The sequence below is a fragment of the Lycorma delicatula genome, chromosome 1, assembly GCF_047948215.1.
Source record: "Lycorma delicatula isolate Av1 chromosome 1, ASM4794821v1, whole genome shotgun sequence".
NCBI lineage: Eukaryota > Metazoa > Arthropoda > Insecta > Hemiptera > Fulgoridae > Lycorma > Lycorma delicatula.
Genome location: NC_134455.1, coordinates 356,062,783 through 356,351,140, shown reverse-complemented (window position 1 = coordinate 356,351,140; position 288,358 = coordinate 356,062,783). Strand labels below are relative to the sequence as shown.

At 31.9% G+C, this 288,358-nt stretch overlaps 3 protein-coding genes across 4 annotated transcripts; 1 reads left to right on the top strand and 2 right to left on the bottom strand.

Moving 5' to 3' along the window:
- Window positions 1–65,092: 65,092 nt before the first annotated feature.
- On the bottom strand, window positions 65,093–99,641 carry LOC142334476 (cytochrome b-c1 complex subunit 7-like). Its single transcript, XM_075382538.1, has 4 exons — window positions 99,483–99,641; window positions 80,419–80,466; window positions 70,530–70,696; window positions 65,093–65,263 (listed from the first exon to the last, which is right to left on the bottom strand). The coding sequence occupies exons 1-4, from the start codon at window positions 99,508–99,510 to the stop codon at window positions 65,183–65,185; spliced, it is 324 nt and encodes a 107-aa protein (XP_075238653.1). The 5' UTR covers window positions 99,511–99,641; the 3' UTR covers window positions 65,093–65,182.
- A 5,930-nt stretch (window positions 99,642–105,571) lies between these two features.
- On the top strand, window positions 105,572–194,357 carry anchor (integral membrane protein GPR155 homolog anchor). Of its 2 annotated transcripts, XM_075382537.1 has the most exons (15): window positions 105,572–105,690; window positions 111,331–111,451; window positions 119,373–119,473; window positions 137,782–138,071; window positions 140,124–140,416; window positions 146,633–146,754; window positions 156,081–156,252; window positions 163,069–163,224; window positions 166,438–166,521; window positions 169,893–170,092; window positions 176,842–176,978; window positions 184,652–184,769; window positions 185,329–185,667; window positions 187,696–187,839; window positions 193,451–194,357. In XM_075382537.1, exons 3-15 carry the CDS (start codon window positions 119,373–119,375, stop codon window positions 193,671–193,673), a joined length of 2,379 nt encoding a protein of 792 aa, XP_075238652.1. In that variant the 5' UTR covers window positions 105,572–105,690; window positions 111,331–111,451; the 3' UTR covers window positions 193,674–194,357. The 2 variants fall into 2 exon arrangements, with proteins under 2 accessions (XP_075238652.1, XP_075238651.1); XM_075382536.1 differs by lacking the exon at window positions 111,331–111,451 and having other exon boundaries at window positions 193,451–194,355.
- Window positions 194,358–246,581: 52,224 nt separating this feature from the next.
- LOC142317919 (uncharacterized) lies at window positions 246,582–269,475 on the bottom strand. Its single transcript, XM_075354458.1, has 2 exons — window positions 268,563–269,475; window positions 246,582–246,778 (listed from the first exon to the last, which is right to left on the bottom strand). Exons 1-2 carry the CDS (start codon window positions 269,473–269,475, stop codon window positions 246,582–246,584), a joined length of 1,110 nt encoding a protein of 369 aa, XP_075210573.1.
- Between the last annotated feature and the right edge of the window lie 18,883 nt (window positions 269,476–288,358).

Genomic DNA, 288,358 nt, shown 5'->3' with positions numbered 1-288,358 from the left:
AAGATAGGATGGTTATAAAGAGGTGTACTGATAGTTAAAAAAGCTGATAAAGACTATCAAAAATGAGATATTCAAACACTACATGGAAAGTCTTTCCCCTTCGAGTAGAGATGGCTATTTGTTGTGGAAGATCATGAGGAGAATTTGTCAGCCTCTGCTCTCATTTCCACCTATAAGGACACCGACTGGATAGGCTCTTTGTGACGGTCAGAAGGCAGAACTGTTTGCTGAACACCTCCGCAAGATTTTTCGGCCGAATGAGATGGAGGAGCTGATGAAGAAAAAATTTATGAGTTTTTGGATAGTCCGATTTCTCTATATCTACCTATACGTCGTTTTACTTGTGCAAAAGTGTCTCAAGCAATCGGAAAAGTAGGAGGCTTAATCACGACTCCTTGGTTTGACTTAATAACTCATAAGATGGTGTTTATGTTGTCATTTAGGATCATGAAATACCTAACACACCGCTTCAATGCCATTCTTCGGGAAGACGCATTTCCCATCGGAATGGAAGGTATCACAAATAACGATGGGCCCAAAATCGGGAAAACCTGTAGATGTATATTTTTATAGACCTATTAGCCTTTTGCTAAATCTCTCTAAGATCTTTGAAAGGCTCTTCCTCAGACGAATTAAGGCTATTTTAGTAGAAGGATCATTATTCCTGACCAGCAATTTGGTTTCCGGAGTGGGCACTCTAACATTGAACAAACTCATAGAATTTTTTATGTCAGCAGCAGTTGTTTCGAAAGGAAAGAAATATTATTCGAGTTTTTTTTTATTCAACAAGATTTCGATAAGGTATGGTTTGCTTTGTTTGCTGTACAGATTTAAGATGAGCCTACGTCATTCATATTATTTTATATTACCAAACAACCTTGATGAACGGTTCTCACAGGTTAAATATGGCCAAGAGTTATCAGGCTTTTTGATACCAAATCGAGGGTTCCGCAAGGTTCAGTCTTGGGTCTCGTTGTTTTGTATTCAATCTACACTGCTGATCTTTCTAGCGTGAACTATATCACGCTTGCGTTCTTTGCTGATGGCGGTGGAAGTTAACGCAACAGTAGTGTCGGAGAAACTGCAATCAGAGTTAGATCTTCTGTGAATGGCTATCTAAATGGAAGGTACATATTAATAATACAAAATCGAATCATGTGTCGTTTGCAATGAGGAGGGGAGTCTGCCCTTGAGTCAACCTAGGAGGAGTACACATCCCTCATTCGGACAAAGTACGACACTCAGGACTTGCCTAACTTTTGGACCGCCGCCTAACTTGGAAAAATCACGTGAGAGAGAAGAGAAACCAATTAAACTTAGGCGGTTGAACTGGTTAATAGGAAGGAGGTGCGTGTTGTCGTTAAGTTACAAACTGTTGTTGTATAAAACGTCTTTAAACACAATATGGACCTACGCGATACAATTTGGGATACGACAAGCAACAGCAATATCTACATCATCTAAAGGTTCCAGAACAAAGCGCTGAGGAACATATCTGAGGGGCAATGATCTGCGAAGAACAAGGAGATCCGCGATCTCTAGGGAGGGTGCCGTTTATTTGTGAAAATAATCCACCGATTAAGCTCAAAGTATTTACTTAAGTTTAACTCACATGAAAACCATCTGGCTGATAACGTGTTGGATAATAATAAGAATGTGAGACAACTGAAAGGTTGCATGTATTGGATCTTGAGACTGTTATGCGGTAAATATTGTTCTTTTCTTTGTTTAACTGATAATTTAACTACTACGTTAATTTTTTTTTTTTTTTTGACTGTTTTATTACTTGTTGATTTATGAGTACTTTATAATCGATTTCTATGTTGAGTACTATTTACCTTTCTTAGCTTCATCCTTTTATTATATGTTGACGCGTTCCGGAACCACTCCATTGTCATAACTTATTGTACTCTATAATAAAAGAATGAAGCTAAAAAAGGTAAACAGTACTCAACATAGAAATCACAGTGTTCTTAGCAAAAAATATAATAATAATTATTATCCTATTATAGTTATTAATTATCGATAATTATTATCGATTATTATCTCGTAACAACTTTGTAAGGACTTTGTGTGCATTGTTAGTTATGTTTTATTCGTTGTTCTTTTAATTATATTATGCTTTATTCAGACTTTTATTTTTTATCTTGGGGAGCTACCACTGGTTATCTCTCTTTCACGTCATTATTGCTTTATACGATTTAGCTATAGTTTTGTTATTTGGAAAACTGATTCTAAATAAAAAGGCCTAACAAAAGAAAATTTAGTTAACAAAATCTCTTCATTTTCAAAATAATATTAATATTTTGACTATTTAATTGTACTTAACAAGGAAAAGAAAATCAATACAGAAATAATTAAAATAGATTTTATGTGATTCCACATTAATTTTATACACCTGATAAAATTTACAAAAAATTAATTAATTTCTTATAGATATATTCTTTTTGCGATAAATTAAATTTTTCTAATTAGGGTTATGTTACGCCATCATTTTTTTGATTCCATTTTAAGTCAGATTCAATGGTGTAAAATTAATTTATTTTTTATAATAGACAAAGACGTATTACAAAATAAAATAAATTTATATATATAAATATATTAAATCAAGACACGTGGAAATGCTGCAGAGTAGTACTGATGATGCTACTGATTGCTATTTATTCTGCGTACAATTTTTTCAGAGAGTGGCTTTACGACTAGCACCAATTACAGGACAGCGACTCCTGGCGTCGTGTCTGTTAATGACTGACGGGTGCATTCACCTTTGAAGAACCTTTACTCACTGCAGACCAACTGGATAAACTGCAATACCATTTGAGGGTAGTCGGAAATTCTGAGCTGAATAAAGTCAATGTAAAAATATTAATTAAAATTTTTGTTTCAGTATTAACGTGTAAAGCATTAATATTTAAGTTGTTTATAAAACCGAATAACACGCTTTAATTATTTAAAAATTAAACTTATTTAGTTATTATAAGTGAAGAAAAATTTTAAAAGATTTTTTAAGTTTAAAAATATTTTTTAAGTAAAAACAGACCATTGAAAAGGAAATCTAGTAGAGGGAAATCGTTAGGAAATAAAAAAATTGGAAGGTTTTAAACGCTAAATCAAAACCATGAACTAAAATTTAGTTGTTGGAAGAAAGAAAAAAATAGTACGGTTACATGGAGAAGGACTATTGGATAAAGATAAAACAGAATATGGCAAACTAAAATCTGTAAAATGGTCCATAGTCACCAAATCGAACAAATTAATAAAAAACTTTAAAAAAATTTAGAAACATTAAAAAGTTTTTGAGATCAAATCGGATTCTAATAAGAATTACAAAAAAAGTTATTGCTAAAATGTATAACAATTTTGCACTTGAAAATTAACTCAATTTTTAAAAATCTCGTGTGAACACCACATGACTTTATTGTATCCCTATTAAATTGTATGTACACATTTAAAAAAAATAAAAGTACATATAATTTTATTTCATTAAATCTGATGTGCACTACATGACTTCCTTGTACGTCTATTAAATTACATTACCACATTTTTAAAAGTACATAAAATTTTATTTCACTATTAACTTCTGATTTTTTTCATAATTTATTTTCTATTATTATTATTGAATTATAATTAATTGTAAAAAAAATTACAATCGGAGGTTAATAATTTTTAATAAATCAATATATTTAAATTTAAAAAAAAGTTAAAAAAAAACGAAATGAAGTGTGATTCGAACCGACGTGCCTTCCCCTTGTAAGATCCAAATATTTCATTAATTAAAATTTCATTTGGATACAACTCTGGAACCAATGAAAATAAGTACCAATGATATATCGTTGAAAAGTTCTCAATGAGGGCTCATTAAAAAATCAAAATTATTTTGGATTTTGAGCTTTTATGGACACTTTTGGTTCAGTCGATTGCAATTAAAAGGGAAGGTGCACAATTATATGTTACAACAGTCCTAAATCCAAAATCTCAACATCCTACGGCTAATCGTTTTTGAGTTATGCGAGATACATACGTACGTACAGACGTCATGCCGAAATTAGTCAAAATGGATTCAGGGATGGTCAAAATGGATATTTCCGTTGAAACCTGAAAACCGAAATTTTTCGCGATTACAATACCTCTTTTATTTCATACAAGATTGTAAAAATATCTTCTTTTTTTTTTTTTTTAACCTGACTTCGTCCAGTAGGAGTGGTGACAAGTTTAACTGTTATATACGAGTGTGTTTGTCCCTTCTGCGGCTTCACTGATCCAACCAACTTTTGAGTTGTAACAAGAGAAGTAACTAGGTTTTTTCTTTTCTTTTAAGAGGTGGAGGAATTACAGGCTCCTGGGAAGTGTCGGGCTCACTAAAATGTTCCGCAAGATGTTATTAAATGTGTATGTGTTTTTGTACACTACTGACGAACCCTCCACCCCTGGCTACCCACCCTTGCTGGCACAGCTGTTGCCACAGGAATGGTGGAAGGAAAGGGGGAATACGCCCTCACACACATTCAGACACAACAGTCAACAGACGCGAACCACACATCCACAAGATAACAAACATCAGACTAAAATCTCACCATACACTCCAAGATATCCAATCATCACTCAGAAAACATACCTCACGCCGCACACTCCACACATCACATCAAAGTCAGTCACACGCTATTACATAAACGAATACCTCATAGGCAATCGAACACTCGGGTCACCACCGGACACGGAAGCGGAGTGCCCACGACCTCATCGCACCCAGGCGACCCCCACATATACGGGGAACCCCCTAGGCTCTCAGCCGCGTGCCTGTTCGCTCCCGCACCCTCCAACGACCCCTTTTTCTACCCCTGCAAGACTCCTTCCAGACGTACAGCTCCTCCATGATCTTCCTAGCAAACCTTGCTACAGCCGTCCAGTTTTCCACGCTTTCCAACATGATCTGCTGCAGTTTCTCTGGGAGGAAAATTTCCCTTCTGTCTATGGTGTCCAATATTTCTCTCCTCGCATCCTCAAATTGGGGGCAGCGAAAGAAGACGTGATATATTGTGTCTTCCTTGCCTACACACACTGGACAACTAGCGGATCTAGCTTAAACCTATAAAGGTATTCTCTGAACCCTCTATGACCCGCAAGAAACTGTGTGAGACAGTAATCCAGCGAGCCTTGGGTACTCTCGCACCAACTTCTCAGGTCCCCAATTATGCGATGTGTCCATCGGCCTCTATCACTAAGTGTCCCACCGCATCTGCCATTCTCTCCTCATTTCTTCCATAATGGTGTTAGCCACTCTCCTTTTTTTCGCAGGTGTTGACGCCCGTTGTTCTTTAATCTTCTTCCTGCGGGTTACCGACAGGTAATATTCCCGTCATCACTTCGACTGTCTCTTGAGAAACCGTGCGATATGCAGCTGTAATACGGAGGCAGCTTCTTCTGTGTATTGATTCGACAGAACCCCTGTATACGCCGTATCTAGTGACCCTTCCCCATATCTCGGCACCGTAAAGTAATGTGGAGTCTATCACTCTAGATATCAGCCTCCTCCTCTGCTGCCTCGGTCCTCCACAGTTCGGCAGTAATCTGGCAACCAGACGCATGAAATTTTCAGCCTTCAAGCAGGCCTCCAAGACCCGTAGCACAGGTTATCTTAAATAGGAAGTAACGTAGGCTATCTTAAATTGTCTTATCTAAAAGGGAAACGATACACGAAACATAAAATTTAAAAATTACTCTATTTTCAGATTTTAGAGATGGTAATTTATACAACATTAAACAAATAATACTTTTTTCCTGTTGTGATTTTTTGAAAATTAATCATTCTCAAGATATAAGTGAAAAATATGCTAAGCAAAAGGAAGCAGGAATGCATCGCGGCTAGTACGTATAAGTGCTACAAACATTTATAATATCATTCATTAAAATTAAAATTCCTATTTAAAGAAAAAAAACTTACAGTTGTATCGTATCTAGATGACTAATATATTGAATGATAAAGTTATGGAAATAATAAAACAGAGCTAAATAAAATAATTATTAAAATTTGATGTGGACACAACATAATTTCCTTTATACCAATTAAAATAAATTAACACATTTTTAAAAGTACATAAAATTTTATTTCATTAATAACATCTGATATTTTTTTAAAATTTTATTGTTATTATTGAATTATTATTTATCGTAAATTTATTTTTACAATCGGAGATTAATAAAAGTTAAACAAAAGGAGATGAAGTCTGATTCGAACCGATGTGCCACCTCTAGACTGAAATATTTCATTAATTAAACTTTTATTTGATTATAACTTTGGAACCAATGCAAATAAGTACCACTTATGATATATTGTTGAAAAACTCTCATTGAGAACTTATTAATGCGGTTAAGAAAAAGTCCAAAGTCAAATTTTGTTTGGATTTTGGGCTTTTTTGGACACTTTTGGGGTTAGTCGATTGCAGTCAAAAGGGGAGGTGCACAACTAGATGTTACAACAGTCCTAAATCGAAAATTTCAACATCCTACAGCTAATCGTTTTTGAGTTATGCGAAATAGATATACAGACGTCACGCTGAAACTAGTCAAAATGAATTCAGGAGTTGTGCGATGTTTTAATACGTATCCAGCTCCGGGAAGCAGGGGATGATAAAAAAAATGGATTCAGGGATGGTCAAAATGGATATTTCCGTTGAATCTGAAAACCGACATTTTTCGCGATCGCAATACTTCCTTTACTTCGAACAAGGAAGTAAATAACAAAAAATTCGACTACTAATTGTACACATCTACCTGGAATAATTACGAATAGTTACGAATAATTACGAAAAAATAGTTATACAATTTTTCTTTCTTTTCTTATAGGCGTTTTTTCAGGATACAGTAAGTTAGTCAGCTATGTGAAATCTAATTACTTCTACAATTTAAGTTGTATTTAGACTGTAGTTACAATCATGATAAAACAAAATTTTTCTATAACATATAATTCATCTTTAGAATTTTAGATTTACTTTTTAAAATTTCAAATATTTTTAATATTTTCAATATTTCAAATATTTATATATATATTTTTTTTCCATTTTTTTTTTTTATGCGAATTGGCCAACTTAGGACCATGCTAATAACGCTTCTTTATAGCCTCTTTTTTTTTTCCATGCGTTTCTCATTTTTTCGGCATGGCTTCGCTTTCTCTCATTTTCCCACTTTCTTCCTGTTTCCTTTTTCCTGCCACAAGAACCTTTGCATCGTAAGTTATTCTTTGAAAGTTATTTCTATCGTAAGGTCCTCTTCTTTCAAACCATTCCTTACTTTTCATGTTCCACAGATTGTCAAAGATTATCTTATTTAGCTTCTCTGAATTCATCCTGATCATATGTTCGAAAAATAAAACCTTCTCCTCCTTACCGCTATAACTAGGTCTCCTTGATTTTGGTGGATCTCCCTGTTAGATTTCAGTCTATTCCCTTCCTCTGTTACTCTTTGTCCATGGATGCGCCTTAATATGTTTCTTTCGATCCTGAGCAATTTTTCGAGATGGGTTAGGTGTAATGTTTCAGTCCTATACCAAGATTACTGGTCTTAGTACAGTTGTATAATGTCAGTTTTGCGGCCGTGGAGAGATTCTTCTTATTGTAGATATCTTTGGTAATAAATTTAAGCTTTTCCACTTTTGATGTTCTATCTTCTATTGATCTTTTATCTATTCCTGTTCTGCTTATAATCTTTCCTAAGCATTTAAAGTGGTTGGTAACTTTTATATTTCTGTACTTAGTTTCTATTGTTTTTGTGTCAGTGATTTTATGAATTCCATTTTCCATAAATGATTCCCGTTTTGATGAAGGATACCTGTAGGCTTCTTTTCTGGGCTATTTCTGTTAACTGTTCTCTTTGTGTTAATCTGTCTTCTTTTAATTCAGTCAAAGAGCCACGTTATCGGCGTAAGCTAGGTATCTTATTTTGACGTTTCCATCATTAGATCCAGTCTTCGCACCTTATTAATCATCTGCCAAAAGGTTTTCATTATTATATTTTCATTTATTATATCGATATGATTTTTTTTTAACAACGGTAAAGAATTTCATTACAGAATGGATATGTCTGCCGAATTAAAATTACATTTATCATAATAATTTAAAATCTAATAACAATTTTATATAATATGTATTACATTTTTACACATTTCGATGTACAAAGGTATTATACATCTTGCATAAAAAAAAAACAAAGTTTTTACCCCAGTTTATTGGTTTTCACCCAGATTTCTCAAAACCTACTACAGATTCGGTTCTGGATCTGTTTTATTCGATATTTCAGCTCAAAAACCATAAGAAATCACTAATTCTGCTCCTTAATTAACGTTCTAAAAATTTCATTACGCTCTCACTTCACCGGGGTAGCTGAAATACGAGCAAAGTATTTCACTAGCCATAACTCGCAAATAAAGCATTTTAGGACATGTTTATATGAACTTTTTCCATTATTTTCACGAGTAGATTAAGTCCCGGAAGAACTTCGTGATACACTCTGTATAATAAAATATAAGAAAATAAAAATTATTTTTAAATAAATAATTTATTTAGTAAACTGTTAAATAAAAATACTCCACAAAGTTCATCAAAGTTAGTTCTGGCATTGCAAGATTGCGCATTCTCAATTGAGAACGCGGAAGCTTGTGTTAAAACAGGTTTTGAATTTTTAACCTATAAAATACGTAATATCTTACTTAATATTTCATTACATAGCCTATTAAAGTATCTAAATGCGTAAAGTCATTAAACAAGTAAATTGTAATACCGAAAACTGAAACAGATGTTTAAAATAAATAAATTTTGAGTACGAGTGTTAGCAGAAGTTATTTTCCCTATAGAAACTACAATACTTTTACTCTAAGGATTTTTACTATTCAAAAAAATAAATCCTAGTATAACAAATATGGAACTACTGAATTATTGAATGGATGTATAAGAAAGTGTTTAATGGAAGGGGATGACTTACCAAAAGAATGTAATATTTGTTATGTTAGTTCAGTATACAAGAAAGGGAACAAGTATATCTGTAGTAATTATAGAGACATTAGTTTCACTAATTCTTTGGTAAGGTTGTATAGCCGAACGTTAAAAGATAGAATTGAAAGCGATATTGTTAATCTAGATTAGCAAAATGGTTTTAGGGCAGGGCGTTCATGTTTGGACTTTGAGACATAATATATTTACTTTGAGACAGACGACTGAGAAAATAAGAGAGAAGAACTTGGCGATGTCCATGCTTTTTTATTGATTTAGAGAAGGCCTATGACAATATCCCGCTGTATAAATTATTTGAAGTTCTTAGAAATGTAAGCTTAAATGAGGTATATTCAGAGAAATGTATAATTTGTATAAACGTATAATGTTCAGTGAAAATGAAAACGGGGAATGATATTTCAAGAAATTTTAAGGTGACGAAGGGCTTAAAGCAAGGTTGTTTTTGTCACCCGCTCTGTATAAAATACATGTAGAAGAAGCGTTAAAGACATGGAGAAGAAAGTGCAGAGGAATGGGTAGAAAACGGGATCGATTAACTGTATATACTGTTCTTTGCGGACGATCAGGTGGTGTTGGCTAATGGTGCTGAGGGTATCTCGTGTATGCTAAGGAAATTACAACAGGGATACCTTAAATGGAGCATGAAAATTAATTTAAGGAAAACTGGATACGCTGTAGTGGAAGCGAGAGGAGAGAATTTAGTTGTGGAAGCAGAGAAAAATCGTGGAAGCATCCTTAAGGATAAGGATGCAAAATTATGACAAGATCAAGTGCACCTGGGAACACTTATTTCTGAGGATGGAGGGCGTGAGGTTGATATCAAAGCTAGGATTGGTCAGGGAAGAGTGGGGATTTGGAAATTTAATAGCTTACTCTGGTCATCAAAGTTTTTAATTACAAACAGATATTGTAATTAAACAGATTTTGTATAATGTGGTAGTTGGACCTATTGTGACTTATGGCTCAGAGTGCTGGCAGATGAGTAAAAGGAATAGGGAATGTTTGGAGGCTTTGAAAATGGATTTTTTAGTAGAGCGTGACGACTTTCAAAACTGGACAGACTAAAGAATGAGGTAATTAAAGACAGGACAACCTCCATAATTTAAAAAAATTGAAGAAAAACATTTAGTTTGGTACGGACATGTTCAACGGATGAGTGAGGAGAGTAGGTCAAAAAAAGGGTGCTAGATTATTGAAGATCAGTAAAGATCAGTAGATCAGTAAAGAACAGTTTATTTGTAAGGAAGTACAAATAAAAAGTAATAAATTCTACATTCAAATAAGAAATCATTGATAGGAGGAAGATAAAGGGCTATTATTATAATCCTACTTAAATAACCTTTGAATTTAATTGCTATTCAGTATTATTATCAGTTAAAATATTTTGCACTGGTAAGATAAATTAGTATATTTTACGCAATAAAAAATGTATTATTACACTACTAATACTTTATTGCTTTTTTTGTACTTTATTGGTTCCTTTGCTTTCCTTTAATTTTTATTTATAATACTCTTAGCACTTCCTTCTGTTCATTGAACTATAGGGATGTAATATCTGAAGGCGGGTCCGTAGCATGCTATGGCATCCCCTTCACTGCTCTTAACATCATTCAACGACTTCTCCTCACACCAGCAGCTAAAGTACTGTATTCCAAAAGTCACATGAATTAATTTGCAGTGACTTGCACCGTATCTAATTATGACAATACTATTACAATAATGAAATATGTTCTGGTTAATTTGTTACTACAAATAATTATTTATGCTTAATATTTTGTTCAAAATGTATATAAAGTAATTTATTTATTTCTTGAAAGTATATGTTTTTTTTTCAAATATGTTAAAGTAAGGTTTTGCTATAAATAAGCAGTAAAAATGACAAATACAAAAGTACATGAAATGAGGTGTTAATTAATTATTTCGTTATTATGTTATGATTTTCTTTGACGTGGCGTAGTTATTCATGAAATTTATTTCTAAATAGCACATACGCAACAATAATTAATATTCTTTTGAGCTTTGTATGCCTATTAAACAGATTTTGTATAATATGGTAGTTGGACCTATTGTGACTTATGGCTCAGAGTGCTGGCAGATGAGTAAAAGGAATAGGAAATGTTTGGAGGCTTTAAAAATGGATTTTTTAGTAGAGTGTGACGACTTTCAAAACTGGACAGACTAAAGAATGAGGTAATTAAAGACAGGACATAAAGGACAACTTCCATAATTTAAAAAAATTGAAGAAAAACATTTAGTTTGGTACGGACATGTTCAACGGATGAGTGAGGAGAGGTGGTCAAAAAAAGAGTGCTAGATTATTGTCCTGTCGCAAGAAAGATCCAGAAAAACGTGGAGAGAAGGCGTGCAGAGAACGGTGCAAGAGAGGAGAGATGATGGAGGATGACTGGATGGACAGGAAAATATGGAAATCGAGATTCGGGTTGCGGAGCAACCTCTAGGAACCTCGCTGAAAGTAAAGTAAATGTATCATCTCTTCTATCCACCCTTACGAATCCCATGCCAGGCTTACAAGAGAGAATGTATAGTAAAGTGATTTCCCGTATCCTTTTCCACTCAGCCTAATATGCAATTTTATATCAGCATGCCAAATCCATTGAAATACAAGTAACATAAAAGACTTTGTACTAAAAAACACCACTCTTAGAGAAAGAAACTCTAGCTATAGCTTCTTGTATCTCTATTTCAAGTGCTTTGTGAACATTAAAGGCACAATAAAGACTGAAACAGATAATGCAAAGTTTGTAACAAGTTAACACACTTCTTCCTTTGAGAAATAATACCGCGTTGCCTTTACTCAGCGTAGTACAGTCAATTTGTATTTTTATTTGAAAATCCTTACCTACCGATTGATGTTTTTTCCATATGTTAGGGGTGATGACGGTTGTTTAACTCCAGATTTTTAACATCCCCTCCCACAGATTTTTGAAAAACTCAAAAAGTTTTTGAAATGCGTTTTTCTCTGAATATATGCATTTTAGAGAAAAGTTTTTCAAACAAAAAATGTAGAGGACATTCTCCTCTATAATTAATGTCGTTGTAGTTATGCCGTATAATTTGAAATTGAAATACTAGGTGGCGCTGAAGCTGTAAAAACGTGTTTTTCGGTTTTTTCACCGGAAAAAAATTGTTTTTCGTCTGTATTGCATTTAGAAAAGTTGTTAATCTCAAAAAAACAGACAACTTTTATTTATACAATTTTCTTGTACGACTTACCGTTTTGGAGCTGTAGCTTGTGAAAGTGTGAAAATGTGAATTGGGCACGTATTCGAAACCGGTCTAGTCGCTGAACAATGCCGATCTCCCCGGCTACAGTAACAATAGGACCGCTGCGTCGCCATTGTACCGCTATAACTCTGGAATACTAAGTCGTACAAGAAAACTGTTTCAATAAAAGTTGTCTGTTTTTTTTTAAGTTAACAACTTTTCCAAATACAATACACGAAAAACAATTTTTTCTGGTGAAAACCCCGAAAAACACGTTTTTTACAACTTCAGCGCCACCTAGTATTTCATTTTCAAATTATACGGCATAACTAAAAAAACATTAATTGTAGAGGAGAATGTCCTCTACATTTTTTGTTTGAAAAACTTTTCTCTAAAATGCATAGATTCAGAGAAAAACGCATTTCAAAAACTTTTTGAGTTTCTCAAAAATCTGTGTGACGGGGGATGTTAAAAATCCCTCATCACCTCTAAAGCATGGACAAAAGATCAATCGGTAGGTAAGGATTTTTAAATACAGCCTATTTTGATGACAAATTGCCTGTACTAGCAGGATAGATGAGATTTCCTGTTTTTCATTTATACTTTGAAAATAAATGACTGGCTATTTAAATGAAATAATACTGTAATAATTCATATAAAAATGCTTACTTGCTACAAAGAAAATACAGTATTATATCATTATTAAAATAACGTCAGCACAGTTTTAATAAACATATTTTGTTACTTATCCGATGACTCATATAATTCTGAGGTCAAAACAGAATAAGTTTAATTTTAAACATCACTCTTTATTTTTTTTAAAAAGTAAGTTTTATAATAAAAATAATTATCTATGAAATTATTAAGTAAATATCAGTTTTAATTTCTAATTAAATTTACTATTTCATCAGATCAGTTGAAGCAGAATACATATACATTATTTCACTACAGAAATAGGTACATTAATATGTACACTAAGACAGCTATAAAAAAATGACCGATTTAGGTAACACATATTTTCGTGAAACAAAGAGAGCATACATTACGTTCAAATGTTATCTTATATAAACCTGAAGGTCACGAAGAAGAGGTTAGGAAAATCTTTAGCAGTATCCATTTTGGCGAACTAATTCATAAATTTTGAAAATAAAATATAAAATAAACAAAGAGAAAATGAAATTAACGGAATTTCTGTTTAATTTATGTTTGAGTTTCTCAGTCTGTTATTAAAACGAGTAACATGTAATTAATTTAAACCTTTTAATTAATGAGATTATCAAATTAAATAATAATTCATACTCTGAACTAATATTCCGCAAGTTTTTTTTTGTGAGTTAACAATCTTACTAAGAGTAGTTTATTTGTAAGGAAGTACAAATAAAAAGTAATAAATTCTATATTCAAATAAGAAATCATTGATAGGAGGAAGATAAAGGGCTATTATTATAATCCTACTTAAATAACCTTTGAATTTAATTGCTATTCAGTATTATTATCAGTTAAAATATTTTGCACTGGTAAGATAAATTAGTATATTTTACGCAATAAAAAATGTATTATTACACTACTAATACTTTATTGCTTTCCTTTGTACTTTATTGGTTCCTTTGCTTTCCTTTAATTTTTATTTATAATACTCTTAGCACTTCCTTCTGTTCATTGAAGGATATTACATCCACTAGTGGATGTAATATCTGAAGGCGGGTCCGTAGCATGCTATGGCATCCCCTTCACTGCTCTTAACATCATTCAACGACTTCTCCTCACACCAGCAGCTAAAGTACTGTATTCCAAAAGTCACATGAATTAATTTGCAGTGACTTGCACCGTATCTAATTATGACAACACTATTACAATAATGAAATATGTTCTGGTTAATTTGTTACTACAAATAATTATTTATGCTTAATATTTTGTTCAAAATGTATATAAAGTAATTTATTTATTTCTTGAAAGTATATGTTTTTTTTTTCAAGTATGTTAAAGTAAGGTTTTTCTATAAATAAGCAGTAAAAATGACGTAATACAAAAGTACATGAAATGAGGTGTTAGTTTATTATTTCGTTATTATGTTATGATTTTCTTTGACGTGGGGTAGTTATTCATGAAATTTATTTCTGAATAGCACATACGCAACAATAATTAATATTCTTTTGAGCTTTGTAGGCCTATTAAATTATAAAATAAAATTATTAAATTGTACAAAAAAAAAGTCTTAAAGAAATGTGAGTAAAAGTAATATAATTATTTAATCATTATTAAATTTATTGTAAAATAAAAATGAAGACTATAGTGATATTAAGTTCCTAATATAATTTTTTTTTTGTCTTCAGTCATTTAACTGGTTTGATGCAGCACTCCAAGATTTCCTTTCTAGTGCTAGTCGTTTCATTTCGGTATACCCCCTACATCCTACATCACTAACATTGTTCTACATATTCCAAACGTTGCCTGCCTGCGCAATTTTTTCCTTCTACCTTACCGTCTAATATTAAAGCGACTATTCCAGGATGCCTTAATATATGGACTATAAGTCTGTCTCTTCTTTTAACTATATTTTTCCAAATGCTTCTTTCTTCATCGATTTGCTGCAACACCTCTTCATTTGTCACTTTATCCACCCATCTGATTTTTAACATTCTCCTGTACCACCACATTTCAAAAGCTTCTAATCTTTTCTTCTCAGGTACTCCGATCGTCCAAGTTTCACTTCCATATAAAGCTTCGCTCTAAACATATTCTTTCAAAAGTCTTTTCCTGACGTTTAAATTAATTTTTGATGTAAACAAATTATATTTCTGACTGAAGGCTAGTTTCGCCTGTGCTATTCGGCATTTTATGTCGCTCCTACTTCGTCCATCTTTAGTAATTCTAATTCCCAAATAACAAAATGCTTCTACCTTCATAATCTTTTCTCTTTCTATTTTCGCATTCAGTAGTCCATCTTCATTATGTCTACTACATTTCATTACTTTCGTTTTGTTCTTGTTTATTTGCATGCGGTAGTTCTTGCATAGGACTTCATCTATGCCGTTCATTATTTCGTCTAAATCCTTTTTACTCTCAGCTAGAATTACTATATCATCAGAAAATCGTAGCATCTTTATCGTTTCACCTTGTACTGTTACTCCGGATCTAAATTGTTCTTTAACATCTTTAACTCTATGTAAAGAATCATTAGTTCTATGTAAAGATTGAAAAGTAACGAGAATAGGGAACATTCTTGTCGGACTCCCTTTCTTATTATGGCTTCTTTCTTATGTTCTTTAATTATTACCGTTGTTGTTTGGTTCCTGTAAATATTGACAATCGTTCTCCTATCTCTGTATTTGAATCCTAATTTTTTTTTTAAATGCTGAACATTTTATTCCAGTCTACGTTATCGAATGTCTTTTCTAGGTATATAAATGCCTTGAATACTAGATCGTGGATACCGGTGTTCTTTGGTGGTTGGGTTTCAATTAACCACACATCTCAGGAATGGTCGAACTGAGAATGTACAAGACTACACTTCATTTACACTCATACATATCATCCTCATTCATCCTCTGAAGAATTATCTAAATGGTAGTTACCAGAGGCTAAACAGGAAAAAGAAAGAAAGGTATATAAATGCCAAGTATGTTGGTTTCTTTTACTTTAATCTTCCTTCTACTATTAATCTGAGGCTTAAAATTGCTTCCCTTGTCCCTATACGTTTTTAAAACCAAATTGGTCTTCTCCTAACACTTCTTCCACTCTCCTCTCAATTCTTTTGTACAGAATTCTAGTTAAGATTTTTGATGCATGGTTAGTTATGCTAATTGTTTTGTATTCTTCGCATTTATCTGCAGCTGCTCGTAATATAACAAGATTAAAATTAATTTATTAAAACGTTAATTCGCACTATATCTTTTTAAACGTAAAACATAAAATGATTTCATTCAAAATAATTTATATAGTATCTCAAATAAATACAGTAGAATAAATACGAGTAAATAACAGATGAAATAAATAATTAATAATAATTATACAACAAATTTAAATAAATAAATAATAGAAAAAAATGAATATGATAGAATAAACAATAATAAAAATGAAAATAATAATAATAATGAGTTACTTATGAGCCAACCAGTAGCACGTGTTAACCCACCGGGTTGGTCTAGTGGTGAACGCGTCTTCCCAAATCAGCTGATTTGGAAGTCGAGAGTTCCAGCGTTCAAGTCCTAGTAAAGTCAGTTAATTTTACACGGATTTGAATTCTAAATCGTGGATACCGGTATTCTTTCTTTGGTGGCTGGGTTTCAATAAACCACACATCTCAGGAATGGTCGAACTGACACTGTACAAGACTTCACTTCATTTACACTCATACATATCATCCTTTGAAGTATTATCTGAACGTTAATTACCGGAGGCTAAACAGAAGAAGAAAAGTAGCACGTGTTCCACATGCCGGATTATAGTAGTGATGTAGAGGAGTCAAGTACAGGCTGCTTGTAGGGAGGACCCGCCTTTAGATTTTCACATAGTATAATAGCACACTGTAAACTAATAATAATGTCGAAAATATAATAAGTTTGGTTAACAACAACCAAATATACTTACTTACTTACTCTCTATACTTACTTTTATTATTAACTTACATAATCCTTACTTAATATTATAAATGTGAATGTGAGTTTGTTACGCTTTCACGCAGAAACTACTCAACCGATCATCATGAAACTTCGTACACATATTCTCAAAGGTATTGCGAAGGACATAAGACACTTTTTAGTAAAAAAAAAAAACAATATTTTTTCGGGAGAGTAAAAAAATTTATATTGGTAGGTATGATAGTCCGACAAAAAATTTGACCAAATTCAACGCCCTCTGGCGTTCCAGTAAGTAAATGAAATAAAGTGCCAATCCAACACTGTAATACCGACGGTATTACAGTAAAAAAAATATTATTCCAAATGACATTCTTTGGAGTAGATAAAGTGATGAGAATGCCCGGATTTTCACCAAATTTTGCTGTACAAGGACAGATATATCATCAAATTGGATCACTTTTTCCACGAGATAATGAATAGCATAAATTTTTGCAGGTGTATTGATTGTATGGGTGATGAAGAAAATGAACTAAACCGTCGTTGTCAATATATTGAAGGAGTCGAAAGAAATACAGTATTGAAAATTCAACGAATGTTACACAGCCACAATTTGTTGGTAAATACCTTTAAAAGTGCAATAGAAAACTGGCCTCCAGATAATTACATAGTGGTCATTCATGCTGATCGGACTCCACGTGGCGAAAATGAGAGGCATTATAATGCGCCGATGATCAATGAAGTTGCTGTTTTGGTTACTGGTGACCCATGCTCTCCACGAGGCATAGTGTTACGGGCACCTGATAATACGCTGAAACGCGTAGGCGATACTCATAAATTTTATGATGCTTTGCAGTACCCGTTAATTTTCAGTAAATATGAGCCAGGATATCATTTCAATATTCCAGTCATTAGACCAACAACAAGACAGCCAGTTCCCAATAAAAAAGTTTCCTGCATGGATTTTTATGCGTATCACATGATTTTTCGAGAGCACGACTTCAATCTCCTTTCGCGGTCAAGGCAACTCTTTCATCAATTCTTGGTAGAAATGTATATTAAAGCAGAGAGCGAACGCCTTCGTTACATTTCTATAAATCAGACGAAATTACGAAACCCACCGGGTTGGTCTAATGGTGAACGCGTCTTCCCAAATCAGCTGATTTGGAAGCCGAGAGTTCCAGCGTTCAAGTCCTAGTAAAGCCAGTTATTTTTACACGGATTTGAATACTAGATCGTGGATACCGGTGTTCTTTGCTGGTTGGGTTTCAATTAACCACACATCTCAGGAATGATCGAACTGAGAATGTACAAGACTACACTTCATTTACACTCATACATATCATCCTCATTCATCCTCTGAAGAATTATCTAAACGGTAATTACCGGAGGCTAAACAGGAAAAAGAAAGAAAAGACGAAATTACGAGCTGAAAATTACATTCATATACAAGATGCGATTAGCGCAGATAGTAATATTAGACCTAACGACATAGGTAAGATGGTTATTCTGCCTTCTACTTTTGTGAACAGTCCCCGTTATCCCGTTATCTGTATGAATACACTCAAGACGCTTTCGCTTATGTACGAACTTACGGCAGGCCTGACCTCTTTGTAACTTTTACCTGTAATCCTTCGTGGCAGGATGTAACTAAAGAGCTAATGCCCGGGCAAAAAGCCACTGATCGACATGACATAGTTGCTCGTGTATTTCGTTTAAAGGTTCACCGCGAGCGAAGCCGCGGGTAAAAGCCAGTATATGATATAATATCACTTCTTAAGAAATATTTTCATGTTATTATTTTATAATTGATAGAATAGAATAGAATAGAATTAAAAGATTATGTATAGTATTTAATTAAATTATTCTTTTGTTACAAATTATAAAACAAGAATACGGTCAAAAACAATTTTACAAAAATCTTAATAAACGTAAAAAATCCTCACACCATTCCCGCATTGCAGAGAGATGTGCCGCTGCAATTCCTTAAAAAACGTTACAACATGTTTTAAAGAGCATGCAAGTCGTATTCAGTTGTGTGAATCGCATAATGGAGACCACTTTGAACTATTGTAACTTACTCATTTTCCCATAATGTTGCGTCATTTTTTGAACAATCTGTACTATACTTCTACTTTTCCAAATAATCTTCTTCAACTTTTGGGTGAAAATACTTTAATATCAAAATAAATTTATTAATTTATAACAATAGGATGAAAAATAATTGTATATATTTTAAAATCATCTGTGTGACTTTTTTCCTTTTTGTTTGAAAGGTTTTCAACTGATGGTATCCGAAAGTAACTTACTACGTGACCATAAAAGTAAGTTTCCCTATAAAATAATACCCCCACCAAAATCGGTGTATTTAGCCGTGAGTAAGAATAGAATACATTTAAAAAATATATATACAGTGTTGAGAACTTATTAATTTTTAAGTTGATTAAAAAAAAATGTACCAGTCAAATTGACATATCCTTTTTATCGGTTAAAAACAAACCTACAATTCTAACAAAGTAATTCCTTTAATCTATTCTATTTTTCTTCAAGGTATATAAGTTTATTTTCATTTTATGCGGGCACGGTTGTAACAAAGAATTCAGTTTTACGTAGCTGTTATTACCAACGCAATTAATCATGATATTAAAATAATATAATAATCTTCGTGTAACTGTACATCTTGAAATGTACAGTTATTTATTACTTTTTTCTCAACCAAACTTATTAAAATCGTAAAAAAAAACATTTCAACTTAAGTGCTATTAAATTTTTTATTTTAATTTTTATATCAGTATAACTTCAAATAGCCTGGCTTAGCTATATAATTTTTTAATACCATAGCTAATATCGCATATGGAAAACTAAAATAATTTTAAACTGTTACAAAGAAGCTTGTTAAAAACCTGAAAAACCGCAAAAAACTATTCTCTTGGGAAATATAAAGATAAACAGACATTTATTTCTGTTAATAAGAATCCTTTAAAGATATTTTTTATAAAATAGGCTAATTTAATATTAAAGTAAAAACGATAGGGATGTTTTTAATATAAATTATTTTATCATATGCTTAACCTCGTATTTTTTTGACCGAGTAAATAATTCATTTCAGAAGCTTACAAAGAAGCTTGTGCATGGGAAATTAAAAATGGACATTTGCGTATAAAAAATAACATGCCTGACTGGGATTCACATCCAAGTCCTCGCGAATGAAAGGCCGAGACGATGCCACTCCACCACGGATATCGGCGAAGCTAAACGAATAGCTGAAAGCAAATTATATTATATACTATATCAATTAAATTATATCTATGTAGAAATTGAATAATTAACAAAATATGATTTTTTTTTTACTTGATTTACAAGAGCAAAACAAGTTCCGCAGCAAAACATGTTACCCGTCCCATAAAACGTTTTGGAAGTATATGAAATTATTATAGAAATCTCTTCCGTATAACATTTAATTTTACATTGATAAACGGATTTATTTTGAATTTTCCAATATAGTTTTTATGATGTTATTAATCCAAGATGATTTCCTTAAAGGGAAAATGTACAGAAAATTTATTGTATTATTGCTATTTAAATAGTCAGTATGATTTTTCCGTTACAAATTTATGGTATAATTTTTTCTTTTCCGACATTAGCCTCGATCTTTGTAGAAGGTACATAGTTATAAGAGAAAGTACAGTGAGTGATCAAAATTTTGGATGTAGAAGTTTGTGCAAATCTCAATATTTCGTGACCCTCTAACCAAAAACATTAAAAAAAGTAACGGAAAGATGTATGTGTAAATGTACGTATGTATGTTGGCCAATCTATGTATGTTTTGATAAATATCTATGGACTGTTTGAATATTAAAACTTGAAATTCTGTTCAAATATTTATATATTTGGAGCACTGATATTAAAATTTGAACTGAATCATATAAGAAAGGGGTATAACCTCCCATTTAAGGTTGTCATCTAGTTTTAACCTGGCTGAGGACTATTGAGGTCGCCCTTCTTGACCCTGAGAATGCCCCGCAGGGCCACACTCTCGCAGCTGCCCAGATCCCGGAGCATCATCACAACCACATTTTGGGGGGCTCAGTGCTCCGAGTTCCGTCTCCAATGTCTCTCAATCTACTGTCGACTGAGTACACTCGAAAAAGGTGACCTCGGCGTCGTCCCATACACCAGGGCAATAGAGCCGATCGGAGGACGGCGCTTTCCCCATGGCATGGAAATAAGCGCGGAAGTACCCGTGACCCGTTAAAAACTGGGTCATGTAGTACTCCACCTCTCGTGCCACCGCTTTGTACACGGTCTGACTACAGGGGTAAGTTTTACGGTCCATCACCCTCTGGTCTCACGGTTCCAGGTCTCTTGTCAGGCGATAATCGTGCGAGTCCATTCCTCCCCGGTATTAATTTCCGGGTCTTCTCCTGCCCGCCGTCTTCTGTAGGCCGTCTGGCGCTCTCTGGTCAAAAGAACAATAAGTACAACGCCGGCGACAACCAGAATGGCAAGCTCGGGGACCGTTCGATACGCGGAAACGATTCACAAGGCAGCGATGCACTGCACCTGCGCGAGCCGCTTCCAGTTTCTTTCAAATTTTATTTTTTTCTGTAATTTTTTGGTAATACTAACTCTGTATGGGTTTCTAATTTTAAAGTTTATTTTAATTTTCTTTTCCTCCGTCCCGTACAACTGGACGGAATGGACTGTGGACACCAGCCGTCGCCGTCTGCTGGCCTTCGGTCCGCCGACATTCACCATGAGCCGGCTGAGAACGGTTTTGGCCCTCACGGCCTTCTCAGCGACTCTCCGTAGCTGCTCAGCAAAGTTAAATTTCCGATCAATCATCATACCGATGTACTTCGCGGCCGGCTTGATCTCGACAACCTCACCCCCGACTCGCAATTGGAGGAGAGTGACAATTTAAGGAGGGTGTAACTTATTTAAGGGGCGATAAAGAAATATTAGTTGTGATCAACTTGGCGTTAAATGCATGCGATCCTCAAAGTTGGAGCTGAAGTGGAAGACTAGAGGTTATACTCAGCTCCCGAACGGACCAGACCTGAGGTCCTCTGGGACATTTTCACGTACATCGGTTAGCACTCCAATCAATAAATTTATTAACATATACAGTCGTGGCATGAAATTACCGAAACAATCGTATTGTAAAGTGTACATACGGTTTAGGTGGTGGTCGAATGGTAATATTCGCGGTCTGCAACAACTAGCGCAAAGTAGTCAGCGTACCCAATTAAGGCGACACTTCCGGAATATTCAGGGTCAGCAAGCCATTGTAGACGGCGTTTCAAAGTCGGGGACGAGGATTAACCACTTCGTCGCCCCCGACTTGATCGCAGTCCTACGCCAGCCTGCTGCGATCTCGTAGATACAACCGCGGTTCCTTAGGTATGCGTCCACCATTCTAAGGAGATATCGAGGGTCGTAGAACGAATTCTCCAGGGCCCGAAGCATATTGCTCCACCCTGCACAGTTGAACGCGTTTTTCATGTCCAATTTAACGAGAAGAACCACACGACGCGAATTATGATCCTTTGCTGGCCACACTGCCTCAGTAACCTCTTGGACTGCATTTTGGGTGGACCGATCCTGCCGAAAACCGCACTGGTTGGATGACAAGCCATCAGCCTGATTCATCGCTGCCACCAATTTCTCCAATACCTTATCTCCTTAAGAGCTTCTCCATTACCTTCCCAGCTGTGTCAAGCATACAATGGGTGATAGAAGAACAACGACTCCGGGTCTCATTTGCTCTTGGGATCAACGCAAGACGTTCAGACGTTCAAGGCTTTCAGCACCAGATGGAAGACACAAGTCTTCCATCTGGTCCTGAAAGCCCCATTTCCAGACTTGCATTGTCTAGAAGCAGACAGGGTCTGCAGTGCTCCACCAGCTTGAGGAGCTGCTCGGTATACCGTCGGCACCAGGGGGCTTTTCTGATCTTCAGCAACTGTAGAACTCCCTCCAGCTTCTCCTTCGAGAAGAGCGGGAAGTCGCAACCTCGCAATTTCCTATGTCCACCAGTACACTGGTCGCTACCAGTGCCTCTGCCTCCCGTGGAGCATGGAGATGTTGCATGTAGAAGCAATCAGCCTCGAAGCAACCACGGCTTCAACACCAATGGCCTCTGTGTGGTGATGATTCCAAGGGCTATAGCCCCTGAGGAGATTTTTTCTGAGAATCTTTTTTCGTCGATTTTACTGACATTGTGTTTTTTCACCGACCAGGTGAAAAAACACACTTTTTTTGGGGGACCAGGGCGGTCTCGTACACCGTCTAGGACTCAAAACCCTACATATATTTTCGTAATCCTCATACCTCAAAATGTAAAGAAGATTAATTTTCATCACCCTTCCCAATTCCACCATGCGACCGGGAAAAATACCTCAAATTGAGGTTATGTTGTCAGTTGTCGACCTTAAATTGAACGTAATTCAGGAACGATTCTACCAATCTTCATTAAATTTTCACATGCACAACTTCAGATAAACTACTACAGCTTATCTAAATTTCAACGAAATTGATGTAGTAGCTCTGGAGATTTTCGAGCCAAAAGGTTTATACATAGGCATATGCATGTGTATATATATATATATATATATATATACGAGAAGTGATAAAAAAATACGGTGAATGAATTTTTATAGCGGCAACTGCCGACGCTACATCCATATGCTGTAATTTGTCCAATAACGTGATCAACTGAGACAGGCAGGGACAAGTTGTAACACGTTCGAGCTTGCCAGTCAGCTGCCAGAGCCGCTAGAGTGAGGTTGTGTTTATCGTGTCTGTCACGCAACATGATGGATTTTGAACATCGCATTAACATTAAGTTTTGTTTTTAGTTGCAAAAGAGTGCTCACGAAATGTTAGAATCGGTGTACGGCGAAAATGTGGTAACTTTGAAGACTGTGTACAAGTGGTATGACCGATTTAAAAACGGAAATGAGTCTGTTGAAGACGAGTAGCGTGCGGGACGTCCAGTAACCTCTAAAACAGTTGAATACGTGCAAAAAGTGGAAACAATGGTTCGATCAAACAGGCGAATGACTATTCGATAGCTATCGGAAGATCTTAACATCTCGTACGGATCCGTTCAAAGCATTTTAACTAATGAATTGCAAATGAGACGAGTGAGTGCAAAATTTGTTCCCAGACTTTTGAGTGATGAACAGAAGGAAAATCGTGTGTCACTTTGCAAGGAGTTAAAGGGTCGTCTTCATGCAGATCCGGACTTCATGGCCAAAATTGTAACTGGAGATGAAAGTTGGGACTATGGCTATGACCCTGAGACCAAAATGCAGAGTTCCCAATGGAAAACCAGTTCATCTCCTCGCCCTAAAAAGGCACGTCAGTCAAAATCCAACATCAAGGTCATGCTCGTTTTTTTCGATAGTAAGGGCATAGTGCGATCAGAGTTCGTTCCAAGGGGAACAACCGTAAACTCTGAATTTTATAAGGGTGTACTGCAACGTTTTCGAAACGATTTACGAAGAAAGCGACCAGAAAAATGGACCGATGGCTTCCTTCTTCACCACGACAACGCGCCGTGTCACACCTCATTAGCGAGTTTTTGGCCGAAAAAAGTGTTCCTGTCTGTCCACATCCGCCATACTCACCGGATTTAGCACCATGCGATTTTTGGCTCTTCCCAAAAATTAAAACTGTGCTTAAAGGAAAACGTTTTGACACCATTGTTGACATTGAGAGGGCCACGACCGAGCAGCAGAAAGCCCTTCCGAAAGACGCCTTCCAGAAATGCCTCCAGTCATGGAGTCAACGTTGGGATAAGTGCATTGCTAGCCAAGGACAGTACTTTGAAGGAGATTAAATCGAATTCTATGTAACCTTATTACCTTTTTTAATAAAAAATTATTCACCGTATTTTTTGATCACACCTCGTATATATATATGTATTAGAGGTTGTTTGTAGACTTTGCTTTTGTTCGTTTCTATCCTTCTATCCTGCACGATAAGAAAGGTTCGCATAATTCCGTTGGACATTTAAGTCACTATTGTTTCTTCGCAGACTACGGTTCTTAAGAATGAAAACCGTCTTTTAGAACTAACACTCCGAAATAGGGCATAGCTGATTTGACTAAAATACAGAGTGTCCCATTTAAAACGCAACCCATCAATCACTCATCCATGAAATTTCAAAAGTCAAGCTTACTCTCTTACTCGTTACTGAAATGGACTCGTCCAACATCTGAACATCGCGGCGACGCAGTAGAACACTACCGATAGTAACAACAATGCAATCATAACGTTCAGTGTATTGCTAGAGACAAGATGGTGTTTTCGCTAGAATGTGTTTTCATTGTTGAGTCGTACTTCAGTACAAAATCAGTGGTTACAGTGCAAGATTTGTTTCGCCATAAGTACCCAGATAAACCAGCTTCTAACAAAACATCAGTATTAAGGTTAGTTGCAAAATTTAGAGAGACTGGTTCTGTTAATAACAAGGAACACAAAAGATCTGCGTTATGGATTCGTTATTTTTTACAGATGAAGCACGGTTTAATTTGGATGGCTACGTAAACAGCCAAAACAGTAGAATTTGGAGTGCTGAAAATCCCCACGTTTATCACGAAAAACAATTACACCCGCAGAAGTTGGGCGTGTGGTTCGCGATATCGCGGAAGAAAATAATCGATCCTATTTTTTTCGAGTACACCATTAATGCAGAACGATATCAGGATATTTTATTTCAGTTCATTGCACTCTTGGAAGAGGATGACAGACATTGCCGGCTACAACATGACGGTGCGACATCGCACTACGCAGGTTCAACTTCTGATTTCGTTGAGGAATTCTTTGGTAATCGTATAATCGGTCGAGGCTTGTGGCCACCAAGATCTCCAGATTTGACTGCGGCGGATTTTTTTCTATGGGGTTACCTCAAAGAAAGAGCCTACAGCAACAAACCAGGAACACTTGAACAATTGAAAGTCAATATTGAACAAGCTGTATTAAATATCCAGCCACAAACTTTGAAAAAAGTTGCAAGAAACGCTGTAAAAAGAATTGAAGCTTGTATTCAAGAAGATGGCAGCCACTTCCAACATTTACTCTAAATTTAAGGTAATGGATGCTAATAATAAAAATTACATTTACATTTACAGATGCCTTTTTATTATTTCAATACCTACCAATATAAGGTTGGGTTGCGTTTTATATGGGACACCCTGTACTTCAAGGTATGACCTACAGAAGATATTTCTATGAGGCATCATTTTAAAAAAAAATCGAATAGACCTACTACATTTACATACACAAAAAGCAGCTGTTTCTGGGTCCCTGGAAAGGTATCTCGACTTTTAAATTTTCATATTTGTTTTGGATGAGGAGATAAAATTACTGATCTCTATTTGCTATTAGTCCTAAAATAAATATAATATGTATCCTATTGACATAAAAGATTATGCCAAGGGATCTATCCCAAATTGGGAAATTGTTTTGCCATTATTCATGTAGAAACAATAAAAAAATGATGAGCTCTAATGTTTTCGCTCGTTTGCATAAGCAGTGAAAAACGTTTTGGTGACTAGGAATACTACGGGCGCAACCCGATTTAATGAAAGATGCTGCAAATTCCAACACACGTTTAACTATAAAATCTTCTACAACACTTGTTCCAAGATGAGCAAAAAATGTCAGGCGACTTTGGAGAGGTTGGATATTTTGAAAATTTTCTCATCAATTTCTGCAAAACAGAAAATAAATTTAATTTACTTTACGAATTGGAACGAAAGGCTAATTCAAGGTGTAAAGGCCTTCAGGCCTTTTAAGTTCTTAAAAGCCTCTTTCTTTTCGCTGAGCTCTAAAAAATATTCAATTGCTATAATTGCGGTCCAAGGTCTCTACTTGAATAAATATTTTTGGTATCGATTTTAATGTTTATAACCTAAACTGTTAGATTAGTTTTTGAAATGAGCCTCACGAGAGAGTAGCCTAGCCAAGAGAGAGGTTAGCCAAAGGTTCTGAGAGTTGTAAGATATGTCCGATAGAAAAAGTTTTTGTAGATTTTTCGCTGTGAGGTCTCTAGTATATAAAAATGTCTAACTTTTTGTGCCTTTTGGGATGTTGTGGCTCAAATTAAAAAAAAAGTAAAGGTTCCGGTAGAATGCAAAACCGATCCATATTGGTTTTCATATCCGAGGTTTTCTTTTGGATTAGACAACCGTTAGCATTTCCGAAATTTTCTTCGAAAAAAAAAAAAAAAAAAAAAATTTTGTTTATTTCTTGTAAGCCGAAAAATTATTTTTTCACTATATGTTTTATTTGTTTAATGTTTACAAATGAGAGCTGGGTTCCTGTGGCCACGATCTGAATTAATTAAATTCTTCTCTACGATACGGCGGTGGACGCATAGTACACTATCATTTCTCCGCAGGTACGCCCGTTAAAAGCAGACGGTATTGCGAAACTGAGGGTTCGCAGATAATTAGAAAGAGCCTCCTCCATATAATTAAAAAATATATACTGCGGTAAGATCATACACTAAACATAATTTTATCATTTTTTATGGGTGGTGGAAACAATACTGTTCTTATGCGATAGACATTGTATATACTGTATACACTTGCATTTTCAACATATTTTGGGTCTGTAAAGACGTAGGTGTTATTTGATTTCAACTCAGAAATCTTTTTTGTTTTTTGTCATGCCCTAAAAAACGTTTTCATTTCACTCAGTCCATGGTTATAAAGATTGTTTGGGAATTTTGGTTTCAAGATTTATTACTTAAGTACAGATTCATCTTTGGATTTCACTTTGAGGTGGTTATGGTCACAATTTGCATAACATTCCAGAAGTGCCCAAGTATGTTCCTTGTTTGTGTACATAATCTACTTATTAATCTGGATAACCAGGCCAGAATGTCTTGTTAATTAGAACCTAACTGAAGATCTGTAGAAAGAATCAAGCAGCTAATTACAATAAAATATAACTAGTATGCCCAGCTCTCAAACTTGCAACCTCTGCATAAGCAAGTACTAGTCCTGCAACATTTCAACTGATAATCATTTTTTCTCTCATCTATCATTCGTTGAGCATAAAACAAGTCTTTTCTTAACCTGGAAAATCAGGTATTTTAGCTTGATTTGGCAAACTACTGTGCACTGCAAGATGTTTAACAGAAAAAATACATTTTTTTTTTTCATTTTTCCTGACTGATACATGCTCATATGGCATAACTGACTCTGGAATCAAAATTATTCAGTGAGCTGTATTATCTGTTATCATTAAGGGACTGCATTAGCTCCCCTTAATAATAACGAAATAACTGAAAGATTAATAACAAATCAAACATCGAAAATTTTAAATAATTCAAAGAATGACTTCAGTTGAATGTTTATTAAAATTACACACACACACACATATATATAACCTCGTGTTTAGTTACTAGAAGACAGGTTTCTTTTATGAAAAATTAATTTCAGTAAAATTATAATTTCATAGAATAAAATCAAAAAAATGTACAATAATAAAAGTGTTATATTTTGAACTTCATCAGCTAAAATGAAAGTGCATGTGAAGTGTTCACAATTAATCCAGGCTTTGTTTTTCTTAATTTTTAAGAAAAAGAATTTGAAAGTCTGTAAATTTGACCTGATCTATCTTATTTTAACCTAATTGCACATTGAACAACTTTAAATTTTATTTCTCAATAACATTGTGATACCAATGATGTGTATTTCGTTTTAATTTTAACTACTCTAGCAGTGTTGCTGCTTAACTAGTATTACATTATGTTACCAAAAATAATGAATTATTAAAAGTACATACAATGAGAGCAACTTTCTTGGAGAAGAAATCTGCTGATATGAATTATATTTTAACATTACAAAAAAATTCTTTCACATATTGAATATTGAATAAAGCTTTATGCTAATGAAACATAGAGAAAAGAAAAGAATGGAGGACTTTGAAATGTAGTGTTGAAGGAGGGTGTCAAAAATGAGGTAAGTTGATGAGATTTGAAATAAAGTGGAACTGAGAAAAATAGTAGGAGGGAGAATTTTGTATCAAAATCTTGGAAAGAAAGACAATCTTGGTTCATGAGCTATGTTTTAAGTAAGATATAACCAATGATTTCAGTCTAATTTACTTAATTTGGTACTAGAGGAATCTGTAAAAGTTAAAAAATATAGAGGTTAAATATTTAATTTACTGCATATATACGGAATATATTAAATAGACAATAATAATGTAGTATTTTGTAAACAGATTGAAATTAAAAGATTAGTAAGGAATGAAGAAAGCATCAAACCAGTCTACTGACCAATAGCTAAAAAAAAAATTAACTTTAAAATGACTGCCATGGTGAGCATCTGGAATATTTTGGGTTTGAATTCTAATCAAACTTTCATTTTTTAGACACAAAAAAAAATTCATTTCTAGTATAATATACATACAAGGGATGGCTAAAATGTAATGCACACTGGAATGTAACAAGAGAACACCTGTCGGTTCTCCCATCTTGTAGTTTCATTCCCTTACTACTAACATCCCAAAACTCGTTGACCAATACAGTCTCATTTTCTTTCAATCATCATTATTATGGAGTCAAGTACACCTGCTATGTCACCATGCAGAAAAACTGAATTTTGACGTTCATCATTGTCTAAGGAGATGAAAATGTTGATTGAACTACTGTCACTAGGTGAAAAGTAAATTCTTTTCATTAGAATTTGGTAAAGTGAATATTGAGGATCAATCTTGCAGTGGTTAGCAGTTTATGTGACTGATGAAAAGCAACAAAAGGAGGAATTTCCACCTCCTATTGAAGTCTATATACACAAATATATTGCTGCCACCTTAATGGTTTTCCATTGGCAATTCTCATATTAATACATTTTGGTTATATAAATAAAACTTCCAGTTATTACAGCTTATTTTTCTGTATGCTGCATCTACTTTCCAAGTAATCATAGTTTTCTCTACTTTGTAAATTTGTATTAACTGATTTTCTTTTTCTTAGTTGCTCTTCCATCAGTTCAATCATGCTAACTTCATTTATACTAATGAAAAGAACATGTGAAACTACTTTCTTTACAGAAGCATCTAGGTTCATGGAAACACTGGGTTGGTCTCAGTCGACCCAGTAGACCAATCCAGTGGTCGACCCACTCTGGGTTGGTCTAGTGGTAAACTCGTCATCGCAAATCAGCTGATTTTGAAGTCGAGAGTCCTAATGTTCAAATCCAAGTAAAGACAGTTACTTTTTATGGATTTGAATACTAGTTCATGGATACCAGTGTTTTTTGGTGGTTGGGTTTCAATTAAACACACAATTCAGTAAAGGTTAACGTGAGAGTGTACAAGACTACCCCTCACTTACATTCATACATATCATACTCTGAAGTAATACCTTAAGCTAAACAAAAAAAAAAGAAAGGTTCATGGAAACAAGGGATTAAATAATTTCCTTTTCTATATGTATCTTAATATTTCTGTAAGTTTGTATTATGTTAAAAGAAAGGTTTTGAATAATTTTCTTTTCAACATTCATTTACAATTTCATTTCACAAATAATAAAGCATGGGACACTCCTAACGATAACAGATAAATAATTATTAATTACATTTATATGTAACTATTTTTTATACATTTATATAACAGTACATCTGAACAGTGTTTTCAAAATCTTATTGCACAGCAGTCGGCTGTTCCAATAAATTAAATTGTCTGATTTAAAGATGTTCCAACACAATTAAATTTTTGTGAGTATACTCTTTATTACAGCAATTAAAGAAACATTATAATGAAAGTCAAGAAGGGTTAAGTTTCATTGATTCTATCATGATGAATGACTAGATCTATGTTACTTAATATCATTTCACAATACACAATCCATATTCCAAATACTGGAAATTGATTAAATTTAATCAAATAGTAATTTCATGTACTCACGCACTTTTACTTGTGTGAAATGACAAATGATGTTTTAGTTTTATGGGCTAGTGTATGTATATAAAAATAATCTATTAACAAATTAGTTTTCCCTTAAACAGGTATCTGTTTTCTGTAAAATTTTACACAGTTTTAAAGATTAAAAAATACAGTGTCATCATAAAATAATGGTGGGACTTCAGTATTGTAGATTAACACATTAAGGGCATTTTAGAAATTATGTTGGTAGCACTGAAAGCCCTCCCCCACTTGAAAAGTTTGGGTAACAGCCATCTCAATTCAATCACTCTATCAGTTTCTGTTCTGCTGAGCTGCCTTTGTTTGTTAATTTTTTTTCTGTTCAGGAAAAAATCACAATGTGTTTTGCTATTGAAGTCAATAATTTAAATACAACGTGCATTTATTAATACACATTAAAGGAGTATCACATGAAACTAATGTACAATGATGGTTCAATCAATTCAACAAAATAAAGTCTGTTCTCAGACATAAATTTCCTGGTAGGCTAACAGTATCCCATACAGTGGCTTAAAGAATTTTTTCGGTGACATTAAATATAATCATTTTCATGTTTGGCAAAAATATAAGAGTTCATCTAAACAATTTCCTTGAAATATGCAGTTACTGGTATCATTGGTGATGATAATTTTTAAAACTTGGGACTTAAAAAAATGAAAATCTTTGTTTCCGATCAATCATAACTGAAAAAATCTCATTTATGACCACTACATTCAGAATAAGTTATTGTTGGTATGTTAGAAGGCTGGCAACATTACTGATTTATATTTTTTTTTAAATGCAGTGTGACTCTTTATCACTGTTTCAGAAGAGTGATACAAATTATAAAAAAAATATTTAAACCTGAACATTAACTAATTCACCAAAGCAGTATGTGATTTCAACAAGATAATGTTATTTGACAGCTTAGGAGTTTTGTGTGAAGTATTTGAGGTGGTTTGATCTTTAGTTGCATTTAGTTACATTCACTGCCTATGCAATTCCCTGACGTACTTGCTGATTTATTTTTATGGATATATCTTAAAGAAAGTGTTTTCAGTTTTAACAATTTAATAGTTGAAAATCAAAATTTTGGAAGGAATTTGAAACTAGCACTCTAGAAATGGTTCAAAATTTAAAGAATTTTATTATTCATAAGGTACAGAACAGAAAAAACTAGTTGACATTTTGAAGCTTCTCACAAACCAGTGAAAAATATTCACATGAATAACCTGCGAGTTTATAATGCCAAAACATCAGTTCTGTCATATTTGTGAAAAATGTACTCGTCATCAGATGAAGAAGAGACATTACTTTCCTTGGAAGAAATAGAAAATAAAGAAAAGTGAAAATAATGAAAGGTGGTTAGTACTGTACACTAAAATAATGTTGCATTGCAAATACCGCTATTTTAAATGCTTACTACAAAATTGTTTTATTTAGGTAATCTGCTATTTATGTACTTCCTACATACAATTTTTATATTACTTACTTCTCATTATCTATGTAGACATAATTTGTTCATTAAAGTTAAGATGAAAATGTTTTGAGTTAGATGATGAGAATGTTTCACTCAAAATCCCCAATTATTTTCTTCATTTTTTTTAAGGAATAAACAAAAGTTAGTATATAATATTAACCTAGAGAGAAACGAAGATGGGGATTGATCATATAAAATTGGAAATTTACATATAATTTCTATCAACTTTTCTACAAGAAGACAGTTTTATTTTTAAAACCAAGGTTTCTTGAGTGAAAGAAATATTTTAGTGATAAAAATATTTAACAGTAAAATAAACCCTCAGCAATCTTTAATCATTATAAGTTTACACTCTCACCACCATCCTAGGATCCAATTTTTTGTAAAGCCAAAAAATTTGAATTAATAAAACACACTTTTTAGGTCTGATGTAATTTTTTTTTTAACTTGCCACTTAACAAATAAAAACTTGTAATAAAATTTGTTAAAAATTTATGTAAGTAAAGTAAACAGAAAAAAGTAAGTTTAAGCTCTGTATTCATTTTTATTCAACATTTAATTTATAACTACTTTTACTTTTTGGTAGAAAAACGTTATAATTTTTAACCATATTGTAAAACAATTTTTTTTTTTTTTTAATTAATTCATATAAAATGGAAATTTTTGTAGTGTATGAAAATGCCATACCAATTATAAAAAAATCGTGATGTGGACACCGCATGACTTTCTTGTATGCCTATTAAATTACATATACACATTTTCTGCGGCATTTCATTTAAACTTATTTCATTTGAAAATGAGGTATGATCCTCCAGTTCTTTAACACTTTAAGTGCCACGTGAGTCCAACGTGGATTCACAGAGTTACAGATCTAATGGCTGCGGAGTCGAATGTGTCACCACATGTTAGGTTTAGTTATATGGCCGTGTAACTTCGCTCTGGATTCACAGTTCCTATTAAAACACATGGCAAGTGAAAGAGCATGGCCAGTATGTCATGAAACTGTTATTGGCCTGTTGATAGGAAGTCCGCACTGGTGTCACATGGCTATTACTTTATGATAAATGTAATGAAATAATGCAAATTATCAGTATTACAATATGATGTTATTTTTATTGACAAAAACTATACAAAAGCAATTGCAAAAAATCTGCTAGAAAATGGGCTTGAAAATATAACATAGATAATAAAATTTCAACTTGAAAATAAAAAAAAAAATAACTTTTCAGACAAAATATTTATGTACACCAAAAAAACAGTCCAAGCAAAAGTGTTTTTCACACACCACACACTTATATTTGGTTTGAGTAGTTTTTCGCATGGCAATCTTCCTGCCTTTGGCCTTTGACTTTTCTTCGTAACATTTATGACATCGCCTTCTTCCTTGTCTGCCAACATCGACAAGGTGGTGAGGTTGGTCTACTGGTGTCGGAGGAGGAGCAACGGCACTAATGTTGATTCCTGTCAATTCTTTGAATGCGATGATTTGCATGTTTCCATTTGTAAGCTGATTGCATAAGTATAGTGCATTTACTACATTGGTTCCAAGAACCAATTCCACAGCAAGTTTTCTGTACCACTTCTCTCCACGTCTCAGAGACGAGCAATAACTGTTGATTTGGTCCGAAGTATCGATGAATGCCTTTCCTTTGTTGTATTCTATGACACACTTCGGTTTCTGAACAGGATTGTTTCGTCTCTGAACTTCTATCATATCATCAGTGTATTTGGTTGTCAACATTAGGACATCTTTTCTGTCATGCCATTTTAACACAACTACACCTGTAATGCTTTCAACAGCAAAATTTTCCCCTTTTTGAAGTTTTTTTTTAATTACACTTGGGGATTATTCTTTCTGTTTCGTTTCAAAGTACCAACCAGGTGAGTGTTTCGTTTTAGTAGCTCATGGGCTAGTGCTACTGAGGTGTACCAGTTATCAGTGCAGAGTGTACGCCCCTTATCCAGTAGATCGATCATGAGGGCCATAGTTACTTTAGTAGCAACAGAGCTTTGACCTTTATCATCTCTGCAAATGATGTACTTGGAATCGGCAAAAGAGGATGATTATTATTATCAATTTTGTCAGTAGTAATACTAGGACTAGGCCTACCTGTTTTTTGAATGAACATTCTCTTTTTAGAAGGTGGTTCATCTTCCTCTTCTTCACACTCAGAAGTTGAAGGCTGATATTCGTCCGATAGGTAAATGTTGCTGAAAACTTCATCAGACAACAAACCCTGCCACAGTTTTTGTAATTCTTTTTATATTGATTCATAACTTCTGTTCATTTTTCAATAAATAAAACACATAAACCGAAATACAGAATAATAAAGATTGAATACAGAACCGATATGTAATACAAAAATTGTAAATGCAGAATAACACAGACTTGAACACAGAACTACTTGTAACTCAAAAACTACTAACTCAATTGGTGAACATAAACTAAACCAGCAAATATATTCGACAACGTACTGTGATGACACATTGGTATCACGTGGCCAATCATAATAATGATTGGTTAACAGTTAATGTTTTAACTGTTACTGGCTGCGTGAAGCCAATGCGCCACCACAAAAAAACAATCATTAAAAACGTATTTTTTACTCAATTGAATGATAGTAATAACCAATTCATTTTTTTTGTGATACTGAATGAAATTATATGAGAAAAAAACATTGGCCATTAAAATCGTTTTACTTCCTGTATAGGCAGCACTCAAAGTGTTTTTGACATGTCACCAGTTGGTTGTCTTATTAGATCTGATATGTCTTAATTTTTGCCCAAGCTGACTCCATAAGCTTTTTAATTTGCACATGTAAGGGGAATTCGAATTACAGAATGACTATGTGGGGCCAGTAGTTCATCAACCTTGTATTTTTTCTCTTTTGGTGGCAATTATTGTACCAACTGAAATAGGTCAACTTACCTCAGTTCCTCATCACAACAAACCCCAGTTTGCCTGAAGTAGTTAGTTGATCATGTCTTCTTTTAAAGATGACTTAACCAGCACTTTATTTACTTGCTTTACATGGTACGGCATGTTGTCCATAATGATAACACTTCCTTGTTCTAAATTTGGGATTACTTTTATCCACGTCTCAAAATTTGTGGCCTTGATAATCACTAGATGCATAACTGGCTTGAAATATTAATTCTGCACCTTTAACAAACCCCTCAGAAGAACCGATGTGTGAACGATGACAATTCTGTTGGATGAACTGGTAGTTTTACGTTTTGTCTAAAAAATATACTTTGCTTTGTTCTAAATTCTCCAATTTCTGAAAATAAGTACATCTTGAATTAATTATGTCTTGTCTTTCCACTAACATCTTACGTTTCGAAGCACAAGTCTTCCATTTAAAACACATTTCGGTTAAAATTTTCAGGAGAAAAATTAAAAAAAAATGGAAAATTAGAATTTTCCCTTTAGATCCGATTCGCTCTTTTCAGACAGAAAAAAGTTTTGAAATTGTTGGAACAACTTTTTGTCTTACATAATCTTCAATTATATTTCTAATAACGTCTGATCAAAACGATCGATTTCTGCGTTACGGTAATGAGGCCGCTTACTTTTTTTCCCCGGGGTTGTGTTAGTGATTGATCTTTACTAGCACGAACTTCTTTTTTAACAGCAGTCACAGTTTTTTCTGACACGTTACAATATTTTGCTGCTTGATCAGTCGCTTTAGTGGAATCGTCAGCCTGATTAGTTTTTTCTCTTTCTTGCAACAAGACGTGAGCAATTAAAGACGTGATTAATTAAATCTCGTTCAGAGCTAAGAATTGTTATATCTTGTTTTCGAGCATTCGAATCTTTTTCCATCATAATTATTAAAACTAACTTAAACAGCTGCATAATTACAAAAAAATATATATATATATATAAAAAACATTACCGATACTAATTTCTAAAATTAACCATAAATACAGAGGTGACGGTCAAAACACAACACTAGTAATGGAAACACGATAACTACACGACATCCGAATTTGATTTTATAATGACTGACAGTCTTATAAGCGGTTAGCACTGCGTTTAATTGATTAGTAATTTTAAAACGATTAGTAGTTTCTCATGCGAATGCTCACTAAGGCCTTCTTCCTGTACCTAGCCTACAAAAATCTATGCCACTTCTTGTTGCGGCTTATTATAACATTTTGCGGAACCAAAATGTTTAGAGGGCCAGAGACCGGAACAGTCTGGAACTTAGAGGTCAAGGGAAAAATTGGCTACTCGCAAGCGGTGAGTCAATGTTAACCAATGTTGAGTTAACCTTCCTGATTATTTCGAAGAACTACAAATGTCACCATTTATATTAAAACTTTGTTCAAGACTGTTATTCTTGTCAGACAACGCCAAGCGAGGCTTTTTCACTAGACTGTTTTTGGGGTTATTTTCAGATGGACCATCAACCATCACATAATTTATTTGAGCACTTGAAATTTTGGTCCCACCAATGTAGGGAATATAACGGACCACTACAGCAGAGCGCAGGCGTACTGGAGTTAAGAGCTAAATACAATTGGGTTCGCCCAGGTGAAATCGTTCGAGACTCTCAACGTAGTCGTTCACCCTCCGGCACGATAGTTTCTACCTTGTGTTACGGTTGCGTTTCGTAAGATGTCGCAACAGTATCGAGTGTAAATGTACGAATTTATGTATATGTTGTAATTGGTGTAGTGTATGTATATATTGTAAAATATAATACATTCTGCAACTCTGTACATAGTGGGAATAAATGCTGCAGAGGCTAGGGCCATGGGGTCCCAAAGTTTTAAAGAGTAAAACTTCCCATTGGGGGTCTTCTTTTGAAAATTTTTTTTTATATCTTAATGACTTATTAGATGTTTGTAATACTTTTTTTTCAAATGGGTCTAGTTTTAAATTCTTATTTATACTTATAACAGCATAAAAAATTGTTGAAAAACAAAGATTTTGGCTTATATCCATGCTTTATAATTAAAATACATTTTTATCACAGCACACTACTGGCTGCTAAGCTTAATAAACTACTGCTCAGTATAAAATTAACCAGTATAATTTTCCTAATTTTTGCAGATGTTTAGATCAAGAAAATATGCAGAAGAAGAGCTTAAGAGAGCCTTAAGTGCAGTAAAAGATCTTTCTGTCAGAGAGGCAAACAAAACTTACGGAGTTCCTTTTAATACATTTCAATGACCAGTTAATGGAGAAGGAGAAACAGATTGTAAGAAACCTGACCCAAAACCATTTCTTGGGGCAGAATGTGAAAAAGAAGGAACTGCAAAACATCAGACATGGCTTAAAGTCGAAAAGAAACTTTACAGTTTGCTGGGAATATAGTGATTCCTAAAAAAGAAAACTTTAAAAATCCATTGCCATTTAAATGATGGTATAAAAGTTGATGCACAAATTAACTCTCTGCCAGCCAGAGAAATAAAAGGAAATATCTTAATAGATATGACTTTGGTAAAGCTCTAAGACCAGCTTGGGTAAAGCCGGCTACACCAGCAAATATTTTAAGTGGATTTAGATATTTTATGTGGTAATGATGTTTGGCCAATCAATCCTGAAGCAATTAAGCCTCATCACTTGATTAATTATAGTAATATAACTAATTTTGCTTCTACTTCCGAAATCACTACATGTAAAGTGATGTTTCAACTGAAGAGGCAAAGCAGGTCCACCATATTCCGATGAAACTGAAAGATCATCAGTAGTGGGTTGGTTGTAAAAGAGATGTTCAAACCTGATTTACAACTCACAAAGTTGTAAATCACAACTCTTAGATGCATTAAAACAAGATGATATGTTATTTCTGATGAGTTTCTAAACAGATGGAAGAAAGAGAAAAAGATAAAATAAATATGATAGATATGTATGAGTGTAAATGAATTGTAGTCTTGTACAGTCTCAGTTCGACCACTCCTGAGTTGTGTAGTTAATTGAAACCCAACCACCAAAGAACACCTGTATCCACGATCTAGTATTCAAATCCGTGTAAAAATAACTGGCTTTACTAGGACTTCAACGCTGTAACTCTCGACTTTCCAAATCAGCTGATTTGGAAAGACGCGTTAACCACTAGACCAACCCGATGGGTAGTACTCAAAACTAGAAAATGCTAGCTTTACATTGTGTTATTCAATATGAATCAAATTGTTAATAGACTTAGCTGTTACTTGTAGAGTAAAATTTCTTACACAAGAAAGTAACTAGAAACTAACTGATTGATAATTTTTTTAACTGAAAACAGGATCAAAAGAGATTAAGGATTTATAAATCACTACATGTTATGTCTATCCCCTTCACAACTACTGGAAAATATATTCTTTTAAAATTGATTGATATTCCATAATCTAAATAATATAAACTAAAATCTATCCATTATTAAAACAATTATATATAAATCAATCATATATACTTGTACATTTAAAAAAAAAAAAAAAATTGTTACTGAGCATAATAGTAGTTGGCTAATTGCCAATTGTAACCAATCGTTAAAATATAACAATAGTTAAAGACATTTGAAGGTCTTTAAAATATTCATGGTGATTTTAAATAAGCCATTAAAACCAGTCTATTGCTAATAATCTTTCCCTTTGTTTCTTCAAGATGACTAGTTTTTAATAATTGTGATAGAAATGGTCGTCTTTCATGAACGTTTCATTTAGTACTTAAAAAAAACTGACTTTCTCTTTGCTGGAATCAGAAAAGTAACCTCTTTGGCTATTGTAAGTAATGGTGATACTATTTAAATAATCCTGATACTACAAAAACAGATTCAATGATTATTATCTTCTAGATAAGATGCTTATAATGTGAAATGACCCTGTCGAACTAATGAAGATTTTTAATAGCATTAGTTTATTTTAACATTTCGTGTTAAATAAATAATTACATGCGCTGATCACATAAAGTAATAATACAGAAGACCAAAAAATTATTTCTTTTTGTTTTATATTGGTCATAATTTTTTTTTCTACATAATCCTTTACTCATAATGTCACAAATGAAAAAAAAATTGTGGACTCTCTCAATATGAGAGGAAAAACTTTAAAGTATTTTTATCATGAAGACCTTTTTGTTCTGAATATTTTTCAAGAGTAAAGAGTTAGTTTCATTTTGTAAGAATGTAGGTGCAGCAGTAAACTCATTGAGAGGAGTGAAATTTTTTCTGTTGCCTTCTTTACTGATCCAATGTATTTTGATGCATGTAAGCAGTCTTGCTGGAAGAAGTATAGGTGCTATTCATCAAAGTTGTTATTTATTAATCTTCATTTTTCAGTATATTACATTACATTTCAGTACATCTTCATATCAAAGAAAATATTCTAAATATACTGGTCAATAATGATTTTGTTACATAGTCAATATTTGCTGAATCTTATGTGTTTTTGGATGCCAAATATGAAGTCACAATTTCCCAATTGGCCTCAGATTTTTTTTGTAATTCCCATTCTAGCTGTCCAGCAACCACATGTGATGAACAGTTCAAGTACAGTATATTATTTATTTATTTATTTTATATAACTTTTTTATTTTATGTATTTTACTGCAATAAAGTTGTAGCTGTAAAATAAACTATAATTTATTTATTTGAGTTGATAAATAACCTTGAAAAAATAACTATTATTATTTATACACTAATTAAAACAATTAGAAATGATACACATATGATTTATGTCATATTTTCTATCTAAATGTAATTATGTCACCCTTACTCATATATACTGTTTAGCATATACAAATTTTGTTTTGGTGACTCAATACTGGATGTAATACTTATAAAACATGCACCTTGCTGGTATGAAAAATACTACATTAATATGTATATAAAATGTTTAGAGATTTCAATACATTTTTGTAAGTGTATTGCAGGAAACGTTTTAATAATAATACCACACAGTGTGTTAACCATCCAGACAGTTGCTGTTACATTTGTGGCGAAGTAACATAAAAGATTCAGAGAAGAGATATAACCTCACTGATAAAAATTATATTATCTATAATGATGATTAAAATCATAATGATATAAATCTATAATGATGAGAAAACATTTGGATAAGTGTTGGCACATCCTTACCTCTATAGGGAAAGATACCTCTGCACTCCCTCCGTTTTGAGCCCTTACAGGCTTTACCGGAGGTCATCTTCAAAACCTTGGCTTTTGACATATTCCAGTCCGCCTCGGCCAGGATGCCATAAGTGACATTCCAATCGGTGTACTACTAATTAATGAACTCAAAACAAAACACATCTTACAGAGTCTTAAGTAAGACTGAAAGGACCTAACTAAACAAAGGAATTGAGCTACCTACCAGGTAGAAAGTTAAAGTAAGTTCAATAAGTTCAACACACAACATGAAACATAATAATATTACACAGAACAATAACAACACACTAATATTGAAACAAAACAAAGGACAAAAACATAATTTATAAAACAAAAAAAATCAACAAAAACAGAATACAAGAGAAATCCAAGCAGAGCTCTAGATCCCCTCAGTAATCCTTTCTTTTGCTAAGTAGCTCAGCCATGACTGAGAACAAAGTCAAGCCCATGTTGAAGAGGAAATGTCCGGGATAGCAGAGAAAAGACGTGCTTCTTCTTCAAGACAACACTTGACATCATACGGCACAACTGATGCTGAAAACTATTGGCAAAACAGGTTAGGAGCTCCTCCTCATTATTCCTTACAGCCCTGACCTTTGGATTTTTATCGGTTTGGTTTGATGAAATAAGCTTTGCATGGCACAAAGTTCAAAAGAGGTAAAAAAAAAGTACAAAATTGGCTTCGAGATCAAGGTAAAGAATTTTTCACTGAGGGGATAAGAAGACTTGTAAAAAGATTCGACAAGTGCATAGAAGTTGGTGGGGATTATGTGGAAACGTAGACAGAAAAAATTGTATTTATTTAATAAACCAGTTTTGCTGTACAGTTATTTGTTTGTTTAATTATTGAATGACCTTTGTATTTGAAGATAGTTTGAATGATTATGAGGTTGCTGCATGGAAAACATTTAAAAAGGCTGTAAAAGAACATGTAACTGAGCTTCTTTAATATAAAGCATTTGGGTGTAGTATGTCACTAAAGATCCAGTTCTTAGATTCTCATCTGGATTTTTCCCTACTAATTGTGGAACTGTTAGTGATGATTATAAAGAATGTTGGATACACCTACAGCAAACTATACCAGAAAATTCAAAAGAAGAATATTTTAGGCATGTAGAAATTGCAAGTATAATATTGTTGTACTATCATCACAATGATTCTTTCTTACAAAAAACATCACAATAAAATTATGCCTGAGAAAGAAACCAGTTATTTATTTAAAATCAGCGTCAAAAATACTATAAGATTCAGCTATTAACATTCTTGTAACGATCAAAAAAACAAAATTTTATTGTCCAGTGTTATAGAAGATTTGTAATAATTAAAAAATGATTTTAACTTTGGCTCTTCTTAATGCTATGAGAATTTTAGTTTATTATTATTTTAGTTTAAAATCCCTTTATTGGAATGAAAATAGTACAAACAGAGCTTTTAGTCATGCACATTTTCATCATGTGGAATTGTCATCAAATGTAAACATCCCACTTCTTAAAGAAATTTACCCTTATATTTATAAATTTTCACTGTTATATTTATTTAAATATTTTTTAATAATGTATGCTATTAAAACTGATAATAAAGCTAACTTTACTTTCTTCACTTTTATAACATTTAAATACCTCTCATACCTTTAATATATTTTCATACATTTACCTTAAATACATTTATTTAAATAACTTCTCTGGAGAATAATTGTAAAATAAATCAACCAAATATTTTAAATGAACAAATTGTAATCCATGTTATGCATTTAAACACAAAAATGATGATTATTAATAACATGTAGTGTGACAAATATAACCTAAAAAAAAATGTATATATATATATATAGTCAAAAAATTATTAAAAAAATAATAATAAACAATAAAAAAATACTTATTAAATAATTTTTAATTATAATGATGTTATTAATTAATGCCTTCTTCAACTACTGAATATATTCTTTTAAATAAACATTCTTACTGTAATGCAATTAATCCATCAGTGCGGGTTTTTACTATATATCATAAAAATGAAAGATGTTTAACAAATATCATTTACAGAAAACATAACAATCATCTACAAGAACCACTAAAAATGGCTTAAGAATGAGAATAAATGACACACACACACACACACACACACATATATATATATATATATGAGAATTCATATTAATTATTGTGCTATACATGAAAAAGTATGGAAAAGTATTGCCTAGGAGGCCATGTTCTGTTATAATAGCATCTTGGTCCCTTGATTGTTTCAATTAAAAAAAAAAAAAAAATGTTGAAAAATATAATTAATAAAAATACACTCAATGTATTTTGCTTTTGCATATTAAAATTAAAATTGTTTCATAGAGTTTCACTGTAGTGATGTTGGCCTCTATTAATTGGTAATGACTGTAATAGTCAATGCTACATAAAATTTATTTCTTTAAAAAAACACTCCATATAATTTTATACATTAGTTAACAAGGGTTTTTTAATATTTGTTAAAATCTGGAGCTCAGATTCTGGTTTCATGATGTACTGTACTTATATTCATTCATTAAATTTAATAACTTGCCTTTGATTAAGAAAATTTCATTGAAAAGTATGTTTCTTTTTAATGATTTCTAAGCTTTATTTTCTGTTTCAATTTAAAATAAATAAATATTACTACTTATACAAGTTAGATAATAGTATTTGGCATATATAAACATTATTACTGGTATGTATATCTCGAACAGCAATTATTCTAAAAAAAATGTTATGTTGAAGTCTTTGTTCTTTATGTAATTTTTATTCAGTCTTGCATTCATTACTTTAGTAAAGTTTTAAACTCACTCTGTTGGGATGCACATCTGCCATTTTCTTTGGAAGGTATATTCAGTGCATTGATATAGAAAGAATATCTATATAAAAATTAACTTTTAATATTTATATGTAAAATGAAAGTTGTAAACTCACCTAAATAATTACAATAATATGAAATACTATTGACCATCATCTTCGTTCTATTTAACTCTGTGCATAATTATTTTTAATTTGCTTTTGTAAGTTAAAATTAAAATTGTTTCATGGAGTTTCAGTGTAATGATGTTGGCCTCTACTAATTTATTATAAGTGGTAATGACCGTAAAAGTCAATGCTACATAAAATTTATTTTTTTAAAAACATCCCATATAATTTTATACAGAATTCCTAAAAAAAATTGCTTACAGAATATTAAATGAAGAGCAAGCAATATAAGAAATCTTGGTGCACTGTTCATTCTTGAGGATATTTTAATTGTCTAACACACCAATATGCCTTTCTTCTAATTTATAATTATTTATTTTTAGTTGATTTTATTAATTTACTTATTATAATAATAATCAGTTTATGGTATGAATGATTACACCAAATAAAATAAAATGCATGGGTAGGTTCTGCAACACAGAGAAAATAATAATAATTTACTGAATATTTATAATGAAGTTATTACAAGAAACTCTGGAAATGAGTATTAAATAAGTAAACAGACGGATAATTTGAAAGTGTAATATAGTTTTTCAACAGTATTATTATATAATGAAGAATGTAAATATTTTGAGATTATAGGATTAGCACAGAATAATATAGAATAAAATCTAATGTAATGTCTAATAAAAAAAAAAATTAATTTAGCAGAACTAACAATTTAGACCTTTTCTTTGCAGCTAGAATAGTTGACAAATCATCTTTTAACATATATTGTCTTATTCCTCTCATATAGTCATATAAATATTCTTCCCAATTAATATCTTCAATATTAAATGGAAATATTTCTTTATCTTTTTGATCTAATGATTTCCACAGATCTTGAGTATTCTTGTTAGATAAATCCCATTGTCTTATACAGAAAAATGATATTGACTGTAAAAGTTTTGTCAACTTTTTCTGATACTTTTAGCATCCTGTAAGCATATCAATAAAAATAAAATGAGCTGAAGATTCATATTTTTAACATATTTTTTGTAATGAAAAATTCACCAAAACTACTGTAAATATATATAGTTGTTTTCTAAAACTTTTATTAATAGAGAGTAATTTATTTGAAATATAAACAAAGTGTAAAGTGAAAGAACATTTGTAAGGGTTTACAGTGAAGTGATGTAATTATTGAAGGTCATGTATTCAGAAAAGAATAATCTTTAAAATATTACAGAAATTATTCATGAAAAGTAACATTTCTTAAATTTTCCTGGGGAAATTATCATACTTATATGCAAATAGTTGGTGTCTTTTTTTTTAATAGTATAGGTAATAATAATTAAACTTTCAAATTATAATTTTAACTCCACCATTTTGTCAATTTCTATGACAAAATGGTAACATCTTGTGTGTTACCTTTTCTTAAGTGGATAATAGTAATATTAAAAAAGTTAATCAAGCAATAAACCCTGGCCAGTCTTAGCTTAAGTTTCCTGTGGTAAATTATCATTAAAAATAAAATCTTACCTTTTTTCTTTAACAAAAATTGGTGCAATGGTATCTATGAGTAATGCCGGTAGATAATGTAGAAAGAACTTAAAAATACTCAATTTTATTTTGTCATTTTCTACAATGATACTGGAATTGGTGTATGCAGATATATTAAACCATGTGATTGGATTTTGTGCACTTGAAACAATATTGTATATTAGTGGATGTTCAATACTGTCCTTCTTTCTTCTGTAACATTTTTTTTTTTTAATTCTACAACAATACAGAAAATTAGTATAAGATTAGCTTATTTGAGATAAAAGAAAGACCTCATTAGTATTACAATAATTATTGCTCCTAAGGGTTCTTAACTTTTGCAATTGTAAGAATCAATGAATCTGCAAAACATAATTTTTGTCAAGGAACCACAGCATCCAGGGAGTTCACAAACTGCTGTTCATAATTACATCTACAACACTACACATGAACAACTTGTGAAAGTCTTTGAGAACAAGAAGAAAGGTATGCAAATTTACCTGGATATTCATGGAAATCATTTTCAACAATTACGGTGTATTTGATAACAAAAAACAAATTCACTGCATATAAATTCTTATGTACTTTACAACATAAGCATACTGTGATGAACAAAACAGTTTTTTCCTCAGTAAGCTAAACTTTAATGTCATCTAAAAGAAGATCCTAATTAAGTTGTTGAATTTTTTAAATTTATGCAGGCAGAATAAGTTGGGTGATAGTATTTTAAAATAATTAAATGATAAATAATATTAATACAAATTTTTTTAAAAGTACATTTCTTTTTAAATTCTCATTTAATTTTCTGATCAGTCTTTGTTGTCTCCGGTTACTCAGATTTCCAAAATTCAGAATTTTATACTGTCATTTACAGTAAAGTTAGGGTTTAAAAAATAACTTTATTGTAGCAAATTGGCAAATATAATATTTGCTACCTTGAGGAAAAAATTATAAAAATAGACCACAATTCACAAGCAACTTGATAATTTGTCTCTGAACAAGAATGTTGAGGCACCTCTCATTTAAATTTGGAAGAAACTGAACTGTTTTAAAAGCATTACAGCCGTTTTTGATTTAGATATTACCTTTATACTACGCTTTATTCTCTGAAAATTGTCCAATTCTTTAATATAAGGAAATGCCAGGAAATCCTACTGGGATTCCTATACTAGGAAATGTTAATACTGTGCACAGCACTGTCAAATTTTAACAAATGTTAAAATGTGAATGGAAATAGAACAACAGTCATAGAGCAAGATTAGTAGTGAATAGTAAAATGAATTTTTTTAGGAAATTGCATTCAAAAAGTAACAATACACCAATCACACACTAGAATAACAATATGTAACATAAACTAACAGTAGTTGTTGAAAATGATTTTCATGAATATCCAGGAAAGTTTGCACACCTTTCTTCTTGTTCTCAAAGACTTCCACAAGTTGTTCATGTGTAGTGTTGTAGATGTAATTACGAACAGCAATTTGAAGTCCCTGGATGTGGTTCCTTGACAAACATTATGTTTTGCTTAACGAAATATGTAAAGATCTGGTGGATGTAAGTCCAAAGAATGAGGTCTTAGAGAAGCCCTCAGAAATGATTTGATCTCTGAAAACTCTTTTAACAGTAACTTCATGGACTGCCTGGCATGGACTTCAACAAGTGCCATCTTGTTGAATCCAAGCATTATTAATTTTGTCCTTGGTTAGCATTCCTATCAACTGGTAAATGATTTCGCACTGACAAGCTGAATTTATTGTTTCTCTGAAGAATATTGGGCTAACTATTTTCTCCTGGATACTACAATCCGCACCCCAATCTTCTGGACAGGTTGTGAAAATTCATGTGTGGCATGTGGGTTTTTAGTAGACCATAAACATGAATTCTGTGCATGCACATACTCTGATAAATAGAAGCATGTCTCATCAGTATAGAAAAAAAAGTTCAAAATATGCATATCATTCACTAGAAATTATTAAAACCATTCACAGTGTTGAAGTAGTTTTCCACAGTCTGTAATCAGTAACTTTTGAAGTGCTTTCATTTTATACAGAATAAGACTGAGCTTCTTATGAACTGTCTTGTCTGTAGTTGCTACATTCTTTTTCTGTTGTACCCATGGACTTGGTAGCATAGCAGCCAATATGTTTGAAATTTTTCATTGAGTACTGAAGGTTTATCACTTCTCTCATAGTTCTTTACCTATCATATCCCCTACATCCACGATTAGAGCTCTTACACAACATGATCTGCTGTACTAATGGAAGACTGGTCTTTCACTGTTATTGTAAATTAATTATGCTCTTAGAAGTGGAATTCAATAAGAAATATTTGTTACTCTAATGTTAACTCCATCCCAAGAGTGCACATAGAAAAGCACAGTCTCAATTGATCAACAAAAAGCACCAATGAAAAACAAAGAACTAAACTGCACACATGCAGAATTACCAACCTTTGGAGAAAATATATCTTGCAGCACACAGAATACAATCCCTCAACATATAATTGTTTTTATGTAGGTATATAGTTATTTTTCAAATACAATGATTTTTTAAATTGTTAGGACATGCATACATATAATTTTCATTGTTAAGCATTCCTAACCTAAAAAAAATGTTTAATAGTTATTCACTAACAAAATATAGATTACGAAATCTTATTTAGATTATATGAGATCTAAGAGTATAATTTTATGCAGGCTCAACAATCAATTGTGATTGGTAGGAACTAACATCTAAAATATGAGCCACTACATAACTGAAAAAATAGAAATACTGCTAAAATTGATAACATTTTGTAGCAAATCTTCTGTATAGTAATTATTCTGATTGGTAGGCCAAATTATGTGTTTTGCTAACAGTACTTAAAGATTCAGAAAAATAGGAGTATACAGAAAAACCTTTAAGCTGGGATCTGCTTCTTCTTAAATTTAAATGTAAAATAAAATCTATATTAAGACTATTTTTAGGTATTGTAACCTTTTGCAGAAAGGTAGTTAAATTTAAGGTACATTTAACTTTATTTAAACAAAAATTCCTTCATTACACATGGATTTTCATCATCCATGAACACTTGATTTTAATTAACACAATGGCAAAAATTTCTAGGAAATTAAAATTGAAAAAAATATGTAGTACTAGTTGATTAGCAGTGTGATAAGTAAAGGTGAAATTAGATCCAAAACGTATATAAATATAAAAAATTTTCCATTGTATGTAATTAGCACCAACAATGCTGGATAAAGCATAAAGATTAACTTTTTTAGTTGAACCCAAGAAGAGACTAACAGCAATTAAAACAAGGTGTATGAAGAGAATGGCACAGCAAATTAATAAAACTAATAATACAATTTAATAATTTTTATTAAAATTTTAAACTCTTCTGCAATCTAAATTCCATGCTGAAGCAATTATTATGTTAGCTACCATATCAACTGGTATTACATCTGCTATAGCATGAGGATTACATTCCATGACCCTTAAAACTCCAGTTTTATTTCCAACTAAAACTCCAGTAAGGCCATATAAATTGTCAATCCAACCTGGGACAGGCTCTTTATTTGAAGCTGTGACTGAAAAATATAAAACAAAATTGGTTACTGTATTAACTTTTTCATAAACATATTTTATTTTCGTCTTTATTCATTTGTTTTTTAAGAGTTCTTCACAGACTAATTTAAATTAAGCCCACTTCTAATGATAACATTTAAGATATATATTGGTGGTGCAACCAGTCTTGATGCTTGGTGCTATGGCAGTGAAAGCCGCAATTCAAATCATTCTACTATCCTTTTAGCATAACACCTAACAACGAATGGGCCTTCGTAAGATGTATTATGGTGTTAGTATCGGATTGCAGCACACAATTTTTTGAAATTTTAATCACCTTAAATGTGCAGCTAATATTTTGAAGATTATAATGTTTTTAAATTTAATTATGTCAAATTTAATTGAATCACTGAAAAACTTTTGATTAATATCCGACCATTTTCTGCAAAAAAAATGTTACTATGTATTTTACAAAACGGTAACATGACAAGAATTACAGAAGCACTTACATGAGGCTGAGAATTGCAGTTTTTTATTTGCTAAAATAAAAAAAATAAAAAAAACATAAAATAATAAAACATGCAAATCAAAATATATTACCTTCATTGAGTGCTGGTGTTACATTTCAATAATATAACAGATATTAAAAAATTAATGTAATACGATTAAATACACTAAATAATAGGATCGCAAATTCCAGTAGAAACTAATTATTTTAAATATAAAAACAAAACAAAAACTATTTTAATTAAAGAGGGAGAAGTTCATTCAGTTTGAAAGAAATATTAGAATTTCTGAGATTACTGTCATCAGAATCATTATTGTAATCATCATTGTCACTTTTACTATCTTCTTTTAAAGAAAAAATAAATGATTCCATATTATTATCAATGTTGTGTTCTTGTTGCATATATTCAGCTTCTGTTTCGGTAACCTTATTACTTTACACCTTCCAACTTTTTCCATTCATGTCAGCCACTTTATTTCCACATAGCCTTTGAACATCTTTGATATCAAAAATTTCAATATGATTTGCTACGTACTTTAACTTCTGACTAAACCATCTTGATAAGATTTAATTCTGGGTGGTATGCAGGTAGTTGCAGAACGTCTTGCCCCTTTTTTTTTTTGTAAAAGTTCATCAAACACAAAGACAGTAAACTTTTCCCTAATTGCTTTTATCAATTCATATAACTGTGATTTCAGCATCAAAGAAGAATGAGGAACAGAATGCTTCTGTAACCACTTTATCATATATTCTTTTCTTGAAGTGGAGATTGGTGGTTTTTCTAACATGACATTGTAATAGGATGCGTTGTCAGAAATTATCACAGAAATTTGGGGAAATTTGGAATTAATATCTCTTCTGTCCATTTAAAGTAATTTTCTGCTTTCATCTGACCTCTGTAATTGCCACTTTTTAATCTTGCTTGTGAAGTTAGTAAAGCGTTTGGTATAAAACTCATTTCTTCTTCAACCTGTACTTTGAAATAGGCTGCCTTTTGAAAAAGGAACTTTCAGCCCATCACCTAAATCACTACACCACGACCTATTTTTAGTGTGAGAAGATAATATATATGACTCGTCAAGGTACACCATCAGCCTATTTTCAGTTCTACAGTTTTTTTATGGCAGTGAGATATTGACTACTTAAACCTTATGTTGCTCTGTAAGAATCTTTCTGTTATTTTCTCCATGTAAAGCCCAATTCAATACTTTCTTCAAACTTGTCTTTTTTCTTGAATAACCAATGTCATCTTGAGGCGCTAACATTATTTTTTTCATGGTTTACAAATTTTGCGAAATTCATGTATAATCCATATCAACACACACTTGTCGGTCATCTAGTCCCACTGCAGGAATTTCATGGGGTTTGTAGTTTTTTGGAGTAGAGAAAGAAGTCTCTGCCGGATTTTTGGCTAATTTTTTAACAACTACTTTTTCTTGCTATTTGGACTTTTTTTTCCTGTTTTAGCCTCTGGTAATTACAGTTCAGGTATTACTTAAGAGAACGATATGTATGAGTGTAAATGAAATAATGCAGATCCTAAAAATCAAGAAAATGTTTATTATAATTATTCACTATCATTACCATATTTTCTAACACGTAATAATAATTTTTGTATGATTATTATTAGATAATATAACTATTGTTTCATTAATATCATCAAGATAAATTATCTGACGAATAATTTTTTTTTGTTTTCAGGTACATGTGTAACAAATAAAAATGTACTTATTTTAAAATTATGCCACTTTCAAGACTTTCGAGCTGATTAATATATCATGTTCAGTATAATTTAAATAGCGGTAATGTACAGTTTTGTTAGCATCGTCATATTAACTAACAGTTTTTACTTATTATTTGATTTTATTGGATAATACACACATAGATAATTAATAAAATCATAAATTTTTGTTTAAGACTATTTTTTTTTTGTTTCAGATGTAATTGTTATCATTTAACACCCAACTCATTTTAAAAATGGATGCTTTCAATACTGCTTGGCAGTGAGTAAAATACGAGGGATGTAGAGTGAGCAAATGAGGGATCCAGACGGATAAGCTCCTTAGATAGGAGCAAGAAAGGGTGGGCAAAGACTTTATTCATAGCACTTCAAGGTGATAGTGTTATCCTAAAACACGAAGAACACTCTCCTTGTGGATGCTAAAATATTCATGGAGGTTGGGAATGGCTATGACGAGTGAGAGGAGGCCATCATTAAAAAAAAAAAAATTATGTACGCCTATCAACCAGCTCGTCACTCACATTTGTTCTCCCATTTCCGAACATTTTGCAGGTTTTTATGATCGTGGTGTATGATATTTATTCTCATCGTATATCTCAACAATTTGCAGAGGAATTTCACAACAAGTGTAATTATTTGCTTACAAAAATCGGACTACCGAACGCAGTTCTGTAATCAACGGAACCTCTAGAGGAAACGGCGTGTTGAACACGATAATGCATATATACTGAATGATGTACAGAACTGCTGCTGGGGGATGGTGAAAACAACAACAAAGTCAGTGCTGCATCAGAACACATTAATGTATTCCTTTCAGTTTAAAAGACGGCAAAGGTGTAACTCATTTTTTTATGCACTTGTTGAATCATGTATAGTAGTAATTACAATGTGGTAACGTACATTTTTTTCAGCAACATCATATATTCTAACACAAAATACTTATTATATGATTATTAGATTTTATTGGATGTGCAAAATTTTAGACAAATCTGTCCGGTTGATCTTGAGTTAAGTTGGAACAGACAGACAAACAAACATTGATTTTTATATATATAGAAGAATAAACTGGTCATTTTTTTTTCTACATAAAAATTAAATTTTTTCATCAACAATAAAATATTATTTTTTAAATATTTTTAGTTATTTACAAAATTTCAAAAACGTTTACTATTTTCGATAAGTTGAAAATTTTAAATACTTTTAATTATTTATAAAACTGCAAAAATGTTTAATATTTTCTATAAACTGGAAAGTTTAAATCATTCATCTTCAAACCAGAAATTACTAAATCTAATTAATTTTGCTCCCTTTGAATCGACTTTATATGAATTATTTTGCTGGTGAAGATCTTCACCACCAAATCATTCTATTAATTCTAAAATATAATTTGTAAAAATGTCTAATATTTTCGTTAAATTTTAAAATGTTGTAATTATTTATAAAATTACAAAAATTATTAAATTGAAAATTTTAAATTATTAATTTCATAGAGTTTGAAAATAAATCAGAAAACCCACTATTATCATTAGTCTATTTGAATTAAAAAAAGTTAATTTTTATATAGATACCAAAATGAAACTTCGTAATAACAAAATCGTTTCACCAAATTCATCATCTACATTTAAATATAATATAATTATAAATTGTTTTAATGATGATGAATATAATTTAACAATGTTAATTGATTCAATCTATTCTTTTATTGAAAATAATAATAATTTTTAAATAACACATTTGAAAATAGATTGTCGTCAAATGGTTTGTATAAGTGACACTATTTTGGATATTATTATATTGATGATGTAGTCATTTAGAAAAAAACTTGAAAATGATTTACTTAAAGTTTTAAAAAAGACCGCTATTTTCAATATATATATATAACTTTATTAAATGAATAATTTATGTCAATGTAATTTGTACATTTAATTGTTTAATTAATACATGTTTAACTTCTCAATAATTTATTAATTTTTATTTTTTTTATAATTAGTGAGATATGCGACAAGTACTACAAAAAACAAATCCCCCATTGTAAATGCAATGAGGGGATATACATTTAAAAAACACAGTAAACATGGTTCTCTCTTGCCAAACACTATTAGATGTATCGTATGCGGCCCATCGAATTGTGGTAAAACAAATGTACTTTTAATCTTTTAGTTCAAGAAAACGGAGTACGTTTTCAAAACATGTACATTTTCTCAAAATCACTTCATCAACCTCTCTATAGAATGTTATCAAATTTGATGATGATGAATCCTAAAATGGGTAATTATGAATATACTGAAAACGATCAAGTCTCTCAACCAGAGGCGATTGAACCCCATTCAATAATGATTTTTGATGATGTAATAAAAGAGAAATAAAATAATATCGGTTCTTATTTTGTACAGGATCGTCATAATAAAATTGATTGTTTTTATCTAGCACAAACATATACTAAAATACAAAAACAAATCATACATGACAATTGCAATTTTTTTATTTTATTCACCTCCTCTATGAATCATGAGACCTTGCCGTTGCTGAGGGGGCTTGAGTGCTCAGAGATACAGAGTAGCTGGACCGAAGGTGCAACCATATCGGAGAGGTATCTGTTGAGAGCCAGACTAAGGAATGATTCCTGAAAGAGGGCAGCAGCTCTTTCAGTAGTTGTTAGGGGCGTGAGTCAGAATTACTTAAACGGCCATATCAACATCACTCAGTCCTCTGAGTACTGCGCAGCTGAAAGCAATGGAAAACTACAGCTGCTTTTTTTCCAAGAAAATGTGGCTCTCTGCAATTTCATATAGCAATGATAGAGGCGCCTTCCTTGGTAAAATATTCCGGAGGTAAACTAATCCCCCGTTCGGATCTCCGGGTGGGGACTACTAAGGAAGGGGCCACCAGAAAATTAAAAAATAACATTCTACAAGTCGGAGCGTGGAATGTTAGAAGTTTAAAAAAGGTTGGTAGGCTAGAAAATTTAAAAAGGGAAATGGATAGGATAAATGTGGATGTAGTAGGAATTAGTGAGGTTCGGTGGGAAGAGGAAGGCGACTTTTGGTCAGGTGATTTTAGAATAATTAACTCAGCTTCAAATAATGGGCAGGCAGGAGTAGGTTTCATAATGAACAAGAAGATAGGGAAGAGAGTAGAGTATTTCAAAACGCATAGCGATAGAATCATTGTAATAAGGATAAAATCAAAACCTAAACCGACAACGATTGTTAACGTCTATATGCCTACAAACGCCCATGATGATGATGATGAGGTAGAGTGTGTATACGAAGAGATTGCTGAAGCAATTAAACAAGTAAAAGGAGATGAAAATTTAATAATAGTTGGAGATTGGAATGCAAGCATTGGAAAAGGCAAGGAAGGAAATATAGTGGGTGAATACGGGCTGGACAAAAGGAATGAAAGAGGGGACCGACTTACAGAGTTTTGCACGAAGTATAATTTAGTAATTGCCAACACCCAATTAAAAAATCATAATAGAAGAATATACACTTGGAAAAAGCCAGGCGATACTGCAAGGTATCAGGTAGATTATATCATGTTTAAGCAAAGATTTAGAAATCAACTCGTTGACTGCAAAACTTACCCTGGAGCAGACATTGATAGCGACCATAATTTGGTGATAATGAAATGTAGATTGAGGTTTAAAAACCTGAAGAAAAGGTGTCAGATGAATCGGTGGAATTTAGAGAAGCTTGAGGAAGAGGAGGTAAAGAAGATTTTTGAGGAGGACATCGCAAGAGGTCTGAGTAAAAAAGATAAGGTAGAAAATGTAGAAGAAGAATGGGAGAATGTTAAAAAGGAAATTCTTAAATCAGCAGAAGCAAACTTAGGCGGAATAAAGAGAACTGGTAGAAAACCTTGGGTTTCAGACGATATATTGCAACTGATGGATGAACGTAGAAAATATAAGAATGCTAGTGATGAAGAAAGTAAAAGGAACTATCGGCAATTAAGAAATGCTATAAACAGGAAGTGCAAACAAAGAGTGGATTAAAGAAAAGTGTTCAGAAGTGGAAAGAGAAATGAACATTGGTAAAATAGACGGAGCATACAGGAAAGTTAAGGAAAATTTTTGGGTACATAAATTAAAATCTAATAATGTGTTAAACAAAGATACACCAATAAATGTGTTAAAATGTGTTAAACAAAGGTACACCAATATATAATATGAAAGGTAAAGTCGATGATGGGTGGAATATATTGAAGAGTTATACGGAGGAAATGAATTAGAAAATAGTGTTATAGAGGAAGAAGAGGAAGTTGAGGAGTATGAAATGGGAGAAACAATACTTATTTATAAATTTAAGAGAGCATTAAAAGATTTAAATGGCAAAAAGGCTCCTGGAATAGACGGAATACCTGTAGAATTACTGCGCAGTGCAGGTGAGAAAGCGATTGATAGATTATACAAACTGGTGTGTAATATTTATGAAAAAGGGGAATTTCCGTCAGACTTCAAAAAAAGTGTTATAGTAATGATACCAAAGAAAGGAGGGGCAGATAAATGTGAAGAATACAGAACAATTAGTTTAACTAGTCATGCATCAAAAATCTTAACTAGAATTCTATACAGAAGAATTGAGAGGAGAGTGGAAGAAGTGTTAGGAGAAGACAAATCTGGTTCAGGAAAAGTATAGGGACAAGGAAAGCAATTTTAGGCCTCAGATTAATAGTAGAAGGAAGATTAAAGAAAAACAAACCAACATACTTGGCGTTTATAGACCTAGAAAAGGCATTCGATAACGTAGACTGGAATAAAATGTTCAGCATTTTAAAAAAACTAGGGTTCAAATACAGAGATAGAAGAACAATTGCTAACATGTACAGGAACCAAACAGCAACAGTAATAATTGAAGAACATAAGAAAGAAGCCGTAATAAGAAAGGGAGTCCGACAAGGATGTTCCCTATCTCCGTTACTTTTTAATCTTTATATGGAACTAGCAGTTGATGATGTTAAAGAACAATTTAGATTCGGAGTAAAAGTACAAGGTGAAAAGATAAAGATGCTATGATTTGCTGATGATATAGTTATTCTAGCCGAGAGTAAAAAGGATTTAGAAGAAACAATGAACGGCATAGATGAAGTCCTACGCAAGAACTATCGCATAAAAATAAACAAGAACAAAACAAAAGTAATGAAATGTAGTAGAAATAACAAAGATGGACCACTGAATGTGAGAACAGGAGGAGAAAAGATTATGGAGGTAGAAGAATTTTGTTATTTGGGAAGTAAAAATACTAAAGATGGACGAAGCAGGAGCGATATAAAATGCCGAATAGCACAAGCGAAACGAGCCTTCAGTAAGAAATATAATTTTTTTACATCAAAAATTAATTTAAATATCAGGAAAAGATTTTTGAAAGTATATGTTTGGAGTGTCGCTTTATATGGAAGTGAAACTTGGACGATCGGAGTATCTGAGAAGAAAAGATTAGAAGCTTTTGAAATGTGGTGCTATAGGAGAATGTTAAAAATCAGATGGGTGGATAAAGTGACAAATGAATAGGTATTGCGTCAAATAGATGAAGAAAGAAGCATTTGGAAAAATATAGTTAAAAGAAGAGACAGACTTATAGGCCACATACTAAGGCATCCTGGAATAGTCGCTTTAATATTGGAAGGACAGGTAGAAGGAAAAAATTGTGTAGGCAGGCCACGTTTGGAATATGTAAAACAAATTGTTAGGGATGTAGAATGTAGAAGGTATACTGAAATGAAACGACTAGGGCTTGATCGGGAATCTTGGAGAGCTGCATCAAACCAGTCAAATGACTGAAGACAAAAAAAAAAAAAAATGTTATTCAAACAAGACAATTTAAATTTAAAACACATTTAAGATGATCATGTAAACGTCGACATGTCTTTTGATGATTTTAAATCAATGTGTGATCATGTTTGGAATACAAACCAATATAGTTTCTAGTTATCGATAAAGAGAAAGATAAAAATAAAGGTCGATATAGAAACAATATAGATAAATTCATCATTATTGTACGTAATGTTTAAAATTGTAACATAACGTTTAACGTTAGTTTTTAATTATATTACGTTAATAAAATAATCGTTTTTAATTATATTTTTTTCTTTATAGAACATTGAAATAGGAGAAACAAATGATTGAAATTGATAAGCTTAATAAAGATTTTAAACGTAAACATGCAGCCTTTACGATGGGTTTGGTTGAAGAAGAAGCTTTATTTGCTAAACGTTTCAAACCGATAATAGATCCTATAAATGAAATTAAAGAAAAAGTAGATAGACCAAGACCTCCTTCACCTGAAACCGATAGAGAAATTGATGTAGATAGAGTAGGGCGTGAATTGGGTGATAGATTATCGGCTCATTTAGAAAGACACTAAGATAGATGTGAACAGAGTTTATTGGAACAAGATTTAGAAATTTCAGATGATGTAGCATCTTATATATTTTATTATCTGAACAAACAACATTACCACTATACTCTGAACAATCTCAAGAAGAACAACCTAGAATATATACAAAATATACGCCTATATTAGAAGACAGTCAGTCTTCCGACATAACTGCAACTGAAATAATTAAACCGTGCTTGGAAATGTTAAAAACTGGTCCAAAAGTATCTCTAGATCATGTATATGGTATAAAGTATGATAATACAGATACTTGTACTTTGGGTGACATTAAAATTGAACTTAAAAACGATAAAATTCATTTGGGACGTGTAATCTATTCGGCTATACCAGGGCTTTTACAGACTTGAAAAATGTTCACACTGCAGATATGATGGCTTATAAAGAAATTTTTAAATATACTGGTGCTCATTTGATGGAGCGACACGATACAGATGTAGTGAAATCGAATAAATATTTTAAATATAATGAAGTAATTAGAAAATTGTTCCCTTCAAAAAAACTCGTTTACCCAATCTCCCCATATAAAACACCATCCACGTCTTTTCGTGGTTCCGGGTTGTTACATGCACAATTCAATTATAATCAGGGATATTTATATTGGGACGATTCAAACTAATTGATTGATAGATTGTATACACTTGTGGGTGAATATGATGCTGGAAACAAGACCGTTTCAAATGAAATCATATCCATAATTAAAGAATTGAAAGATGTTGAATTTGTATAGGTTTTTAAGTACTAATTTTTTATTTTTTTATATATAGAAATGTCAGGAATAAAATTAGGTAAAGGCCGACGACGAGGAGAACGAGGTTTTCACTCACACCAGATGGAAATTTTTATATAAAACATCATAGATTGTGTAATATAACTGATCCTATTGATGATAAGGATGCGTTGAATTTTTGCAAAAAAATTCAATTTTTATTTTTATTTTTGAGTTATTCAACGATGTAAACTTATGTTTGATGAATACACAAACAGTCTGTGATAAGTTTGTGGGTTTAGAACGATTAAATCAGGAGATGATAAATCTTAATGAAAACATAAAAAAATATATAGAGGATGAAAAAGTGAAACTTGAAGATGCAACTGTTAAATTTATGAAAGATTCCCTCGAACCTCTTAAAGAAAAAATTGCAAAGTATATAAACGATGAATTAAACGGTCGCATTACAGAAGATCTCATCGGGAACCAGATTAAATCCATTGTCGGGGCAATGATTCGAGAAAATGAAATGACTAAATTAAAATACTTGATAAACCATAGAAATGTTATTATCAACAATTTATTTAATTTGAAATTAACTTTTTTTATATAAAGATATGAACAAAAAGATAACGAAGACGAAGAAAAAAGGACGTGGTATTATTGGTTCTGTGGTGAATAAAGCTGTAGATTTATTATCAGTAAAAGGACACTTACTAGGTTTTATAATTATTATGGAAAAATAATTATATATGAAAAAAGTTACATAAAATTATTTTTTGAGCCGGGGGTAATTTATGATGAAGTTTTATTGTAAAATTATATCCAGTTTTATTGGTTTGTGTTTAATTAAACCAAAATAAATTTTAAAACTCATAAAATCGGTATTTCTTTTATTTTTGTGCTCCCCTTCAAAATAACCTTCCAAGACTTTTTTTATTTTTCTACGTTTACTATGTTAAATGAAAGAAACTAAAAAAAGTCTATTAAAAACTGCACAACCAAAATAATGTTACCTAACATCTTTTTTTATGATGGAGGGACAGCTTGGTTTGCTTGGCATTACTCCCGCCACCGCCCCATTCGGTCGCCATAAAGCATAAGACCGAATGTCTGTACCACAAAGGGCTACTGAGGCTCGAATCAGTTTAGCGACCGGTGTCCTAACTAGCTCTTAGAGCTAACCTAATTGCGTAAGCGACCTAAGCGTGGTGTCACACACCACCGGCTTACGTGTCCCAACAGCTTATCATATATTTACTAAAATGGGTAGGCGCACCACGTCAACTACTAAAAATATATACGACATCCGTAAATTAAAATTTACTTTGTCAAGACAGCAATTCACTTCCACGCCTTGGTCGCTGAATGCCAGCAAGTACCTGTCCACCATATTAAAGCGTTTGGAGCACTAATTGGCTGGTGGTCAGCCATATACATCTCTAGGTTAGTTTCCCACAGCAGTGCGGTAGGAGTCTTTTCCCCCTTAGGTAAACTACTGATGAGGTTGAACTTTGCAACCGCATCAAGAAACTCCCAACAAGGTCACAAGCTCTCGCCACATTGACTCGCCGCTTGTGAGCGGCCAATTTTCCCCTTGACCTCTAAGTTCCAGGGTGGCCCGGTCTCTGGCTCCCCCAAGCGCAGGGCAGTCAAACATCGGGTGTTCATTTGACTGGACCTCCCCGCAGACGCACAACTCTTCAGCTGGCAGGCGCAACCAAAAAAAATATTGGTTCAAATTAACATGGTTGGTGAGCACCTAAGCACCCGTTGTTCTTAAAAACGAACTCGAGGCATACCATCCCCCTAGATTCCGTATAAACTAGTACAGGGATCTTCCCTTAGTGGTGGTGTCCCATTCCAGCTGTCATGCTTCCATCGCGGGCTCTACCACAGCCTCTACCACAGGCGGGAGATGGGTAACTGAACGAAATTTAGATCCGGTGCATTGCGATCATCGTTCTGTTCCTGTACTGGCCCGGCCCGAAACCGCATACCAAATAATTCGGCCTCCCGGCCTCTTCGCAATGACCAAACTGTCTGCCCGAACTTTTACCACTAAATCGATTGGGAGAGTCTTTCCCAATACGGTGGTAGCCTCGTAGGAGGTTGTTTTAAAAACACCAATGCATACAATTAAGGCTCTGTAAGAAACATCACAGTGGTTTTCTTCGCACTGAAAACCATCTTATACTGAAGACTTCATCACCTTAGTAACTTACATGCGTGAGTTCTCTCTCAGCACGCGAGTTTCCCACGACCAGCAGCAACCCATGACGTCATAAGCCACGATGCGGCAGCCACAGGGCATCCGTAACCGCTCATCATAGAACACCGGTATCCACGATCACCGGTATTCAAATCCGTATAAACGTAATTGCCTTTACTAGAATTTGAACTCTCGACTTCGAAAACCATCTTATATCCTACCCTAACTTAACCTAGCCCTCCGCCATATTGGAATTTTCCTTTAATAAATATTATGAACTCGTACAAGAAACTGTTATTATTATTTTTAGTTATTAAACAACCCTATCTTTTGAGTAAGATAGGGGTCAAATTAGACATTAGTCGATCAAACGTTTTATGAACGTTTAAGTCACCAAAGGAACAAGCGAATAGGTACCGCATACGTGTAATTCGACGCCTTGCAATTTTTTATTTTCTTTCCTTTAAATACATATGATCTGAACCATCTCAAGCGTTTAAATATTTGACCTGATTTTATAAATCAGAATGAAAGTTTATTATAATAAAGTGGGTAGTTACACAATTGCATTGTGGTGGACACCTCATTGCATCACATTTTTTTGTGGTGTCCGTATCAGCATTTTATATTAGTTCATATATTAATTTTGTTTGATGTAGTGTAAGTAAGAATGTGTCAGATCCGTAACCATGCACACATCGGTTCGAATCCGACTTCATGTACATATATTTCTTTTTAGTTTAAATATACTGATAAATATAAAGTACATAAAATTTTATTTCAGAAATAAGTTCTGATTTTATTTTTATATTTCTTTTTATTATTATTGGATTATAATTTATTGTAAAACTTTTTTTACAATCAGAGGTTAACAATAATTATTAATAAATCAATATATTTAAATTAAAAAAAAAAGTTAAGAAAATATATGTATATGAAGTCGCATTCCAACTGATGTGCCTTCCTCTTGTGTTATCTAAATATTTCATTAATTATAATTCTATTTGACTATAAATAGAAAAATACGATAAATCTTTGAAAAGCTCTCATTACTGCAGTTAAGAAAAAGTTCAAAATCAAATTTTTTTGATTTTGGGCTTTTTGTCCAGTTGACTGCAATCAAAAGGGAAGGTGCACAGCTAGATTTTTTTTCTCTGTTTAGCCTCCAGGAATCACAGTCAGGTATTACTTCAGAGGAGGATTTGTATGAGTGTAGTCTTACACACTCTCAGGTTGATAATTTCTGAGATGTGTGGTTAATTGAAAACCCAACCACCAAAACACTGGTGTCCCCAATATAGTATTCAAATCCGTGCAAAAGTAACTGCCTTTACTAGGATTTGAACATTGGAACTCTTGACTTTGAAATCAGCTGATTTGCAAAGACGCATTCACCATTAGATCAACCCAGTGGATCACAACTAGATGTTACAACAGCCCTAAATCCAAAAAACATATGACTAATTGTTTTTGAGTTATGCGACATGATTCAACAAGTGTACTACACATTTTTTTTTAATTTCTTCATCATGAAACCATACTGATATTATTGCTTTAATGAGGTCTATTTTTATGGTATTCATTTTTGAGTCATTTTTTTACAATTGCTCAAAGATTTTCAATTGGGTTTAAGACTGGGCAGTCGTCTGGCCACAAAGCACTTTAATGTTTCATTCTTCAAAAAATTTTTCTACTTTTTTGGCAATTTGGCATGGTACCAAATCTTGTTGGAATACACCATTGCCTTATGGTGAATTACAACTAAATAAAAATAAAAGTAAAATGTACACCTTTTTTTTTTTTTATGTATAATTAAAAAAAGCAGCATCATTGCCTCTGAAAAATATATAGGCTCAATTTACTTACCTACCTTCAATCCATAACTACAAAACTGTTTTTAATAAAACAATTTGTTTAGATACTTCATGTTATCAATCACATAAAAAATATTACTTCAATAAATATTCACAGGTGGAGAAGCTTCCAGAAAGAAGAAATAAAGAGAAAATGAGGAAAGAAGAATCTATAACTGGGGATCAGCAGAAGATAGTTTTTGAGTTTGTGTAGTATGCGATAGTTTGTGTAGTAAGCAATCACACTAATTACTACACAAACTAACAAGTGAAGAGTGCATCATGAGCATTTGATTTTAGACACTGGCTGAAAACAAGAAGCTGTTCAGCAAGTTATTCAGTGAAAATGACAGTATTCTATTCATTCATAAAGTGAATTGTAGACTTGTACATTATAAATTAAGTCCTACCAACTGGACAGCATTTGTGAAGGCCACGTTCCTGACCATCTACAGCCAGCTATGATGATGTCATCACTATGGACAGCACAACCTGATGGCTATCTACAGGGACAATTTGACCCTGTAGATAGATGACCAACGAGACACTGTAGAAGTTAATGAGCAGCTAGCACAACAGCTTTAGTGGGACCCATCAGGGCTAGGATAGGAGGGGGGGATGACTGAAAGTGTCACAAGGCAGGTGTCTTCCTCTGTGGGGTTGGGATGGGCTGCCACTGGCATAAATCTAAGAGGCAGCATACTTGTTCATCAATGAACTATTGGAAGATCAAGAGGCACCTTCTTCTCAGTTCAGTGAAGTTAGTCAATCAGTCAATGATGCTCTTACTCAGGCTCTGTGACTGAAGGCAGTCAGCACACTGTCTCTTCTTCAAAGAATCAGTCAGGTGTGACAAGGAGGCAACAAACAATGCCAAAACATCTATGAAGATAATATTTACGAAAACAATTGCAATAGGAGAATGAAAAATGCCTGCAACACAATTGAAGAATAAGGGCTGACTAATCTGCTGGAACTGCAGGGCAACTAAAGAAGTGTTGATCAGTAGAAGAGAGTACCAGCACAATCATCAATCTTGCCGTGCTAAGTATTGTTGAACATTTCAATAAGAAGAGGAACAGGCAGCCTAATTGTTGACTGTTTAGTAGTACGAATGTCTATGGATGTGAAGAGAAGAAACTAGACCAGCCATATGTCATCAGTACTGCATCTAGAGATACTCTACTTGTTATAGGTGAAGATCATGTATGACAGCTTGGTCGCTGCCTCTTCGTGAATGAATATTCGTTGCCAAGATTTAAGACAACTTCATCCTTGGTATGGACGTCCTGCAAGCTTACGACATATAGATAATTGGAAAATGGAAGAGTATAGACATTAGATAACATCTACTATGAATGGATAATGAAGTAACAATGTGGAGTTAAGGGAAGCAAACCATGTTTAGCAAGAATGATACCATTGAAAGATAAGCTGAATTGTCAAATCGTCTCAGGGCAGTGGCAGGAGTTATAGAACCTGACAATACATGCCCAACAACAAAGTTTGAACTGGCTTTTCACAGTTACAAAGGTTTCCATCTGGATGGTAAACCTCGGAACTACTTAACAGTGTCAAGAGGAACTGATCTGGTAAAATGTAAATCTGCAGTCTGAGCACTCCTAAAAATTTAGAAGAGAAAGTGCTGAAGAAGGGACAAACAGCACATGCATAGAACGGTCAAGAGTACAACTTCAAGGCAGAGCAGTAAATAGTAAGTTCTGGAAGAAATTAACGGTGGAACTTAAGGGTCACTTAGGCATCAATAAATTGTTGGCCAAGGTGCAACACTCTACTTTTGACTCCATTTACGAGATGATGTTGAGAATTGGTGCAAGCTGCACGACATGTGTGGCTAGTTGAAGACCCAGATTGTGGAACCAAAGCCACATGCAACAGTACAATGTAGGAGCACCATTCAAGCGCTTTGACTCAATATTGCTGGACTCTTCCCAGTTGCCCATCAATAGAGGAACAGTATCTTCTAGTAACCACAGAATGGAATGGCTGGAAGTTTACGCTTTACCAAACCAAGAATCAACACTGCTAGCAGACACTCTGGTGAATGAATTCTTCTATGTTTTGGGGTACCAAAATACACATTGACCAAAGGCAGAAGTTGGAATCTCATCTTTTGCAAAATGTCAAGCATATTGGTGTACAAAAGAGAAATTACATAGTTTAATCCAATTTGAAGATGCCCTGTAACCATATCAAAGCAAGATATGACTTACAGGCAAATTCGTCTGGATTTCAAGGAGATTCCAAGGAAGGCAACAGGAAGATGTCTAAAACTTCAGGCTAATTGGTTAGGAAACTACACTGTACTGAACAGAACCAACAACACAGTCTACAAAATTCAGTGCAATCAAATAACGAAGAAGATCATAGTTCTTCAGGACTACCTGGTGCCTTATCAGGGGGCTGTTCGAAACAACAGCTTTAAGGAGAAGAGTGTAATGGATAGAGAAGCTTACAGGGAGAAAAAAGAATCTACCAGGAATGACAAAGGGATTCTTTCTAGAAAAGGACAGACAATGAGAATTAGGATTAGAATTAGACAATGAGAATTATTATGTTTAACAATCAAAAGGCCAGGGCAGGTACTAGTACTACAGGTAAATTGATATAAATACTGCCTAGAACCAGCAAAGGACAGGTTTTTCAAGTTTGAGTTCTGTGTAGTATGCAATAAAAGCAATCATAGTAAGTGGTAAAAACAAGTTTAGAGGATAGTTATAGTATTCTTTTCAATAATGATGTGTTGGGTAGTTATAAATATGAGTTGGGTGTTATCTTATTGTTATAAATTTTTTGGTAAATCAGAATTATAATTGGTATTTATAATTTAGTTAAACTAACCTTGTATTTAATTTTAATCACCATTTTCTACATAATAAATCATTTAAGAACTTTATTATTTACATAACTTTCTTTTTTATACTGGAATATATTATCGTGGCCTTTTTTCTATAACAAACTAGAAATGCAAGTTTTAATTATTTAATGATAAGTATGAAGATGTACATAAAAAGGTACATAAAACTATTGTAAAAAAAGTGATTTAAGTTATTTTGTTTTCAGGCTTTGTTAAATTGCAGATTTTAATATTATTAGCTTATATGCAGTTTTTTTGTGTGATAAATTAAAGTCCAATACTTTGGCAAACGAGCTATGTTTAATTTTTTGTAATTTACCCAACAACCCTTGTTAACTGTGAGCGTGCAAAACATGTTCAAGGAGCGGAGAAGTAAATTTGTTTTTAAAAAAGTTTAATTTGTATTAAAAAAAAAAGTGTATTACTTTAATCAAAATAAAATATAGGTTTGGATGATTACAAATTTATAATAATGATAAATACATCAGACATACCACAGTGAACAATTTTATTGTAATTTATATATTACATTATCATATATTCTACAAAATTCAAACAATACAACTAAATTTATCAATTACTCAATGGTTCCTTTCCCATTCTTCACGTTCTAGCCTTTCTCTAACAACTTCTTCTATGTATGGTTGAAGGTATCGCTTGTCCTAAAAAATAAAAATAAAACAAAGCAGATAAATAAAATAACACACTAATTGATGCACGATTCTAATAAAATATTTTCTACTTTATTTGAAGTTTAAAATAATAGTTCTTATAAGAAAGAAGAGTTGTTCTTCAGAATTTTCTACAAAGGTTGAGTAAAACCTAATTTAAAAAGAGCCTTCCAAAACTGGATAGCCGTAGTAAATTTATTTTTGAAGTTTTAAAACAATTTGACTTAATATGACTGATAGAAGTTACATCACAGCATATTCTACTGAAGAAGTTTTTGATGTTAAAAATACATGAGTACTTAAAAAAAAAAAATACTTTGTAAACTTTACTACGCTGATCTTACTTTTCATGCTTTAACAGCTGATTTACATTCATGCTTTAACAGCCGCACAGATGGCCATGATACAATAACATCAGATTTTTAATTTCCATAACCATGGAAGTATTCTTGATGGCTTCATGGATGAAAGACTACCAATTTAATATCTTTTTTTACATTTAATCTTAAAAGTTCTTTTTTAATTTTTATAAAACTTGAGAATTTCAAATATACAAGGGCTGATTTTTTCAAACTTCGATCTTGCATCTAAGTAAACAAGAGATAGATGGGACCAGGTCTGTGCGTCATGTGATTGTGCCGCTCCCCTCCCACACCAACCTCTGCCATTGCTGGCACCATTGCATCACTCTGAGCTGAGCTACAGGCAATTGAATATGGCCACTATGATCAATGCTCCCACAAAGTGTGAGTTGCAAAGTGAAATACATTTTCTGCAAGCAGAAGGAAGTAGCATTGCTGAAATCCATCACAGAAAGAGCCTAATATATGGTGAAAACTTTGAGTGATGGTAGTGTATGTGAATGGTGAAGGAAATTTAAAGAAAGACGAACAGACATTGAAGGTGGGCAAGGACACAAGTCTGTCATTTTGTCGTCAAGGTTTACGTTAAGTGAACTTCTGCAGAAATACTAGAAATTTCATTGTCTTCTCTGTACACAATTGTGAGAGCTAGAACACTGAAAACTGTGTGCACTTTGGGTCCCAAGAATTTTGAGTGACATTACAAACCTCAGTGAATGGTGTCAGCCTAAGTGTTTCTCACACGTTATTATAATGAGGGAGACGTTTTCAGTTTATCGTTAATGGTGATGAGATATGGATCCCGAAACCAAAGAACAGTCTAAGCAGTGGATACACACTTCTCCAAACAAGCTGAAAAAGTTCAAACAGACACTGAGCAACAGGAAAACAATTACTAACATTTTTTGGGACCATAAAGGTGTCGTCTTGGTGGACTAATTGATTGTCATCACAGGACAACAATAACGAATCTTTATGTTGCCTCTGCAGAGCAATCCAGAACAAATGAAGAGGCATGCTCTTGTCTGGCACGGTTTTAATGCACGACAATGACAATGTGATACAAAACCTTCTCAAACAATTCAAGTGGGATGTTTTCAACCATCCATTGTATACTTCAGACACAGCACCTACCGATTTTCACCTCCAAAATTGAAAATTGAGAATTGAAGGCGTGGTTGGGCGGAAAACACTTGGTCACCAATGAAGAACTTCAGAAGCCTGTTAAGATGTAGTTACCTCAATGACAGCAAACTTCTTTGAAGAGGGCATCAGAAAGTTGATATCATGACACGACAAATGCACCAATCATTTTGGCAATTATGTAGAAAAATAAGCTAGATACTACTCAACTTTTATTCTAATTTTAATTAAATTACATTTCTGCATGTAATTCTAAGTAAATTGCATAAGTAAATTACATGCAGAAATAAAACCATGCATAAACTCAAAAAAATTTATACAATTTATTTTGTTTGGTAGATGATATAAACGAATAGATCAAAAACATGTTAATAAAATATTTATGTAATGTAATGAAAAAATAAAATTTAATAACTTGCTTGAGATGAAGTACATATTTAATATAAAGTTTGTTATTTTATTTGATGCAACACATTCCTTATCTAATGCAAGTTGTATCATTTTAGTACACTCCCTACGTCCCTGTTTTACATATTCCAAATGCTGCCTGCCTGCACAAATTTTCCCATCTACCACCTGTCCCTCCAATCTCAAAGCAACTATTCCGGGATGCCTTTATATGTGGTCTATAAGTCTGTCTCTTCTTTTAAAAATGTTTTCCTGATGTTTAAATTAAATTTTGATGCAAGCAAAATATATTTCTGACTGAAAGCTTGTTTCGCCTGTGCTATTCGGCATTTTATATCGCTCCTGCTTCATCCATCTTTAGGAATACTGTTTCCCAAATAACAAAATTCTTCTATCTCCACAATCTTTTCTCTTCCTATTTTTATATTCAGTGGTCCATCTACATTATTTCTACTACAATTCATTACTTTTGTTTTGTTTTTGTTTATTTTCATGCGGTCGTTCTTGTGTAGGACTTCATCTATACCATTCATTACTTCTAATTCTTTTTTACTCTCAACTAGAATTACTATATCATCAGAAAATTGTAGCATCTTTATCTTTTCACCTTGCACTGTTACTCCGGATATAAATTGTTCTTTAACATCACTAACTGCTACTTCTATGTAAAAGTAACATGGACAGGGAACTTCCTTGTCTGACCTCACTTTTTTATTATGGTTTTCAATTATTACTGTTGCAGTTTGGTTCCTGTTCGTGTTAACTGTTCTATCTCTACACTTGAATAAAGTTTTAAAATTCTGAATATTTTATTCCAGTCTACATTATCAAAATGCCTTTTCTAAATCTATAAATGCCATGTATATTGGTTTTTTCTTTCATTTTCCTTCTATTACTAATCTGAGTGCTAAAATTGCTTCCCTTGTCCCTACACTTTTCCTGAAACCAAATTGATCTTCTAACATTTCTCCCACTCTCCTCTCAATTCTTCTGTACAGAAGAGATCTAGTTAAAATTTTTTATGCATGTTAAGCTAATTGTTCTGTATTCTTCACATTTATCTGCTCCTGCCTTCTTTACTATCATAATAAAAACAATCTTTTTGAAGTCTAACAGAACTTTCCCTTTTTTGTAAATATTGCACACCAGTTTGTATAATCTACTTATTGCTTCCTCACCAGCACTGTGCAGCAATTCTGCAGGTATATCGTATATCCCAGAAGCCTTTCTGCCATTCAAATCTTTTAATGCTGTATTAAATTCAGATCTCTTTGATTTCATTTTCTACCTCTAAAACACCAGTTTCTAATTCATTTCCTCCATATAATTCTTCAATATATTCCACCCACCTATTGATCTTTTCTTTCATATTATAAATCCTTCCTGATTATAGTATTTCATAATTGTCAATAGGTCCTTTTACCTTCTTCATCGCCAGCTTCTTATACTTTCTATGTTCATCCATCATCTGTAATATATCGTCTGATATCCAAGGTTTTCTACCAATTCTCTTTGTCCTGCCTGTCTGCTTCTGATGATTTAAGAATTTCCTTTTTAACATTTTCTACCTTATTGTTTTTATTCAGACCTCTTGCGATGATCTCAAAATCTTCTTTACCTCCTCTTCCTCAAGCTTATCTAAATTCCACAGATTCATCTGACACCTTTTCTTCAGGTTTTTAAACCGCAATCAACATGTCATCTATCACTAAATTATAGTTGCTATCAATGTCTGCTCCAGGATATGCTTTGCAGCCGTCAAGTTTATTTTTAAATCTTCATTTAACCACAATATAATCTATCTGATACCCTACAATATCACCAGGCTTTTTCCATGTGCATATTCTACTATTGTAATTTTTAAACTGGATGTTTGCAATTACTAAATTATACTTCGTGCAGAACTCAATAAGTCTGTCTCTTTTTTCATTCCTTTTGCTCAACCCATATTCACCCACAATATTTCCTTCCTTGCCTTTTCTGATGCTTGCAATCCAATCTCCAATTATTATTAAATTTTCATCCCCTTTTATATGTTTTAATTCTTTGACAATTTCTTTGTATACATACTATACCTCATTATCATCATGGGCACTTCTAGGCATATAGACGTAAACAATTGTTGTCTACTTAGGTTTTGATTTTATCCTGATTACAATGATTTTATCGCTAAGCTTTTTGAAATACTCTACTCTTTTCATTATCTACTTGTTCATTATGAAACCTACTCCTGCCTGTCCTTTATTTGACACTTAGTTAATTATTCTAAAATCACCTGACCAAAAGTTGTTTGCCTCTTCCCATGAAAACTCGCTAATTCCTACCACATCTACATTTAACCTATCACTCTCCATCTTTAAATTTTCTAACCTACCAATCTTTTTTAGACTTCTACATTACATGTTCTAACTCTTAGAATGTTATTTTTTTCTGGTGACCCTTTCCTTCTTTAGTAGTCCCCCACCTGGAGATCTGAATGGAGGAGTAGTTTACCTCTGCAATATTTTACAAAGGTGCCTCCATGAAAATGTAGCTACAATGTTACATGAAAATGCAGAGAGCTACATTTTCTTGGAAAAATAAACAGCCGTAGTTTTCCATTGCTTTCAGCTGAACTCTTTCAAGAATCATTCCTTAGTCTGGTTCTCAACAGATACCAGGTATCTGTTGCAAACCATATGGTTGCAAACCTTCAGTCCAGCTACTCTGTATCATTGAGCAATCAAACCCCTCTCCATTGGCAAGGTCTCATGATTCATAGAGGGAGATTTGTGTTATAAATTTGGACTTTAACTAACCCTTTTTACATATACTTTATAAATGATTTTTTCTGGAATGCAAGATGCATTTTTGAATGTCAAGAGTAACATCAGGTTGCATATATCATTACCCCGTAACAATCCAATATTACTAAGGAATAACAAAAACTGACAAAAAATTTATAGAAGTCATTTATGGTGATGATTTAATTTTTTAAGAAATAATTCACTTAAGTTTTCTAGAAGAGTTACAACCCAGACTGTTAACACTTAACATTAAAATCAGTTAATTGGGAAAACACTCAGGCCTTCCTTTCTGAGCAAAAACACCTTCCTTTCTTTCATTCATCAGTTTAAAAAAATGCTTGTATTATTGATGTTTAAAACTAATCTGCACACAGCAAAAGTGATTCTATATAAAGAAGTTTTATCTACTTCTTAACTAATTAAAACCAGCTTACAAAGTTAATTGTTCTACTTATTTATGAACTTCCACTACTACAAAGCATCTTACTAAAGTATTTATCAATTGCTAATTTTATTTAAATGTAAACTAGATGTGTAAAAAAATATTAGATCACTGACATTTTCAATTTTCGTCCATTCTTCTTTTGGTAATGTTTTATGGGTTAGGGAAAGCTGAAAAGCCCTTAGTAATCTAAAGTTTCTTCTATCTCGGTCTTCTTGGGGGATTCTTTTAAGTGCAGTTAACACATCCTGATCGCCGTGCAGACAATCATCATGAAAAAGTCCTAAAAAAAATTAAAACATACACTAACAATACGAAAGGACAAGATTCTTGGCAATACTTACCAGATACTAAAGTTTCTGTTTTAAGAATAATTTGTTTTAAATTATTCATGTATTATATCATACAAAATATATTCATATGATGAAATAAATAATATATATACAATTAATCAGATCAACTAAACGTGTTTAAAGTCTAAAACTCTTTAGTATCTGGCGAGTAACATAATGTCAACCAACAAGGAATTCAAGTCCAATGGATGGGACTGTCTAAAGTAAATTTTTAATCAGTATAAAATACCTTTTACTTGAAAATTCAGCATCAAAATATGATAATTGAAGTTTCTCACTGTTTTTAAGCTGTAATAACACCAGATACATTTTTCCTAGTCTCTAATTCAGTACAAAGAGAATATACTTGCAGCTGTTCATCTAAAGATAAACAACACAGATAAGTCAATTACTCATATAAAAGACTAAGAACAGCTAAACAGAAGAATGAAGTCACCTAAATCAATATACCATATTTATTTAAGTACCCCCGCACTTTTTTCTTGGAATTGAAAAGAGAAAAAATAAGGGTGTGGGGCTTACTTGAATCATAGCCTTTAGCCAGGATACTTTATGTAAAGTAAAATCTTTTCTAAGAAGTACCTAAATTCAATCACATTACATTAGGCTTTCGTTTATCAATACTGGATGCCACTTATACAGAATACATCCTTAATTAATAACATCCTGTTCATATTATCGATAGGAATGAAGTTACAGTATTTTTATAAAACTGATTCATTCTGTATAGGCTGCATTCAGTTCTAATGACACTACAGTTACAGTATCAGTTACCCATCGTCGTCTTGTCAATTCGCTATAGTAATTGTACTGTTTGTATATGTGGACGGTTATGTGCATTTTATCTGTTTTATTTTAATTACTAAAATGAGTACAAAAGGTCAGCGTCTACGATCTTTTTACAGTAAATGAAAAACTGTGCGTTATAGAAGAGGTTGAAAAAATCGGAAATCGGGCGGCAGGAAGAAAATTTGACGTAGATGAAAGCTGCATTCGAGAATGGCATATAAGAAGAAACAACTTCTGGTCAAAGGCACTGGTAATAAAAGGGCTTTTTGTGGCTTAAAACCAAAATACACAGACATACAAGTTGATTTTAAAGAAGCCATGGATGGATTAACAATTTTTTGCACGAAATGATTTGTCAATAAGACGAAAGACTACTATTTTTCAACGACTTCTAGATGCTTATGAACAAAAAATATTACATTTTCACAAATACATAATAAATTTTAGAAAAGATAAAGGCTATTTTGCCTTCCCAAACAGAAAACACTGATCAAACCCCTGCATATTTTGAAATGCCATTTGACAAAGCCGTAAACAAAAAAGGTGAAAAAAGTATTACGATTCGCACTGGTGGTAATGAAATCAAAGATGTAGTGTTATGCTTTGCATTACTTCTGATGGATCAAAATTACATCCGTACCATTCAAATCTGCATTAAAACAACTGTACAGTAAATGGTTAGCTGATGTAAATTTCTTTCTGACGCCTACAAGAAGAATCAAATGCCCAGATTTTAACCAGATTTGTGTTTGGATAAAAGATGCTTGGGAAGGTATTTCCACGGAATTAGTAACAAAAAGTTTAAAAACATGTGGAATATCTAATGAACTTTAAGGTAGTGAAGACGATCGATCACCTTTGGCAGAGCGATGTGGTGACTACTGGTAACTCTTCTACAGACATTGACAGTGGCAGTGATTAATTAAAAATAAAATCCCATATTAAAAAATGTATTGAAATGATCCTTTTCAACATGATACTTTCTTTTCGTTTTACTGGTCTACTGATTCTGAACAAAAACTAGTACTTATGGTAATTAATTATTAATGTAATATTAATATTGCAATTTAAATGAACGAATTAAATGCTTTACTTTCTGAATATTTTCGTATTTACGTATTTTTTTATCATATCTGTTGCACTTTAAAGAACCAGTAATTTTTTTTCTAGATTTTCGGTCTGGAAAATCGAGGTGCAGGGCTTATTCATGGGCGGGGGGTACTATAATAAATACGGTATTTATGTAAATGGGATAACCCTCACTTAATCACTTATTACTAATTCTCCAGTTTCCCAAATGGCTAGTTAACTGAAATTTTACTTTTATTTATGAAGGAGTTTTTAGGAAAAGTAAAGAAAAAAATTATTTTGATTAAAGAATAAAAGAGGTTGCTAAGATTGTGGACCTGCAGATTGTGAAACTAGCAGGGTTGCCAGTAAGCTCTAATAAAATGGGAACTTTCCTCACTTGACCACAATGAAATAAAAAGAATGCAATTGTTTTTTTCAAAGCTAGTAGGACAGATCTTGCACTAACTGAAATAAAACACAGGAATTTTCCCGGAACACTTGCTTAAGGGTCGATCCATTTGAAGTGACCCAAGGATGGTTTTGCTTGACTACTCCAAAAAAAATTGAAACTTACCCGCTTGTTTCCTACATGTTTCAGGACCATAAAACTACTTTTTTAAATCTTTTATTTAAGGAGTTAACCTGTGGCGGCCATTGGATCTCCAACCCTAAACGTTATGAATTTTTGAAAAGTAATTTTTTTTTTAAAATTCAAATTTTGGCTTCAAATAACTCTTACGGGACCAGTGATAAAAATCTCAAATTTGCATAACTTGCAGTGTTTTTGTAGATGTTTATGGCTTAATAAAAAAGTTATAACCTCTCAAGAATCATGAAAACCTGTTAAAACGATACCATTTTGACTCAAGTGCTCCAAGAGGGTTACTTGTCTTCTTAGTACTTTAATATTTTTATACTTATTACAATAGTTGAAATAGATTTGTTTGAGCCATTCGACTGCAGTGTTCATGTTATAACAAGGGCTTGAAGTCATTCCAGTCATCATGAAAATTCATGTTGCAACATGCTCATTTATGCTTGTTACATCATAACTTTGCAGTTACAGGCTGGTCAATCTGACATTAGTTGTGACTTATTCACATTTTTACAGTGCGTCTGAAATTTCATCCTGTGTTTGCAAGTGTTAATTAAATAAGTTTTACTTAATAATATTACATTTGCAAATTTTAAAATCAGTTAAATTTTTACATTATTTTCAAGTAATTTCACATAAAACAATGGAGGAACAATGTTCCATAGGAATTTATGTGACTTAAGAATGTCATAAAACAATGTATGGTACAGTGCCAAAAGAACTAATTAAAAATTTATGAATTTAATGATGAAAACCAACAACTTATTTCTTTATGTGTTAATTTAGGTGTCTCTAGTGTTTGTAAATATCATGAAAAAAATGTTTTTGTCAAAATTCAGTCACCTGTATGGACAGTCCTGTTGTGACCCTTTGAGAACTCATAAAAAAACAGTTAGGAAAAACTTAAGACAAATAACATTCGAGCAAGCTCTTAAAGAACACATTTTTCCAAATTTAAATTTAGTCCCTGGAAAGTCTCTGTGTTAACTTCTTCAAAAGTATTTTTTCTCAACGGAACAAAGAATTATATGCATGTAAAGACCAAGAGTGTAATACATTGCCCCACATCACAACATTCAACAATTGGTTGCTGCTTGTAGCATTTTGGGTGTATCGCCTCCATCAAAATTGAAAAAATTAAAGGCTATCATTTTATGTTCTATTTCAAGGAAAATGATGTATTTCAAGGAAAATGATGTATTACAATGCAAAAGTATCTGTACTCTAAGGGATCACTTAGAGCATGATACAGCAACATTTTATTGCTTTCAAAAACTTTTAATAGACCATACCAAGGAAGTACATCATAACATTAAAAAACTCATCTATATCACAGATTGTGCTTTACAATTCAGTAAAAAAATAAAAAGAATTTTGCTAATTTGTGCAGTCACAAAAAACACTTCAACCTTGAAACTGAATGGCACTTCTTTGGATCATACCAAAGGAAAAAACCTGTCATGCTGCGGGAGGAACAACAAAACAAGAGGTGGCAAAGGCAATCCTGCAAGGGCCATTAAACGGTCACATACTAAAAATCGCTGAAATGTATTCATTTTGTAATCACAAGCTGAAAAACAGTATTTTTTGTTTAAATCAGATGAGTTAGCTAAGAGTTCAGAAACTCTAAAAAACCATTTTGACTGCTGTGAAAGAGTTATTGGTACTAGAAGCTACCACAAGTATGTTCCTGTGTCAGAAAGCATTGTAAGATGTTACGTTACTTCAGACTCCAAGGACTACGAAGACCATCCTATATCAAGTATTGTACCACTTTCACTTAAGGAAGAAAGACTATTGTGTATGACGATCAGTGGTGTTTAGGAGAAGTGATAGATATTAGGCTCAAAAATGACGATGTGCAGGGTTCATTTTTTCCATCCAGCTGGATCATGTTCAAGTCTCAACAAGAGAGTGTGGGTACTGGATCTGTAAGTCCTCAGAAAGTTGACATCACTGAACTAACTACAGTGATGTGTCATCTCACACAATTTTAAGAGAATTATCAGAAAAGACATCATAGCTGTTGGTTAACCACATTGAAAAATAAACTTTCATTACTACAAAAACTGGCTACTTCTTCGAATTAAAATTTTGCTACAATTTATTTTTTCTTTGGTAGTGTTTACAAAAATAACCAATATAAAAAGAAAAATGAATTCTTGAAAAAAGATGTAGGCTACTCATTTAAATCTCAGTTTGGGTTAAATTTTACAAGCACTTTTGAATCAAAATTGTATTAGGTAATTGGTATTGGTTAAATTATTATTAAATTATGACCTATCATTAATAATTAAAAAAAAAATATTTTCAACATTTTGAAAATGTCAACTTCAAAATAGGGGCTAAATACCAAAAAATAAATAAAAAGTGTAAAGTGCAAAAAAGACAAGTGCTCTTGGAGCACTTATTTAAGTGAGTCAAAATGGTATAGAGCTTTAACAGGTTTCTCATGATTCTTGAGAGGTTATAACTTTGTTATTAGTACAATACACAAGAAACTTTTTTATTTGCCATAAACATCTACAAAAACACTGCAAGTTGTGCAAATTTGAGATTTGCACAACTTGCCAACTTACCAACAGAGTTATTTGAGGCCAAAAATTGAATTTTTAAAAAAAAATTAGTTTTCCCAAAATTCATAACCTATATCACCATTAATATTATTTGTGGTAAAACTACTAACATATACCTACATAAATTCAATTGTGTATGCTGTCCCTGCCTCTCGAAAAAAATTACCAGAAGTGAAATTTCCAAGTTTTTCATGTTCAACTTTATTGGTAATTTTCTCATAGAAAGAAGAGAGCTACGTAAATAAAGCACTGGACCAATCTTTTGCCTTGAAAAAGTATGATTAAATTGCTTTTTGTTTCGTTCTTCCAGGACCATTAATTGTTTAGTTATGATTTTTTCTGTAAATCCTTACAATCACAAAAGTGGTGTGTGCACTGTAACAAAAATGGCCACCACAGGTTAACTGCTTAAAAAAAATAGTTTTAAGGTCCTGAAACATGTAGGAAACAAGTGGATAAGTTTCAATTTTTTTTGAATTGGTTAAGTCAATTTGATTGACTGCACTACTGTACAGTCAATTATAGTATGCTAAAGTTTGAACCTCAATATGGATAAAACTCTTGAGATCATTGAATGTTAATGTTATCTGATTACAGTGTGTAAAAAATAAACACAGATGTTAACTCTAAAAAAGATCTTGGGTTGTGCCTTTAACCTGCTCAAAGAGGAAAGCCGAGTTGAAGTGGTGTATGAAAAAGTAAATAATTCAATAAAATATGCCAAAGAAAATTATAAACTGAAAATAAAAGGTGTCTGCAAAGTCAAAGTAATACAAAGATGACAAGGAAAAATAAGTAGGGGAGTATAAGGTGAAAGAAAGTATAAGGGTGAAAGAACTAAACTTGTAGAATTTAATGTAAGTATTAAGTAATACTTCCAATTACAATTTTTTTTAAATACACATGGGTGAGGAGGAGATTATCAGATAATGTATATGACGACGGACGAGTATAACCAGACAGCAAAGGCGACGACAGAGATGAAATTTAAACTAAAGAAATTTTGAGAACAAAGATATGGGATATACACTAACTAAATGAGAATGTGGAGTAAAACTTCAAACAAAACAAATTCACACACATAAGTTCCACAAAAGCAGATTCAATTAAGAGTAGTTAGCAGAATTTGAAAAGATTGATCAAAGAAGGTGTAACAATTGATAAATATATCAGAACCAAAGGATAAATGCAAGAAGTATTACACGAAGACTACATGGGCACAAATTACATCAACACTAGGGAAGCTCCTGGCTTTTTATAGTTTTCAAAACCCCAAATTTTTTACTAATTTTTATGTTAAAATAAATTTAATTTTGACTAAAATACAACAAAAGAATTTGAACATAATTCATACCAAATCAACTGACTAATCAGGAAATATAAAGACTAACCCATATCAATTTAAATATGGATTTATAAAAAACACACAGCTGTAAATTGTACAAGACAATAACACAATTACATTAGTTTTTAATATACTTTGAATACTATTCATACATATGTTTAACTGACTATTTATTAAACATTTTTCTTGTGTACTTCTTATATACTAATCAATCATGGCTCTTTTTTTAACACTATTTGCTAGCAGTTGACTGATCCTTAATGGGGCAAAATTTGGTACAATTAATTTCAACAATGTTTGTAGATCTTCACTGATTTTCATTTTCGTAGTACAATACAAAAACAATCTTTCACAAATATTAGGCAAAATTTTTAGTACATGATTTGTTTTTATTAATTGGAAAGTACATTAGATCAACAAAAAGATAATAATTTGGAGATTATATACAAAGCATGTTTTTAAAGTAAGGTCCATTTACCACCAATATACATGAATTTAACAGACACAGCTTGCATAGCTCAGTTATTTCAATCAATCATCTGTTAGCAAGAACAGTTTAATAATTTTGTTATTGGGGTTTATATTCATCCATTTATAATGAATGAGTGCTACAATTCATGATCTTGCCAAGTGTGGAATACAAGGAATAATTGATTTTTTTATGGCAAAAAATGTGAAAAAATGGCACTTCACTGGGCCACAATTGTCTTGTAACATTTCCTGATGTTTTACGTTCTTTGATTGACTGAAAAATTTAGTTATAAATATTGTATGCAAGATTAACAGAGAAACAGAGGAAAACATTTTTCTGAAGAACATGAATCTTTGCAGCACTACAAAAATGAAGGTAATGAACTGTTGGGTAATGATTTCCTATTTAACATACAAAGCAGCAGTCAATGCAATGGCAGCCATTCATCAGCTCCTACACCAAAGAAATTCAAACAAGAATATTCATTTGGTATATAATGATGTCTTACTTATCACAAATGCCACACATAACAAATCAGGCAGTGAGGTTACTTAAAACATTTTGTTGGAAAATCTTCAATCATCCACCCTGTAGCTGTGACTTAGCTCCAATGACTATCCTCTTTTTCTTCACATTAAACAGTGTCTTGTAATTACAAAGGTTTGACAATGACAAAAAACTGAAAAAATGGTACTGACAGAAAAATTTCTTTAGAGAATGCAGAAACTAGTGCAAATGCTATGAAAAGTAGTAAATAAATGTATTTTTTGTCTTTGTATTAAATTTTGTTCCAGTAGTAATTTTCAGTTTTATTTTTATTTCAAAACAGATCTTTAGTTTAAAACCATGCCTTGTATTACAACAAGACATTAACCCTATATATATATAAAGTACATAAGTATATACATATTTGGGGTAAAGGTATCAAATTCTCATATTAACACAATAAACAATCTCTTTAAAGTATCACATCAATAAATAATTTTTAAAATTGCAATTGAATGCTTCTCAAAAACAGCCACAATGTAACTAAGCAATAAAATTGCTATTTAAAGGTATGTACGCTATCATATATGTAACACTTAAGAAATAGCAACAAAAGTACTCTCAGCTTTAAATAACAAAGGCATTACAATACAATGAACAAAAGAAAACAAAATCATATTAATGCGAGAAAAATCATACCATAAAAAGAACATTTCATGCTAACAAATTATAAAGTAGAATAATTTATGGGATATTAGAAGAGGGGGCCTGATGAGAACAAATTCATCTTCAGAAAAATCATGGGAACAAAAGAAGCAATTTTTGCCCTTAGTTGAAGAAAAACATTTGAAATCTACAGTGGATTACTTATGATTTTGAGAAAAACAGAATTGAGATATAAAAAAAATCTATAATGTAAAAAAAAACTCAGATAACTGCAATAAGAATATAAAATGAGAAAGCAAGAAGCAATTCAGAAGCTTGATACAATGATGTAGCCTGCTTTCTTTAGCTTTTAATTTCTGAGCAGAAGAAAAAGAAGAATTCAAGGAAAAATGTGAGAACAAAGTAACAATAGAAGTTCAAAAATAAACTGATATTATTCTTTTTGTTGAAATTTTAGCCAAAACTAGGAATGCTGAAAACATAATGAATGGATTTATTGCTGGGAAGTTGAGTTTGAAAGTAATACAAAGGTAATACAATATCACTAAGTACGATTTAATTAAGAGTTAAATTTTAAAGTAGAATACAACAACACCAGATATTAGATATTTGTGTAGGTAATAAAATTGAAGAAAATAAAAAATAAAGAAGATATACAATGTAAACTGATACATACCATAAGAACTTTTATGCAAAAATGATATTATGTTTTAACATTGACTTTGGAATTAGAAAGAAATTCAAAAACCTTTATTCACAGTGAAACATGGAAAATAGGATTACTCAAAAAATAGGCATCTAGTCAATGAGCAACTAAATTAGGGGTATGTTAAAATAGAAATATACAAATTGAAAACAAATTTGAAAAATCTTGAAAATAGGACAAGGTCATAATATTAAGGCTCAGGTTGGCATGGTTTTAGCAAAGTCTAAAACATTAACTCTAAAGAAAACTAAACATAGAAATGGACATATAATTTAGGATACAAAATTCAAATGCATATCAACATTAAAAAATGAAACACAGCCGAGAAGTTCACTTAACTGAACTGATATATGAACTTCACGAATGCTTTTTTTTCAATGCTTTCTAATGTAGTAGCTGAGATAATGATTTTAATGCAACTTTTACCATGTATATTTGATTTATCAAAACTTGGAAATAATATGGTGAAGGTTATAAACAAAATGTTATAGCGTATGAGGACATACACCTTTTGAAAAACCGCACCCTCTTAAATTTCTATCAGTGGGAAAAAAATTTTAAATGTGGGTTTGGTAATAACCAAACCCACATTTAAAATAAAATAAAGTAAGGTTTGGCTTATTAGCCAAACCTTACTTTATATCTTTAACTTCATGTACTACTTGCTCTAATGTAACATTCCAGATATTGCATTACCAATCTCACATAGAATTAATAATTTAATTGATATATTTAACAATAAATTAACTTAAATTTTTAAACAACATGGCAGTTGCAAAAATTAAAAACAGTTTTGAAATGTTACATACACTTTTCAAAAGTATTCATACATACCTTTTTGTAAATTTTGAATTATATAATGGAAGAAAATTATTTTTCCTAATGAAAAATTTATATATACATGTACAAATACAAATTTTCTAATTCATATAAATAATTAACTTACCATATCTGTTGTAGCCTGACATTTCATAAGCCCATCTTTGTAAAGCAGCTGAAAAATAAATGTTTTATATTATTTTAACATTTTTTTTTTACATAAAATACGCAATCTTATAAAATTAATTTAAAACTAAATTATCTTTTTACAAACAAATTTAAATTACTTTTTAACAAAATAATTTTTTTTCTACTTGAAAGTATTACAATAATTTTTGTTATTATACCTTTTCATACAAAATTAACTGAAATTTATTAATAATAAAATTCATTATTTTTATTATTTCTTTCAGTAGTTGCTCAAAAATTATATAAATTATCTAAAACAATCGATTTATTAACTGAACCCCAAAAAGATAATCAAAATTTTTAGTTATTTAAAATAACAATTTTGTATGCAAAACTAGTCTCATAAATAAATTAAGTACTTCTTAACACAGAAAAGGATTAAAATGAAGAAATAATTACCGTAATTCCTAGAGCATAAACTATTTTAAAAATACATAAACAATGCTTTAGAATAAAAATAATAATTTGTATAATACAAATTGTCCAAAAAGGAACTCCACAGTTTTAAATTAATCTATTTATTACATTTAGAAATACAAATGTACATATTTGCATTAAAGTACAAAGTTGAGTTTTTTACCTCTTAATGTGGCTCAATATGAATAATGTTTACAACCCTACAGATATCAAAACTGATAATTCACTACATTCCACCCTCTGGTGAGCATATCTACAGAAGTAACCATTTCCTCTGTTGCTGTTATTCTTTGGTGCAAGAGGTCAACTGACTAGAATTTTTCTTGGTATATGAAATCTTATCTAATCCTAAAAGAAGAAATCTGTTGGTATCAAATCTGGACTTCACAGTGACCCAAGCAATGAAAGCTTCTCTCCCTATCAAGCCTTCTGAACAGTCTACACAACTTCTAAACAATGTGGAGGGGGCTCCATACTTTTAGAAAATTAGGCCTTCCACAATTTCAATCTGTGGAAGTACAAAGTTCTCTAACATAAACAAGTGAACTATGCCCAAAATCGTATTTATGATATGGAATACAAAATATGAAAAAATAAGCAAAAAATTCCAATCGCTTGCGACATCATGAACAATGCACTTAGGAATATTTAGTTGGTGACTAAGTTGCTCATAAAAAAATAAGGCCCAAAAATTTGGTTATGCATGATACCGGACCAGACATTCACTTTCAGACAACTGTGGATGAATTCCAACAATTTGTGTGGATTTTGTGAGACCCATACTTGACAAATATGGTGATCCACAACTCCATGAACATAAAATATTGCTTCATCAGAAAATAAAATGTCCTGCACGTAGTTTTCATCAACAAAAATGAAGCCTTACACGGTTTGTTATAAACTAAACTCTTTATCACTTATCATTAGGTAATTTAACGGAATAGGTGCAGTTTATAGGCAAAAAATTCCAATCACTTGCAATATCATGGACAGTGCATTTAGGAATGTTTAGTTGGTGACTAACACTACGGACTGAACATTTTAGACTTCATCAGAATGTCAATAAACTCTTTTCTGTATTTTTGACAATTGTTTTAGACCTACCCCTGGTGAATGTCCTTTCAAAACATTCCAGTTTCCAAAAACTGCTCACATCACTTACATATGCTTTTGTCACTTAATTCTTTGTACAATAGTCACAGATTTTTTTTTCTGCAAACCAGTGGTACTATTATATGCTTTCACTTGTGGTGATGCCAGGTTACTGAAGCCTAGGCTCATAACAGCTTGGCCTGTGCGCAGTATAAAGCCCATGTAAATAGTGCTGCAAAATAAAATCTAATTCCTCCTTGAAACCCTGGAGTTCTTTTTCAGACACCCGTATACAGATGTGTATGTGTAAACTTCATTTCCTGTTAGCAGAGGAAATTAAAAATCTGTTAAAATGGCACTCTACCAAATATTTCAGTACTTCTGGTTTGATTTAACTTATTACAGCAAATTTTACTCAGAATGGGAAACATTATTATTCTGGAATAGCTTAATAGACAATTTAATGAAAAATAGAACTTTTCAACTATTAGCTACAGAGAGTTAACTTAAAGGAGGTCTCATCACTCAGTAGTTTATACTAACATGCATATTTTTGTTAAAATGTATATGTTTGTGTGAGATGGGTAAAATGGGAGATTCCATCCTTGGCTCTTGTAGTGAAAGGTTGTGTTCTATTGTGCTCTTGTTAAGTGAGTTGTGTGCAGTCCAGACCAGTCTTCAACAGTGCTTCTACCTGCATCGCCAGACAATTTAAGGAGGTACCGTTAGGACACCCGCCAGGCGGCCAGCTACCTGGATTCCAGGCCATTCAGTTAAGATTAGGATAATGCTTTCTTTATTCTTTTGTTATAATATGTAAAGTGAACTTTTACTAGTCATTTGTATTACATAGTTTAATAGTCTATTATTATAGGACTATTGTTATAACATTCAAAATAATTTTATTTTAAATTGTTCGACAGGAAACATTAACTTTTAATATAATCTGTTCCTATTTAGGTTTCCAGTTTATATCTTTGTTTGATTTTTCTTTTGTTAGTGTTTTTATTTTACAGGAAGTGTAGATCTAATCAGTGCTAATTTAAGTTTTAATTTTAATTTCTGTGTTATTTTTCTTCTGAAATGAAAGGAAAAATAAGACCGCCTCCACCCCATTCTCCCTCCCCAGATTTGTCCGATGGAGGAGAGGAATGCGGGGCTGGCGCTAGGAATCGCCAGAAATGACGGGACTCCATGCCTCCTATGGAGACGGAGTCCATAGCAGGCTGCAGCCGCCACCCCACAGGCTGATGATGGTGGCCCATCACAGCCTGCTACCGTCAGACAGGAGAAAATCCCGCCGATAATGTTGGACTGTCCAAAGGACTGGCCAGCACTATCGCGTGACAAAGCAAGGATTGGGGGGGCGCCTGGTTGCCAAAAGCACGGGCTGTCCATAAGGCTGCAGCTAGGTAGCGAGTGCCGAGTTTCCTGCACTCAAAGGGAGTTGCCTTCCACTCCTTTCAGCTCCCGAAGGACAGGAAAGTAGTCATACGGGGAATCCCTTAGGAAGTAAGGGAGGAACTGACCTCCCTTGGATTTGAGGTGACTTCTATGAAGAAACTTCTCACCAGGGACGGCCGGGAAACCCCGACCTGCTTAGTGGCCCTTAAAAGGACCCCCAACTCCAGGCAAATCTATGACCTTAGCAGTATTTTTTACTGCAAGGTCGCAGTGACAGCTTTTGTGTCATGAGTGGGGCCGCCCCAGTGCCACAGATGCCAAAAATTTGGGCACTCATCGAATTATTGCTGGAGAGCCCAGCAATGTGTTAAGTGTGGTGGGGACCACGACACTGCCACTTGTATTAAGCCGCGTGAGGAACCAGCATCATGCGTGAATTGTAAGGGGCCGCATCCGGCAAATTACAGGGGCTGCCCCTATTACAAGGAGCAAGTCAAAAGGGTCAAGGGTATAAAAAAGCCCGCGACTGTTGACGGCCGCAGTTGGGCCCGCGCTGCCGGTGGGGGAAAAGCAACCCCCAAACCGGTGGTGCCGGCACCTATGGCAGCGGTAGTGGAAAACGGGGAGGAACCCTCCCCAACACCCGCCAAGCCAAAACCGGCGGCAACCACCAAAAAAGGTGGTAAAACCAAAGCCTGCTAAGAAGGCTGCGGCCAAGCCTGCTCCGGCTAGGAAGGCCAAGCAGGCAGTTAAGAAAACCGCGGCCACTGAGGTCCCGCGCTCCACCAAAAGGGCGGCCGCAACCAATGGCGCCTCCAGCGGCAAAGCGAAACCGGCTACCCCGAAGGAGGGCCCTGGCATGGATTTCCTTTCACAAATGACAGTGAGGGATGTCCTGCCGGATATCATGATGGTCTTGCCAAGCCTGCTCCAGGCAAAATCTCTCAAGGACTGTATCCAGTCCTTAATAAGAGTGCCTCATGGCTGTGCTGTCTCGGTATGGTTAGGCCCAAACTCAGACTCTTGCAGTGGAACGCCAAACTCAGTAGTAGGCCGGACGGAGGAACTATGCCGTCTGGCCGAGGATCTACTGGTAGACGTGATACTGTTGTCTGAGACGCGCTTGAACCCAAACAAGCAACTGACCCTTCGGGAACTATTTCACATATAGGACGGATAGGCGAGTACGACCCGGATACCCCACCGCCGGTGGAACCACGGTTTTTAGTCCATAGACGCCACATGCATACGCGCGTTGTTCTTCATACAAACGTGATGGAACAAAGGTGTGTGCATGTGGATCGGCACACACCTTTGTTCCATCACGTTTGTATGAACAAACGTGTATCGGCACGGTGTATCGGCTGGTTTCGGCTTATAGCAAGGCGAACGATGCGGTAACCGGCGCAGATCTGGATGCCGTGCTGGAAAATTGGTATGGGCCCATGATACTCATGGGTGACCTCAATGCCAAACACGCGAAATGGAACAGCAATCTGACAAACGCGAATGGCAGATTGCTGTACGAAAGGGCGCGAGCCCGCCGTTTGGTTGTCGTAGGCCCTGAGGTGCCCATATTCGTTCACAGCACATTCGCCTGATGTGTTGGATATCGCAATCATGAATGGGGTAACCCTCCCGTTCATGATTGAAATGATAGAAGACCTCAGCTCGGACCACTCCCCTGTCCTGTTGGAACTAGGACAGGCAGGGGGCGGCCGAGATCCCCCACCTATACCCCGAAGGTCAGTTAACTTTGAAAAGATTCGAGATCCTCCAACGGGAGTACAGGCCGGTGACTCCTAAACACCCCGTTGGAAATCGACGACACTGTCGAGCGCGTCAGGTCGTCAATGACCGAGGCCCTGTCAGGCAGTTCATCGGCCAAAGCTCGCACAGTTGTTCGAAACGACCTCCCTCCTCATATCTCCGACGCCATAGCGGAGAAACGACGACTGAGGAGGAGATATCGAATCACCCTGTCCCCCGTTGACAAACGGGCCTTTTATAATCAAACGGACAGGGTGAAACAACTGCTGACAAGACATTGAGAGGATTCGTGGAACGAATACCTCGCCTCGATCTCTGACGACATCTCCTCGGTGTTCAGGTTTAACAGGAGACTACGAGAAGGGAAGAAGCCTCGCCATCCGGTTGTGGGGCAGCGAGGTTTTCTTCGGAGGCGGAGAGGGCCGAGGTTTTCGCCGGCACCTTGGAGGAGCAATTTACTCCAAACCCCCCCCCCCCCCCCGCCAAATAACGACGAGCACACAACCTAGGTCCTTTCTTGTAGATTATTTCTCACAGGTGGAGGACGCCCCTCTAGAGATTGACCAAGTCACTGAAGCGGAAGTTTCCGCAGCCATCAAGGCCACAAGCCCCGACAAGGCCCCGGGTGTCGACGGGATCAGCGCCCGTGCATTCCGGAACATACCGGCCTGTGATATTCACGTCCATTTTGTACGTTGGATATTTCCCGAATTGTTGGAAAACGGCCAAAGTCGTATGTCTACCAAAACCGGGGAAAAGTTTACTTTTCCCATGGAATTATAGGCCAATCTCCCTTACCGTTATTGTCTAAGTTGTTCGAAAGAATTTTCATGGAAAAACTGAGGCGATACATGGAGGGAGAAGTGCGGCCGGAGCAATTTGGGTTCAGGGAGGGTCACTCAACGACCTTCCAACTGGTAAAAATAATAGATGACCTTGTCGGAGGCCTGAACAGGAAAGCGGTGGACTGCAGCTGTTTTTCTGGATGTGGCCAAGGCCTTTGACAAAGTTTGGCAAAGCGGGCTGCTTTATAAACTAGCACAATCGGCGATTCCATACCACTATGTCAGACTGATGCGGTCATATTTGCTACACCGACGTTTTGTCGTGCGCGTAGGGGAAACAATTTCCTCCACCAGAGAAATAGCCGCTGGGGTTCCCCAAGGAGCAGTGCTTTCTCCTTTCCTGTACACTTTGTACATAAACGATATGCCGCTGTCGGAAGGGGTTAAAACGGCCCTTTATGCAGACGATACGGCATATTTCTACGAATCCGCAAATGTGGATTACGCGGTCCGGAGGCTCCAAAGGCAACTGGACTTAGTGGAACCGAGGCTCGATATGTGGAGAATCAGGGTCAACGGTAAAAAATCGGTGGCCGTGATGTTCACATACAAGACACGCAAACCGGCCAGGCAGCTGGAAATCTCAGGGGAGAAAATCCCTTTTGGAAAACGGTTAAGTACCTGGGGGTGGTACAGGCGGCTTACCTTCGGCGAACGTGTTAATTATGTGACCCGGAGGGCTAAGGCCGCCAGAGCCTCACTATACCCAGTGCTGAACAGTGCCAGCCCGTACCCTCTGGCAACTAAGTTACTTATTTTTCGGCTGTACGTACTGCTGATTGTGACATATGCTTACCCGGCATGGGGGGCAGTGTTGAGCTCCTCGCTTCAAAAGAAGATTGAGGCCGTCCAAAACATTGCGTTGCGGACGATATTTGGAGCTCCGTGTTTCGTCAGGAACGCCACTCTCCGATCCGATATTGCAATCAGTGTCCGAGGTGGGAGTGGCGCAGGCGCGCAGACTGTTCGGGAGAGCGGCTGTGTCCGAACACAGTCATCTTCGGGACATCTGCCGAGAGGACCCAACCCCGACAGTTGTAAGGAAGCGGCCTCACGCCGTACTGGACGAACCACCGTGATGGTGCGGTGCGGGAGCCGATAATCGACAAATCAGGCTTAGGAGCCTCCATATCGCATGAGCCATAAACGGTAAAACGCGTTAGAAACGTTTCCGGGGTCGCGAGTGAATAAGTTTTAATATTAATTGTAAAACAAGGCAACAAGTTATACTGTCTCGCCAAAAACAACAGAATGCGGTAACTTTTTTTTTCAGATTACTTCGGCTCTGCAATCGTGGTACTCTGCCACAACAATATTGAGGGTAAGAGAAAACGCTGCTTTTTCGTGTGTGTGTTCTGTTTCTTCTGTTGCAGGTACTCAACAGCCACCACAACAAATATGGAAGACTTTTCTTCACTGCGGCCACACGGTCCCCCCCAAACCCTTCCATGACGCACGTGTGTCTGGAGATTAATATTATTATGTGTAGTGATGAACCTGCTTCTTGCTTCTTCTACAAAGGCGATCGCCGCTCCATAACCGCGACCGCGAGTAGGTATCATCAAAAATTGTTAAGTTCCCTATTCACTTTCCTTTCGGGGGGGAAGGGGAGGAGCGAGTCCAGCAGCCACTGACTGAACAGAAGAACGAAGAGGAGGGAGGCCTGCACTTTTCCCCGTTCAGCCCTTTGGGGCCGCGGGGATTTTCAGGGTTGATGGCGTGTGACTTCGGTTGCTGCCGATTCTCGGAGGTTGCAGGCCGGGGAGGAACGAAGAGGTCATCGGAAGGAGAGAAGAAGAAGATAGAAGACCGTCTAAGCGACCCGACGTCCCGGACGGGAGTCCGGGAATGAGCCCGGCAGAGATGCGTCCTGAAGGGTAGCCGACGAAGAGGTGGATGGGGAGCTTCTACTTAACCTTTCCCTACACAACTTACAATTCAGTCTAATTAGATCAGCAATTGCGACTTCCTCCGGAGAGGGGGGCGCATTGCTCCCTCCAATTAACCAATGCCCCCTTGTGGCGTGTTCCTGCTGGCCAGTGAAGCGTTGGCACCGAAGGGACTTCAGTGGACGGACTGAAGGGGAATCACGTCGGGAGCACGGGTTTTTAAAAGGCCTGGCCTCCTGCGGACTGACCCAGAATTGGGTGTGATGACGCTGGACATGAACGGACACGGAACGCTATACGAAATCCGTCCATAAAATTAAAAGAAACCATTAAAATCATACCCGACATTAAAATAAACCCATAAACACGTCCGAATAATAGATACAGCAGCAAGGGACATCGTCCAGGCTCTGCGTTTTCGAAGGGAGAAATGAAACTCCCACCATCTTTGCGTTCCGGGTAAAATGATGTGGAAAATGTTATATGACTGGAGCTGGAGTGGGGAGGGCTGTTTACTGCCCGTACATTTCAGTATTGGCAGTTTGTCTCGACCATTGGCTTTTGAACAAGTTAGCATAATTCATGTGTTGTTTGTTAAAATGCGGTTAACAGTTGAACATGTATTCGCGACAGAAACTTATTTATAGAAAATCTCATGTATCTGTGAAAGTTCACACATAAATTTGAAAAGGAAGCACTAGTTGAAGAGTGCTATTCAGAAGTTAGTTAAAACATTTTGTGAAACAAATTCAGCGTTAGACCAGAAACATACCAGACATAGGACAGTTAGTTAACAATGCAGGTCATACAAGACATAGTGGCAGTTACAAAACTTCATAAATCTTTGGAGAGGCTAAACTACAGTAAAAACATTTCACTAGGTTCAGCACATTCTGCTGTGAGAATGCTGAAATGTTATTGATGTAAAATGCAGGTTTTCTATGGGCTAACTAATGCTGATTATAATGAAAGGGTTCATTATTGTTAATGGTTCATGAACTTCATTAGAGGCAACAATGGCATTTTAGATCATTGTTTTTCACAGAGAAGCATGGTTTCACCTTGGTGAGTATGTTAATATAGTCAGAACTACTGGACCTACAGTATTGAAAACCCATGCATTTTCTTTGACCTCCCCTACACTCACAAAAAATAGACTGTGAATGCTGCCTCTACCAAGAAATTATCTAACAGTTCATAGCCTTATTGCAAGAGGATTAGCACGCTGGTTGCAACAGGTCAGTGTCACTTTTTTTTCAGATTTTTTCAGTAGAACATAACCAAACTTCTTTCACAACACTTTTAACTAACTTCTGAATAGCACTTTTCATCACTATTGCTTCCTTTTCAAATTTATCTCCACAAACTTTGACAGATACATGATATTCTGCGTAAGTAATTTTAATCACAAATACACAGTCAACAGTTTAACCATACTTAAACAATATGCTATCTTGTTCAAAAGCCAATGCTTGACACACTGGCATTTAATTCTAAAGGATTGCGGCAACTAAGATCTCCATATGTGACTAATCCAAACTTCTTTCTGCGAGTTATTTAAAAGAAGTTGTTTGTAGGAGCAACCCACACACCCTCAGGAACTGAAGACAACATTACCAATGCCATCTAGGAAATAGAGAGGATACAATTAACAAGAGTAGACAGGAGTATGGTCGAATGTGTTTAAGTGTTTGCCAATAAACTATTATTTATAAACCAAACTAAGTGATGGGGCTCTTTTAAGTTGAATGTGGTGTATTTTAACTACAAACTTAACCAAAATCTATAATTTAAACTTATTTTTATTCTTTACATCAATAAAAAATTTTAAATTGCTTTGCAATCTTCTTAGTTCCTTCCTTGTAATAACCCACCTTATAAAGTAACAGCTAGCAGTTCTTTATTATTCTTAATGTAAAACAAAATTAAAAACACTTTAAATTTTAATTTGGTTCAGTTAGCCACTAAAATTTAATAATTCTGAACTAATGACATGAACTACAAAATGATAATGAAAATTTCCAATTGAGAATGAATAATCTCAAATGTAAATACAAAGACAAGCTTTAAACTTATTTTTGCAGATTTTAATCGGCTCTTTTATTTGTCATTTTACATTCAAAATACCACCAATAAGAATCGAATAAATGTCCCAAAATGTTCTATAAATAAGAATAATATGTTCTACAAGATAATTTAAGTAAAAATATATTTATCACTTAAGTATATTTTGTCATGAAGATTACTACTTTTAAAATTTACCTTATCCCTAAATATTTCATTTGTTAGCTATAAAAATACTGTAATCCTATTTTAAGTCAATAATAAAGAATATAGCTGGTACATGCATAACAAAATGGTATGAGAAATATATAAACATATACTACTTTTTTTTAACTTGAAATGTTAAGGTTGCAACCACTGACGACAGTTGCTGTCAAGTCATCCATTATTTAAACCACTCTAATGTGTAAATAAAAATCTGCGATTTACGTTTGAAAAGTATACTGTGAAACAGGGTTATGGCAACCTGTTCAGTTCAGATGCTAATCTGTTTTGAGGAGAGAGGATAAGTTCTGTAGAGGGAGATTAGGGTTATGGTTGTTAGAATTAAGGTTACAATTATAGTTGTAATTTTGTGGAGAGAGGAATAAACCATAAACTAACCTAATTCCTTACCAGTCTCTTTTTCATTTTTTTTTATGGATGAAACAACACCTTGGGCGTTATCATCGCCCAGAATAAAATTTTACTTAAGAAAAAATAAATAAATAACTAAAACCATAAAACTAAAAAAATTAAACAAACTTACAACTAATATCACAAATAAAATTTATTTTTTAAAAAAGACTTAATTAGTATCACAGCCATAAAACTAAGATTAGAAATAAGAATAAAACTAAAAATGTAAAATCTAACTAAAACTAAAAAGAATTTAATAAAGTCCAACAGAGGTGTAAATGGCCCTAACTCGGATAGTGGGAAAACTAAAAAATAAAAATAAAAAACTATGTTAAAAATTAAAATATTAAAAAGCTAAAACTTAACAACACCCGGTCCAATACTTCTTTATCATTGCCCAGGATTTGACGAATGTTCCTGGGCAATTTAAATTTACTACACAAAGTCTCATAACAAACGCAATCCACAAGAAAGAGGCACACAGTCAAACGGCAGTTGCATCATTCACATGTTGGCGCATTTACTTTTGACATTACATATCTATGTGTGACTGGTATGACCCAACTGCAATCGACAAAGGACTACTTCCTCTCAACGGACTTTTCTGAAAGATAAGTCCCACAGCAACACAGTGTTTTTAACTTATTGGAGTTCATTATCCACTGTGGCAGTCCAGTCACATTGCCACTTTGTTTCAAGAGTGTGTTTTACACAACTGCTAAAATCACATGTAGTAACAAGACTGATGAAAGAAGATAGACTACATGCATCTTTAGCAGCAGAATCTGTGCGTTCATTGCCCACAATTACTACATGGCTAGGGATCCAGCAGAAACTCACTTCTGTGTTACGACGGTTCAACCCAGCAACTGCATTGTAAATTTCAGTGATAAACGGATGTTTAGAGAAAAATCTTCCAAAGCTTGGAGTGCACTAAACGAGTCGCTACAAATAAGGTTATGACTGTATTTAGGGTTAACGATAATCAAAGCCTTATTGATGGCATACAGTTCTGCAGTAAATATACTTGTAATATTAGGTAGACCAAACATATAGATTCTGCTACTAAGAATAAATGCACATCCCAACAGGATTACTCTGTTTCGATCCATCTGTGTATACTATTACATCTGGGCTTATTTTGGAGAGAATATGGAGAAAATTTTACTGAAAGACAATATGTGGTGTTAACCGTTTCTTGTATATGGTAAGATCAAAAGTAAATTTATAAGGTTGATTCTCCAAAGAAGATATGAACAGGGATACATTGCAAAATAGGAGGTATGTCTATGTTTAAAAGCTGTAGTAACTGCCGGATATGTACATCCACAGGTACAGTGAAACATGGATAGTCTTCATATCTTTGTAAATTAGGATTCGCAAGAACTGTAGTAAAAGCCAGGTGATTCAATTGCCCTTTGATGGACAAACTACATTTGAAAGTTTGTCACGCCTATCCCAAAGAAATGGTTCACTGCACTCAACAAGTATGCTAGTGACACGGCTTCATCTAAAGCCTCTTCAGCAAGATGGAGAGAAGTGTGATGTACAGCATCTAACATCTTCAGTTAGATATTACGCGCTGAAGAGTAGGTGACACAACCGTAATCCAAACTGGAACGAACTAAGGAATAATAAAATCACAACATACATGACCTATCGGCTCCCCAATTGGTGTTGCTGAGAACTCGTAGCATATCTAGCAGTTTGGAACATTTTGTTTTTCATTCTTTCATGTGTTTGACCCAACTAAGGCAGCTATCAAAAAATAAACCTAAAAATCTGATGTTGGGAGATAGTAATTAGCTCACCATTAGGAAAAATTTGCAGAATGGAAGGGTCCTGCAACTGAGAAAAGACTACACATTTTGTTTTCTCAGGTGAAAAGGTGAAACAGGTAACCTTGGACCAAGCTTCAAGGCGAGTAATTGTGTTCTGCAGTAGTCTTTATGCTGCGGCTGTTGAACAGGATGTAATAATATATAAGACAAAATCATCAACCAATAATAAACATGAAACAGATGGTTGCACACACTCAGTAATACTGTTGATTGCTACAGCAAACAAGGTGGCACTTCATACATACTTCCTTGAGGTACTCAATTCTCCAAGGTGATGCTACCCAATAAGGAATTATCAACACGGAGAGTTCAGTCATTTAAGAAACTCCTGATAAAATGCAAACATACAGCCCTTGACTCCCCATTCTTTAAGGGTGTTAAGAATACCACATTGCCAGGCCATGTCATAAGCCTTCTTGATATCAAAGAAGATAGCGACGAGACACTGGTAGAATAGGAAAGTGTTTTGAATAGCTGCTTCCAGTGACACTAAGTGGTCAGTGAAAGAACATCCTTGGCGGAAACCGCATTGTTCTAAACATACATGACCATGTCTCTCTAAGTACCATGTGAGTCTGCGGTTCACTGTTCTTTCAATAACTATATAAAACGCTTGTCAAAGAGATAGGGTGGCAGATAGAGGGATTTGCCAGGGGGTCTTTACCAGGTTTAAGTACTGGTACGACAATGGTTTCTGACCAGACCGAAGGAAAAACTTGAGACTATTATGAATACACAATAGGTGTAGCACCGAATTAGAAAGGTATGAGAGTATACTTGCCACTGTAGAAGGTACTGTAAGTTTTCCTTCATGAATGAGTCTGAGAATGGATTGCTTTGGTGATCTGCAGATTGCACAGATCTTTTTCCGCACAGTAGATGTGGAAGCAGTGCATGAGATGGTATTGACGTAATTTCTCCACGACTTCCTCTTAGCGTCTAAGAATAAATGACATACCACTCCAGCCTTACAAAATAAATCTAGGTGTTCATTTGTAGGCCTGCAGTTAAATTTTTGTAGTGCTTGTCATCAATTATTAATAGCATTTTGGCAGTCAGCATTCCACCAAGGAACATAAAGACGTCTTGGGTTTCCCAATGTTTGTGGAATACATTTATTAGCAATGTCAAGTATAAGAGACATAAGGGAAGTAAGTTTGTCAAGGGCATCTTCACCATCAACATACTATGATGGGAAGGCTTTATGGTAACTGTTTTAATCTGCCTTTTCAATAATCCATCTATGTCGTCATTTGTTCACCTTGTCATTGACACCAAAAGCTATAGTAATTGGTCTGTGGTCACTGCCGTGAAGGTTGTCACAAGCAGACCAATTAAAACAAGGGAGTAAAAGGGGAAGAGCCCCAGGAAATATGATGGGCATTGAAGTCTCCCTATTAACGATGGTGATGCAATTTGCATGAGATTTGATATTTCTAGAGCACTGAAATCAGAGTTCAGTGAGATACAAATTGCAGATATGCAATTTAAAGGGATTGAGATTTTTACAGCAACAGCAGAACGAAGGTAGCTGCTAGTGGTATCCTTGTAGCAGACACCTCAATCTGCATGAAAATAGCTACAACACCACTCTCTCTACTGTCTACAAGACAACTGTATCTCTCACAGACATACCCTCTGAGTGTTACTGCATAGTGTACTGCATTTAGTTTTGTAATAGATGCATTTCTTGGAAGCACATTATTAACAGCTCATGTGCACAAAACACTCTTAACATCTTCAATGCAGGACCACAGACCTCTAACATTCCACTGAATAATACTAATGAAAGAAGTTAGTTGGATACAGAATTACAGATAAATATATAACAAAATTAGTTATAGGTGATCTGGTTTTTCTTTCTCAAATTTTCTATTTTAAGAAAATCCAATACCCTGGAATCAGGTGGTTCCTCTAACATATCCTCCAGTAAATGTGGTGTTGGAGGGGGAGATTTTGAAAAATGGGAAGTTGCAGACAACATTCCAAAGGAAGCAGTTGTCTGGGCTCCTTTAATAGGGAGCTTATTTCATGGCTGTATTTACCCCTATCTGCAAAGGTAAAACTTTATGGACAGGAACCTTTAGGGGAATCCCTGAAGGTTAGGCTAGTTTCACTAGCTGTAACTACAGACTTCTTATTTGTTTTTGTTAACTCAAAAATAATTGCAGTAAGTGAAGCAACCTTATCAGATAGAACTGAACAAACTTTTTCAGCTCACTGCAGGATCCGCAGTGTTGGTTGCCTCCATTTATAAGAGGAGCTTTACTTATGTCACAGCAGCGAAAAAGACATCTGGTTTAATGAGGTTTTACATCTTAGATATAACACTTTATATCTTAGATATAAAAGGATATGGTGGTTTTTTCAAATGGACCACCAACCATCATGAAGTTCACTTGAGGACTTGAAATTTTGGTCCCACAAGTACCAGCGATATAACATACCACTCCAGCAGAGTGCACGCATACAGCTAGAGCTTTCTTTCTTTTTCCTGTTTAGCCTCCGGTAACTACCGTTTAGATAATACTTCAGAGGATGAATGAGGATGATATGTATGAGTGTGAATGAAGTGTAGTCTTGTACATTCTCAGTTCGACCATACCTGAGATGTGTGGTTAATTGAAAGCCAACCACCAAAGAACACCGGTATCCACGATCTAGTATTCAGGTCCGTGTAAAAATATAACGCTGGAACTCTCGACTTCCAAATCAGCTGATTTGGGAAGACATGTTCACCACTAGACCAAACAGTGGGTCATACAGCTAGAGCTAAATACAACTGGGTTCACCCTGGTGCCCAGAGGACATCAAGACTCACTACGTACTGCCATTCACCCATCGGCATGATAGTTTCCACCTTGGGTTACAGTTGTGTTTTGTAAGATGTTGCAACACCACAGGGTCTAAATGTAAGAAGAAACTGTGTAGGATATTGTTGTGTAATTGTGTAAGGGTATATATTGTAATTTGTGTAGTGTATGTGTATAATGTAAAGTGTTCTGCAGCTCTGGGTGTAGTGGGAAAAACAATGCAGAGGCTAGGATCGTAGGGATGCCAATCCCCAAAGTCTTTCAGAATAAGACTCCCCGTTGAAGTTTTTTTTCATTTAACGCTAAACTATTACGCATATTTAATTTTGGTCAATACATTGTTATTTTGCTAATTATTTTACTTTCATGATTCAGTACCTACAACTATTTTAAAATATGACCTTATATTTGCATCTTACCCATTTTTATAGTCATAAAATAAGAATTATGAGGTTTTTACTTAGAGAGCCTGATTGTAATCTTGATTTGGTTCTTATTATGTCTAATAATAATAACTCTGTATTATAACTTTTCTATGGCTATTAACTCTTTAAACTCTTAAACATTATTAACAGAATTTAAACAGATCTCTAAATATTGTGAATAATTATGTAAACTTTTTACTGATAATCTTTGGTTTGGATATTTATAATATATAACAGTACTTATTGAAAATAAATTGTTACGCTAAGGACTACTTAAAATACAACTAAAGAAAAGCAAATAAAAGATAAAAATTAACTGAATAGTTTTTTCTTCAATAAAAGTTCTTTTTAATATGAAAATCTTTAAAGCAAGGTGCCGCACACAGTCCTACATCACATTTAGCACACTAGTACTGAGGCTCTTCCTTAAATCTTATATGCTGAACAAGCTGCACACCTTCAAGTCAGAGCAATTTTATTTCTGTTCTAGGGATGTATTCTGGGGAAATGCCTTTCTTGAAGCCTGAGGAGACCACTTTCTAAGGAAGTCGTGCCTTTTTTTAACTCTGTTCATGATGCCTTTCAACTGTACTTTAAATCATAGCCTCTCTAAACTAAAATGAAAATAATTTACTTCCACTTTTCTCATGAATAACATGAACATTAAAAATGACTGTTTAAAAGATGTCTAAATTGTTTCTTATATCAAACTTTTTGCCTTTTGCGTCCAAGAGGATAAGCTACAAACATTTGATCCACCCAACTGACCCCTCCCATATAAATGTTACAGTCATTGATTAAGTTGAAACTAATGCATTTTTTCCTTTATGCAGTTCTTCAATGTTATTTAATTCATGTACCGTTGATAAACTTAGCACCTCCTGTTTGTCTTACAATTTTAAAACCATCATTTTATCATCCTTTTTGCATAATGTGATCATTTCACCTTTATATAGTTTTTGATTAGCCAAACCAGGGGGAAGACCAAGACAAATAGTAGTTGGAACAACTACAACTAAATCTGTATTACGCTGATGAACAGCAAGGACAAGTTCTGGACTACAGTAAAAGTTGTCTGTGTAGATATAATAACCCTTGTTGAATAGGTTACAATTCTCCAAAAGAGTTATGACTACATTAGCGCTATGACCAAGATTGGGGTTTTTCAATATACCTATTTAGCACCTACATACATAATTATTTTATAAATTTAACCAGACTTTGTTTTGGAGAAGATTATAATTTTATACCAAATTGTGCTCGTTTAATCCAAATAAATTTAATAAAACTAAGTCACTCTTTCCACAGAAGTAGGCTCCATCCATATTTCTTTTTCTGAAATATAAACTAAACTAAATCTTTCAACTAGATAATCAAAAACAGGTTCGATTTTTTAGTTTTTTACAAGATGACAGAGGTGGGTTATTATTGTCAGTAAAATTCAAGAAACTAGAGAGAACAAAATTTTTGTTACAAGACAAAATTATTTTTTTTATGACAAAATTGTAGAAAAAATTGTTTTGTTTGTGCCTTCCAAATTACACCAGTCATCATATCACAGCTAAGAATAATAATAATCTCATTAATATTAGTTTCCAGTGGTGAAACTGAACATTTGTTTAGCCTTTATTTTGGAAAACGTTTTCAGCACAGAGGTTAGTTGGTTAAAAAATTTAATTTTATGAGTTCATCAGTGAAATATAACTTAATGAATAAACATCATTAGGATAATCAATTGTCACTTTTATACCTGGAGATTGTTTTAAATGACAAAATTTTTCAGCACAATCATAAATGACTTTATGACTTTATAATGACCTTATGTTTTGTCTATGGGTTTTTTGATTGCTTTTTTATTCCTATCTTTTTTAGGCCTATTGCATGTCTATATTAGGGGGACTTCTGAAATATCATCAAAATATCCAAACTTCATCCAAAATATCATTATTCAAAACACTAATCACTATCATGTAACAAAAAATAACTTTTTTGTCATGCAAGTTATTCCAGATGTACTAGCCGTTCTAACAAAATCATAAAACACAACACTAACTAAACTATCTATAAACTAAGCAATCAAAAGCAATAAATTTGTAAAAACAACAAAATAACATATGGTTTGAATCGAACATCAATATTTTCTAAGATACTGCAATCTGCGCTTCTGTATGAAGCTGTGGCTATGAAAAGAATGAAACTATGAAACTAAAAAAACTGAAACATTGCTACACAGCAATGAAATATTTCATCAGTTAACAAAATAACATATATTAAAATGTGTGGATGAAATATTACATCAGGGGCATATTGGGCGATGAGATATTTCATCAGGGACAATTTTTATTGGAACAGCATGTAACAAGATATTCTGTCAAAGACCAGTAAGGAGTTCACAGTCATTAGAGTCAGCCATTTAATACAACCAATGGTCCTATTTGTAAGGTGATGATTATTCGCTGTACAAATGACTACTAGCACAGAACACATGATAGTCTTTCTCTCTTTCTGTAGTGATTTCTGTTTAAACATAAATTTAGCCAAGCACTCTACAAAGTGATATTAAGTATTGCTGTACCTTGGTAATTTATCCCTAACCTCTGCACAACACTAACCTTAAGTCTAACCTCTCTCACAGAACAGATTTCCATCTAAATAGATCACCATAATTCACAAAACTGACTGCTAATTACTATAAACATGGCATGGATTTTCATCTTGCATTGCTCAAATCTGCTTTCTGACATTTAGAACTTCTGTTTTCCTGATTCCTAAGCGTACCTGCTACAGTATAGAAAATATGAACAAAACTGAAATTGATGAAGTAATGGTTCAAAATAACCTAGTATCTCTTTAAAGTAGAAATTTTATTTTTTTAATATCTCAGCAATTTTTGCTAAAACAAATTGTTGTTGCATCACACACATGAACGGATAACTAAAATCATACGGCCTATTACCTCATGAATTTTTGTTAGTTCCACCCTTAATAATAAATATGCAACTTCTTTATTATCTTCCAATAACAGAAATTGCATTTTCAGACTGTCAAGAGAACCATGGATGGTTAGGCCCTTTCCTTCCTTTTGGCAGTTTTGATCATTTAAAGCACGACCAAATCAGTAATTTAAATGCTAATTAGTTCCTCGATACTGCACCAGCTAGCTGGTGCAGTATTCTGTTAGCCTATTAGCAGTACATCCTGGCCTGACTGACAGACAAACTAAGTTTTTGCTAAATATTTGACTACCTGAATTTTGCACTAATCAATTAAAAAATTAATATGCCCTTAGCAAAGAATGTGAAAATGTTCTAATATTCGGTTTTATATAAATATATATGCTACTAGATTTCTTAGGGCACAGTATTGTACAATTATTCAATAAGCTTGAATGGCCACTTCACAAACCAGCATCATTCTTTTATATTTCATTTTGTAGCTATATGCTTTGAATAAACGTAGTTTCAAAAAAATTACACTTTTGATTTCAAATTAATGAAAAAAGGGTATACATCCGGGCACAACCAAAGGGTATCCGGGCAACAAATCCAAAATCTGACCATTAGCAAAGACCACATACCGTAAGAAAATAAATCATAAGGAAATTATAGCACAAGCACAAAAATAACTACCGCTTTTCATCAAAAACCAATTTCCTGGTAAAGGAAAGGGAAATATTTATTGTGAATTCAAATTCAACACAAATATTTTGAACTTCACACAAACGAATGTTCGCGAAAATGTCAATGTCGAGTTCTAGTTATACCAATTTGGTTATGTTACTTTACATATTATGAAAAATATAAAATAGTAATCTAATGACTTACTGAAAGTGCGCGGTGCTCTAGCAGCCATATTTGAATAATAATTGAATCAGAAATATAATTTATACCAGTTCAGACGAACTCAGATATCAACCCCAAAACACATTAGAGGTCACAATGCCACAACAATTACATAATGACGATAGTGAAGGAAAAGATTTCTTTCTGAGTAAAATTACAGTAATGCAATAGTGATTACATTTATAAATATTTACTTACGTAAAATTTATCATGCTAAAAATTCTTTATAAATTAGAATAATGTATTATAATTTTCGTAGTCATTAAAAAAACAAATGACAGACTTTCATTTAGAATGTTAACAAAGAAACTATTTTAAAGAAGCTAATTAAATTTTAATTTTTTTAATTACTACTTACAGATTGGGATGTTTGTTATCAAAATTGTTTAATACCATCTTCATCTGAAGAATGTCTTATACAGGTAGCACTGATATGTGGCACAAGTTTGAAGTACTAGTCAAAGCAAATATTTAAATCACAGATCTATATAATCTATATATCTATAAATCTATATAACTGGACAGGTGACCTTTGCCGCAAAATACAAATTACCTGTTCAATTATGAAGCATACTTCGGCGTAACAAAATGAGCGGCTGGGAACTAAATAAAACCACTGTACGCTTGCGCTACTATAATAGTGATGATGGGATGTTTATTTTTCTTAAGTCGGATAAGCAGCAGAACGGCCATTTTCGCAACACAAGCAGAAATTTACGTACAGTTGTTGAAAATTTATATAGAGATCAGATATATAGTTATTTAGAGATTAGTGTTCAAAATACAAAATCAGAACACTTCTACAGCATCGGTTTAAAACATGCTTTTATCCCTCTTCTTAACTTACCTCTAGCGTGCCATTTAATTTTATTTAGTTCTATTACTCATTTAGTGACGCTAGTTTATGCATCAAATTTTATCAATTCCAATATATGGATCCCTATCCAGTTATATAGAAATAAGTAATTTAAATTAACTATAATAAGTTTAAGCTCCAGGCCTACATGGTGCGAATGGTAGCATCTCGCCATTTCATCCAAAGGGAGGTCCCGGGTTCAAATCCCCCAGTCAGGCATCAGGCATAGCATTTTCACACACGTTACAAATCATTCATCTCATCCTCTGATGCAATACCTAAAGGTGATCCCTGAGCTTAAAAAAACCTATACCTAAATATTTGTACAGTTTTAGAATAGTCAGTTGCTCATGATACGACCATTCAGCTAATATTTGTAAGGCAAAATTCAATGCTGATATTTTCTAACATCGCCCTTATCCAAAATTTATTACACATACAAATGTTAGACTATGAATGACCTACAATTAAGAATTATTTGCAGAACCTAATAGATCCCTGCAGGATTAGTAATTATGCAATGATCTGCCCAAGCTCAGATTTAATATAGATAGAATTTTTCATCATTTTTATAATAACAGTATTTATATTGATTTATTACAGTATATTATAATTACTGATTTGCAAACGCTTTATTAGATTCATTGATCAAAATAATGAAATATGAAATTTAATATGGTTATAAATGAAATTCTTTTTTTATGTATCTGGTTATCTGATAAATTGATTAAATCAAGAATTTCTTTTTATTTTGAAATACTAAATTAAGTTGATAAGCTCTTTTTTTACATAATTTGTTTTAAGTTTTTATTTTGTTGGATTAATATCATTTTATCATTTGAAGTTTGTTGTAGACTAAAACCTATTTATTAAAGTATTTTTATCAGATTTTAGTTCAATTATTTTATTTTAATGATTGAATAAGTAGATTTTAAAATTTGTATTATGAATTAGGCAAAAAACATTTCCACCTGTTTATCAAAAACATGTCCTTTTTGTATTAAAGGTTTGATCTGCTCAAGGTTTATACTTTAAAGTAGTTAAAAATTTTAATGAAATCTCATCTAGACTGTTGGTCTTCCCTCAATAAAATGTATTCAGAAAGGAACCTTGTAAACTGTCATAGCTGATATGATTCAAATCATTTGTTCTTTTAAGTAATTGTTAATTTACCACTGGTTGCTGATTCTATTATTTTGTGAAATATATTTTCAGGAAAAAAGTAGAACAAAGGTTCGCCATAAGTTTGTAGTGAACAATAATTTTAAATACGCTTTTTCTAAATACAAGCTTAAGATATGTTGTTGCTCCATGTACAAGAACTTATCTATTACCTAGAAGGAAATCCCAAGTCAAAATTCTAAAAATTATTTTTAATGAAATAATTTTAAATTATATTTGCATTTAATTCTCATCCTCTGAAATTGTTAATTAAAATTCATCCACAAATCTATATCACAAATTAAACAAGTTTTTTATTCTGATCAGTATATGGTAGTACATTATTTGGATCATGTTAATAATGAGAAGGTATGATACTATAGAGATAGAAACAAAGTAACTGACCTAACATTTACACTAGGATAGAGTAAGGGAAACAATTGTAAAACCTTAATCAAAGCATCATAAGATACACTTGTAACTAATTTGGATGTCAGTAAAAGATGAATATCCACTCCTGTGGTAAAGACTTTTAGTTAAATTTGTGACTTTTTTACTGTAGCGTGCAAATTAATTCTATCACAGGGAATGTTTTGTTTATTTCTATGTTATGGCTATATTGCTTGACCATGTAATGTGAGGTTATTATTTTTTTTTATTATTATTTAGCAATTTTTATGTTCTAAATAGTGTTTTCTGAAAGTTTATTTAATTTTTCACTGCAAAATCTTATTTTATTATTTTTTGTTCTGTCTGTCTTAAATATACTAGGGTTATTTTTTTCAAGGTTCGATCGGTTGCGAAATAAAAACCCGCGCAAAAATCAGATGAACCTTTGTGCATGTGTTGCGCAGCGTAGTATGGCCTTCAATCACGCCGCATCACTTCGTTTATTTCTGAACACACGTAGTAGTGTTTACGTAGCATGTAAACATGTCTACAACAATAGCATCTCCCACCAAGTGTGAAGTGCGTGCGGTAATTTGATTTCTTCAGGCTGAGGGTTGTAATGCAGCGAAATTCATAGACGAATAAGTAATGTGTATGGTGAAACTTCAGTGAGTGACAGCAAAGTGCGACAATGGTGCAGGAACTTTAAAGTAGGACGTGCAGATGTTCATGATGCAGGCGGTCAGGGAAGGAAGCGACTGTCAACCGATGATCTCGTTGAGCTAGTGGATGAGGCAATTCGAGAAAATCGCCGGTTCACAATTTCTGTATTGAGTGATTCGTTTCCTGAAATTTCAAGGTCAGCTCTCTACACCATTGTGAGTGAGAGACTTCAGTACTGCAAACTGCATGCGAGATGGGCTCCTAAGATGCTGTCCTACCATCACAAAACAATGAGAATAGACGCCTCCTAAACGTTTCTCCAGCGCTACCACAATGAAGAATATCTTTTGAACAAAATTGTCACAGGGGACGAGACATGGGTCCATTTCGAAACTGAAGAAACAAAAAGACAATCCTAACAGTGGATGCATTCTCATTCTCCCAGTAAACCAAAGAAGTTCAAGAGAACCTTCTCCAACAGAAAGTGTATGGCTACTGTGTTCTGGAACCGAAATGGAGTTCTCTTGTTGGAATTTATGAAGCGTGGCACAACCATCACTGCAGCCTCATACTGCGTGACTCTTCAACGTATATGAAGGGCAATTCAGAATAAGCGGAGAGGAATGTTGTCATCAGGCATTGTCTTTCTCCACGACAATGCTCGGCCACACATTGCAGCTGTAACAAAGAAGCTCCTGCAGCATTTTCGTTGAGAAGTGTTTGATCACCCACCATAGAGCCCGGACTTGGCTCCATCCGATTTTCACCTCTTTGCTCACATGAAACGCTGGCTAGGAGGACAACATTTTGGCACATAAATCGAGCTGCAGACCAACGTAGAAACATGGCTGAAAACACAGGCAGCTCTGTTCTATGATGAGGGTATTGGAAAGTTGGTACCACGCTACGACAAATGTCTAAATCGGAGTGGCAACTATGTAGAGAAATAGCGTAACTATGTAAGTACTTGTTACAAATAAAAAATTTTTTATTATCTGTGGTTTTAATTTTGTAACTGATTGGACCTTGAAAAAAAAAATAACCTTCGTATAATAATGGACGTAACTTCACGAAAGTATTCAAAAATTGTTTCTCTTCTGAGCATACCAGTATGACACAATGACAAATAGCTTCTGAGTGTAGTGTTGACAGTGAATGCTATTTTAAAACAATTTAAAGAAACTGGTTCCTTTTCACTTCATAGAAAGGCAAATGTGGCTGTAAAAAAAAACTATACCAACACAGGATCAGTTTTTAGTAAAAAAATGTAAACTTGATCCAAAATTATCTACTACAGACTTAAATCGTGAGTTAGCAGCCAAGAGAACAAAGCACCTTTTACCTTTTACACCAGCATTTTGCAAAAAAGGTTCTTGTGGGCCAAAGCCCATCCTAACTAGACCAAAGAAGACTGCAAAAAAGGTTACATTTTCAACAGTCAGATTTTTACGTTCAGGGTCAAAGGGTTCCATACGTTAGTAAAGCGTCAGATGAAAATACATCACTGACTATTATCCAACAATCAGTTAAACATTCCCAGACAAAAAAAAATTTGGGGTTGTTTCATATTTGAAGGCTCTTGTTCATTACTTCCAATAGATGGTATGTTGAAAAATGATGATGTATCAAGGTTTTGAAGGCAAGGGTTGTCACAACCTCAAAACAAATTCCCACAAAGCAACAATGTGATCCAACAAGATTTGGTGCCATGCCATACTCCCAAAAAAGTGAAAAAATGTTTTCAAAGAATGAATACTAAGTGCTTCTATGGCCAGACAACTCCCCAGACTTAAACCCAATTGAAAATCTTTGAGCAATAGTCAAAAAACAACTCTTAAGAATGAATTGTATCACAAAAATTGGCCTAATTAAAGCAATAATATCAGTATGTTTTCATGATGAAAAAAAAAAGTATAGTACACTTGTTGAATCCATGTCAAATCATGTTTGTGAAATGATTAAGAATAAAGGAGGACATATTAATTGTTAGATATTCACAAATTGACATGTATGATTTTTTGTAGATTTTATAACTGTGAATTTTTTAAATTATTGGTCTTCAAAGAAAAGAATAGAGGCCTTTGAAATGTACTGTTACTGGAAAATCATGCAGGTTAATAAAATTTGAAATGAAGAGGTCTTAAGAAGATTAAAAGAGAAGAGAAATTTGAATACATGAATACTGATACCAAGTTGGCAAGCTAGATTTGTAGACATCCAGGTTTAGTTAATTTGTTGTAGGTGTATTTGTAGATTGTAAAAACTGTAGAGGAAGACAAAAATAGGATACATAAAACAGATAATTTTGGATGTAGTAAATAATCATTAAAAATTACCAGAGTAAAATGTAATGGAAAGTAGAACCAAACAAGTCATCTGTCTAATCACACAAAAAAAGAGTACTTCTGTACAGCTATAAATGTAGTTGCAAGGGAAACTCTCGCTTATTCGCTTTGAAAAATGACGTCAATCGCTTACCTGCGAAAATCGTAATACCAAAACTTTCGCCACTAGGTATAATACATTTTTTCTAAAAAGCAACTGATCCAGTGGTCAGTTTATACGATTTTTTCTAAATTTCATCGTAGGGAACATTAAAATATCTCCTCAGAACATGTTTTAATTAGCGATTCAAAATATTACCTTCTAATAACGCTGTAAAATATTACATGTCTTGTTTAAGCGTAATTGGTCTTATACATTTAAATTGTTACATACATAAATTTATATCTAATATCATACTAAAACGCAATGAAAACATTTGTAATATAATAATTTACGTTTTTATAATATTTATTGGGGGTTAACAAACGTATATACGAACGGACAATGAATATTTCTAATAAAAAAACAGAATTAAAGGTGTAGAATTAAAAATGTCAGATTTTTGACAAAGGACTTACGAAGTTAATCGAAAATGAATTTAAATCGATTGTACTGATATGTGAATATCGATAGAAATTAGATTTATCGATACTTTCTCAGGTCGTTTACCAGTCGCTAAAGGAAATGTTCTTGAGATATGTGTTTCGGCAGAGCCGTTGTGATATCTGTTCTTAATATGAGATTACTTTCATTTTAACTATTAACTACTAACTGTTGTTCCAGGGATTGTCAAAGGTATTCTTTTACTGAATTATGACAGTGGATATTTTTAAAACTATTTACATTGATTTTCATATTGATTTTGTAATAAGAAAAATCTAATTTTCCAGATGGAAACTTGTTCAATTGCTAACATTGTTTAAAAGTTAGGTAGAGTTACTGACTACTGTTTTATAAATATTTTACTGTTCTTATTTTTTTATTGAATTGAGCCTAATACATTAAGTTGCTGTAATTAGTAGTAGTAGCAGCAGCCAGTTACTGTTTTCCTCAGGTATGTGTCTTGTAACGGTATATTTTGAGGCTAATTTGAGTAATTAATATTTTTGTAATTTGGAAACCCGTGAATTATTTAATGTTTTGTTTTATTTTTGATTAGAAATTATTTAACTGGAATTAGGAGATTCAGTAGTATGACCATAGTATTTATGACAAGAAATCTTTACAGTGAAACATTTTTCATAGCTTAAGTAAGATAATAATATGAAGTAGAACAAATAATTCTATTTGCTGTACATGTGAATATCTATTATTGTTAGTGAGGGTTAAATTGTACAATCTACATATAATTTTGTATTTGAAATCTTTTTATTTCTAATTTTAACTGTCTTTATTATTTTGCCCTGTAAAATTTAGTCTTGTAAGTATCATTAAACAGTATGAGTTTCTGCTTCTGTATTTTTTATGTGTAAATCCTTTATATTTTAGATGTGTCACAGATATTGTAGTGTGGATGAAATTAAAAAAAAAATTCTAGTTGTTTACTGCAAATCAATTCCTAGACAAATTGTAAATCAGGTAGTTCTCTTTATTGATATTTACTTTTGTCATTGTCATAAAACTCCACCTAATTACCTTGACCTGCATTGATAAAAGTGACATTGAGAGAGGTTGCTTAACTAAGATTCTAACCTTGATATATTGCTGAATAAAAAAAAAACTTCTATCTAACCTTGTAGAATGAAGTAAAAATTTGTTAAAGCTGAAATTTTTAAAGATAAATGTATCACTAATAATTACTTTTTTTTTACCCATCTTGATGGCATAAATAGTTTGATAATATGAATAATAAAATTAATATAATACATGTTGGATAGTGTTATTAACCAAAAAGTATCCCTCAGAAAAAAATCATGTTTGTGCAGTTAACTGCCAATTGCTAGTAAGTTAAACTGTGTTTGGAGTTTTATCATTTTTGTTATGGCAAATGCATTCTGAACAAAATTAAATGATATTTGTAGATACTTAGATCTATATAACACATAATGCAGATCTGTAATTTACTTTTCCTTTTTTTTTTTAATGCACTGTTACTCACCATGTTGCTTATCATAATTTTATCTTGGAATATTCTACTACATAACTAAAAACATGTTTTGAACTAAAGAGGTTATTTGTAAATAGAAACATTGCTACATTTCATGGATGCAGTACATTAATTTGTTTTCATTCAATATTATGTACTTACGTAAAACAGGTCGTAAGTCCAGTTTTGATTTATAATTAATCCTGACCTAGTTTGATTTTTAACATAACTCGAACAGCCATTGTCTGACTAACATGATTATTAGAAATCCAGTTATACCTTTAACTGGGTTTGAACTTTGGTTCAACAGCATTACAAACAGATGATTAAGAATCAGTTTCGCTACCATGCCACTATTATTTGAGCTACTATTCTGAGCAATAATTTTGCTATTAGTATGTTATATCAAATTTATAAAAATAAAATAATATATGTATATATAAATAAGTAATATATAAAAATCACTTTATTCATAATGTATAATTACACATATAGATCACATCAGGATTGGCAGCTTTGCTATTTCATAGGTAACAAAATGAAACAGTTCCTGCATTTTTCTGGAAGGATCAGGAAAACTGTGAAGTAATGTTATCAGAGCTGTACCAAGAAATAGTAAATAAAAAAAGGGCAATAATCTGTATTATTGCATAAAAATAATCATTTTACAAAATGGTGCAATTATGAAAAAGGTGATTAATAAGTAAAATTTCTAGGCAGTAAAATAAAATTTTTAAAGTCTTCAAATGCTACTTATTTGAATACTACAGAGTAAATGTTAACTGAATATGCAACACGTTTAAATTTTCTTATTATATTATTTAAAAACTTGTAAAGAGAGTAGTAATATTGTACTTGTGATTAATTTTTATTTTAAATAAATTAATTGTAAAATCTTTTAGATTAGGTATTTTTTTTAAAGTCAAAATTTAGGTATAATAAGTACTTTCGTATAAGCCAAAGTAATTTACTGTAATGCTAGCATTTTTGGTAATTGTTATTTTCTTATTAAATATCGATCATTGTTATTAAAAAATAAAATAAATAAATTACTAATTTTTTAGTCCTGATTTTTGGATATTGATTCATGGAAGTGTCAGCATTTTTAATAATCATTCAAATCCGGTTATAGTCAAGCATATCTTTAAGTCAGTTTGAGCCTGGATCTAGCAACAGCAAAGTCATTTGGCTGATTAGGGATAATTTTTACTACCACTATTAATTTACAAAAGATTGAATTACTTGAATCACGCTTACCGGAGGCATCAAACAAAATTTGAAGCCTAATTTTTATGTCCTGAAAAATCTTTTCAATATATTTCTGATTTTTCTTTTATATTTTAAGAGTGGAATATACATAGACATAACAAATATTTAATGATGCCAAGTTAATGGATTGATTAAGATGATTCAAAATGAAACAGTGTGGTTTGAGATTTATTTAAAAAAATTTATAAGTATAAGATTGTTGTAAAAATTTTACACTATGGGAAAGGAAACTATTACTGTTAAATAATGGGATAAGCATAAAATTGTGGATTAAAGTTTAAATCCAAGTGATAAGCAATAATAAGTTTCAATGATATATTTAAAAATGGGGTTTTTTACCATAAAGTTATTGTTAAAAATGTTAGAGACAGTTGGTAGATGTATTATAAATTCAAGAAGTTGCATGTTATTAGCCATTATCATGGAAACTATTATGTTTGCAATTGTTACCTTCCAAACTTTGTGTGGTTTCACTCAACTCAAGTGATGCCTAGCCGTGGAATTTTTTATTTAATCATTTTTATGATCTTCACTGTCTTCTGTAATAAAAATGTTGGTACTTACGTATTAACGCCACCGCAGCTACAGCTTTATTTAAAAACAAAGTAGTCAATCGGATTTCGGTGGATTAACATTAATTGGATTTCGGTGCTATAACATTAAGGTTATATTATTAATAAGTTCTATATATTATGCATATTTAATGTTAATTATAAGAGGTTAGCGAGCAAAGTGAGCGTAGGTTATTTTGATATACGTACGATTTGTCAGTACACGAAGTCAACATAACCTAAACAGCAGCTGTAGCTGCGGTGGCGTTAATACGTAAGTACCAAAATGTTAATCTAAGTAAAAATTGCCAGTAATTTCTTTATTTTGTTTTGCTGAAGACCTTTGCTATATAAAATATATTTTTTATTTTGAGTATATTGTGTTAGTATGTTTCTAGTCATATGTTACATGATCTGTGTACAGTTCACATTATACTGACATGAAGAAACAAATAGATAGTTTTGTACTTCTTGGTAATCATTATTTATATCAGTTGTAAGCATCCAGTACACAATTCAAAATCAGTTTAACGTAGTACAATCACTAGATAAACTGATAAGATGAAGAATTCTATTACATTAGTTCTTAGTGGACACAGAATTTAATGTGAAAGGTTTCATTGATGAATGGGCAAATTAATTTTTTTGTCAAGTAAAATGAAATTTGTTGATTTTGAAATGTTTATGATAAATGATGATTAGTATGCCAAAAAATTAGTTAGAAATTGAGGTTTTTGATTTGAGTATTATTTTTCATTCCGTTGAATAAAAAACTGTAACAATTAAGATATTAAAGACATTATTGTAGAAATAGAAAAATGAAGAAGAAGAAGAGGAGTACATTGGCAATTGCGGGAAATCTTCAAAAGTAATAACATTGATAGGACACCATTTTAAGAATTCGGTAGGTGGACCAGATTAACAGCGATTTTGAAGCTTTCTGTTTATACTGCAACCTTGATAGTTTGCCTGATGAAAACCAGTGTGTAAGACAAAGTACTGCTATTTTACTAATTTTGATCCATGTTACTGATTTATGTTGCTCTGCACAATGGGAGAAGATTACAGCATGCTTCTGAATGGCCAAACTTTTGGCATCGGCTGTATTAGAACCTTACTATTTTGTTAAGGCTCATCTTGATTTTAAATGCAGTAGAACTTAAGTTTGTAAATTGATGCCTAACAGTCATTAGAATCTGGTTGGAGATTAAACTAAAAAAAAGAAGTAAAAAAAAGTGGTAATTTAATTTTATCTCTTGACAGGAAGTTGGTAACATTTCTATATTAAAGCCTTTAATTTTAGATTTAATAACCTCTTTTGGACTGGCTGATGGTCATGAAAACCTTTTGAATGCCTGATAAATATGAAATCCAGCTTTATTTATACTTAGAATACATAAGTATAGAATGATAAGTTTCAGGAGAAGCTGAATATATTGTTATGTTATTTGTAGTGTAAATACAAGAAGAAGCGTCTGGTCCAGTTAGATTTTCAAGAAAAAATCTTAAACATTAATATTCTGTTTTACTTAAGCGTTTGTTGTATTGGATGTGGACAGTGATTTTTTATTGGTTGCATAAAAATTGCATTAAATATTTCAGTTATATTAAAAATAAAGGGTTATTTTTGGTGTCTCTTAGGGACCATTTACTCATAGAAATGTTTGAATTTAATTTATTCACATTTTTCTTTTCTTGAAAATATATTTTTTCATGTGTTGATGTTTGAGAATCTTCAGAGTTGCTTTTCATGTTTAATTATCTGCATAATTGGAATCATGTAATTTAACAATGCTGTCACTTTCACTAATCACTTGAACATTTGTGATAATGAAAAAATTAATACAAAATAAGGGCTCAGAGGTAACCTCCAAATCAGTTTTTTTTTTTCATTGTAAGTTACAAAAGAGACAGTAATGTTTAATGAACTTAACTGAAAACCACTGATTATACAAAATTATATTAATTTTTCACACATCGTATGACATAATTTAACAAAGTTGCAAAACATGTATAAATGAAACAGAGATTTGCTATATCATGCAATTAGATGGAAAAAAATTAACAAAAATAATTAAATTAATGTACAGATAATTTAATATATCAATAAATATGATGAGGTAATTTGGAATTGAACAGGAATTTTGTAAAGAGAAGAATAATCCAAAATTTGTATAAAAAATAATGTTTTAAATTAAATGAGTTGATTTATTTTGATTATTGATTTTATGATATTATAAATTGAAGAATTTTCATGAATAAGTTATAAAACTGCTTGTCTGTATAATTTGAGAAACAGTATGTAATTGTACAACCCTTTCTGGTGTAGAAAATTTCAGCTTTAGAAATGTTATAATTTCGTTTTTATTATAATAAAATATTTTTATTTTTTAATAGGTGTGTTAGTATAATGTTTTGAAGATCAATTGCAGTGTGAGATTTTTTTTATGTTTGTAATGTTATTTGTTACACAATAGTATGCAATAAAATTTAATGGTTATTACTATCTGTATTGATATTGTGTTCTAGTTACGTTGTATTATTGTAGAAAACAAAAGTTGATATGATGTAGATTACTGGTGTTGAAAGAAACAATGTTTACTCTTTTACTTTGAATATTTAAAATATTGCCTGGCTAATTGATGTAGTGGTAAGTGTTCTGCTTTCTAGACTATTTAGTCTTAAGTTCAATAACTGGCAAGGCTTTGGCATTTTTTCACTTTTCGATTCATTAATCACTTTGTCTTTGTTACAGTACATGCAAAAGCATGATTATCCTAATTTTATGATTATTTAATCATAAAATGACTATGATTAAATATAATCATTATATGATTGTGTTTATCTTCATCTTGTTTATTTTTTCGTATTTTGAATTTTACCAGAATATTGATGGAACAAATTTTGAAACATCTGTCTAATTTTCAACAATTTTTGTTAAGACCTATTGAAATTTCAGGCTAGAGCTTTCACTCTCTCATATTGAAAAATTACTTTCTCAAACATGTGCATTCTATCAAAAACCTTACCAAATAAAAAAAAATTGCCCATGTATTAAAAATATTTTTTTTTGAAATTTTAGCTGGAGCTCAGCTTCTTTTCTAATAGAAAATGATTTTTTATATTTTCTTAATTATATATATTATAATCTATATTATATATATATATATATATATATATATATAAAAATTATAAATTATAAACCAAATTGATCCAGCTAAGTACAGAAATATACATTAAATAAGATGACACTTACCTTATTTCATATTTTTACAAAAAGGTTTTTTTGGAAACCCACATTTCAGTTGTGATTATTTTTTTTAAACTGTTCGTATCAACCTACATTCCACACTTAAATACATTCAAATTTATCAAAAATATAAATATCTTTTATTTTAAAAAATTACAAATTTTTTCTCTTAAATATAAAATAGAAGTTTAGAAATTAAATATTAAAAGTTAAAAATAAAAAACTACATATATAAAATATGACCTCAAATTTATTAAAAATTAAATAAATGAATAACTAGGATTAAAAGCAATATGTGTCTTGGCCAGCCAATGTTACAGTCCAACTTACATGTTGCTTTTAATCCTTCTGATTTATTTAATTTTTACTACATTTTAATTTCATATTTTATATATGTAGTTTTTAACTTTTAATATTTAATTTTTAAACTTCTATTTTATATTTAATAAAAAAAAAGTTGTATTCTTTTAAAATGAAAGATTTTATGTTTTTGATAAATTTGAATGTATTTAAGTGTGAAATGTAGTTATATATATATATATATATCCAAAAAAATTACAATGAAGTTGTAAACTGTACGGTAAAAGTTTTGCAGATATCTTTTCTTGTGCTCAAAAAACAAACATTTTTGTAATATAGATAAAACTGTTTTTAACAAAACTATACTGATATCAAATGGTAAGACAATACTATATTTGTATTATCAAAATCCTTTATTAATTTAGAATTTTGTTTAAAAAATAAATATATGTAATAGACAATAGATATACAATAATAGGTAATAAACAATGTTTAAACCTTTAGAAATCAGGCTCTTACCAGCCTGATTTCATTTATTAAACAACAAATAATCATAAGAATCGTATTATTTCTGTAAATGTGATATATATATATTACATGTAAACTTTGTAACTAATGAAACTATGGAAAATCCTTATCAAAAATGTTATAAAAATTTTACAAAAAATGTAAAACTGAACAAACAGCAATAAAAAAGCCTGCAAAATTTTCATTTGAATTTACTCACTAATATTAAACTCATAGATTACTTTTAAGTAACAGAACTGTAATTCAACTGATACTTAATTTGTAATAAATGGTAATAAATTAATTTGTTTATTTATGAGTGATTCATGTTCATATAGCTCAGCTCTTCTCTGCTTTGGGATGTAGATAAGAATTTGCTGTGTGGCACAATATGAATTTCTTAAACAAAAATAATTTTAAATGACTTGATTAATAAATATGCCAATGATATTGTTGTAATAATTAGTTAATATATGTATGTAAAATAATGTTTTTTTAAAATTGCATATAATAGCTCAGACGTGTAAGTGGCATTCTACTATGGTGCACGTAATTGAATTATTAAAGATAGGGTCTTTTACTATGAATTCTGTTGAGAATTTCATTATCAAGTGGGGTGGCAGTAAGGAATTTAATAAAATGCCCAGGAATGGAATTTTCAATTATTGATGTTCTGATCTCTTTCTAATCTCTCTCTACTAAGATTCTTCAAATGCTCATTTTAGATGAATTTTTTTGTTTTTTAAAATTCCATCTTAAAATGAAGTATATTCATACTTCAGGTGATTTTTATTTACTGTTGCAAGTTATAATTTTATCAAACAGTCTGTTGAGTTTCTGTTTTATTTAACTGTTTATTGTGTACACCTTTTAATGTTTGTATTTCTCTGTGTTTTCATCCTCCTATTCTTCTCACAACTGTTGTACATTAAACATTTTATTATAAACTCATTTTGCTATTTATTTTTGTTAATTGCCTTATATTTAACTATTACTTTTGATTTTGTGGATTACATTCAACAACTTTTGTTTTGATAATGAGAGAATATTTATATTGATTATTTTATTTTTTAATGACTAATTTATTTTAGCAAAATAATTAATTCATTAAAATCATTTCTATTATTTAACATTGTGTTAGCTAATAATTATGTCTAATTTTTATTTTTCTAATGCTGTACTCATCTTGATTGAGTTTTATGAGCTTTAAAGAAAGTCTGATAAGTTTTAAAAAATTAATATTTTTTAAGGTATTTGCCAAAAACCTATTTTACTTCCTTTACTCACCATCCCCAACTACTATTTAATCCACTGTGTTCACTAGGATTCTCCATAATCTAATAAGGGAATAAAAACTCAGTAATTTAAAAGAGGTTAGGAATAGAAGTCACCTTATGTTTGTACTTTTGTATACTTGTGATCAAACAAAAATGTCAGCTTTTTTAGTTTATCTTATTTAATGCCTGTTTTTACTGTTATTGTCTCTAAAATGTGTATAGATGCAGCAGCTGGTTCATGTTTCAACTCCAAATTTTGGCTGTTTCATTAATTCTCTCTTTTTCTGTTCTAAAAATATTTAAAAGTATAAAAGTAAAATAACATTTATTACTTCACAATTTTACCATTTACACATCTATATTCTATTACCTTTTAGTAGCTGAACGTCTTACACAATAGTTAACAAAAATTATTTCTGACTGTTTATCAGAAATATGTCATTAGCTTATTTTGAAGTTTCACTTGCTCAATTATTTTTTAAATTGCTACGGAAATTTGACTATCATTTAGGGTTATAATTATCCCTTTTATTGAAGTTTTGAATGAATGCTTTTATGAGAAAAATACTTAAATTGTAATATTCTATTTCAATTTTATCTTAAGACCAAATATTTTATTTACTTATTACTTCTGTTTATAGTTTACTTCCTCCCTACTTTCTAGTTTATCCTCATTATTGTGTTAAGATAACAACCAAGTAATTTATAGTCAAACCCAATTCCCATGACTATTTTACCAACCTTCCTCTAACTGAATACATTTTATTGCTTGTTAAAACTTGCAAGTTTATAATTCTGTTTTCATATGTCAGGTAGTAGTATCTTGAGCTAAATATTTTTTTAGCTGGGCTATTTATAAACACTTGTCTCATTATTACCTCTAATGTAGCTGGAAGAGGTCTATCTTAAATTCATTGCATTTCTTTAGAATGCCTTCACTTCTGTGTTTTTTCCCTTCCTCTCCATTTCTTTCAAATGTAATTTTTGGTGTACCTCCTCTTTCTGAATAACTTGTCTGCCATTCTTCTTATATTTTTACGCCATCATTCTTGTTTCCCTTACAAGCATTATTTTCCTAGCTTCGTTTCTGTGCTTAGTTAAAATCCAATGTCCCTCATCGGACTAGTTCCTTCTCTCTCTATCTCTTCTTACAATAACCATCCTTTCAGTGGTATTTTCCTCTAGCAGTTTATCTAGTTTCTCCATGCTTCTACAGATTTTCTCCTTTGTTCAATCATTGGCATAATTTTTCCCAAGTGAAATTTCCAGTTCTTTCATTTTTAAATTTTTACATCAAAGTTTTCTATTTACCTTTTATGTTTTGTGTGTATTTGAGTCTGTAAATTCTGTATCTGAATTTACATATAATATCTCTTCACTGCTTTCTACTTGAGGTTGTCTGTTGCACGTCTTATCTAAATAATTGTAGGAACATTTCTTTTTTTTTTTAACTTTGGTCCTAGTTTAAAATATATATTCTGTTATCCACAGGTCTCATTTTTCTTAGATTGCAAAATTAATTAGGTTGCATAAAGTATAGGTTTGTTTAACATACTTGATTATTGTAATAAAGATTACAGATTTTATACAATAAAGGAAGAAAAAAATTATGTTAATTTATAGGAAAGATATTTGAAAAAAAATGTTTTTTCTTGATAATGAATTTGACAAATTTAAATTTAAGAAATTCTTAGTATTAGTATTTATTCATTGATTTCCCAATTATTGCTACTACTAATGTAGTCTATTAACTGAAAGATTACTGTTGTCATAAACAGTTATAATTATTATATAGGAAGAACAGATTTTTGAATTTATCATTCACTTATCACTAAACTGTTAATATTACATTACAATTACAAAATATTTGTGAGCGCAAAAATGTTCTGCAAGTGTGACACACAGACACACATGCATGTGCGCATGTGTTTAGGCATAATCAGTATTATATAATAAAATTAAGATGTTTCTAAGCAAAATATTGTGGTTTGATATTCCAAACTCACATGGATTGATGTCATTCCACAAGAATTTTCATGTAACAAATAATATCCCAGAAATTCTGTAGTATGGGCAATAGAAATACTATTGGTATAGTTTATTGGAGTTCCATAGGTATAATTTGTATTATTATAGCGATCTGAGAAGCACAATGGAACAGTTTTATTCATATTTAAAATTAGGTTGTTACATTCCATTCGTTGAATAAATTTTTTCCAATACTTTTGAATTATTGTTTTTAAATATAAATTTAATTGTGACTACAAATAGAGTATCAATAAATGGCTGAAGATTTGAGGTATATCATTAACAATTAGTAAGAAGAGTAAGGGACTGAGAACACTTCCCTGGCACTCCTTGTTCTACAGCTTCATGTGAGGATCTTCATTTTATATTATTTTCCATCAAAGATAAAATTTTAACTGCTTTTTTATGTTTGGTGTGACTAACCAGTTGTAAGCAGCTCCTCTGTTATTTTAATAATTAATTTTTCATTATGAAAAAATCAAGTTCTTTGAGATTGCAAAATATAAAAAAAAGTAATCTTTGTTATATTTGCTATTATACTTTTAACATGTTGGCTGCTCTACCAGTTATGCATGTCCTGTATGGGCATTTACAGAGAGTGCCCCTTTCTCCCCTCGATTTCTTTTCTGTGCAGCAGGTGCATTTTTTGTCTGTTGTAATTATACGATCATATACCTATTATTATTATTTAAAAAACAAAAAAAAACAAATATTTTATAATGTAAAAATTTGCAGTAATTAGTAATTATGAATAATAGTGTATTACCAATCAGTTTTGATGTAAGTACATACTTTATTTTGAGTTTAGAAATTTCAGTTATTATTTTTCTGTGGAACAGTATACTTATTATTATTATTTTTGAGTTACTTTTGTCTGAAAACTGATTAAGTTAGTATTCAGTTCTTATCTCTCTTGAAAAGGTAATTGATTATTTGTTAACTTATTATTCCATAAATTATAAACAATGGACTAATTACCAGCTGCTTAAGATAAATAGTTCACTTAAGCTTTATTAAAATTTTTTATTGTTTTATTGCTTTAAATAAATAATTTTTCAGCTAAACTCAAGCAAACAGTACTTTTTTCAGTTCTTTTATCTTTTATACAATAACATTTACTTTTATTTACCATATTAAATTACTGCAATTGTAATTTCATTTATGTTATATGAAAACTAATTGATGGTTTATAATTTGTCAGTCAGCTAATTAGTAGTTAATATTCAAATTGTTAGAATTTTAACTAATTACTAGAGATAATTAATCAAAAGTATTGGATACCATATTGTATATAATTACAAATTTTCCTTTAAAACTACTGCTAATGTTTGCAGTCTGTTAGATAAAGAGTATCGTTTTTTTTTTTACCTGACTACATCCATATAAGAAGTGATATTGTATTTATCTGTAATGTATGTATGTTTGTTCTTTTCTGTGAGCTTCACAGATCCATTCAATTACAACCAACTTTTGGGTAGTAACAGGTCTTCGGTCTGGAAGTAACATATGCTATCTTAAATTGTCTTATCTATATTGGGAGGGGGTAAAATTTACACTGCGGGACAAAATTAAAAAATTATGCTATTTTCAAATTTATGGTATTCCATAAAATGATAAAAAAAACACATTTTGCCCCTTGTGATTTTTTTCAAAAACTTCATTATTGTCAGTGTAAGTGAAAAATGTGCTCAACAAAAGGAAGCAGAAATGCATCACGGCTAGCACATACATTCATTACATGCATGTACATTATCATTTGGTAACATTAAAATTTCTATTTAAATAGCACATTTCTAAGAAAAAAAAACTTATTCTGGTATTATATCTACTTGACTACTATATTGAGTGGTAAAGTTATGGAAACTGGAAACAACAAAATACACCAAATAATTAAAAAACAAAAAACTGAACTGCTAATTGTACACATACATCATCTACCTAGAATAATTTTGAAAAACAAACAAGTAATAGTTAAACAAATTTTTCTGTCTTTTCATACTGGCATTTTTTCAGAATACAGTAAGTTAGTTTGCAATGTGAAATTTAATATTCTACATTTTGTGTTGTAGTCAGGTGCCTTTGTAGGCTTTATGAAATGGTTACTTTAATGGCCTCCATTTTGTTTAAGACTAACAGGCACATGAATACAATATAAAATGCAACAGTAATAGTAAATTTACATCACTAACTTACTGCATTCTGAAAAATGCCTTTAGAAGAAAGAAAAGATTGTTTAACTATTGTTAATTATTTTTGGTAGATATGTACAATTAATAGTCAGGTTTTTTGTTTTTAATAATTATTTTATATCATAACCATAGAACATAGTACAAGCCTTGTACTATATATGAAGTGCTATAAAATGATTAATTTTATAATAAGGGAGAGATTACCAGTGTTTTTAATAGACGGTTTTTTTCTTTACTGCTCTTATGTATGGAGAAATTTCATTCCTAATGGAGTTAATTTTTATATGGGGAATTTAAAAAATAGTCATCTGTTCTAATAAAAATAGCTGTTCTATTTTGAATTTTGAGATTTCAGTAGTAATTGGGATTCAGTTATTCATTTGTAAATTTAAGGGATTTTATTTACTTGATTCTATGAACATAATTTTCTTGTCTGAATAAAGTTGTAAAGAATTCTTGATGTTAAATTGTTAGATGTGAGATCTACTGTAAATACAATATGAAAGTATGAGGAAAATCCAGTAATTCAGTTTCGCTGATATTTTTTCTCAAAAAAAGGAAAAAAATTGAGAAAGCTTGATGTTCAGTGTTTTTTCAAAATTTTTTGGCAACTAAGATTTGTTTTGTGTAGTGTTATCCTCTTTATCCTCTACCAAAGTGTTGAATAACTACTTGGACCGTGTCCTTAATATATATTCTATCATATTATATTCCTATCAATGTATAATATATGTTCTGTTATTATATATATTTTTACAGCAAAATGTAAAGTTGTTGTGAATATTTGTCAGAATTTAATATTTATTTATGAGGAAGGTTACATGAATCATTTGATGTTGGTGTGCATAATTCTTTCAAGGCCTTGCAAACATTCATTATGACTAGCATAGCATTACTTTGTTTATTTTTTTCTTTTTATTTCTTTTCTTATTGTTTATGGTTGGTATTTGTTAAATGTAATTAAATATTATGTTTATTATATGAAGTATGTATTTTTAATAATTTTGGTTATTATTTCAGATGAATTTGGAAGAAAGTACAGATGGACTGGGAGATTCCTCAGTCACCCTGGACAATCTTTATCCTGCTCTTGTTGAATGCTTTGTTATAATCATTTGTGGGTAAGTTGTATTCATATTGTTTATTAATGAAATTGTTATTTTTTAAAACTTAGTATACAAATTTTTTAAGTCAATTTATTTTTAAGTCAGTGTGTTGCTTGATTAAAGTAAGACATCTGATTTTATACAAACTCCGATTACATTTCTGAACTTTGCTCTTAATTGAATTCTGTTTACTGAAATACATCATTGTTCAAAGTAAGTGTTGAAAGATTCAAAATAACATTTTCTTGGGTTAATTTAGATTTTACAACATTAAGAACCAGTTGTAGTGAAACGGTTCACCAGCAGTTTTGTTAACTGTTAACGTGGTTTTATATACATATATAAAATAATGTGGTCTATGTTGTATATTTAAGAAAAAAATAATAATTTAAACTGTATGTTTGTATATTACAGCATTGCTGCTGTGAATTTCATTTATAATAATGGACATATATGAAAAATTAGATCACTTTGATTGCTGTCATTTTTCATTTTATTTTTAGTGAGTTCTAGGCTTAACCTAGTATAATTCTTAACTACTGTTTAGGCTTTTAATCTAATGGTGGAACTAGTAAAATTCTAAAGGCAACTACACTCATATTATGTTAGCTCAGCATCTTTACAATTGCATAGTTCAAGTGTTCAAGGAATGTTAGTGAAGGACTTGCAATTCCATCCATACAAGTTGCAGATCGTCCAGGAACTGAAACCCAACGATGCAGTTGTGCGAGCACAATTCTGTAATGTAATGCTTCAGAAGATAAATGATAATGAAGAGTTTGTTCACAAACTGTGGATGTCAGACGAAGCGCATTTCCACCTCAGTGGATTTGTTAACAAGCAAAATTTCAGATACTGGGCACAAGAAAATCCTATGCAGCTACACCAGCGTCCGTTGCACAGCCAGAAAGTGACCGTGTGGTGTGCTATGTCATCTTACGGTGTTATGGCCCTTATTTTTTTGAGGATGACAACGGTCTTGTGATTACAGTGACGTCGGCTCGTTACGTAGCCATGCTTGAAACCTTTGTTGTGGAACAACAAAGGTAGCCATGCTTGAAACCTTTGTTGTGGAACAACAAAGGTAGCCATGCTTGAAACCTTTGTTGTGGAACAACAAAAGAGATTTCCACTAATTCTTAACACAGTCTGGTTTCAACAAGACTGAGCAACGCCACATACTGCACGAATATCGATGGCAGCTGTACGCAGATTGTTTGGACAATGTGTCATTTCACAAAATGGTGACATTAGATGGCTTTCCAGATCGCCTGATCTCTCAGCTTGCGATTACTTTTTGTGGGGTTACCTTAAAAGCAAAGTGTTCCACAGTAGACCTGCTACAACGGAAGAACTGAAAGCAAAGATCCGAGGAGTAATTGTGGAAATTCCAGCTGAGATGTTACGTCAAACCATGAACAATTTAACGAAGAGACTTCGTGAGTGTTTACGTAGAAGAGGAGATCACCTGTCATCTTTAAAAAATAAACTAAAATGTATGTATCCTAAAATGGTAACATTTGTACAATTACATGAAATAAAATTCATTTTCTAAAAAAAATTTTTCATTAATGTAATTTAATTTTTTAAATTTCCCGTTTCTTTGTATCACTCTGTACATCTTCTTTCAGTTTTGAGGTTGATAAGACTGGAAATATGTCACAGATGTATGTAAAGATTACCTTCTTTTTGGTAAGGCTTTGACATATTGCTTCATCAAGTCTAACGTGATATCCAGAGGTGGAAGGAGAACTTTATTTTGATCAATTAGAGAGTTCAGAGCACATTTTTGGTTCCAGATTCTAATGAAGCTCTCTTTGGCCAGTCTTTCCTTATCTAATGATTTTCTTTGTCTCTGCTTCCATTCACACAAAAAACAAGGAAAATTTGTGTATCTTCCTTGTTGTCCTAGGAGCATTGATATTATTTTGTGATCACCACTTATGATTGTCATATTTAATTTTATTGAGAAAGAATTCCTGATTATTGCAACCCTCTTTTAAATGGACAGAATATTCAATAGGTATTTATGGATTTGTATTTCCATTGTGAAGAACAACTTTGAGGCGTTTTTTAGATGAATTTATGAACAGTCTCCAATTGTTACTTTCATACAGAATATTAAATCGAGTCGAAAGTTCACTTACATCAGTGCAGAAGACTTAATTCTCCTTCTTCCAAAAAATGTGGAAGAAAATCCTTCCTGTGTACCACTCCTTTCCTGTATACCTGAACCAGGAAAATGAGGTGCTTGCTGCTAGCATGTTCCTCTCTTTAAGCCTTGAACCAAGTGATTCTGAATTTTCTTTGGTCAGATGTAAGTCTCGAACCAAATCGTTTAGTTAAGACTGAATAAAACTCTGGTGCACAGCTATCTCTGGGTTCTTACAACTCAATGTTATCTTCATTTAAATCACTTGTGGAACTGTCTCATTTAGGTAAATTTTATGGTGGAATTGGCATTAGTATGTTTGGACCATGAGGATCCGGGCATAAAGCTGATGGCATATTTGGATAGACGATTCTGTTTTTATTCTTCAAATTGAGATCGTGAACACAAGTAGAACAAAAGTAACAATGATTGGTGTGATTTCATGGCTTCCTGCTACACCATTGGAACTCCAAATCTGATGCTTCTTGTTCTACCTTTAACCACTGTCTTAAGTCCTTCAACACATGTGTAGAAAACGTAGTGGAGGTACCCAAGTTTTGTCTTGATCACTCTGAAATACATGAGGTATGCTTGTCGAATGAAACATGTTATATTTCATTTTTGTTACAAATGTAACAAAAAGAATCTGCAGAATTTTTGCAGCCTCTTGAAGCCATTTTGAAAACGGAAAGTTTGCTTTATGGCCTGAAAATATATTTTCTACTGAAAAAAACACTTTTGATCACAGAGGATGGAAGAAGGTCGAATTATGCATGCTGATGGTTGAAACAGCACTGATAGTAATTGCACAGTGTATGAGTGATGTAGTCCTTCTCACCCCCTCCCACCATGCTCCTATTCAGACCACTCAGCTGTTTAGCTGTAAGAATGCATAGTATAAGCCAAAAAGTGAATATATTATATTAATTTATTATAAAAAAAAAAAACAGTTTATGTTTATTTTATAGTATCAAATTTTCACAATTCTTCAACTTTTTACAAATTTTGAAATTTGTGATCTGCGAAAAATTCTGACATGATGAAAAAAGTGAAGGTTATTTTCAAATTCAACACTAAAAAATACATAGGAATCAATTATCTTAAGTTAAAAAACATTCCACAACCCAAATTTTGCAGTCTTGTGATATTATACATTTGGACATTTGTCATTATATGTTGACGAACAAAGATAAGCTCAGATGGTTGTCAAAACGATAACTAGAAAATAAAAAAAAATAATCACCCAATAACAATCTCTACGGTAAGTAAATAAGAAGAAACCCTCATAAAAAAAGGAAGTTTAAATTAAGTTTAAAGCCAGACATAATTTTCACTCACTTTGCTCCCTAACCTCGTCTGATTAACGTTATATAAATTACAAGGGGGTGCTGAAAAGTTCCTGACTTTGATGCCTTGTTTTGAAATAAAAAACAACTTTGGGCTCATTTGAAAGTTTGAAATCTTAGTATGTAACTGTGCAAATATCAGTTGTCCAGGATTTATACAATTTTTTCTGTTGTTGGTGATAGTCGAGATGGCAGAGTCTCAAGCAAGTTTCTTGTCAGTGGAGTTACGGGTCATCATGAAGTTTTTGTTTCTCTAGGGAAAGTCAGCAAAGGACATTCACACTGAGATGTCACAAACACTGGGAGAGAAATGTACTTCCTGTGGCACTATGAAAACTTGGATATTTCATTTCAAGACTGGCTGTTTCATGTTGAAGTTGAGCCCTGCAGTGGTCATCTTCAAATCACAACTGTCACTGCAACATGCAATGTTGTCCATGAGCTCATTCTTGAGGACCAGCGAATATCCGCCAAAAAGATAGCCCAGATACTGGACATCTCCAGGGAGCATATTGTTTTCATTATTACCACAATCCTAGTTATGCACAAGCTTTCAGCAAAGTGGTGTCCAAATGTTTGAACTGTCATCAGCAGAAGGAACGAGTTGGGACATCCAAAGCTATTTTGTGCCACTTTGAATCTCCAGAAGCCTTTTTGGCTAGGTTAGTGACTGAGGATGAAACTTGGCTTCACATTTATGATCCTGAAACTAAGAAACAGTAAAAAAATGGCATCACAGCGGTTCCTGGCAGCCAAAGAAGTTCCGTACCCAGAAATTGGTCAAAAAAGTGATGGCGTCCATTTTCTGGGACAAAGACTGCATTCTGTTGGTGGACTATTTACTTCAGGGATCTACTATAACTGGACAATATTATGCTAACCTGCTGGACCAGTTGAAGGAGGCAATTAAGAGGAAATGTCAAGGGAAGTTGGCCAAAAGGGATCCTTCTGTTGCATGACAATGCACCTGCGCCCACGTCCAATGTTGTGGCTGCCAAATTGACGACCCTGGGCTTCCAACTGGTCAACCATCCTTCCTACTCACCAGACCTAGTCCCTTCAAACTATTATTTTTTCTGAACTTGAAACACCTGAAGGGTATTCATTTTGAGGACATTGATGATGTCAAAGAGGCTGCTGAGAGCTGGTTTCATACCCAATCATAGGACTTTTATTTGTATGGACTAGAAAAGCTTCAACAATGATGTACCCCAAGTGTACTAGTCTCAGGGAAGAATATATTGAATAAATGGATAATTTCAAAACTCTGGTTCCATTCTTTCTAATTCTTTCTAAAAAAGGAACTTCAGCTCCCCCTCATATATACATTATTCTCCAACGTTGGTGGCATTTAATCAAATTCACAGCATTTATAAAAAAATTTTAATCAAATTTTCAGCATTTTATTATAAACTGAAAGTTAGGATATTCAGACTATTTGCCTTTTGTTGAATTTATTTTATAAAAAAAATTCTTTTCAACTTTTACCATCAGTGCCAGCTGAATGTCAACATATACCAGTGAAGGTCTGAATAAGCAAACATTTTGGTCTTAAACAGACATATTTGGTATATGTCAACATTCACAGAAGAATGTTGACATTTGCCAAATATCATCTTTCATGGTGACACATGTACAACTATCATAGGAAAACTTACTAACCAATCTTCCACAAGTGTCTGTTTATTTAAACAAGGAAGAAAAAAGTATATATTGATTTTTTTTCTGGTTTTTGGTAACATTAAATATCTGTTTTAGTCTGTAAACTTCAATGTTTGGTGATAATAAAAATTCTAGTTGATTGCCCTTTAAAATAAAAAAAAGTTGTTTTGGCAATCAGTGATACTAAAATGTATTTAGTGAATTCCAAATTAAACTTCTAAAGCAATTGAAAAAAAAAAAAATTAATAATCCAAAAATAGAAATATAATAAATGTATGAATTGTCTTACTTCAGGTTTAAAATTGAATTCTTTTAGCTTAAAAGATATATTACAAATGTAGGTTTTAGAAAATAAAACTTTTGTATAATCTACTTTTATTTTAATTTGTGGTAAAAATAAATTAGGAGATAAGGTGGCATGAAAAAAATTATTTTAAAGAAAGTCAGAATTATTGGTTTAGGCCAGTAATATAGATTTTTAATTCATTTTTAATACTCACTCAAAAATAATTTAATGCAGCATACCTTCTATTTAAGAAAGATATTTATTTTTAGTAAAATTATAGTAAACAAAATATGATTTTGTTATTCCATACATCCAGTAATAAAATCATGGTTGTCTTGTTTTCATTATAATACTAGGTTTCTCATTCAATTTTACTACTAATAAATAAATTTTTTAAACTGAAAAGTATGATTTTTTTAAATATATGAGTATTTGTAGTTGGATGTAAAAAATTCTTTAACAATTTATATTACTATATTTATATGAACAAATGTATATATAAAAGGTATTTTTTTAAAAATATAATTTTCACTATTATTTTCTCCTAAAATATTTAATTAGTGTTTTTTTCTTTTGGCCATATTTCATTACTTCATTAAGACCACTGTTTGTCTTCTTACTCACTTTTCATTATTAGAAGATTTATAATGTGAAATTTTTACATTTATTTTCTCTTTTTGGATAGTTATCATAACCACCAAAAAACAAATTCATTAGAAAAGTGTTAGTGAATCTCATCACAAAAATGTAATTATATTAAACAATAGTGAATAATACAAACTCCAAAAAACACTTACAATGTGAATGTATCCCTCAAAAAACAATTGTTGCCCCAATTCCAAAAAAAAAAAATGATATACGAGGATCGTTCAATAAGTCCTAAGAAAATCCAAGAGATGGCGCTCGTAGTATCAAAAATGGTTTGCTTTTAGTATGTGTCATTAGTCACTAGAGTGCAGTTAAAGTTTCAGCTGTTTCCATCATGTGGTTTCATTGTCGTAGTCGATTGAAGGAACAAGCTATTGTTTATTTAGAAAAATGGAAAAAGTGAGTTTTGAGTGGTGATTCAGCACTTATATTTGAAAGGTTTAACACTGAAAGAGATTGAAGCTGAGTTGGATGAAGTTCATGGCACATCTGCTCCTGTATGTGCAACTGTTTACAATTGGGTAAATGAGTTTAAACGTGGCCGTACATCCACAAAAGATGAACATCGTTCAGGATGTCCAGTAGAAGTGACTACCCCTGAAATGATTGACAAAATTCATGATGTAGTTTTGAGTGATTGACGAATCAAAGTGCGTGAAATAGTTGAGGCCACAGTGTTTTCAATTTTGCAAAAAAATTGGCCGTGAAAAAAATTTTTGCAAAATGGGTGCTGTGTTAGCTCTTAGTGGAGAATAAATGCAATTGTGTGGTCGACTGAGGCTGTTTTGGCGCTTTTCCGTCGCAATCTTGATGAGTTTCTGTGTCTGTACATAACTGTGGCCGAAAGACGAAATGTGGATACACTACTACACTCCAGAGACAAAGGAACAGTCGAAACAGTGGGTTTTTGAATGTGAATGGGCTCTGAAGAAGGTGAAGACTGTGAAATCGGCTACACTGATTACTTGGAAAAAGTAGAAACAATAACTCCAGAGTATTATGCGTTGTTATTGCACGGTTGAGTGAATAAATCAAGAAAAAACATCCTCATTTGAAAAAGAAAAAGATTCTCTTCCATCAAGACAATGCACGGGTGCACTCCTGCGCAATTTCGATGGCCAAAATTATTGAATTAAAGTTTGAATTATTTCAACATCCACTGTATTCATTGGATTTGGCCTGAGTGAATTTTTTTTTATTTCCATTTTTGAAAAAATGGCTCGGCTGGCAACGGTTCACGTCAAAGAAGGAGGTCACTACCCAAACAGATGCTTGTTTTGAGGATCTTCTGAAATCCTACTTTTTGGACGGCTTAAAAAAGTTGGACAAACACTTGGAAAAGTGTATAGAGTTAAAAGGAGATTATGTTAAAAAATAAAAAAATTTATACAAAATAATTTGTTTTTCTATCTTTTTCTAAGGACTTATTGAACAATCCTCGTATAAAGAAACTGGATACTATTTGCTATCTTTAAACTTCTCTAAAATACAATTCTTTGAAAAAAAATATTTAATAAATAAGTCATCTAAAAAATAAAAAATGACAGTTTCATATTCTTGGTGAGAAAATAGTAAAATATGTGATTGGAGCCTGCACCATCTGACAAACTATAGACAAATGTACTTTTGCTTACTGTTGGAGAAGAACGAAAATGGCGGTTTCATTTTGCATGATGAGAAAAGAGAAACATGTAAACATGTCAGTTAATGAATATTAAATGGTGAAAATCTGTATAAAGAAAAATGCATAACCAAGTTGTATTACTGGTTATCATGTTGGTGTATGTTTTTTTAGTAAACGGAAAGTGGTGATCTTTCATAAGAAGCTTAACCATTACTGTAAATAACTGTCATTTGTCGTTTTCTTCATTTCTTGAGTTTTTGGCAAAGATTCACTCGACTTCCAAATGGAGAGAATTAATTCCTCTTTCAGTTGTTTTACTGCTTCTTGATATGGATGTTAAGAAGCAATAGATCTTACTATAAAATGAATATGCAAAAATAAGTAAAAAGTAAAGTAAATAAGTAAAATAATTATGCAAAAATACATTCATCTCTCACATCTGTCAGAAAATTTTCTTTCCTAATTTTCTAATGTTAAATTTCTACCGTATTCATTTAACAGTTGTAATTATTTTTTCTGTACGCTCCTGCAAAGATTAAAAAGTTGTTCTGTTGAATAAAAAATTTCTTTTCAAAATCTACAAATACTTTTCAAACCTGCTATTTTAAGATTATTATTTGCTCAATCATTGCTTAAAGCGATGTGTTGGTATTAAAGTTAAAAACTTAGTGATGGTTGAATTAAGTTAGAAAAAAAAATTAATATTACCTTTAAGTGCTTTTTAAAATCTCTTTGCAAGGATTATTTAGATTAATTGTTAGCATGGAGTGTTATACATACGCATTAAGTGGAGTTACTTCTACTTTGTAGTTCTAAGTTATTAATAAGATGTAATCAAGTAAACTAAACAAATAAGTTAAAGCAGGGATCAGAACAAACACAAAAAAAATTAAATAAAAATAATTGTAAAAATATTTTTATTTGATTGAATAGAATAAAAAAATTTCTTGACTTTAAAAGGTCTGTTGGGTGAAAATTTACATTCAAGTCAGTGTTATGTGTAAAATAAAATAAAGAAAATGTTTGTACAGTTGGTTTCTTCGTAGTAAATTTATAATGACATAAAAAGAAAGAAAAAATCTGTACATAAAAGTCTCATATATCATTTTTTTTTTTTTGTGTAAATTACAGTCAAAAGCTCTGTGACTTAATAGTATTGTACCATGTATGAAAGTCATCTATGTCAAGGGCCAATTAATTTAATGAAAATAGATGTAAACAAAGGAGTTTTGCTGTCATCAGCTAACTCATACATTTAAATGGCCTGTTCATAGAATGTAGCTTAGCTAAACAAAGTAAGCTACAAGTTACAGCTGTTGTAATTCAACATTACATTATTAATTATTATTTATGTAGTATATTTTTTAAAATAAATTGTCTAGTTACCTAATTAGTGAGTGATATTTATATTTTTTAATTATCCATCGATAAAATATGATTACAAGACCTTATTATCCATCTAAGGTATAGTCCAATACTGCTACTCCTTTTCTCAACAAAATGGTACATTAATCTATTGCTTTACAATATATCTGTCTCTGTTTTTTATGGTGATGATTCATATATTTAAAATATTTGTTGTACTACAGGATCAGTCAGGGTTGCTTTCTCTTACAGTAATAATGATGGTCATGATACAGTCAGTTCCTGCAGTGAACAAAGACATGGTATTGCTTACAGGACTGAATATCATCTATTTTTTAGGCTTAAAATGCTGATAAGTACCTTTATATTTGGCCCAGTGAAGAAGATATCGTGATACTATTTGACACTTAGTTTTCTCCCTCTTAAGCATTGCATGTACGGGGTTATTCATAACACTAGTGAACATGATTTTTGTCTCACAAGTACCAGTAGATGTACTTAATGCAGTTTTTTAACATGTTTTGAAATATGTATTCAGAATTTCTCCATCACCCACACTTTTTTTGTTGTTTTAATTTTTTTTAATATTTTAAAACATTTTTCATGCATTTGTCCATTGTCAAGTAAAAGCTCCTACAGCATTGTAAATATGATGGAACCACATGAGCTAACTCAGAGTATCGTCGCTACTGTTGTGCTGGTTCAGACATGTATAGACATGTACAAACATGATCTAGTGTAGCACATATTCATCAGAATGATGCCAATTGTGAGATAGTAGTGAACCAGTAAACATGTCATTGTGAGAGCTTTGTCTGTCTGAATTATTGTGTATTACATATTTACAACATTATTTCTTTTAATTACTCGTTAGTTATAAAATGCCTAGAGTTTGTTTAAATCATCCTAACAATTTTTGTTATGTATGTGGTGAAGTGATGCTCAAGTCCCAAAGGCGAAACCTTTTTTTTTTATGTCATGGGAACACCATTTACAGGCGTTGAATCAGTGTCAGACTTGCTAACAGGTTTTGCAAGATGTTATTAGGTGCGTATGTGTTCCTGTGCACTACCGATTAAACTTCCACTCCTGGGTTTCCGCCCCTCCTGGAAACCGCTTTGCAGCATTACTTCAGGAAGGGGGGAAACATGTGCACTGCACACACAATCGGTTACTACAATCACAACTGAAACATCCAAACACACACCCACACAACACAACTCATGCAACACTTGCTGTTGTATGAGTTGTTGGATAAGACCAACACAAGGAGTAACAAATCACTCGCACATCACAACAATAAAAAAACACAAATGAAATACAGGGAATTTTTTTTTCCCATACTGTGAATACTCATGGTAACACACACTCACGCAATATAACTCACACAACCACTATAACTAACACCAAGAGTAAAAAATCACTCGCAACACAGAACTTACCAGCCCAGTATTTACCAAGTGGCAACTGTCTTGCATAGTAATGAAAACGCCTTCGAGCACCAGGAACAGAGAGCCCATGGATTCACTGCACCAAGATGACCTCCAGATGCTCAGGAGGTCCCTGAGGTGCTTGGTTGCAGGCCTGCCCACTCCAGCACCCTCTGACATCTTCAGCTTTCTTCTGCAGCTCTTAGCTCTTCCATTGTGAACTTATTGAAACTTGCAATTGCTGTCCACTGCTATTCTACCATTAGGATGATGCACTGGAGTTCCTATTTTTTTTTTTTTTTTGTCTCAACTCCCCCGGGCCGGTCCGACTTGGTGGTATTGCGCCACCCAGGGGAGTATCTTTTGACTCTAATAGGCCTCCCCGCCTACCGGCATGGCAGGTTGGTCTACCAGTAGCTCTTTTGAGAGTTTTACTATTAATTTTGTTATTGCCCAATTTAGACCCCACGCCATACCTGGTGTGTCGTGGCGTGATGCCAGGTCTTTTCATTGTACCATTTATTGTTCCCTGGTTGTCACCGATGGAGTCCTCAGAGGCTCATCGGAACCAACACACCTCGGCATGCTGGCCCTCACCGCTGAGGCTGTCCACCTTACCCTATCCTAGTTAAAAACCCAATCTTCTTTCATCAATATTCTTCTGCAAGATAATTTGCCTGATGTAACGTGCTATCTTTTTCCAGTTGGATTCTCCACTAATCATAAATCTTACTATTGTTACTGGAGTCATCTCAGCAATTTCCATGTTATGTCTAAGGACGGGCCATCTATCACATGCGAAAAATGTATGTTCCGCGTCATCTATCTCATCGCAATACATGCAAACGGGCTCTACCCTCCTTCCCACCTTATTAAGATAGTTATTATATTATATATAGTTATTACATATCCTCATGGTCCAGTACATCTAACATATGCTGTTGAGCAGTGTCAAATTGCACACAAGAAAAAAAAAATGGTGCGCCGTTTCCTCCTCATCATCACAGACTGAACAACGGTTCGAGTGATCTAGGGCAAATCTATAAAGGTACACCCTGTAACCCCCGTGTCCTGCAAAAAACTATGTAAGGAAGGAATCAATTTGGCCATGTTTCCTCTCATACCAAGCTTGAATGTCCCCAATCAGACGGCGGGTCCACCGACCCTTCTGGCCTGTGTCCCACCGCTCCTGCCATACGCACATCAGTTTCCTGGTATAGGCCTGAAGTTGTTCCTTTTTCTCCTGGGGTGGCAACCTCCTAATTTCTGTTCGTCTCACTCTGAGGGCTTTCAGTAAATCAACCGGCATTGCTCCCGCCAATACCTCCTACACTGCCTTGCTAGATATCGTTCAATAAGCAGATATTATTCGTAGGGAACACTTCTGATACAGTGAGTCTATCACTGGGCCCCACATATCTGTTGTTTATCATGTTCTAGGCTTCTCACTGCATGGAAAAATGGCACACGCCACATTCCATTTGCTATCTCTATGATTTGGAGGGAACCCAAAGATCACTCTTCTGATTGTTATTTCTGCTTAACAAACATTAAAGGGATTACATCAAAACCAAAACATACAGTGCTGTACCCTAACTTGCAGTCTGCAATGAGACCAGTGTCCACACTGTGAAGAATTGCTCATACCAAAGCCTCCAGTACATGTGACATTAGATGAAGACAGCTCAGAGTTTGACGGAAGTAAGGAAGAAAAAGAAATAGCTTCTGGTGATACAACTTTTGAACAAAGCAGTTCATCTGAGCCTCATATACTTACTCAAGAAAATCTTAGTGATCTCATATGAGATTTAAAGTTATCCAACAAACAGTCTGAAATGCTTGCTTCCCGGCTAAAAGGATGGAATTTTCTTCTAAAGAATACCAAAGATATGTACTTATTATAATCATCATTCTGAATTTAAAAACTATTTTTCTGAAGAAAATGGTATTTTCATTTTTTAATGACATTTCTTCTCATATGGAGACACTTTGTAATGAACAACAATACTTTATGTAAACGGGATAGTAGGGAGAGAAAAAACCATTTCATAAGAAAAGAATGACCTAACGCAAATCACTCATTCCTGAGCAAAAAAAATATGAAACTTGACCCATTGTGTAATTCTAAAAATGTGTATCTACCTCTGTTACATATCTAACTAGGGTTAATGAAGAATTTTCTCAAGGCCATGGACAATACTCTTGGTTTCATGTTCTTAAAACAGAAGTTTCCTAATATTAGTTATGCATAATTAAAGAAGAAATATTTGTGGGTTCAAAAATACGATCACTAATGTATGATGAAAAGTTTGAGGAACTATTGAATTCACTGGAGAAAGCAGCTTGGCAAGCATTCAAAAATGTTACTCAGAGTTTTTTGGGAATCAAAAGGTGGAAAATTACCATGATATTGTCAACGATCTTATAACATCTTATGAAAATTTGGGTTGTAATTTATCCTTAAGTACACTTCCTGCACTCACACCTAGATTTCTTGCCGGAAAATCTTGGCGCAGTGAGGGATGAGCATGGGGAACACTTTCTTCAAGAGATTTTAGCTATGGAAAAGAGGTATGAAGGCAAATAGAATCCTAATATGCTGGCTGATTATTGTTGGACCATCAAGAGGGATGCTTTACAGGCAAATTGTAGCAGAAAATTCTCAATTCTTATTTTGAATATTGTGCAGTTAAGAAAGTAGAAAGTATTAAAATGTCTGAAATTATAAATTCTGGTCTCTCGAAAACCTTGTATAATGGGGAAAAACCAATATCATATTTGATTTCAGGAGAAGAAGTACTATCAGAATCACATATTTTTCTTTGTGAGACAGAAAAAAATTTGTTTTTGTTCCCCAGTGTAATTAAAGAAAAAATAGCAATAGTGGAAAAACTTATTTAATAGAATCATCTGAAAACTGTCAGACATTTAAAGTAGGCATCCTTGACTACTAAAAAATATCAGTTTTTCAAAAGAATTTCCTTTGTTTATTTTAAAATGTCAGCCATGCTTAAAATATGTACCGTGGTAGAACTGTGTGCTGAGATAAGATTTTTATTTTCAGAAGCACTCACAGATGTTAAAACAGTATGATAAACAGTTAATTAACCATGCAAATTTTTATAGTGGTTAGAATAGTTTAAATCTAGCAGAACAAGTCCCACTGATTTTCATTATAATGGAAGACCGATGAAATTTTCAACTGATGTTTGCGAAATAACATTAATGATCATATTTGCTTGATCATTTTGCTAATGGTTGTATTTAGTGACACAAACATTTTTTAAATTGCTAAAATTTTTGATGTGAATATTGAAACTTCGACTCCATTATCCATGTTAACCTGAATTACTACAAAACGAGTTCAAAGTGGGTTCCAAGACAGTTAACCCAAAAACACTGACAGATTGAATTCACATTTTTGTGGAACTTAAGTGACAGTTTTTAGTACAAGGTTTAACTTGTGAGAAAACTGTTTTATCACAAGTAATGGAAACATCCAAGTTCGCCTGTTAGGAAAAAATTCAGTACTTATGCATCAGCTGGTAAAGTATTGCCAACAGTGTTTTCGAGCTCTAAAGACCAATGTTTTGCAATTATTTGGAAGAACAGTGTATAATCAACAAGCAGTGAGTAATATTATGACATACATGGTACATGGTGTACCGAGATGTCTTTGAAAGTATGATCTCTTTCACGGCGCCCGTTAGGGTGTATAGGTTGGATATGAATAGAGCACTTGTTCAAAATTTAAGGAGTGCTCAGCTCAGAGCCTTAATTGTATGCACTGGTGTTTTTAAAACAATCGAATGAGGGTACCACCATATTGGGAAAGGCTCTCCCAATTGATTTAGTGGTGAAAATTTGGGCAGCTGTGTGGAGATAGCGAAGAGGCCAGGAGGCTGAGGTATTTGGGATGCGGTTTCGAGCTGGGCCAGTACTGGACAGAACAGTGATCACAATGCACTGGATATAAATTTCATTCAGTTGCCCATCTCCTGTCTGTGGAAAAGGCTGCAGAGCCACGCAATGAAAGCATGGCAGCTGGAATGGGACACCATGACTAAGGGAAGATTCCTGTTTAAGTATATATGGGATCTGGGGGGGGGGATGATATGCCTCGAGTTCGTTTTCAAGGGCAACGGGTGCCCAGGTGCTCACCAACCATGTTAATTTGAACCAATATCTGTTTCAGTTCCACCTGGCAGCTGATGAGCTGTGCGTCTGTAAGGAGGTCCAGTCAAATGAACACCTGATGTTTGACTGCCCTGCTCTTGCAGAGACCGGGCCACTTGGAACTTAGAGGTCAAGGGGAAAATTGGCCACTCAGAAGCGGCGAGTCAATGTGGTGAGAGCCGCATTGTCAGACCATATGGTAGTTCCTTGATGGAGTTGCTATGTTCAACCGACATCAGTAAGACGTTAGGGAAAGACTCCTAACGCACTGTGGGAAGCTAACCTTCAGATATATGGCTGACCACCAGCCAATTAGGGCTTTAAGGGCTTTAATACGGTATTGGCTGGCATTCAGCGACCTAGGCATGGCAGCGAACAACATAAATTTTAATTTATGAATGTCATATATATTTTTAGTAATTGATGGGGTGCGCCTACCTATTTTAGTAAATATATGACAAGTGAGCAGTTATATATTAATATATAACCGCTCACTTATGTAAGCCGGTGGTGTATGGCACCATGCTTAGTCCACTCACGCTGTTAGGTAAGCTCTAGGAGCTATTTAGGACACTTGTCGCTAAACTGTTTTGAGGCTTAGTAGTTGTTTGTGGCACAGACATTTGGTCTTATGCTTTAGGGCGACCGAATGGGGTGATGGGAGGAGAAATGCCAAGCAAACCAATGACATACTTGAAAATAATGTGAATCTTGCAATAAGGAGAAAATGCCCTAGTTTTTTCTCAAAAGACTTAATTTTTCTGAATTAATTAAAAATAATTAATTATTATAATAATTTAATATAATTATAATTTTATTTTAATCTTTCTGATAGTGTCTATCTCCTACCGCTCAAAAGACACAGGAAGGCATTCACAAGTTGGCTTTGGAGGTGTTACCACATCCACCTTACAATCCTGATCTTGCACCATCAGATTTTTTTTTGTTTGGTTCTCTCGGAGGATTTTTAAGTGGCACCAAGTTTGGCAGCAATGAGTATATCAAGAATATGATAATACACCAAGCTCAACAATTTTTTGTTACCGGAATAAGAAAGCTCACAAAAGATGGGACAAGTGCCTACAGGTGGCCAGGGTTACATTAAAAATTAGCATTAGTTTCATTGATTGTCATTGAATAAATAATTTTTCTCATTTGCCTCTTTATTATTGAGCTTGTTAAGTGTCATAATTTTAGCAGTAGTAAGTGATCGGAGGTGACTCATAAGTTATTCCAGAAGATGATGAAGCCACCTTCAAGAATAAAAAGCTTACTTACACAGCCTTCTTTGAGAAAGTGAGGAATGAAGTGGTTTCCTTTTGACAAAGTTACTGTTGCGTATAAACATGAAAAGCTTCTAAATTCAAGATGCTAGTAGCCCTGCAAGGGGCACCTTCGATCTATTTGTCAGAGAATGATTGTATAGAGAACATCATTACTCTCAAAGAAAGTTACTTTGACTATCTCTTATATCTCAGGATTCACCATCATAAGAAAATTGGAGGAGATAGTGTAAAGCAATAAATGTACTCCTAATAGTGAAGTAGTACATTATACACTTTGTTTCTACTCAGTAGGGAAATGTTAAGCATTAAAAAGTCACACACAGTAAAGAGTAACTGTGTGCTAATCATCATTATAACCATTGAAATCAATGAAATTATTTAAATAATTCATCGACTAAAGTACCAATAAGAAATCCAACCTCTAACCAGAAGTGTTCCTATTAAAATTACTTTTGTACTAGTACAGTACATCCTTAGCCAGATTTATAAATTGCATAATAAATCTATGGGAGCTTGTTAGAGTACTAGCCTTGTTTTTAAAAGAAAATTCTATTTGAATATTATAATAATTTTAAAATGAATTTTTCTAAGGTTTTTTATTGTGGTTTGCATTGTTTACCTGCTAATTTGATAACTTATACAAACTTGCTGAGCTTAGTTGGGCTATTAGTATTTTTACAATTAATGAAAAAATAAAATAGAGGTAAACATTTAATAAAAATAGTATTTGCAGTTAAAATATTTTTTCTATTTCTTGTTTTAAAAATTTTCCTGTGCATAATAAAATGATGACATTAATATTTCAATGTTGCAAGAATTTTGTTCTTAGAAATGTTACATTCCTGTAAGTTTTAATTTGAAACTAATTAATTAAAATTAGTTCAGCCTATTTTTATTTTGTGATATCTGCTACCATAGGTTGTAGCTTGTATTACAATATTCAGCTGCTTTTGTCTGTTCTCAGGCTTTAAACTGATCCTGCAGCTCCACACAAAAAATAGATTTCTTGGGGTTGTATTTTAAAATAATTCAGTAATAGGAGAGTGTAAATATTTCTGAAAACAAAGTAAATATTCACTGATAAGACAATGTTTTTAACAAATGAACAGTTTATTATTATTGAATTCAGTATGTATGCATTTTTTGTCTCTGATTTTGATTTTGAATTCGGATTAAGGATCATTAGATACATCACAAAAATATATGAATGGCTTGATCGGACATTGGGTTCACCTCAAAATGGCCACCAAAATTAAAATTTTATAATAATCATTACACAGTAACGTTTTAAGCTATCAAGTTGGATCAAATGCACTAATGAATGGTTTATTAAATTCTATAAATATATAAATATTGACTTTGTAAATCAGTGCAAGACCCTAAAATGGCAGAGAAACTAACTTTTTAATAACTAAAAAAAAAGAAGATATATATATATATATATATATATATATATACACCATAAAACTGCCAAAACATGAGTTAAATAAATTATATTAATGTAGCATTAGTAGAAGTTAGAGAAAATAACTTTGCTATAAATGAACTAATAGTTATCAGAACAGTAATATTAACTGATTTGAGTGTTCTTTTCTGCCCTTCTTAGCATTGTCACATTAACATTCATAGTTGACACATTTTGGAGTACCTCCATTCTCAAAACTATTTTTAGCACCCTGAGTGCTAAATTATGTATAGATTAGTTGTTTGTTTGTTTTAGATCTTACTTTTAGCACTTGAGTGACGAAGTAGTCTTGAGAATTGGCAGAAAATAACACTCAAATTTGCGCAGTACTCAGAGGCTGAGTGATGTTGATATGGCCGTTTAAGTCATTGTGACTCACGCTCCTAACAACTACTGAAAGAGCTGCTGCCCTCTTTCAGGAATCATTCCTTAGTCTGGCTCTCAACAGATACGTCTCCGATATGGTTGCACCTTCGGTAAAGCTACACTGTATCCCTGAGCACTCAAGCCCCCTCACCAATGGCAAGGTCTCATGATTCATAGAGGGGGAAAAAATGTTAATAGATAACATTAATTGAATAATATATTAAATAACAATACATGCTTAAAATAAATATTTAAATTTTCTTTTGGTTGCAGTTAATCTACACATTGGTAAGCTGTGTAAAACAGTGTCAGCACTAATTTAAAATTTTAATCAAAATTTATGTATTTTCAATGGATTCTAAAATTAAATAGTTTTTCTGATCAAAAGCACTAATATTAAGAATACTTTATTTATCAGAGCACTAGAGGTATGAAAATATCTGACCATTTTAATGTTTATAGATTTATTTTTATATTCTGTTTCTAATGAATTTTTTTATTTCTTTGTTAATTATAGGTATGTAGCTGGTCGATTAGGACTTGTCACTGAACAACAGCATGGTGCTCTTAATACATTTGTTGGCACATTTAGTTTGCCATCTTTTATATTTATTAAGTTAGCTAGTTTACAGTTAAGCTCTGTTAACTGGCTTTTTCTTTTATCAATTTTTCTTTCAAAAGCAATCATATTCTTCGGTGTGGCTATTATGACTCTGCTATTAACCAAACCTACAGACCCTTCTCGTGCAGGATTATATGCTATCTTCTGTACTCAGTCAAATGACTTTGCTATTGGATATCCTATCAGTAAGTTCGCTTTATCAGTTTTTTTATTATACATTTAAAAAAATGGTTAATTTAAACGTTTTAGTATGTGTTAATCAAAATGTTTTTAATTTCTATAGTTATGAAAGATACAGATGATTTCTGAAGGTTCTGTCTTGTGTAACATTATTTTAGTATGTCAACATATGGCTAATGAATTACAGTAACGAATATCATATCTTGGTATTATATGTATTTAGAATTTCTTTTTTCAAAAATATTGAAACTTCAATATCAATTCTTTTATAGTATTATTTTTATTTAATATTTATATCTATTTAATCTTTTTATATGCGGATTTATTTTTATTTTATATGTGTTGCTTTCTGTTTACTAAAGTCAATAGTTCCTTCTCAAGTAACATTAAATCGGGGTTGGTTAAAATTACTCTAGTTTCACTGGCTGTATTTCTGGTCCCCATGAGGTGGAATTATCTTTTTCATTTAGTGTGGTATGGAAATACTCAGAAATTCTGTCAGTGCTGCTAATATTTTACAATATTTTGACTTTTAACTTACTTTATTACATTTTAATATTATGTAACCAAGCTTTTGCTTCTTTGTGTGAATATTTAGTTTCAGTCTATAAGGTTATGAAACTTACTACATTTCTAATTTATCAGTTAAGTGTGGTTCCCTCTCCGATCTGGGTCATTTTACCCCTTTATTTTAGCTTATTAATTTGTTTGTTAACATAGGAACATTAAGTTATTTATTTTTTAATGAAATGATTTGGTTATCTTGAGGAAGTAATTAATATAGTATTTGGTTATTTGTTGTATGACTGATGATAAGTCACATTTTTCATTCTCGACCTGTACATAACACTGATGTCAATCTTGTGAATTTTATCTCAGACAGCATGGTTTTTTATTGACTTGATTTGTTTTTTAAGAAATATTTTTTCTGAATGATATCCCAACCAAACCAACTATTCGTTTGACTATAATTTTTCTGCCTAATTGGATATTCCTGAACAATCTAATCTTCTTACTGTTCAAATTGTTGTTACCAAATTTAGTACATATATATATATATATAGTTTGTGCTTATTTTTGCGAAACCAGAAGACCATAAAGACATAAAGACTGTCTTTATGACTGATTCCTGCACTTGTAAAATCTTTAGTGAAAAATTCTAAATACTACAGTGAACATCAAGAGAGATATTATATGTGATTTAATCATCGTCAAGGTCAGTGTGTATTTATACTGTGTCTAAACCAGTGTTAACTATCTTTAAAATTTGTTTGTCGGTAAATAATTAATTTTGTACTTGTCAACTATGGATTTTATTAACAAATCCTGAACATAGTGTGTTTTGGGGTTTAACACATTAATAATATTTAGGATAAACCTTTTAAATCTGAGAATAATTTGAAAAAAAGAAGTTCATGACAGATGAACAAATGCTAATGCTAGACTTCACTAACTTTTATTTGTTTAAGTAAATGAAAAAGCCCATATGATAAAAAACATAGCTCTCCTTTTCAGGAAAACATATATATAACGTCTAATGAGAATCCAGCATTGTAACTATTGTGACTTTCAGTATTTGTTTTGTCAGTTTCTTTTGACATGCTTACAGTTCTGAATTTGAAAGTACTAAAAATTTGTTAATATGTTTATTAACAATGGCATTTTATACATTAACTGGTGCTACAGTGTTTTTTTATATTTTTTTTTTTATTAGATTTATATTATTATGCCCGTTTTTTTAAATTTAACCAGTTTACTGGAATGTGATTTTTTTAAACAAAATATTATTTCATAGTATCACCAAGGATGAAACAAGGAACATTAAGTTATCAAATAATGTTTTGCATGTGGAGAAAAGAAAATATTACATTTCATTAGAATGAATACAATATATTTTGTATTTTAACATGTGTGATTTGATTGAAATTCCTGTGGTACTATATATCTACTACTGACTGGTTATTAACATTTATAAATATTATAATAACTGTTATTTATTTTTTTATTTATTACAATATCTTTAGGATAATTGATTAATAATGTAAGATTGTCTACAGTTTCAGTTTTGTATTCAAAAGTGCATACCGATTATGTTAATTACCTATATCTTGCTGCACCTATCAACTTAGTGATGTTAAATCCATTTGGCTTCATTTTAATGGAGTTAGGAAGGAATAGGGCGCTTTCAGATTCTTTTGATGGAACAAGAACTGGAGGTTGCTTAAGAATTGTCAAGACCATATCTTGGAATATTATCACCAATCCAGTATTTTTTATGACTGCATTAGGACTAGCTGGCAACTTTATATTTCAGAGTTACGTTCCACCTGTTCTTAGTGTTCTTCTTGATGTAAGTTATCTAATTTATTTTTATGTAAATAGTATTATTTTCTTAAGTATCTTTTATACTTTATTTTATAGGAAAATTACAGTGAATCTCTATTAAAATAGATATCAGTATTATCGCTCGGGCAGGTCATCAACCTAAATTGGTCCTGAATTTCACAACGATGGCATAAGCTCTCATCTAATATCACTTTTATTAATTGTGTATTCAGCATTCCTATATTGTATTTGATACCAGACAACTGGAAAAATATTTCATTATTCAGATTAATTTCCTCCTTGCTATTTGATTAAAAATTTTGTAACAAGCCAGCTTCATTGAGCCTGCACATCAATAGGTTCACAAATGATGTGTAAATGATTTTTGCGTCATCCAATAATCACATTCCTATTTAAAGACAAACTCTGTATCAACTTGATACTCTATTTTAATCATATTGAATCTTATACGTGTTATGTATACTTTGACTAAAAATGGATCATAAACTATGAGAAATGGCTGTGGGGTGTGGTGATTGGTGAGGGGGTTTAGGCTATTTGTAAATTTTTAGTGAGAGGATAAATTTGTGCAAAGCCAAAGTCATTTGAAATTCTAAACGTTGTGGTAGATGTAAAGTGGAAAAAGACAGTTAAAAAAATCTGTAAAAGATTTTGAGAATCAGAAGAATTTATAAATAAAATAAATAAAGGTTGCACTAGTTATATTCAAAAAGTACTATTTAGATTAGTGAATAATAAAATGTGTGAAAAGTTAAAAGGAGATTAACATACATATATTATTGACTGTTTCCTCAAAAATTCAGTTTCCTATAATTAAAAAAAAATCCTTTAAAGATGTAGTTTTTTTTTTTTCAATGTGATTTGATTTTTTCAATGTGTATGAATGTATTAAATTGTTGATTAGCATGATCCTTTGTTGGTGGAAATTTGCAATGCAATACAAGACTTGTACGCTTTTACACATGATTCTATTCCATTTCTATCTGTCTGTCAATACTAGTATTTATTTAATTATTGCTCTTGGTTACCTGCAATATTTACGTATAACATTATTTGAGTTAAACCATACAAATCTCCTGTGACCCAGGAGATTTGTTTTCCAGACAAAGGTACAGTTCTGTGTGACGACAGGACAATTTTTTATGTATTGCAGAGCCCTCATCACACCCACATATTACCTTATTTATTGTAAAAGTGTATTTTACTATCTGAAATCATTTTACAAATAAAAAAAGTTTTTTTTCAAAATAGACAAAAAATTAATGTGAAATAGATTGATATTTCTTATTTCTACTTTATTACAATGTTCAATAAAAACATAGTAAATTTTCTATAATTATTTCAATGTATTTATCTGCTAAGAAGAAAATAGTACTCGTAATATTTTTTTTTAATAGAGTGATAGAGTAAGATACAAAATTAAAATGTAACTCAAACTTAATATTATATAATATATAAAATTGAATATACTATGTGAAAATAATTGATAAAATATTAATTCGTAAAGAAATAGTAAAAATAATCTGTGTTAAATTGTAATTGATTGCAGAATATCTTAATGTAATATTTTATTATTTCTGCCATGCAGATTTGCATTTTTATGTAAAATAGGGTAAGCAGTACAGTTGTTAACATCCTTAAGGACTTTGTGAATATAATTTGCATAATTAAATATTTGATTAATTTTCAACATTTTTATGGAACTGATACAAAAACCTTGAATAATGATTTTGTTGTTAAAAATATTAAATGAAATAGTAATTTTTCATTTATATTTTATCAACTGTGTGCAATGATAATAGACAGACATTGACCCTACCAAACAGTCATTCATTGAAACCCTAGAATTGTAGTTATTGGCAGATAGTAATAATACATAATATTTGTTTTATATTATTGCTTTAATGATGTACATACCATATTTTATTTTACCATGATAAATCACTGGAGAATACCAATATAAATGGTAAAAATTTTACTTATAAATAGAATGAATATAATTTTTGTTTTAAACAATACCATTTTTGAATCAAACAATACCATATACGTTCCTGAATCCCATACTGCTCTCTTGAAATTTGAAATAAATAACATGTGGTGAGGGATGTCTGGGACCTTAATGAATTTTATGTTCTCAAGAATTGTCTTAACAATTCTTGGAATGCAATTTATGAGAGTATGTATTAAAACTGCATCCTGATAATGCATGTGCCACATTATGAGACAGTTGAGGTTAAGATACCTAGCAATACAAAAGTGTCTGTACAGGGCCCTGAGGAGCTGTACTGCAAGTTCCTAGAGTTGATCAATATTCCATTATTTAATCAAATTTTGTTGTTTAATTGACGTTTTCATATTGTGTAATGTTTTCCGTAGGAACTAGCAAAAAAGTGTTGAAAAAATGATCATTTTTGATTGATTAATTTAAAAACTGTATTTAGCTCATTCTTAATAAAATAGTCACATTTATTTAAACAATTTTTAAACTTTAGTAATGTGTAATAAACTGTTACATTTATTTTTCAATATGCAAATTTAAAAACTACTGTGGTAATTTTTGACAATGCTGCGAGGACTTTTGGATCCAACACCCCTAGTTTTGTCCTTGGAGTTGGAATTATCAGCAATTTTGATTTTGAAACTGGCAGTCAGTGGATGAGATCTATTTTAATTTCTTTAGAAAGTTTTTTTATGATTTAATCCTTATCAGTAATATATAAATTCTAAAAAACTCATTAAGCAGAAGTAAAATAAGAAATATATTGGTGTGGGATACTAAAACCATTAATTGGCCTGGTTATGGAAAATGTTATTACTGGTTTCAGTTTTCTTTCTGGACTTATCAAATTTTCATTTCATTCTGTGTCGATATGGCTATAGTGGCTGTGCAATTGAAACAATTGATTCAAATGTTTTATTGATAGAAATAACATAACTAAAATACTCATATTTTGTTTCATATTGGCTTAACCTTTTCAGATCATATAGTCTTGGAATTGGTTATGTGCGGCGTCAGTTTTAAAACACTGTTACAAAATCATTTTATTTGGGATCTAAGTCGGTTATTTTTTTTTATATTCACAAAGGAATCAGTTTTATTATACAATTTGAACGATGTTTATACGATATAAAATGTTTTATTTAGACTAGAAAGAATATGACCATTTTTTTCTCAGAAATGTGCTTGTGTGTGTGTGACTTGTGTATTATAATTGCTATGAGGATTACGGATTTATTTATTATTTACAAAAATAGCTTATCTTATTAGCAACATGTTGATGTATTGAGACACATAATAAATTACGATATACGGCACACAAAAAAAAAGAAGGAATCTGTGGTCATAAATACATCACTTTTGCTTGAGGTCTATAACTAACTTTTCTGACAAATGATATCGGTAAACATGTAACACATAACGATTCGTAATGAATAATACTATACAGTAAAAATTGTTTTTTGTCAATCTGAATACCTTTTTCAGTGGTGGGGATTTTTATAAAACGTACTTTTCTGAATCTTCTTTCACTTATACTAACATATGTTACTAATCTGAGATTTATGACATGGGTTTTTCATCATATTTTGCCCAATTTTCAACCGATTTGCTTGAAAGTATTATTTTTAAAATCAGCAAACTATGTTTTATAAACTCAAAACAAAAAAAAATTTCGCTAATAAAAAACGCGGTAGAAATGCGCAAAAAAAATTCTGCAATTAAATTACTGTAATTTTTGTACTGTTTCAATTTTTTTGTTGTTACAGGCATAAAAAATATCCAATCGTAACGGTTTTTTTGCCAGAATCTGTTAAATCTCTTTTAATATACTATAATTTGAAATTTTTTTCACAAGAAGGTAGCATAAGACTATGAAGGGAGGCAATCAGATACCAATATATTTTCACGGAGCGCTAATCAACCGCGGATCATTGTGATGGGAAAAGGTTAAAGATAATTTGTTTTAGGTTGTTCATACATTAAATTTTTTCTCTAAAATCTTTTAATTTTTTTTCCTGAATATAGAAAAGAACACTTTTCTATATGTTAGATCACTTCAATATAAATTCAGAGTCTGAACTTAAATTAATTCCGAAGTCCTCTGCCCTACAGATATGTTTCCTCTCAGTATAAATTGGGCTTGTGTTTCATGATAAGTGATAAATGAAATCCACTCCTGTTATATACATGTCAAGTCTAATTTATTTTTGCTCAGATTTTGTGTTTGTAAGCTAATTAAACTATGCTAAAAGATTATACCAAAATTTTACAGATAGTACAACAGGTTTTATATACGATTTGAATATCCTACTTGTATGTGAAGTGAATGCAAGGAAGGATAGAGATTTGGACTGACTGAGAAGTCATTGACCAACCAAAATCTCATTCTTATTGTTGTTTGCATGTACTTATATGTATGTATATATAAATGTTTGTGGTACTGTAATTCTGTAACATCTGACTTTTTTTTTTACAAAATTATTGTCAATTGATGTCCTAATTACTTCAGCGATTATAGGGATGTAACGAGTTGTCTATATGATAGACAACAGATGAAGTTTTCAAACGAAAAACAAAATTTTCTCAAACTTTTCTCAAGAGGAGTAACAGAATTCCACATTTTTGGAATGTGGAACTATGTGTATAATCTATATTCATTATTAAACAAATAAATAAACATACAGACATATAGCCAGATTTTTCAGTACATTGAGAAATCCCTGTAACTCCTATTTTGAAGGTAATGCAATATTCGGTTTATAAGAATAAATTGTTTACTTTAGAATAAAGAATTAGTTTAGAATTACTAAAGTATTACTAAATTAACAAATAATTACTTGAAGAATAAATTGTTTACTTTGATTGGTATCCCTGCTCTCAAGGTTGCACAGGACACTAATTCATTCTTATTGAAACAAACAGCCATGGCTAATGTGAGCGGATGTAGTTACTGTGTTGAGGAGAGTTGGTGACTTGTTTTTGGGTGTTTGAATGACAACACATGGAGCAAATAATGCCACAAATAATGAATGCATTTTGTGAACTCTTTAACAAAATCCACTTTGTTAAGCAGTAATGCTTGATCAGAAGTGTGTTTGCTTCCAGTAGTGTTAAAGACAGGCCGTAGGCCAAAAGAAACAACTCACCGGGTTGGTCTAATGGTGAACGTGTCTTCCCAAATCGGCTGATTTGGAAGTCGAGAGTTCCAGCGTTCAAGTCCTAGTAAAGTCATTTATTTTTACACAGATTTGAATACTAGATCGTGGATTCCAGTGTTCTTTGGTGGTTGGGTTTCAATTAACCACATATCTCAGGAATGGTCGAACTGAGAATGTACAAGACTACACTTCATTTACACTCATACATTTCATCCTCATTTAACCTCTGAAGTATTATTTGAACGGTAATTACCGGATGCTAAAACAGGAAAAAGAAGGCCAAATGAAAAGATACAAATGCTAACATGTATTATCATCACTGATTTGACTGGTTACAATTACCTGTTGGGCCTGAATCAGAAAGTAGCTCTAAATTTTCACAATACGAATCAATCGGTCAGTGGATGTGTGACATAATTGTCATAGTAGACAGGTGTTGTATGCCTTTTAAGCAGAATATCAATAACCATAAAAATATCAAGTGTACCAAAAAAATGTTTTAGACTAGGTATTCTTAAAAATTATATGAATTTTTAATATTATTTTTATTTATTTTGACTGAAGTTGAAGTAAAAATGGCAAAAAACTTTTCTGGCTAGACAGGACAATGTTGCTGGCGTTTTCTTGAAATGCTGTTTAACCTAAGTCTAAATTGTGGCTAAGATTATATCAGATTATCAGTTTAATTCATCATTAAGTTATTAAAAATGGATAATCCATCAGGAATGATGCCTGGATATACAGAGTAATTTGTTATATTTATAGAATATTTTTTCATATTGGCAACACTGAATAGTCCGTGTATTTTTTTATGATAAGGAATGATTTTGTAACATATGGAAATGCCATTTCTGACCAGATTTATAATCAAGGTTATTTTACATAATTTCATTTATGTAAACACTAAAAGATATACAGTTTTCATATTTTTTATTTTTGTTTTTAAAAGTATAACTTTTAAATGTATTTTATGTAATAGTAGTAGTTGTATTATTTATACAAACATATATCTTATTTATCAGTTTATTGTTAATGAGTTTTGTACTTTTTATGTATTATGTAGGTGTTTGCTCAAGCATTTCCTGCTGCAGCGCTGTTTCTTCTTGGTTTACGTATGGTTGGAAAAGTACAGAGGCTACGTGGAATTGATCTACTTGTTGTTATCATGCTTTGTACAGTAAAACTGTAAGTTAATGTTATGTTATTAAAAATGGTTTGATGTTAAGTTAGTGTTTTAATACTATTATATAATTCTTTTAGTGTAAATTATACCACAGTACTATAAGACAGGTTGTACTTTTAATTTAACAATATTCTGTTTAATTAATTGAGTGATCAAAAATATGATTGGTAGAATGAGCGTGTTAGAAGAAATTTTAATAACCTATCACATCCATTTTGATAGTATTCTTCACTTATGGCATAATAAAAAATTAAAGCACTGGATGTAGGGAAACATTTATTATGATTATTTGAATTTTGTATAATAAATAGTTAATTTGCTGAAGTTATTAGTCATTATAATTGTTAATTTGTAGACTCATAAAACATTATGTAATTAGAATACTAAATCAAATGAAATATAGTGCCAACTAATTTTTGGGTTTTTGATGGTGTTTTTATGTTACTTGATAGACAGATATCAATTACTTTAGCAAATTTCTCATAATGATTTTGATTTTAAATTAGTAATATCAAAAATATTAAATTATAATAGCCGATAAATAATTTATTATGCAAAATCTTTTCCTCTAGCTTTTTGAATTGTTTCATCAGCGTTATGGATGACCTTTCCACTCTTTTCTTCATCAATTTCATCATGTTTCTTGCCTTAAATTCATAAACATATGCCTTATTTTGTCTGTTGATGACTTTTTTCATAACAAAAACAAGTTTGTGATGAGTTTCAGGTGTAGTTTCTTCTCTTGCATAAAGAAATTGAGTAATTGAATGCACCTCATTTGAAATTGATATGGCTATTTTAAACAAATATTGCAAATGTTTATTGTTGAAATGAAAGCCTAATAAACTTGTATTGCATTGTCGTAGCAACTTTATCAACTGTTAAAAGAAAAAAAGAAATTCCTTGCAGTTTTATAAACCTTGTGTGTTTAACTATATTTTGGAGTAATCATTTCAAATGTATATTGTACATAAACAGTCAGGGATAAGCATAATGTGTGTGAATAATATGCAGTGTTGTTTAATAAATAAATATATATTGAACATTAACACTGCATTGGCTCAGAATTTTGATTTTTGTTATAGTACTACTTTTTTGTATATACAGACTATAACTAGACTATACTTCAGCCCAATGACATACTTTCTATTCGACTCCTTTACTTTGAAGTAATGTAACATCTATGTAGTGTTCCTCAGTATTTCAGATTCGATTGTGGGAAAACTTTGTAACAGATTTTCTTTGCTCCCTTTTAAATGCAAGTTTGGCAATGTTTTAGCTATGTCCTGATTACTCCTTATCTAGTACTGTGGAGGCAAAACTGTCTCCTAGTTGGATCTTCAGGTAGGGACTACCTAATAAAAGGTACGGAATTATATGAACATGTTGCTCAGGTCAAAAAGTAGAATGTTAAAAGTATAAATAAGACAGAAATTTTAAATAAGTGTTAAGTAATTTAAAATGGGAAATAGGTAGGTTAGTAAGTAAACGGTGTGATATGATTGTAACAGTAAGATTAGATTAGTAGGAGTTAGTGAGGTAAGTGGAAAGAAAAGTGTGATTGTTGATTAGGAAATTGTAGAATAGTTAAAAGTCAGATAATAAATAAAGGAGTTTGTATTAACTTGTGTCACACCCTACATTTTTTAGTCTTGGTTGCACCTGCATTCTTCAGATGCATATGTATAATTTTTCCTGTTTAAATACACTAGTGTTCTAATTACATATTTTTTAATATAATGTGTTATAAAATAGTATAAATAATGTTTATGGCTGTATAAAAATTAGTTTTTGTATGAGAACACAGAACATTCATTAATTTTTTAAGATTTTCAAATAAAATATCTCTAGAATAGAGTAAAACCTGGCAACTAAAAACTTTAGTCTCCAACTTAGATTAAAAAAAAACGTAAAAACTATGTATGTACTCCTTTAATAAACATTGTATAGAAATAATAAAATTGTTCAAACTTGAACAAAATTTTACAATTTTTTTTAATCAGTTTTATTTCTCAACGTAACAAGTTGTTTTCAGCAATTCACTCCCTACATTACAAACTAAGTTTCATGTCATTACAGGTAGTAAAAACTTATATAAAATGAAGTAGAAAAACCACAGAAAAATGCTGGATCAAAACGTCATCATATTGAGCACAATTACATATTTTCCTTCCTATCGGTTTTTTTTATAGAAATCAGTATTAATTTTCATTTCTCCTCTTATACAATCAATCCACAATTTTCATGAGCATTCCAATCATTTGGGCTTTCGACATTCCACACAAGCATGGGATGTTGTCATCGTAACTTGTAAGCACACTAGAAATAGTACTTTTTCATTTCTGACTTTTTCTTTTTACTTTACTTTTTCATTTTGGAATTTCGAACTCATCAACATTCTGGGATTTACCTTCCTCCAGTAGGATTTAAAGCAGGATTTGTAAGAAACTTTTGGAAATCTTTTAGTAAGGTTTTATTCATGAATTCTCTGCTTGGTGTTGTTTGTGTGGAGTAATTAGCTGATAAGTCAATTTTTTTTACAAAACACAACCCTATTTCAATTTCAGTATTTAAAAAAAAAATTTGTGAAATAAACAAATTTGTAAGACTTACGTTTATGAATGCAGAAAAAAATAATGAAAGGCCATCTCTCACCCTTCTGGTTTGAAGAAATAACACTGCACATAAAGTCCATGGTATTGCTTCACCTTTCGTTTTATTATAATAGTGAATTATCTCTGGTTTCTTGCTCTCTTCATTCACACTTTTTCTGTAATGCATTCTAGATATTAGATTCACAAATTTATTAGGCTATGCTTTTTTTGGGAGAGCTAAGTATTTTTTCCTTTGAGAATCTGTATTTCATGTCCAACAAAGTACTTTTTAGTGTTTATGAATTCAGGAACAAGATTGCTATATTTTTTCCATTTTTCCAATATTGGTCTACTTTTTTCCTTAATTCCATCACTACTTCATATGAGTTGAACCAATTATCAACTGTTATATTCTTGTTGCAGGTATACACAAATTTATGAGGCTATGCTTTTTTTGGGAGAGCTAAGTATTTTTTCCTTTGAGAATCTGTATTTCATGTCCAACAAAGTACTTTTTAGTGTTTATGAATTCAGGAACAAGATTGCTATATTTTTTTCCATTTTTCCAATATTGGTCTACTTTTTTCCATAATTCCATCACTACTTCATATGAGTTGAACCAATTATCAACTGTTATATTCTTGTTGCAGGTATACATGAGTGTTGCTAATTGAATTAGGCTCTGTGTAAGGCCTACTTTTATTCTTTTGCATTCTACTTTTTATTCTTCTGCACATAGGGTTTCCCTGTCTGAATTTTCCCCTTTTTAAATATAAGTGTTATGTAGATATGAGATTTTGGTGTTGGCCAAGCACATAAGTTTGATCCTGTATTTTGCAGGCTTTTTTGGTATCTAAATGTGAAATTTGCAATTTCCTTTAAAGGAACAAGTGATTCGTTGATTGTAAGAATTCCACTTAGAGTATATAACTGTGTACTATAGGAAATAAATTTTTTTTAAATGTGGCTAATGGCTGCAGTGTGATGTGTAGCTAACCTTGTTAGGCAATCACGAGGATTGTCAAAGCGTTATGCAATTTTGATGCAATAAATCTATTGTATAACCAACAAATAAAATCTCACTTAATAGGGGAAAACATCACAACAGATATCTTACCTGCCATCCCAACCCCATTTTCCCACAGACTGGGCTAGGTCTGGGATGCAATGCCCTAGAGCTGTCCAACCAAAACACATTTTTTTTAATAATAAACAAATGTAATGAAGTGCAGGCCCAAAAATCACCTCCGGTGTTCTTTCTTCTTGAGAGGACGACCCCTTAAAGGATTTCAGCCCATTCTGAGCAGAAAGAGAGAGCATCACGGAAAATAAGCTCATTAGTGCATCATTTTGATGGGTCCCTATCATTAAAAACCACCATTGGATCAGAATGCAGTCAGATTTCACCACATGAATCAGCGCCACTTTCTATTTATAACCCGTCAGCTCATTAGAATCATCCAGCAGCAAAGGACACAAGTCTGTGTACTGTGATTAATAGTTCCATTGCAAATATGTTGTTCGACATAGTAGGACAAAAAATTTTCACCTAAAGTCATATTGAAATAGTGACTTTATGTTTTCCCTATCTGATTTCACACAACATGAGTAACCCAATAAAAGCAAGCAACTAATCCTTGGTTAGGTCACCGTGGTACAGTTTTTGTTTTATCATTTTTCAGAGTAACTCTTTTATTAGATAAATGATGATTCAGTTATTTCATTATTTCATCAATCAACTTTGAATCAAAGAGATTTTCCCAAACATCTCTCTTTTTGTTGGTGAGTACCTAGTACTTGCTTCATGTGGTGAGACAATCCTAACAATTTTTTGATCGTATTATAAGCTGGACCTTTACCTCTGTTTGGTGGCTTCTTAGTACGTCCTGTTCAGTGGTTATTAATTCCTATTCATAGCTGTTCTTCCCTTTTTAAATTAGTGATCCATCTTCAGCTTCCTCCTTCTAGCATCCTTATGTTCTCCTCTTCATTGTCTTCTTTATTGTTACTTTATAGAAGAGCTTGTTCTTCATCATCATAGTAAATTGCCCGGTTTTGTTGCACCCTCATCCATTCTCCCTGCTCCCTCATCGATCTCACCAACATCTCTCTCTCTCTCTCTTTCTTTCTTTCCAGATTCCTCATCTTCTTTTGCAAATAATTGGCGTACTCTGTCCACGAAGTTGGGGTCTTCAGTACAGTAAAGTCTTTCACTAATCATTCTACAATAAATATAACCAAATTTAAATAGTAACAGTAATAATAATAATAAAAAATAAATAAAATCAGGGGTACTAACATTTAGTATGAGAGATGGAAACATAATTAAACGCAATTTGAAACGAAAAGAGGCAATGTAAGAAAATAAATGCTAAGTAAAAAGAGTTGTTTCAAAAATAAAGATGTTATCACTTTTTGTTGTAACCAACAGTTTAAAAAAAAAGTATGAAGAGAAGGTACCTCACGATATACCAGAATAAAATACATACCTGATGGTGGGTGGGTGGTGATTGATAAGATGACCCCAACCTTGGTGATAAACTGACTGAAGAATACAAAAATAAAAGGAAGCTGAAGAATCTCAGTGGTGCCAACAATGAAACTAAATATCCCGTATGCGACTGGTAGTCACAGGTGTGACCCAGTGTCACAGGTGTGATGGATTAAAGTGGTTAAAAAGATAATACTGTGAGTTGCTATTACATAATATGAAGTACGTTACTTATACACAAAAAATTATATTTTGGCAGTTCCTAAATCCAGGTTAGTGACTTTTTGGTGCTTGTATTTACCTTTACAGAAGAGTGTTAGAATTTGAAAAGTACCTTGACTCCTGATCTATGAACAACTTATAACAACTCTCACACTTTATTAAAAGTAATTGATTGACACCACATAAAGAAAAGGATATTTATTGTGTATGAAATTGTTTATATATATTGTGTATTGACTACTATAACAGCTTGTTTTTATTACTTGTACTATAAATTGCCCCTTACTCCCAACAGATGTTCTTGCTTTCCAAAGTTACTTTTAACTGTTTCATTTTTACTGTATTTACAGGCATAAATGCATTTATTAGGGTCAATACAGTGTTTCTTAATGTAATGCAGTTTTGCAGCAAGGATTTAAGATTTTTAAATTCTAAATTTTCTAAAGTTACTCAATCTTCTTGGTGAACAATTTTTTACAAAATTTATTTTAACATTGTAAAGAAAAATTTCTGTTTATTGTGATTTTGTGTTGTGTAGGATGTAGTTACTTATCATCATGATGATCTTCATTCTCATGGTATAGATCAAAGGCTCATTCTGGCTAAAGAACTATAATCTACCTTTCCTAGGTCTACTTTTATGTATTTTGCCCCAAGCTTGTAATTTGAAACTAAATAAGGCAACTTTTCATCTGACATCCTTTGAAGATGACTAATAAAAAAAATAAGGAACACTCAAAAGAATAAATACAAATTAAAAAAGTAGTAAAAAAATCTTAGAATCTATGTTGGTAATTTCTCAACGATTGAAAATGTCTGCTGCTTGTCTATAACAATACATTCTGAGGCAGGTCAAGCAGGATGATAACAATACCATTTCCTCTGTGAATTTCATTTCTCTTCTTTTTATCATTGACCCAGCTTTTACATTGGTGTTATTTTACATTTTTTGTGCTTTTACTTTTTTTAAATTATTAACTTGTGGGTAAATTACCAGCAGAATTAGAGTAATTAATATTTATCTTTGTATACATTTATATTTTTAGTGATATAATGGAAGAAAATGGGTATTTAGCTATCTCTTTTAAAGATTCAAAGAATTAAAATCCAAAGAGGTGATTATTTTAGAACAGAAACTGGAAATTTTGAAACCAAGAGACTCCGTTATGAAGCTAGGTGTGATAAAAGCTACAGAATGTAAATTTTGAAATGATAAGCTTAATTAAATAAAAATCAAGCTGAAGTGTTTGAAATAATAAGTGATGCCATAGAATAAGTTAGAAATCATGAAAACTTTTTTTCCAAAATAGAAACAAATTTTATGGATTGTTTGATTATCAGTTATAATCAGCTTCTAATCAGGCAACTATTTCTTCAGAGTAATTTCCAATATTTCAGATGTGAAACTGAGGAAACATTCTTTTGTCAGCACTGCTTAATAGTTATGAAGATGAATTGGATTATACAGTTATTATATAATATGTGAAGTTGTAAGTGTAAGAGAATTTCTTTACATATTAATTAAGTAACAGAGAAATGTGAATATTCAGCTCATTTGATATTAAATGTTCTGTGCTGAAAATATGTGTATCATGGATGTGCATAGCCAAAGAAGAAAATAACGTGCCTGTTGTGACAGATGGTGTAACTGAATTTTTGCACATAAAGAGCAACACAGAATTAGATTGTTCCAATAAATTTCTTGATTTCATAAAAAAATAATACCTGAAGGAGAATCAACCTGGAATCAAATCTACAACAATATGAATATGGAATTCTAAGGAAAAAATTTACAACCATTTCTACAAATGAATTTTATAATTGCAGTGGGATTTACTGAATGAAATTAAATTCAAGTACTAATTTAAAAGCAAACAGTTTAAGGTAGTTAGCAATTTTCTGCATCTGTCTTATTGAGCTGGACACCATATTAGGAATTCTTTATTCCTTATGTAGTGGATCATGTGATGCAAGCAATCATCAGTTCAAAATTACAATATGCAGTTATGAACACCCTGCTCAATGAATAAATGAAATATGTATTCACTTCTTTTAGTATACGAGGTTTGTAAATAAAGTAATGAGATAAAAGATAAATGGTTCACAAAAACTTTTATTTACAATCCAATTATACATGAACTCTCTAACCTTTAAAGTAGTTCCCTTAGGAAGTCACACAACGTTTCAAACGGTTTTCCCACTGTTCATAGCAGTGTTGGAACACAGAAACCGGAATATTCTTCAGATGGTCGGTTACATTTTTAAAAATATTTTCTACTATTCCAAAATGGTGTCCTTTGAGGTGTTTTTTAAAGTTGGCTACAGGAAAAAGTCGCAGGGACTCAGTCAGGTGAATAAAGTGGTTTAAAAGAACTACAGGAATGTATTTCTTTACCAAAAACTCATTAATTGAGAGCGCAGTGTGACAAGGTGCATTGTCATGATGCAGCATCCATTTGTCTTTGGTGGCTGGTCTCATGTGGGCAACTCTTTCCTGCAGTCTTTCAAGAATTTCTCTGTAAATATATTGATTTACAGTCTATACTGTAGACAAAAACTACATATGGACATTGCCATTACTATTAAAGAAACAAATTAGCTTGGTTTTGATTTTTAATTTCCTCATTTTTGCTTTTTTGGGACATGGAGAGTTTGAAGTTTGAAAACTCCTTGCACTGGCGTTTTGTTTCTGGGTCATACTCAAATATCCAAGATTCATTACCAGTAATAACATTTTTTAGAAAATCAAGATCAGTTTCAATTCATCCTAGAAGATCACAGCACACTTCCACCCTGTTGTTTTTCTGTTTAACAGTGAGGTTTTTTGGGACTGAGTTTGCACAAACGTTTTTCATGTCCAATTCGTTTGTCAAAATTTGACGGACTGTGGTACGATTCAAATTCAGTTCATTCTGACAGTTAATTGCCAGTTGTATTATATTAAATCTCTGATTCACTCAACATTGTCGTCACGTTTTGATGTTAACAGTCTTCCGGAGTGTGGATCATCTGCAACTGATTCCTGACCATCTGAAAATGCTTTAAACCACTTAAAAACTTGGGCTCGTGACAGAGTTTCATCTCCACACAGCCTTTTCAATTTTCAAAAATTTTCAGTAGCATTCTCACCAACTTTAACACAAAACGTGATTGTAGAACGTTGCTCATAATTAGTATCACTCATTTTTGTAATACACAACAAAAATTCGTTTCATGAAAAGTTTGTTTACATCTCATGTGGCAACAATAGACTAAAAATATTAGTACCTAATATTAATCATCTGTTTACTACCAAAATGTTAATACCTAATATTAATTATATGTTTACTACTAACTTTACAGTGTTGTCACTTCCTCTGAAAAAAAAAAACTATGCTCATTACTTTATTTACAGACCTCGTATGTAATACATACTATGTATGCCATTTACAAGAGGTTATCTTAATTCCCAATTACTGCAGGTGTTAAAGAAAGTGATCTGTTAAATTCTGGATGATTTCAAAGTATTAACTAACTCTTATATAACCACAATATATATCACAGCCTACATATCACAGATTAATTTATCAAAATCAGTCTTTGTTTCTTAATTAGGTGGTAAAGTAATATTTATTAATTTATAGCTTGGTAATAATTGTTTTATTTGGTTGCTTTGAGCCTGAAGTTTCATACAAAGAAAGTCAGTTTTTAATGTTATTACATTATTGCTCTAATTTTTAGATTTTCAAAGTTCCAAAATTTCATTTTAATTGCTTCTAGTTGTCATGAAACTCCTTTTGTAATTCCTTGTAACCATCTTTAAGGGGGAGAATTGAAGAAGTATTGTGTTTGTATATGTGTAACAGCTGACATGTGGTGGTATTTGGCATTTCTTGAGTAAGAAACTGATCTTTGCCTTGATGAATATTTTTATTTTTTAAATTTGGTATTTATGGAAATGCATGATGTTGTTAAGTAACCAAATATATTTCATATTACTAAATTTCAGTAAATGTTAAGCTTAAGTTATCTTTGATTTCAGTTTGGCTTTACCAGATATAATGAGAGAAGTTGTCAGTACTCTAATGCATGCATATAATGCTAATGCCACTGATATTGCAGACATGAGTACATTTGGATTTCTTTATGGAACAATACCTGCTGCTCCAGCCACATTTGTGTATGCTGTCTCTTATAATATCAATGCTGATTTGGTCAGTGCAGATTATAATTTTTCGTTTGTTATAAGTTGTTTCTGTTGTTACTGCAAGGACTATCCAGAAAGTAAAAAAATACATGCATAAACTTAAGCAATTGGTCTACCAGCTGTAAAATGTTAGTTTCTTACTGGATTAGCTCTGTCTGAGTTAGGTTTTATAACTTAAATTATAAAATTTCTATTTTTATGAACATTAAAGATTGAGTTAGTCACATTTTGTTGCTAGCTTTTATTGACAGTTAACTGGTAATTAATGGTAGTGTACAAGAATTAGTTACATGATGTGAGTGACTGTGTAGATAAATAAAGTAAGTTCTATTGTATGTACTAAATATTGAGTTTTTAATTACTGATTGTTTGAAATTTGTCAAGGCCTGATGCTGTTTATTTTCTGGATAATCCTTTATAAATAATTAAATTTAGATTTAGAGTATTTCTATTAATTTTTAAAATTAGTTAAAAACAACAAATTTTGTCTGCCATATTGTAAGTAAACTTATTCTCTTGTAATATAGTAGTAATCTGGATAATAAAAAAATTTGCAGTTCATGGTTAAATAAAAAATATGAATTTTTTTAACGGTAAACAGTAATTAAAAATAATTTTTGTTAAATATGTTATTAACAAAGGGCTAGATTATAGTTTATCAGCAAATATGATAGTAGATATGGAATTTTTTACATGTATTTTTAAGCCAGTACTCATAAGAAAGTTCATTTTTAGACACAGGTGTTTATAAATGAAATGTACACTTTTCATAGCTTATTAAATTTATTTTTTATGAGTTCAGATAAGTACATCATTCATACAATTATATAGAATTCTTCTATATAAAAATTCTTTAAGTTTTTATTTATAAATGTTCAATGTGTACACTGTGTAAGATGACAGATATCAACACAGTAGTCAAATTCGTCTCACACGTGTAAACATATTTCAGTCAACGTTAGCAACAGCATTTGTGATGCATTGTTTTAAGTTATTGATATCAACAGGAAGGGGTGGTAAAAAATTTTTTTCTTTTACATAACCCCATAAAAAGTAGTCACAAGGTGTTAGTTTGGACTATGTGTTGGCCAATGCTGAAACAGCATGTTTTCCTCATTTGCATGGCCAATCCATCGTCTGTGAGGTAAAAAATATCTATGAAGATAAGCAAAATACCAAAAAAATTTCCTACTCAGGAAGAACAATAAACATTTCACAATTACAACTTAAAAATATTCTCTGGTTTTTCTAGAATGACACATCAATGGTGTCTCTATATATTTGTTAACTATTTTGTTATTTATACTCATATCTTTGTCTTTACATTCGGTTTATTTTTATTATTCATAACAAATCTAATCTCTATGCTTTAAGTCATGAGATAATATTCTAAATTATTGTAAGATAAAAGAAAAAAAAATAACACCTAAATTTCCAGGGTCTTATTTTCATGAATCCATAATGAGGGGAATTCTCAAAACTCTAAAGTATCAAGATTTTACATATGGTTTATACATGTGATTTTAATAAAAGTGGGATACAGGCGAACTTGTATACTTAAACTATACCAAACTCTGGTGAATTATTTAAGATATCAAAGATACTTTGTTCAGATTTCAAAGATACTTTTTGATCTGTTATAAGCATTTTTTAGAATGTAAAATCTCTTGATTCAAACCTTATGAAAGATTTAGTTACCATTTTACTGTGTATGCTCTTTGACGTCTATGGATGCTTCAGATCCATCATGTTCCTTCTGTACAGGATCTTAAATTAATTTATTGCTCCAATTTCTGCTACTGGATTCCAAAATCTGACTTAAAAACATAACTCATAGTAAATTTTATAACCTTTTTTACAGTTAAATCCAGATGTAGTGGGTTTATCTTTATTTTTACTTTATCTTGTGAAACTGGAGTATTTATAGCTAAGTTTTATTCACTAACATTTATAATACAATTATTGTAGCTAGAAATTACCATATTTTGTAAGTATGTTAGTAAGAACTCCTCAAACGCTCTCTGATATGTTTATATTTCATCTGAAAATTTCACATTTACATGCACTTATTTCACTGCTTAAATACTGTAATGAATATGTGTCAGTTTCTGCTGAATATCTTGCTGCATAGAAATTCCAGCCTACTTTAGCCACTTAAGTAGTTTTTATTTAATAAAGCATTATGTAGGCATTAACGAATAGTAGTTGATCATTACCTGACTATTTATGGTTTATAAAATGTCACTAAGGATGATAAAGTGAGTAGTATTTGGCTATTGCCATCAAGGAACTGATACATTAGACACTTTATAACTATGGAAGTTACACAAGAAAGTATTCATGAAGAAGTTATCCTTTCTACAGTTTTCCAGTTGGGTTATAATAAGTTAACATTTTAATTCTTATGTCATGTGGTGATGCTCCAATATATTTATTGTTGTATAATTATTATATTGTTTATCACATATTTGTCATTCAGTGTTGGAATGCAAATTTAAACTGTTATCTTGTTTTAAGTGATGAAGTGGCCGGTTATCATATTAAATGTGGAAAGAAATTAAAATTTTTTCTTGCCAGAAATAAAAGTGTATAATGTATTCATGTATAGTAGTACTTAATGCAATTTTTTTTAGTTTTGGCTAATTTTAACATTTTTAATCAAAATTTAAAAAATGGTTGAGAATTGCCATCTGCCATCAGCAGAAAGTCAAATTCATATGGTTGATGGCAGATGATCGTCATCTATGACAATTAAGCAATTTTTGCATAGTATTAAAACAATGAATTTTGTAGTTTCTATTTATTCTTGCTATTATTTTATAACAGTTTGTAAAATTGAAAATCAATTCAATTTTTGTAATAATTTAATAAATATACATTTAATATATGAAGGATGGGATCATTTTTATTGATCAATAATTTACCTACTCTTATTTTTTACAGGAAAAAACTTTTGAATTATAACAGCTTTTGTATTTACTTTTCTATGATGTTTTATATAATAGTGTAGTGCTTTAAAAATCAAAACTTTGTCAGTTTTCATTTGAAATTTACAAACAATAATGCCACAGTGTTTCTACGTGACACAACATAAATTTGTTGAAATATATTACTATGCAAATAATTATGGTTTTCTTTTGAATTGTAAGAACACAATGGTTTTGACTGAATAATCTTTTTAATTTATGCATATTTGACATTGTTATTATTAAGATAAAAATTTTTATTATATTTTCTGCTAAGAAAATATTTTATACTAAGAATATATTTTTTTTATGTTGAGTACTGTTTACCTTTCCCAGCTTCATTCTATTATTATACAGAATGATTCAAAGAAACGGGAAATTTTGAAAGTTGTGTTAGTAGCCGTGGGGGATTGGTACCACTTGATAAGTGGCACCAGCCTCTCTAACCTAACCTGCCATTTAGTTGTCATGGATCCTTGGAGTGGTGCGCAACGTGCATTTGCTATCAAAGCGTTTTAAAAAAAACAATGACAGTGTGGAGGGAGCGTGTAGAGAATTTCGCCGTCATTTTAATCTGGGACGGCACAACCATATTCCATCAGCACGTGCAATTAAAACATGGATATCTAATTTTGAGGAAACTGGTTCGGCAATGAAAAAGAAACCTCCAGGCCGTGAGCAAACCGTCCGTATACCACAGAATGTTCAAGCTTTACAAGATGCTGTTACACGAAGTCCACATCGGTCAATCCGTCGTCTCTCAGCATCTTTACAATTGCATAGTTCAAGTGTTCAAGGAATGTTAGTGAAGGACTTGCAATACCATCCATACAAGTTGCAGATCGCCCAGGAAATGAAACCGAACGAAGCAGTTGTGTGAACACACTTCTGTAATGTAATGCTCCAGAAGATAAATGATAACGAAGAGTTTTTTCACGAACTCTGGATGTCAGACGAAGCGCATTCCCACCTCAGTGGATTTGTTAACAAGCAAAATTTCAGATACTGGGGACAAGGAAATCCTACGCAGCTACACCAGCGTTCGTTGCACAGCCAGAAAGGGACCATGTGGTGTGCTATGTCATCTTATGGTGTTATAGGCCCTTATTTTTTTGAGGATGATAATGGTCTTGCGATTACAGTGACGTCAGCTCGTTATGTAGCCTTGCTTGAAACCTTTGTTGTGGAACAACAAAAGAGATTTCCATCAATTCTTAACACAGCCTGGTTTCAACAAGACGGAGCAACGTCACATACTGCACGAATATCGATGGCAGCTGTATGCCGATTGTTTGGACAACGTGTCATTTCACGAAATGGTGACATTAGATGGCCTCCCAGATTGCCTGATCTCTCAGCTTGCGATTACTTTTTGTGGGGTCACCTTAAAAGCAAAGTGTTCCACAGTAGACCTGCTACAACGGAGGAAGAACTGAACGCAAAGATCCGAGAAGAAATTGCGGAAATTTCAGTTGAGATGCTACATCAAACCATGAACAATTTAACGAAGAGACTTCGTGAGTGTTTACGCAGAAGAGGAGATCACCTGGAAGATGTCTTTAAAAAATAAACTAAAATGTATGTATCCTAGAATGGCAACATTTGTACAATTACATGAAATAAAATTCATTTTCCAAAAATAATTTTTCATTAACGTTATTTAATTTTAAAAATTTGTGTTGTAAAATTTATGCATATGTTTATATACATATATATAAAAAGAACATTTCAATTCAGGCATTTGATCTAATTAAATAGAACGCTTATGAGTTTAACGTGAGTAGTAAAAGAGAGTTAAATCAATGAAAAGTACAAATTGAATTCCCATTTAAGGCAGTATGACAGCATATGAAGTGTTTGGTTATAATTTGTTGTTTTAGTATTATCTTTAAATCAAGTTGGGAGATATGTGTAGGAATGGAATCGTAAGCATAATTGCTACTTTTACATAATGTTATCTTGAAAATAATTATTGTTTTGATGGTAAAGTAGTAGTTTAAACTGTTAAAGTGTATCTGTAAAATTAGACATACGAGGTGTGTGAGAAAAGTAATGAGACTGACTTTTTACCTACCAAAGTTTTTATTTTATTCAAACAATATTATCCCCTTCAAAGTAATTCCCTTGGGCAGCAGCTATATAGTGGTGGAGTCGTTCCCATTCCTGGTAGCAGCGCTGAAAGGCTTCAACTGGTAGGGCTTTTAACTGGTCAGTCACAGTTTTTTGAATGTTCTCTAGAGTTCCAAAATGACGTCCTTTTAAGACATGTTTCAATTTTGGGAAATGGAAAAGTTACAAGGACTCAAATCAGGTGAATAGTGGGGTTGAGGAACCGTAGGAATGCGTTTTGAGGTAAAAAATTCCCTGATGGAAATGGCCGTGTGACACATGGCATTGTCAGGATGAACCATCCACTTTGTCTGCAATGTCTGGTCTCACGCGAATCACTCTTTTCCTGAGCCTTTCAAGGACACCTTTGTAAAACACTTGGTTGACAGATTGTCCTGGAGGAACAAATTCTTTATGCACAATACCCCTACTATCAAAAAAGCAAATCAGCATGGTTTTGATCCTTCATTTGCTTTTTCGACATTTTCTCGGTGGAGGAGATGATGGAATGTGCCACTCTTCACTTTGCCGCTTTTTTTCAGGACTGTACTCAAATATCCAGGATTCATCACCTGTGATCACACGATTGAAGAATTCTTGGTCATTGTCAATCCTTTGAAGTAGATCGACGCACACGTTTCTTCGATTGTACTTCTGTTCCATTGTGAGGTTTTTCGGCACCAATTTCACACATCCAGATTGTCTGTCAAAATTTGATGTACGGTGAAAGTGTTTAAATTTAACTGTTCACTCATCATCCTTATTGTTAAACGACGGTCTGATCTCACAAGAATCCTCACACGCTCAACGCTTTTGTCAGATTTTGAAGTTGAAGGTTTCCCTGAGCGAGGTTGATCTTCAACGTGTTCTCGGCCTTCCAAAAATGATTTGTGCCAGTGGAAAATTTGTGCTCTTTATAAGTAATGTTCCGCATAGGCCGGTTTCAACTTTTCAAAGGTCACACTCACGGATTCCCCAAGTTTAACACAAAACTTGATTGCACAACGTTGCTCTAAATTCCGATATTCCATTTTCATAACAACAAAACACACCTTCCCTGATGGCGCTGTCAAAAATAATGTGTTGGCTGAATGGAGTTGAAACTCGTACTGAGCATGTGGAAGGGGTGAACAAACTGGTCTAGCACAGACCGGTAGACTCAGTGTTGTCAGATTGCTCGCAGTGTTACCATTCTCATTACTTTTCTCACACACCTCGTACAATTTTAGTATGACACACAAATCTACTTTTTATATACAAGTACACCAGTTAATTAATATAGATTTGTATGTTGAGTGAAAGGGTTGAATAGAGCTGATGAATCTTGTTGCATGCATATTGCCCTTGAATTTTTTGTTTTTGTTGCTACATTAATTAAAATGTTAACAATAGAAAACAGTTTTCAATAAAAAGATTTTTGTGATGTAAATAATTTTGAGTTCAAACTTTTAATTTTTTTTCATCTGTCATCTCACTCATTCTAATCAAATTGAGTAAAAATCCCCTCACACATTCTTCAGGAACTTGAAGGGATTTTTGCAGTCATACTATGGTCATAAAATTTTTCAGCTACTCTGCAGTAATGTGTTTCCGAAAAAGGTATCTGGATTTTTTTTAAACTGGGAGAAGAGTTTGAATGGAAGTGAATGACCAGAAGTTATTATTTTTTAAAATAGAATCAAATAATGATATCATAAATATTACTTGTTACAGTGTTATGGATTATCTGACTGCACTTTTGATTTTAGGTTGCAAGTGCCATGGTTTTGTGTACTTTCTTATCAGCTCCATTAATGGTCTCTTCTGCAAGAATGGTTTTAGCATCTACTTTGGATATCAGAAATGCTTTAGCTGTTCTGAAATCATTAGAACTCGATCTTAGTGTTGCGGGAATTATATTATCTGTAAGTATTAGTTGGTATTATTATAAATGGATGTTTTACCTTTTTGCATTGAACATGCCTGATGGGTGATTATTATACTGCTTCCCACAAATATGTTAAGTCAGTCAGACGTAACTGATGTTTTTGTTCACTCATATAATTTTAGCTATTTTTTTACTATATATTGATACATTATTCTGACTAATATTTATTAAGATTACACATTTTTCCATTGGTAATTTAGTAAATAGACTTTTTTCAATATAATATAGTATGTTTCTGCAATTAAACTTAATAATTCAGTGAGATTTCATCTAATACTTGGTTTACAGATAAAATTATTTCTGTAATTTATATATATATATATAAACATGCACTCATGTGCACACACACGCGTGCGCACACTTAACCCATACCAGTAACCATTCTCATACTGATACACTTGGATCTTGTATTCATGTATATTTTATTTATTTATCACTTCTATTTATTGCCTGTTACTTACGCAGTATGTCGGAATGGTTCCCAAAATAAATGAAATAAAACTACAGATTTAAAGATAAACAAATTGATTCACATCAGGCCTCTACGTAGAACCCTTCTCTAGTTATACACTCATTGCAGCGCTGGTAGAGCCCGTCAAATGCTCTGGAGAAATCACTTTGTGGAATTGCCTTCAACTGCTTGGTGCAAGCCCTTTGGATGGATGGAATGTTATCGAAAAAGTGGCCTTTCATCTTAAACTTGAGTTTCGGGAACAGAAAATTCTCTGCTGGAGCTAAGTCGGGTGAATAGGGTGGGTGGGATAAAACTGTGATTAGATTTTTGGCGTAATAATGTGTTAAAACTGTTGGCATGTGTACCGGGGCATTGTGCAAGAGAGTCTCAATTGCCCAGATCCTGGTATTCGAGCCAGATTCAATGAATGCGATGCATTAGGTTTTCATTACTTCCAAATAGAATCTTGAATTCAAGGTTTGACCAGTTGGGACAAATTCATGATGAATCAGGCCCTTTGAGTCGAAGAATGCAATCATCATCGTTTTCACTGTTGATTTTTTCTGCCTGACTTTTGCCAGTCTTTGTGCTACAGGACTCAACCAAGCAGTGGATTGACACTTTGTTTGTGGATCATGCATGATGCACCAGCTTTCATCCCCAGTTACAATTGTTTTCAAAAAATTTGGCTCGCTATCGGTAGTTTCAACGAAGTCTTGAGTGCAAGAAAGACTTTGTTTTTGTTTTTCAGTCAATAAGTGTGGATTGAAATGAGAGCACACCTTACGGCAATTCATTTTTTTCTGTTAGAATTGTACGTACCTCATTTTTACCCTTGTAAAATGTTTAGCCCTTCTGCTATGGCTCGAAGAGTAAGATGAGGTTATTCGAGCAGGAGCGCATGCACTTTTACAATGTTTTCGTTGTGAACAGCTGTTGATGGTCTCCCGCTTTGTTCGTCGTCATCCAACGACTCTCTGCAATCTTTAAACTGTTTCCACCATGTGTATGTTGTAGTACGAGATGGGGTTTCAGTTTGCTGTATCATAGAATAAGTTTCAACACAAAAGATTTTTGATGTTGAACACAAAATTTTATCGCGCTTCTCTGTTCCATGTCGCAAGCTTGCACAAGGTCACATGAACACAATGTACACGGCCAAATATAAATAAAGTCTGAGTGATGAAACATGATGAAATTTTGTACACACTTACCAGACATCATACTACATAGTTTCTTGGTTGTCCGAGAGATGGTGCTACTTGTATCAAATACATAAATATAGTTCAGGAACTTTTCAGACCTACTGTGTATGTGTAACCATTCATTTGTTTCTTGCGTGATGTATAGCATTACAATTATTGTTACAACAGCTTTTGCTTATACAAAACTAGTAATACAGTTTTATATTCTTTCTTTAGTGAATACTGAACCAGTTATCTTTTACTCAATATCCTAAATCATTTTTATCACATTTTCAAGTGATTGCTGATCATCTCCACAACAAAGACATATTAATTTTACTTGATAACTTAAATTCAGACCTGGATAATATTATTTATGAAACTGTTTCTCTAATTCACTCTAACAATTGACGTGATTTTATTGATAACAAGACAGATGTTGAGGAAGGAGATGAGGTGACAAATGAGTGGTTTCCCACAATATGAAACTGATACCAGACTTACACTACACAAACATTTACTTTCAGAAGGTGCCACCTACCTTCTGAAAGTAAAGTCAATCTTTTTAAGACCCATATTCTGCTGAACCAGTATACAAATACAAACCAAATTGATTCACCCAAGCACAGAAATATACATTAAATAAGATGACTTACCTTATTTCTTCGTAAACGTTACCTTATTTTTTTACAAAAACGTTTTTGTGGAAACCCACATCTTCAGGTGTATTTTATTTTAAACATTTTATATCAAATTACATACCATACTCAAATACATCCAAATTTATCGAGGTAAATATACATTTTTTTTTATTTTAAAAATTAATAATAAATTAAAACTTTTTTAAATTATAAATTATAGAAATTAAAAATTAAAAACTATTTATGTAAAATATGATATCAAATTTGGTAAAAATTAAAATAAATAATTAGGACTAAAATTGACCGTGTAACTTGGCAAGCCAATTTTACAGTACTGTGTGGATCTGAATTAAATTAAATTGAATTATACATTTTCATTATTTGAAAATGTGCTGCCATATACTGCAGCCTTTATAAGTGTGTCATTATATATAACACACTTTATAAAAGTTCACCTTTTATAAACTTTATAAGTTTATAGTAAGTCCTAAAATAATACAAATGAAAAGGTTTATTAACATGTTCTCTTTTAATAACTACTTGAAAACCAACTTATAAAAAAATAAAGGGAATATATTGTATGAACTTCTTAATTAGTTTTCTGAAGGATGTAAATAAAAATATGTACTTAAGTATGTGAAGTCAAGTTCAGATGTGAAGAAGCTATAAAGTAGAAGAAAATTGATAGTGAAAGGAATAACTGCATCTCACCAGTATGATGAATATTGGCTAAGAAGATTAATTACTTGTCTTACATTGAGCTTGGTGATCGGTTCTAATATTTATTTATCTTTTTCAGTGATTCTTAGCGTATATTTCTGTAGTAAAATCATATATGAAACATTTTTTGTTTAGCTACTTTTTTTTAATGAGATTTTATATGTCCTCACTGTAATTCTGCTTTTTTTCAGATTTGGATAATAGTTGTATTTGTTGTTAATAAAACCTACAAAAAAATTACACACCGAATTATACTTTTATTACTTCTTTCAAGGGTAAGTGTTATTATAATAATTTGTAAGTTACTTTTTGCCAACTTATTTCATAAATTATAATTTATTACACTAAAATTAGTTGGTTTTAAAATATTAATGTTTTGTCAATTCCTTTCAGTATATATATATATATATATATGTTAAAGTTTGTTTAATTTACGTATATATAAAACAGGTATGTTAATATTATAGTTTAATAGCTGATATTTTAATATGTAGCTGATTAATTCAATATTTATCATGACAGCTATCAGTTTTTAGATATAACAAAGGTAATGTATTATCTGATATGATATTTTATATCCGATCATGAATCTATGGATTCAAATTGCAAAATTTTCAATCCCTTGTACTAACTTCAAGCTTATTTGGTGAATTAATCATCAACCAGAAGAAGTAAGTTAAGCTTGCTATTTTAATGGGTTTATTGGCAAATTAACAATCAACCAAAAAAAGGAAGTAAGTTATGCTTGCTATTTGGTGTGTTCATTGATGCATTTTAATAATTGATAATTCACTGTTTTAATTGTTTTTTAATGAAAATATTTGTTATCTGGTTGTAAAAGAAAATTAATATTGGTGTTTTTTTCTCTGTTGTTTTTATTTTAAATGATGTTTGTTGATGTATAATTTATTCGTCAATAACAGACATTCAGGTACTATTCCATTCTAATGGAGCTACTCTGGACTTTTTAATTTTATGGTATTCAAGATTAATTTTATTAGTCAGTGTAACATACATATTCCCTTTTGTTTTCTTCTTAAATCTTTCTGTTTTCATTTTGCAAAAAATTAAAAATATTCTGAAATTAATATGCCAGTATCATAATAAAAATACAAATGTTACTTTTCCATTTCAGTGGCTTCATACACAGTTTTGAAACATTCACTTTTCTTTCATCATATTTCACTATTATAACACCTAACCTAACTTTCTTAAAGTTTGTGAATAATAAACGGCAGGTAGGTTAAGGTTAAGTTTAGGGATTTAAAGATTATTTTTGTATATACACACATATAAACACATTTTTGTTTCTATTAATAAAGAAAAACATAGTATAAAAGAAATAAATTTCACTTCTTACAGTAAGTAGTTAGATATTTGTGTTTGGTGGTCAGACATCTTTTTATAGCTGTCAGTATTTTGTAATAAGGATTGTTACTTTTAATTTGATAATGTCACATGAATTTAGTGAAGTAACATTTCATATGATGTTGCACGATTCCACGATGCCTTTTATTGTACCACTTAGCACAACAATTCTCCATATACTTTCGATCATTTGGATGTTAAGCAGCCACATCACAATTTATGAAATTATAATTGTGATTAGTTTTAAAGTATGGATGTGCTTATTTATTACGTATGTGCCAAAATGGTCTGATACTATGGTCGATTCTTCCCTCTATATTCTTGTCAATAATGTCACAGTTGATCTAGCTGGGACTATCAGAAGGAAAAATTTGACTTTTTCACAACAGTTTCCTCCGAAAATCCACTATCGAAGCAAGACCTGACTGGTGTAGTTTTGCTGCACAAAAAGTGCTTTTGTTCTCATCCCATAATTTTTGTGTATGGCCTAGAATCTATTTTTTTAGCTAAAATCTTTTGGACATAGTTATTCCAATCCAACATCATCTCATGGGACATGTTCACATTATGTTATTGAAGGTAAATTCATGGGCCTATGACTGACTGTGTGTATCACATCAAACTGACCTCACTGCTATTACATTTCATACAAGTGAATGGAAAATTAATATTAAATAACTGACGATTTGTGTTAACATTAATATTGTTAATTGTAAAAAAAAATTAGGTGGTGCTGGTCTTAAAAAGTACTGTAAAAACTTTGGTCATGTACCAATAATTGGATTGTAAATCTAATGAATAAATAAGCTAAAATAATGGAAGTTACAAGATTTTGGGCTGAATTTTTAAAGCCTGGGAAAGTTGGTGAACCTAGAAAGCTAGTGACCTGCTTTTTTCTTTGTGCACTTTTTGGAATTCTTGAAAGAATGATGTTGCCTTGTGTGTTACATCCTTGTAAAGTAAAAGTCATACCATATTAAGTAGTTTTGGTCTAGTAAATTAAGGAAAAAAATTCTTTAATTTGGCCCAGCATATAGAGAATGACTCTTAAGTGAAGACAGCTAACAGCTGTAGGGAGTTGACTGCTGCATATCATACAGTCAACCAAGAATATTGTGTAATTAACTCAAGTATAATTTGTACAGCTTGACAAAAATTACAGGCTGATGAGTTTAAAAAAATCCATTTTCCAGATTAGATTTTTCTGTATTACATTTACATAGTAGAAAAAGATTGTTGCTAGAAAATGAAAAATGGACTCTCTCAGTAAAATCTTAAAGCCTCAGTATTATTATAGTATCTATGCTAATAATCACTTCAGAAAGAAGTTAAACAGTTTATTAACCGGGTGATAAAACAGGTGCTGCTGCTCAGTAAATATCTTTCTGAGATTGAAAGCAAATTTACAAGATTTCTCATTAAATTATTATGATAAGAATTCTATTCCAATAAGAATCACCTCACACCAGACTCCATCAAGATACTGTTGTGCCATTTCTATTTAAATATAGCAAGACCAGGAATAGTTAAAATAGTTTGAAGGAAAATAATTCTGTAATTCACCAAAATAACTGACTTAAAATTAGACTAATTTTTTTTTTTTAAACAGTACTGCTTAGAAAATAAATGAAAAATATTGTACAAAAAATAACAATATCTGTATGTTTTAAGTTTGGAGAGCAAGTGTTCTGTGTTCTTGGCTCATGGCTCTGCAGCATATTCATCTCCAAAGAGGCCTCTTGTGATGAATACGCTGCATCTGACTGGAACACTGTAACCCCTATAAAGCAAGCATCATTTTTACGAATATAAAAGTGTGAATAGTAGTAAATCTGTGCCTCAGAGCAATTCCTAGTGGGAGACCAATTATTGTCAGGAGTAGCACCACTAGAAGAGAGATGATTTAAAGTTATGGCTTAAAGTAGGGGTGGTGGGTAAAGTTTAATTAAGTACAAGTGATGAAAATTGCTCTTTTTGGATGCCATCTACGAGAATATTTATTAAAATCAAATAATTAAATTACTAAAGTAAATTTTATAAAGAAGATGAAACCAATGTGGATTGTTCCTGAAAAATGCATTTATGGAGGCACTTAACCTCCCAAGTGAAAATTATATCATTTAAATTGGGTAAAAATTGGGATTGTTCACATACAATAATCCTCTCACAGATATCATGAGAATGTAGTCACCACATGGGCTTTTTTTGTTGTTTAAATGAACTGTTTTATTGTTTTCTGAATTTATTTTAATTTTATTTGTATTCTTGTATGTCGTAGATGTTGGCTTGTTTGTCAGCATTGGTTGGAAAATTACCTGGTGCTTTATCTGAATATTTAGAGTTTGCTTTAAGAGAAGTAGGAGGTCTAAGTGCTTGTCTTTGGGGAGCAGTATTGTCTACTACATTAATCTTCATTGAGTGCCAAAGTTGGAAATTATTATATGATCTACAGCCAGTTTTTGTTTTGTTGTGTTGGGGGTATGTAGCAGCATAATGTTTACTATTATTTTATTATTTTTTAAATATGAAATTGTATAAATCATTTTATGTAAACAAAACAAAATTGTTTTTTTTTTGCACTAGAGAGAAGAATTATGTAAATAATTGGCTCGAAGATTCCTTTATTAATTTTGATACAATATTCTAAGAACTTTCCTTTAGATATTTACTTATTAATTTTTATAATATTTATGCAAGGATTAGTTTGGTATAAAAATAAAATGATAAAAAACTTTAGTACACTAAAGTGGTCGCTATCCACTGCAACACATTTTTTACATTTTACAAGCTTTATTATTCTGTCTGAAAAATTTTCCCACTAGTGATTTCTCCATCTTTCATTTCCTCATAATTTTCAAACTGCTGTGATGCAAGCCATTGTTTCAAATTGAAAAAAGTAATGATCACTAGATATGAGGTCAAGACTGTGTGGAAGTTAAAGATTTTCTAAACAGTTGCGTTGATTCCTGAACCATTTTTGTGCAAAGTTCAAGTGAGCTTTATTGTGTAGAAACAATATTTTTTTGGGAGCTTCTCACATTTTTTATTCTGAATAGCACATCAGAAAGTCTTTAAAAGTTTTTCAGTGTCTATCGGTATTAATAGTACTTATATGATCAAGGAGCTGAATAAGTAATATCTCTTAGTTCTCCTTAAAAGACGTGGTTTTAAGCTTCTTGTCTGAGCACTCTTGCTTCATTTTCTTGGGCCTCAGAGATGATGAATGCTGCTAATACACTGGTTGCTGCCTTGCTTTAATATTAGTGTACAATAACCTAGTTTCATCTTCAGTCACAATGTGGTTAAGCATTTCATTTCTCTCATTTTTGTTGTGTTGTTTGCAGCAGCTGAAATATTAAAGGTGTTTTCTTTGTGTTTATTTATCAACATTTTTAGTACTCGCTCATGTGAGAATTTTTATTTCTGAAAAGAAAAAATATCATTTTTAAACACTGTAAATTTCTTTGTGGATTCAGCAGCAGACTTATTTTTTGCTATTAAGAAATAATTTACTGGTTGAACCTCACCCTTTGGGTGACTACTTATTTTAGCACTCATTTCTTTTCCATATTCTCATCCATAAACATAGAAGCTCACTCACCCGTATCAGTATATGTGTATCTGATTGCACATGAAACTTAACCATAATGTCCAAGATTTAAAAGAAATCTTCACTATTGTTAATGAAATCAATTATGTTTAAACATAAGAGTGCATTATAATTTTGCGTTGTATGCAATTAATTATCATTATTTAATGCATGTGATGTACTTTACATTTCACTATCAAATTTTTACTAGTTTATTTAAGTTATGATCTGCCCTTATAACAAATTCACGACTACCACTCAATTTTTCACCTTAATGTTACTGCAGTCCACGTAGACTTTACTTCCAGTTATTTATTTTCTTCTCTTTTCTAACCCTTGATAGTAAATTTCTTCCATTTTGGTAAATTACGTATTTATGTAGACTGGCTGATCCACAGACATTCCCAGCTGTTTGATTTAAAGTTTCTTTTTACATTTTCTTGTTAAACTTTGTCTGTATTTGTCCACTGACCATTTTAACGATAATTCTGGCTGTTGATTTCCTTAAACAATGGCACACACCTATTATCCTTTCATTTATTCTAATTTCACATGCCTTACAGGAGTGTGGGTGGAGAAATCTGTTAGTTTCTGGGATATCGTATATTTCACTGGTATTATATCTATACGATCTCAGATGTATAGATTAAAAGGTGAGAAGTGTAGATTATCTCATATGAATAAATAAGAATCATTATTAATATCACATAATCTGTGTCTGATTTTATTTCTTTTTATGCTTCCTAATCAAATTGATTTATGATTAGATATATCATTTAAATTAATGAGTATGTAATTAAACAGGTCAGCTTTTGTTTAAAAGATGTTAATATTACCGTGACTTATGTTCATTAATCCCTTAACATTTTCTATAGAGATTTATATAAAAAAAGAATTTACATGGTTTGGGTTGCGTAACCTCAGTTACATGCAGATACCATTTCATAAAACTTGGATTTAGTTATTGCCACTTATTCTTATTTCATACTCATTTATTTTCTTAAATGTTATAGTTTTTATAAAAAAATTTACATGTATTCATACTTTAAGCATATTTATTGTCTTCCAGTTAATAATATTTCTTGTTTAAGGTATAAACATTTTTTGTATATTTCTGAAATGACATAAGCACTTCTTTAATTGTTTGTGTTTAAATTATTATATATTTACTTATAATAAAAATGTAAATGTGTGATTTTATATTTATATTAATTTGTTATAACCTGTTTTAATGTAATATTTACATGTTTATATACGAGATAGATGGGAAGTCTCGTTACATTGCAATAAACCCAGTTTAATCAGGCTCTACTGCTGCCATTTTTCATCACTGATGTTGCTCATTGCTGCTGGAAAAAGTGGGGAGGATAAGCCTTGGTGGGGATTGCCTGGTGTGTTCATTTTTGGTGGGATACAAGTGCATTCACTGTTGAAGAGTGTTTGTTGGCTTGTGTGTGGGTCCACGAACATTCATACATTAGTAAAACATTGGAGAACATTGTGAATTACTTTTTTGTGTGTTTTGGGAAGTCGTTACCATCACGTCAAACATTACTGACATGTGAGAAGAAGGCTATTGTAACAGGAAATTTTCTTGAAATTTTCAGTGGGAGCCGAGCACTTGAGTTGAAACATGTGCTGCTCTGAAGGAATCAATTCAACGATCACCGATGAAATCAATGCACAAACATTCTGCAGAGTTAGCCATTCCAAGATTGACAATGCAAGACCATACGGGAAAGGACTTGAAAGTTAAAGGCTTTTGTCCATTCATAGTTAATGAGTTGACTAACAATGATCTTGATTGAGATGTTTATGCATGTCAGTTATGCTTGAATATGCTTGAACACTTTCCAAGAGCAAATGATAAAAAGAATGTCATATTCTCAGATGAGCGTGTGATTTATTGAGGCCCTCATAACTGAAATGTTTTTTCTGGGTGAAAACCAGTTCTCACTTTTTTTTTAGGAAATTGAACACCATCTTTCTCATATTTAATTTGGGTTGGGATGACAGCTGAACATCTCCATGGTCCTTATTTTTTCACTGGTGCAGTTAATCAACACAGTTATCTGAGAATGATAGATGATTACTTGCTTCCAGAATTAATGGCAAAAGGGATCATTGATGTAATTATGTTTCAGCAAGACGGTGGTACAGTACATTTTGCTTTGAATGTCTGCAGAAGCCTCAATGAAATTTTTCTGAATTGCTGGATCAGATGTAGGTCAGAAGAGTTACTGGTTCTATTGCCTTGGCAAGTAAGAAGCCTTGATCTCACCAAAGCTGACAATGCACTCTGGGATTTTGTAAAAGAAGCGATTTGAAAACAACAGATACATCAACAACAAGCAGCTCCAAAACTGTGTTCGAACAGCATTTGAAATGATCATCCCTGATATGTTGTTTTGGATGAACAACCAGACGTGGAGCAATACAGCAACAACGCATACAGCTGTGCTTTGAACTTGGTGGAACCCACACAGACAATATTTAGATCCATAGAAGAGACTTACCACCTAACCTGTTTTGTGATATTGGACATGATATTGAATGTGTATTTGAATTTAAGAGCTTGTTACTGTTCAATATTCGCTTTTTTTATCAACTTGCATTTTTGTGACATAGAGGAAAATTGTTAATTGTTAATAATGATTTGGTAGAGATATAACTTCTTCTTTTTTTTTGTAGAAAATGATTGCAAAAAACTTTCTGTTTTCATTTAATTACTTATGGCAAGCCTGCAGTAATCTACAACTTATTACTATGGTTTGTATATTTGTGGAAGTATACATATTCTTTTTCTTGTAGTAATCAATCCTAGGATTAGTTTGCAGCAGTTTTTCTCCTCAGGCAATTCTATCTTGTGCTAATCTCCTTTATTTTCATTTACGTTTTACACCCAGCATTCTGTATGGTCTTTTCTATACATCTTATTTCCATTAAAAAGAGTTCTTTGCACATTATGCATAAGTAATTGTAATAATAACTTGTTTAAAACATGAGAATGCCTAAAAATGATAATCCTGGTTTGCCTAATTAAAATAATAGATTGTAGTATTTGATAGGCAGTAAAATTTAAAATACTTTATTCGTTTGTGTAGATTGTAAATGCATGTGTGAATGTCCATTTGCGTATCTTGCTCTGTAAAGAAAATATTATGAATATATGTGTCAGGTCTTTTGGGAAGGATATATTCAGAGATTAATAGAAGGTGCTATGTTCTGCTAATAGTGTGGATACTGGAATTGTATTTTTACTGTTTGCAATAATTTTAAATAGGAATTGTGGAGAAAAGTTTAGTTAGTTTGTATTCCCTTGGAACACATTTTCTGTAAATCATAATTAGTAGAAAAATAATTAGTGTAAGAAAATATTAATGATTTTCAATTAGTTTTATTGTTTTTTTGCCAAATTTTGTATTTATAGGCTAAATATGCTAAAAAAATCTCTAGAATCTTGTAGTTAATTGTATTTATAAATAATATACATATATATATATTGTTAACACATATACGCCTAATTTAATATCGGCAGATGAACATGGTAGCAACTCAGATGTGAGCTGGCGCACAGTATACATACACGCTGATACAAAAATTACTCCCACCATGCAGACGACCGCACAGTTTTCCCACCATATATGCTGTGCACCATATATATATATTTTGTCACCGAATGGCTTTGATGGCACATGGCACTTAATAACCTTATAGTAGCCTTGAGAAGGGCTGTTGTCAGCAAATGGCTTTGATGGCTCGTAATTCATAACATGGTAGCCCTAAAAAGGGCCGTTTTTTGCATTAGCTCTGAGAAGAGCTGTTGGGTTCGGAAGCTGGTCTCTGGCGAAGTTGGGGAGTTGCAGCTCATCCATCAAAGTCAGACCGGGCTTCCCCTCTGTGGCAGTTGGGTCTCCACTACAGCGTGGCAGTGGTGGCCCCCAGAGCCCCTCAGTGTCAGGTCGGCATCAGTCATCCTTTGCCGACCGAGGCAGATCTGTCCGAGCGATCTCATGCTAGGCTGGCATCTGCTGCTGAGTCCACCAGCCAGGATGATTGAAGCCCGGCGAGCTGGAGCAGGAAGGTAGCGTCTGCGTTCAGTGTCTCCCTCGTCAGACCAGCCAGCCCTGCTGCTCTGGCAGGGATGTTGGCATCTACCAGGAGGTCCCACATTGAGCCAGCCAGGGAACTTCTTCTTCTTGGTCTTCTCCAGGTGGGGGTCGATGATGAATTAAAAATTCACTCCCGTGCACACTCTTTTATTGGAGCCTGAGAGTGGTGGGGCTGCAGCGCCACTATGGTTGGTAGAACTGTGCAGTCGTCTGCATGGCGGGAGTGATTTTTGTATCAGCGCGTATGTATACTGTGCGCCAGCTCACATCTGAGTTGCTACCATGTTCATCTGCCAATATTAAATTAGGCGTATATGTGGTACCAATATATATAATTAATAATAATGTAATTAAAGTACACTGATTATTATATGGAGAATAAAAATGTTAAAGGGTACTATGTAAGAAGGTAAATCACATCCTTAGAACCTTATGGTTCTGCAACACCAGGAGTGATTCATGCAGTAGGATTCTGGGAACTGAAGGAAAAATCCAGTGAACAGAGCATGTTTAATAAATTGGGTCTCATAGTTTTCTGAAGTTAAACAATACTGGAACATTGGGTTCAGTTTCACAGAGTGATTTTTAGCAATTATTGGTGGTTAATGACCATAAAATTGATGCCACTTAAGAATTTATAAAAAAAATATTATGGTTGTGTGTGTGCATGCATGCGTGATTGTGTAAAACAAAAATTAACATTTTTAAGTTTTATATTATTCCTCTGTACTGTTAAATTATATTTTAAATTTTGTTAATATAAACCACCTAGTACAGAATATTGAGATAAGACATCTTACCTTAATTTTACCTTAAAAGTAGATAACTGTGAAGGTACCTGTGGGATTCCACATCATCAGTCATGATGAAATATTTAATTAAACTGCATATTAAAATTTAAAAATTCTATATTAATTTATTACATGAGTGCTGCTATCTGTTGCAGTTTTTGTAAGACTGTGTCCGTCAAAACTGTTTGATATCTTATCAAATTGAAATTTTGTTTGCATTTATATATGCAATATTTTTCTAATATACTTAATTTTATGTCATCTTTATTAATATTTAATATTTCTAAATATAGTAGTATTAGATACACTTGTGAAATCTATTAAATCACACTAATGAAATCTATTTAAAATTTTATATTTTACTTTTAATTATATGTAATTTATGTATTTGGCTGCTGAAGATAGAGTAACGCTCCGAAAGTGCTACAGTCAAGTAAATGTTCTTATCTTTTTATTCTGACTATATGTGGTGGTTATAACATATAATTGTTTTAAATTATAACTACATATATTCATAAATAGGTATTTTGATAAAATGCTATCAAAGAGTTATCTGGTGTAGTATTTTTACCAATTACAATCTATGTAATTTACAGTCTCTTTGGTATTAATGATTTATTATTGTGTTTATGCCCTAATATATCTACTAGTGATATTTTAAAATGTAGTAATTTGTGGAAGACATTGTAGTAAAAATGAAAATAATTTTTGGTACTAATTTTTGTTTGTTTATAGTTTTCCTGTGTTTTGTGTGACACTCCTTATGATTCTTGTGATCCCTAATGATACTAAAGATGCATCAATAGAAATTTTTCAGTATGGAAATGGAGAAGCTATTCTTACTCTTTTTGTTCTTACTGTCTCTTTCATAGGTATTTCTTGGTTTTTATATTTAAAATACTTTTTTGTGTATTTTTAGCCTATATTAATTTAGATTTCAGAATGTTAACTTATGCAAGATTTAAATTTTTTTGTTTATCCTTAAGTAGAATGATTTATTTATTTTTACTATGACAGTATTTCTATTCTTTTGCGTTAGCAAAACATTTTGTTTATATTTAGTCACAACTAGGTAAAATACTTATAATGACTTATAATTGAAAATATTTCTTTTGAAGTTAGATATTTAAAAAAAAAAAAAATTCTTATAATCAAGTTTTTTGTCATACTATGAACTATTAACAAGAAAAATTATAATGCAAAATAGAATTGTAAGGAAAAAATAATTTTTTTTTTACAGTTCAGTTTGCATCAATGGAATTTGCAGTCATACACTTTGACCTGTTTTGTTTAAGGGCTTGGTAGTTTTTTAAACGTTATGATAATGTAGTTCTCAAAATTCAAGTTAAATGTCATTATGTTTATAGACTGAAAGTTCATAAAACAGTTTTTGTAGAATTTCTATTAATTTCATAAATTTTGTGTAAAACATTTATAGTAAGCTACATGAAAAATATATTTTAAGATGTGAAAATAATGTGTGTGCAGTTAAAATAACTACTTGTTTGGGTTTGCAGAACAATGTAATAAACACAAAAAAAAATTTAACATAAGTTCATATATTAATGTGCATTATTTTTTTAAAAATAGCAACCTTTGACTGCTAATAGCAGCCTTTGACTGTTAATAGTTGTTTCTAATGAATGTTAATTTAAACAAGTGTTTTCTAAAGTGTATGGTAACAATGGTTTTGTTCAGCCTCAATTGAATTTAGATTTTATAATATTGACAAGTCTCTAGTTTTGCATTATATCAATATTAAAATAAAATCACCACACAAACACTATGAATATTTCAGTGTCTGTATTTATGTCAAGAATTATTTCATTACTTACTTTCATTGAACAAATAAAACAAGAACTTTTCTATTGGTTGACTGGATGAATGTAGACACTTTCAAATACAAATGTTAATTGTTCATTCAATGTAACAGATGCTAAATAAAAATCTCTTTATGCCAGTATTTCTCACGTGAAAGAAATTCTCAACATCTAAAAATATCATCAGTTTATAAACATAGTGAATGTATGTTTTCCTATACAGAGCGATTCCACTGGCAATATTTTCTTTTTGTTTTTTGTTATTACTTGCAACATGCACTAAACGGTCAATATTCATAGATTCTTCATTTTCTCTCAACCAAGGTTCCATACAGGTCAGATAATCCAGTAACCGATGTTATTGTCTTTATGTATAATTCAGTTACATTTCAAATAATTTTTCTATTGTATGTGTCAGCATCTTAATTATGATGAAACAATCCTACTGTATTCATAATGTTTTCATTACAGCAATTTTACACTCTAAATTGAATCTCCATCACTTTAATATCGTCTCAGTTAAACTGTACTGTTTCCAGTTTTCTTGAGAATTGAAGAGAATGAGCTATCTGATTGGTAAACTACTTGAACAAAAGGGAAGTAATGTAAGGGAAGTGAACTAAAAGGAATTGTCATATTATGACACCTGCATTCATATTTCTGGTTTATTAACTGATAACAACATTAACTGGTAATAATTTACAAAAATGTGCTACAGAATATGTTATCTTTACCACCAAATTGTTGGTAAAAGCAGCCATAATTTCTTGTTAACATTTTATTTTTATTTTGTTCATTGTTAATATTTTTCAAAAAATTATACCAAGTGGCACATTCTGGTAGGTAAACAATTGGGGGAAGTGAAAGGTATGAAACTAGTGTCATGAAAAACTTACATTCTTCATTTTTAAAACAGTACACAATTTGTTTTGTTAAAGTTTAATTTTTCATGTTTAGATTTCCAAGTTGATTTCCATGATATCGTTTTATTAAAATTTTGTGCATCCATCTCTAACCTTGTGATAATAATTTACATCAGAAGTTATTGAAAACAAAAGCGATTGAGATTTTAGAACTCCTTGCAAACTGCTACTTAAAAATTTTAACTATTAATGGTTACAACATTGTATGGCTTGAAAATAGCAATTTGTAAAGAAATTTACACATTGTCTACAGAATTGGCAACTAAAAAATAAATATAATATCAGGAGAATTGATTATCAATGCCTTATCTGCAAATTATTGTTAGTGAAAATCCACCTTTGTATTTCTTTGAAAATAATGAATACTCTTCCAGTTGCTATTATAGATGAACAAAATATAAGTAGATTTGAACTTTACCAATATATGTGTTCCATATTCAGTGGAAGAGTTGTTAAATAATATAACCAAGTACTTATAAAAATTTTAATTAATAACAATAATTATTATTATTATTATACTTTTGTGATTAAGTGGCTAATATGGCTGAATATGGTTGTGTGAATATAGAAACTATTGTTTCTATATTTTATAACTTGCATAATTGTTTATACCAGGTGTCCTTAAAAGACACTGAAGTGATTCTAGGAATCACTTCTCTAGGAAGTGATTCTATCTAACATACTGAAGAAAAAATGTCCAGTGAACATAGATCCAAAAACGCATATTTTTCGGTCTTGTCTGCTATTTTATGTTTTTAAAAAAAAAAAAAATTTTTCAAGAACGATTTGAGATAATGCAATAAAATTTTGTACTTTATTTTAAATTAACATTTCTGTAGCAAAAAAAATAACGATACTCTGTTGATAAATTTCAAAATGGTAGTCGATTCAATTTTTCAATCTTAAATATCTTAGGAATTACTAGATTTATCAAATTGTGTTGTAGTATCAAAATTATGAAGCATTTTTTTGTGAACAAAATGACACACACCTTAGTTGTAAAAATTTGATGACAAACAACAGAGTTATTGCAAAAAGTAGGCCTCAATTGATTTGGTGGCCATCTTGTTTTTTTTTATTATCGTGACTCACTTGATAACTAAATCAAATTTTCTGATTAAAATTGCTAAAAATTCAACATTTTGGGTATTTAATAATAATTATTGTAAGAGATAGCCTAGAAACAGTTAATTCTCAGTATTAAAAAAAATGTGAAAATCAAATACATAGTTTACTCAAATTTTGAAAATGAAAAAAATATACATATGTAAGCTACATATTCAAACCAATTTTATTAATTAAAAAGGCTACAAATAAGTACACTGTGATAATTTCAACTGAAACAGCTTTTTTTTTTTACTTACATTATTTTTCATTCACTTGTAAACTAAACAGTTTCATGTTCTATTGCTTTCACTGAGTCTGTGCTCTGAATTTTGAAAATCTTTGTTTTACATTATTTTTCATTCACTTGTAAACTAAACAGTTTCATGTTCTATTGCTTTCACTGAGTGTGCTCTGAATTTGGAAAATCTTTGTTTTTTTTATTGAAAATTGTCATAATTGTGTTAATTGTCATTTAAAATGAATCAAAATTATACAAATAATGAACTCACTGATATGCATTTTACGTATGGTCTTGCCTATGGCAATGCAGAGCTTTACCAACAAAAGTAACCAAACTGATGTCGGCCAGATAGAAAATTATTTTCATGTCTTCATACATGTTTAAGTAAAACTGGAAGATATAAAGCCATCATAGTTAGTAATGGTAGACCTAAAACAGTTTTAACACCACAGGCAGAAGAAAGGGTTTTGAAGAAGTTTACATAGGATCCAGAATTATCATGCAGAAGAGTTATCTATCCAGAAAAAAACATATCTCGTACAGTATGGAATATTTTACACTCGCAATTATTGTACCCATACCATCTGCAATGGGTACAAGCTCTTCTACCAAGTGATAATCAATCAAGGATTGCATCCAGTCTTTGGTTAAATTACAAGAGTGCCCATAACCTGGAGTAGATATCTAACATTCTTTTTATAGATGAGGCATCTTTCACTAAGGATGGTATAAACAACTTCCACAACCGACATGTTTGGTGTGAGGAAAATCCTCATGCATTATTTCAAGCAGGAAGTCAACATAGGTTTTCTCTGAATGGTTGGGTAGCAATCTACATGGATAAGCTAATTAGACTTTCTTTTTGCCACATAGATTGACTGGTGACTCATATTTGGAATTCATTAGACTATTATCTATGGGGACATGTAAAGTCTTTTGATTCGACACCAATTGTTGATGTTCATCAATTAGAGTATAGAATTGTCTGCTCTTTTCAAATAATCAGGGAGCAACCAGGAATTTTTGAACTTGTACTTCAGTCACTAAACATGTGGATTGTTGTATTAGAATGAATGGAGGTGACATTGAACATTTGTTTTGATTCTAATCAGAAAACAAACAAAATTTCACATGCTGTTACAATAATAATAATAATTATTATTATTATACATAGGTTGAATTATATAGGTATATATATATATATATAGGTGAATTTTTAGCAATTTTTATGAGAAAATTTGATTCAGTTGTCAAGTTAGTCACGATAATAAAAAACACAAATGGCCGCCATATCGGTTAAGGCCTACATTTTGCAATAACTCTGTTGTTTGTCGTCAGATTTTTACAACTAAGGTGTCATTTTGTTCATAAAAAAATGCTTTTATTAGCTTACAAGCATACACTTACAAGAGTTTGGCCTCACCTTTTAAGGACACTGTGCATAACTTATCATTAAGTATGATATAAAATGATCTTCTATGTAGAACTTAATTGTGTATTTTTAAATGTGTATTGTCTATTTTTTGGCTTACTGTCTACTCTATTTATAACAGCTTACCATTTAAAGATTAATAGTGTAAAAAAAAAAATTTGTTTGAATAGAAGGTTTCTTGTTTTGAAATAATTGGTACTGTACTGGAATTTTAAGTGTGCCGTTTAAGGAATGTCTTGTATGAAAGAGAGCGGTAGATGGGGGTGATAAAACATCATTCAATAAGTAGTGATACTCATACTACCAAAACACAAACTGTCCGCTACTATCTTAACTGCAAATTTGTTCGTCTAAGAAAATTAATTATTTATATTTTATTTTATTTTAAACTACTTACTGAATGTAACAACAATTATAAGTTTTCTCTAATAATATTATTATTTGAATGATTAAATATTAATATTTTTAATTTACATTAGCCTACGTTACATTTACTAAAAAGGGAATAAATGTTTTTACTAGTAGGTAAATAATCTTTATACTTATTCTTATGTTACTCTTACGTTCTATGGCCTGTTCTTCACCACTGTCTGTATTGTTGCTGTCAGATTCAGAGTATGTCAAAGAATCATCTGCCATGATGGATATAATAAACTTATCAGTGACATCCAGAAAATTCCATCTTTAGCCCAGTTTTGTTACTCCAGTTTTGTTACTCTCGAACTGCGACTTTTCCAGCCACTCACAGTTACTGTTTTGATGCTCATGTCAGTTAGTTATTTTAAATTATCTAGATTAAATCACCACAGTTATTTTCTCTTTGTAAGCGTTTTACTTTAGCCCAAGCCAATTCAATTTGATTAAGTTCATATAAGTATGAAGATAATCTTACAACTTCATAAACCAAACAGATATACATCAACAACTTTTTCCTTTGGTTTGTCTAGTTGTATATCTGAATGAGTTTTTTGTGTTCTGAAAAGAAAGTGTTCTTTTCTCATTGATAAATCACACTATACTCCTTTTCCCAGTAGCCAGTTCACTATTTCTAATTTAACTGAGTCTTTTGTTGGTACTTATTCTGCCAAGATGGAACTGTATGGGGCGTTACCCATTAAATTATTAATTTAATGGGTAAATGGTTTAAATGGGCGTTACCCATTTAATTATTAATTGAATATTTGGTAACAATTTTCCCTCAACTATTTCTCAAAGTTATATTTCATTTGCCCATGATAGTCTTTGCTAATTGTTCCAGAATTATGTACCAATTTGCCACCAGCAAGAAATCCTTCCTGCATGTAATATTATTAAATGATTAGTCATGTTTCAGTTGTCTGCAACTCCAAAAATATCATCAGACTGCCAGCATTTTTCAAATATTAAATTGCTATCAGTCCACATTTTGTCCAAGTAAAATAATTTTTTTCCAGCTTTTCTCATGGTCTTCATCTTCACAAAATATGTGTAACACAAGCAAACATTATGTAGCCTTTCCACTAATATCTTTATTTTACTTTGGCATTTCCTCCATTTAATTCTTATTTCTATTATTAGTCTCTGCAATAATTTTTGGCCCCAAGGAAAGTATTCTTTGTTTCACTATTGCTATTAACTTTGGAATGGTCAAACAAAGGTTTAATTGGTATACAATTCTTGGATTATCTGTAATATATTTTTATCAAAATCATCAATCCTATATATTTATGTATATATAAATACATTTTATATTTGTGTGTGTGTGTGTGTGTTTGTTTTTTATCCTAACTTTTCTCTTTATGTTTTTCCCCCAGCATAAATAATTTTGATTGTGAAGTCCCTGGATTTTCTTCTAGCTCTCTTTTCATTCACCAATTCTTGTTGAATTTTCACAATAAACCTCTCTGATTTTTCAGTCTAGTAAGCAGCACATTTAGTCATTTGTGACACAAGATAGGAATAAGCATTTGATTTTGTCTCAAAGTCGCTTTTTCAATAATGTCTAATTAATTACCATCTTTCACTGTGAATTACTTTGTTTGCTTTATTCTTATTTCTCTCTGTTTAAGCTGTATTTGACTTGCTATAACAGTAAACACTTGCTAAAACTTGTTTAACCACATTTAACAAAACATAATTTACCCAGTACAAATAACAACGCATTTATTATTTCACCATTAATTTCACTGACACACACAAAAAGAAAGAAACAAAAAATAGTAGGAGCATTAATAATTTGTAACAAAGAAATAAAAAAGTTTCATTAATTAAAAATAATAAATACGACAGAAAGGAAAACTTCAAGAAGCCAATTTATGAACGATCACTTTACTTACTACATTACACAAATGATTAGTACTGAATTTTTCATGTAGAATAGTACTATTAAGCGTTGCTATGACAACGAGATCAGCACTAGCTACCTGCATGACACAACCACATTATTTTGTTTCTCACACCACCCCCTGCCGAGGCACATAGCAGGCCCCATCAATATTTTCACCTATTTTACTTTACTGGATTAGTACCAATAAGCTAGTGTTTTAACTTGGCTTTTTATTTTCACTTTTTGGATATTGAAAATTTTTATGTATATTAATTATTTATATTATTTATGTTCTGGCATTTTTGCATAATTGCTTTTAGTATTTTTTTTGTTAAAAACTAGATTAAATATATAAAAACCAATGACTGAAATATTCAAACAAACTGTAATGAAGTTTGTACTTCATTACAGTTCACAAATATTTTTATGTATAAAATGATAGCTGACTCAAAGAGGATGAAATGTGTAGTAGAGTGATATGTATTAACATTTTTAATATGAAGCTCACAGTAGTAGAAGCCACCTAAAAGAGTAGTTTTATTACAGTTGAATGTAATAATTAAACCAACATGTAAACTATATACCATAGAAAATGTGAGGGATTGAATAGTAGAAGGTGATTATAGAAATTTTTTCAATGTAGAGCTGATTTTCATTATTTTGTTATTTTTCTAAAAAATATTTTTACTAAATTAATTGTGTCTCTGTATTTTTTAGTTACTGTTGGTTGCTTAGTGCTTCATCGTCATTACAGCTGGCGGAGACAGCGCAGGTCATCTGAAACTTCTGCATTGTGTGGAAATAGAGATAGTGTTCCACATTTTAGCTCCATTCAGTGAGTATCAGATGGTGAAAAAATTACTAAAATAATTTTACCCACTGTTTTTAAAATAACTATTTGGAAGATTCAGAATGTTAGTTTTGAACTTTTCTTATTATTCCGATTTGTTATGGATATTTTATTAATTTTCAATAATTTAATTAAACTGTTTTTTTATCAGTGATTGGTTAATTATTTTTAAAATAATTTTTAACAGGCATTAAATAAGTTTAAAAAATTATAGTACTCTGGATGATAATTATCACAATAATATTGAAGTCATTTTAAGCTGTGTTTAAGAGATTTTATCATTATCATTCTAATTAAGAGATTTTAAATTTTTTTAAAACCTTAGTTTTTATGAAAATTTGATTGATTTATCTTCTTTCTTCTGAAATTAAGTCTTTCTGGTATGTGAATTTTAACTGAACCACATGCAATAATATTAACTAATGAGAGAAAAGAATATCATAAAAAGTTATACTTTTATTAAAATTTCATATTGATTTAACATTTTCCAATTTTATTGTTAACCTATTATGTTATATTCTGTATGGGATTTTTATCTTCTTAGGAGTGATCCAGTTGAACAAGATCCGGAAAACAACAGCATTGCTCTTCCTAACAGCAAAAATTCCTCTCAAGAAGCACTTCATCGATGTACTATTCAACAGTATGGTGAATATGAGGAGCGGCCCCAACTAACACAGATTATGGTTCTGTTATTTTTTCTGGCTTGTTCTATGTTTACCAGTATTGCTGTTTGTTTGTGGCGTTTGGTGATGGATGATGTTACTGGTGTCTATATTGAATTACTTTTTGTTGAGCTATCTTTCAATAAAGGACAGATTCTTTTGGTATTCCTTATGTTTGGTCTTGACATTTCTTCTCTGCTTGAAGAACTTACAAGAAGGTAGGTCATAAAATAAAAAATTCATAATTATTGTTTTTTAGGGAGTATATTTAACAGCAAGAATTATATTTTATTGCTGAAGATGACTTGTCGTTCAAAGTGATAACCATTCTCATCTCTGATCAGTTTTAACTTAGAGTTTTTGTTTTGTGAGTTTTATATTGTAGTTACTGATAGTGCTATCATGAGCATTATATTGTATAGTTTGTTGTTAGCTGTGGTCAGCTACTAAAATTATACTTTTTTCTAAACATTATAGTATTTGTTTTTTTTTTTAAATATGAATACTCAAAGTAAATACAAGACTTTAATGTTGGAAGACAATGTATGAAGAAAACGAACAACTGTAACAAATTTTAATAATGTTGATAATTAATTAATGATTATAATTTGGAATTTAATTACTTAAATTCCATTAGTGTCATTCTATTGTGGACTGGAAAATATTTGGGGAAAGCTTAAGTGTCGATCTTGCTACTTTAGAATAATTTCTGCAAAAACTTAAAGTAATAACAAAACATGAAACTCAAATTTATAATGTTGAAACAAGATTATTTTGGATATTTTTCCCTCAGAATACATGTGCTTTGGGTAATACAAGCAATTGAGTTTGTTCCAAACCCAAAAAGTTCAAACGTGCATCTTAAACTATAAAAGTCATGACTATGACTTTTCCGGACCAGAAAGGCATTCTTCTGATGATAATCTACTTGAGGAAAAACCTTTTTATGCTTTGAAACCATAAAAAAGTTGTGACACACTATACAGATTTGTCCACATGATCTGCTCTAATTATGTCCTCATATTACTCAAAACATGGCACATACAAGTAAAAGTATTAATAGGAGTTATCAGATATTCTCTGTACATCTGGATCTGGTGCCACTTGACTCTCATCTTTTCATTAATTTAAAGGAATTTCTTTTACAAAAAAGCATGCAGACCAATGATCCAACTTACTGTCACTGACTGGTTTAAGGAGTAGGCAGCAAAGTTCTTCAATAAAGAGCTTGTCAAGCTCATCTTCTGATCATAAAAATGGTGTCTGCTATGATAAAAATTAGTTTAAGATGTTGTAAAAACAAGGTTTAACGACAAAAATCATTTGTTATTAAGTGATAACTTAGTTACAATAAGTTATCAGTTAATGAAAAAATTATTTTTGTATAGTAAATGATATTCATATTTTGGCTATTATATGATTTCAGGAGGAATAATTTTTTTTATAACTTCTATAAACAAAATATAATGGTTTGATATCTGAATAAAAATTACCAAATTAGTTTACAGATTATAATTATTTTTATAAAAAATTTATTACACTTATTTTCTCAATACTGCCTTCCACAAAACTGCAAATATTGTTATAACAATTTTGTTGTTTATTTTTAGTAAGTTTTATTTTCAGTGGAATTTTTTTATGATTACATTAAGAATTGGAATACATTTAAAAATTAAACATGAAAAAACTACAGCAAAAAGTTCAGTATGAAATTTGCTACTACGAAGGGAGTTTTTATCCGATAGCCTATTGAACATTCTGTTGTAAAGTAAACCCAAATCTTCTCAGAGCTTATAAATATTATCCTTTTGCCATTATAAAGAATGTATTTTTAATGTGCTTTATTATGGGAAAATATGTAAAACTGAATCTTTAATGCTATGCTCTCATTAATAAATGAGCTGTGTCCAGGTTTATAATCAACATTTATAATGTATAAAAATTAATATAATTGAATGAAAAAAACATAGTATCATTCTCTTTGGAGTGGTAATAATTTTCTTTATTTATTTATTCACTATGTGACTGCAGATTGAACTCACTTGTAGTTACCGTAGTTATTTTTTTATTAATTTGAGAGATACATTTTGTTGTAATGTTTGAAAAATCCTGACTAGTTGAATACAAATGAAGAGCAATTCAAGATCTCTGTTAAAGAGGTTTACATATTATGTTTTAAATTTCCCAAAATTATGTGAAGTTTTTTGTATAGCATTCTGGTTTCTTAAATTGTGCTCGGTTTACAGGGTGAAAATTATGTGGCAAAGAGGACATCATGTACAACAGTTGCTGCGATGGGATGAATTGCCACCTGAAACTAAACAATTTTGTGAGAAATTCTGCTCGGAAAATTTGAACCAGTGTCATCATGACATAGCCATGAATTACTGGTGAGTGGAACCTTGTTCAATTAAATGTCAAATATAAAAATATTTATATATTGCAATACCTTTTACAATCAATTTTGAGATCTACTTATCTCTGAATACGGATTTTTTTCTGTTTTGTGACACTTAGAACCATTTTTCATAATGTTTATTTTCTAACGTCATAAATCTCACTTTGAAAGGTAGTTTTCAATTTATCAAGTGTGTAAGGATGGAAGAAATACAATTTTTTAAGGATTTTGAAGAAATACAATTTTAGTGTCCTTGAAGGAAAAAATTTGTTCCCCTTTACCAGTTGTGTTTGACAGGTATTCTTTACCGAGTGATTTTCTTTAAACTGTATAAGGACACATTTATACTACAACTTTTAAGATATGAAATATAAAGGGTTTGCTTTTCAGTACCTTGACAGAAAATGAGAGTTGAACTTATTACTCTGAATCTGAAACAAAATGCCACATATTTAAAAAATATGGGGTTCTGGTTATGTCATTGTCTTAATTTGTAAGCAATGAAAAAATAAAAAATAGTGCTATTTTCAGGAAAAGAGATGAGCACATTTTTTTTGGGATACAGAAGATGTAATCATTCAATTTTGTTGAGGATTAGATGTGATGCGAACAATATTATACAACAAAATCCAACAATCTATTCGTGAAATTTTTATTGAAGTTGTTTGAAGTTTTATCATTAGAATACTATTAAATTTACAGAATATTGAGAAAATTGTACAAAAGTTACCGAAACAGTGTGAAAAATTAAGTAGTAAAAATTGAACTGTTTGTTTTTGTACTGTAGAATGATTTTTAAAATTGTCACTACTTTCAGTATGAGGAAGAAAATGTTACATTTACTTTATCCCTCATACATTTACTTTGAAGATTTAATCTTCATCAATATTTTTTACAGATTGCAAAAATGATGAATTAATAATTACTTTTGTGGTAAATGTAACTGTAATATGCAATATTTTCAGTTGATCTGTTCTTTGCACTTAATTTATACAGTAACAGATAATATTACAGTTATGTGATGCGAGTATAGAGAAAAGCAACTAAGCAAAACCATATTACTACTTTTAAAGGTTATTTGTGTAGAAGTTATAGTACATTATATTACCTATAAAGTTTATGAATAAATATTTTGTTTGCCTTATTTTTTTTAACACTGTTTCTGTTAAATGATTATTTTTTACTTTACTCTGTTTTTGTCTTTTATGGTATCGTTGTCTTCATCAATTAAAATATGAAATTCATAAGATATTTGAATAAAAAGAAACTTTGTCAGGCCATGCTCAATGAAGGAGTGTTCAGTTTTTATCAGTTGAAATCGTACAACTTTATATGGTGTCAATCCAACAACCTTTCATTGAGATGTACTCAGAAGAGGAAAAAACAATTTTCAGTGTTAACAGACCAAATGTGGTTAATGTTGATCATTAAAACGTGATTATATTATTAATTAAAGTGAAACAGATTACTTCCTATACCTTTGCCAAAGGGATTAAGATAGTTTTGAGCAGTAAAAAAGTTATTTGTTTTTAGTTTATTCCATAGGTATAAAATATATATGGCATTGCACACTATTTCAGACAATATCACATTAAATAATTACAAAAAAAAATAAATAAAAGATTTATATATATATATATAAAACAACTCATTTGCATGACTGATTCACAATAACGCACAGAAAAAACTGCTGTAATAAATTCATGAAAATTTGTATACACTTTCTTCTTGTGGTGTGAGTGCACACTAAGAAAAGATTTTTTGAAATTCTGATTTAAAGGGTTAAAATGGAGTAACAATGAAATTTACAGTTGTTTTTTAATGTTTCAATAACAAATGAAAATATCAACTTAATTTTTTGGTTGTGTAATCTTCATGAAGATACCTAACAACCAATTTTTAGATTTTTTGAAATTGACCTTGTAATGGATGAACCTTGTAATGGATGCTTTTATAAAAAAAGCTTCAAACAATGATTGCAAATTTTTCCCATTTCTGACTATACTAAATAAAATTTTCACTTGATTCAGGCTTGCTAATACTCTTCAGATAAATATCTAAAACCTATTTTTGGTTTTTTGAATTTTAGTATTTTAAGGGGTAATAAAAACCATAAGTTGTTTTTTAATTTTATAATACTGCTATTGAATCAATCTTTATGAGATTTAGTAATATTGTAATGATCATTTATGTTTGTAATTCTGTTATGTATTTCATAGCCAAAGGCTGCAACAGGCAATCTAAAAACCAATTAGTGGGTCCTGTATTGACCAAACTGTTGCTTTGAAGAAATTACAGTACACTGATAGTTTTTATGAATTGAACAAGATTTAATTTTTTTTAATATTATTCTCACAAGCATAAATTTAATGAACACAGGGGTCCAGGGGCAGAGCCCTCTGGCTAGACAGAAAGGATAAGTGAAGCAAGCCCTGACTGCCATGAGAAACCCAAATAACCATATAGCATGGGTGAAACTGCGATGAGATGTTAATATATATGGTATATATACAGGGATGTTATTATGTAGTTTTTATGATAAAAACTAATTGTTTTAAAAAAAAGATTGTTGCATTTTATAATGTTGTTTTTGATTGTGTAGAAGTTGATTTTATTGCTTAAGCAATGAAAAATCAAATTAACATGTAATTTTTTTAACACATTAACCACCATGAGGTCACTGGTGACCGGAACCGACTTCTTTCATTAGGCCATGGGGGTCACCTGTGACCGGCAAAACCGACCTTGCTTGATGCTATCGCGCAACATTGCCGGTCATGAACAGTACATATTTTATTATTTTACCATGCCCGGCGCAGCCCAATTGATATTTTTAACAGTTTGGTTTTCGAAACTTTTAACTTCACTACTAATTGGAGGCCTATAATTTGGCAGACACAAATTCTGTGTAATAGAGTAATACATAATACATCACGTAGAAAAGATTTTATTGATAAAAAAATTAAACTTCAAAACACACACTGTTTACATTTAGGCCTATAATTAACAATATTTATTTATAAAAACAAAAAATACCTGTATTAATCATCATAAAATTACGCAAAATACGTATACAATACAAAGACAATAAATATTGACAAACAATAAAATAGAATATATACGATTAAATTTATGTTAAATGTAATGTAGTGTAATGATATATAAAGTCATAAAGAACTGTATAAAAAATATGGAAAAGTTCATAGAACTTATGTAAAATAAATCCTATATAAAACTCAGTAATGTTATCTATTGAAACAAGACAAACAATAGTGTGGCTGAGCTGGACATTTGGAACAAAATGTTGCAACTTTAATTGTTTTATTTTTGGCATATTTCCATTCATGTGTTCTTCTTATAGCAACTTCGGCACCATTTTCTAGTTTTCCTTACTGGACCTTCTTTGCGTTTTAACTCATGTTTTAGTCATCTAGGTCTAGAAGATGAAGCAGTTTGCTGCTGTTTATTATCTTTTGCGCAGAGATGACGAATTAAGCTTTTCTAAACTCTACCATAGACAATTTTTTCTTAGTTGTTATTTTATGTAGAATCATTGCATTTACAATGGCAGTGTTTAGCAACAATTCAATGCCTAACTTTCTAAACCATTTGACTGTTTTTCTCAATGGTGATGAATAGGCACTCATCTGATCTGACAAGTCTATAGCAGATTTTGTTTGAATGTAATCTCATATAATTTTCGGTTTGTATTTTTCTTGACCCCTTCTGGTGGATGTTTTTACAAATTTTGTTGAATGCTTTGTAGACAGTAATAAAACCTCTCTTTTGTCCTTCCATTTCATTATGGTTATTCCATTCTCATTTTCTTTCGCTTTGTATTCTCCAACCTACAATTTTGCATTTTTTACTTCTTCCGGTATATTCTTTCTGTTTTTTGGCAGTGTACCCACCAGGTGAGTTTCATTTGACAATAACTTTTCCCCTAATTCCACACTCGTATACCAGTTGTTGGTATATAATGTGTGTCCCATATTCAATGACTGGAAAATATTTAAAACAACATTTGTCGGAGTATTGTATACAGTGTCAAAATTTTTACTAGAATATATTTGAATTTTATATGTGTAACCCGGAATACTACATAACTTGAAAACCTTAATTCCATACGTGTGTCTTTTTTGTTTGTTGTATTGTCTGAATATTATTCTACCATGAAATGGCACCGTGCTTTCGTCAACACAAATAGATTCATTTGGCGTATAATGCTTTTCAAATGTTTTATTTAAAGTGTTTACTAAGTTTCTGATTTTGTACAATCTATCACTTTTGTCACTAGAATTGTTGTCTTCAAAATGTAGCATACGTAAAAGCATTTCGAATCTATTCTGACTCATTTTGTTTTTTACATAATTTTGTCCTACCATGTCGTCATTAGACCAGTAATCGCATAATTTACGTACTTTTACAATACCCATGAATAAAATAAGGCCAAAAAATGTTTTGATCTCAGCTTTATCTGTTTCTTTCCACTGATGCAGACGAGAACGCATTTTCAACGTTGCACTTGTGAGAGTTTGTTGGGAAAACAAATTGGTGTGAAAACTATACTGTTGAAAAGTTCGTCACAAACAAAAAGTGAATAAAAATCTTGAGGGGCTGAATTATTCATAGTATATCTTAAATTGAAAGGTTTCATACCTGGTATTTCAGTATACAGAATCACACTTTGCTGATAACCCTTAGGTTCAAACCATTTTGATGATGAAGGATTTGTACCAGAAGTGCTTGTTTGATGTAAAATTTCATTGTCACTTTCACTATCAGATATAATGCGTCGATGTTTTATATTTCGAACTGTCGGCACCACCAATGAATCATCACTATCGTAAGATAAACTGTGTTTATTACTACACTGTAACTCTGCTTGATCTAATATTTCTAGTAATGATTGTGTAAAATCGTCATCAAACTCCATTTTGTAAAAAATCTATCCTGTAAGCCTAAGGCAAATTCTAGAAATTAACGAAATCAGAACATGAAAAACTTGAACGCAGCATACAACACACAATGACCGCTAGTACCGGAATGGCGACTTGGTTCCTGTAACAGTCGTACATTCATTGGAGTGCGCTACGTGACCGACAACATGATCGCCATGGCACACTGTTATTAAATCAACCACTTCACACCAAGCCGGTGTGACCAGCATGAATAAAAAATTAGAACAAAAATAAATAAAAACAAATTTTGAGATCCAAAACCATTAAAATAGATCTTAATTTGACCAAAAAGATAAAAAAATTAAAAAAACTTTTGTGAAATTTTTGGAAATTGGATGGCAGTTGATGTGTTAATCAACTTTATTATTTTTTTAATAAAATAATAAAGAAATAAATATTGTTTTATAGTTATTTTTCCTTTTGATCAACTGGTACCATATGGTATAGAATAAAGGTATTGAGTAAAATAAAAAAATAGACAACAAAAGAGATAGTTGTAATTAATGATACGAGTAGTAATATAAATATAATTACATATTTAGTTTATTATTGACGATCTAATTATAGGAAGATTTCATTTATATATATTGATAATTTCTGGTAATTATTTTTCACTGATGAATTTTGTTTCTGTTTTTTAAGGTGGGTATCAAAGGATTATAGACATTGTTTCACCGGACGTGATCTTATAACATGGCTTATAACTAACAATCTGGTGCAAGATAGGGCAGAAGGAATATATATTTGTAATCAGCTATTATCTGGTCACATAGTGAAACAGTTAAATAATGCGCAGGTATTTTGTGATGATCCAGCCCTGTTGTATTGTTTCAGTTCTATTAATGGACTTCCGATATCGCACTGAGAATATTTATTTTAGCTTAATGATAAAAAGATAACCAAACAAACTTTTAACTGTTATTTTCAAAAATGTATATATCTAAAAAAGTTCTTTCTTTATATATAACGGATTAATTGGAATTGTTTGGCTTTTTATTCTTAAAGTTTTAATTGTTACAAGTTCCATGAGAATGATTTATCATTTTATATTTTTTGATTAGGTAGAATTTTATGTGTTTGTAAAATTCTGTATTACATCCTGCTACAGCAAATAGACTTTATTTGTATATCCAAAATTTATTTTATATAATTTTTTTTTGTATTTATGGTTGTAACGGTGCACAATTTTTTTATCACATACTTTTAATATATTTGATAATTGCACTGTATTTCATATTTCTTATGTAATATAATATTTTGATTAGTTTTCTAAGTAATTTAAAGATTGTGTTTTGCAATTACGTTTTTGTAGTTAGGTTCCTGTTTTGTTAAATTTGTTGACTGAGTTAATAATATGTTTGTGATATGTTTGTGATATTGTTAGATGTGATAAGAAGAATTGTGTTAAAGATATTTTATTTAAAGAGAATTAAAATACTTTTTTATGTTTATGAAAATGATTTTGTTACCTTTATATTTTTAACAGTAAAAGATTTTTTATATGTGACATAAAATCATTTGTTTGGTTTTTAAAGATAGTTTTAAAATTTGTGTGTGCTTTGGATGAGTAGTATCTATCATTAATTGACATATTAATATTATTAAGTGAAAGAAATGTTTGAGATGAGGTTACGATTTTTATTTTTATTATAATTTAGTCCAGTAAATAGAAGTTTTCACTTTGGAGTTGGTTAGATTATGTTACATCTCTTTTAGAGTTGTTCTCAAATATGTAAAATATAAGGGAATGAATCTACCACATAAAATATTGGATTAAAAAAGTATATATTATATATATATATATATATATATATATATATATATATATATACTTTTTATATACATTAGGCATATTTTTAAAGTAAGTACTGTTTTGAAATTAAAAAAGTACACTAATTCTTAACAATTTTATTTTATGTGAAAGCCTGTACTTTAATTTACTTTTCTGCATAATGCCACCAAAATTAAGGCACTTGTCATATCATGCAGCCAGCTTTTGAACACTGTTGTCATAGAAGTCTGCCACCTGACTTAATAACCACTGCAACACAATTGCTTTGACATCATCATTGTTGATAATTTAAGCATTCGGTCATATTTTTAAAGATAACACCTCTGAAAACTTGAGGAAACTCTCAGATAGCGAAGAAATCATAAAGCGTTTGTTTTCTCTCAGTTTTACGTCAACTTTCTGCACCAAATCTTCAATAACGACTGATGGTCGTCCATTCTGTTCCTCATCATGAACATTCTGGTGGCCATCTCTAAATGCTCTAACCCATTTTCATACCATAACTTCATTCATAATGTTTCCTCCATACACTTCACTGATCTGATGGTGAATTTCACCCGCTTTCACGCCTTTAGCACTAAGAAAACGAATCACACCATGTATTTCACAGTCAGCAGGATTCTTGATCAGTGGAGGCACTTCAAATGTTTACAAACGTAAACACAATCAGATATTTTCGTAATGGTGTCTGTGGCTTGCCAACAGATGTGAGCACACAGTGCGCATGTGTGGAATGCTGACCACAATGGCGGAATTTCAAAACGGTACTAACTTTAAAAAAATGCCTTGTGTGTGTGTGTGTGTGTGTGTATATATATATATATATATATATACAGTTAAAAACAGTCATTTTTACAATTTTTTTTTTAAATACTGTAAGTTTATTTATCTCCATTTATTTTATTTTTTTTACGAGAAAATTTTACGTTGAAATACATACTTACTTATTCATAATTGATAAAAGTGTGTTTGAAATAAAACTCAAAATGTGTTGAAGAACTGTGGCTAATACAAGACTTTGTAGATTTGGTCACCATACTGACTCTTGATCTCCATATGTGTGTAGTAGCATGGTAAGTGTGTGTAACTTTTAATATATTGCTTAAATTGAATGACTTCTTTTATTTTAAAAAAGAACAATTAGGGCAATGATTTTTTGTGAGATGTGTGGGAAGTTTTTATTTTTATGTTAATAACATTACAAAATTTCAAATCTTTCACTTAAATAAAAATTCTTACATCTTTTTAAGTGTGAATAATTTAATATCATACAACAGGATTGCATTTATGAAATATCTTATATTAAAATATATCATGAGTAAAAAATATTAACATTTTTATTTCTAAATGCATCTCTCTCAAAATACGTAATCAAAAGCAAAAAAAAAAAAATTATTTATAGTGTGTTATAGTAAAACGGTTATTCTTTGTTATTTATTGAGAAAATAATCTTTAATAGAAGATGATTTATAAATTTGTACTTAAGATGCAATTACACTGACTTTTTTAAAAAAAAGTAATGTATCCATAATTTGCCTTATCATAAAGAAAAAGAATTATATAATCACAACTTAAAAATTTATCACTTTTTGATCAACTAATATTTGAAACTGATTTTTCATTGAAGTTCTTAAGACAGAAAATGTCTTCAAGTATGAGCCAATATTTTTTTAATCATATCTTACACTAGATATCAAAAAATTATGCATAAAAGTCACTTATTGTAGAAAAAGAACTGAAAGTATACTTCCTATTGAAATAGAAGCAATGTTTCATGTATGAGCAAACTGTTGTACAAGATCTAGGGTAGCCCCAGCACTATAAAGTAGTCACTTGACAAAGAGCAGTTTGGATCAAAGTTCTGTGGAGAATATTTAAGTATTTCTTTATCTGTTTTATTTCATAAATCTTTCAAGTATAACATATGTGTAAGGATTTTATTTTTTATTTATTTATTTTTTTTGGGGAATTATTTTGGAACAAGTATATGTAAGACAACAAATTTGTCCCTTTATAATGTTTTTATTGAGTTTTTAATGAATTTGATAACATAGATAGTTTTGTTATAAATATTATAAAATAATTTTCAGAGCTAATAATTTTGTTGTTTTTGGCATATAAATAAAAATATGTTTTTGGATTCATTGCTTATCAATGGACTATTCAGCAGTTGCACCACAAAATGAAAAAAAAGTTTAATGTGTACAGATATAAAACCTTGTTGAAATACATAGATAAATTTTTTCTGCCACTCCCATTGGAGACAAGTGAAGATTTAAAATGGGTGCTATCTCAAGTAAAGGGATGGATAAACAACAATCAAATATCAGATAAATGAGATTGGTTATAGTAATTCAATTTTACTTTAAACTTCATAAATCAACAATCAACTACCATTTGTATGAACAGAATGATTTTCTTTAAATTTAAAAATTTTGTTTACTCGCTCTTTGTGATCTAAACTGTTACTAGCCTTATATCATATACTTGACTAGACTAACGATAATCCTCTCGATTCTCGTTTATTTTATTCTTATTTTATTTAACTTCTCTTCTCAACAAGGTATGGATACCAGTAAGGGCTGTACTATTACTCAGGAGGTTTGCTGCGACATCCCCCTGGTTCGTGTGGAGGACGAACTGATTGTGACTCCGGACCCGAGAGGGTCGGATCTGAGTGTGGCACAGGGTGGTCCGGTGTCCGGCACCCTGCCCGGAGGTAGTACCTCTCCCCTGCATAAGCAGAAGGAGAGGCTTAAAGAGTTGTGCGCCAACGTGTTTGTCCTGCTTGACAATGACAAGGCGCATAAGGTAAACCGAGAGACCTTAGAAAAGGTGGACGGTGTCCTCAGGGGCATTCGTTCCTTGTTTGATGAGGTGTACCTCGAACAGGCTAGGCTGATAGGCCTGAATTCAGGTCTACAGCAGGCGTCGACCAAGGTCGTCAGCGGAATTCGGGCTCTGTTTACAGTACAGTGAGATCATTTTATCATGCACATCATGATATTATACAGTATAATTCCATTATGGACTATAATACAGAGATACTCAAAATTAATTTGATTCATAGAATGTAGTTATGCACAACTGGTAATGTCTTACAGTAAGTGTTGGAAATGACCACCATTTTCCTGAAGGTAGGTACAAATTGTTCTTACCATATTTTTTGACACTCTTCGTAGGACATCAGGGCCAATAGAATTCATCTCAAAAAATGTCTGATGTCAAAGTATTTTCAGATGAAACTTAAAGAAAATTTGTGTAATTTTTAAAGTATTAAAACATATTTTTTAAGTTAATAATTAGGTCTTCTCAGAAGTCTTAAGTCAGAATGTTTTTTGACCTTATATTTTATACATATGTAAAATTTTAGGTATAAAATAACATTTTCTAATTATGCTCCCATCAGCATAGGCAGTAGGATATAGCAGGTAACTACTAGTTAACGATTTGTGATGTGCTTTATTTACTTCATAAATAAATTTTGACAACTGAAAATGTATCAGAATTTATTTTCTTATAAATTTCCTTATATTTCTTATAAATTCTGTTTCTTAAACCATATATATGCATCATTTCATTAACCTTGCTTCAGACTTGTTGTCTTATTAATGGGCATTGAAATCTAATTGTGTTTTTGTTGAAAGTAATGAAATTTTCTTTTCAATTTTTTGTTCATGTAGTATTATTAGAATTTTTACTTTGATGAAGCACGGAACTTTTTCTTGTGTAATGTTAAAAAGTCAAACAAGAACAATTTAAAGTTCACCTCCTCCATGGTTGAGGCTTGATTAGCCTGTTTAGGTGCCATCAACATTTTAGTCTGCCTCCTGGTTCTTCCATCCAGCTTATAGTACCACGCGTGCAATGGCAACCTATGTTTGAGGCATTGGTAACATGTGACTCATTCATCTTTCTCGATATCATCTGACGTTTCGTTGATTGGCTATATTTTATATCTTCATGAATGACTTTATTCATAATAATTCTTTCTCATATAACTCTTCATGCTCTGCAGGAACCTTCCCTACCACTTGTATGTTGAAATCGTTCGATTTGCTGTTGGTCACACTTCACTACCATATGTAAGTAAAGGAATGGCCATTGTTTTATAAGATTTAATTTGGGTATCCTTCCTGGTGTGAACCCTTTTCAGAGTATGATGAATTGATCAAACTGCACTAAATTTAGTCAATTTTCCATTTATATCTTGTTCATGATCAAAGAACAGATCACACCCCAGATATGTGAAATTTCCCACCTGTTCCAGAATTTACCCATTATTGGTTAATTTGGAACCCATGGGCCACTTTACACTAAAGGCCATAATTTTAGATTTCTGCTGTTAAATTTTCATGTTGAATTCTTTACTGAGGAGGTTGAGCTGATGAACTGCCACTTGCAGCTTGTCTTCACTTCCCTGTACAATTATTGTATCAAATGCTAAAAATTAAGAGTAACTCCAAGATATACTTCGGAGTCAATTCTACCTTGCCAAATCGACATTAGCTCATCCAGATTCTTATTAAATAATGTTGGTGACAGTGGACAACTTGTCGAACACATTTGTTTATCCTCAACTTTGTTTTCTTCCCATTTCCTGCATCAATTATAACAGTCATTTCAAAACATAAACCAACAACACAAGTTACAAGATGCTTGGGGTATTTATTACCCAACATTATGTTCCACATCATAGATCTACAAACGTTGAAGGCCTTTTTCCAATCCACAAAGGCCAGATGTAAGGGACGATTAAATTCTTGGTGTCTCGATAACCATTCTTGGAGTATACAGCATGTCAATGCACGATGGACCCTTCCTGAAACCCATATGGTTCTTCCCAGTTAAAGAGTCTGTCAGTCTCATAAGATATCTACTCAACAAGGAGGCATATATTTTTTAACCTATGTCTAACAAACTGATTCTGCGATAATTATTGGGATGGCATGAGATCCTTTCTTAAATAACGAAATTACTCTGGATTTACCCTAAGAATTTTGTGACTTCCAACAAACATTAATCAAATATATCAATCTCATATGCAACAGTAATCCTCCATATTTTATCAGTTCTGCTTTAAATCGATCTCTGGACCCAGTGATTTGCGATTCTTAATGTTTTTAATTACCTTCTGTTACTCATCAATCATTAGTTCATCTATCTGACAGAGGAACAATGAGAATAATTTCCTTCATCTAAATTTCTATCACACCACAAGATAGTATAATGTTCTATCTGTTCTTCCTTCAATATACAATGCAGCCACACATGTTCCCTATTTTCCTGACCCATCATTTTCAAAAATTTATTAGCTAGTTCTTGCTTTCCATGCATATCTTGCTCTGCAGTATTTATAAATTTTTCCCAAGATTCCTGTTGGGCACATCTAACAACAGATTTATGAAAGTTCTGGCTCTATTATAAGATAACCAGTTTTCTTCTGATGGATCATTTAACCATATTCTATACCAATGTTGCTTCTCTTTTATGGTATTTTCTACCTCATTCCAAATACTCAGGCCATTCTTATGTAATTTCCATTTCATACTAACAGTCTCATCAGCTCCTTCTTTAACAGTATGATAGAGGTTATTCTATTCCTCATCAATTTCCTCTACCATTGATAAATTCATCAACTTTGTAGTTAATCTGCTACATCGGCTTTTAATACTTTCATCTCAGGAGTAACACTTTAAAAGCCTTACCTTCCATGTTCCTTTCTGTAACAGAAATTGATGGGTTTTTCCAACGCTTAAATTTCTGAAGATTACGGTAATTTTTTAGTTGTCTTTCAGGTTGCTGTGATGACATTTTGTAATCAATTTGTTTTGAACTTTTTTAAGAATTCTATTATTGTAAAGTTCAAGAATTCTATTACTATAGATTAATAGCATTTCAGATTACAGTTGAAATATTCAGGAAACATGAATATTCTTATTGAGTGGCTTAAAAATTATTATTTGTTTTAATTACATAGTACAAAAATAATAACTTTATTCGGTAGTAAGTAAAGATCATGCGGTTTCATTTTTAATCATTTATTTATTATATATATATATATTTTTTTTTTTTGAGGTTTTTAGGGGCATCGACTACTTTTGGTCATTAGCCCCATCCCATTTCAAAAAAAAGGAAAAAAAAGGTTCAGTATTCATTTTCATGAAACGAAAATGTTCAAAATTTACATTCTTCTATAACTTATATCCAAAAAATTACTTTCTAGGCTTTCCTTTCGGCCATCCTTTCTTGTGTTTCTCCATTCTTCTGACGGCCTCAACCTCTGATGACAGCGTATCTGAGGCCTCAGACATGGCATCATCTTCCTCTATTTCGGAGGCCAGTGACGTTCTGCGGCTGACGTCAGTTGATGAAAGTTTTGCCAGTGCTGTTAGCATCTTTGCTAGCGAATCTAAACTAATAAGCGATGATGTCTCCGCGGCGGATGAGCCGGACTCTATCTCTACTGCAGTACTGGGTCCAGCTGAAATAGATGCTCTCACCGAATCTGACCTTTGTGCTTTTGGAGGCTCTATTGGTACAGGTTTTATTTCATCTGCGTCTGGTGCTTTTTCTATAATAGCTTGCACCTCCATTTCCGCAGATTCAGATTTTCTTGTGACAATTTCTTTAAACTTGTGACTAGATGACGGAGTGATCCGTTTCTCTTTGCTAGATAAGTCAAGATTTTTTATTCCTACTTCAGTTGGTGGCTTAATAATTGCAGGTTTAGCTGGTGATTTAAACTGTGCTGGTGCGTCTCTGATGTCAATGGCGTCAGTCCGGGGATGAGCCTTCTCATCTTTACTTTGTTTTCTCTGATGAGTCGACTCAATCTTTGAATCAATGATTCTTTCAATCATTGTCGCAAGACTTGGTGCCATCGTGTTAAGCAACTGCTCCACATTAATTTTAGATGTGGAAGGGGCAGCCGCTGCTTCTGCATAAGAAGTCGATGGTCGTGGTGTACGTTGATTAACAATCTTCTTCGCTTCAGGATAACTGACCTTCTGAAGCGTTTTAACTTCATGACTCGCTGTTTCTAATTTATATGTAGGGCAGTTTCTTGAACGACAATTGTGATGCCCTTTACAGTTAACGCAGGTTGGAGGGTCTTTACATGGGTCCCCCTCATGTGTTTTCTCTCCACATATGCATATTTCCTGCGCTTCACATCTAGCTGCTGTGTGTCCTAATCATTGACACTTAAAACATCTCATCGGCTGCGGAATAAATGCTCGTACATCAAGCCGATGGATGCCAGCTCATACCTTTTCAGGAAGATTCGGCCTATTAAATGTTAAAACATGCGAGGCCGAAGGAACAACTTCACCATTTCTTCGCATAGTTAGTCTGCGACACTGAGTCACTCACTGACTCAACATTTCTTGTACAATTTCTTCTTCTGTACAATTAAGATCGCGACAAACAACTACTCCTCTGGATGAGTTCAGTGTGCTATGCGGTTGAACAGAAACCGCAAATTCACCGATCTTCTTCAATGCCTGGACTTTCTGGCTTTGCACGTCGTTGATAGTTTTGACGTGCAATCCATTAAAAGTCTTTCGAATTTCTTTAACGGGACCACCAGCACAATTTGTAATTTCTCTTGCGATTAAGAATGGACTAGCTTTTTGGAAGTTTCCATTCTCCTTTGTAATAATTAAAAATCTTGGCTTAGGTACACTATAGCCAAATAAGCTTTTACATAAGTCTTTACTGATTCTATCAGCATCTTTCTTGATTTTGTCACACTCTTTGCTCTTTTTCCTCTTCGCTTGTGGCGAATCGGGGGATTCTAAACGAGGGTGATTACGTGCACCATCTGCCACATTTGATTGTTCAATATTCATGAACGGTTGATCCCTTCTGTAGCAAGGCTAGCCGCCGGGGTACACCCCCACTCCAGGGCTACTAACCTTGGAGGTCCGATCTGGTACTCCGGTGGAACCGGCATATGTCCTGGCAGAGAGCGGATCCGCAGTCTCTGCACTAACTCCAGGCTCCTACTTACCGAAGCTTTCAGAGCTCCCATGCACCGACATACATGGGCACCATTGCTACGTGCTTGCCATCGCAGGGGGCATGTGGACAACGGAAGGGTCTCCGTTACACCTGCAATAACATTGACCCTGGCCGCTACATCGCCAGCTCTAAGAGTGGTATGACTCCATTTCCAAATCGTTTATTATTCCATTTCCTGCAGGTAGCCGAAAAATCCAGTCCGTTTAGTGACCTGAAGTTGGAAACAGGTCAAACTTAAAAAAGCATAACCGAGGAATTTACTCAGAACCCTGTTAGCCAGCTATATGTAATGTAAGAAGTACAGCTGTTGCCGCCCTGGACGTGGAACATAGATGTTGTGTTCCGGATGTGGGGATTATCTATCTCAGGGCAGGTAGATATGTATAATATAATTTATTATATTAATTTATCTGATATTTGATATAATCATTTTTTTATTTTATTAATCCATAAAATACATTATAACACTTTTCAATGCATGTAGAACATGTTACCATTTAATTCAGTGTGTTCACTTTTTGTATTTACATAGTGATGCAGAGGTTTTACCTTTTTGCATTTAGTGTGATTAATTAATTTAATTAAACTGATCTTGTACTTTTCTTTATAAGATTCCTTAGTTATTTTCCTTATAATTTATTTTTTAAAATCCGTATAATTTTAAAATTTTTTGAATAAAATTTCCTCATTGTAATACACACAGGAAGAATTGAAATTTCAGAAAATTTTTTTTTAATAACTTACATTTATATAAATTTTGTATTTATGATTACCTTGATTTTTCATGAGATGATGCATTTATTACACACTTGATTGAAATTGTATAGTTATCATTTTATTATACATTTATAAATGTCACAGTTCTATACACAAAGCATGAATAAATGCAGATTATTCTAATTATAATATGATTGTCAAAAAGTTTATATACTTAAATTTTTAAGTGATGATACATATCTATTATTTACCAGTGGAATTGAGCATGAATTCAGAAACTGAAAATTTATTTATTTCTCCTATATGTTAAAAGGAGATAAGTTACATATATTTATTGTTTATAGATTTATTTTAATATCAAAAGTATTTAGTAGAAGTGCAAATATAATCACATATTTGAAAGAGTATTTCATACAAATATTATTGAAAATCAATAATTTTTATGGAAAATCAATTTTTTAATTGATATTCATTTGTAACTGAATGAATGAGTTTATTTGTTTTAATTTTATTCTAATATTAATTGCATTCACTGGACAGTGAATGCAGCACCTTCTAAAATTTTCTCTGCCAATTGACTTGAAGTAGAGGAGATGCAAAACACTGTAATCATGCTCTGTTTAGTATGATTTTTATTTGGTGTTTAATATGAAATATATTAATTTAAGAAACAAATATTTTAAGTTTTAGCCAGCTGTGCTTGATGATGTGTTGTAAGTTTAGAATACTTATATGTTGTGCAAGGCCCTACAACCTATATGATTGAGACCCTTAATAAAATTAATTTTTTATTTTTCTTCAGCTTATTGTTTATATAACATTAGCATTCATTATTATAAAATGTTAATACCAAAGAAAATACTCAAAGACCACCTTTTTGTTTTTATGGCTGCATGATATTTGATTGCAATATTAGATATGCAATATTGCGATATTAGATCAGTTATATTTCTCATTCAATGGCAAATATTACATTATCTAGTTGGGTGTATCCATTGCACCTTAGTAGAAAAATATCACTATAATTTCAAATTAACTCTCCTGTTTACTGATTGATGGCTTTTCATAGCAGCTTGGTAGCATTTTTTTATGTTTTATTTTTTTTCATCGCTATACTTTCAACAAAACATATAATATCGGTGAGTAATTAATTTTTCTTCTTCTTGTATTTGAAAACTTATATGGCATTAAAATCTTATTAAATCACAAAATGTTGGTATTACAAGCATCAATTTATACTGTTGGTTAAGGAGTTCACTTGCCAGTGGAATTGATGTGAATGAATTCTATATTAAATCTATTATACTTGATACATGCACAAAATATTATCTGTCAGTGGCTAGCTTTTGTAACGGAATAACCTTTTCATGTTTGTATTCCAGTAGATGATGATTTTGTAGAACACCACTTTTAGTAGATCAGTTATATTTCTCATTCAATGGCAAATGTTACATTATTAATTCTTGAAGGATTTTTTCCTGACTTCGTTCCATTTTTTACTTTTTTCTATTTTAATAATAATTTTCTTCAATTTTTTTTAATTTTTGGTATTTTTTCAACATATATTTATTAACATTCATCTTTGCCAATTTGTTATTTTGTTTGCATGTTTTATTGTAGGCAAGTACATTTATTTATTTTATGTTTCATAAAGAAAAAATAGGATGCTAGAAATAGTAGGGTATCTTGTAGGAAAGCCATCAGGTCATTTAGTAAGTGTAGTAATTAAGATTGTGTAGCTGTTAACTAAGCCATTAGAAGTTATTTATTATGAAATATTGATTTATTTATTGTTTCAAAAGATTTTATTCTATTCCACTGAAATAAATAAATCTTTTTGTTCTTTAATGATACAGAAGAGAGAAATTTCAAACAGTACAGGTTCAGAAGCAAGGGAGCATCACAAATCATTAATAAATATCATTTTGTAATACTCGTGAGGAAATTCTAGCCGCTTTTACTGTACAACAGAATTACATACAGTTGTAAAAAGTGACTTGATAAGAAAATAACAACTGCAGGCAAAAAAAAAGAAAAAAAAATTGTAGCAAAACCTATTACAAATTGAAAGCAATAGGGAGAGCGAATAAATTAACAGATAATTGAATGTTTAAAGCATTAGTTCTCTAGGGTTATAAATTCTCAACTTGACTCCTTTTTAAACATACTCACACCCACACACATTCACATTAACACATATGTGCTATTCCTCATGTGTGCTCTATTTTTAAGTGTGTGTGTGTGTGTGTGTGTGTGTGTGCACATGTGTGTGCATGTGTTAATTGAGAAAAAAATGCATTTTTAGAGCTCTTGTTACAGTCTATACTTATCACCGATTACAGCATACAACAATAAAAAAACTGTGGTTATATGAAGGTTAAAAATAAAAATGCCATGTTTTCTGTTAAAATATTCTGTGCTTGTTCATATCTGCTACATTAGTGACTGAATTTCTGACATGATTTATATTTATTTTCATGATTTTATATTTCAGTCATTAGAAATTTATTTTTTGTTATCTAAAATATTATCTGATATCTGTTATTATCTTCTTATATTATAAAAATATTATTTCTATATTACTTTTATATTTTTCTTTGTATTTATAAATTTTTATTTTATTCAGAGTTCCCTATTTTATTTGTATTATTAACGTACAGTTTGTTGTTTGAAAAGTGTATGATGTAGGTATGTATATTATTATATATAAAGTTTGTTGTATAAAATAAATATAATGATATATTAATTATTTTTTGGAAGGAATTGATGTTGCTATCTTCTGTAATCTTTAGTATAGAAAAAATGTAAAATATATATATTTTTTCTTTCATTATATAGATTTATTTATTGACTGTAATTGCAATGAGAAAAGAATAAGTAATTTATGTTATCTGTGATGAATTAATTTGTATTAAAATGTTATTTAAGATTACTACTATATAAAATAATTCTATTTAAAATCTTTTTTGAATTACTATTTTGAAATGTAGTTTTTGTTTGGTTGTGTAGTGAAAATTCATTTTTTAATCGACTGATTTGAAACAATGGAACTCCTTCATTGTATAGATATTTTTGTTGTACATAATATTTTTTGAACATATCGAAGGTTTTGCATAAACCAGATTTAGTTAGCTGAAGTCCAAATAAGAAGACTTGTTCTTTATAATTTTTATTTGATTAAAAATGTCATTGTGATTAAAAAATTTTTAATAATAATTTTTATTGTTACTTTAGGTGCTAATTGTAGTTGCATTCACAATATTAACTATAACAGAAATTATTATTGAATAGTATTTTTAATATTAATAAATACGCTTATAATATTGTAGTTTACAAAAGCAAGTTTTTAAAAATTATTTAATCTGCTAAAGTAATAATATTTTTGAAATCATTATTTATCATTGATATCTAGTCTTATCATTGTTATTTTATTTAAATCTATTTAAAATTATTTTGTTATAAAGGATATAGTCATTTTTGAAATTTCAAGATTTTAATGTAAATTGTGTGAATTATGTTCCTTTAGTAATTTCGAATCATTTTTCTCTTATAGAAATTGCTGTTATTTTAATCTCAGATAATATTTATCAGTCAAATAATAACAAATTTTGGAAGAAAGCTTGCATAATTATAAGTATAAAATTTGTCATTTGTTACAATGAAAAATGCTATTTATAATCATAAATAATTATATTTTATATAATAATAATAATTACATTATCTTAAATAATTCATATTTTTATAAATTACTTGCTTGTTATGTTCCAAAAAAATGTTAATAATTGGCGCTTATTTTAGTAGTTAAATAGATACGATTTTATCAATGTTATGCCTGATAATTGTTAATCTATTTGATTTATCGTTAATACATCTAAACTTATGTTAAGGTATTATCAATACATTAATAATTAAATGTATCTTTCTTTCTCCCTCCCGTAGTTAAATTAAAATGATCAAAAATGAAGGCAATTCACAGAAGGATAAAAAGTTTGAAGTCGGTAACCGACTTGTTAATTAACTGAATGGTTGATAAACCAGCCAATATTCTGTCATCATTTTTTAAGACATTTGAAAAAATTATGTTAAGCAAATTATCATTTAAATAAATGAAACATCTTGGTGGGTGAGCAACATGGTTTTAGAAGAGTAAGATTTATTAAAATAGAATTAGTCTCTTTTGAATAAAAGGTAGATAAAGGTTTAGATCATTGGGAAAGACTAGTTTTGATATTTTTGGATCTTACTAAAGCATTTTATATTACTGGTATGTGAATTTTTTGATAATATGAGATAGGAATAAATGATTTTCAACCTGAATCTCTTGTAATGCATGTATTTTTTTTCAGAAACTTCTGGTTGAACTCTGTTTTTAAGCTGTTCAATTTAGCCAAAAATTATTAATTATAATTTCCTCAAAATTGAAATTAATTTTTTATACTGCTGAGTAATGATGTTTGTTGTTTAATACATCAATATTTTTATGTTATAAAAATACTGTCTCGTATTTTAATTAAATAAAGTCCCGTTCCCTGTAATCATGTAAAAGCAAAGTGCTAATAGGTAAACAAAACTTAAAGATAAATTTTAATTTCTTAGTAAATTAATCATCTTATATGCAGTTGTTAGGTCAACAAAGGTAATTCTGGTGATAAATAATTTCTCAAACCCTCAATGTATTACATAAAATTTAATTTTTGAACAGCACAAGATCTTCCTCATCCAAACCCCAGCTTCTTCTTTAATTTTTTGAATTTATTAATTCTGAACAGCAGTCTAAGATCATATATTCTAGTCTCTTAAAAATATGACACAAAAGAGAAACCGATTCATAACTTTTAGGGTAGGATGACTCTGCCAGGTTTTAACAGTACCACCACCATTTTAACAAAATCTAATTGTGTTAAACAATATTCAATATATTACTAATTAAACGGGTTAACGGGATTATATTAATATTTAACGGGTTTAGTCCTGTTGTATTGTATTAGATTTTTATGTAAGTTCGACTATTCCTGAGATGTGTGGTCTTTCTCTAATACCCATAGTATTCTTAATTCTGTAACACATCACATGATTTGTGATATTGACAGATCTGGACTATTTCATTTATTTCATTCTTAGGTTATCAATACCCGCAGTTCTGTTGGGCTGCATGCCCTTGATGGCAGACTATAATTCAACTATGGAGAATGAAGCATTCAGACTTCTAATTTCAACTTCTCCATACAAGTTAATCACAGTTCTTTATTCTACACACTTCTTCGTTTGCTTTGCCACTCAGAAGATGTTAGCTGATCACTTTGTTTTCCATATGAGCATATTGAAATTATTAGGAAGCTTTGTTGGAGTTCTGGTAAGATTCTTCAGCAGTTTCCAGACATACCTGTTGTCCTGTGTTATATTAATGATTTTGAAAGATTACACCTTCCTAGACTTGCAGTCTTCAGCAATAGCCAATCTAATCTCTTCCATTATAGCAAGGATCTTGATAGGGATATAGCAAGGACTTTGAATCGCTAATGAGTTCCTGAATGTATTTAGTTCAGCATTATCTTAATATATTCACCCTTGAGATATATTTCGAAGGGTGAAGGACATCTCCAAAATGAAATTAGTACACAGATTTCAGGGTGTTATAGGACAGCTACATAACCACACTGCTATGAATCTATACTTTGTCCCCTATTTTATTTCTGATTTTCATCAGTGAATTGTGAAATAGGTTATTGCTACATTGTATGTAGGTAGTACATTTACTTGTTAAGGCAGAAGTTTTCACCAGTTCTAACTTCACGTTGGATTTACACTCTGAGTATCTAAGAAACTATGGATTAATAATAAATATAGGAAAAACTAGGATTTATTCAGTTACCAAATAAATGTAATAAACAGGGACACAATTTATGTTTTAAACATACAAATTAATTGCCGAACACTAAATGAAAATATTTGTTAATTTCTAGGGGTTACTATTGACAAAACTTTATCTTGGAATAAGTAAGTATGTTAATGACTTAAGATGAATTTATAGCATCTGATGTGTATACTACAAGAAAAATTGTTCAAGATGAATAAAAATTAAATATGCTGATGGCTTAACATAGTTTCATTATGACATATAAATATGGGATTATTTTATAAAATGCTCAATCATGCTCTAATTTACAAAGATTTTTAAATTCAGATAAGTTCCATTAGATCTCTGTAAGCAGTTTTTTTTTGTTTCACTTGACTTAGAGACCATTTTTTTAGTTTGATGTCAATGAGATTATTATGTTTATGAAATATTTTGCCTTAAAAAAATGTAATAAGTATATATACGAGGATAATTTTTACAACAATAGACAGATTTAAAGTTATTTCAAAAGACTAATAAAAATTCATAGAGATTAATTAATAAAAAATCTTATAAGTAGAGTAAAGATTGCACAGTGAAAAAAATCATTCATAATTAATGATACACTCTTTAATTAATAATGCATTCAATTCAGATGATGAACTCCTTTTTTCATTTATAAATTTGTTCTATTAAATGATTACGGTGTTTAATTTGGCGATTGTGTGTACTATTAATTAAATTGTTTTATTTTAGTTTAGTAATATTGCTTGTTATTGTAGGTTTTTAAAAAAAAAGTATTATGCTTCTTTGAAGACACTGTAATTTGTTTTATATAAATACATTCTAAGTATTGTTGTGTTGAATGTATGCCATACATATATACTTACAATTTTCAATTATTCATTATTTTGTAAGTTCAGAAAAACGCTGTACCTCAGGAAGCGATTTGAGTGATTTATCTTTATTAAAATACTTTTGTTAAAATTGTTTAAGTATCTTCCATTCATGTTTGATTTTTAGGGTATTGATTTTTCCTTAAAGGGTTTGGTTCTTGTGTATTGATTAAATTCAAAACAAATTTAATGGATATAAGTCTTATATGTTTAGGTAATTGTTTCTGTTAAATAAGATGCTTTCTTTTGAAGTATTGTTGTATCACTGTTTTGGTGAGAAAGGTTATTGATTCCATCGCTTGATTTTTCTAATATTGTTAACTTTACTATACCACTTTCTAGATTGTGTTCAGTCATTTAATTTAGTTAACATTATTCCATCAGTCTTCCCAGATCCATTAAATTTTTGATCATTCATTTGATCATGCAGATTGTATGTAGAAGGATTGAAATTTCAATTAATTTTGGCCTTCTATTACAGTTTTGAAATGGAATGATTTTTTAGGATTAATTTTTCTCATTGGTAAAACATTTTTCTATTTATTTAAGGAAAAAAATTAAATAAGTACGATTTTATATCATTGTTATAATATTTATTTTCTTTAAAATTTTTACTTTACACAAATTGTGATTGTTTCATTTATAGAAATGGAATTAGTGGCAAGTAGAATGAATTATTTCACTTAAATTACAAAAATAAAAGAAAAGAAAAAATCTTAAAAATAAAGATGGTTTCTTTATAAACTGATGATTAAATTGAACTTTTATTGTTTCACAGAATAACATCTTGACTATTAAAATGTATAAATTAACGATGAAATACCAACATCTTAAATCACGTTTAATAATAAATAAATTCCTATAAAAATGTTCAGTGGAGTGTCTCTGCATATTGGGATTTAATAGTGATTGATGACCGTAATTAACACTATTTAAAATAAAGCATATTGTTTTTTTTTTTTTTTTTAATAAATTGCATTTTTAAACAAATTAGTTTATTTCTACTCATATTTTTATTGTTATGCTGATCACCGTCTTTTTTTTCTTTATTATGCTGTCTTTGTCTTTGATCTGGAGGTCCTAGGTTCAAATCCCGATCAAGTATGGTATTTTTCTCATGCTACAAAAATTTATCATCCTTCTGTAACTGTAAGTGAGTGTAAATTTGTTGTTACTGTTTTGTACAAATAAATAATAAGTTATTATTTTTCTGCTAAGTAAGATACAAAGATCATTAATTAAAAAATGTCAGTATTATGCCATAACCTAACCAAATAGAAGGTAATCTTACCTGAGATTCAAGCGATTAGAACTGTAATGATTTCACTTTCTTAACAAAGGACCTAAATAAGAAGAATTATGAAAAATATTCTTAAATAGTGTAATTTCATTAAAAAGCAAATAATTCATCATTAAAAACTTTTTAGAAAAGTTTCTTTTTGTAATTTAATAACTCTTTAAGGGCACCCGGTACCTTGTGTCTCGGTAATGTTATTTTTTCTAACTTTAAGACCCATTATCTCAGGACACAAGAGGAATTCAGCGTGGAAATTTTGCACAGTTGTTTTAAGGTCCTTCTTTTAGCTACTGAGTTTGTTTTCATACTTTTTCTACAAACATTTTTTCACTTACAATTTTTATTCAATCTTCCTATTTTTTTTGAAGTTAATTTTTTGCACAAAAAGTTATGTATGAGAACATATAAATAATCAGGTCTTAAAAAACACTCAGTAGCTGGTCTTGCATACACAAACACTGTAAAAGTTTCATTTTCTTACTTTAAGTGGTTCATGAGATAATGGGTCTTTATTTAAAAACATTCAATTTTTGCAAAAACAATAAACATCATTTACTGCAGGTCAATGCATCCCAGCACCATATTTTGCATTGTCTGGGTTTCTTCCTCATCATCCTTATATTCTGGTTGAGTACTTTTTCTGTTTTTCTTAGTTCCATGTTATAAATTATTTTTACTTCCTTATTAGTACTTTTTATTCGACCATGGACAAAGCCCATGTGAAGGGTTTTTATCTGGCGAGATTTTATAAAAATAAATAGCCCATATTGCACGCTTCATGTCTTTTATACTATGTGTATTTTTTATTATAGCAACACCATAGTAGCCCTGAATTTCATTGATAAATTTATCTGTCAGTTGACCCTTACCTGAAATTGTTTTACCAGTTTCTAACAAAACACATTCTTCAAGTCTCCATGGAGATTTCACAGTCATGAGTCATCCACTTCTGTATATGACCAAAATTTCAAATTTAACCAAAATTGACAAAATTTCCGTATATAAACACTCAATTTCCTTTTCATAATAACTAGACAGAGCCAACAAAAAAAATTAAAACACTTCAAACTTTGGATTTTTCAGTGAGTAGTGCTAACAAAAAAATCAATTTTGGCAATAAAGATATTATTTTTGCTTATTCTATTGTTTTATATACATAAGATAACATTTGACATAAGCAAAAATGTAAAAAAAATTGAATTTAAAAAAAAATAAAGGTTCCAGGTGCCCTTAATATTTAAAAAAATTGGAAAAACTGATAGCAAAAATTGAAAGGTAGTGAAGAATCTTGCTGTCCAAAGGTTTTTGTGTGAAAATTAAAATATAAAAAAATATTTCTAAATTAGATAAAAATTGACCTCAATAAAACTTGTTGCACACATCTGATGGACAACATATTTTGCGTACTTATTTAATTGAGGATAATCTTTTCTCAAATGTAAATTACTAACTGTTAACAGTTGATCATTATTGTTAACAGTCATTTGTAGAAATGTAAAAAACAATAATTCATTTGATATAAATAAAATATAAACATTCATGCATTAGCTCTCCCATATATATGTGTTATGAGTTTTAAAACCTACTATAAATGGTACTGAATCCTATGTATTTATAAATATTAAATTATTTTTTATTTAAATTCTTGCATACAATTCAGTTTAATTGATTACAAATCTATATAGACTGTTGAAAATTTTTTTTTTTTTTTGTTTACAAAAGAAAGAATATTACGCATATAAAATAAATTTTTTGCTTGCATATCCTGAATTTACAGGTATATGAATTTGTCAGTTTCATAGTTTTGAAATATCTAAATAGAATTTCTCAATTATAAAATTATTTTGCTGAAATTAATCTTTTGAAGATTTATTTTCTTTTGAATTAATTTTTTGAGGTTTTACAAAAGAGTGTCAGTAACTATAAATATTATAGTTACTTCTCTTTATAACTAAATATAAATTTAATAAAAAGAAGAATATAAAAAAAATTCATCTTGACTTCACTATGTAATAAAACATTTTTATTTGATGTCAGCTTGATTTTCTATTACTTTCATAACTCTGAATCATCTTCTCCTTATTCCTATTGACATCATTACCAGCATCAGTCGTCTAATTTCTAAACAAATTGTAATCATTTTGTTACTTAACCCTACCCAAAAACTAGGAGTCAAAACCTCTTTAAAAAATGGCATGTAAGTATTATGTAACTGTGAATAAATGTTTCTTTTACCATACAAAATAATTAAAAAACAAACTCCTCTTAATTTCTCGGAATACTGATTTTGTGCTTGCAGATCCTGAGTTTGCAGATATAAGATTTTATCTGTTTCATAGTTTGGAAATATCCAAATAAAATCACTTAATTTAATATATATATATATTTAATTATTAAATAAGGATCATCTATTTTCCATAAATATTTATTTTTTCTAGGAACCTTTCTATGAATTATTCCCATGTGAGTTACTATGATTAAACAAGACTACACAGTAATATGAACTAAATAAATTCAACTCCCTATCAGTCAGTTTTAGTTAAAATAAATAATAACTATTATAATCAAAATAGACCATTGTAACGAGAGCTACTTGAAGTTACAAAATAGTGATTGCTGTCATTTAAAAAGGTAAATATATATATATATATATATATATACACATTCTATTAATTTTTGGAATACTTGTGTTTTAATGCATTTTCAGCACAATCTGAGTATAGCTATAATAGTAAGACTTCCAAAGCCATGTCAAACATCTTCCAACAACAGTCAAGATAAAACGTATGTTCCAGACTTTTGTCCAACCTTTATATATATATACACAAAAACACACACACATGCAATATAGTATTTTGACATATATATATTATATTAATCCGATCAACCTAAGTACAGAATAATAATTTTTTTTTTTTTCTTTCAAGGCTGCAAAGGGACCACTTTAGTCAGAATAATTCAAGTCTTTTTTGCCGATCTTTTGGCCTTTAAGTTCTTAGCTTTTACTTTCTCCCAATATTTAGTCATTCTTAATGATCTTGCTTTACGATCCTCTTCTGAATAAACCCTTTTTGTATAATTAAAAGTTCTTACTTTAAAGTTGGTATTCGGATCTTTAATAACAAATTTTAATTTTTCGGATTTATTAAGTAAATCTTTGTAAGCCAAATTTAATTCTAGCATGTCTTCTTTAATTTCTTTAATCCATAATGGCGGATTTTTTAAAGACCAAAATTGATCGATAATTATCTTAGTAATCCTATCCTGCGGTAATCTTAACAAGTGTGCACAGAAAGAAATTCGCTTCTTTTTTATAGTATCAATTAAGGATTCCAAGTTTTCATACAGAAATTTATTAGGCATTAATCTGTACTGATTTTCGTGTTTATATTTTTTGTTTATGCAGGTTCTAAGAATCCTGCGTTCAACTTTAAGCAAAGGTTCAGTCCTATTTTTCTGATTTAATCTAAATAAAGTCTCGCCTGCATAAGTAATTACTGGTTTACCCGCAGTTTTGTAATGAATAATTTATTATTAATTAATTTTATTATTCTGTACTTAGATTGATTGGCTTAATATAATTTATATAATGCAGAAGAATATGATCTTGAAAGGATCAATTTTAGAAAAAAAAAAAAATATATATATGTATATATGTATTATAGGTTATTAATAATTTATACATACACTGAACTTATTTTTTATTATTTCTTTATTTTTTATAACTACAACCTTTGCAATTTTATATTCAAGACATAAATGCTTATCGTTTCTTTAAAATTTATTTATTTTAAAAATAAGTTTTTAAAATTTATTTATTTTTGGGCATCTGTTTACAATTTCTATATTATTTATCTGCAATACTGTGTATACAACACACTATGATTTGTTATTTAAGTGTATTTAATTCTTATTTTGTATATACTATATACTGTATACTATATTTAGGTAATTTGTTTGGTTATTTACATGTTTTATACATTTCCTCAAAATTGTATCAATAGGTTTTATAGTTTGATCCTAATGTAGGATTTTATTACTTGTGTTTCTCAGCTGATGGTTGTTCTCAAACAACCTGTCTGGTTGTTTGAATTTAAAAAAAATAATAATAGTAGAGTAATTAATAGTTGTTATTGATTTTCTTTTGCTGTTAGTGAATAAGTATATTTCAAAATATGCATGAAATTAAGTATTCTTTACTTGTTAATTTATAAAAATCTGCAATAGTAATATTTTCTGTTTTTGGGAATATCATGAGTCATTTACAAAATCAATGAAATATAAATACTGACTTGAATTGAACATAATGTAGTACAGTTTATTAAAAAATGAAAAAAGTATATTTTCATTTATAAGCAAGTTTTTTTTTGTTTAATAAAGTTCTCATAATTCATACTGCTTCCTGTAGTGTAAAAATTAAATTAAGTAAATTTTTTTAATGTTAATAATGTACTGTAAGAGAAGAGAAGTGTTTATGAATACAGTTGAAGTAAAATTAAATATTTATTTTTTGTTTATGATGTTCTAAGTTTTGGCAAGCAATATAATTTTTATTTGTTGATTATTTTATTTTTTTTTGTGATTATGGAGAGAGTGTATCTTTGCACATGCATGTGCATTTAAAAAATGTTTTTGAAGAGAGTAAAGTATTTTATTAACATATGTGATAGATAAGAAGAGATTGCAAATGGTTCTCATTAAACTTTCTGTGGGACCAACTTTTTTTATTGTTTATTTCTGTTCATCTTGGTATGGTATAAATACATCAGGAAATTTTATCATTATTATTCTGTGAATATAATTGGAGCACATGGTTATTTTAAGAAAAAAAAACAATTTTCATATTCCACACCATGTGTTCCAAATGTGGTTGAAAAAATAGTAAATTATTATAGAAACAAAATTGTATCTTATTTAAAAAATGTATTTTTGTAAAATGAAAACTAATTACATGATAAACCTCATAAACTGACATCCATGAGGAAATTGTAGTACCTCTTTCTACCTTTCTTCTGTTAGGTTCTAGGTTCAAGTCCTGGTTAAAAATTCTTCTTTTTTGTAACGAAATTCATTTTTTATTATAAAAAAGAGGTGAGTTCATAAACTATTTCATCATTTACAAAGAAGCATTTTTAGATCCTTTAATTTTTATTTTTACCAGTTTATTGGTCACATTTAGAGCAATGTTTCATAAGGACACCTTATTATACAGTGACATCGTAACTTGCCCACACTAGTGGAAAACAACGAAATTCTTTAATGGATTTCTTTTTCCTGGTGCTTGGCTTAGATAAATACATTGCTATTTAAGATTATAATCAGAACAACTGGTTTTAATTATTAATACACTCTAATACAGAATTACAGAAAATATGAATGTTTCAAATGAAAAAAAGCAGTTGAAAAAGTAAAAAGATTTACTCCTTAATAATTAATTTCTTCTCATTCTCACTGTATTTTAAGCTTTTTTATTAAATACATGGAAATATCTTTTATCATTTGTTTGTTCTGTCATTTTGCTAGTCCTAAATAAACAATAATTTTTTTTTCTATAAATGAGTGGGCACAACAATTATGGACATTAGCCCAGTAGAAATTGGTAGCATATGAAAAAATTTCATGCCTGACCCAGGATTTGAATTTGGGATATCAGCACGAAAAGCCAAGGTGCTACCTACTCAGCTGTAGAAGTTGACAAATTTTAATTTTAATTAATTTAATATAAAATATTTTATTATTTAAAAAAAGTTCTACTGTATTGCAGTTGATTTTCTTTTTAAATTCAGTTTGTAACGACAGATTGCTAATATATTGTACAGTGTACAGTTATTATTTAATGAATGTTGTTTTGTTTTTAAAATAAATAAAATTTTTAATTATTTACATATATTATTTTAAAATTACCTATTCTGTTGTCTGTCTGTTTTATCTCTCATGGCTATTATCCTGACTCCTGACAGATGCATTACTATATTGCAATATTTGTTTTTATTTTTCTAATGAGTACGTTACAGTCTATTTAATTAGTGAACATTAAGCGTCCCCCCTTTGACCTAATGAGATGAGGATGATATGCATGACTTATAAAGAAGTGTTTATAATTGAACCCCACCCACCTAAGTACAATGGTTTCCACCGTGCAGTATTCAAATTGTATAAAAGCTTCTTACTATTAGTAGGATTTGAACCTCAGAACCTTCAACTCTGAAAATCAGCTGTTAAACAACTGTTTTGTGATGATGAGTTAACCACTAGACCAGCATGGGCGGCTATACTGCAGTACATTGCATTAATAATGTTCATTTGTTACTGGATATTATTAGGTTTTAATTAGATGTTAAGGTGTACTTTCCATCACACAAAGACTTATAGCTGGCTGCATTTTTTTATGTTAAATAATATTTTGTTAATACTGAAGTGTTATTTAATTTTATGATATTACTGATCTTTAATTTTATGATATTACTGATCTCAAGTGTGCTTAATAATTACTTAATTGATTGGTCTGTAAAGCCACATGTATTATTTAATAAATTTCAGTATTACTGCTAGTGAGATGCTATGGTGCTTTTCATTCTCTGTGTAAAAAATAAATTTATTTTACATCAATTCAAAAATATATACCTTAGTATTGAATATATCTATGTACACTTATAAAAATATTTTCTTGCTCTATTTAATTATATAAGCTTTCCCTATTATTAATGTAATAATACTTGAATAATGATGAAATAAAAATCATATGCATATTAAATTTTATTTAAGATAAATCAGATTTGCATAATTTTGCTATAATTATTGATTTAAAAAAAAATTGATTCTTTATTATTTAAATACGATAAAATCCTAGTTTAATAAATAATGATATTGTATGAGGATCTGTATTTGTCTCATAGTTGTTACCTGTTAAGATTACTGTAAAAGTTGGTTATTTTTATATAGTTATTTATTGAATCTATGTTTGCTTGTTATGGTGTGTGTGTGGTGTGCATGCACGTGTGTGCTTAATGACAGACTTAAGTTCTATTTTAATTTATAGATTGCCAAAAAAAACATAGGTAGCATTTGAGAGTAATTCAGTGGTTGCAATGTCCTTTCTATCTCAGAAGTTTGGATTATCAACTGATGGTTGGGGCATTGCCCAGTTAAAATATAGTTATAAAATTATTATATCTCCATCAGTTTTTGATTGACAGGTGTTGATCAGCAAAATTTGTGTCCAAACAGTATTTATTAAACTAAATCCGATGAAATCTAATCAGATGTAATCCAAAACAGTTGAAATTCTATAGATACAATATTGTGTTTATTCATTTTATTATTATATTCCAGAATTGTATCTCCTGTATTTTTCATGATATCCTACGATAATGAAAAACATTTTTTTAGATTTGAAGTACAATATTTTTGTTAATTGACTTATAAATGTGTAAATTTTATTATCAAATCTTGTAGAGAATTTAATTATAAGAAAATTGAAGTATTAAAGTCTATGAAAAACAAAAAAAAAAAAAAAAACAGCCTTTGTTATTAAAAACAAGACAATAAAAAATTCATAACAGTTTTTAGTACAATAATTTTAGACCTTTGAAAAATTGAAATACTTTTAAGTTACTTTAAAAAAAAACTCACTGTTGTTTATATTGTATTCATTTACAATAAATGTTTGAAAATTCCGCCATTAACATCGTATTTTTGTTTACTTACTTTTTCTGTCGCCAACGTAGTGATATCTGCGTGTTCCTTGTTGAGGGGGACAGCGACATTGAGAATGTAAGCGATCACTTCTACTTCTCTACATTTTGCTTGTATACCTATTTGAAAATAGTAAGTTAGTTTTTTAATAGAATTAATGTATTGTTTTCCAAAGACTGTGACAATGCCTTTTTTTATTGCTGAAAACTTTATCTTAATTTTAACATGTTTTGTACATAAAGTTTCAAGTTGAGTAGTTTATATCTATGATCCTCAAAAAATTGATTCTTTATTATTTAAATACGATAAAATCCTAGTTTAATAAATAATGATATTGTATGAGGATCTGTATTTGTCTCATAGTTGTTACCTGTTAAGATTACTGTAAAAGTTGGTTATTTTTATATAGTTATTTATTGAATCTATGTTTGCTTGTTATGGTGTGTGTGTGGTGTGCATGCACGTTTGTGCTTAATGACAGACTTAAGTTCTATTTTAATTTATAGATTGCCAAAAAAAACATAGGTAGCATTTGAGAGTAATTCAGTGGTTGCAATGTCCTTTCTATCTCAGAAGTTTGGATTATCAACTGATGGTTGGGGCATTGCCCAGTTAAAATATAGTTATAAAATTATTATATCTCCATCAGTTTTTGATTGACAGGTGTTGATCAGCAAAATTTGTGTCCAAACAGTATTTATTAAACTAAATCCGATGAAATCTAATCAGATGTAATCCAAAACAGTTGAAATTCTATAGATACAATATTGTGTTTATTCATTTTATTATTATATTCCAGAATTGTATCTCCTGTATTTTTCATGATATCCTACGATAATGAAAAACATTTTTTTAGATTTGAAGTACAATATTTTTGTTAATTGACTTATAAATGTGTAAATTTTATTATCAAATCTTGTAGAGAATTTAATTATAAGAAAATTGAAGTATTAAAGTCTATGAAAAACAAAAAAAAAAAAAAAAACAGCCTTTGTTATTAAAAACAAGACAATAAAAAATTCATAACAGTTTTTAGTACAATAATTTTAGACCTTTGAAAAATTGAAATACTTTTAAGTTACTTTAAAAAAAAACTCACTGTTGTTTATATTGTATTCATTTACAATAAATGTTTGAAAATTCCGCCATTAACATCGTATTTTTGTTTACTTACTTTTTCTGTCGCCAACGTAGTGATATCTGCGTGTTCCTTGTTGAGGGGGACAGCGACATTGAGAATGTAAGCGATCACTTCTACTTCTCTACATTTTGCTTGTATACCTATTTGAAAATAGTAAGTTAGTTTTTTAATAGAATTAATGTATTGTTTTCCAAAGACTGTGACAATGCCTTTTTTTATTGCTGAAAACTTTATCTTAATTTTAACATGTTTTGTACATAAAGTTTCAAGTTGAGTAGTTTATATCTATGATCCTCTTATCTAAGCACAACATTATACTTATGTACTTTGCACTATACTTCTGGAGTTCTCTCCTTTCTGTATATATTTATCTTAAACAGCACTTTGACTTTAAAAAATTAGTAAATGCATAAAAATAATGTAAATTTCCTTAATAAGAATTCAAGCATTTCTCTTACGAATATTTACTATAAAATCATTTAGTATTCTATGCAGTAGTATAAACTTATTCATAATAATATATTACAATGGAAATAGAATAAATATATGTTTTAGTTTATTTTAGCATCTTTCTATCTTATTTATTTCTTAATTGTTATATAAACTAGGGTATTTAGTGTAAAAAAATAAAAATTAATTTATTTTCATATTAAATATCTTCCAGTTTTATAGTTCCAAATAATTTTTTATTAGGTTTGTTAATAAATATGTAAAAATAATTTACCATTCTCACAAATAAAAGAAAAAATTGATTAGTTTTTCATAATCTCTACGTAAAACAGATGAAATAAAAATAAAAAAAAACCGGTTATAATTATCATTTTTAATCCAAAACTTTTAACTTGTAGGCATGTGTTGGTTTAAACAGTATAGTATAGCTAATGTTAAAATTTTATGATTAGTTTGAATAAAAGTCCATTATTATTAATTTATGACAAATTAAATTAAATTATTTGAACTTTTGGCAAATCTGTTTTTTGTAATCTTTTATTTGAATGATTATTTCAGTTTGTCAATTCAGTTTTTGACAAAAAAGGTTCACATAGTAAGTCTTTAATATTACATAAATTCATTATTAATTTGTTTAAAAAAATGTTCTTATTGTAATTTACTTGATTTAATCTATTTATTATTGTATACTTTTTATTATCCTTTTTCTTAATTTTGTTTTGTAGTTATTAAAATATTATTTTTTATGACTTACATATTTGTGTTTTATTAATTACTCATATATTGTTATTTTTATAATGCAAAAGTTATTAGATATTCTTTATTAAAATATTTCAAAGATATGTCATAAATACAAAATGAGTTTACATTCACAAGTTTGTTTATATTAATTAATATTTTTAAACAAAATAAAAAGTAAGGTTAATGTTGATGAGAAATGTTTGTAAAAAAAGATTTTTCGACCATCAGAAAAATAAAATGTGTATGCATGGAATGTATACACATTCCACGCATATCATTCATGGGGAAGGAGGTAGGTACTTGTTAAGATCATGGAAGCCAGGGACATAGATGTAGCAATTATAAGCGAATCTAAGAAGAAACAGAGAGGTTTTTATGATTTAAGTGAGCATACAGTGTTTTACAGTGGTTTAGAGATACAGGCTCGTGCAGCGTCAAGAGTGGCCATTATTTTGAATAAAAAGTGGAAAGATAAAATCCATTGCTATGAGTGGGTTTCAGATAGAATTATGTGGGTACAATGGAGAGTGGACAGAGGATATATAGCTTTTTTTGTGTCTATGCACCAGAGTTAGGATGGAAGAAGGAAACAGAGGATTGTTATGAGACACTGTAAAATACCTTAAATAGCTGTAATGAGAAGAATTATATTATGGTGGGTAGTGATGGAATGCTAGAGTAGGATGCATATCGACTAATGGCATAGCTGAGAAGCATAATGAGAATGTATGCAATTAAGATGGAAGAACATTATGTCAACAAAGGAAATCCACATATATACATCAGCTGCCAGAGGGAGTATGAGTACAATTTGACTATTTCCTTGTAAATGGGAAACTTGTTTGTAAATCTGATATTGGTAGACCATTTCATGTTTGTTTGCTTGAGATTGTTGAAAATATGTGACAGAAGGACAAAACAGGCAGAAAGGTTAACGTGAAAGATGTATTTGTTGCAGGATTACTCGGCGAGGATTTATATCAGCAGAAATTGGATGTGTGTAATGGGGTTCTTTGGTCTGAGTGATGGAGTGGAAGAAGAGTGGTATAATACGAAATCTAGTTTGAAGCATTAGAAAAGATCAGGAAAGGTAAAGGAAAAAGAAATTGTGTGAGGAATAATAGATGAAGGAGGCAGTTGAGAAGAAAAACATTGCTTATATATGTCTTGTAGTCACTAAAACGGATGAAGCAAGGAAGCTATTATGAATGGGTGAAACATTAGCAGGATAGCTAATGTTGTGCAGAGTAAAACTAGGAAAGCCCAGCCAGAGAGTTGGGACAAGTATATTTTAGATATGGAAAATGATATACATGATCGTCAGGGAATGGCGGTAATGAGACATCTGAATAGAGATACAAAAGATCTGGTTGATGTGAACATTATTAGTAGGGAAGCCATCCTGCAGTATTTCAAGAATTTGTTTAGATGAAGAGGAGATGAAAACTTTAAATACTCAGAATTCACTTGATTTTTCATTTCTCGATGACATCAAGTATTGAGAATTGAAGGAAGCCCTAAAATGTATACAGAACAGGAAAGTTTGTGGAAGTGATGAGTTAAAGGTTGAGATGTTTAAAAGTGCATCACAAACTTTCAAGTTGAGGTTTTTTAGGTTCATTAATATATATTGGAAACATAAGAGTATGCCATCCGATTGGTCGGTGGCACTTATTTGCCCTAGTTTAGAAGATCAGATTGTGAGAATTATACAGGAATAATTGTTTCTAAATGTGATGTACAAGATACTTACTAGGATTGTGGTGATGAGGTTGAGGCCTTTAGTTGAAATGGTTTTGATAGCAATCTGGCTGTAGAGCAGGGAGATCTTGTTCAGATAACCTATTTACTCTGAAGAAAATTATTGAGAAGAACAGAGAATGCAATAAAGAGACCCATTTGCTTTTTGTAGATTATATTAAGGTATTTGTTATGGTGCATAGAACAGTTATGTTAGATATTTTAAAGAGAAGAGGAATTCCAGAGCATCTAACAGGGGTGATTAAATGCATTTACATGAATTCAAAGATATGTATAGTGAGTAATAATAGTTAATTGAAAGTTGTAAATTGAGGGTTAAGACAGGGATGTAGCCTGTCTTCGGTGTTGTTTAATTTGTATATAGATGACGTGTTACGTGAGTGTATTAAATATTTGCCTTGTTATAATTAGGAATCGGAGAAAGGGGAAGTGTCCATATTTTGCTTTTTGCAGGCAACCAGGTTATATTGGATAAAGAAAACACTCTGCAGCGTGCTTTGCATCAGTTTTAAAGGGTGACTTAAGGGATACACCCTAATGATTTCAGTTGAAAAATTTAAAGTAACAGCATTTTGTAGAACATGTCCCGTAAAGTGAAAGATTGTTCTTTAAGACAGCATAATAGAACAGGTTTCATCATTTAATTTTTTGGGTCTATTATATCATACCTCGGAGAAGTTGATATATATATATATATATATATATATAGTAAAATCCAACAATTTAATAGGTTGAATGATACTATCAAGCATACTTTAAGGAATAGAGTGAGAACAGAGACATTATGGAAGTTCTATAGGGTTTTAAAGAGTACGTAGTTGTTTGTGTGGTGGGGAAACCTGGACATTATAACCACTGATGAGCATAGGCTGCAAGGTGCTGAGATGAGGTTTCTAAGGTCGGTTGCTGGATATATCAGACTTGTAAGAAAAAGAATGAGGATATGTTCTTTCAAGTGGGAAGTTGGGCAAATGTTCTTTCATGGAGATGGTTAGGACTATAGAGGGAGGTTGTTAGATCATATAAGGTGCATGAGTCCAACAACAATTCCGTCTATAAGTGAGGAGTATAGTCAGTCCAAAGAGTAGAAAAAGCCTGGGACAGCCGATGAAAAAATAGAGACCAGTTTATATAAGATAAAAGTCTGATGTGGGCATCACATGATGTCCTTTACGCCTATTAAATTACATATACACATTTTTGCTGCTAAAAATTTCTGTAGCATTTTATATTAATTTTGTTTCACGATGCTCAAGTAGATAGATATGTGGTGAAACTGAGAATGTGTCGGATCTGTAACCATTCATATCAGTTTGAATCCAACTTCATATACATATTTTTTTTTTTAACTTTTTTTTTTAAGAAAAAAAAGTATATTGATTTATTAGCAATTATTAACCTCTGATTGTAAAGTTTTTTGAATTAAAATGAAAAGTACATAACATTTTATTTCACTAATAACTTCAGAATTTTTTTCATATTTGTTTTATATTGTTGTTATTGAGTTATTAGTTATTGTTAAAATTTTTTTCAATCAGAGGTTATTATTAATAAATCAACATATCTGAATTAAAAAAAAAAACAACATTAAAAAAATATGTATATGAAGTTGGATTTGAACTGATGTGCCTTTACCTTGTAAGATCCAAATATTTCATTAATTAAAATTTTTTTTGGCTCTAACTTAGAACCAATGAAAATAAGTACCACTTATGTTATATCATTGAAAAGCTCTCAACAAGGGCTTATTTACTGCAGTTAAGAAAAAGTCTAAATGTTTCAAAATTGAAATTCTGCTTTATTTAGAGTCTGACTGTATACTCATTTTTGGCTCAGTCAATTGCAATCAAAAGGAGAGGTGCACAACTAAATGTTATGACAGTCCTAAAAACAAAATTCTTACATTTTATGGCTAATTATTTTTAAGTTATACGAGATACATACATATGTATGTACAGATGTCATACCGAAACTAGTCAAAATGGATTTAATGGTGGCCAAAATGATTGAAATCTGAAAACCGTAATTTTTCGCTTTTACAATACTTACTTTACTTCGTACAAGGAAGTTTGACACTATGATTAATAGTGTTTTGTCTTAATACTTGTGAAGAAGAAGAATTTTGTTTTTTATTTTATTTATAATTTTAATTTTGGGTAGTTAGCTTGTAGTTGTCAAAAAGTGGATGTAAATATGTTCAGTAACATGTATCTTTTCCCCCATATAAATATGAATACTGTCTCATCTCCTTTTTTATGTAAAATACATGAAGTATTTAATTCAGTAGTCTCATCAACAGCTGATAGTTTTGTAATATTATTTCTATTTATTATTTTGTATTGTTCATTATAATTAATATCATATAGAAGTAAACATTCATTTTCATAATTCTATATTTACAATAATGTAATACATAAATAATTGATAATTTAATCAAATATTTCAATGTAATAATCATTACGATTAATAATAGGTTACACCTCAGACACATAATCAATGAGTTATTATTTAAAGTAAAATCAATCAGTGACATCAGAGTTACTTAAAAACATTTCACCAAATAAATAATTTAATTTTACCTAGAACATAGTGTTTTATGAGTATTGTTATTTTAATATTGCCCTCTAGTTTTTGATGGAACATTATACCTTTGCTTTCTCCTAGGCATAAAGCTTGATTTATGGAGCTATGACACTCCTTGCAGGGGGAGGGGGAACTGCTAATGATTCCTTTGATGGTGGGATTATTATTTTGGATGTTCCTCTTGATAAATATCCAGAAGTATGCTATTACTTATTTCTGTTCATGTTTATTGTGTTAACTTAAAAGTACCTTATAAATTGTTGTAGTGATTTTATGGTGTGTTGGAATATTCTCTGAAATTTTTCCCAGTACAGTTAACTAAGATCTTTTTTGAGACTAATCTATTGTACAATTTCTCCCTTCTTGATCAAATGTCCCAAATCAATATAATATGAAACATATGTAAGGGGAAATGGGAATACGAAGAGGTTGAAAAATGTATTACTTTGAATGTTTCTTAGCAAACGTCAATAAATTTTAATCATTCATTTGTTTTTAATTAATAGATTTCTCTATTTTAAAATAGTGTCAAAATCATATAAATGTTTTAAAGATATTCACTTATTTTATTTCAGCCTACTTATATCTTCATTTTAACCTATTATTTATTAATTTTTATATATATTCATTGAGCTGGTTGTTTTAATTTATATTCTTAATTTTTTTTTAATCTATCTGTTATGTTAAAAAATTATTCCACAATCTGTCGAGTCTTAAAACACCAGTTATCCTTTTATGACAATTTGTTCAATGTAAGTCAAGGGTTTTACATCATTCTATATATGTATATATTCTTATTCTTTATGTTAGTTGAAACAAATGACAAGTTAATTATGGCCTATGTAAATAATAATAATAATAATAGTAATAATCTGAGGTAGAAAAGATAAAATTAGATGAAAATTATATGATTATTACATATTGTGTGTTATATTAATCTTATTATATTTTAATGGTGTGATTTGAAAAACAGAAACTCATCTGTTTTTTGTGGTTATTTAGCACATTTATTATGTGTGTAATTATAGATTTATTCATATATTTTTATTTAATTCTGGGATTGTGGTTATGATATTGTAATATATTACTTATTTATGTAAAGTTATATTTTTCTTATTAAAAAACAGTCACAAATACAAAAGTTGTTACTTATTTCTGTAATTGTAGTTCGTAGACATTATGCCAAATTTTATTTAATCTATAGTATAATATAATAAACTGTAGTATAGTATAATATTTAAAAATATATTTTATTGATAATTTATCTATTAAAAGTAATAGTATTTTTATTATTTTAAAATAAAAGCATGTTGAAGTGTTCAACATATTCATATAGAAATTGTGATACTTTTATTTTGTTATTGTCAACAGATTGTGATATTTACTGTTGTAATTATTATTATTTTAACAGATTATAAAAGTAATTTTATAAAAACACATATATATTGTATAAAATACATTGTAGAAGTTTTGTATTTTCTAGAAGGATTTACATAATTTTTATACAACTTCTTCAAAGGGATATCTGATGTAGTTTTTTTGGTTGCAAATATTTATGTATCTTTGATTTTACAAAATAAATAAGTATACATATGATTAATTTCTTCGTTCTTTCAAATAACTGGCAAAGTTTGTTTAGTTATTATCATCTCTTCTTGAAAGGAAAGGAATTTAAATTTTATCAGTGAATACCTCAGAACGGTATTAATGATGGTCCAAAGTATAAAAATTGAAGTTATCAAGGAAAATATTACTTAATATTGAAATATTAATTTCATAAGCCAAAAACCTTAACAATGATTTCTTCTGGATTAATCTTTGATGAAGCAATTTATTAATGAAGCTGCATACGCTTTGTAATATCATTCCAAAAGAACAGTATATGTTCTTTTGGAATGATATTACAATTTTATCACAATTTTAATTACAAGGCTTGTGAGAAGTAGTAGTGATGGATTTTGTTTTAAAATAAAGCGTTTTTAATTATTTTTGAAGTTTACTTTTACAAATGTTAGATCGAATGATAACAAATTAATATAGTATTTAATTATAGCAGGAAAACATCCCTGAAAAAGAGGTTTAATTTTAAATTGAATTTCTGCATAAAGTAAGTAAGAAATTATTAAATAGAGGCATCTTATACAGGTATAATTCTAGTTTATCTACTGTTATTGTATATATACAGCCTGTTACTTAGTCAAATTATATAGAATCTAATGATATCAAAAAGAGAAGGAAATGTAACTGGAACTCCAGTAATTAGTAATAGAAATGCAAAAGATGTGGTTGTTTGACATTCCAATTTGGATAAAACAGATAATATGGTAAATCAACGTGCAGAGTTCTTCAATAAGCATTAGGGATGATAGTTATTTTAATTGCGTGTGTTTCTCTGGAATGGGGAAGAACAATCTATACTTTTGAATCCTCTGAATTACTCCCTAGCACTTAACAGAATTCAAGAATCGACAAGCGAGATGTAAAAAGGACAGTATTGAAACTTACCTTACCTTATTTAGTTGTACACATTATGAAAAAAAATTAAATATATTTAACCTTTAACTAATCGAAATCCATTATATTTATTAATAATGGACTTTACAATATAACTTATGCTCATTTTTTCACTCTTCTAATTCTTCTAACTTTAAGTCATTACTCAAGCTGTTGGTTCTGTGTGCACTTACCAATAAATATGTGAGATTCTTATTGATATTTGTCTTCATGAATGGACCTGAATTTTCATGAAAACTATTAATAATTGAAATTTTAATTAAACACCTAGTTCATTCATTTTTTTTTTAATATTTTATTTTTAAGTTTATTCTCTTGCACAATTAATGTACTTTTATTATGAATTTCAGTTTTTAGTGGATTATTTTCGTTTAGTATCTATTGTACTGATAAGTAGAGGCTAGAAAGAACTTTGTATAGGATGTGCAATATATAAAAGCATTAAAGTATTTTGAGATGTGCCTAATCTCAAAAGGAAATGAGTCACAGGTACATACTCTTATAAAAAGCTGTAAAGGAGTAAGGTTATCATGTAATAAACTTGACAAAGTGACTTCAAAGTTTTGTGAAAACATTTTTATTGATTATAAAAAAATATTTTTTTTTATATTGGAGAATAACATACGATACATTTAAGAAAAACACTGTCAAGGAGACCAATTGGATTGAAAGGTTTATTTGGTGTCAAAAATATTGCTTTGACAAAATAATAAATTAAGTGGTGTTCATTACTTCAGCACTATAACTGTATTCACTCCTCCAATCTAATAGTTTAAGTCCTAATGCTGAAGTATTTTTTTCAAAATCAACCTAATTAGTGTTTTCTCATGTTACGGTATAATTGAAATATAGCAGTCGGTGAGGCTAGAGAAGGCCAATAAAGTACATACAGAGTTGCAAATGACCTCACATAAATATCTGGTGTTGGTCATCCATAGAATTTACATTATACCAATGATGGCTGATAGAAAATTGAGAAAAGTTAGAAGATGCAGTAAATCATCAAACCATATGTGTGCTTGCTTACAGACACACACAGATGTATTGACTAAAGTAATATAGTCTGAATAATAAAATACACAAAAAATAGAGTTTTTATAATTCTATAATTAATAGTTAAAAGAAATATGTACTGCTTATGTTTCATATAGTTTTATTTGTCTTTTTTTGTTATCACTCAGTTGACTAGTTTGATATTGTTAATCTCCATTCCTTTTTTGTGCTTGTAGTTTAACTGCAACATATTATTATTTTATACTCATTCTTCTATTCAAATTAACTAAACCTAAATGTCGTAATGCTAAGCCCACAAATCTGTTTTTATCTCTTTACAATATATTGTCACAAATTTCTGTTTTCTATTTGTCTTCAGACCTCTTCATTTTACATTTTAGTGAACCATTTAAGTTTCAATTTCTTCTTGCAACATTACATTCCAAAGGCCTCTATTCTTTTCCTTTTTCGTTTTCCTGTTCATGTTTTGTTACAATAAAGTGCTACACTCTACACAAATATTTTCAAGGTTTCTTTTTAATTCTTAGATCTACATTTAATATTTAAAATTCCCAAGTATAAGCTTCGAGTTTGTATGGTGATGTAATCATCCAAAAAAAAAAATTTTCCAAAAAAAAATTAATAAATTTCATCTATGCATGTAAGCTTCCTTGCTTGTACCAGTTTGCTTTTAATTAATGTCTGTATTCCATTTCTTAGTATTTAATTTCTCACCCATCGGGCTGGTCTAGCGGTTAACTCGTTGTTACAAATCAGCTGATTTCGAAGTTTTAAGGTTCAAATCATGGTAAAGGCAGTTATTTTTATATGGATTTGAAAACTAGATCGTGGATACCGGTGTTCTTTGGTGGTTGGGTTTCAATTAACCACACTTCTCAGGAGTGGTCGACCTGAGACCATACAAGATTACACTTCATTCACATTCATACATATCATCCTCTGAATTAATAATACCTTACAGTGATTTTGGAGGCTAAACAGAAAAAGAGTATTCAATTTCTCACTATTCTTCTGTCACATTCCAATATTTTTATTCTTATTCATTTTCAGAGTAAAGTTCTCTCGTTACATTAATTTCATGCCATTCAGTATTTCTTCTAACTCTCTTTTTAATTTCTGTTAAACGAACTGTCATAAATAAACCTTAATATTTCTATTTTTTGTTTTTGGGTAGGTACTCCATCTCAAGACAATTCCTAAAATTTAACAACACCAAGTTTTGGTATTACTTCTTCTAGATATAAATTTAAAAGTAACAGGACAGGCTACATCCTTGACTTTATTCATTTAAAATAGAGCTTGTCTTTATGTAACTTCTACTCTCATAACTGCTACCTGATTCTTGTACACATTATAAACAACTTCTCTCTCTCAAAATTTTAAATCCAAATTTTCTAAATTTTATTTCACTTTACATTAACTAGTGCTTTTCCAGATTTATGAACTCCATGTAGATGAATATTTTCTTTTTAAGTTGACTTTCTAATATTAATCTGAGAGACAGTAGCCTTTTTATATTCACACTTTTCTAAAACCGAATCAGTTTTCATCTGTGAGGGCGGTCCAGAAAGTTTGTGCCTAATGTGGAGGTGGGTAGGGATAGAGCTGCCATTTTGGCATTAAAACATTTTTACACTCAGTACGCATCAAGCTGTTGTAGCATGCGGACTGTGATTTTTCTACTCTGTTGTGAATTATTGAAATGTGTGTTTCAACAGAAAATCATGAGAGTTGTGAGGTGCGTTCCGTGATTAGGTTGTTACTAGCAAAAAACCTCAAACCAATTGAAATTCATCGGCAACTTTGTGAGGTGTACAGAGATGAATAATGAGTGAAGGTGGAGTGAGGCAGTGGTGTATTCACTTTAAAGTGGCCGCACCAATTTTCATGAGAGGACCGCAGTGGTCAGCCTAGCATTGTGACTAATGAACTGACGATGAAACTGAATGACAAAATTCGTGGAAATCGCCACATTACAATTACAGAACTCTTGCTTCATTTCCCCCAAATTTCATGAAGTTTACTGCATGAAATTGTATTGGGGAAGATTGGTTATCACAAGTTTTGTGCAAGACGGGTGCCAAAAATCTAAGGCGGCAGATTTCTACAGAGAAGGAATTGAAAAGCTTCTGCATTGTTATGATAAGTGTCTCAGTTTAAGTTACTCTGTGGACAGCTCTTGTAATACAAATTTTTATTGCATGATATTATTGTATTAAATTTTTAATAGTTGTAAAAAACTTAAGGAACTAGAGATCTGTGAAAGTATTCAATGGGAAAAAAGAAACAGAAATAAATAAATTAATATATTCTATATGTAGAATATAATTTATTAAATTAAAAAAAATTATTTAAAACATTTTTTTAATTAATTAACAAGGTTAAAAATTAGGTTAGGAAATACACCAACAATCTTTTGATATCTCTATTTAAATACTGAGAGTGATAGAAATAGAAAAATTAACTTTCATCATTATGAAAATCCTGATTTCTGTCAGAGAATTTACACTATGAAAAAATACTGTCGCCTGTTCACAGTTGACAAGGATATTGAGAGAGTAACACACATAAAAATTTCTTATAAATACATTTGATTACTCTCAAATATATAAAATAAAATAAATAATAATAAATGTATAAAATAGTAATTCAAATTAAAAACAAAATTGATTTAATAAATTATAAATACCAAAATATAATTATGATTTACTATATACTTTATAATAACTAGCAGAAACTAATAATGAGTTAACAATAAAATAAAAATTGCAAACTCTACAGTTCACACAGTTTACTTTATGCAAGTGTTCCCTTTTTCTGTTTACAAAAGAATTACACTACATTTTATGAATGAATAGAATACTATCACTTTTGCTCCTGTTCACAAGTAAGTCATAGAACAGCTTCTTGTTCTTAACCTCTATCCAAAATTAGAATACTTGTGACACATTATTATTCACTTGTTTGTTACCAAACATTTACTGTGATCATTTTTATTGCACACTGCATGGAACTTGAACTCGAAACAACTGACACTCCGCCGGTCCCCGGCTGTATTTATACCTCCTGGCCTGCAGAACCTACCCAACCCATTCTTTTGATGTTCAAATGTAATTTTTCATTGTCTGCACCTTCTATGCTTTTCTATAAGTTCTTTTCTAGAAAGAATGGCTTTGTCGTTTCTTCTAGAAACGACAAAGACAAACGATTCTTTTTTTTTTTTTCACTTTCTTCTGCTGGAAGCTACTCTACCCACTACAATATTCTAGAAGTGAAAATGCAGGAGGTGGTCAAGATAATCTTATGAATTTGTGGCGTGGCACAGTTTCTGACAATTTAAAATAGGAAGATCACCAGGTTTGGATAAAATTGGAGTTTTTGAAGTAGAGTCGTTTTTTTTCTGGATATTAAGTTATGGTTGTTAAGTACAAATTCTATGAGAATTAAAATTATGTTAGATAATAAATATTACGAAAACATAAAGGAAATGATTTTGATTTCCCTCCCAATCACATGTATGGCAGCAATGATTGTTCTGCTATAAATCATAACCTCTGTCAGCTATTCATTGAAAGTACTGTTTCATTGTTAGCTATTTGTGATAGTGTTTAAAAGTCTGTTTAAAATGAGGGTTCCTTTGTCTGATTGCACCAAGGAAGAAATGCAAGCAATGATATGTTTTCTCATTTCAGAAGGGGTGAAACCAACAGAGATTATTCATCAAATGCAGCAACAGTATGGAGAGAGGTGTTTGTGTTTGAATGGAAGCAAGATCTATGAATGGATTGATTGCTTTAAAAGTGGTAGGATTTCTCTCTGATGAATAGCGGGAAGATGGGCCTTCCACTTCAAAGACTGATGACAATATTCAAGCAATGAAACAAATAATTCTCAGTAATCAACGAATTACAGTTGATGACATTGCAAGTGAGTTTAATATAAGCCATGGCTCATCATTTTCAGTCATCCACTTGCAGATGGTATGACATTCATTAGTCACAATATCATCCGGCAATAAATCATTCAATAGAATATTTAAAATCTCTGCTTTATTAGAAACAACATCCTGCTGAGTCGAGAGAGTTGACAAAAGAATATTTCCCTTACTCTTATACCCTAGGACTCTATAAACAACACCCCAAGGATCCTTCTTTTGCTCTCTAACAAAAGAATGCTAAGAATCCCTTTGTGATGTCTTGACCAAATGAGAATATTCAGACCTCTTACTTTGATAGTCACCTACCAAAACTGCTCACTGCTCAGGATCACCCTCCTGCTGAGCAGCTGTCCTGAAACAGTTCACGGACTGTTTCAACAAAATAACTCTCTAATCTACCAAGGGGCAAATCTCTCTTGACCTAAACTACGGGGAATTGAATTCTCAGCAACTTTAATGAAAGCCAGAGAAAATCTTTCTGCCAGGTCTTCAATTTGAATATCATCCAGATTTCGAAAGACATGGAGTCTAGCAGAGATAATATTAAAATTTTAGGCCAGTCCATCTTCCTTTGCAGGAAGTGTTCCTGCTAAAGAAGAACATTGGATCTATAAGCATCTCACTAACTAACTTAAAGATAATTATTTGAGGATCACTAGAACAATCATCAATAACAGACCAAACATCAACCTTACCAGAAATATTCCTACCAACAGTAATATCAATATTCATTCTACCAAACAATCTCCTTCCATCAACCATTTTACAATATGCAGGAAACTCACCGAAAACATCAAAGACCTCTAATACTGCATAGCAAAGCCTTTAGAAACTAATTCACCTCCATCATCTGTGACTTCACTATGCGAAAGAAGCAACTTATAATTTTCAGTAACTAGCACTATAGGACAGTGACCAACAAAACCAAGAATTCTATCCCACTTTTCTAAATTTTCCTATATAAAAATGTATATTGAAAATATGAACTAACAACACAGAAATCAAGACCATCAATAATAAGGTTAAGCAACATGATGAATATCAGAAACCTCCCTCAAAAAGACACAATCTAATGTCCTTTTATGCAGAACTGCAGAAATACTATTACTTTCAGTGTAAAATTTTTGGCAACTATTAAAACCTGATAGATTGCTCTGTATCACATATGGATATTGCAGAAGAATTATATCAAGAGAGCTCCTTTCAAAAATTTCACCTAACTCGATCTGAGCAATGTAAGCACCTTGAGAAATTATCTTTTTTTTTTTAACCTCCGGGCCGCAGTTAAGCATTACTGTACAGAGGATATGAGATGAATGAATGATTTGTAGCGTGTGTGAAAAATGACATGCCTGATCGGAATTCGAACCCGGGACCTCCGGGTGAAAGGCCGAGACGCTACCACTCGCGCCACGGAGGCCGGCTTGAGAAATTATCTATCCAAACTTAACCATTCAATGAATTAAAATACATCTCAAATAACAACTACAGTCCTTACCGTTGATCAATTTCTTGCAGTCCTTGCACAACCTTCTGCAATTTACATATCCTGATCCCGTAGGGAAATACACCCTCCAACCACCCCTTCTGTACCTAGCCCTGATGAGCTTTACCAGAGGTCATCTTTTAAACCTTGACATATGACATCTCTCACTGGCTACGGGTCAGGATGCAACCGATGCGAATGCCACAAGCGACATTCCCATCGGTGTAACTATTATTAAAAATAACAAAACACATCTTTAAACATCTCTAGTCTCAAGCAAGACTGAAAACTATAGTCGTTGAAGGAACCGAATCAATCGCCTACCCAAAAGGCAAAGTGAGCTCACATGCGACACAAACGCGGAAAAACACTAAAACAAAAACAAAAACAGAAAATACAACTAATAACAAAACAGACAAAACCAATATAACACGAAAAAAACAAAAACAACACTAACAAGAAATCGTAACAAAACTAAGTATGTTGAAACAAGACCAAGCAGCACCCTAGGTTCCTTCCGCATCCGTTCCCTAGCCAAATAGTGCAAAGATTCTGCAACCACTGACTATTCAGTCCGATCCTTCCAGTTTTGACTGATGTTAAGCGTTGCTCCAACGGTATCCACTCTACAAATAACTGCGGTGCGCACCATATCGTATTTGGCGCATTCATACAACACATGGAAGGCATCTTCCTGCACCCCACACTGCAGGCACAGACACGAATTCACCAGGCCGAACCCAGCCAGTCTACTCCTAAAAGCTCCATGACCGGTAAGAAACTGAGTTACGTACTTGGTAGGGAAAACCGATGAGGCGCACTGCAAGCTTCTAATGTCTGGGAAGAGATCGTGCGTATATCGCCCATTAATAATCTCATCCCATCTGGCCTGCTATATATCATAACCATGTTGTTCGATTTTCCAAATATTTTCGCAGGTCAACTTCCCCAACTTCCTAGCAAAATACCGCTCCTGTCTCACAAGAGCTAGAGTATCAACCGGTTTCACGCTCGCAATCACCAAGACCGCCTCTCGTGAAACCGTCCGGTTACTACCCGTTACCGTCAACAGTAATAATCATTAGGCCCTCAATAATGTATCTCTATAACTATGGAATTTCATCCTATACTCCTGAATTGGCGCAGCATACAACACAATTCCTTCGCACACGGCCTTGTACAGAATGCTTAGAGTCCTAAAATTGAGGCCCTAATCCGGATTGATCACAAGTCGGATCCCAAAAAAGGCAATACAAGCCTTTTCTACGATGTATTGAAGGTGCCTCTTGAACTGAAATTACTTATCAAGATACATTCTAAGGCACTTCTGAACCCAAGTGTACTTTATTCGATGGCCTGATATCGATACTCGAACTCTTCGACTCTCCCCCAAACGGCATTTCCGGAGCATCATCATGGTCTTCTCCGGGCTAAAAGTCATCTTGTGTTGATGAGCCCACAGCTCTTGCACCCTGCATGCACGAGTGGCCTTGAGGTCGACCTCCCTCCGCGAGTATCCTTCGACCAGCAGGTGTTTGTTGTCCGCAAAGGCCACAAGACACGCACTGGGCAACCTCAGCTGCAGAAGAGAGTCAAACTTCACCACCCACAAGAGAGGACCCAACACACTGCCTTGGGGACAACCCTTAGACAGCGTCTTCCCTGCGTTATGGCTGCCCTCGCGGAGCAACACATCCCGATGACTGAAATAACTTCTCAACACCTGCAGTTCATTTTCAGTGCATCCTTGCTTCTGTAATTGGAAAATGGCAGAGGGTCACCACAGATTGCTAAACCCTCCGGAAATGTCTAGGAAGATTTATAAGACATATTCCGCCTCAATAGCCAACGCCACACTCATTAAACGAAGTATGGCACCCTTGGTGCTTTTTCCGGGGCGAAATCCGTATTGGTTTTCTATCAGTTACCCACGCGAGGCCAACCTCTCATTTATACGAAGATACAACACCTTCTCAATGCCCTTGCTGATAACCGGTAGCGTCAGGGGCCGGTATGAAAAAATAACTGCCGGATCCTTGTCGCTCCCCCCTTAAAGAACAATTTTACAATTCCTTTCTTCCAGCACACTGGAAAGAACCCCCCGCCACACAATAATTTATTAAATACGTGTATGATATTTCTCCCGTTAACTCCAACCGAGCGAAAAAGGAGCTCAGCCGTTAGTACATCAAAGCCAGGCGCCTTACCTCTACCAAGACTACAGATAGCCCGACGCACGTCGGCCTCAGCAATCTCTACAGATAATGCATTCCCGCGAAACAGAGCGATGTCACGCCGTACCCGAAAAAATTATGCGGTCTTTCCAGCTACGCTATCATCAGGGAGAAGATTGTCGAGTAGTTTGCGTAAAAATCCGGAGATATCCGAACGGGGTCGAGAGAGCGGAAAGAAGAACGTCCTTTCTACGTTTATGTCCTAGAACCCTACACTCGATTTCGCAAGGATTCTTATTTTCCTAGTAGTCCACAAAGGGACGCTACGAGTCCCCCCTTGGCCGTCCGGACTTTAAGAAAATAGTTGGATCTCCGATCGCTGTATTCGCCAATAAGAACTGCCGCCTTCAGGCTCACCCACAGGTTAAGAGTGTATGTAAACGACAGACAGCTTTCTTCATACTATATAACTCCGTATTCAACCAAGGAGCCAAACTCTCTTGACCAGAACTGCGGATATTCGAGTACTCAGCGGCATCCATAAAAGCCGCTGTTAACCTCTCCACCAGGTCCTCTAGGCCAATCATGTCCAGACTCTGATCTAATACGCAAAGTCTGGCTGACAAAAGATCGACAAACTTCTTTCAATCCGCATGCCTGTGCAGAAGCCGACCCCACTCAACCGGAACGTTACATCGGTAACGACCACGAAAACCATCAACGATCTCATAAACAATTAACCGATGATCGCCTGAGCAATCGTCAACCACTCCCTAGTTGCAAACATTGTCAGAAACATACCTACCAACGGTAACATCAATGTTCTCGTTCAACCAAACAACTGGCACCCACCTACTATACCTGTGTAGATGGGCAACTCACCAGGATCATTAAAAATCGTATACCATGGTAGGCTATAAAGCCCTCAACCAAGTCACCACTAACATCGGTGAGACCACTATGCCACAAATGTGTCTTAGCATTGATGTCTGCACCAATGAGGATTGGACTCGGACCAGAGAATCGAGGATCCTATCCCAGACCTCAAGATGACGATCAGATGGATCACAGTACTGAAAATATGAACTTGAAACATAATGATGCAAGTGTGGAATGTACAAACAAATGACAAAATTATACAAAGGAATGTTATTATATATATATATATATATATATATATATATATATTGTTTAAAATTTATTGAGATCATTTTGTTACTATTTTTTATAAGATGTTAATTGTGATTAGGTCACTTTAATATCTAAATCTATGAGTATTCTTTTCCTGCATGAATGTACTTCTTAGCACTAAACATGGAAATCTAAAAAAAGCATATAACAATTTTAAAGATATTGAGATATTTTCTATATTTATATTCGTCTATGTTACTGTACAATATTTTTCTTTAAAGAGACAATGAGGAAGTCTCTTCGATAACTTTTCAAAAACCTATAAAAAGAGATTTGCAGTCTTTATAAGGATACTTTAGTTACCAACCTACTCAATTTTTAATAAATGAAGTCTTATTAAAAAAAAAAAAAAAAACAGATGTCTTGCTAGTAATTGGTGAGCTTAAAGTTCAGTAACATTATTGTTTGAAATGCATATAAAAAGATAAATAGTTGTTGGTTAGAAGACAAAAACCATCTCATAAGTCAGATATGGTTTTAACAACAAAGAAGATGTTCAGGAAGGCAAAATCCCCTCCCATAGCCTGTCACAACTCGCAATGAAAAGATGATTAATGCTTGAAGATCTCTCATTGGCTTCTTGGCATAGCCGAAACTTTTTCTACTTTTGTAATTCTACTTTATGTAATTCTGTAAACTGACATTTTTTTGAAGGAACATTACCCCTCTTTATTGTTCAATTACATAAAAACCTGATATTGTAAGTTTTAATAAGAGTTCTTTTAACTAAGAATATATTTTAATTATGCTAAAATTACTGATTAATTAATTATTATTTTCATTTAGAGTGATAACTGATAACTTGTTGATAGAACATTTTAATAAAGCATTTAATAAAAAAATATATGTAATGGACATGACAATGTGGTTTCATTTTGAAAAATTTTTCAGGAAATTTGTAAAATAATACAAAATATTTTTATATTTATGTGATTTTTTCCTATTATTTAAAATATATGATTAACATTGATCAAAACCTAAATAAAGTTGTGTTGAAATTATTTTTTCAATTTAGTTTTATACTAAGAACAATAATTGGAATGTCAAATGATTATAAAATTGAACTTTTTTAAACTGTTTTAAAAACAATCAGATTAAGACAATTAATACCTTATAGCAATAAACATTAAAACATATTTGTTGATGGTGAATTCTCCTTTTCAATAGAGGTAATTTATTATGTAGTACATTGTTTTATGAAAGATGGATTCATTAATTTAATAATTTTACATTAACATTTGTCTCAGTCTTTCATATGGCTATGTTGCATGGAAAGCAACTAGGCTTTATTCTAGAGAGTATTTCTATGAGAGATATTTTTTCAAATACAGTCAATTCCAGAAGTGTACTGGTGGGTGTCACTTGCAAGGCTGAATCTTACATGACTTATAGTGATTATAATATTGATAAGTAACAGGATAATGAGCTCATTAAAGAAGGTAAAAGATGTGGGGAAATGGCCTCACTCCTAATTGTTGCAAATAAATACCATACATATATATGCACAACATATATATGCAAAATTGAGGATATACCAAGGTCATTTGGAAAGTACTGGACCTGACACATAGATGGCCTTTATATGACAAAATGACTGTGATGCTTGGCAAGTACAATCCTTTGCAAAGTTTCAAACTTGTGTATTTAGTTGCTTGTTTGTGGAGATCGAGTAAGGTAAATAAGTTTAGACATTTTCTGGAAAATTAATAGAACTGATGTTTGAGGTGTTATATAATGCTTTGTTTAAAAACATTTAACCCTGACGGACCTACAAAAACAGTTAGATTCCACTTTAAAGGATTCTTCCCTTTGCTTTCAAAGGCAAAACATTGGGGTATTAAATTTAAATTTGGTTATTCAAGATTTGGGACATCCAAACACTGCTGAACGAAAAAAATCATACAAAAATCCATAATGCCAATTTAAGTGATCGCCAACTGAAGTACGCGAGCTTGCTGACATCGTAAACATCTTAATAAACTGTGTTCACTATAATTTGCAGGATGTAATGGGTATGAAAAAACTTTCCGCTAAATGGATACTGTGTTTGTTAACAGTTGACAAAAAACCTATTTGATTGAACACTTCCAAAGATGTCTAGACTTAATTAAGTGATTTCGCTGAGTTTTTCAATGTTTTGTAGCAGTAAATGAAATGTAAATTCACAATTACTTACCAGAAATGAAACAGTGGGTAAGAACAAGTGAAAGTGTGCCAAAGAGAGCGAATACAGTTTCTGAATACAGGTGAAACTGCCTACAGTTTTTTGTGGTGTAGTGCTCATAGAGTACCTATTTCATTTTCTGTTTAGCCTCCGGAACCACCAAGTAAGGTATTACTTCAGATGAAGAATGAGGATATGTATGAATGTGAAGGGAGATCTTGTACAGCCTCAGGTCGACCACTCCTGAGAAGTGTGGTTAATTGAAATCCAACCACCAAAGAACACTGGTATCCACGATCTAGTATTCAAATCCGTATAAAAGTAGCTGCCTTTACTCAGACTTGAACCTTAGAACTATCAACTTTGAAATCAACTGATTTGCAATGACAAATTAACCACTAGACCAGCCCGGTGGGCTTTCTAATAGGTTACCTAGAAAAATCGGGAATTATTATCGATGACTGTTACGCTTCACACTGGATCATTTGAACAATGCTGTTCAGAGTAACACATCTGTCCAAAAAGAAAGTGTCAATTCATCACAATAATGTGCCTGCACACACTTCTCAGGTTGTTGTTGTAAACTTCATAACCTACCTTTGAAATGGTTCCACATGCACATATTTGCCGAATTTGACTCTTCTCAAATCTGAAGAAATGGTATGCTGGACGAAGATTTATTTCAAATGATGAGGTAAAAGTTGAGACAACTGCTTATTTTGCAGAATTTGACAAATCACATTATACTGAGGGTAGTAAGAAGTTGAAAGCCGCTGGTTTTAAATATATAGAATTTCAAGGTGACTAGCTACACTAAACGAAAATTTTCTGAAAAATCTTGTGTTTTTATCTGACTGAGAACTTTCTGAACGGCCCTTGTATCTTATGATAATTCTTGTTTTTAAGAGTGGGATCCATTTTACTAAGTGATTTCTGTGTTGTAATTACTTAATAACTTTAATGTACTAACTTTAATTATAACTCATAACTCATAATTTTAATAATGATTGGTAATTGGGTTGAACTGATTATATTATAACAGTAAATATACACTATATATTTTTATCTTTTACATAAAAATTCCTAAAATTTTTTTTTTTTGGCCAATTATTATTTTTGTCTGTACTTCAGTATTATTACTTATTAACAGATTTTATCATAACCTAAATGTTTTTTAGAAATTGCTGTGATATAAAGAACTGTCATGTCAGGTGATTTCCTGCTTAAATAAATGGTGACTTTTATTTATTAATTTAATTCTACTTTTTCAAGTTGAAATTAATAAAACAGTTTTGTTGCAGTGAAGAAACGTGTTATATTCTCTGGTAATAAGCTTTCTCAATTTACTTCAAAAGAAATATTTTTATTAATTAAAAGTGTTTGATTTGTAGTTACAGTATGAGTGTAAACTGTGGAATTGAGTTTCAAATTTCTCTGCAGAATTGATTACTTGAAATTTCTATTTTAGAAAAAAGGTAATTTTTTATTATTTGTTATTTACATTAAAAGTTGTAAAAGCAGAAGTCATGCAGTTGCAAAATCTGTTATAATGACAGCTCAGTGGTCTAATGACATCTCAAAGGTTTTATATCCAAATGAGAATCATATTTCAACTTGCACAACAGCTACCATGGTACTATTCTATTAGACACTTTTTGACTTAAATATTATAATTATAATAATTTTTATAATTAATATAAAACTTAATGACAATTTTAGTATTTCTCTTTATGGTTATTTACATTAGCTCAGGTAAACTTGTTGGTCTTAAAAATTTGGTGTGCTCCTTGAAGAAAAAGGAAGGCAAATCATACACTTCCAAACCCTATTAAATTCTTTATCCAGTTGCAAAACCACATATGTGGAGATTTAAAATTTATTCAGTAATCTGAGGACTTATAGATTTTACGAGAAAATGGGTCCTATTTTTCTTTTTCACAAAAAAATTTGTTTAACTAAAAACAGTTTAATTTTTTCTGATTACTTAAAATAAAAAAGAAATGAAAAGTGGATATATTTGGTTTTGCATATAGGATATTCATATGTACGAGTAAAAAGCACATACAAGTTTTTAAGATTATAAAAAAACAATTAACCAACCAACCTTACCAACAATTAAACTTGTAAACAATTTAACTCTTTTAAATATTACTATTTTCTTCTTAAATAAAGTAGCACAGTTATTAGTAAAAAAATAAAAGATTTTAGAATCACTTTTTATTGTAACTGATTCATTATTAATGTAATTGTTCTTGTTGGAACCTTCCAAATCCAAAACTGTTGATTTTCTACCAGAAGTTACTTTTAATGTCATGACTTTTAGTATTTAAACTGTTAAAACCATAATAGTAAGATCTAAATGACAATAGACTATTATAAAGAATAAAAATATACAATTTGGAAATGGAATAGTGAGAGTTTTATAGACGGATACATTTTATTTTACAAATGGCTAAGATTTGGATAAAAATATGATTATTTATCAAGTTCTTATTGGCTGATTTTAACAGTTTTTTTGTTGTTAAAACATATCTTATGACTTAAATATTGAGTTGTAATGAATTAATCCCTCAATTTAGAATGACACTTTCCATATAAAAATGTAAAATTCTTAAAATTTGTCTAGAATTTCTTAGTGTTTTGAATTTGCTCATCCTTTTCTATTCCTACTTAAAAAATAAATGTCCTTAATAAATTATATGTATTTACTCCTTTACATATCGGTCAATCCCCACCATTCCAATCAAAGTTCACATTCCAGCTGAGCAACTGCTAATGGCAGAAGTCAAATTGTACAATGTTTTGTTCATTTACTTTAAATATTGGTATACTATTTCCACTTGGAAATCCTATGTAAGATCAGTAATGATCTTAAATGACTTCTTTAGAGTTAAAAGTTACTACTGGCAATGGGAACTATTTTAAATAATAAGTTGTACATAAAAAGTTTATTAATGAAAGTGAAGAGTGAAGTAGTTTTGTGTTGTATTCTTCTTTGAGTTAACATATACTACTTCATATTTATGTGCCAAGCCTGCTGAAATATAATGTTATTCAACCCTGTAAGTGACATCTTCACTTTGTTCATTGTAGGGACTAACTATGTAGTAATTGAGACAAACCAAGAGTGACTAGTGTCACTTGTATGTCAACTGCTTTACATGTATCATAGCAATAAGAAAACTACTCTTAGACAGAGTAAAACAACAAATTAGTGTACCATTTTCTGTTGTTAAATAATTTGTTACATGCTTCTTCAATTCAGTAACGAAAAAATTAAATATTATGTACTAAATTTTGTTTTTGAAAGATGCTCATGGAAAATGGATCGATATGTTTTTTTATCAGTTAATGTTTTTAATTACGTATAATCATAATTAAAATATTTGTATGATTATACAATGACCACTTATACTTCTGACCACTTTAGTCATTAGGTTGAAGCTATATTATCTTTATTGACACTACTATCATCTTTGTAATACTAAGCTTAGGCATTACTGATTAGATATTGAATTTTAGGGTATGTGATCAAGTTCTTTTTTAGACAACACAACTATTCAAAAGTGGGTACAAGAAAATTAATATGAAGTGATTATCAGTCACTAATCAGTCTGGATATTGGTTGATGGCTATCTGTGGAACTGTTATTAAAGATACATGACAGATAAAATGATAATTGACTTCTGTAATAGAGAGTTAGTGAAAATATACTTGATTTAAAAAAATGTCTTTTTTATCATGATGGTAAGAACAGTTGGACAGTATTTTTCTAACTCTGGTGTATGAGGAGATAACAGACAAAGCTTTTAAAATGCATTTCAACAAAACATTAAAAACATTTCTTTTATTAAAATATAAGATCATACTTGTATATAATTTAACAATTTTTGTGTAGTTGAAAATAACCTTTACCTTAAATATTGAGTTCTAATGAATTAATTTCTCAATCTAGAAATACACTTTCCACGTCAAAATGTAAAATCCTTAAAATTTATCCAGAATTTCTTAAACAGTGCTTTGAATTGGCTCATGTTTTCCTATTCCCTCTGCTTAAATAATAAATGTTCTTAAAAAATTATATGCATCTACTCCACATATCAGTCAATCCCTATCAAAAGATGAATACTCATTTTTATATTAATAATCTTATAGATATTTATCGGAGACTTCACCAGTAATGCCTCCAACCGTATCCAATTTGCTATAGGAACCTTCTCTTATGTTCTCTAACAATTTAGCTATGAATAATTTTTTGTTACCTTATTTTTTGGGGATCTTTGAGTTGTTTTGTTCAAAATAAAATCATATTGTAATTTTTGCTTTGAAATGGTTTAATAAAATGTCTAAATTGTCATCATTGTTTAATGTTTATTATATTTTGTACCTTCCCTATTAAAAGCTTAAATAAATAGCTTTTTAAATTTTGGATGAGTGAGTTTCTATGATGAAACAAGATCACCATCTTTTTTCATCACTAACACCATGGACTAACACCATGTTTTCATGTTGTGCACTAACACCATGAATTAGAAAAATTCAACTCTCTATAACTTAGTTTGTAATTAAAGCAAAATATAAGTATTATAATAAAAAATATTGCAATGACAACTTAAGATTACAAAAATGTTAACTATATTATTATGTTTACATTAAAAAAACAGAATAATTAAATTCTGTTAATGTTCGGAACACTGTATTTTTAATGCATTTTTAGCACACTCTGTGTATAGCTCTACGAAGATTTTTCCAATGCCAAGTCACCTTCCTACATCAACTAGAAGCTGGGATACACATCTTTTTCCATCTAGAATTTTGTCCAACTCTCTAAACTAATATAGTATATATATATATATTATTATTATTATTATTATTTTTGAATTCTCCCACTAAATGGAAGACGTTAAGCAAGTAACTCAACCTTCCTTTCGGTTCTTCTTGTTGCTCCAATAAGTTTTCATTCTTTCCGAGAAAGCTTGTTTACGCTCTTCTGACCACTTTGGTCTATACTGTTTTTGTTTTGGTTGCTCTGATGTAACATCCCATTTGTTTACTTTGAATCTGAAGGTGTCTCTTTCTAAAATGTCTGTTGGACTTATGTTGGTGTTTTTTTAGGTCCTTTCGAAGTTTGTCCATCCAAGGTGTTGAGTTTTTGAGTGAGGTTACCCTTTTTGTCAATCGATTTTCTGGTTGTCTATTGAGATGACCAAAGAATTTCATTCGTCTTTTCTTAATGTCAACTTCAATGTTTGAATACTTTTCTGTTGTTTTGACTGATTGTAGTCTCCAACTATCTTGGGTATATTTTGCTCATAGGATTTTCCGAATGATCTTCCTTTCTACTTTTTTAATTTCTTCAAGTTCCTTTTTTCTGCTAAGTGTCAAAGTTTCACTGGCGTAAGGACTGCTGGTTTTATAACTGTGTTGTAATGCCGGAGTTTAGTCTGTCTTGACATAAATTTTTTGTTGTAGATGTTCTGAACTAACCCTAGTGCTTTTTTGACTTCTTGGAGATGATTTTGTTGTGAGATTTTTTCAAGGCCTGTTGGTTCGATGAATTTCTCGAGGTATTTAAAGTATGGGACCCTATTGATTTTATCGTATTTTGTTTTCAGACTTGTGATATCTGTCTTTGTACATAAGAATTTAGTTTTCTCGAATGAGATCTGCAGTCCCACTTTTTCTGCATTTTCTTTAAGTATCTCGAGCTGTTTGACAACAATCTCCTCATCATCAGTTAATATTGCCAGATCATCCGCAAACACGAGGTATGGTATGTAGAGGTTGTTTTTGGGCAAGCCCAGCTGGATTGGTTTCCAAAACTCACATTCCTTAAGTTCCTTCTCCCATTCTTTCATAACCTTGTCAAGGACAACACTAAACAACATCGGAGAAAGTCCATCACCCTGTCTACACCTGTATGAATGTTCTGAGATTTCTCCCATAAATTTAACTTTAGACTTTGTGTCAGTTAGTGTTTGTTTTATGAGTTCGTGGGTTTTAGGATCTAGTCCCATTTCTTCCAAAATTTGGAATAGAGAGGCCTATCTATCGAATAATAGGCCTTTTTGAAGTCTACAAATGTGCATACTAGGGGTTTTTGTCTTAGGGCTTGTATTTTGAGAATAGTTTTCAAGTTAAAAATTTGTTCTGGGCATGACCTATTTGGTCTGAAACCTGCTTGATATTCTGCTAATTTAGGTTCTAATTGCTTTTGTGTTCTATCCAAGAGACACGCTGATAGAATTTTGTATGTGACTGGTACAAGAGAGATCCCTCTATAGTTATTTACATCTGATTTGTTACCTTTTTTAAGCAGTGGGTGGATTAGAGCAATCTTCCAATCATACTGAATTTTTTCAGTTTGCCGTATGTTTAGGATTATTTCTGTAATTTGTTTGAGTGAATTTGGGCTTACATTTTTTCAGAAATTCAGCTACAATTCCATCCTCCCCTGATGCTTTGTTGTTTTTCAGTTTCCTGATGTGTGAATAAATTTCTTCTTGTGTCAATGGCAGTGAAATTGCACCAGAATGAGTTTTCTGGTGCAATTTCACTGCAATGGACAATTTACCACTTTATCACTTTATCACAATTTATCACTTTAATGGACAATTTAGAAGTTTTTAAAAATATGTGGCTAGTTCATGGCAATTTTCATTATTTGTCAAGGCCAATTTACCGTCTTGTTTCTGAAAGCAAAGATTTTGTGGAGAATACCCCTTGATTTGATTCGCGAAGGTCTTATAAAAATTGTGTGTATAGTAATTTTTGAAATTGTCTTCAGTTGGTCATTGATATATTTTCTTTTAGTTTGTCTTAAAGTCTTTGATGTTTGTTTGCAAACTTAGAAAAATTTCTTCTGTGTTTCTTCTGATTTATTGCAATTATAGTTTTTAAATGCCTTTTTTCTTTCTTCTAGTGCGTTCTCACATTCTTGATTACACCAAGGTTGTTTAGGTCTCTTGTGAAGAGGGATTAGGTCTTAAGCTGTTCTGATGATTTTAGGTTGAAATTCCTCCCAGTTTTCTGCAGGTTGTTCTTCCTATTCTGCTGTTATTTTGGAATCTTTGGTTCTGTGTAGATCAAATTTTGGAATCACTGGTGTTTTCCGGTTGAATTTTCTTTTGGGTGTGGATTTGATTTTGATTCTGTTTAAATAATGATCGGAATTGATGTTAGCACCTCTGAGCTCCTGCACATCGTGAATCTCTTTTTGATAGTCCTAAGATATTGCCATGTGATCAATCTGAAATTCTCCTAGATGGTGGATAGGTGATTGCCATGTTTTTTGTTTCTTAGGCTTTTTCCGGAGTGAGGTTGACATAATTTTAAAATTGTTTTGTTGGCATAACTCAATCAGACGTGTGTCATTTTTATTAGTGAATCTATGTGCCGGGTAATCTCCTACTGTCCTCTTGTACTTGCATTCCCTGCCAATTTGCGCATTAAAATCACCGAGCAGAATCTTCACGTCGTCTTTCGGGATTTTGGCCATCTCTGTTTCAAGTTCTTCTCAGAATCTTTCTGTCTTCTCAGGCTCCTTTCTATTGTCACTGTTTGTTGGTGCGTGCACATTAATAAAGGAGTAGTTTTTGTTTGTGTGTTTGATTCTTAAGGTCATAAGTCTATTGTTGATGGGTTTTACCTCTTTTACTGACTCCAAAACTTTTTTGTCTGCAACGAAGGCCATGCCAAACAGTACTGCTCCTTTGCCAGTTTTCTTGTTTGTTCTACTTTTGAAGATTCTATAATTATGGTAGTCTGTTGTTTTTGAGTCTGTGAAGCGTGTTTCTTGCAAGGCGAGAATTTGGATTTTCTGCTTCATGAGTTCCGTTGTGAGATTATGTATTTTCCTGTTTGAATCAGCGTCTGACTGTTTAAAGTACCAATGAAAGTGTGTGTTTTCCGTGGAAGTTTACCAGAGCACTTCAACTTGCTCTCTTGTATAAGTCCAAGCTCCCCAGAATTCGAATGCTTGGTTGCCACTTTAGAGTGGGTGGATCGTCCACCCGGGGTAATTTTATCTTTACTTGTACAAGTCATGTTTGCTTGTAATTAATTTTCTAGCTTTTGCTAGTGGTGTAGAACCAGGGATTGTGAGTTCCTGGAGCTTGTTTACAGCCGCACCTCCTGGTGAACAGACGCTGACCATACTGTTGCTTGTTCCAAGTCAGACGCAGTATGGATTTTGGTTGTCATTTTGGTCCGCGGGTGGTATTTTATTTTCCACCTACCCTGCATATCTGCTGGGCATTCCCCTATCCACCACTGGGGGAAGAGCCAGATGGAGGATTGACGAACCCCACACTGGTATATATATATATATATATATATATATATACGTATTAATTCAGGAATTATCCTTTCATTAATCAAGAATATTTTTAATAATTCCATTATTTTTGGTTTTTTCTATTTTATTTTAAATTTGATGTTTTGAATAGTATTAATAAAGAGAATAAATATACTTATTTTCTATGAGATCATATCAATATATGTTATATATTGCATTAGTATTGACTAATTTTTATGTATTTATTTTTTCATTATAAAATTATTTTTGTGTTTAAGGATTTTAAGCTGCAGATTTCACATTCCTGTGGTAAAAAGCTATTTATTTACTTCTAATGAATTCTAAGAAGTAGACATTCATTAATAATATTTTCAGTTCTTTCGTTTCATAAGTAAAAAGATTTTTTCTGCTTAATGAACTGAACTCTATTTCTAGAAATAAATAGTTTACTTACTTCCATTCCTTTTATGATGACTAATTAATCATGTTAAAAATTAAATTCATCTACTCTTATTATTGCTTTTGTTTGCATGCTAATTAAAATTTGTTTCATCTTTTAATTGTCTACATTTAAAATATTTTCATGATTTTATACATTTTTTTTTGTATAAAATATTTAGGTTACCGATTAGTGTTCAAATACTCTTGGATCCGCGCCCAGCGGCTACCTCGGCAGGTCAGCCAGGCCAGCTGGAGGGAGGTCCAATGTTGAGGCGGTCAGGGAACTTCTTCTGTCTTCTTCTATCTTCTTCTTGGTCTTCTCTAGACGGTGAACGACGATGAGTTGAAAATTTACTCTGGGGTATGCTCTTTTATTGGAGCCTGTGAGTGGTGGGGCTGCAGCGCCGCTATGGTGGAAGCGCGAACGTATACTGTACTCCCGCTGACATCTGAGATGCTAGCGCGTTGCGTCCGCCGATGTTAAGTTAGGCATATATTAGTTAGTTGAAGAAGGTGAAGGGATTAGCCCAAATCAATTTGGTTTTTGGAGGGGACACTCCACCGTATTAGCTGCCAACAAGGTAATAAATTGGGCCCTTGAGGTAAAAAGTGGTACATGGAGAACTAGAAGAATTCCGCTTCTTGTCTCCTTAGATGTTAGAAATGCTTTCGGCACAGTAAAGTGGAGTCAGATTCGTAGGGCATTACAGACAAAAAACATCAGCCTGTACTGGAGGAGACAGGTGGTGAAATACCTTTCAGAAAGGACTTGTACAGTGAATTCACAAGAAGGAGAATTGATATTCAATATATACGGTGGAGTTCCCCAAGGTTCGGTTTTGGGTCCTCTTTTGTGGGTCCTCACCTTTGAAGATGTTCTACAATTGGACTATCCGCCTGGTGTGGAAACAATAGCCTATGCGGATGATTTGGCAGTCCTTGTACAGGGCAAGACGGGATTGGAGGTGCAGGAGAAGGCCAATATTGCAAAGATACATGAAATGTTGCAAGAAAAGGGACTTATGTTATCAATTAATAAATGTAAGTTCATCACGTTTACTGGTAGAAGAGTTATAGAACGTCTGAACATTGTTGTGAATGGGCAGGAAATAATGGAGACAAGCTGCCTGAAATATCTGGGAATTCTCTTTCAGAGAAATTGTGCCTTTTCTGAACATATTAATAGTATATGGAATAAAGTGGACAACATGATAAAAGGGTTAAATATGATCATGTCAACAAAGAAGGCTCCTAGAGCGTCCAAAAGAAAGGTGACAGCATCGGCAGTTGTATCAACTTTATTGTTTGCAGTGCCTGTATGGTGGACTTCATTACGAATCAAGAAAAACAAAAATAGACTTGTGAGAACGCATAGGAGGCTGTTGCTGGGAGTGGTTTCCGCTTACAGAACCTAGTGTCTCCTATGAGGCACTTTGCGTTTTGGCAGCAGTACCTCCAATCGACTTAATGGCCCATTACAGGGTAGATATATCGGAAGGACTGGAAACTCAGGAGGCTAAGCATAGGCTGATAACTAGGTGGAAAGAAAGGTGGAGAGAGGTAGGACGTGCTAGCCGGACAAAACAGCTAATCCCTGACTTTGAGAGTTAGATCAATAGGAAACACGGGGAGGTGGACTTCTTTTTGTCGCAGTACTTTACGAGCCACGGTAATTTTAATTATTACCTTCACAGAGTTGGGAGAAGACAAACGCCGGCCTGTATGTACTGCGGCATTGAGGACGATGCAGACCATACCTTCAAGGAATGCATCAGATGGATACAAAATAGACGGGACACAAATTTATCAACGATGAGACCTGAGGAGATTACGAGTAACAGGCTACATAGTGAGGACAATTGGAAAAGAATTGAAGGAACTATCAGGAATATCTTAACAGTAAAAAACGAAGACGAGAGGAAACTGGGCTTCTAAGTGAATAGATTAGGGTAGGGTGGATAGCCCCAGTGGTGAGGGCTGGCATGCTTAGGTGTGTCAGTTCCAAGGATCCACTGGGGACTCCGAGGGAGAATAGGTCTATACAAGTGTAAAAGACCCATCGATGCGTCACGACTTTCCAAGGTATGGCGTAGCGATACAGAAGGGCAAATGTGACTCAAAAGACCTGATCAGTGGGCCGACCTGCCTTGCCGGACATACAGCCGGTAGGTGGGGAGGCCCATTAGAGTATAACAGGCACTCACCTGGGTGGCGTAATACCAACCAGTCGGACTGGCCCAGGGGAGCAAAGTCAAAAAAAAAAAAAAAAAAAAGTAGGCATATATACTCACCAGGTTGGTCTAGTGGTGAACCCGTCTTCCCAAACCAGTTGATTTGGAAGTCGCGAGTTCCAGCGTTCAAGTCCTAGTAAAGGAACTGTCCTTTACTTGTCCTGTACTTTTATACGGATTTGAATACTTTATCGTGGATACGGGTGTTCTTTGGTAGTTGGGTTTCAATTAACACACATCTCAGGAATGGTCGAACTGATACTGTACCAGACTACACTTCATTTACACTAACATATATCTTCCTAATTCATCCTCTGAAGTAATACCTAAATGGTAATTACTTGAGGCTAAACGGGAGAAAGAAAAAAAATTAGGCATATATGTGGTAACAATGAGAATAAATTTATATCATAACTAAATAAATATTATTTGGTGTAAAAGTTTTTCTCATAAAAATCTTCATGATGGTTTAAATGTTTTTTTTTTTTTTTTTTTTTTTTTTTAAAGTGGTTCACATTATTAGTATTAGTTTATGTTAATTCCAGTTACTTTAGCAATTTTCAATAAAAAAAAAGGTTGGCTAGATAGTTGGCAACTGATAGTTATAGCACATAATTATAAAATATCATAAGATGATAAAAATAAAATATTGATAAAAATTAATACATGAAAAGTAGTGAGGAAAGAATGTTTGGTCTTTGAAATTTAGTGGTGTAGAAAAGAGAATAATTACAGTAAATAAAAAAAGTAGTATGTAATAGAACAAGAAAAAAATTTAGCTAAATGAATTCAAAATGCTGTAATAAGAGAAATCCAGATGAACGATTGGTGTCAAGGGCAAAAGGTGTCTGGAATATACATGACTATGTTTAGGGGAAGAATTACCTGTTGAAGTATAAAGCAGAAAAAAGAAATTGGTATCAGCAATAATATTCTACAGTTGTACATATTTCAATTTGAATTTGATAAATTTTTAAACTTTAAAGAAGAATAAAGCAATAAAAATGACATACCTATGCATTATTATGCTATCTAGAAGAAGTAGAAATGATAGGCTGAACTCACTAGCTTGCAAATGTATAAGAATAGAAAAGTACTTTTAAATTTTAATAAAAGCACTAATTTTACCATACCATTTTTGGTATGGTAAAATTGTACATGATATTTGTAGATAACGTCATATCTGTATGTAGATATGATATTTACCAATATACAGATTTAAGAATAAGAAAGGAATTTTCAGAAGTATTTAGGTAATGTAAATGGTTGCAAAATATGGACGTAGAAAATAAAGAAAACAGGCTTTTGAAGTGAGGTATTATAACAGATTGCTGAAAATTAAGTTGGAAGATTAGAAATTTTAAGATAAGTTGTGAAGAGAGAAGTTTATGGCAGAATCTTGTCAAAAGAAGGACAGGATTTCCTGAGGTAGTGAATTTAATTTTATAAAAAAGTAAAGAGGAAAATGTACTAAAGAGATTTCCTATTGCATAATAAAGAATGAAAAGGGTGTCAAACCAGAAAAATGATTGAGACAGAAAAAAGCCGACAAATATAATTACAAATAACACAAGTTTATATTTTAGTGGATTAAATAAAAAAAAAGAAAAGAATTAGCAAATAGTTTGTAGTATTCTAATCTCACTTCTGAATGAAATCACTGATTTTTATGAAATAGGTATCAAACAATTTGTTGGATCATGTGAACAACCCTAGTATGTGAATCGTTACTTTGAAGGATCCTAATAAAATAATAAGCTTGTTATCATTATTAAATATTTGTTATGTTATATGTATTCTTATCTGAAGTATGGGCTTTCATAAAACATCAGGATGAATTTTCAAGATTCATAACTCGGTTGTCAGATCACTGCTTGGTATGTTTGTATATGTAACGATGCATTTTTATTTCATAAAATAAAAATATTAATATATTATGTGTTTATATTTTTTACTAAACAGCAATCACTTATTATTAAAATATAAAAAAAATTTCATCTTACATCAGACAACAGAACTGATTTTGTGTAACAACATAATACTTCAGCTTATAATAAAGGGGCTTATCATGCTTGTACTGCTATTTTTAATAAATTACTGAAGCATATAAAAAATCCTGAATTTTTTGCATCCCATTAAATATGTAGAATTAAATTTTTTTAGTTGCCTTTTTTGGGATCCCACTTCATCAATTATATAATTCTACAATTACATCAACAACATAACAAAAACAAAAAGACATAAAAAGTAAAAATTTGGAAAACATGAACTCTAACAACCACAAAATTTGTAACAACACAACTTCACTGCCATACTGGTTTCCAGTTTGACAAATTGTTGATGTAATTGCAAAATTATGTACCAACTGATGATACGGGATCCCATAAAAGTCTACTATTGGTATTAGTTTTTTTTTGTTAGATTTTTCTCTTACTTTGTTTGATGGTTAAGTTGCTGTTTTTTTTTTTTTATAAATATGTATATATATTTTATTAGATCAGAATAAACAGAATAAATGAAATAAACAGAATAAACAGAATAAACAGAATAAATGAAGTAGGATGATTTATCTTATTCCAATATGTATGCAGGAGCACTTTCGCGATTTCCATCGCATCATCAGCTGCATTATATATTCATCTCAAATTACATTACAAACTTCGTAAAATATAATAACATATCATGCATTTATTTATTTTATTTAAAATTTAAAATCTTTAATCTTTTTATTTTAAACTTTTGTTCAGTTAAATTAAAAATTAAAACAAAATTTAAAAATATGAAAAATTAATTAAATTAAAATTAATTAGAGTAGGTGGCACCACCATCTATTTTGGCAGGGATGTATAATTTAATATATTTCAATCAGTATAGTTAAATGTTTAAGTTCAGTTAAATGAACAAGATGGATAATTGCTTAACTAAAAATTATTTTTATTTGAATTTTTAATTTGAAATTTTGATTTTAATCTTTAATTTTAATTTGATTTTATGCCTTGATGTCATATTTTTACATATTTAAACATTTTTACAATTTAATTTTTAATGTTAATTTTAATTAATTTTTCTTATTTTTAAATTTTGTTTTAATTTTTAATTTAACTAAATGAAAGTTTAAAATAAAAAATAAAAAGATTAAAGGTTTTAAATTTTAAATAAAATAAATAAATGCAAATGTTATTATATTTTACGAAGTTTGTAATGTAATCTAAGATGAATATATAATGCAGCTGATGATGCGAGGAAATTGCGAAAGCACTCTTGCATATATAGTGGAATAAAGTAAGTCATCTAGCTTTATTTATTCTGTACTTTAGTTGATCTAATAAAATAAATATATTTGTATATAGTACAAAGGAGTATGATTCTTAAAGGAATTGAAAAAAAATATATATGTATGTATATTATACTACATGTTTGTATTAATAATTGGAATTAACTGTGCTTAGAAATGGTAATGGTAGTTACCTAATAAAAATTATTTTGTTATTAAATATTCAAGCAAGTTTTAATAACTATTCTATAATTCCTCATATTAACCAAAACACTCTTTTTCATTGTAAAACTGAACTTATCAAACATTTTTTCCTGAAAAAAAAGTTTTTGGAACAATGAAAAATTAGTTTATTAGTGAAATATTTATGAAGTAATTAAAAATTTACATTTGTATTACACTTTTATTTTTAATTGTGCTGTGTCACAACAAGCTATAAGTCCAACTACAGTTTGACAGTTGGATTGGTTGGTCAGTTACATGATAGAACAATTCTAACACAGTGCTGCTTCATTGAACCCCGACAGCAAATGTACAGTAGTAAGATGGGCATTCAAATTCTGTTATCAGCAGTTATTCATTTAATTAGATATGATCTAGCCTAATAATATCATAGAAGTGCTATCATAATAAATATTTTCTGTTAAAATTAAAAAAGAAACAAACTGATTTACGTTATGTGGAAGACTTATAGATGTGAAAAAATTAATAATATGCTTCTTTGTGATAAGCCACATTATCTGTTTTAAAAACATTACTTCACAACAATGTGTCACATATTATGTAAACAGAAGAAGCTACTGCCATAATTTACAAGGATATAATTAAACAAACAGGTTAATAAACTATTTGATGTACTAACATTAGCTTCTCTGTATCAATTGTAATAGTTACAAGTAGCTAATACAAGTACAGCCATACAGTTGATTTAGAAGTCGAGAGTTCCAGCGTTCAAGTCCTAGTAAAGTCAGTTGTTTTTACACGGATTTGAATACTAGATCATGGATACTGGTATTCTTTGGTGGTTGGGTTTCAGTTAACCACACATCTCAGAAACGGTCGAACTGAGACTGCACAAGACTACACTTCATTTACACTCATAGATATCATCCTCATTCATCCTCTGAAGTATTATCTGAACCGTAATTACTGAAGGTTAAACAGGAAAAAGAAAGAAAAAAGTACAGCCGTACAAGAGAATAAGAAAATAAAAAAAAATATTACAATTTCTCTTCTTTTTTTGTAATTCAAGACAAAGTGATTTCAGAGAAAGTTATGTTGCATCTTAAAAATTCAACCTTTTAGAAACTTGTTACTTAAAAAAGAGATGCAAAAAAAAAATTATTTTTAGTCTGAAATAAATTTTTAATGGAATCTTATTACTATACTAATAAAATTTATTCTTCAAACATTAATAAATCTAACTTAGGATACATTTTTTAAGATTGCTGTGTGTGCAATCGATACTATATCATTTAATATAATATTTTTTATATTTATATAGATCCACAGATAACTGATGTTTATTATACAAACAAATCCAAGAGACACAAAACTTGGCAAATTCATATTTTGCCTAAAGCAACCTCTGTTCTGTTACAGTAAGTTCACTAGAAATGTAATGAAATAAATAAACATTGCTTGCTGACAAAAGGGTTGAGGAGAGAGAAAGGGCGAGAAAGAGAGAGAGAGAGAGAGAGAGACAGGGGAAAGAGAGAGAGAGAGAGAGAGAGAGAGAGAGAGAGAGAGAGAGAGAGAGCGAGAGTTAATGGCAAAGAGCCAAATTTGTGACCTCTGCATAATATTGCAAAATAAGTGCAATTCAGAATGGGTTAGAAATATGTTATTCTAGAGCATCATTTAGTTTACTCTGAAATGAACAATGTTTTGTATTTGTTTCTTTATCATTTTACTTAATGATAATAACAGTAATAATAATAATAATAAATAATATAATAATATTACTATTATTACTCAGAATAATTGAAAAATTTTGAATAATGTCATGATGAAATCCTACATGTCTTGAACTTAAATAGTTCACTGGAACCTACAAACTGCTGATGTATATTCAACGTAGATTTATGAATTCCTAATGATGAAATAAAATTTAAAATAATGTATTTATTTTGTATTACCAATGATAAATCTAAGTAATAAGTTTTAATATAAATGAAATATATAAGACTTACTTAACATAGTTTTATTGCCTGTGCATAGCTAAAAAAAGAACAGATCAATTAAGCAAATAATCTGTAGCAAGACTTTCTATAAAAACCAACAAAAGCCAATCTTTGTAAATTTTATTACTTCAAAGCACTGATTCTCAACCTTTTTAGATTCTCCATGTAAGGAGAAACTTTTAAATGAAAAACAAACCCAACCATCTGATTAATTTATTTTATTTTCATTTGAACTTATAGATGTAAGTAAAATGTTTATTATAAATGATTTTTTTCTCTTATAAAATGTTTTGTTATTTTTTACGTGTAAAGTTGTGATGTTAATATTTGTACACTTGAAGCATCATATCTTATAGCATTAAGAATAACTAAGATATTTTCATATAATCCCAGAAAACCTCAACTTGACTGCTGCAAATGATATGGTCAGTGTTTTAATAGATGTGGAAGAAGCAAAAATCTGAAAAAATTCCGCTTTCTAATGATACAGTATCAAGGCGAATCGATGACTAGGCTACCAATGTTCAACATCAGATAATTCAGCAAGTGAGTTGAAGTGAATTTTTTAATATTCAATTTGATGAATCAATTTGATATTCAATTTTTTTTTGTGAGATATAAGTGCGATTTGGAAGTCGAGAGTTCCGCGTTCAAGTTCTAGTAAAGTTAGTTATTTTTACACAGATTTGAATACTAGATCATGGGTACGGGTTTTCTTTGGTGGTTGGGTTTCAATTAACCACACATCTCAGGAATGGTCAAACTGAGACTGTTCAAGACTAAACTTTATTTACACTCTTACATATCATCCTCTGAAGTATTATCTGAATGGTATTTACCAGAGGCTAAACAGGAAAAAGAAAGAAGGGACAGATTAATCAAAGAGATTATGCTGTTTTGCAACTCAATACCTGGTCAAGCAACAGGACAATGTCTTTTTGATGTTTCTGATGAAGCTATTAAAATCTATAACATAAATTTAGTAAAATGCATTGCATTATGTAATGGTGGTGCAAAGGCGATAACAGGAAGAAACAGTAGATTTCAGAGAAAACTAAAACTTTGTTTTATATAGTGGAGTAACGGACGCACTACTTCCTTCACAGACATGCTCTCGCCACAAATAATGTGCCGGAAAATCTGAAACAAATTGTTTTTAAAGCTGTAAAAATGGTTAATTTTAACCATTTCACATCATCAGAGCATGATGTGTGATTCATTACTTTTCATCTATGTTCTTACACTAATCATAATTTTTAAGGAATTCTATTTATCATGGCTCCCAAACTTTTCTGAGTCGCGGCACTGTTTTTTAATTAAAATTTTTCGATGGCGCCTAATGACTGCTAGTTTTTTTTTGTCTTCAGTCATTTGACTGGTTTGATGCAGCTCTCCTAGATTCCCTATCTAGTGATAGTCATTTCATTTTGGTATACCTCCTACATCCTACATCCCTAACAATTTGTTTTACATATTTCAAATGTTGCCTTCCTACACAATTTTTTCCTTCTACCTCACCCTCTAATATTAAAGCGATTATTCCAGGGTGCCTTAATATGTGGCCTATAAGTCTGTCTCTTCTTTTAGCTAAATTTTTCCAAATGCTTCTTTCTTCATTGATTTGCCGCAACACCTCTTCATTTGCCACTTTATCCACCCATCTGATTTTTAACATTCTCCTATAGCACCACATTTCAAAAGCTTCTGATCTTTTCTTCTTAGGTACTCCGATTGTCCAAGTTTCACTTCCATATAAAGCGTTGCTCCAAACATATACTTTCAAAAATCTTTTCCTGACATTTAAATTAATTTTTGATGTAAACAAATTATATTTCTGACTGAAAGCTTGTTTTGCCTGTGCTATTCGGAATTTTCTATCGCTTCTGCTTTGTCCATCTTTAGTAATTCTTCCCAAGTAACAAAATTCTTCTACCTCCATAATCTTTTCTCATCCTGTTTTCACATTCAGTGGTCCATCTTCGTTATTTCCACTACATTTCATTATTTTCATTTTGTTCTTGTTTATTTTCATGCAGTAGTTCTTTCATCCATGCTGTTCATTGTTTCTTCTAAATCCTTTTTACTCTCAGCTAGAATTACTATATCATCAGTAGCATCTCTATCTTTTCACCTTGTACTATTACTCAGGATCTAAATTGTCCTTTAACATCATTAACTGCTAATTCTATGTAAAGATTAAAAAGTAAAGAGGATAGGGAACATCCTTGTCGGACTCCCTTTCTTATTACGTCTTCTTTCTTATGTTCTTGAATTATTACTGTTACTGTTTGGTTTCTGTAAACGTTAGCAATTGTTCTTCTATCTCTATATTTGAACCCTAATTTTTTTAAAATGCTGCAGACTTTATTCCAGTCTATGTTATCGAATGCCGTTTCTAGGTTTATAAATGCCAAGTACGTTGGTTTGTTTTTCTTTAATCTTCCTTCTACTATTAATCTGAGGCCTAAAATTGCTTCCCTTGTCCCTATACTTTTTCTGAAACAAATTGGTCTTCTCCTAACACTTTTTCCACTTTCCTCTCAATTCTTCTGTACAGAATTCTAGTTAAGATTTTTGATGCATGACTAGTTAAGCTAATTGATCTGTATTCTTCACATTTATCTGCTCCTGCTTTCTTTGGTATCATGACTATAACACTCTTTTTGAAGTCTGATGAAACTTCCCCTTTTTCATAAATATTACACATCAGTTTGTGTAATCTATCAATCGCTTCCTCACCTGCACTGCACAGTAATTCTACAGGTATTCTGTTTATTCCAGGAGCCTTCCTGCCATTCATATCTTTTAACTCTCTTAAATTTAGAGCTCAGTATTGTTTCTCTCCTTTCATCCTCTTCGACTTCCTCTTCTTCCTCTATAACACCATTTTCTAATTCATTTCCTCGGTATAACTCTTCAATATATTCCATCCACCTATCGACTTTGCCTTTTGTATTATACATCGGTGTACCATCTTTGTTTAACACATTATTAAATTTTAATTTATTACCTCAAAATTTTCCTTAACTTTCCTGTATGCTCCGTCTATCTTACCAATGTTCATTTCTCTTTCCACTTGTGAACACTTTTCTAATCCACTCTTCTTTCTCTAATTTGCACTTCCTGTTTATAGTATTTCTTAATTGTCTATAGTTCCTTTTACTTTCTTCATCACTAGCATAATTATATTTTCTACTTTCATCCATCAGCTGCAATAAATCGTCTGAAATCCAAGGTTTTCTAACCTTCTAATGTGGCTTTCCAACCAGTGAGGTAAAACCATAGTTTAAGTAAATGTCATTGTGCAATTTTGTCTTTTTACCAATCGATTCACTGGATGTGGATTGCTCACTTCGTTTTTTAAAAAAATTTTCCATTCTGGATAAGAATCTAATTAAAAAAAGAACACACAGAACAGTTACACCGTTTGATCGCTCACTAAAAAACCAAAAATTTAATTATTGTTTTCACGAAACTACACTTTTAAAGACTTAAATAAAAGTATCAGACGCACGATTTGCATTCAAAAGTAAATTGATGTTCTGAAATCCCTTACGCCTCTTTTATTCTGCTGAGAGCACAATGTGTTCAAACATATCATACACATGTTCGAATATTACGTTTTCAAAGCAACTATTATGCAACCAAACCAAATTACAAGGAGCAAATATATATCAAGTTGGAACCTGTAAATTACTCATGTTTATGCACTTCATACGTGCATGTTCATACCTATCGCTGTCAACACAGGCAAATAGTTATAACTAGGTTTCATTGGGTATTGGTTGGGAGGGGGGGCCAAATATTCATTATATTATATTTTCTTTTTACTTTTTGGGTATCGTGGAGCTAAAAATGTTGAGAATCACTGCTCTAAAATTAAAACGCCAGGAAAGTAAAAAAAAAATTTAATAACTTATGTTAAATCTTTACAGAAAAGTTTTTAGGCGATGGAGAGAGTTTTTATTCGTAAATTTATTGTATAGCAATGGTTTGTTTTATCCTTTTTTTGAGAAATATATCAATGAAATGAAAGATATTGTGACAGACTTCATTAAACGTAATTCGATACCGTTTTATACTAATAACATAAATTTATGAATCTTGTTTATTATTGTTGTGTTTTCTCATCACGTCTACCCAGTAAATTTTTTATAATAATAATGATAATAATAATAAAACAAAATCAAAGCCATTAACTCCTGGTGTGTGCCAGTTCTTACAGTTCTTACTCATTTGGAGTTGTTCATTGGTCCCAGAGAGATCTTGAAAACCTGAACATCTTGGTAGCACAACATTAACAAAATACAGGATGCATCACCCTAAATCCGCAGTAAAATGTTTGTATTTCTCTCATAAAGTAGGTGGTAGAGGCCTATTCGACCTGAAGTCACTTAACAGACTGATTGCATCAATGAAGAGATATTTTCTCTCCAAGTCTGAAACATCATCATTGCACAAAGCAATAGTTACGTCTGACAAGGGCTACACCCCCCCTCTAAAACTGTATGACGACAATTTCTACCCCAATACCATTACATTCAGTGATAGGATCTAAGCATGGAAATCTAAGGCACTCCACGGTAGGTTTCCCCATTCTTTTGAAAATGGCCGATAAGGACGTATCTACTTGTTGAATAAAGGACCGGTCACTATTTGGAGAAATTGAAAGGTTTATCATGCCATCCAGAACCAGGTCATTGCGATAAACAATTACAAAAGTTCGTAGAAAATCAGGACATCAGTGATGAGTGCAGAGTATACAATCAGTCATCAGAAACAATTGATCATTTGATAACTGGATGATCCAACGTGGCTAACACGGAATATCTGGATCGCCACCATCTTACAGTAAAAATTATTCATCAGGCATTAGCATTAAAATTAGGACTTTTAGATGACAGGAAGCACTGTCCTTATTATGAATATAAGGTCAGACCTACACTGAAAAATGAGCATGAGCATTATAGACTGTATTATGATCTCCCCATACATACTGACAAATTTATTGCTGCAAATACGGCAGACATGGTTCTACACAACATTAGAGAAGAAACTGCTCTTCTCATTGATGTCATTCAGCCTTCTTATCACAACATTAATAACGCTGAAACAAATAAAATAATCAAGTACACCCTCTGGCAATAGAATATAAAGAAATTTACAGACTGAACTCAATAGAAGTTATTCCCATTGTGATAACACCAACTGGATTAATTAACAAAAATTTAAAGAAATACATAGAAAAGGTTGACCTGGATCTTAAAGTCATAATTCCAAAAGCCCAAAAATCAGTAATTCTGGAGACGTGCAGGATTGTACGTACTGTGTTAAATGCACCACAACACTGAATGAGGTATGCCCAGTGGTCCCTCATACTAAAATTACGGATGTGATGTCAGAGACAAAAAACAAAAATAATAATAAAAATAATATTTTTTTCTTTAAAAATTATTTAGAATGAGCTACAGGTGCGTATTATAAAAAAAAAAAAAAAAAAGTACAAAAAATAAGCGTATTAAAACAGATTATAATTGAATTTTGTAATATACGGAGTTAATTTTTTAGTGAATAATTTATACGAAGATATGTAACGTATGATACGCTTCCCATCGGAAAATGTTTTTAAAGAGCAAAGAAAAGAGTTTTTTTGATCAGGATGGACCCAAGGGTGTAATCCGTCAGCGGTTTAGTCGTATATTTTAAGTACGCCGCTATAAATCCCACTATTAGTCTGGCATGCGGTCAGACCCTAAGATCTAAGCCGGCCGATCTCTCCCTCCTGTTAACAGAAGAGTCTGACCATTCTACTGCATCGCATTAACATTGTCGCCCGAGCCGAAACATATATACAAGTCCAGGGCATATGTTGTTTTCGCCTTTTGTTTCTGTGGATATGTAGCTACACGCTTTGATTTATTTTTGTACAGTTGTTTAATTGTATGGAATTTTTTTTTTACTATAACGTTGCATAACATTTTTTTTGAATTTACAAATAAAATAGAATAAATACTATTCGAAATATAGTTCGAAAAATAGAAACTTCTTACGCTTTAATGAGTTTGCTTGTTATAGGATATATAAAATATATTAAAAAAACGAATAAACAGTAAAAATTTAGAAAAATAAATTAAAGATTAAAAAAAAGTTAAAATATTCACTAAAAGGATAATATTACTAATGATTATAATGGTAATTCTTTTACTGTAAACATAATAAAATTAGCTTCATAAAAAAATTGTCTTCATAATAAAATTAACTTTTTAATAATTATTATCTTGGACGGAGACATAACCAATAGAGGCGATTTTTCTTTATGACGTCCATGAAACATTTCTCTTATGTGATTTTATTATGTCTGCTTCTGACATAAAAACATATTTTGCTTCTGCTTCTGCTTCAATACAAATTTTTTATTGAAGTGTATAAAAATAAAGATTCCAATAAATATTACGAAATAATGTCATTAACTGAACTCTAATGATCAAAGTACACTTCTAACTAGAAATTTCATAAATATATATTAACATATATGCTGATAAAATGGATTGTAATTAATTATATATCAGAAACAAAGAGGATGTTAAAAATTAAGACTAAAAAAAACGAGAAATATAATTTAAGAGGAATTAAAAAAACGACTAAATAAATAATTATAGTTATAATGAAAGAAGTTCTTTATTAAATTGAGAAATTGAGATTAAAAAAAGAGTTAAAAGAATAACTTTGTAGGAAGGGGATTTTAAATGTTATATGTAAAGAAACACACTTTACAAAATATGCTTTGCTGAATAATTGTACAAGCTCGAACTTGTACAAAGCTATTTGCTTGTTTTTTTTTTCACTGAAAATATGTCAATGTCTTGAAGAATTTATATGAAAGCTGAGTAACGGAAGTATGATTATAAATTTAACATAGAATAATATAAATTATGGTATACTGCTAACATGGAAAATAATATTTTAGAAACGCAAGTTTAATCAAATTAGTTATTTTAGAAAGTTAATTTAAAGAATACATTAAATTTATTACAAAACTTACCTCCTCAAGTAGTAAAAACTTAAATAAGTATATTTTTTTCTTCTTCCTAATGTTTTATATATATATTTTATCTGACACTAAACAAGAACTTAACTAACCCAACGGGGTGGTCAATCGGTGCCTACCACCGTGGCCCAAGTGGTAGCGTCTCGGCCTTTCAGCCGGAGGTACTGGGTTGGAATCTCCCGGTCAGGCGTGGCATTTTTCACATGTGCTACAAAACATTCATCTCATCCTCTGCGGAAAGAAATACTTAACTGCGGACCCGGAGGTTAAACAAATAATCTAAGTAAGGGTTAGTCTATCGGTGAACTCGTCATCGCAAATCAGCTGATTTTTCGAAGTGGAGAGTTCTAGGGTTCAATTCCTAGTGAAGGTAGTTTTGTACAGATTTGAATACAGATCGTGGATATCGGTGTTCTTTGGTGGTTGGGTTTCAATTAATCACAAATCTCAGGAATGGTAAACCTGAGACTTATAAAAGATTACACTTCATTTACATTCGTACATATCATCCTCATTCATCCACAGAAGTCCCTTACGGTGGTTCCGGAGGCTAAAACAGAAAAAGAGAGAAGCAAGAATTTACTTGAATGTACAAACTTTCTTTAATTACAAAATAAAAAAAACAAAAACTTTTTAACAAAGTATTGAGTTAAATTTCAGCAGTCATGACACACTTTTATTAGATAAATAATATAAAAATCTGATGTAGACACTACATGACTTCCTTGTACGCCTATTAAATTACATATACATATTTTTTTAAAATGAAAAGTACATTTACAACGTTTATTTCATTTATAACTTCTGATATTTTTTCATATTTTTTTTTTGTTGTTGTTATTGAATTATTATTTATTGTACATTTTTTATTTACAATCAGAAGTTAATAATTATTAATAAATCAATAAATTAAAAAAAAAGTTAAAAAAAAGACGAAGTCCGATTCAAACCGATGTGCCTTCGCTTTGTATGATCCAAATATTTCTTTAATTACAATTTTATTTGGCTATAACTCTGGAACCAATGAAAATAAGTACCACTTATGGTATATCCCTGAAAAGCTCTTAATGTGGGCTTATTAATGATGCAGTTCAAAAGTCCAAAATCCAAGTTGTTTGGATTTTGGACTTTTTTGGACACTTTTGGTTTAGTCGATTGAAATCAAAAGGGGAAGTGCACAACTAGATGTTACAATAGTCCTAAATCCAAAATTTCAACATTCTACGGTTAATCGTTTTTGAGTTATGCGAGATACATTCGTACGTACGTACACGTCACGCCGAAACTAGTCAAAATGGATTCAGGGATGGTCAAAATGGATATTTCCGTTGAAATCTGAAAACCAAAATTTTTCGCAAATACAATACTTCCTTGTACTGACAAGGAAGTAAAAATTAGGATTTATGTTGTGGAATCTGAAAGGACTTTACAAATATTAGTTTTTTTCCAAATTGACGTGTTGTCCTACCTGGTGTAACAATATATTGTATCTGCATTTTATTTAATTTACTTCTAAATATTTCATTTTTATTTTTATCTATCAAAATAATTTCGTTTCGATAAGAAGTTATATCATTCTCCGTTTTAGAAATTAATTTTTCCAGTATTACTTTGTTTTGAAGCAAATTTTATAGGAGTTACTTCCTTGAGGTTATTAATATATAATTACGTTACCTTACTTTTATTTTACGTTTTTACACTAATCATAATTTTTTAAGTTTTTATCTACTAAACTTCTAAAAGCAATTATGGTTTTCTTAATTTTTACACCCAAAACGGTTACTCAAGTTCCAGGCGATTGATATTGAAATTTTTTTCCTTTTTCATTAGCGGATGAAGAATTAATTCAAAATATTTTGAATATATATATATATATATTTTTAATACCTTTTTAAAATTATGTATTGTTCATCCTATGTAATGATTAACTTTTTATTTTTCTTGATATAAGTCTTGCACAGTATTTTAAATTTATCATGAATATGAGCATATTTTTATTGCTATGTCGTGGAACAACATGAAGAAATATAGTGTATGTTATCTAATTTTTACTTCCTTGTAGGAAGTAAAGGAAGAAAAAGAAAAATTCGGTGGAAAAGTTTCGGCGTGACGTCTGTACGCACGTGCGTACGTATATATCTCGCGTAACTCAAAAACGATTAGCCGTAGGATGCTGTGCACCTCACTTTCAGATTGCAATCAACTGAACCAAAAGTATTCAAAAAAGCCCAAAATCCGAAAAAATCTGGATTTCGTACCTTTTCGTAACTGCAGTAATAAGCCCTCATTGAGAAATTTTCAACAATATATCATAACTGGTATTTATTTTCATTGGTTCCAGAGGTATAGCCAAATAAATGTTTAATTAATGAAATATTGGATCTTAGAAGGGAAAGGCACATCGGTTCGAATCAGACTTCATCTAATTTTTTTTTTTTTTTTTAATTTAAATATATTGATTTATTAATAATTATTAACCTCTGATTGTAAAAAGAGTTTTACGATATATAATAATTCAATAATAATAATAATAATAATAATAATAATAATAATAATAATAATAATAATAATAATAATTTTTTTTTTTTTTTTTTTTTCACTCTACTCCCCTGGGCCGGTCCGACTGGTTGGTATTTCACCACCCAGGGGAGTGTCTGGTAAACTCTAACGAGCCTCTCCGCCTACCGGCTGAACGTCCGGCATGTCAGGTCGGCTCGCCGGTGTCAGCTCTTTTGAGTGATTTTCTGTTTGCCCATTTGGAAACCACGACATACCTCAAATAGCCGTAACGTGGCACCGGGTCTTTTCTTACTCTTCTTCTTCATCGGAACCTATCTAAACCCTTGGAGTCCTCAGTGGATCATTGAGAACGACACACCTCAGCGTGCCGTCTCTCATCACTGAGGCTGTCCACCCTACCCTATTCTACACTAGTAACCTAGTCGCCTTTCATCTATATCCTTCTCTGTTAATACTGCTACTATAAATTCCGTAACTTTCTTCCAGTTTATTTCGCTCTTCAACATGTGCTCTAGGACCTCTGCTGGTCTCATACCTATTATGCCACAGTTCCTCCTTTTAATTGCCCACCTCTCGCAGCAGAAAAATGTGTGTTCTGCATTGTCAATTCTCTCACAGTACATACATTCTGGACCTGGCCTTCTTCCAACACGATGGAGGTACTCATTGAAATTGCCGTGACCTGTAAAAAACTGCGTGATATGATAATTTAACTCACCATGTTCCCTGTCTAACCATAGTGTAAGATCTGGAATCAGCTCCTTCGTGCGTCTGGCTGGTCCATCCTCCTGCCATATATTTTGCCATCTATGTCTAAGTCTATCTTTTGGTTCATTTGCTTCGAGGCCTTGCGCCCTGTCGATTCTATTTAGGGCCATTAAGTCTATTGGTGGCACCCCAGACAACACGCACAACGCCTCATAGGAGACCGTCCTGTAAGCTGAAACAACCCCCAGCAACAGCCTCCTATGAGTACTAACCAGTCTGTTCAAATTTGTTCAAATGGCTGAGTGCCACCACACTGGTACTGCATATAACATCATAGATGTCACTGTGGACGCTATCGCCCTTCGCTTAGTGGGTCTTGGAGCTCTCTGCGAAGACATTATTATATTCAAATTCTTAGTCATCTGTTCACCTTTGGCACATATGTCTATTATATGCTGGGTGAACCGGCAATTCCTCTCATAAGTCACACCCAGGTATTTAATCTTTTCGACCTCTGTTATTTGTTGGTTTCCAATTTGGATGGCCGGACGGTCTAAAATCCCTCTTCCCTGTGAACATAATATATTTACATTTTTCTATTGCCAGCTGGAGTTCCCTCTCTTTCAACCAATTATATATCGTCCGTAACGTGTTGTTAGCACTCTCTTGTACATCGACAGTTGTTTTACCCTTGATGAGTATCGCCAGGTCATCGGCATAGGCAATTACTTGTACCCCATCCCGATAGTCTAGTCTTAATATCCCATCGAAGGCCAGTATCCAGAGTAAGGGTCCCAGTACAGACCCCTGTGGCACACCGCCATAAATATTGAAACGTAGGCACTCACTCTGCGTCTCCACCAAGCATTCTCTATTTGAGAGGTATTCCCCTATCTGCCTTCTTAAATAAGGACTGATACCTTTTTCCACTAATGCCCTATTTATTGATTCCCACTAAATAGAACCGAATGCATTTTTACATCTAAATCTATGAATAGGGGAATACGCCTCGTTCTCCATGTGCCGCTCCTAGTATCCTTAGCCCAGTCGATCACCTTTGTCGCCGCCTGTATCGTCGAACGACCCTTCATGAATCCAAACTGATTTCCACTAATGCCTATTCCTTCCTCAAGTTCCTTAAAGATTCGGCCAGCGAGCATCTTCTCCACTACCTTCGCCATGGTATTTAAAAGACTCAATCGTCTGTATAAAGGTTCTCCATTCTCATTTGAGCCTTTTGGGATAAACACCACCCTAGATTCCTTCCAGATTCCTGGAAATGTCTTGTTTTCTAATCCATGGCTGGCAACATCAAGCATTTCATAAGGAATTCTCTTTATCAGCCCTTTAAGGAGTGCCGCTGGAATTCCGTCTGGACCCGGGCTCTTCCTATTACCCAGTTGTGCTACAGCCAAGTGCAGTTCAGAGAACGTGAAGCGTCTGGGTTCACAATCTATAACATTTCCTGCAGTTTCTACTCTACCGGGGAATAGCTCATTAAATTGTTGTTCTACCTGCTCATTATTTAATACGGGCAGACGCCTTCCAAATCGCTTAGTGATTATTTTGTATGCCTGTCCCCAGGGGTCTCCGTCTAACTCCTCGCAGAGTCTGTGCCATTGTTTTTTCTTAGACATACGAATAGCTTTGTTTAAGGCCCGTCTGGTCTCTTTATAAGCCAGAGATGCCTCCTTGTACTCCTGTCCGCCTCGCATTCTGAGTCTCTGCTTCCTTCTTCTGCGCGATTGTAGGAGCCCTCTCAGTGTTTCAATCTCCATATTCCACCAATACACTGAGTGTCTATTGGCTCTTCTGTGAGCTACTCTGCCCATTTCTTGTCTTATAACATTAGTCAGGGCAACTGGTGTCAGATTCTCTATGTTGATAATCCTTTCGGCCGTTCTATCGATTATGATCTCGATCTGTTCCTTTGTAAAACTACTATAGGGCATTTTCTCTCTAGTCACATAGTCTGAGCCTTTTATGGTAATCATAGTGGCATGATGGTCACTCGCCACATCATGTGGTAACACTCGCCAGTCCCAGTGTTCCCTACTCCATCTATCATCTATGATTGTTAAGTCCAAGACTGACGAGTGTCCTCTCGCCTCATATGTAGGGGTGCCATCATTTACACAATGACAGCTAATTGCCCCCATCATATCCGTAAGGATCTCACCTCTGCGATTGGTGTATGCGCTCCCTGCTGCAATCGCTTTACTATTGAAGTCACCTAGAATAATGACTTTCTTCCTAGCGTTATTTACTACTCCTTGTATTATGTCTAGTCTTCTAGTAAATTCATGTATGTCACAGTTTGGAGACACATAGGCACCAATCGCTAGTGTTGAATCCGACTCCACCGCCAACATGCCTCCAGATCTGGACGTCAATCTCCATGCTATCCTGCCACTTACATCCATAATTGCCACGTCACCATTTGTATCCACCATCCAGCCTGATCTAGCAACAAGGTACTTGTTTGGCTCCGTGATTATCAGTAAATCAGCCCTCTGCTCTATGACCAGTTTACTAACCAAATCATGAGACATGGTGCTTCTGTTTGCGTTAACCATTATCACCCTAAGCATTTAAATGTTTTGAGCACCCCCAGCCTCCGGTGCGGTGTTCTTGGCTCCCACAGTCCAGGCAGCTACTATGCTCCCGGCATTCAGCAATCTTGTGGTCTCTGCCTCCACAATTGAAGTGGAGATCCATTCTGTCAGGGCCCTTGCACTCATGTTTACGATGTCCAGTATTCCAGCATCTGAAGCACTTTTCCTCTGATTCCCTAATATATGCCCGACAATTTACCCAGCCAATCCTCAACCTTTGTTCCACCAGCTTACAGGCAGCCCTATACGAGGTGATAACTGTAACATTTTGGGTCTCGGCGTACCCTTTTCTAATTGACGATATCTTGATGTCCTCATCAGTACCTACTCTTGCAGTAATTGCAGCAAAAATTTCTGTCTCAGTGGTGTCATATTCTACATCTCTGATGTGAACTATTGTGCGCCTTCCCGCTCTTGTACGCAGGTCAACATGCAAATCTGCCGCCTTATCTCGTAGGTTACTTGTAAACTCAGCAGCTTTCTGCGCTCCCTGAATTCTCACGTGGAGTTCTTCATTCCTGCCCTTACGTAAGGAGATGACCTCTTTTGCATCTTCGCTACTTACTCCAGACTTCATCGTTTTAAGTAAATCAGAATAGGATTTTCCAGCTGCTTTGATAACCACAGTACGACTGTCAACTGCCGGTGGTGTCGACTTTTTAATATGGGGTTGTCCAGACTTGCCTTGTATAGCTTTACCTTCAACTGGGATCGTAAGCACTTTAACCGCTACTTCCTCGTCTCTCCGCAAATAAGATATTAATTTCTTCATATAGTTTCCAATATTATTATTGGGGACGACAAAAACTAAATTACCAGCCTGAGGAATAATCTTCCTTAAAGCCCTCAATATAGCTCCCATTGTGCTCTTCTCAGTAGCATTACCATCATAGTAGATTTTGTAATTACTTTTCTTAATGTCACAGTCTCCAAGAATTGATTGTACATCTTTACGAATGTCGCCTACTTTGTATTTGGTACTAATACCTTCTTTTTCATCCCCTTGACTTGATTTACTTAAATCACTAACAGTACAAGAGTCCACCACCTCAGAAGGCAACTCGTTAATCAAACTAATTTTGTTCTGCAAACTATTTGGCCACCTTTTGGGCAGTAGATCTATTATTTGCTCATCTGTCAGCTCCTTAGTAAGAATTTGCTCCATCTCATCTTCCACAACTATAGGGTCCGTCTGAGTAGCCTGCGTAACAACTGATAAAGGGGACGAGACTTGCGTCAAGGCATTAAGCCCATTATATATGCCTTTGAGCTCCTGCTCAAGTGTACTTATGTATTTTGAGAGACCCGGTCCCATATGCTGTCTCAACGCCACCATAGTTAATCCCAATTGGTAAACCAGATTGCTAAGGCTCTCCGGCGGTCCTTCTTCTTCTTCTGAGGACCATGTCGGGGTCTCTTTTTATATTTACCCTCCGTTTTCTTAGTAATGGTAAACTTTTGTGAGCTAGAAGCTCCCTGCGATGATCCCTCTAAGGGGAGTGATCCTCTTCGTCTCATATTAGCGCTGTTGGACTATGGGGACGATCCCGAGTGCAACGAGTACCCACTCGGGGATGGGAGCCCCAAAAGAAAATTGGGGGGGTCAGGGGGGGTCGGTAAAATGTATCAACCCAAAAATAGGGTCCAAAATTTTGGGGGGGTTGGGGTGTCAGTGGGTAGGAAACCTTTTGGGATGGATTTATAACTTGGGATGAGGGTTGTAGGACGAGTGGTTCAGAAATTATTAAGGAACTAAGAATTCCCTAATAAAAACTAGTCTAAGGACTTAGAAAAATTTCACTCATATAACTACTAATACACGAAAAAATTTCCTAAGTCCTTGTTTACAGTTAATTTCAGACTGGTATTAGCCTGTCGACTAACTTAGAATAATTTGCTATTATAAGCTCTATTATAACCTCACAAAACTGTTAAAAAGTTATTGTACAATAAGTTTACTCACTTTTTATACACACTAGTAGTCTTTTCGTTATTGTTAAAAGTCACCAACACTTTAACACACTATAATATCTAAGATTTAGCGAGTAAAAAACACAAAAATATTGATCTCACTAATGAGAACAAAAAACTATAAAAAACTTGATAAATCCGTAACCAAATAACTCAAAAATGATAGTCCGTATTCCTTGTCCAATCCACTTATAGTTCCAGTCCACCAAATCAATGTAAAAACCAAAAAACCAATCGAAAATAACAAAAAACGCGGAGCTCTAGAAAGACACGTCTACACACCGTGCAGTCCACAACTCGACTTTAATAATAATGCTCTGAGGTAGGTAATCCCCACGTCCGGAACACAACATCTACGTTCCACGTCCAGGGTGGCAACAGCTGTACCCAAGTACAATACTTATAGCTGGCAAACGGGGCTCCGAGTAAATTCCTTGGTTATATTATTCTTTTTTCGACCTGTTTCCAACTTCAGGTCACCAGACGGATTGGATTTTTCGGCTACCTGCAGGATATGGACAAACAAACGATTTGGAAATGGATTCATACCATATTTAGAGCTGGCGATGTGGCGGCCAGGGTCAATGTTATTGCAGGTGTAACGGAGACCCTTCCGTTGTCCACATGCCCCCTACGATGGCAAGCAAGTAGCAATGGTGCCCATGTATGTCGGTGCATGGGAGCTCTGAAAGCTTCGGTGAGTAGGAGCCTGGAGTCAGTGCAGAGATTGCGCATCCGCTCTCTGCCAGAACATATGCCGGTTGCACTGGAGTACCGGATCGGACCTCCAAGGTTAGTAGCCCTGGAGTGGGGGTGTACCCCGGGGGCTAGCCTTGCTACAGAAGGGATAAATGTTCATGAATATTGAACAAACTAACGTGGCAGAAAGTGCACGTAAACACCCTCGTTTAGAAACCTCCGATTCGCCACAAGCGAAGAGGAAAAAGAGCAAGGAGTCAGATAAAATCAAGAGAGATGCTGACAAAATCAGTAAGGAATTAAGAAAGTCGTTGTTTGGAAACATTGCTCCCAAACCAAGATTTTTAATTATTACAAAGGAGAATTGAAACTTTCAAAAAGTTAGTCCATTCTTGATCGCAAGAGAGATAACTAATTGTGCTGATGGTCCTGTTAAGGAAATTCGTAAAACTTTTAACGGATTGCACTTGAAAATATCAACTACAGTCAAAGCCAAAAAGTCCTGGCATTGAAGAAGATCGGTGAATTTGCGGTATCAGTGCAACCGCATAGCACCCATAATACATCCAGAGGAGTTGTTGTTTGCCGTGATCTTCTAAACTGTACAGAAGAGGAAATGTCGAGTCAAGGAGTGATTCAGTGTCGGAGATTAACAACGAGAAGAAATGGTGAAGTTCTTCCTTCGGCCTCCCATGTATTGACATTTAACAGGCCTACCCTTCCTGAAAAGGTGCGTGCTGGCATACATCGGCTTGATGTACGTGCGTTTATTCCGCAGTCTATGCGATGTTTCAAGTGTCACCGTTTCGGGCACACTGCAGCTAGATGTGAAGCGCAGGAAATCTGTATATGTGGAATGAAGATACATGAGGGTGAACCATGTAAAGACCCTCCAATCTGTATTAATTGTAAAGGGCACCATAATTGCCGATCAAGGAAGTGCCCAGTATATAAAACGGAAACGGCCATTCAGGAAGTCAAAACGCTTCAGAAGGTTAGTTATCCTGAAGCGAAGAAAATTGTTGGTCAATGAACACATCGACTATCGACCACTTATGCTGAAGCAGCTGCTGCCCCTCCTTCATCCAAAATTAATGTGGAGCAGTTGCTTAATACAATGGTACCAAGTCTTGCAACAATGATAGAAAAAATCATTGATGCAAAGATAGAATCGACTCATCGCACAGAACCATCTAAACATGAGAAGGCTCAATCCCGGACTGACATCGTTGATAAAAGAAACGTACCAGCGCAGCATACAAAACTAGTAAAACCTGCGATCATAACACCACCACTTGAAGTAATAAATAAAAATCTTGATTTGTCTGGAAAAGAGGAAAAGATTACTCCGTCGTCTAAGGAAATTATGACAAGAAAATCTGTGTCTACCGAAATGGAGGTGCAAGTCATTATTGAAAAAGCACCAGACACAGACGATGTACAAACTACAACAATGGGGTCTCCAAAAGCTCAAAGAACAGCTTCAGCGAGAGCATCTACTTCTTCAGCTGGAACCAGCATTGCATTAGACATTGAATCCAGCTCATCAGCAGCCGAAAGTGCATCGCTTGCTAGTTTAGATTCCATAGCAACGATGCTAACAGCACCAATGAAGCTTTCATCACCTGATGTAAGCCGGCGAACGTCATTGGCATCAGAAAGAGAAGACGATGCCATGTCCGAGGCCTCAGACACACTGTCATCGGAAGTTGAGGCCGTTCGCAGAATGGAAAAACGCAAGAAAGGATGGCCGAAAGGAAAGCCTAGGCGGTAATTTTTGGATTTGAAATTATAGAAGAATGTAAAATTTTGAACATTTTCTGATTCATGAGAATGTGAATTATTGAACCTTTTTTTATTTTTTTTGAAGTGGGATGGGGATAATGACCCAAGTAGTCGATGCCCCTAAACACCTCAAAAAAAAAAAAAAAAAAAAAAAAAAAATAATAATAATAAAAAATGAAAAGTTATTAATGAAATAAAAGTTTATATACTTTTAAAAATGTGTATATGTAATTTAATAGGCGTCCAAGGAAGTCATGTAGTGCCCACATCAGATTTTTTGTTGTGCTCATATTATCCTAAAGTTAACTGAAAATATTTAAATTAAAAAAAGCTTCTTTTTCATTAAATTCTTTTATTTTATGTACCTTGCCCTTTTTATTATAACATTAGTACCTTGTAGATTATAACATTTTAGATTTAACTTACATCATGGATATTGGTGGTTGGGTTTCAATAAACCACACATCTCAGGAATCGTCGACCTGAGACTGCACAAGACTACACTTCATTTACATTCATACATATCATCCTCTGAAGTAATTAATACCTTACGGTGGTTCCGGAGGCTAAACAGGAAAAGAAAGATTGTAATTACAAACACTTAAACTTCGTTTCACTTCCTTGTACGAAGTAAAGTCGGAAAATGTCGGTTTTCATGTTTCAACAGAAATATCCATTCTGACCTCCCTGAATCCATTTTGACTAGTTTCGGCGTGACGTCTGTACGTACGTATGTATCTCGCATAACTCAAAAACTATTAGCCGTAAGATGTTGTAACACCTAGTTGTGCACCTCCTTTTTTGATTGCAATCTACTGAACCAGAAGTGTCCAAAAAAGCCTGTAATCCAAAAAAATTGGATTTTGGATTTTTTCTTAATTGCTGTAATAAGTCCTCATTGAAAGCTTTTTACCGATATATCATAAACGGTACTTATTTTCATTGGTCCCAGAGTTATAGCCAAATTAAATTTTAATTAATGAAATATTTGGACTGTAGAACGGAAAGATACATCGGTTTGAATGAGACTTCATCTCATTTTTTTTTTGTAATTTAAATATATTGATTTATTAATAATTATTAACCTCTGATTGTAAACATTTTTTACGAAAAATAATAATTACAAAAAGTATGAAAAATATCAGAAGTTATTAATGAAATAAAATTTTATGAACTTTTTAAAATGTGTATATGTAATTTAATAGGCGTACAAGGAAGTCATGTGGTGTCCACATCAAATTTTTATATTGTATTTACTAAAGAATTATTTAATTGGGTAAATTTCTTTCCCAGTAAATTTTAATTTACTCCATTTAAAGGTTTCTTTATATTTTGTTGTTTTACAAAATAAAATGTAAATGCAATGCAACATAAATTGGATAAACGAGAAGAAAATTAAAATTAAGATATAACGAACACATGAGATCTCATGTGTTCTTTATATTCAAAGATATATGTGATTATTTTTGTAGGTCATATTGAACATATTACAAAAATTTTCACTCTGCACTGTCTTGCAACCCTTATGAATTGTTTTGTTTCTGTACTGCACCTTTTAAATGTAAAATAAAATAAAATTGTCAAGTTTTATGATTTAATTTTATTTGTTTCCTTTTATATATTTTCTTAAAACAGTATTCATATACTTTACGACTCTTTAAATTATAGATTTTAGAAAAACCTGAAATTATTTACAGAGTCTACTATAATATTTTCCATTCTCTCTCTCATTCTTTCCCTAACGATGTTTTTGAATACGATTCTAAATAGCTTTTACAAAAGAATATGTTTAATCTAAAACGTAAGTCTATAATTATTGAAATATCAAATTATAAATATTACATCCAGTTCACTATTTTTATTTTATTTATTACTTATAATTAATTATGAAATATAATAATTTATAATCGAAAAACCATTTAATAATCTTGTGACAATAGCATTACAAATGATCGATTATTATGGATAAACAAACTGATTTCCCAAATATAGGTCGAGTCGAACTATAGAAAAGCAATAAATAATACTTTACAATTTATTCCCTTTTTTAAGCAACTAAAGGCTAACTATCCGGTTACATTTACTGATGAGAGATAAATTTTTGTAACTTGTCAAAAATATCTAAGCCTGATGAGGATTTGAACGCAGGATCTGCAGGATGAAAAGCAGGAAAGGAACCACTGAGTCATGTAAGTCGACAATAATTTCTTAAATTTTTTATTAAGTAGGGCTCACACACTCCTGTACTCTGCCGTTTTCTCTCGGAAAAGCGACCAAAACCAGGTAGTACAGATAACATAACAGGGTAAAATTGTGAATACTTTTCCAGAACTATACAAGTAGAACAGAAAATTGTTACCTTAGTGTAGTTGTATTATATGAAATTTATACACAAACACTTTATAACATCAAATTTAGCTTAAAAATGACATATAGTTCAAATGATAATCTTAATTCATTCTAAATTTCGTGATGGTAAAATTATAGGTTTTACATTAAACATCAATCTTCGATACAAAATACGTAGAAGTTAGATTAAGATTTAGATAGTTACAGTTAACGATTTAATAAAATAAACTGACAAATCTGCCAAAATAATCTAAATACACCGCCGGCAAAAATTTACGAAATCGGATACTGATGAACTTCTAAGATGTTTTTGAAAAATGTTCGTTAAAAACTAGCAGTCGATTGTAAAAGAAATCGACTTCTGCCATTTTATTTGTAATTTGTAAACAGCAAGATATATCTAATTCTGTCTCATACTGTCAGGATGTCTTAAAAGCTAATTATTCCTACGACCGCGGGTCGCTTCTTACTTGCCAGCATCGAAGATGGTGATGCGTGAATCAGATGTGCGAGAAGGCGTTTCCCCATCTCCCTGCGTACTCCACGGACCGCCGTAAGACGTGTCCGACCCGTCCTTGTGGACCACAGAAGCACATTCACCGATGTTGTACATTCTCAACACCCGTGGGATGGATCTGCAAATAGCAGAGGACACCTCACGATCCCCCGCCCCAGATCCGTTGACCAGAGCATAATCGATCCGCCCAAGTGCGACCTCACAACTGCTATCCTCTTCGGAGAGATCCCGAATAGTCGACTGCAAAGGAGGATCTGGCCAGGCAGGCTTCAATCTGCCAGCAGTGGCGAAGTCCCTAAGCCACAGAGCTTTCAGAAGTACTGTCATGTGCTGAAAATCCCAACCGCCATATCAACAATCCAGGCGGGGCCAATTCCTTCGTCCAAACTGTCAGTACCCTCAATAAGAGTGGAGGACAGGAAGATGTCCTCGGACCAGCCCCTAAGGACCAGCGGTTCAAGATCGGCATCAGGGACCCATCTTCGATCGCCCGTTGCAGCTCCTCAATCGACCAAGTTGTAGCTCGTCCCCATCGCCCACCCGGAGTCTGAGTTGCCCCATAAGAGACAATTTGGTACGTCTGTTTGGCTTTGTCCTCCATACTTGACCGAACATGTTCTCGCCACTGAATTCCCTCTTGTAGGGAATGACTTTGTAAAAATAACTAACTGTTCAAAAAAAAATAAAAAATTGAAATAGAAAGCTATATCAGCTAGATAAAACGACAACAATAGGTAGTGAGTGCTGTCAACCTCTTCATCCGAAATTATTGTATTAAATTTTCTAAAAAGTATTTTTCTTTGGTTGCGTATTAAAAGAAATGCAAAGTATAAATAATAAAATAACGCCAATTTGTCACTTCACCTTTTTTTTTATAAACTTAAATAAAGTAGATTTTGAGGTAGCGCTGAGATGTTTTATCTGAAAACAGGATGGTAGATCAAATAAGTTTTGAAAATTTTCGCTGTAGATTGAGAGTTATCTATTGGAACAGGACGGATCTAATAGAAATTAGATTAAATAGAGCAGGGCGTGTAATCTTCACAAAGCGCCGTAACTATCATCCAACTAGCTGTATTGAGAAATTTGATCTTACTAGGAGTAAGGGGCACACAAATTTGTGGATTTCTGTTTGATGCATGCAAAACAGTGGCAGAATCTCAGGGAATTCTTTGTGAGGGTTATGTATCTAGCTTGCTCCAAAGAGAGATTTGTCAATAAGACAATAGTTTAACTCCGCTGTATATGTGATGATTTGAAACTTCTGGATAAAGCTTCAAAACTAAAGCATCCTGAATGGTTGGAATTAAAAGGAGCTTCATTCAGCATACAAATCATCGTCTGCCATAGTTAATTTTATTGTCTGCGTTGTTTCGTTTGCCTAGTTACAGTACAAAACTGTTATTGGCGAGACCGAAGGACTTCTGCAATTCAGAATAGAGATATTAGCTTAGGCTACAAAAAGGATGTTATGAAGGATTTAACTATCTAAGCGTAAGGATCTGTTTTTCTTTGCTTTATAGAAAGATAAACGAGTTTGTAGAATATATTTTTGCAGAATGCTAAATTTTGACCTAATAGTAATCACGTGTAATATTATAATAATTATAATAGTAAACACGTCCCGTTACAATAATGTGATTAAGATAAATAATCAGTCAATGGTTCTAGGCTAGAGCCTAATGAGAGAATGAATTTAGTATTACTCACTTCTTTCCGTGATTGAGAATAATTAGTATAAGATCTATTACTCAATTAAGGGTCAAACAAAACGGACCACAATCATATCTTTTATTATTTAGGAACGAAAATTTAAATGGTTCATTGATGTTACTATTACGCTTGTGTCTAAGTTTAGGAAGAAGTGAATTGAGAAAATTATGACCTGGCGAATCAGATTGAGGAAAATTTATGCCAACAGTTCGGTGAGGGGTTGTATCAATGATTATTAGTGCAGCGAGGAAGTTATCGTATTCCGTCAAGGAGGTATTAATATTTAAAAACCTACTTATATACCAGTATGCAGAAAGGATTAATAACAGATACTTGTCGCATAATAAGGAAGTATATTAGAAACGGCTCTCATTCTAGGTTACTTGATTTAACTTACACTAATCAAATACGATGTTTAAGTAAATTTAATTTAAACATAACCACAGGCGGAGAAGAACATCGCTGTGTCATGAATACTGTAACTGATTAAAAAGTAAATCTTATTTTCATCATTATCTTACTTCATTTAAGTTTACAAGTCAATTTTATAACATTTAATAATTTAAATGAATGTGGATATCGGTAAATATGGAAAATGTTTAGTGGCTCCAGTATAACAGAAAAGCATTTTTTTAGGGAAGCATTATCTTCGAAATAAGATACAAATAAAGTTAGGTAAAAATAGTATAAAAGTTTACCTGTAAAGGAAAACAAACAAAATAAAATGATTAAATTATTGTGGTTTATTTAAATTAGAGCTACTTTTTGATGCCTGGAGAAAAAATGTAAAGATGTAACTTTATGATCGAACTTGATCGCCATTTGCAATCGTTAGTCGTCTACGTAAATGTAATTTATCATGGAATGTCTGTTTGTCGGTAAAAAAAATGAACCTGCAGTACGAGAAGTAGCGATAATTTGTTATAAATTAAGAAAAATTCAAGTGAGTTAGTAAAAACTGATTCTTGATTTTTATTTTATACAGAGTGTCCAACGAAGGAATAAAGAAACGTTCAGGACATGTTCTAGTGATGAAAATAATAAAAAAAGGTTCATATAAAGATAGGTTTGGAAACCTTTTGTTTTCGAGTTACGGCTAGCGAATGATTTCACCGGATTTCAGCTATTCTAATAAATACAAGCCCTACTGTAATTTTTGGGACCCAAATTAAGGGGTAAACTCTTATGTAATTTGAGTTAGGAAATAGGATAAAATAGGTCCAAGACAGGTCCCGACATAGAATACAAAATTCGGGGTCGAAAAACAATTTTTTTTTTTAGGTTTGTAGTACAATAAATTTGTTAAATGATTAATAAATGCGGAAAATTTAGAAACAAAACTTGCAGAGAATTTAATTTTGGGAACACTAATGTAAATAAGGTTAATAAAATGTAAAGAAAAACTTTGAAAAATCAGTTTTTTATTGAAGCAAAATAGACGAAAAAATAAACAGAATATCTTATTGTTACTGTGTAAATTTAAGTGGCCATTTAAAATACACTCACCGATCGCTTAATTCAATAACCGTAAAATCATATGCTACGGTTTTACACACGGTACAATTCATACTTTGATCTTGTTTTATAAGGCTTTAACTTAAATTTAATGTAAATAACCCAGTTCATCCTAGAAATATCAACTCCTTCTTCACCCCACTATTATGAGAAACCAGTTTAATTTCACATAAAACAATATATGACTCCTATTATTTATCATAGTGTTTACGTAAATACATTGTTTAATTTATTTGAATGATTTTTATATGCATTTATTTTTAAGGAAAAATACTAAGTTAACATGAAAATATCCTTTCTTTCTACCTTCTTTTCTCTTCATCTGTACATTTCTCATGGCTTCGTTTTTTCTCATCAGACCATTTCATTTCTGTTCTTTTTTCTGCCAGAAGAACTTTTATATTGAAAATAATCCTTCGAAACAACAGTCATCTTGTTTTCAGCCTATCTTTTGGAGTTGCTGTTTCAACTGTTTCAGATAATTTGATTTGCTTTGCATATTTCACTTGTCAAATATTTGTCCATCCAGATCATTCGCTCCAAGAAATTTAACCTTCTTTTCCTTATCGCTGTTTCTAGGTCTTCTTGATTTTGGTAGAGCTTCTTGTTGGATTTCTGTCTGATCCTTTGTCTATTACCTTTGTACCATCGAAACCTCAGAAAGGTTCTTTCAGTCTTCAGCAACTTTTTAAGGTCGATTAGGTGTAATATTTCAGTGCCATATAATCTTAAAACAATTATCTAATGTAATTTCATGTACAGATTTTTTTAATTGCAGATGTCTTTGGTAATAAACTTAGCTTCTCCAGTTTTAATATTCTATTTCCAATTGATGCTTTGTCTATTCATGTTCTGTATATAATCCCTACTAGGTATTTATAGTGGTCGGCGACTTTTATCATTCAGTATTTAGTCCCTATTTAGTATTTAGTCCCTATTTAGTATTTAGTCCGTATTGTCCTTTGTGTGAATCTATTTAGAATAGATGTCCAAAGTGAATGTTGGGTGACAAACGTGATGTGTTTTTCTATGAAATGAGACCTCAACCGAATCTGTAAATTATCTCAGTAAATTTTTATATGCTTTTAAATTTGTGAAGTCCTTTTTGAATTATCCGGTATAATTAATATATTAAAAATATAATGCATATTTTAAAATAAAATAATTTTTCGTTATTTAAATAAACTAAAAACACCTAATATTAAGAAGAATTTACTCGAAAATCAAGTTGTAAGTTTTGGTTATTTGAGAAGGTATTATATGGTTAATTATTATAGGTATGGTATATATATATATATATATTGTAACAAGACCGGTATAGTGGACCTGAGTAACGGATTCCTGCCAATTTTGAAGAAAGTAGTAGAAATTATAATAATGGGAGGAATCCAGAAAGGGACTAAAAAAAACTATTTTAGTAAAGATAACAGGTCCATTTAATAATCATCTTTTTTAATACTGCCCACTGAAACACACCTAAACAGATGTTCGTTCCGCGAGAAGAGTTACCGTACCTAGGTTAGGAATGCATGGGAACGAAAGGGCTCGGTCGATTGTTCTCACGCTTCGAGTTGGGTCCGGTCCGGCAGGTAAAGAGGATAGGAGTATAAATACTCCGGGGAAGACCAGTTAAAAATCAGTACTACGAAATGTGTCTACGTGGACGTTATGATATCAGTTCCTCGAGGAGAGTCTACGAGATGAAAACTGCGATGTGAGTTCTGCGAATCAGTTCGCGAGAATATTCTGCGAGGAGGTCAGTGAAGAGCGAATTTCAAAATGAACTAAGTCGGTGCAACTATGATAACTTCGCAAGTAATGGTTCGTTTAGTTACTGTAAGATTATAAGTGAAAGAGATAATGTACTAAATTTCATTCATAAACTGGTAGGGTACGTTTAACAGCAAATGTATTTGAGTGAAAGAACTTTGTAGTTGTCTTATTTATTTTACTATTGTTGTTAATACAAGACTAGTGGTTAAAAGTGAAGACTGGCGGTCCTGCTATGTCTTCTGTCAATGGGACTGAATTCTGTTTTTCATTATTTGCCTACCTGTGAATAAATCCTGGCGATTACTTTAAAATCTGTTTTGTGTATGTAATCTCTGTGTATTATTATTATTGACATTTATGATTATTATTATTGTTTACTGTTGCAATTATTGCCATTATTCTAATTATTATTGTGATTGGGATTATTATACTCTTTTTTATTTACTTGTTTTATGATTGCCGTTTACTATTATTATTATTATTATTATTATTATTACTACTATTGTCATTATTATTGGTTTGTCTTGTTTTACTTATGTTTTTAAACTAATAAATTGTAATTATATAAAAATGTTCAATTGTCAATCTCTCAATATCCTGATCGAGCCGCGTACAAGCCACAATATCATTATGATTATTTGAAAGTCAACTAGTACATGAACTTTTGTCATCGCAACTCGAACATGAATTTTATCTTAGTTCTGCTTATATAACGACATCAATTCTCTGTTTTCTCCATTTTATCTTGGAGAAAGCATTTATAATTATTTGATCATCTTTTGTTCATTAAATTCAATAATATCTAAGAAGAAAAAAAATATATACTTCTCAAATTTTCCACTAACATCAATCAACTTACTAAATGTATTTCGTGATATATTCAATGGTATCGAAAAATTTTAGATTTAAGGCCTTGATTTTTTTAACGTAAGGAATAAACTATTTGTGATAAATTTAAAGAAATAATTATCGTTAGATAAATTTACTGTAAATATTTTCTAATTTTGCAAATGAAGACGAACTTCAGAATTTTTTTAACTTTCAAAAATTATCATTTTTTATTGAATTGATATTACTAATAATGGGTAAAATTAAAAAAAAAAAAGAAACAATAGTAATGAAAACGAATAAGAAAAATGTTTTAAATTAGTGTAATTTTGGTAAAGCCAAATTATTCTAAAATAGTATATAACTGGGGATTTCTCTTAAGTTCGTTAAATTTTCAGCGTAATAAAAATTTTTTATTAACTCTTTAGGGTACGATTGAAGATAATGTGTATATAAACTCTATATAAACCGTAATGATAAATCGTAAGTAATATGGTCAAAACAAGCTTTGCACCTTATCGGACTTACTGACGTCTCTTACTGAAACATCATCTTACATTACTGTGTATGATATTTGAGGTAAGACAAGTGAGATTCATTTTTAACTAAACAAAATCGAAACATCTATTAAATTTTTAATTATTTCTGAAAAAAAAATTGTGAATTCACAAAGTTGACATAATTAGTAGACTTCAGAAATAGAACAGGATCTGAAGGTTGATAACAGATAACGGAAAATACTTACACTTTTTTAATTATAAAATGTTTAATTATATGTGTTTTCAAAAAGTTTTAGAATTAACTGTGTAAAATTTTTATTTTCGATAAATTATTTTAATTTGTTTAAAATATTATAATTCTCTAGTTTTTGAGAAAAAATACTGTAGCAAATGCAATAAAAATTTACCCACACTGCAATTCAACTGAAGATCATAAATACTACATTACTGTGGAAGGACTCAGCTTTTTGGATAAATGCCAAGGAGAATAAAATACATGTGACTCCCTCATATTGACGAAAAATTTAATTCGGTTAAATAGGGAATTTGGATTCAAGTATTATTTAAACCAATTTTTTTATAATTTTTTACGCCCACTTTCCCGTTTTTATGAGTTTAGAAAAATTGGAAATCTTAAATTTTATTAAATCAATAACTATTTATTATAATTTCGAATTTATTGATTTTGTTCCTTTCAAAAAAATATTTGTATGTATTCTTTCTTGAGTAGTGAAGTTTATTAAAAACATTAATGTAACATAAGATTAGTTGGTTACCTATGTTAGAATTTATCCCTATATTAAAACTTAAATAATTGTAGGAATACAAAAATTTAGTTTTCCAGAAAATCTAAATAGTATGTTTTTAATTTGGCGCAATAAAACTATTTTTCGTCTAATTGAAACCTCTTTTGTCTTTACTGCGAATTATGCAGTCCAATTTTTTTTTTGTTCATAGAAAGGAATACGGTATATGATAATTTTTAATTAAATTTCCCCAATTAAAAATCGTATCTCCACTGTGTTCTATCCTTTGCTAACCTCTTTGTTTCAGCATATTTTCCCTTTTCCATAATCCTATCCATCTCTTCCTTCTCCTTCCTTTCCTTCCATTCACCAAGCCTTCTTTCTATCTCATCTACTAATAAACACCTTCTTCTCATACAATTTCTAGCCAGTTCCTTTTCCTACATTCAATAACATTTAACATTTCCTTGTTCTTTCCGATTCTCCTTGGTATTTCTTCATTTGTTACACGGTTTTGCCATCTGACATTTATCATTCTGCGCCGCTCCCACATCTCAATTTTCTCTCTGCCTTTCTCATCGTCCAAATAAAACGTTTCATTAATCTCTTCCTTAACGCTAAGTTTAACTTTCTACATAGCAGTCTTCCCCTCTTATTGAATGCTTACTTATTTCTTGATATTCTTTAATTTCTACTGTGCAAGTCGGCTCATCAGTTATAAAGCTCTCTATGTACTGAAATTTCTTCACCTGCTCTTAAATTTCATTTCCTATCTTAATTTCAATCCTCTCCACTTCTTTACCACCTAATATCATATATTTTGTCTCCTTTTTGTTGTTCTTCATATCCTGACTTTTGCAAGCTTCATTAAAGTAATCATGCATTTCATTTAGTTTACTTGGACTCTCTGCTAGTACCACCACATCATAAACAAAATGTATACATTCTATTATTTTTTCTCCGATCGTTATTTATCTTTTCCCCATTAAGACAGAATTTAAATATTTCAGATATATATGCTAAACAGTGTTGATGAAATGCAGAATCCCTGCCTCACTCCCCTTTCAGTCCCTATTCTTCCTGTTATTTCGTCTCCTACCCTCACTTTTATTCTCTGGTTATAGTACAGCTCTTTTACTAGGCATTTTTCTTTCTAGTTAACACCTTCTTATCCAATTAAAAAAAAAAAAAATTAATCGAAATTTACCTTCTGATTCCGTTTTTTCGTTTATATTTCGATGGATTTGTAAGTTATTTAAAAAGATCTCATCTTATATTTAAAATAAAAAGACTTAAAAAATAATCTCTTAATTGTTAGACATTTTGTCCATGTACGTATAGTTTTTTACTTTCTTTTACGAAGTAAAGGAAGTATTCTGATCGCGAAATATTGTGGTTTTCACATTTCAACGGAAATACCCATTTTTACCATCCCTGAATCCATTTTTACTAGTTTCAGCGTGACGTCATGTGTATCTCGCATAACTCAAAAACGATTAGCTGTGGATGTTGAAATTTTTGATTTAACACTGTTGTATTATCTAGTTATGCACCTCCCCTTTTGATTGCAATCTACTGAACCAAAAATGTCCAAATAAGCCCAAAATCCAAAAAAAATTGAAATTTGGACTTTTTCTTAATTGTAGAAATAAGCTCTCATTGAGAACTTTTTAACGATATTTCATAAACGGTACTTATTTTAATTGGTTCCAGAGTTATAGCCAAATAAATTTTTAATTAATGAAGTATTTGGATCTTAGAACGGAAAAGTGCATCGGTTCGAATCAGACTTCATCTTATTATTTTTTTAAAATTTAAATACATTAATTTATTAATAATTATTAACCTCTGATTGATTGTAAATATTTTTTACGATAAATAATAATAATAATAATAATAATAATAATAATAATAATAATAATAATAATAATAATAATAATAATAATAATAATAATAATAATAATAATAATAATAATAATAATAATAATAATAAAATATATATATATATATATATATATGAAAAAATATCAGAAGTTATTAATGAAATAAAATTTTATGTACTTTTCATTTTAAAAAAAAGTGTATATGTAATTTAATAGACGTACAAGGAAGTAATGTAGTGTCCACATCATATTGTTAGTAATTAAAATTAGATGAAAAAGACCCGGAAGAAATTTCATCGATTGGAGTGTAGAATTACTGCTCAACTTTTCAAAAATTGTTATTTTCTTCAACCAGTTTTTAACTAACTGCCGGGTCTGAGTGTGTGTGTGTATATATAGATGTAATTACTACTACCGGTTTACCAGTCCTAATGTAGATGCAGACGTAATGCAATGTAATTGTAATGTACCTGTAAACATGTAGTCTAGAACAGACTCGGGTCGAGCACTCCTGAGACATGTGATTAATTGAAATCCAGCCACCAAATAACACCGGTATCCACAGTCTAGTATTCAAATCTATATAAAAGCAACTGCCTTTACAAGGACTCGATTCTTAAAACTCTCGACTTCAAAATAAGCTTATTCTGTGATGACTAGTTTAACTATTAGACTTTTCCGACGGAAATTATTGAGATAAAAGTTTTTGGAATTTGTTCACTAAATTTTTTAACCAAAGTCAAAAAAAATTAAATAAGTTCTCAGATCGACCCGTATGTATTTTCTAATCAAGTATAACTAATAAGGGATTTGATTTTTATGATTATTTTTTATTTTGGTGAAAAAAATTTCTTCAAACAAAAAAACTGTCATAAATGAATTGAAGACATTTTTTTGATTTTTCATCTTCATTACTTTGTACTTTATTTTTATGAGTATAATAGGATTGCAATGTAAGATATCCTGAACTAATTATGAAATACACCGTATTTTCATGATATCAAAAAAAATAAAAATAAAATAAAATAAATAAATAGTTGAAAAACTTGGGATTAAAAAATAATAATTTGCGGTTCACAAGAAAGTAATTTTGGTTTTCACAAATAGATAGCTTTATGTATGTTTTGAAGGACATACGTCAATGTTATGATTTTTTTATTTTGGCCTTTGATGGCTGTCACTTTTAGTAAAATTTAGAACCAAATTGCGCTTAATTTTGTTTGCACCTGTTAACTTATAGTTAATTTTAATATGGAGTGAAAAAAAAAAAACATTTTTGATATATTTTACGATTTTATTTCGGTAAAGGCTGAAGATCATAAAGAAATATGTGAGGTTTATGGTGTTGGTGGCCTAACAGAAAGCACGTATCAGAATTAGTTTAAAAACTTTCGTTCTCGAGATTTTTCACTCAAAGTTGACCAAAGTTCTGATCGACCTAAAGTTGTTAAAGATCAAATCAAAGCCGTAATTGAATCGGATCGTTATAAAGGTGTCTCAAAATAAGCTAAGATTTTAATTTTTTAATAAAACCACATGTTTTATTTGCTAATTGATAATATTTTTGCTTTGTTAGTAACGTGTAGGTTATGTGTGATACAAAACATCTGACAAATGTGAGCCAGGGCCTTGGCTGCAGATATTCACTCATTGGGTCAAACTCTTTTGACCCAAGAGAGGTCAAATTTTGGCCCAAGAAAAGGTCAAAAAAACTTTGACCAAAGAAAGGTCTTGCTTGACCCAAGATAGGACACTTTTGGATCAAAAGAGTTTGTGTCAAGAGAGTTTCCAAACCTTATTGACATAATTACTGGAAAAATGTCGGCAATGTTTTGTCGAATTTCTTCTTTGAGGTTTTCAATTATTTGTGGTTTATGATATACACTTCATCCTTAAGATAATCCCAAAGAAAAAAGTCCAACGGTGTAAAGTTACATGATATTGGCGGCTAATTCACATCACCTAGCTGAGAGATAATACGATCATTAAATCTCTATTTCAATAATTACATGGTTTCATTTGCATTATGGAATGTTAGTGTAACATGTTTTCCACATACATATCATTAATTTTATTTGATAAAAAGTTTGAAATAAGATATCGAACTCCATTGACGGTAATGGAATCTCCATTTTCATTTTTAAAGAAGTAAACTCCAATCGATCCCTAACCAAAATTCCGTTCCAAACCGTGACCCGTCGAGGATGCAAAGGAAGTTCTTCAATCTTTTTTGGATTTTCTAATTCTTAAATTCGACAATATTTTTCATTGACAAAGCCGGTAAGAAGAAAATATACTTCATCGCAAAATATCTTCTTTTTTGAAAACTTGTTATATTGTTATTTTTACAATTTCTACGCGTTGTTCAAGCATGTACTTTTCCATAATTTACCCTCAATGTTTACTGATGAACATGAAACATGTAAAAATAAACATGTAAAAATACCTACTCTGGTTTTGCCGTGAAAAAAAAGACGCAAATTTAAAATATCAGTTCAGGTGGGAGAGCCATCAAAGTTTAAAGATATCAATTTTTTAATC

Coding starts and splice junctions, on each gene's coding strand:
- anchor (XM_075382537.1), top strand. CDS start 119,373: ATGAATTTGGAAGAAAGTACAGATGGACTGGGAGATTCCTCAGTCACC. Junction 138,072..140,123: donor TGCTATTGGATATCCTATCA/GTAAGTTCGCTT, acceptor GATTGTCTACAG/TTTCAGTTTTGTATTCAAAA. Junction 156,253..163,068: donor ATAATATCAATGCTGATTTG/GTCAGTGCAGAT, acceptor TTTTGATTTTAG/GTTGCAAGTGCCATGGTTTT.
- LOC142317919 (XM_075354458.1), bottom strand. CDS start 269,475: ATGTCTCATGATTTGGTTAGTAAACTGGTCATAGAGCAGAGGGCTGAT. Junction 246,779..268,562: donor GGCCTTAAACAAAGCTATTC/GTATGTCTAAGA, acceptor TGTCCATTGCAG/TGAAATTGCACCAGAAAACT.
- LOC142334476 (XM_075382538.1), bottom strand. CDS start 99,510: ATGGCTGCTAGAGCACCGCGCACTTTCA. Junction 80,467..99,482: donor TAGAGCACCGCGCACTTTCA/GTAAGTCATTAG, acceptor TTTATTTTTCAG/CTGCTTTACAAAGATGGGCT. Junction 70,697..80,418: donor GTCAGGCTACAACAGATATG/GTAAGTTAATTA, acceptor AATTTTTTTTAG/GACTTTTTCATGATGATTGT.